This window comes from Notamacropus eugenii, chromosome 1, assembly GCF_028372415.1.
Source record: "Notamacropus eugenii isolate mMacEug1 chromosome 1, mMacEug1.pri_v2, whole genome shotgun sequence".
NCBI lineage: Eukaryota > Metazoa > Chordata > Mammalia > Diprotodontia > Macropodidae > Notamacropus > Notamacropus eugenii.
This window is the reverse complement of record NC_092872.1, coordinates 419,613,642-419,901,999: the sequence shown is the minus strand read 5'-3', so window position 1 is coordinate 419,901,999 and position 288,358 is coordinate 419,613,642. Positions and strand designations below refer to the sequence as shown.

Sequence of the window (288,358 nt, the reverse complement as noted above, 5' to 3'; positions counted from 1 at the left end):
TTCTGTCCCTTGCCCTGATCTAGTATTTAATCACTCTCAGTAATGTTCGAAGTCATTTCACCTTCTTCCCTGAAACTCATTGCTCCAACCAGCATGATCTCCTTACTATCCCCCAAAACGCAAGTGGGCATGATTGCACCTCCATTTTTCTTACCTGGATGATCCCTTTCTTCCATAGAGGCTTCCTTGGCCTCTCCATGTCTCTATATCCTAAAGTACTTCTTCTTTGCAACATTGAGGTCATACTTGAACCTGTGCTGTCTGGTAATATTTGACTGTCTTGCTGCTTACCAACCCTGCCTGAAGGGCAGGATCCATGTTGTAATATGATCAGAAATTTAGATCTAGAAGGGATTTCTTGAGAACCTATGAGTTTACACTCTAGGTTTGATGAATCTGTGTTTTTCAAAAAATCTTTTAATGGCTATATTGAAATGTAATTGCTTTCTGGAATCCCAAAATGTGATTCCTCTAGCCCCTTAGCTAAGTTCCCCTTCCCAGTTGCAAACTCAGCACTGCCCTTCTCCCTTCAGATGAGGAAACTGAAGGTGACTGCCCAAGGTCACATAGCATTCCTCTCCCTGCTCCCCTTTCTTCCTCCCAGAGGAATCCATGGGCTTCCACACAGTTGGTATTCCATCACTACTTAATGAGCCAATGCTTGATTTACCTGAAGAAGTTAAACCGAACTTGAAATTCCTTCTTTATCTCTTCATCCATCTTATGACCAAGAAAATCCTCCTTATCCACAACTAGTAACTCGGTGTCCTCCATACAGACCACAGTGGCAATCCTCTCAGCTCCAGTCAACAAAGACATCTCCTGTAGGTGGGGGATAAAAGAAGGAGATCTCTTTTCCTGCCTCCCACCTCTCCAAACTCCAATCCATTCTTTACACCAGTCAATCAACAGGTATTTATTTAGCACATTTTATGTGCCAGGCACTGTGCTAACTAAGCGCTGGGGATATAAAGCAAAGCAAAAACAAAAACGAAAGTAGTTCTTGCCCTTAAGGAGCTTCTGCTCTAATGGGTGAAATGACCAAGCTAAATGAGATAAATAGAGAGCAGATGGAAGATAACCTCAGACACCATGGCACTAGAAGGCAATGGGGGTGGAGGGAGGAACCACCAAACATCTCCTGGAAGATGGGGTACTTGAACTGAGTCTGAGGAAACCATGGATTCTAAAAGGCAAAGGTCAGGAAGAAGAGCACTCCAGGTGTGGAACACAGCCAGTGTGGAGACACGGAGCAGGAGACGTCATGTCATATAAGAGGAAGAGCGAGGGAGGCCCCACAGGCAGATCATAGTGTTGTACATGACAGTGAAATGTAAAGTGTCTGGAAGAGGAAGAAAAGAGCAGGTGGTGAAGTGCTATAAATTTTTTTTAAAAAAGGGATTTACATTTGACCCTGGAGATAAAACCCAGAGCAAGAGAGTAATGGTGACTGCTTACCCTGTAGGAAAATCACTTTGGTAGTGGATGGAGGATGGCTTGAGGTCAGGAGGACACTTGAGGCTATTGTAATGGTCCAGGCAAGAAATGATGAGGGTCTGGACTAGGGTGGAGTAGAGAACCCAATGTTTCCAAGAGATGTTCCAGAGGAGAAAATGACAAGATTTAAGAATAACATGTGGGGTAGAGGGGGGAGGAGGGGATAGAGAAAGACTGAAAGAGACAGAAAAGGAAAAAGAGAGAGAGACATGGGGTTTGGAATACAAAGAGTAGTCCAATTTGGGTGGTTGAGCAAACTCCTAGAAGAGTAGGGAGTAATATTAGACTGGAAAATCAGGGTTACACCAGGCTATAAAGGTCCTTGAATAAGAGGTGAGAGAGTATTAACTTTACACTGTGAGTAAAAGAAAAATTTTGAGCAGGGAAGGGACATGGTTAGGTCTATGATGGCTCACATTTCTCTAGGGCCTTAAGTGGAATGGAGTCCCTTCCTACCCTGTAGGAAAGGGAGTGTGACAATTAAGATCCTTTTTCCACAGATGTGAAAACTGTTGCTCAGAGAAATGAAGTGGCTTATCTGGGGTTACAGAACAAATCAATAGCAAGATTTGAATTCAGGTTATTTGGATCTAGGTCCATTTTCTATCATAGCACTCAGACTCCTATATGTAAAACAGATAAATATGGACAGGATGAATTGGTTGGAATTGATAATGCCCAGATCCCTTCTAGGGATTTTAGTGATTTGAATCACACAACAAGTGACTCTAATCCAGCCTCCATTGTGAAGAGAAACTGAGATTCTAAAAACCCAAATTCCTGTGGACATCCAGCAGCCAAATCTGGACCACAATGTTTATGTCTTGGCCCTAGAATTTTCTTTTCCATAGCTCTGATTTACTTCCCTCCAGAGCTGGGCCTATTCCCTGAGAATATCACTCTTTCAGGGAATTGGGAATGCCATTCTCACAAACCCCAACAAACTACCTGGCTTAAAGGGAGAGACTGAAGGACACCAACTCACTCCAAAAGAGGCGCCCTTGCAGAGTAAGTCTGGGTGTGCGTCTAGGAAGGCACTGCTTCCATCTTCATCTGTAGTCACAGCAACTGTACCCAAGTAGATGAAGTAGAAACTATTGCCCTTATGCCCCTTCTTAATGATCACACGCCTGCGGCCAAACCTAAGAAGAAGCATATGGAGGATCATTTGGAGAGCAGTGGAGAACAGAACCTGATGGGGAGACCTGAACTCAGAAGATTTTCTCTTGGAAAGAGTCCAGTACAATATTCACATTCTCCTTCCCTCTCTCTGGCATCATCCTACTCCTAATCTGAAGAGGGTACACTGCAGCTCTGGACAGCTACCAATGCTACTTCTGCTTAGTCTGGTAGGCCCTGGTGAGCCTGCTGTTTAGTGGATTTTTAGACTAGGTTTAAAGCCGCCGCTTCTAAGTTGGTTCATGAGGCTCAGTGTAAGGTATTTGCTTCTCAGTACAATGCCTTGAACAATAAGGGGCTCTGTGACACCATGAGAAAAAAGTCGGATTTAGAGACTAAAGACTTGGGTTTCAAGTCTTGCCTCTGCCACTAATGTGTATTACCTTGAACAAGTCACTTAACTGCGCCTCAGTTTCCTCACCTGCAAAATGAGTCAGTCTGACTAAATGACTTTTAAGGTTTTTTCCAGTTCTAAATCCATGTCCTTAACATAGAGATAGAAACAAGACCTGTGATTGCACTGGCATAGAGAACTCCCAGCAGAGGAAAATTCCTCTCCCAATGCAGATTAGCACCTTCTCTGCAGTTTATAGTCTTAGAGAGTTGTCTAAATTAGCTGTATTAAACTCAAAAAGAAATGAGGCCACTCACCATATATAAGCACATTTTGACTTAGAAAACCAGATATTAACATTATCTATGTCCTATTGTATTTTTGTTAAATGTTTCCCAACTATGTTTCAATCTGGCTTGGGTTATACTTGGGTACGTAGCCTCTGGCCAGAAGTTTGACACTCCTAGAGCATGGAGAAGTGAAGTGACTTTGCTCAAGGTCACACAGCCAGGATGTGTCAGAGACAGGACTGTTTAAGTCCGGATCTTTTTGGCTGTGACACCAGCTCTCTAGCCACTTGGCCACCATTCCTCTCAGAGATCTGCTTAACATAGTTGGCATTTAATGTCTTTCTAAATGAATCGAATGAAATTTTCCATGATTCAGAGGCCTAATTCAAATGTTATCTCCTCTCCATCATCTTCTCTAGGCTGGAAATGAGCCTTCTTTATTTTGTATTACTCAAGCACTGACTGCCTCTACCACTCAACAAGCTTGTTCACAGTCAATCTTGCAATGTAGTGATTAATGGATGTCTCTTCCCCCTTACCTGACTGTGAATTCTTACAACGTAAAAAAAAATATATCTTATGAGCATATGGCCAAAGCTTTATAGCTGGAAAGCCTATCAGAGGCCATCAGTTGAATGTCCTTGTTTTACAGATGAGGAAACAGAGACCCAGAGGAGGACCTAAGGTCATCAGGCAGAAACAGGATCAGAAACTGGATCCTCTGACTCTATTTATGTCTGCCTCCCCAAAAGTGTTCTGTACATGGCCTTGCATATAGCAGACATGGAATAAAATGTTTGTTGGGTGAATTTAAGAGATTAAGGTTAGTGCTATAAATAATAATAATATTAACAATAACACATTTTTCATAACACTTTAGTGCAGCTACATTACACAGTGGATAGGGCACCAAGTCTGGGGTCAGGAAGACTCGAGTTTAAATATGGTCTCAGACATTAGCAGCTGTGTGACCCTGGGCAAGTCACTTAACCCCATTTGCCTGAACTCCTTATCTAAAATGAGCTGGAGAAGGAAATGGCAAACCACTCCAGTATCTTTACCAAGAAAACCCCAAATGGGGTCATGAAGAGTTGGATATGACTAAAGTAACTGAACAATAGTAATACTTTAGAGTCTGAAAAGCATTTTCTTCAGAACAACCTTTAGAAATAGGTAGCACAAATATTACACCCATTTATAGGTCAGAAAATTAAGATTTAGGGAGGTGAGGTCATCTGACTAAAAAGTTCCAATCTGTGAGACCTGGAACCGATCATCAGTGAAGTCTGGCATCTCATTCTCTTAATCTCATGAAATAAATGGTCCCAGGGACCTCAGAGTAAAGCCATTATCTGGGTCCCCTAGTCCAAATCCCTGCCTGATGAATTCCCAATACAGCTACTGCAAAACTCTCAAGGACAACCTGAACCAGACCAAAATGTTAATGGGTTGTTGCTGTTGTGTTCATCCTTCATTTTCAAAGAAGACCATGACATCAGAGAAATGATGACATGACTTTGTTTTGAGTGGGGGAGGGCTGTGCGAGGTCACCAGCCTCACTTTCTCCTCCTGAGCCATCTAGATCCAGTGTTAACAAAATAAAAATACAGCATAACATAATGTTCTTTTGTGATTTTCTAAGTCATTCTGCGGCCCAGTGGAATCTATTTCTATTTGAGTTTGACACCAATGATCTACTATGCTGAGAAACAGGGGAAAGAAACCTGATTTTGGCAACACATTTGAACCTGGGTTCAAATTCAACCTCTGACCTTTTCTACCTGTATAACCTTGAGTGAGGCACTTAATCTCCTTGGGTCTCAGTTTTCTCATCTGTAAAGTGAGGGAGTTGGAATTCATGGATGACCTCAGTTCCTCCTAGATCTATGAACCAAAGATGAAATGATTTAGTCCTTTTTTGTGAATATTGCCCTTTCTGAAGGAGTCCTTGGCATTTGCTGCTCTGATTTTAAGGAAGCTTTTCCTTTCAGAGTCATGAAAAACCTAAGCAAATGGGACTTTGTCCCAGGGCCCTGACATAGGGGAGAAGGGCACCCTTCCTCCACAGAACCTGGATCACCATGCCTTTTAGTTCTCTGCTGACCCAGACTGTCATACATCATTACAGTCCCTGGACCACACACATAGGGTCCATCCCACCATTAGAGTACATGCCATTTCCTCAGCTCCTTTGAGGAAGGAAGTGATGGTTCGACAATTTTCCCTGCAGCTGAATTGTCCTCTGAATGCCATTGCCTGCTATTCTCCCTGCTCCCACCTGGTTTTGCCCCAAGTGTAAATATTCGTAATAATAGCTCTGTGTCCCTTTGGGAGGCCCTTCCCTCCCTAGAAGCTGGCACTGACCGTTCGTAACGGATGACTTTGGCCAGCAGCAGTTGGAGCTGCTGGCTGTAATTCCAGAAGCTTTCCAACACCTGCAAAAAATTGCAAAGGGTGTGGACCTCCTCTTCGTTTCTCCACTCTGGCTTCTTCTGAGTAATTTGAATAGCTCTATGAGGGAAGTGTCCCTGGAAAGAAAAGACCCAAGAGGTGGCATGACCCAAAGCCAAGCCTGAGAGAGCACCTTCCCTTTCCTGATCTGATTTCTCTTCCCATCCCTTTGTACTGCCTATTTCCTATATCCTGCCTGACAGATAATCTTCCAGCAGGTAGAGATGGGGTCTCTCCCCACCATCTTCCCATACATATTCCTAATGCTGTGCTTGTGCTTATACCACTCTCTCTTAATGCCTACACTACCTCCCCTCTGCCTGCCCCTAATTAAATTCTATCCACCTCATCAGGACCCATATCACTCATGTCATCTGCCACTAACTTCCTTTGTGAACTTGACCAAGTCTCTTCTCCTATCTAAGACTGTGTCTCCATCTTCATAGACAATTTCTAATAATTCATGTCTTGAAGACCCTTTCCCCTCATGGGATCTCAGTTACCTCCTTAATTCAATGAGCCCTATTGACTCTAAAGTTCTGTCTGATTCTTACATTATGTGTTCTGAGTTCTAGAGTCCACTTCAGTGCAGCAGTCTATGTTCTCTGTTCTAGGGTGCTTCCCAATTCTGACATCTTATATTCTAGGTCTATCTTGAGCACTTCAGTCCACTTTGAGCTCTCTCCTTTGGGTTCTTCTATAGCACTTATACTGTATGGACACTCATTCACTGTCTCACAGTGTGCGTGAGTCTTAGCTTCCTATTAGACTTCAACCTGAGGGTGTTGCACCTTAATAAAAGGATTTGTTCTATGAAATTTGGATTCAGTCAAAGGCTGCACTTGAGGACCTGCCTTGAGGCCACAGGTTCCCCACCTCTGGTATAGGGGCTTGTGAGGAGGAAGAGACTTTATTGTCATCATGCACAGCCTCCCCCACCCCTCCCCCAGCACAAAGTTAATAACCAACAACTGTCAGGGTTGTGGGAGGTGGGGAGAAAGAACAGAAGTGATTTTCCTATTCTTTCCCTCTGAGAACAGCTCAAGACTTAATGTTTTGGGAAGATAAGGAGAAGAATCGGGAAAGAGAACTGATGTAGCCAAATTAAAGAGCTCCTTTTCCCCTCCCCAACCTCAGTTAGGTGACAGTAGAAGCTAGGTCATGAAGATAAGGTGAAACCTAGAATTAGAGAACATCAGAGGTGAAAGGGCCTATCACACAGATGAGGAAATTGAGGCCCAGGGAGAGGAAGTCAGTGGCAGAGATAGAACTGGAATCTAGAGAGCTTCTAAGTTACATTTCAGGACTCTACCGAGTAGCCCACCATGAGGATAAGACATTGTTTTCTGGCTGTGAGAGGCCAGTGCCATCCACCCATACCTGCTCAAAGAAGAATTCGCTGTAGTCGAAGGTCAGTTTGTCCTGTTGCTTTTTCTGGAAGAGCAGAGGGGAGGGGAGACAAGTTCCTGTTCTCAGCACAGGCTCCAGTTCCTGGATCACTGTTGGTTAGCAGAAGAGCCCAGACTCTTCATTAGGCCCAACCCATTTTGGTCTAACCTCTACAGCTTACCATCATTAATTGGTACAGACATTGGTGAGGTGCTGCTGTGGTAACAGAGGAAGAAAAATAAGGGAGAAAAAGAAAAAAAGAAAGAAAACAGAAGAAGAGGAAAAAACAGAATAGAGAGGAAAGAAGAAAGTGAAGGGAATGAGAGAGAGGAGGAAACGCAATAGAACAGAAAGGAGAAATCAGAGAAAAGAGAGGAGAGGGGCAAATAAGGATGAACGGGAGGAGAGAGGAAAACAGTATAAAGAGGAGAGACAAGAACATACAACAGGGAGAAGAAAACTGTAGAGAAGAGGGATGAGAGAACAGAGAGGAGAAAATAAGCTTAAGAGATAAAAAGAAGAGAGGAAAGAGTGAAGGAAAACAGTCAATAAACATTTATTAAGTGTCAACTCCGGTCAAGTACCAGGCATGGTGCTAAACTCTAGGGATACAAAAAAAGACAAAAGATACTCCCTGCCCTCAGGGAGCTTACAATAGAAGAGGCAGACAACAAGCAAACAAATGTGTACAAAAACAAGATAGATATTGATATACACATACATATATACGTATACATATATGTATGTATACATATACACATATATATGCATATACATATATATGATAAATAGACAATAATCAACAGAGCAAAAGCGCTAGAATTAGGAGGGATTGAAAAAGACTTCCTTATAGATGGTAGGATTTTGGCTAGGACTTCAAGGAAGTCAGGAAAACCAAGAGGCAGAGATGAGGAGGAAGAGCATTCCAGACACAGAAAATGTCCAGAGCTGAGATGGAGCATAGTGTTGGAAGAAAAACAACAAGGCTGGCATCAGTGCAATGTGTAAAAAGACTAAAACAGTACAAGAGGGCTAAATTATATATTATAATATATATAATATATATAATATATTATAATAATATATATATAGACCTGCACTTTGGTGGCTGGCTGGAGGGTGGATTGGAATGGGGAGAGGTAAGGCAGGCAGACTCACTGTATCCTGTATCCAGGCATGAGGAGATGGGAGCTTGCACCAGAGTGGTGACAGTGTTGAAAACAAGGTATTGGTGAGATGTTTTAAAGGCAAAATCAACAGGCCTTAGCAACAGATTAGGGGGTGAGAGATAATGAGGGGTCAAGAAAGACATCTCAGGTTGTGAGCCTGAGACACTTGGAAGATGGTGGCAACAGTAATAAGGAAGTTTGGATGGGGGAAGGTTTGGAGGAAAGATAACAAGTTTAACTTTGGACGTATTCACTTAAAGATGTCTAATAGGCAGTTAGGAAACAGATCAAATGGAAAGAACAAAGTAGAGAACAGACAGTGAGGGGATGAGAGGAGAGAGATAAAAAAGGAGAGGGCATCAGTCAAAATCTGGTGAACTCTTAAAGAGATTTAGAGTCTAGCACCTTACAGATGAGACATGAAAGAAAGAAAGGGAGAGAAGAGAGGAAAATAAGGGAAAGGAGAGAAGGGGGTAGTTTCAGGTGAGGTTGGGATGATAAATGACAGGACAGACCTATTATTTGCGAGTTATTCAAGATTCTCAGTCTTTGTCTTTGTTTCTGACTCTTATGTGTCCCTGTCTGTCTCTCTCTCTCTGTCTCCATCTCTGTCTCTGGGTGTGTCTCTGTCTCTATCTTTCTGTCTCTGCCTCTGTCTCTCTCTGTCACCGTCTGTTTGAATGTCTGTCTTTGTGTGTGTGGCACTCTCTGTGTCTCTGTCTCTATCTCAGTTTTTCACTGTGTGTGTCTCTGTCTCTCTGTCTCTGTCTCTCTGTCTTTGTCTCTGTCTCTGTCTCTGTCTCTCTCTTTCTCTCTCTCTCTCTCTCGCTCTTTCTCTCTTGCGTGCGCTCTCTCTCTCCTTTTCTCTTTTTGTCTCTCTCTCCCCTCTTCCGCTCCACAGCTGGACTGGTGACTTCCTTGGGTTTACACTTAAGAGTCTTCAGTGTGAAAGAAAGATATCCAGCTTCAGATGAGAGAGACCTGAGTCTCAAACATGTACATAATGAAACTAGGGAGGAAGAGGAAGACCTCCAGGGACTCAAGCCCATAGCAGACCATGTCAACTACCATTAGAGGCAATCTCTCACAAAGGGTGAGTTTTCTCCAACAAACATATCATTTCTCTATTATGGAACGTCTCCACTCTATAGTTTGTAGTAGAGTGGAAAAAGCACTGGCTCAAGAGTCAATCCCATTTCTGATGCTTTCTTCTGTGTCACTGCTGGAAAAGTCACTTTACTTCCCTAGGACTCAGTTTCCCCATCTGTAAAATGAAGGGTTGGATGGGATGGACTCTCAGGTTCTTTCTAGCTCTAGATCTATGATGATCCTATGGTGCCTGTAGGTGCAGAACCCAGGAAGCTGATGGTTGTGAGAAGAGCACTGAGATGAATGAAATTTTAAGTTTGTGAACTTTAAGAGGCAAGGAGTAAATTTTTGTGAACTGGAAACATTTTTCTCTGCAAAAATTTATGTTTAGGACACATTGTTTTAATGAGTATGTACTGCAGAGGTGCGAAAGTGGCCACCTGCTATGATACGTAGTTTTGTATAGTGGTTGATTATTGTCCTTCGTTCTCGAAGAGGACCAAAATGACATCACTATGCTAGAGTCAAGTTACAATGTGTCTGACTGTGGCTGATCAGACCACTATGAGCTCAGAATGCTCTACCACAGGTTGGACATAAATGGTCCATGTGAACATTTGGGGTGTGTTCTCTAAATTTGCTCATCTTGCATTTCTTTTGAGCTGTTTCAATTCTGCTTTGCTCATAGTACACAGCACCTTTTCTGATATGGGCATGCCATGCTGAGCAGTCCTGTGCCAGTGTCTCTCATGTCACACAATCAATTCCAAAGTTCTTAAGAGAGAATACAAGAAAGAATAAAGTAAGTGAAAAAACAGTATGCTTCAGTCTGCATTCAGTCCATCAGTTCTTTTTCTGGATATGGATAGCATTTTCCTTTATGAGTCCTTTGTACTTGTCTTGAATCATTGTGTTGCTGAAAAGAGCTGAGTCATTCATAGGTGATCATCCTAAGATGTTGCTGGTACTGTGTACAATGTTTTCCTGGTTCTGCTCATTTCACTTCACATCAGTTTGTACAAGTCTTTTCAAATTTTTCTGAAATCTGCCTGTTTATCATGTCTTATTGCACAATAGCATTCCATTACATTTATATACCACAGCTTGCTTAGCCATTCCCCAAATGATGGACATGCCCTCAATTTCCAATATTTTGCCACAACAAATAGGACTGTTGTAAGTATTTTTGCACATCGAGGTTCTTTTCCCTTTTTTATGATCTCTTTGCAATAAAGATCTAGTAGTAGGGGTATTGCTGAGTCAAAGGGTATGCACAGTTTGGTTACCCTTTGGGCATAGTTCCAAATTGCTCTCCAGAATGGCTGTATCATGTATTTCTAATTTGAAGTCCAGTGCTCTATCCATTGTACCACGTAGCTGCCATTTATTCCTTAGGAAATCAGGAAAGGCTTTATGTGGAAGTGATGTTTAAAGTGAGTCTTGGAGAAAAACAATTAATTTTGAAAGATCAAAGACAGAAAGAAAGAAACCAATCTAGATCAATGATAAAAATAGATGTAGATACAGACATAGACATATAGATATAACTACTTTTTAGTAGCAAAGAGCTGGAATGCAAGGGTGCTTATCACTTGGGGAATAGCTGAATGAATTATGGTATATGAATGTATGAAATATTATTGTACTTTAAGAAGTGATTAATATGAGGAATTCAAAGAAACTCTAGAAAGATTTGTGTGAGCTGATGCAAAGTAGGCAAAACTAGGAGGACAATTTATACAACCACACTATACTATATAGTGTACAGATATACTATACAACAGTTACAATAATATGAAGAAAAAAGAACATTGAAAGACAGTCATGACATCAAAGAACTAACAAAGAAGGGTGGGGGAATATAGGGGCAGAAGAAAGCTTTCATTGTCAGGAATGGTCAGTAGGCTAATTTGTTTTATTTAGTTGTGCTTTGTGACAACATTATGTTCAAGGTATGTATATGTGTGTGTGTGTGTGTGTGAGAGAGAGAGAGAGAGAAAGAGAGAGAGAGAGAGAGAGAGAGAGAGAGAGAGAGAGAGAAGGAGGCTTGCTGGGAAGTAGCTGTGAGTTTTTTTAAAGCATCATTAAAGGATATACACACACACAAACACACACACACGCATGTATATGCGTGTGTGTGTGTTTATAAAGGGGATAAAGACTTTTATTTGGTTAAAGACGTTCCTATTTCAGGAATGGGAGACATTGGAACTCTGACACGGAGCGTCATATGGGAGCTTAACTGAGAAGGCAGCAGAGAATAATGGATAGTGCACCTATTAGAATCTTATTAGACCTATTAGAATCAAAAAGACCTGGATTCGAGCTACACTTCAGACATTTACTAACAGTATGACTCTGGACAAATTATTTAACCCCTTTGAGCCTCAGTTTCTTAATCTCTGAAATGAGGGGTTTTCACTCAATGTCCCCTCCAGAGGTGTGCTAGAACCAGCTTGGGAACCATTATATTAACACTTTGGAAATTTCCAAATGCTACAAATTATGGTTTGACTTATTGTTCTGTTGATTGCCTAGACCTAAGAGAAAGTGGAAAATGTTGAAAATGCAGATTAAATTTGAAAGCATACTCCTCCCCTCGCTAAAGTCGGTTGTTAAACATTTACCTACACACCACTGCTTCTGTGTCCCTTTCAACTGTAAATCTATGATTCCATCAAACTACAAGAGGTATGAGAAGCCAGTTTATCAATGTCCAAAGCTACTGATCCTTATCTCTGAAAACCATCCATAATGATTTGAGGCACCAGGGAAAATTAAATTCTAGATCTAATGTGGAACAGGTTCTAATGTTCCCAAATAGCAATGGATGATAATAATAACATTTATATAATGCTTATTTCTGTCCCCTTCAGAATTTCTTTTTTTCTTTTTTCTTTCATTTGTCAATATTATGAGTATGAAGTGAAACATCAAATTTGCTTTGTCCTTATTAGTGATTTGGAGCATTCTTTCATGTATTTGTTGCTAACTTGCATTTTCTTTTTTGAAAACTATTCATTTGCTTTGGCCACTTATCTAAATATCTAGTCATCTAACAAAGATTCTTGCTCTCCTGTTTTTGTACCAGTGATCCAGGCAACCTCGCTATCTGAACTTTATCAGAGACATTTTGGCAAAGTTTTATTTTTTCCCATTAACTGCTTTTCTTCTGATTCTAGATACATTGTTTCATTTATGCAATCAAAATTATCTATTTTATCTTCCCTGATAATCTTTTTTCCTTGTTTAATTAAAAATTGTTCCTAGATTGTTGTGAAAGGTTACTTGGAAATGGCTTATCTTTCCATTCTATTCGTTTTCTAAATACTATCTTTTACAGTTAAATCATGCATCTTTGGAGCTTATTATGATAAATAGTATCAGATATCCGTATAGTTTTCAAAAAATTATTTTGATTTTTTCTAATTCTATAAAAATAAGCTATTGATATTGCATTAAATTTATATTATTCCACTATATATACTAAACTATGAGTAAAGGACTATGTCTCCATTTATTTAGTTCTTCAATTTCTGTCTAAATTACTTGGAAGCTATGTTGTATAAGTATTTTGTATACCTTGACAAGTTAATGTCCAAATATTTGATATAGTTTGTTGTTACTGCGAAGTATATTTCTATATCAGTTCTTCTTGATTTTTAGTGGTGGTATATAGACATGCAGATTATTTCTTTTTTCAGTAGTATTTTATTTTTTCCAATTACATGTAAAGACAATTTTTAACATTCTTTTTTTAAAATTTTGAGTTTCAAATTCTTACCCTCCTTTCCACACCTCTTCCCCCTCTAGGATAGCAAGCAATTTAATATAGATCATATATGTGCAATCATGTAAAACATATTTCCATATTAGTCATGTTGTGAAAGAAGACAGATCAAAAGAAAAAAAAGCCATGAAAAAAATAAAGTGAAAACAGTATACTTCAATCTGCATTCAGACTCCATCAGTTCTTTCTCTGGATATGGATAGCATTTTTCATGAGTCTTTTGGAATTGCCTTGGATCATTGTATTGCTGAAAATAGCTAAGTTGATCATTGCACAGTGTTGCTCTTAACTGTGTGCAGTGTACTTCTGGTTCTGCTCACCACATTCAGCATCAGTTCATGTAAGTCTTTCTGGGTTTTTCTAAAGGCCACCTGCTCATCATTTCTTATAGCACAATAGACTATGTGATTATAAGGAGAAAAGACAGACAAGATGTGAGAGTGACAAAGGCAATGTGTGGTGCAGAGTGCTAGACTAATCATAGACTTATCCTTTCCAAACTAAATATTCACATTCATCCCCCACCAAGGCAAAAAAAAAAAATGACTACCAGAAGAATTAATGTCAACAAATTAGAGTTCTTCTTTGAGCGTGAACAGTTTGTTGCTCACTTGGAGGGAAAGTTGAGCTAACACAGTTGGCAACAGTGGAGCAGAAAAGGAGTGAGTGGGCAGCTTTCAAAGATTTGGTGTACAGCACTGTATTTACTCATCTGGGTCAGAACACTCACACACACCAAGACTGGTTTGATGAAAATGATGGGGAAGCTGCTAAATGAAAAACAAGAACTCCACAGGATATATCAGCAGGATAGTTCATCCACCTCTAAGAAGGCAGCATTTAATTGCATCAAAAGTAAAGTACAAGCAAAGCTTAGAGAGATGCAGGATTCCTGGCTCAATAAGAAGGCAGATGAAATTTAGTCTTATGCTGATAGTAACAATCCAAAGTGCTTTTATGATTCCCTGAAAGCTATTTATGGACCAAAAACCTGTGGTGCATCACAACTACTCAGTGCTGATGGAGCCACATTGATTAGTGATAAGAACACTTCCATAGGGTTCTCAACAGACTCAATAGTATTTTATCAATGCTGAGGCCATTGGCTGTTTATCTCAGGTTGAAGTCAATTCCTCCTTAGCTGAACTTCCAACTGAAGAAGAGGTTTTGAGGGTCATTAGGCTTCTTTCATGTGGCAAAACACCTGGTGCTGATTCTATTCTGGCTGAGATTTACAAGGTAGGGGGACCATTGCTCACAAAAAAAAGCTGACTGAAATTTTCCAGGTTACATGGCAAGAGGCGGTTATTCCCCAGGAGTTCAAGGATGTCTCCATTGTCCATCTCTATAAAGGTAAAGGGAACAGATTGTCCTGTGACAATCGCAGTGGGGTCTCTCTCCTAGTCATTGCTGGCAAGATTCTTGCCAGTGTCCTCCTTAACAGGCTGATCCTTCACCTGGAAGATAATCATCTACTTGAAAACCAGTGTGACTTCAGAAAGGGCTGAGGAATGGTTAATATGGTGTTTACTACTGGACAACTCCAGGAGAAATGACAGGAGCAGAACAGCGGTCTGTACACAACGTTTGTAGATCTGACCAAGGTCTTTGACACTATTAGTCATGAGAGTTCAGGGAAAATTATGTCACAATTTGGTCGCCCAAAGAAGTTCATCAGTATTGTATGTCAATTTCATGATGGCATGTGTGCCCAGGTTCTGGATAGTGGACAATGCTCTTGTGACTTCCCAGTCACCAATGGAGTAAAGCAGGGCTGTGTGCTTGCTCCCATGCTTTTTGGCATAATGTTTTCAGCCATATTGTCAAACTGTGATGAATACTGCATCAAGGTCAACTACTATACTGATGGTAAGTTCTTCAATTTGAAAAGGCTACAAGCCAAGACCAAAGTGGAGGGAGTGTTGGTGCAAATCATCTTTTTGCAGATGATTGTGCACTCAATGCAGCCTCTGAAGCTGAGATGCAATAAAGTATGGATCAATTCTCTACTGCCTGTGCTAATTTTGGCCTAATAAATAACACCAAGAAAATACAGGTGCTCCATCAGCCAGCACCACACCATCCATATGTGGAACTACTGGTTACAACAAATGGAGAAGTTTTGAATGCTGTGGATAAGTTCACTTACCTTGGTTGTGGACTTTCCAGGGATGTACACATTGACAATAAGGTTGATGCATGCATTGCCAGAACTAGCTCAGTGTTTGGAGGGCTCCAAAGAAAAGTTTGGGAGAGAAGAGGTATTAGACTGAATACCAGACTGAAGATCTACAGAGCTATTGTGCTGACCTTATTGTTGTATGTGAAACATGGACAATCTACCATCACCACGCCAGGAAACTGAATCGCTTCCATTTGAACTGTCTTAGAAAGATTCTGAGGATCACCTGGAAGGATAAGGTACCAGACCCTGAAGTCCTTGCTCAAGCTGAACTGCCAAACTTTCAAATTATGCTTCAGAGAGTGCAACTCTGATGAGGTGGCCACGCTGTTTGAATGCAAAATATATATTTGCCAAAAAGACTATTTTATGGAGAACTTGCATGGGGCAGGCGATCACATGGTGGTCAGAAGTGATATAAGGACACTCTCAAGATCTCTTTCAAGAACTTTGGATTTGACTGCGCAACATGGGAGACCCTGGCACAGGACTACTCAGCATGGCGTGCCCACATCAGAAATGGTGCTGTGCTCAATGAGCAAAGCAAAATTGAGACAGCACAAAGTAAACATAGGATGCACAAATTTGGAGTATCCATCCCAAATATTTATACAGACTATCTGTGCCCAACCTGTGATAGAGCACTCCAAGCTCGTATTGGTCTGATCAGCCACAGTCAGACTGAAATTTCACTTTATTGTGGTGATGTTATTTTGGTCCTCTTCAAGAACAAAGGACAATAATCAACCAACAAACCAACCAACCAACCAACATTCATGTACCACAACATGTTCAGCCATTCCCCAAATGATGAGCATCCCTGCAGTTTTCAATTTTTTTGCAACTACAAAAAGAGCTGCTATAAATATTTTTGTACAGATAGGCCCTTTCCCTTTTCTTTTTTAATTTCTTTGGGATATATACCTACTACTGGTATTCATCCAGATGTATTCTGAGGATTTGTTTTGTATTGCACTACTCTGCTAAAGCCATTTTTTATCTCCATTTTTTCTTTCTGTTGTTGATTCTCTTGGGTTTTCAAGGGTTGCAAGGTGGTACAGTGGATGGAGTGCCAGGACTACAGTTAGGAAGACTCATCTCCCTAAATTCAAATCTGACCTCAGACACTTACTAGCTGTCTAACCTGTAGGCAAGACACTTAACCCTGTTTACATCAGTTTCCTCATCCGTAAAGTGATCTACAGAAGGAAATGGCAAGCCACACCAGTATATTTGCCAAGAAAACCCCAAATGGGGTCACAAAGAATCAGACACAACTAAACAACAACCTGGGCTTTCTATATACGTAAATTGTCATGACTACAAAACAGTATATTTTGCCTCTTTCGTTACCAATGTTTATTAATTTACTTTCTTTTTCATTCCCTATTGCTATTGCTAAGATTTCTAAAACAATGTTAAATGAGAGTAGTAACAGTGGCCCTTCCTGCTCAATGCCTGTCTTTAATGAGAATGATTCTGATGTTTCTGCATTATATCATCATACATTTAAAGCTGATAAAATTAACTCATGATTTTAAACATAAACTTTTTATCATATTGTGGAAAGATCTTTTTTTGTATATTATAAAGTCTTCATTTCTTTTAAAATAGTCTACATAATGAGTTACTTCTTTTTAAAAGGGAGAATTCACTTGTGAATTCAGTTGAATCTGATGAATCCAGTGTCAATTTTCAAAGCAGCTGTTGTGATTTCATGGTGTGTTGGGGTGGCACTGTCTCAAAGAATTCAGTCAGACCACTCCTAATCCAAGTACTGGCATTTATTAAGGATTGATGCCCCTCAGAAGCAGGCTAGGTTCCAAGAGGAACCAGCAACTTAGTAAGACAAAATGGGCAATTTTATAGTGTAATAATGCTGATTACACGGCAGATATTACAAATATTAAAAAGGCAGGAGGGGTTAGTTAAGGAATTAGGTAAGAGGGGGGAGACTCCTCCCCTTTATATGGTTCGGTGGTCAAACATCCTGGTTGTGCTGCCCTCCGATTGGCTAGCTATTGTGGTTCTGTCCGATCAAGATGGATAATCGTGATCCTGTCTTGGGTTAAATGGATGTGATTGCGATTGAGTACAAAAAACACACCTATTCTAATACGTGACTTGGATCTGGGGGCAGTGGCTAGCTAAGGACGGTGGCTGAATTGAGTTTGGGGGCCTGTGGTGTGGTTAAAGTCAGATTGTGTGGTTGTTTCGTGTGGCCCATAAGGAAGTTGCAATATTGGAGCTGGTGGCAACTTTATTAGGACCATCACAGCTCTTTGGGGTTCCGTCTGATTTATTCTTCGACATTGGATTCTTTTGATATGAATAATGAGAGAGGAATCCAACAAGGTCACCTTTGTTGTTACAGCTTTCAAGGACTCTTGTGTAGTACTTTCTATTTGTGGTCCTTTCCATCTCTTAATCTATAGTCCTAGGAAACATTTGCTTCACATAAGCCAGTAGTTATGTGCAGGGTCTGGAGTAGCTGCTGCAGGGTACCATTTTTAGAGATAAGCCACTAGGAGACTATCCTCAAAGGTTAATTCTCCCCAGCTTCCTCCAAACTGAGAATGTGTCTCTCCTTTATTCACAGGCTTCTGTGAATCACTTAAAGTTTACAGTCATCCTATGCATAATAAATCACTTAGCACAGTACTGACACATAGTAAGAGTTTAATATATGTAGATTGATTGACTGATTGATTAAATTACTACTTATCATATTTGCTCAGCCCACTCACTTGAGATCCCAATTTTGATTCTCTTCTCAGTATAGCCCTAAAGAATTCATTCACTCAACCTATGGGCTAAGCGCATTTACCAAAATGAAATCAAAAGTAAAAAATAATTATGTTAACATTCAAATCAAATTGAAGAAGCCACAACCACCCTTCTGACTCAGTCTGATTTTCCAAGTCTCTCCACCAGTTCTAAATGCTATTTCTTTGATCTTATACCAACCACTAGGACAGAAACACCCATAAATTATTTTGTAAAAGGCTACCAAGAATTTTCAGTCTCAAAGTCAAGCAGATTAGAAAACTTGAAGCAGCACACTTGCCTCATTTCATCTCTTTATTCCTGTAGACAGAAGAGGTTCTTAACATGAGGTCCACAGACCTCCATGGATAGATTTCCAAGGGTCCACGAATATTAATGGGAAGAAATTACATCTTTATCTCAATATAATTGGTTTCCTTTGTAATGCCATGTATTTTATTTTATCTTAGGCATATAAAACCGTATTCTGAGAAGAGGTCCTTAGGTTTCACCAGACACCAAAGGGAGCCATGAAATAAAAAGTGAAGTACCGCTTGAGTTAGGACTACTCCTAGCTGTTCAACAGGCAAATCTAATGGCAAGATATTTCAGTGGGCTAAACCTAGGAAAATCCAGGCCTCCCCAACCAGCATTATCCACATTCTTTTTGTCTCTTTCTGAACAGAAGAAGCAGATCCATATTGTCAGCCAGAGAAAACAAATATTTTTTTTCTGGCTCTTTAAAATTCCACCAGCTCACAATCATGTGTGACCTTCTTTGGCCTCTACCCTTTATTGTAGAGCCCCTGAAGTTATTCCAGTTCAGTACTTTTGTTCCTCTTTGGTGCCTAACATGCAAAGAAAACATTGCAAAACAGAAAAGCAGCTTTTTTCCCCCACAGGATTATATTCATATCAATCAAGGCAGAAAATAGGAAGATGAGTATGTTCAACAAATCAGTCAATCAACAAGAAAATATCATATACCTACTATGTACTATAAATTAAAATTGAAAGTAAACCGTATTTGTTGAAATTCAGAATTTCTTTTAAAAAAATAATACTTTTGTAGCAGAGATAATAAATGGCTCTTCAAACAGTTGATACGATTCAGCCATAAATCCATTTGGTTCAGGACTATTTTTACTTTGGTAATTCCTTGACATCTTATTCAGTTTCACTGTCTAATATTGGATGACCTAAGATTTTGTTTTGTTAATTTGTATATTTTATATTTTGATAAGTAATCCATTTCCTTTAACTTCACAAGTTTGCTAACGGATAATTGGGTATATAGTAGCCTCTGATAATATTTTTTATTTCTTTTGCTCACTGTGAGTTTGTCTTACTGAGTTTTGATTTTGGTAATATGATATTCCTCTCTTTAAAAAATCAGACTAGTTAAAATTTTATTGGTTTTGTTAGGCTTGTTAAAAAATAGCTATGAGTTTTGTTATTTCCCTATTATCATTTTCAACTTTATTTCTCCTCCAGTTTTCATGATTTCATCTTTTATGCTTATATGGAGTTTGGCAATTTAATGATTTTCTATTTTTTAAATTACATGCTCAGTTTATCAGTTCTCTCATTTTCTGTCTTATGTACTTTTCCCCCTATGATATGTTCCCATTTTCCACAGGGTCTAGACTACTTTCAACTCAATGCCACCCAGTGGTTTCCACTCCCCTCAGAAGGGAACTGAACATGGGAGGGAACACTTGACATTTCTGGGAATCCTTCTCTCCCACAGACTTTTTAAAGTACGATGATGTGGTTTGGACTCCTCCCAGAAGACAAACACACTTTGGAGTAGCTAGACAGGTAAATCCCTTCCCTAGACCTACTCAATCTGAATAATTCAAGGTAACAGCAGGGATAAAAGTATAGGTCTTCTGTTGTTCAATGTCATGCACTAATGTTCTATCTACAAGAAATCATGTGGGTAATCTTCCTGTTTCTCTAAGAAGCAAGCACACTGCTCCCAAACTCCCCTTCTCTCTCCAGAATGTCAGATCTCTAAGCTCTCTTGCAATCCTGAAGCTTGGTACTGCCCAAGAAACCTCCTTTTTCTAGTTAGGAGACTAGATTTCTAGGATCATGCTCTGCCTGAGTAATCATAATCCTTTTCCTGTACACAGGAGTTTGGGGCTCAGGAACATTGTCCACAAAGTCCCTTCATCCAAATGGATGAGTATATGTAGTTGCCATATGTTTCTCCAGGATAGTCTTAGCTGCAGCCATCTCAGGCAAGTAAAGCTGGCACTCTCAGGTTGTCTCCATGACCCTATGCCATCCTCTATGTTAACAACTGTGGGTAAACATATATGTAGTTCACCTGCATTTCTGCCCCTGCATGGAGCCATGAACAGTTTTCCCCAGTCCCCAGCCCCAGACATAAGTCTCCCAGGATCTCACAGATCTCTCAAAATTTCTCCAGAAGAAGAGTGAGACTAGTCAAAAAGGGCTAATCAGAGTTGCCAGCTCATTTTTAAAGAAAAGTAACAGTCTTAAGGGATAGCTCCTATCAGAAAGTCCATCCTCTCAAGAATACAAACCAAGCCAAATGGTCTCAAGGTTACAACCCAGTCACTGAAACCTGTATCCCAGAAAGCAGAAGAAAGACAGGACAGACCTAAACCATCTTGTGGAAGCCCTGGGCAGAGATTTATTCAGTTTTTTGTCATCTTAAAGTGTCAGTAAGTATGTCTATACCCCATAGGCAGGGGTACTTTCAAAAGTCCCAGGTTCGCCACCATATAGTTGATCACATTGATTAAGGAATCTACCCAAGCCACAAACCACTGGAAATTGTCAGGAACTCTAGAAATCCTTTAGAGCACATAGTCTGAACTGGTCAAATTCAACCATCTTTTCCTTATCTTCCTCTGGCATGGAGATGTGATATTTCCTATTGCACAAGTTCAGCACTGAAAACTATTGGCTACTTAGAAGTCACCGTGAACTTGTAGTATGGTGTACTAATGGACCCTAATGCTCTTATTCAAAGCCATCAAATTGATGTCCATTTGGATTTCTCCAATCTCCTCTCAAACCACCATTGTAAGGCAGCCAGACTAAAAAACTCTATAATGATGCTAGTGATCAATAGATCTTTTGGTGATGGTTTCTTGGACCTTTCATCTCAGAGAGGGTAGTGGTATCTTTTCTGTGACTTCTTTCAAAATGGTCAGTGATCACTGTGGAATTTCTATGTTGCCTTCTGGATCTAACCCATATCTAATTCATTAAGTGAAGATCACAATAGTTCTGGTACTAAGTTCTTGCCCCCAGTGATCCTTCCTTTCCTTTGATACCCGAGTGTCTTAGACTAAAGGTAGACTTTGCTGGAGACAACCTTGAGTTAGGCTTTGATATTTCTTTGATACTTGCTTCCACCCATGGTCTCTCCTATAAGCTTCAGCATAAGAGACATGGATTATCAAGATGTTTGGAGGTTGAGTCCTATTCTGCTGCCTAAAATATCTAACAGTATTTTGAACATGCTAGAGTTGGTTTCAATCATAATGACATCTCAAAGGTTGTTGGTGGTTCTGGATATTGCAGAGATCGTTTCTGCCTCCTTCCTGGTGCCATGTGTTTTTTAATGAACTTCAAGTTCACACTCATTTAACCTAGATATGAATGTGGTCTATCTCCATTGACAAAGGCTTTAGTCTCTGAATAAACTATGATTGTACATATGGAATTATCTTTCAGAAAATAGAATAGTATTTTCACTTGGACCCATGGTCCAACACAGCAGAATACTTTGCATCTTCTATCTCTGGTATCATTTCTATATAGGGTACTATGACTCCAGGTGGAAAAAACTCAGGAATCAGTTTGGACAGAGATTAGGGCCTGCAGCAGTCCCATACCTCAATGCCCATCTCCATCTTCTGATGCTAGACTAGTAGAGTTCATAGGATCATATATTTAGATCTGAAAAGGATCTTAGAAACCATCATCCCTTTAATTTTATAAATTTACCTTCTGGTAAATTAATATTAGATTTTATTTTCTAGTATGCCTAAGAAAAATGTGGCCATTTAATCTACATCTGAACCAAAGAGCTTGGTCCTTTTTCATGGATGCAGAAGCAGTCTGCTCTTTACCACTTGTCCCAAATGTTTTAGACTCTCTGTGAAGACAGGTTCTGTATATGTTTGCTTTTTCTCTCCTTTAGGTTCTTCAGGATAGTTTGATTGAAATAAACTGGACTCTCTTTCTAGTCTCAATGGCATATAATGAGGGGGATAGTATTGGGAAATGGCTAGCACAGTGAGTTGGTGCCCAGATCAAAACACCACACACCTCCCCAGACCCAGGGGCTATGAGATTCCCTAACAATCAGTTCTAAAATTCCATAGAGGGTCCTGAAGATCCAATACTCTGAACCTTGAAGATTCAATACTCTAAACTTCAAAGATTAGGGGGTAGAGGGTAGGCAAACAACTCCAGAAGCTTGAGGTCAATGCAAGTCACCAAGTATCCCAGAATAAAACCAAAGAGGACTGATCACCCTCCCAAAAGCAGGGCTGTGATTAGAATTTGGCTATGACCAAAAGCACAAATTCAAGAAGTTAAGGCTAAAGAAATGAGTAAACCAAAGGAAACGAAACAAAAAAAATTGCAAATCTAGAAACTTCCCAAAAGAAGGTGAAAATATACTATACAACTACAAACAAAAAGAGACACACACAAAAAAATGGACTTTCCACAAGGACTACATAAAATACCTACCATAAAGAAAGCAAAAATTAAAAAAAAAAAAAGCTGTTGAGGAAAGAACTGGAAGGAAAATAAATAACTTAAGAAGAAAAAGTGATAAATCTTACCCAAGTAATAGACTCCTCAAAAACTAAAACAGACATCAATGACTTTAATGAGTCAAAAAATATTAGAACAAAATCAAAATATTGAAAAATTGAGGAAAATGTAAGATAACTGAAATAAAAAATTACTGACCAAGAAAACAGGTCAAGGAAAGATAATTTAAGAATCTCTGAACTCCTTGAAAATCATAATTTTTAAAAATCCTAGGACCCGTATTTCAAGAAATCATAAATGAAAACTGACCAGGTCTATTAGTGAACCAGAGGACAAAGTGAAGATAGAATCTACCAATCACTTTCTGAAAAAGACCTCAATAGTAAAAGTGACAGGAATACCATAGCTAAAATCCAGAGTTCTCACATAAAAGAAAATGTTATAAGTATCCAGAAAGAATCAGTTCAAGTATTTAAGGAATTATAGTGCCAATTGCACAAAACCTGGCAGCTTCTACTATAAATGAGAGAAGATCTTAAAATACAGTATTCCAAAGGATGAAAGAAACAGGCTTACAACCATGAATAACTTAGGTTACCAAACGAAAATAATCCTAAAGCAATTGAGAAGGGGAATATCCTTGAATGTAATAGAAGATTTTCAAGTATTTTTTTTTTAATTTTATGAGTGCTGAGTAAGAATTTTGAAATACACATTAAAGAATCCAGATCAGAGAAACCTATAAAGGTAAATCTATTGAAACTGGAAGAGGCCATATGATGATATAATACTAGAGCAGAAGAAACAAATGTCCCTTTGGAAACTTAATGTCTCCAAAGGATATAGAGGGAGTTCAGATTAGTAAAACAGAGGTCCTGGGTATAGATTGATTCTCTTTCTAAGAGTTTGAAATTGGAAAAAAGAAGGAAAGTTAAAAGAAATATGGTAATGTAGAAAGAAGAAAGAAGGTGGAACTTGCTCTTTCTCATAATTGGAGTACAGAAAAGTATACAAATATAGAAGAAAGGACAGGGTGAGTGGACACCAAATGAACTTCACACATATTTGAAACAAAGGCAGCTTGACCACACAAAAAAAGTTTGGTTTAGTCACATAATGGCAAAATAAGCAGGGATAGGGAGAGAGCAATATTAAGAGGGTGAATAATACCAGGGAAGGAATGGTCATAAGTATAACTTCTGGAAGGAGGAATTAAAAAAGGAAAAAAAAATTAAAATCTAATGCTTTTAATTGCTTTTTATGGGAAATGGTTGGCCAAATTGCGACTTATGAATATATGGAATATTACTGGGCCGTAAGACAAGACAAAATATTTGATTTCAGAAACAATTTATACAAGGAACAGCAAAATTGTAAAGAAAAATTTGGGAAGACCCAAGAGTTCTAAATCAATGCAACCATCTTTCCAGAGGATCAGGGTTCTTCACTGCTTGATAGGTGAGGGACACAGTGTAGAAAACAATATACACTTTTGGATGGCCATTGTGTATTTATTTTTCTTGTCCATTGACTTGCTCATTACCAGTATTTTAAAAATTCCTCTAACTGAGGGAAGAGGAGCTATCAATAGAGATGCTAAAAAAAAAAAAAAAGACTATGAACTGATGTTGAAGGAAATGAGCAGAAACAGGAGAACATTGTACATCATGACAGCTCACAGTGTGTGAAGACTGTTTCTGATAGACTTAGCCCTTCACAGCAATGCAAAGACCTAAAATATTTCCAAAGGACTCTTGAGGCAAAATGCCATCTACATCCAGAGAAAGAACCATGGAATCAGAACGTGGAATGAAGCAAACTGTTTTCTCTTGTGTTGTGTTGTGTTTTGTTTTTTTCCTCATGGTTTCTTCCATTCATTTTAATTCTTTTATGCAACATGACTAATGTGAAAATACGTTTAATAAGAATGTATGTATGGAAGCCATAGAAGACTGCAAGCCATCTTGGGGAGGGAAGGGAGAAGAAGGGGGAGAAAATTTAAGACTTATGGAAGTGATTGTTAAAAACTGAAAACAAATTAATTAATTAAATTTTTTAAAAAGAACTATTAAAATATTTTTAATATACAGAAGAAAACAGAAGGAAGTTTAGAAGGGGCCCTGATGAGCAAGCTAGTTTTGTCTTTTTAAAGCAAGCAATGCAGGAAAAAGGAAAAAAATTTACAAGGTGTCATCAGCACTCACAACATTACCAATTGGTAATCCACCAGCATCTATAGATCCATATCCTCAGAGCCATCAATTCAGGAAGCAGTCTTAGAAAGAGTGGCAAATGCTTCCATGGGGGCTGCAGCCTCCACTTTCTCAGCAACCACAGCCATGGAAAGAAATGTTCTCATAACCAAAGCCCTGCCATTACCAAGTGGTTCCATGTCAGAAATGGATATGATTGAGAGCAGAAATGATGTTAAAAATGACACTGTCATTTGGTTTGCCAATGTACCCAAAAGACCATGGGATCTTTCTATCTGACTTACAGCTTCCTCCTTTTATATGTTTTATCTCAAGCAGGAACTGTCTTGCTTTTTTATCTGTTTGCATTTGCACGTAGATAACACTTAATGGTTTTTTATTCATTCACATTCCAATGAGTCATATATACATTATAAAGGCCATACAGCATCAGGACAGTCAAAAGGTGCCACTCCTACCAAATAGCCCTAGATGCTGGTTAATTCTTGAGAAAGGGCACCAATTGTAATGTGCAGCAATAGACTAAAAATGTGTATTTTTTAAAAACCATTTCAATGAACTTTGTGTACATCTATTAGACCAGAACAATTGGTCTGATTTTACAAAAGTTACATTGGAAAATCAGGCTATCCAATAACAACCTAGAAAAGGGGTCTGGAAAAAAAATATCAAAAATATCTTTACTGGAAAATCATATGTACACTGGAGAAGATGTGGGGAAATAGGGACACCGTGATGGAGTTATGAACTGGTCTAATCATTCTGGAGAACAATTTGGAACTGTGCCCAAAGGGTGATAAAACTGTGCATATCCTTTGACCCAATAATACTGCTATTAGGTTCCTATCCCAAAGAGATAAAAAAAAAGGGGAAAGACCTATTTATACAAAAATATTTATAGCAGCTCTTTTTGTGATGGCAAACAATTGGAAACTAAAGGGATGTCCATCAATTGGGGAATGGCTGAACAAGTTGTGGTATATGATAGCGATGGAATACTATTGTACTATAAGAGATGACAAACAGTATGGTTTCAGAAAAACCTTAGAAGACATAGGAACTGATGCAAAATGAAGTGAGCAGAACCAGGAGAATATTGCACACAGTAGTGATAATAATGTGAGGATGATCAGTTGTGAAAGACTCAACTACTCTGATTAAGATAATAATGAAAAATGCTATCTGCCTCCAGAGAGAGAACTGACGAACTCTTGATTCAGATTGAAGCATACTTTTTTCACTTTATATTTCTTGTTTGTTTGATTTTTTTTTTTGCTTTTCCCCCCAACATGGCTAATATGGAAATATGTTTTGTATGACTTTACAAGTATGATTGTTATATAGCTTGTCTTCTCAAAGGGTGGGGAGGGGCAGAAGGGAAGGAGAGAAATTGGTACTCAAAATTTTCAAATGAATGTTAAAAATAAAAAAAGGAAAAGAAGTATCTTTACAACGCTAGACAGAGTACCCCTAAAAAAAGGAAAACCAAATAAACCACCAGTGTAGCCCAGGCTACCCTCAATCACGGATCCCTGAAAGTTTCTTCTAGTTTCCAGTAAAACTTTGATGCAGTATCCACTATTTAACCAAAGTTCACAAGCCACCACATATGTTTCTTTTGCCAGACCAATCAGAACATACTAGGTCAAAGAAACATTTAATTGTATGGCAAAATACCAAAAGAACGATAGTAACAGCAACATCGATGAACATTCCCTTTCCCACCCCCCTGGTGTACACACAGGTTATCACACTTGTGCAAGAGAGAGCACACATAAGAAACACATGTGGTCAGTGAACATGCATAGTCAAGGTAACTCCTGCTGGTAAGCCAGCATGCCCCCTCTGTAATAGCATTTTGTTTCTGATTCTATTGCTTTTCCCTTGGAGGTGCTGATGTCTCTGCTGGTCTGGAAATGTGAGAGGTTGGAACTCCACTTCTACAAACTGTTAGGATCTTCTGCTAAACAAATTCTCTTTGCAGCACTATCACCTTTCTGAACCAATTGCTCCACACTGGGTCTCCATGTGCTGCCATCTACAGCTCTTTGTGGTTTCTCCTTGGTAGAGGGGTCTCCTCCCAGGGGCTCTTGTAATGCTTTTGAGATTTAGACCCATGGTCTAACTGCTCAGTCAGCCAGCCAATCAGAAAAGTCCTGAGGCACTAAGTCTTTCTTTTGAATTACTAATTTCTGCTTTAGATTCTCACTTTTTGAATTTAGTCTACTTTGGCCTACAGTGAGAAAATTCTTCTGAACTCTTTTCACTTCTTACCATGCCAACTATGAACCATGAAAGGGAAGGACAAACCCACAGACTTTGCCCTTGCTAATATTAGAGGGAGAAGACAGAAGGGAACCATACTCAAACCAAGGAGGATGAGGCACAGAGCCAACAAAAGGGAGAGACAAACCTGCAGATTTTGTCTTTGTTGGTACTAGAAATATTAGCACAGCAGGCTTGTGCTGAGGAGCAACCTGTATATTATTCTTTTTCTGGTACATGGAGTCATGAATATTGCATAGGTCCCAAGACAAAGTAGATCCCTACTTTGCAGTGAAAGTAGTTTACTTCCTTCCAGAAATGGGAGGAGAGTTGACCTGATGGCTTCCATGGACAACTGTGGTTTTTTTGGTCTATTAAAAAAAAAAACTCTTTCATTCCTATATTTGATGTCTTGTTAACCTGAGTGCTTGCAAGGGAGCTAAAGGTCCTTTGGGATAAAACAAAAGGAAAGAAATGCTGACATTCCCAGTTTCCCTGTGGGGGAGCATAAAACATTTGTGAGTGACAAAATATATCTAAAATTGCACCCAATACTCTAAAAACATACCCAGATCCATTATTGGAGGGGCACAACTGAAATATTGGCTAACCTGATAGGTAACTTTAGTGTAACTTTAACTTACCTGATATGTAATTTCAACCAATCCTATTTCAGTTATTATGACCAAATCAGGGGGGAGCAAGCTATATGTGGCTGTAGACTGGTATAGTAGAGCATTGAACTGAGAGCCAGAAAACTTCATTTCAAATCTAGGCTCTGCTACTAACTACATGTGTGAACTAGAGTGAGGTACTTCTCTGAGTATTAAATTTCTTCATCTGTGAAATAAGGCTAGATTCATTCATTGTTTCTCCTTGTCTATCACTCTCTTCTATGCTCCATTTACAGAACTGTGGAATCTTAGAAAGGAACCTCAGAGATGATCAAGTTGAGCCCAGATCTCAACAGGAATATCCCCAATGTCCCCAGCAAGTGGTCATACGAGCCTTCCCCTGAAACCTCCAGTGACTGAGGGCTCATTATCCATGGTAATTTATTTCATTTTTCAACAGCTCTAATTGCTTTTTTAAAGACAATTTTTATTTTAACTTCCATTAACAGGTACAGGCATTTAAGAGAATTCTTAAAATGTACAAGATTTAACCCAACCTGACAGAATATAAATAAACATACATGTGTCTACAGACTTCCTTTATTTACCAATTGTTAACTTCATCCTAAAAGACACTGACTTCAGCCTGACCAAATCACAACATTCTTGTTTTTATTGGTTTTGTAGACCTTCTTTTCACATGCATAACTTATTTGCTGAAATAACTCGAATTATGAGTTTCTTTCCTCTGTGTAACCTCCACCTATTCTTCCAAAAAGATAACGATTTTTTTTTTTTTGGAAGATAGATTTTAGAGATGGAATGGATCAGAATTGCTCAGGAATGGATCAACTGCTTATAAATCTCCCAGGCTACTGGGATTTACAAGATTATCATAGAACCATGGATGTATAGCTGGAAGGAACATTAGATGCCATCTAGTCCAATACCCTCATTCTATAAATGAGGAAACTGAGAAGTTTCCAGAGAAGTTAAGTCACTTGCCCAAGGTGACATAGATAACAAATGTCAAGTCTAGGATTTGAAGTAACGTCCTCTAATTCCAAATTCAATCCCCCTTCAACTACATCATGCTGGTTAAAGGTAAGGTGTTCTTTGGGAAAGGAATTCACACTTAGCAGGACCTTTGGGAGGCAGCCTCTCCTGAGAGTCAGCAGTTATCCGCTATTTGAGATGGTGACATTGGAAGGAAACAGAAAGAACTACACAAATGCCCGGGGCCCTTCCCTTACATCCCATGCAGTGAAGACAGGTCTCCCTTCATGTGTGGTCTGCATGATCTCACACTCCCGGAATCCACCGAGGCCCTGACGAAATATCTTGCACACTCGAATCATGGTGATGATCTCCTTAATTAAGTGATGAAAGTGTTTCTGTACGGACCCATAGAGAATATGAGAAAAATAGTCATATCAGCATTCAATTTATTTCAAGTCAAAAGGCTTTTATTAAGCACATTTTATTTTTATTAAGCTCTTTTATTAAGAATTTATTACTTTTATGAAATGATTGTGAAAAACATTTTTATTAAGTCTTAGGCACTGAGGATACAAAGATGATGAACAAATCCATCATACTGACTACCAAATCTCGCTGAGATACTATACAAGGCATGATGAAGGTGTGGTTCCCTGCCTTTTGGGTACCAAATGGAACTTTCCCTCTGTTACAGTGCCAGAAATTCCACCATTTGGAGTAAATTCCAGTCTTTTGAATTAAACCTGGCTCTTTCTTTGCAAGCTCTTTCACAATACAAATACCCTTTGTCAGAGCTCACGTTAAGTCAGTAATACTGTAATAAGAATGAGTTTATCAAATTACTCTTTTCATTGACAGCAAAAGTCATAGAATCCCAGAGTCAAAAGAGGGCTCTCACCCCATGTCTCTGTTTAGATCATTTCTTTCCTATGCCTGAAAGGCACACCTCTCCCCTCTTCTGACTCATCCTTTCACACAAACTCAAATCCCATCTTCTCTATGAAACTTTAACCTTGAAACCCGCTTTGGTAAAGACACTGAGCCTCACAAAGCATTTTATCTGAACCTCTCTCATAAAGTGATCACATATTGATTATTATTTATGGCCATCTCTCTGTAAGGACAGGGAGCATTGGGGTAAGAAACAAGTCTTATTTAAATTACAGCACCCAACACAGGACTCTGCACACAGTAGGCACTTAAATAAATGACTCCAGAAATCATCTAGTCTGTATTCAAATTCAATGCACAAATGCCCCCTACAGCATACCTGGAGACCTTTGCTTGGATACCCCAAGTAATGGGGATCTCACTACTTATCAAGATAGTCCATCCCATAGTTGGACAGCTCAGATTATTAGAATCTTCTATTTATTGAATAACTTTTATACAAATGGGTCCTAGTTTTACCTTTGGAACCATAAGAAAATAAGTCTATTTCTGAATCCACATGATAGTCCTATAGATAGATAGATAGATAGATAGATAGATAGATAGATAGATAGATAGATAGACAGATAAATATTTAAGCAGCATTCATGTCCCTCTGGTTTTGCCAAAAGTAATAACAACAGGATCCATGGTCACATCAGGGTTCTTTCAGATTCTTGACATAGTCATTTGTCTGGGCCTGGAAACATGATTTCACTTCAAGCATCTGAGTATCCTCTTATATGATATTGAGAACTGAGAAGACCCATCAAGGTTTTATCTACTTCAACTCCCTGATTTCACAGATGAGGTAACTGAAGCCCAGAGAAATGATTTGCCCGAGGTCACAACACAGCTGGTATTTGAAACAAGGCCCTTTGACTTCAGTTAGGTCCAGTACCTGCTCTTTCCATTGGGTCATACCTCTACCAGACTTTAAGCATCTCAGGGCAAGGAATCTTTTGGATTCCTGTATTTTTCACCATAGAACCCACATGCATACATAGTACATCTCCCTCACTCCCCAAAGTACACATATACACCACACTTAATCCCTCGTAGCCACTCATCAAACAGTGACTGACTTCACAAGCTGCCTTGTGAAGTGGGAAAGAGTCCTAGATTGGGAGTCAGGACACCTGAGTTCAAATTTTGACTGGCACCAATTCATTGTATGACAATGATCAAGTCCTTCTTGTTCTCTAAGCCTCAGGTTCCTCAACTGTAAAACGAGAAAGTCAGGTCTCTAAGATTCCTCCCAAGATTCAGCGCTCTGTGATTCCAAATCACTTTGAGCCCCAGTTTCCTCATCTATACCTTAACTCTAGAAGATCTACTTCCCAATGTTGTTATGTAGATCAGATTCAAGATGTTGTAAGTTAAAGTATTCTGCAAATATAAAACTCAGCTGGATCTGGTGGACCACTCCTAGAATTCCTGCTATAGGGAAAGCTGAGGCTGGTGAATCACTTGAACTCCAGAGTTCTGAGTTGCAGTAGTCTAAAATCCATTAGGGTATCCATACTAAGTTTAGCAGCAAAATGATGAGCCCCTGGGATTTGGAAGCCACCAGGCTGCCTAGGGAGATGCAAATTGGCCCAGGTCAGAAATGGAGCACTGATCAAAGTTTTTAAGTCAATAAGTAGTGGAATCAGGCCAATGAATGGGGCAGTTTCACTTCTAGCCTGGGTGAAATAGCGACATCTAGTCTCAAAAAAAACACAACACAACTCTACATTTTTAAATTTGTTACTGTATTTTCTCCAGGAGAGGCAGAGTGGCACAATGATGACAAGGACAGCTTTGGAAGTAGCAAGACCTAGATTCCAGTATTACCACTTACATCCATATCAGTTATGTGACCAAGGTAAGTCCTTTAGACTCTCAGTGCCCCCAAGCAATGCTTTAAGACTATAAGTTGTAGGAGACTTGAACAGAGCTGCATTGGTTGGAGTTAGTTTCAACAGCGGGAGTAAAAATCATAGGTCCAGAACCACCCCCCAAATAGATATAGTTGTAAATATGTATGTGGGTGTCCACTTTGATCAACAGTCCCCCTTACATATGTAACGTGGAGTTCAAGCCTAGGCATTTTCATAAGACTCTCTTCATTTATGGAGAGAAAGATAACTTGCCAACTCTGCCCCTGCATACAAATACTGGGTTATACGTACATTTCTCCAGAAAATTCAGGGTCATTTACTTCTACAATCTAATCCAAAAGGTTCCTGTCTAGGTACAATAACATAAATGAAAACAACACTATAAGTCCATTGGATGCTAACCAATATAGATTTCAGACAATTGATAATGGCACGTCCCTCCTCTCAATAGAAATAAATGTAGGATACTTACAGGTACAGAAGGTGGTATCAGCAAAAATATATTATTAAGTACTTTATAGGTGCTAGGAGTTGGAGTAAGCATTGAGGATACAAGGGCAAAAATGAAACAGTGCCTGCCTTCAAGAAGCTTATGTTCCAATTGATAAGACAATATGTACATATAAAAGTATATGCAAGATACATACAAAATAGACACAAGGTGACCCCAGAGCAGAAGGTCCTAGCACTGAGGAGGACTGGGAAAAGCCTCATGTAGAAGGGAATACTTTTACTCAATCTTGAAGTAAGCCACAGATTCTAAGAAATGGAAGTGAAGAGGGAGAGTATTACAGGCATAGGACACAAACCAGTACACAAAGGCAAGGAAATGGGAGATAGAATTCATGTGTGAGGAAGAGTAAATAGGTCTGTATGACTGAACCCAGAATGCATGAAGTGGACTTCAAGTATCAAGGGATGAAGTTGTGAGGCTCAATGCCAAAGAAAGGAATTTAAATTTGATCTTAGCAGTAATGGGGAGCCCTTTGGAATTTATTGAGGAGGTGGCAACAGTGACCTACATTTTAGGAAAATCCCATTGATGGCTGGCTGAGTATGTAGAGGACAATTTAGAAAGAGGAGAAATTTGAGGCAGGGAGACTAATTAGAAGTCTTTTGAAATAGTATAAGTAAACTGTGATGCTTTGTTGTCTTATGGTGTCATTTGGTTTTACTTAAACCAAATTATGTTGTGTTATAGGACGATGGGAGATTTAAGGAAAAATAATTGTGGTATAAAAGTGAAGAGCAATAATAAAACTTTAATTTTTTAAAAAAGTATCCAGCTAGGAAATAATGAGAGGGGTTGTTGAAAGACAGACATATTAATAAATAACCATTGGGGGAGAGGTATATTGCTTCAACTATTCTGGGAAATAATTTGAAATGATACTAAGGAAGTGACTAAAATGTCTATACCTTTTGACTCAGAAATTCTACTGCTTAGACATATATCCTAAGAAGATGAATAATAAAAAAGAAAGGTCTCAAATAATAACGATACAGTATTTTTTGTGATGGCAAAGAAATGGAAACAAACTAGATGTCCATTGACTATGGAATAACTAAATAAATTTCCATGCATTAATGTAACACAATATTATTTTACAGAAGAAACAATGTAAAGAATACAGAAAAGCATAAGAAGACATAAGAACTGATGCAAAGTGATTACAATGTAAATAGAACAACAGAACAAAACTGAAATCTGTAAAATCTAAAGTGTGGCCCCAAGGCAGAGCCAAGATAGCAGAATAGAAGGATAGACCTCCTCTAGCTCTTCCCCCATAGCCCATAAAATACCTGTAAACAATGACTCTGAATGAATTCTAGATTCACCAGAAAACACAAAATGACAGAGTGAAATAGATTTCCAGCCCAAGACAGCCTGGAAGGGCAACAGAAAAGGTCTATTGCACCAGGTTCAGAGTAGAGTACAGCCCACCCTTGGCCACACAGCACAAACAAGACTGGAGTAGGCTTCAGAGTGCAGAATCATGAGCAGCAGCTGTGGTTTCAAGATTTCTCAACCTACAAATGCCAAAGACAGCTTCAAAGGTCAGTAAGAAAGCCCTTTCACCTGGGTGAGAGGGGAACACCAACTGGCCCCAGCCCTGGCCCCATGGTGGCAGCACCCACTGCAGTAGCTGTGGCAGCAGCATCCACTTTGGAAGCCCTCAGTCTAAAATTCCTGGGGGATTCCTGGGGGAATCCATGGCTGATCTGGATCTCAGCCCTGAGTGAAGGTCCTGGGGTGAGGAGGAACACTGGTGCTGGCATAGTAGACTGGTGGCGGCTATGGAGAGGGAATCCTACTTGCAGTTCCAGGGCAGAAAAGAGTGCTTGTGGTTGCTCCCAGACCAGAGTGCAGGCCAGGAAAAGATTTATCTTGATTGTGCCACCTTGGAGAAACTGAGAACTTACAGGTCCCTAGAGTATATCCTCTACTTGACAAAGGACTCAAAAGTCAAGTAACTGACTGAAAAAATGCCCAAAAAAGGGAAAAAAATAAGACTATAGAAGGCTACTTTCTTGGTGAATAGGTATTTTCTTCCATCCTTTCGGATGAGGAAGAACAAAGCATACCATCAGAGGAAGATATAAAAGCCAGGGCTTCTACATCCAAAACCTCCAAAAAAAATATGCAGTGGTCTCAGATCATGGGAGAGCTCAAAAAGGATTTTGAAAATCAAGTAAGAGAGGTGGAGGAAAAATTGGGAAGAGAAATGAGAGTGATACAAGAAAATCATGAAAAACAAGTCAACTGCTTGCTAAAGGAGACCCAAAGAAATGCTGAAGAAAATAACACCTTGAAAAGCAGTCTAACCCAAATACAAAAAGGGGTCCAAAAAGTCAATGAGGAGAGGAATGCTTTAAAAAGCAGAATTGCTCAAATGGAAAAAGAGGTTCAAAAGCTCACTGAAGAAAATAGTTCTTTAAAAATTAGAATGAAGCAGATGGAAGCTAATGACTTTTTGAGAAACCAAGAAATTATAAAACAAAGCCAAAAGAATGAAAAACTAGAAGATAATGTGAAATATCTCATTGGAAAAACAACTGACCTGGAAAATAGATCCAGGAGAGAAAATTTAAAAATTATTGGTCTACCTGAAAACCATGATCAAAAAAAGAGCCTAGACATCATCTTCCAAGAAATTATTGAGGAAAACTGCCCTGATATTCTAGAACCAGAGGGTAAAATAGAAATGGAAAGAATTCACTGATCACCTCCTGAAAGAGATCTGAAAAGAAAAACTTCTAGGAACATTGTAGTCAAATTCCAGAGTTCCCAGGTCAAGGAGAAAATATTGCAAGCAGCTAGAAAGAAACAATTCCAGTACTGTGGAAATATAATGAGGATAACATAAGATCTAGCAGCTTCTACATTAAGGGATCAAAGGGCAAGAAATATGATATTCCAGAAGTCAAAGGAACTAGGACTGAAACCAAGACTCACCTACCCAGCAAAACTGAGTATGATACTTAAGGGAAAAAATGGTCTTTCAGTGAAATAGAGGACTTCCAAACATTCTTGTCGAAAAGAGCTGAATAGAAAATTTGACTTTCAAATATAAGAATCAAGAGAAACATGAAAAGGTAAACAGGAAAGAGAAGCCTTAAGGAACTCATTAAAGTTGAACTGTTTACATTCCTACATGGAAAGATGTTATTTGTAACTCATGAGACCTTTTTCAGTATTAGAGTAGTTAGAGGGAATATATATGTAGGCATGTATGGGTATGTATGTACGTGTATATTATATGTGTGTAGGTATGTATATGTACATGGGTGTATGTGTGTATGTATGTATATATGTGTGTATACATATAGACAGAGGGCACAGAGTGAGCTGAATATGAAGGGAGAGTACCTAAAAAAAAATAAAAATTATTGTTGAATGGAATGTACTGGGAGTAGGAGAAAGGGAGAGGTGGAATGCAGTGAATCATCTCACATGGAAAAGGGAAGAAGAAGTTTTTACAGTGGAGGGGAAGAGGGGGGATGAAAGGAAATGAGTGATCCTTGCTCTCATGGGATTTGGTTTAAGTAGAAATAATACACACTCAATTGGATATGAAAATCTATTTTACCCTGCAGGAAGGCAGGGGGAAGGGAGTAGGAGAGGGAAGATAATACAAGGGACAGCAAGTTGGGGAAGGGGATAATCAGAAGCAAACACTATTATGGGAGGACAGGTCAAGGGAGAGAATGGAATAGATTGAGGGCAGGATAGGACAGAGGGAAATGTGGTTAGTCTTTTACAACATGACTTATGGAAGTGTTTTGCATTGTTACACATTTATAACCTATATTGAATTGCTTGTTTTCTCAATGAGGATGGGTGGGGAGGGAGGGAGAGAATGTGAAACTCAAAGCTTTGGTAGTTAATGCTAAAAATTGTTTTAGCATGCAACTGGAAATAAAGATATATGGGCAATGGAGTATAGAAAACTGTTTTGCTCTACAGGAAAATAGAGGGGAAAGGAGACGGAAGAAGGGTGGGTGGTGAAAGGCAGGACAGACTAGAGGGAGGGGTGGATGGGGTGCATGCTGTCCTGGGGTGGGGGACGGAAAGAGATGAGGAGAAAATTTTGAATTCAAATTGTTGTGGAAGTGAATATTGAGAACTGTAAAATAAATTATATATTAAAAAACAAAAAGTTTGGCCCCAAAGAAGAGATAGGAAACTGCACCTTCCACCATTCTTTGTGGAGTTTGGGAACTACAAGCATGGAATATTGCATATACTATCAGTCTTGTTGATGTTTTGGTTACTTATGTTGAATTTTTTCCCCTTTATCTGTGAAACAGTGTTGGTTAAGTGTTTGCCATGTACATTGTTCAGCTGTTTTTTTGGGAAGTATTTGTGGTGTTAAAAACTATAAATACTAATAAAAAGTAAATATGCAGATTGCTTTAAAGGAAAAAAAAAAGAATTTAACATGTACCAGGAACTGTGCTAAAGTCTAATGGTAACAATTTTTTTTTTTTAAAGAGACAGTCACTGTTTTCAAGGGGTTTACATTTAGTAGGGTAAGACAACTCAAAGTTGTGCTGGCCTAGGAGGATTACTTTGCTCTAGAGAGCTATAAGGGGAGATCACAGGCAGATGAAAAAATCAACCTGTTATCTTGATAATCCTAAGATTGTAAAGAGAGGGGAAGAGGAACACATTTGAGGGAGGAGGGCAAAAGAAGTTTAGGGGAAATGCTCTCAAATATCAGAGTGTATAAGTATCTATACAAAAAAGGAGGAAGGGATGGGGAGAGCAGCGGACACTTGAACCTCACTCTCAGCTAAATTGGTCAAAAGAGGGAAGAATAGACACACACATATGGAGCTGGTACAGAAATATATTTCATTCAACAGGGAAATAGAAGAGAAAGGGAAAAGGGGGAAATTAAAAAGAAGTTAGGGTAAAGGTTTGGTTCTAAGTATCTGAAGTAAGAATGTACAAAAATAATAACTTTTGAAGTAGCAAAGAATAGAAATCTGAAGGGGCACCCATCAGTTGAGGAATGACATATCTAAATGTTATATAAATGTGGCAGAATACTATTATGCTGTAAGAAATTGTGAAGAAGATATTTTCAGAGAACCTTAGAAAAACCTGTGTGAATTTATGTAGAGTGAAATAAACAGAAACAGGAGAACAATTAATATAAAGACAATAAAATGATAAAGGCATACAACTTTGAAAGAATTAGGAATTCTGATCAGAATAAAGACCAATTCCAATTCCAATGGTCTAATGATGAAACATGCTACCCATCTCCTGATAGAGAAGTAAAGGACTCAGAATGCAGAATGAGACATGTTTATTTTTGGATGTGGCCAACGCAGAAACTTGTTTTGCTTGACTGTACATGTTTGTAACAAGGAATTTTGTTTTTCTTTTGTTCTCAATTAAGGGTTCAAGGTTGGGAAAGGAGAAAAAAAACAAATTTTTGTTGACTGAAAAAATATGTATAATTTTTAAAAATCCTAACAATGGAGGGGGAAAATGACTTGGATAGCTGGCTAGATGGGATGTGAAGACTAGTACAGTTACCCAGACTAACCAGTAGATAATGGGTTGAGTAGGCTAGTTAGTTTGCACATACTTAGTCATCTCTCAACTTCTTTGGGCCCTACTTGGGAGCTTCAAAGACAAGTGGATTAACTTCCTAAAGGACTTGAGGACCTAGGTTCTGGAAACCCTGGGTTAGAAAGTTCTATGCCTCAGACCCAAGTGGGGAGGAGGCCAATGGCAAAAAGACATTATTAGAAAGGAGGGAACTACAGGCTGCAGGCAGCACATTCCATTAGTGTGCACCTAGGCAGTTTTATTTATTTTTTATTTTATTTATTTTTTTAAAGGTAAACTATTGATTACTCAACCATAAGGGATATTATTTTTATTAATAAAACGAAAGAAACCAAATTTTAATTACTTAGTCTTCATACTTATGCATAATACAAATTAGTCCATGCTTTAAAACTAAAAGAGCTTATCATACAATTAAATTAAAATGCAAAAAAATGCAAATTTTTTTTTGGAGACATTAGGATGTGCCTGGGTATACCAAGCAAATCCTATAGACACAGCTATGGTTGGGAAATTAAGGTGATATAAAAGCAAAAGATATCAAGAAACTTTTTTTAAAATGTAAAGCCCATCTAGCACCTCTTTTTCTTTGCCTTCCTAATATGTTACCACTTCTCTCTTCCCAAGTCCCCCTTGATATACCTGGGGTTTTTTCTCCATGCCTTCTGCATTCCAACACAAATACTGGAAAAATTCATTTTCACAAGAGGTAGAACCCGACTTTTGCTTCCCCATTCCTATTAAATCTGCAAAAAAAAAAAAAATATCCCCCAGAAAGCCTGAGGACTGAGTTTTTATCCCTGGCTGCACATCTCTTATCAGTCCTTCAATAGAGTCACCAGGGAAGCAGCCTGATGAGGTCACAAAGGCAGCTATTTAGTGACAGATCATCACAGCTGTAGAGTTTAGGGCCAATGTGAGTATCTTAGTTTGGTTCACACTTAGACAGCAATCAACTTGTTCATTTTGCAGATGGAGAACCTGGTGCCCAAAGGGGAGAGAAGAGATTTGCTTAGCTTTTACTCATTAAGTTAATGGCAAGGCTGAGATCACAACCCAAGTTTCCCAACTCTCCAGACCAGAGATTTATAGTTCTCTACGCAAAACTTTTCTTACACCAAGTCTGTGAGGTATTGTGAAATCTGAAAAAAAACTCTTTAAGAGGACAGGCATAGGATTTTTTGCTTGGAAGGCAACAGAAATGCACAATGACAGCCCTGAGGACAAACTCAAATTAGAATTTAAGGCATCTTTCATGTAGAAAGTAGCAAGAGCAAAGGAAAGCTTTCTCTGTTATAATTGTCTACACTCATAAGGTATAAGTAATAAAAACAATTAAGAAAACATCTGCTCTAACAAGATTGTTGTGTCTTGCTTATGAATTGGATTTAAGTGAGGCAGAGAGAGTTGCAGAGTTGTTAGCCTCACTCTCTTTTCCTGAGTTGCTGAAGTCAAAAGTCAAGATAACCTTCGATGGCCCCAGATTCAGTGGATAACCTTGGCGATCTTCAATGTCTGACCAAGCACCTGTTTCAGCCACCTTCATGGTTGCTGGAACAAATTGTTCTCATCCACCCCTTCCAGCAGAAGAAGTCTTTGCATGCTTGGGGCAGACCTGGTTTAGCCCCTCAGCAGAGGGTTACGAGGATAGCCTCCCTCTGATTGGCTGTTAACATCCAGGATGTTAAAACTGGCCTAAAGAACTGGTCTCTTTATTGCAGAGGTGTCAGAAGCACTCCATACTGGGTGATCTGCACATGCGTAAGCACACACCCTGATACATGAAGCCAAGATGGACGTTGCTCACACTCTGTTAGTGAAGTAAGCAGTGCAAATGTTGTTGAAGATGCAGTGTGGTGTAGGGGTAGAGTTGCTGACACTTGGAGTGGGAACATTTGGGTTTCATTTCCTGCCTCAGAGGCTTCTTAGCTTCTGTGGTCAGCCTCCATGTCCTCATCTGCAAAAGGGAAGGAGGGGACAGGAAAGATCTAAGAACTATGATCAGTATACGATGACTGTTCATGATTCCAGAGGAGCAATGATGAAACACTCTCATCCTGATGATGGCGGGATGCTATAGATGAGCGAGAAACCTATCAAAATGGCAAACTTTATATGAGGTAGAAACATATCACAACAATAACTTTTTTAAAAAAAAAAGAAAGGGAAAAATAATCTGTTTCCTACCTGATGGATGGGTTTTGAGGAACACACTTTTCCAATCTTAAAGCAGAATAGAAATTCTAGGATTATCTTCCCCATTTTAAAAATAATGACATTTCTATTATCCTTTAAATTTTCCACAACACTCTGCATATCACAGTTCATATAATGGATCATCCCCACAGGTCTGTGAGGTAAGCATTGCTTACAAGAATCCTTCTGGAGAGTGTAATCTAATGTAATTAGTGTAATGTTCATATGGATGCCCCCTCTAACAACACAGATATCAACTCTTGAAGAGTTTCAAGTGGCCAAAAATAATTCTCCCTCCTCTGGGCCAGCTTAGCAAAAGAGACTTAGTTGGCGGTGCATTCCTGAGACAAGAAGTCAAAGAGTATATCAACCACTGGACCCAGACTCAAAGCCTTTCCAGCTTAAAACTTGCCAGTTTAGTTTGACATTCATACTATATAGCCTTTAAGGACCCAGAGTCACCTGCACTAACTATCATCAGGTTTGAGAAGAGAAGGAAGGTGCTGCAGATATTATCATCCCCAGTTTATATATGAGTAAACTGAGGCACAAAGAGAGGAATGACTAAGCAAAAGGAGCTTGAATAAATCAACCTTTGGAGTCTGTTTCTCAAAATTGAGCACCTATTCTGTGCTACATACTGGAGATACAAAGACAAAAAAGTGAAACTTCCCTGCCCTCGAGAAATTTCTGTTCTACTGCGGTTATTGAGGAAGGACAACATATCAGAGATACAAGATAAATGTTGTTTGTCCTTAATCAATAAGCATTTATTAAGTACCCACCATATGCTAGCTGGCATACAAATTCAAAAGTGAAAGCATTCCCTAAAGAGACTTACATTCTATTAATGGAGACAACATGTACACAATATAAGTACATATAAATAAATATAAGGTAATTTCAGGAAATACTAGTGGCTGGAGGCAGGGAGGGCAGGTTAAGGAAAAGGCTTCACTGTGCAATGTGGTGTTTGAGCTGAGCTTTGAAGGAAACCAGGGATCTTAAAAAGTAAAAGTGAAGGAGTGCATCGGGGACCTACAGCCAGTGCAAAAGTCCAGAGATGAGAGATGGTATGTCAAGTATGGGGAACAGCCAGAAGGCCAATTTGTTTGGACCCTGGAATTCAAGAAGACAAGTAATAAAAGAAAATATAAGTTAAAAAAAGTAAGTAAAAAAAGACAAATAAAAGAAAAAGCCAGATTAGAGTCAAACAGGAATATTCGTGTGAACTAATGCAGAACAAAGTAGGCAAGAGATCAAAATATACAACAGTAATTTTTGATCTACATCTGTGATTTCCTTGGCACAGTGACCATCTTGTCTTTCTCCACTATTATAGTAACTCTTCTGTAACATACAGTCTTAGAGAACTATCTCGAGCATTGAAGTTAAGTGACAGGTTAAGTCACTACTTAATGACAGAGCAAGGAGGTGCTTGTAAATGTTTCTGAAAATTCATGAGACACTTTTGATTTTAATCTGCATTATTAACATTTTCTCCATCACTTCCATAAGTCTAGATATTCAACAAAATAAAGCAAGCCTTAATTTGTAGCATTATCTGAGTTCAAGCTGGTTACAGTACACCCCTGCTCCTTAGATCCACTAAGCTAGACAGAAACTCCAATATGCCTATAGATCTCCTATCAGCATTGTGAATATTCCCTTCAGCAATGGAGACTGTAACCAACCAAGTTTGTGTCCATATGCTCTTGTAAACACCCAATGTGCCAAGGGTCTTCCTCATGTACTCTTGACATTGAACAGAGATATATATTCATAAATCATATATACATATATGTATATAAATATAATCTGCAAGTGCTTTTTTCCCTTTTGGTGAAAATAAAGGGAACAGGGGTGGGAAGAGAGGAGTTGAGGAAGTGGGGAACCACAGATAGTACTACTAAGAATCTCCCCTAGGGCAGTGAGGGCTCACCAGAAGAGAAAGAAGGGATGACTGTTTATGCGAGAGTCTTTCATGTTTTGCAATTTCTGCTGAGTGAAAAGAAACCTATCTATTTCTTAATATGGGGTGTGTGAACTTTTATTTTTATTATTTTATTTCAATATAATTGATTTTCTTTATACTCCTAGGTGTTTTATTTTATACATTTGTATACATTTTTCTGAGAAAAGGTCCATAGGTTTCACCAGATTGATTTGGACATCAGAAGGCTCCTCCTTGATCCTCCATTTAAGGAGACGGCCCATGGCAGTCACTTGGGCTGCTCCCAAAGATTTTATCATGATCTCCATGCAAGATCACAGCAATTCTGAAACTCTCACCTTCTCGGTACCACCAGCCCCTAGCCCACCCTCTTTCAGATTGGAAGGGGCAGAGGGTGGACACCTTAGATATGGGAAACGAAGGAAAAAGTTCTGTTTCCACAGGATCAAAACTCTCAATGATGGTCGTTAATTGGAGTTGTGACCTAGCATGGTCAGAATGAAGGTCAGGGCCTTGTGGGTAGGCTTGGCAAACTATTTAGGGGAAAGTCTATCAGAGAGGAGAACATGAAGTCATTGTAAGCAGTCACCTAAAAATCCAACTGCACTTGTTAATGATGCACAGTGGGCGTGTCAAAAAATTGTGACCAGAAAGAATATGGACCAATCCATTCTCTGATGGGAGGATCTGTCCTATACTAACTTTATAAAAATGCCCTTACTTCCATATCTCTCCCTCTCTCCCTTTTTGAGGAAGGGTAGAGTTTACCTTGGCCAATGAGTTCAATTCTCTGAACTCTACTTAAAGAAATTTTCCTTGATACTCTGTGTGTCACATGTGTTTCTAACAATTAGAGCTCTTCCCTGATCCTCCATTTAAGGAGGGCACTGTGGGCAACCAGCTCATCATTTCCTACTCATTTCCTATACAAGACTTCATCATATTGACTTCAACATGGCACTAGAACCCTTCCTTTCCTTTTCCCTCAATCCCTGGTTCTTTTCAGCTTCTTTTTATAAATGTTCCCTCATTAGATTGTGAGCTCTTTGAGAGCAAGGAATGTCTTTTACCTTTCTTTGTATTTCCAGTACTTAGCACAGTGCCTCTAGATGCTTAATAAATGTTCATTGACTGAAGTATCAAGAAAGGTTAACAACCCCTGTTCAATTGGGTGTGGAAGATCTTATAACTTTTTTTTGTAAAGACCAAGACATGTGTTATATATACTGATAATACCTAGAGAAATCATGGGTGGAACATGAGCCAGTAATTAAAACCAGGCTGTGGAAACCCAGAACTGTGGTTGTGGACCACAGGTTATTTGGGGATATTTGGGAGTCACCTGCATAGAAGTGATCTTTGAAACTACAGAAACAGATGCAGATGAGATCACTCCAGGGATAATTAGGTAAGAGATGAAGATTGGACAAGGATTTAGGAGGTGTGAGGAACCAGAAGATCCCAGCTAGAAAAGTAGAGGAAACTAAAAAGGTACAGTTGGACAGATAGGAAGAAAACCAGGAGAGAGCAATGAAAAGCCAAAGAAGAAAGGAATATAAGAGCGGACAAATGTCAAAAGCTGCAAAAAAACAAAGTCAAGAAATTTGAAGACTGATTTGAAAAAATTTGCTCTTTGTGAACATCAATTTAGCAACTAAGAAGCCATTAGTGACCTTTGAAAAAACAGCTTCCACAGAGTTATGAGAAAAGAAAATAGAATGCAAGGGAGTAAAGAATGACTAAGTGGTGGTGACTAACAATTTCCCAAAGTTTAACCTTCTAACCCAGTTAATTCACTCAATTTTCAGACCGCTCAGGGCAATGAGAGCTGCCTGCATTGGTGGTGCATGAATCCATTTTTGTCTTAGCATTTTCTAGCAATACCAAGTTCCTAGACCCCTATTCACTAGGGCTCACCCAGAACAGGAATCTTACCATCTGTTCTTCCACATAATCGTATCATGCCTCCCCTCTCCCCACACACTTTTCACCTCTTGTCTACCAAACAATAATTAGCTCAGTACTACATTTTCTATTGGAAAGAACAGGAACAATAGACTGCCCTGTGTTTGCAATCAACAGTTCCTGTGACTGCCTTATCCAAAACTTCCTTCCCAGACCACCATTCCCTAATATTGTATCATACCCCCTTGAAGGCAGGGACTGTCTTTTAGATTTGTATTCTCAAGTGCCTAGATGCCTGTCACAAAGAACAAATAAATGCTTGTTGATTGTTATAGAATGAAGAGGATATTTTTGTCAAGGAAATATTTTTTTAAGGAGAAGCAGGGGTTGAAGATGTTTGCAAAGGAGCCAAAAAGAGAAAGACTGAAAATGAAAAATTGGGAGATGTAATGGTTGAATGGCAAGAGCAAAGTGAATAAATGGGAAGATCCCCATATTGGGAGACTGAGGACCTTTTTTGACTCTGTTACTATTTTGGTGGCCTTAGACAAGTCATTTTCCCTCTTTACGTGTATTTTATTTATAAAATAAATATGCTGGTCCCTCTCAGCTCTAGAGCCTATAGAATTCTAAATGTTTGTTCAGATCATTAAAACTCCTCATTTCAACACGGATACACACAATAGGCTCTTCAAAAAAAAACCTTTTGTGCTATTTTTTAAAATCACCATAATTTCCCCCTTCCCTCCCAGAGAGCCATCCCATATAGCAAATATTTTTAAAGACAAAAAAAAAATTCAATATAACTGATCAAAACATTGAAAAAAATTGAAACTATGTATACTTTGTAAGGGTGGACCTCCTACCTCTTCTCATAGCTCTTCTGTGGAGTTATGCTCGTTTTTGGCCATTTCGTCACATTCACTTGTGATCATATGTTTGTAATTCTGTTTCCTTAGCTTTGCTTACTTCACTTTGCATCCCTTTTGTGCATACCTTTCCCTATTTCTCTGTATTCATCCTATTTCTAATTTCTTAGAGGAGAGTAATGATATTCCATTATATTCATGCACCTCAATTCACTTTGCCATTCCCCAATCAATAACCATCTACTTTGTTTCCAGTTCCTTGCTGTCACAAATAGGCTATCACAAAGGCTGCTATTATTCTTAGTATTTGGGTCATTTCTTCTTATAAACAGCCTTCTTGAAAGTATATCGATAGATAGATAGATAGATAGATAGATAGATAGATAGATAGATAGATAGATAGATAGATAGATAGATAGATGTGTGTGTGCACATATATACATATACACATATACTATATATATCTACCTATGTATATGTATGTATGTATGTATGTATGTATGTATGTGTATATCTATCTATCTATCTATCTATATCTCTCTATCGAGCAGTGGAATCTCAGGGCCAGATATTACAATCACAATTCCAAACTGCCTTCCTAAAAGGTTGCACCGATTCCCAGCTCCAACAGTGCACGCACGTGTCTGCCTTCCCACAACCCCTCCAACATTCGCCGTTCCCAGAGGTGCGCTGTTTGCGGAATTGAACTTCCCACGCCCGGTTCCGCGCCTAGAGCGTCCCTCCGCCACTAGGGGGCGATGTGCTATTGGGGGGGGTTGATTGAGCGTTAGACCATAGAGAAGCTGCTTCCGCTTCCGGAGTTTTACGCTTCCTTCACGATTCCGTTTAACGCTTCGCAGACCCGTTGTTTAAATAGCCTGTCTCTGTGGCTGCCGGATCCCGACGTGAGGAGGTAAAGCGCCCTCGGGCCACCGTCCCAACCGTCATCTTGACCTCATTCTTGCGACGAAAGCCTAGCTCGTCACAGAACTGCCCAGGCCTCCTTTTTGACTAGCGCTGACTCAGACACAGGCGCAAAGCGATTCCTCTTTTCTCTTTAGGTTGGCCGGAGTCCACGCTTTGGCGCAGGCGCAGAGAGACCCCAAGTCGCGAGACAAAGGGTGACGCCGGGAGCCGTCGAGATGGCGGCGGAGCAGGGGAGTACGGGCCGGTCGATCCCAGCGACCCCGGAGAAAGAAGGAGCTTCGCCCCTGAAACTGGAGGAGTCTGACGCTGGCCCGGAGGCCTCGCTCCCTGGCCCTGCGCCCCCTTCCGCTTCGCCCCCGTCCCCGGTCCAGCTCCCCGCCGCCCTCGAGGCCTCTCCCCCAGCCCACGGACCCCCGGGGGCCCGGCCGGGCCCGGAGACGTTCCGCCAGCGCTTCCGGCAGTTCCGCTACCACGAGGCGGCGGGGCCGCGCGAGGCGTTCCGCCAGCTCCGCGAACTGTCCCGCCAGTGGCTGCGGCCCGAGGTCCGAACCAAGGAGCAGATCGTGGAGATGCTGGTGCAGGAGCAGCTCATGGCCATCCTGCCCGAGGAGATCCGGGCCCGCCGGCGAGGCCGCCGCGGAGACGTGCGCATCACCGGCTGACCGAGAGAGCCCGAGGCCCCGCCGGCTGGCGAGCGAGGAGCGGCCTCCGCCCTCCGGCCGCGCAGAGAGGCGGCGGCGGCGATGCTGACGCCGGGGCCGCAGCGGGCCGCACCGTAGCGAGCTTGAAGCTTCTCCCCTCGTCCGGGGGCCGCCGAGCTCCCGTTGTCTTGTCTGTCCGCACCCGCCTCCGCGTTAATGAAGCCTGATTTTTGGCAGTCGTGGCCTGTTGTGACTCTTTCCTTCGCCTCTTGGTTTTCTGCCTGGCAGCCTCCATCGCCACTCTCCATGTGGCTACCTGGGGGGAGGGCGCCTAAGGTGGAGACTGCCCAGTGCTCTGTCCTACAGTGGTCCCAGTGTCTTGTGAAAGTAGCCATCTATTCCTTCTGCTGGAGCACCTCATGTAAAGAGACCTGATCGATGTCCTATGTCTGGTAGTTATTTTTTTCGTGAAAGGTCGGAGGACCTGCAAGGGACCATACAGATTCTATCTAGCTCCCTTATTTCATAGTAGAGGCTTGTTGTTAAATTGTTGTGGAGGAATGAAAAGATCATTGGCAGTTCCTTTCATGTTATTTTGGGGTAGTGCCTTTTACATGCGTTCTATCTTTTTAAGTAACCAGGCTCAGGGAGATCAAGAGTTGGCCTAGGGTACACAATTGATACTAGAATCGGGGGCTTTTTGTGCACTGTTTGAGGATGCCTTTGTACCCTCTGTATGGTAATATCCAAATCCGTTAAGTGTTTAGCAAGAGATTATTGCAGAAATGAGGTTGACCTACAGTTGAGGTTTAATAGCACCGGGTTTGGTACCACCCACTGAGCCCAATGTAATGCATTTTTTCCTTTTCATTACAACTCCATATTAAGTGTCAAACCACCTGTTTTTAGTTTAGTCTTTCACTCTGCCATCTACAATATGGAGAAAGATGCATCTCTTTCTTGCCCTTGGCCAGTGTCCCCTGGAGTGGAATTCTTAGGAATCTGTGGTCCAGTGCTGATGGACCCCCACCCCGGGACTGGAAGATTTAGTGAACTGTTTGTGACATTCGGTGACTTAAGATCAGCAGTGGGCCCTCTTGGGACTGTTGTGCCTAGCTGGTGCCTTTCTTTCTAGTTATTCAGGAGTGTGTCTGAAACATTCACATGGAATTAATTTACAGCTAATAGCAACTTTTTGTGTTTTAGTTTTAGGAAACATGCTAAAACATTTGACTTATGTCAGAGCTGAAATTATCTGGAGCTGGAGAATGTAAGCATAGCCAGTTTGGTGCTTCGGCAAGACATTGTATTTCCTCACTTCACTGCAAGCATCAGGTGCTCCTGGCATTTTTACCCTCTTAAAAAAGCATTAAATTATTCATCAGAAAAGGATTCTTGTGTTCCTTTGTGAGTCAAACTGATTTCCTGCACTCATAAGTTGTAAGGTAAAACTTTGTCTTCACTGCGACCCATCTTCTACTCAAGGTATCACGTTTTTGGAGGATCCATGATTTCATTGGTATGATTTTTATGTGATCATTAGGATTCCATATGCAAAACCTTGTTTTATAGAAAATGTCAGTGGTTACACAGTGTTTTATTAAGGGACTTAAGTGGTAGGAGAGTAAACAAAATAAGCACTAATGCATAAAACAACAAAAACCTATTTATTTTTTCCAAACACAGATAAAGAGGTTTGCATGTTTTGTAAATATTGCTCCAAAGCAAAACTTCTATATACAGTGCCCTCCATTCTAATAGTGCGTAAACAAACAGTTACATCTCCACAGTGCAATGTTGGCTCATCTCATCAAGGTTCTACCTTGCATTCACCCACCAATTTAAAGAAACAAAATTTAGTCAAACCAGAACTGATTCTGCCAAGACAATTTTAGTAGGATAGCTTTCATCCAAATAGACAAAATTCAAATTTAGGTAACATACAATAACTAAACATTTCTTAAAGGTAACAGCAGTAATTGTTTCCAGTGCTCCAACTTTAGATTAACTAAGCTTGGTCCAGCATTCAGAGATGGAGGCTCTTATCCCTGTACCATCCTCTGTATCACATAATAAGACAGAACCTCTTCCAAAGGAAATTTGAAAAGGGGCGTACTGTAAGTCTTCAGTTGAATAAAATCCCTCTCTGAAGACCTTGCTTTTTTTATTGCCTCTTCTCAGGAACACAAGTCTTACTTGATGAATCAAATTAAATGAAATGGAATTTTATTTCTTTTTAAAATTATCCAGCAGAATGAACAAAAACTGGCCACTTGGCAGAATTCAAGAGGAAAATTTTCATTTCTTTCCCCAACTCTGTAAAAAATCTAACCCGTTTCAAACCAATTAACTACCTTCAATGTTAACTTACTAATGAGGCCTCTAGATAACCCACATTTGATATGCAGGTGGAACTTTGCAAAAGGAATCTCTGAAAACAGCTGTTCATTTCTGTTTCCTTTCAGTTGGCTTGGTTGTGAAGCAGCTGTCCAGTTAATTACTTCTAATTTAAATATTAATATACTAAGCATTTCTTCATACAGCAGCATTAGTGATGGGAAAGACTTTTTTTTTTTTTAAAGCAGAGTCATATGAACTTTATTGCAAGTGTCATAGCCACTGGGATTCTCTGCTGTAAGGCTACCATACTTATTTTACTGTGAATTAGGAAATATCCTTCCCCCAAGGCCCTCGTTTTCAATGTTAAACAATCTGGACCTTTCCCAAAGACTTAAATCCAAAGGATCATTGCAGATCTTAACCATTCCTATTAAGATGTTGACTATTTCAAGTTTACATAGTAAATATTTGCAGCATATAATATTACAGATTCATAAACCATTAATTAATTCTCAAATGCTAATGGACAAGTGTGCTTTGATGTTTAAGTGGTATAATCATGAGCAAAACTAACAGTGGAAAAGAAGATCTAAAAGCACAAGGAGGATTTCCCCTGCACTGCACCATAGGGAACATGATATAGGGACTGTTATTGATGGCTGCAAAAGTAACACAAATACATCATTCTCAAAGGTACTAAATGATACTGTACCTGAAATTTAGGCAGCATAATCACCTTGATCTCACAAAATAAGATATACCTGGAAATTAAAATGTTGTGGTATATTTTTTAAAAAAGGGGTTGTGGGGTATTTGGAAACACCATTAAAGGTGAATCTCTGGGGAGGCTTACAGCGGTACATAGGGTCCAAGTCCTTACAGTATATAAAAGAAGCTGACTCCCCAAAGGACATTCTGTTTTTGTAACGAATCTTTACAGTAAGTTTATAGCTTTGAAAAAAAATTTACATTTCAAAACTGAACAGGAGCTATCAAATATTAACAAGGTGGGTAGATAGAAAACACTGCCCTGGATTACAGACCTCGCTACAGTTTGGAATACCTAACATAGGTCACATGCAGTGAGACCTTAGCTCCCCCAGAGGAGCCTGTTAGCCCTAATGCAAGCAAAAGCCCAGGTCCATCCTGGGAATGGGAACAGAAAAAGCTCAGACTAAGTTGATTTTCCCGAGTACCATATAGTAAGTCATTCATGCTAGAGACATGATGAACTAAAATAATCATTTACTAGGGGGTGAATACAGCCCAAATGGTCATTTATTGTAGCAATCTAGAGTACTTGGTGCAGGCTTTTGGGCCTGTACTATTTAACCTCCATAGAATAGTTAAGTCATAAAAAGGACATTCTCACAAAGCTCAAAATTACAACTCCCACTGATTAAATATCATGTGAGACAAACCAGGAAGGCTATTGTGATCCAATCTGAAACACAAGTCAATTAAATAAACTGCAGAATGGGAATTACAACCATTTTCAAATAAACATTTTTGGCTCTTACTCCTTTCTCAGTGGCACAATTTAAAGTGAAGTTTGTGCAAAAAAAAAATTATTCTTTTCATTCAACAATTTATGTGAAAGAAGTAAATTCTAACATTTCTTCTTTGCCTTCCTGCTCTTGAAGCCTGTGTTGACTGGAACACCCTGCTCTCAGCAGCCTTGATGTGAGTAAGGTGCCTGTCCTGTGTCCACCACACTCTGCCTGGATCCCTGAAGTCAATCCATGTTCTGTGCATTAAGTATGCAAATTTTGTTTAAATATACAAAGAGCCTCCTAAAGACATCCTGATGATGGTGAATGGGTAGTGCTCAGGTCAGTATCATGTAGAACAACAAAGCGCAATCTGTTGCACCTTTCCCAAGTCCGTCAGGAGTTGCTTTATGCAATGCTTGAGCTGAGGGAGTCTGGCTAATGGCTCTGGTGGCTCCAGTTCTCCTGTGTAATCCAACCAACTTTCCAGAACTGGGCCCAAAAGACAAAGAGATATACCTGGTTAGTCTTCAGCATTTCTTTAAGAATATTAAAATATTTATTGGAACTTTTTGCACCTGGCACATGAACATTTTCTGTCAAGATTAAAGGGAGAAATTACTCAAATCAACAAGCAGTAAGGACTTGGCAGTATGGGGTCACCAAACGCCTTGGTCTGACTTTCAAGGTCCCTTGAGAGTTCCAAAGAAGAACTCAATTCAAACCTCATTGGCCCATTAGCAGTGCCACCTATGACTTGGTCTTCTGCTCCATTAATATACATTCTCAGCCATCTCTATCTCTTCCCATAGTATATTCACAGTACAAAGAAGACATTTAAACTTTTGTTGAACTGTGTTCATTCCCACCTCTGTCTCGGTTCTTGACATTCTTGTTTGGAATTCCTTTTGCCTTTCCATCTATTCAATTTCCACTCATCCTGCTCAAGTTCCACCATTTCAATGAAGACTTCTCCAGCTAGTCTATCTAACACAGCAGTCAACCCACTGAATTCCTGGAACGCTCTGACTTTAACTCACAGAGATCCTAAGATATAAAGACAGATTTCTAGGACGTGTGGTGGAGGATTTTTTAAACCCAAAGTCCATAATCACTACTAGGTCCCAAAGATTTCCTTTGTAATTCTAGGTATATTGGATTTTAAAACATTTTGAGAAGGGGTCCATAAGTCAGCGGACCTATGGACCCCCTTCTCAAACAAGGGTGTTGAACTAATTATACACACACACACACACACACACACTCTCTCTCTCTCTCTCTCTCTCTCTCTCTCTCTCTCTCTCGTAGGTGTGGGGAGAGAAACCCCTACAGGGGTCCATAACACAAACAAAAGGTTAAGAAGCCTTGGTTGACTACAGTACACTCCTCTTTTTAAAGACAGGAAGAAACAGATTCAAGAGGTTAGGTAACTTGCTCACTTAAGAAGAAGACCCAGATTCAAACCTAGGACCTTTAATGTCAAATCTTCTGCATGATGCTAGTTCTCAACTTTAGCAGCTTCACAGACATAGAAGGCTCTGCAAGAAGTAGAGTTAGGTACCTGAACTTCAGTCAGTTCTGCCTTTAAATCCAGTACCTTTTCAGTGTCATTCTTACAACAGCATCACACTGCTGTGATTTATAGCCTCTCACTTATGGGGCCTTCTGTTACCTTTCTTTCATGTGGATGTATACTACACTATAACGCTTCTTGAGAGTAGGGAATCACATTTTTAATTTTCCCCAGATGTTCCAGAGAGCTGACTCAGTGCAGTTATATAATCTGAAGTGATGAATAAGCCTCATTATACTTTAAAATGAACAAGCCTGCGTTATGTCCTACAGGCCAGGGAAGGGAGATTTATCTGTTATAAACCTTCCCCGCTGCTCTCCAGAAGTGGCTGCACTTAGAAGGTAAATCAAAGCAGGAAGGGAAAAGAGCATCATATTCAATCAAGTACGTATTACTGGATACACAAAAGCATGCTTGCTAGATGCTCAAAGAGAAAAAAATTCAATCAGTGGTGTTGGCCCTTGTGGGACTCTTAGTCTAGTAGGGGATTGTAATACATAAACACTGATACAAACAAAAACTATAAACTAAACTAAAAACACAAATAATAATAATATAAAATAGTATACAAAGTTGCAAAATAAAAGTGCAATATGAGACCTAAGGAGGAAAATCATTTCTATGATCTACCTCCTTCCAGGTGGCTCTAAAGAAAATTTATTTTGGTGTTGTCAATACAAAACTTCCTCAGCACAGAACAAATCAGCCTAATCTACAGGATCAAAGATATCAGCAAAAGATTTTCTTCTATTTGGGGGCTGAATCCTACACAAGGTTTGATGGTCTACCTTTTGCACTTCAAGGAAATGGGAATATGAGTGTCATCTGTGGACTCTAGGTTTATGCTTCCTAATATGCTAAATTTTCCATCCACCTCTTTTCCATTTCCTAGCTGGGTTCTGGAACCTAACATTTTTTTTTCTATGAGTAAATCAAGTGCACCAAGCTGACCAAAGAAAGTGATCTTCAGGGAGGAAATAATTGGTCTCTATTTATTCTTTTGACCTGAAATGCCAAATAATAGTGCTGACTTGGGAAATTCAGAGCACATCCCAGGACTAAGGCTATACAAAGACCCATCAATGTCAAATCCTTTTTAAAAATATGCATTGTCAAAGAACTTCAAATACCAAAGAATCCTGTACCTTAAAAAACAAGATGAGATGCCTTTAGAAGCATCTTCTTTGACTCTTTCCTTAAGCTCTCAAATGTAAATCCAACTCATTCATAACTTTCCATTTCTAATTCACAACCCCAGTCCTGACCCTCATTACCTTAACTCTTAAATCACAGAAAGAGCCTTCTTTCTGGTCATGCTACTTCCTATTTCAATCTGTCCTAAATGAGATCACACCGGTCTTCCTAACTACCACTTTCATCATTATTGCCCTACTTAAAATCCTACAGTGGCTTTAAATAGCTGGTACAATAAAACACAAACACCTTAGTTTAGCATTCAAGGTACTAAATAAAATTGGTCCACCATCTCTTGAGCTAAGCTTTCATGAAATAAATTTCTGTGTTTCCAAACAAAATACTGCACATAATAATCATAACCTTATTCTACTCCCTTCTTTGACCAATTTCTACACAATACAATGTTGCTTGGGCAATAGTCATGCCCGCCTTTCTCAATGATCCTCAATTTATGTCCCCATTCCAGTCAGGTGAATTTCTTTGTCAAGCTCATTTCTGCCCCATCTCCATTAACTGAAAGCCACCATTTCATTCAAAACCCAGCTTATGAAGAATCTCCAAGAAGACTTTCCTTAATAACCCCAAATTGGTTAACCACATAATACTTACACAGAGTCATCCTGTGCACTTATAGCAACCATGCACTTATGGGTTAAAAAGAGGTGGTGTTCCATGAATGTTGGTACTGTCTCACCATTTACAGCACTGATTTGTTAGAACATAACTCAAAACCTCAGCCATTTATACTCCTGACCTAAAGATTCCACGTTCCCAACTCAACATGATGCTTTATGGGCCTACTTACTATGTTCCTGTTCTTTCCCTTCAACAAATATACACACATAGGATCCACAGGCTCTTATCTGTTCCTTCCACATTGTGCAACGTAAGTTCTATTTCTAGTTCCTGAAGCTCATAGGAACCATGCCTCGTTCCTCAGGAAATCTTTAAATTCATTTGGTACTTTCAAGTAGTGCTGTTTATTTTATGTGGGACTGGGCACATAGTAAGCTGGGCACATGGGTAAGCTGTTTAGAGAGGGGAAGAAGCACCATGAACTGAAAATAGTGCCAGAGCTCTCCAACGTGAAAGGAACAGAGGAAAGCCTGTGGAGCTCACCTGTGTTTGTTTAGGGGAAGGAGCAGGTAGAGGAATCTGAAAACAAGATCAAAGCCCTGCCTGTGTTCCAGGGATCTTTGAAAAGAAGAGAGATTTACCATCCAGCTCCTTCTCGATGGAATCCATCCTGTGTGTGACTTCATCCTGCAGAGATTCCACGTGCGTGAGCAAATTAAACTGCCACTGGAGTTGAGCATTCACCACTCCCTCCCTGTCTTTTTCCAACAGCTTCACTGTGGGGGTTTCCTCTGAGGGGGCCTTTTTAGAAGCACACTCCCTCACCTAAAGATCAACAACACTGTGTTACTACTGCATAGCTCATTCACAAGCCCTGGTCCCTCCCTCCCCAAATATTTGTCCCAAAAGCTGGAAAAAGGACTCATGGTTGAGTTCTATGAATACAGTTTCTGATACTCTTTTAAGAGTTCCCCTTCCTAAGGCAGAAAGAACTTGGTTCCCTTGTGACAGTTCAGGTTATCTCAAAGGGCAAGAATGAACTCTGACCACTGCCAAGGACCATGGAGGTGGAGAGAGCTTACAAAAATGACCTGTCCTGACCCTGAGCCCTAGAAAGAGAATTTTTATTCCCTCTACCTCCCTCAGAGCTTTTGGGGGAAGGACAAGGAGTGTTTGCCTTTTTGTTGCATTAAATCAGCAAAGGATCTTTTTGCAATCCAGACTTATAGAGGTTGGTGGGCCTTCAGGGTTTGTCTATTCCAATGTCTACACAAAGCACAAACTCTCCTTTAACAGGATTCTTAATAAATCTTGGGGGGACCATTACTTGAAATCCTTGCAAAGACTATACCCTTGCAAAATGAATAATCTTAAATCACCATATCCCTGTGTTTGGTTGAATAAATAATGACATTTTTATTTAACCAATATTTATTGAGTATGTTAGGTATAAAGGGGAAAGAAAGACTGATAAAACATGATCTCTGCCATTAGAGAGTTTAGAGCATAAGAGTTCCGTAAAACATGTAGCCATATATCTAATATATATTTAATATATATGTATATATAATATATTTAACAAAAGTTGGATTTAACTAATAATGCTAATATGAAATCCTTGGTTCTTTAGTAGGAACTAGCTCTTTGGATACATAGAAATGTCATGTTGTGAACATTTTCACACTCTAAAAGCTGAAATTCAAAAGTAAAAAGCGTGGTCAGGATTAAGTGCCCATAGTTAAATGGGGTGAAGAGCTAAGTGGGGTGTTGCTGCTTTTCTGTTCCAAATAATTATCTATCCTAAGAAATGATTGGGTATTAGTTGATGGGATGTTGCCACAATGGTGTGAACTCATTATAAATTTATCCCAAGGTAGAATCACCAGCACCACTTTTCTCCTGTGCTCCTCACTTGGTGATGGTCATGGCTGTGTATGGCTTCTGTAATGAAAAATGAAATAGGGGAGTGTGGTACAGTAGAATGAATCCTGGCCTTAAATTCAGGAGAAGTAGAGTCTAATCTTTGTTCTGTCAAAAACCAGTTGTGTGGCCTTAGACAAGTCCCTCCCCATCCCTAGGACTCAGGACACACATCTGTATGAGGAAGGGAGCTGAACTAGACAGCCTCAGGAGTCTCTTCCAGATCTCATGTTCTATAAGACTCTATGTCACTCACATGCACTGGCCTTGCACTCAATTTAAACACCAGCAAATACAAAACGAAACAAATTCAACATTATATTAGGATCTGAGGAAACTATAGCCATGAGAAAAAAGTAGGTTATTGCATATGACACAAACATTATAAACACTGAGGAAATTCAAGAGATACAAACCTACCTTTGAGTAAGTATGTTTCAATTCATTCTGCAGCTTGATTTTTTCTTGGTCTAACTCCCACCCAAACCTTTCTGACAGCACATCATCCCCATTCTCCCGGATGGGGTTAACATCATCGTCCATAGCTGACCCTCTGGTCTCTACCACGAGCTTCTGTTCTACAGCAGGATAATAGGCTCGGGGTTTCTGATAGCAGTGTTCACTGGTGATATAAGACTCTTCCATGGAAGGAAAGGGCAGTGTTTTTTCTACTGTCCCACTGAAAGTTCTATAGCTTGGCACATCCTCCATTCTCTTGTCCTCAATGTGAAAGATGTGTTTGGGGTGAGACTTCTCATCCCCAGAGTGCTGCTTCCAGGGCTGACACCACAGCTGTAAATCAGGGTGCTCTTTGCTCCTGAGGGGAGAATAATCAGGAAAAATTCTCTAGAGTAACTCAAAGGAATCTCAAATCATGAAGACTACACATATACAAGCTTGGAAGAAAAGCCTACATGTGACCTGATCAGTGAAGTACAGAGGGAAGTGTTAGTCCAAAAAGGGAAACCTTCCAAACAAAAAATCACCAAACAAAATTTTCTGTTACTTGATTACATAGAGTCTGTGACACTTATGAGCTAAGGAAAAACAAGTTATCAGCAATATGCAAATATCAAGTTACATGTCACAATTATCTGATACTTCCTCATGTATGTGGCTCCAAAGGGGAAACATTAGTATGCTTTTAAACTCATCATTATCACCCAAATATTCAAATTACAAGTCTTTGAACATTTCAGAGAAAAGACAACATTTAATAATAACATTTATAAAGCACTCTAAGATCTGCAAAGTACTGTACAAAATGTTATCTCATTTTATCCTCTCAACAGCCTAGGAGGTGGATGCTATTATTATCTCCATTGTACAAAGGAGGAAACTGAGACAGACTGAGGTTAAGTGATTTTCCCTGAATCATATATCTAAGAAGTTTCTGAGGCCAGATTTGAACTCAAGTCTTCCTTCCCAGATAGTTGGAAAGAAGAATGCTAGCTTCTAGAGTCTAAATACTACATTAAGCACTCCTCATTGAAAAAACTTATATATATAATATATTACATATATTATATATTATATTATATATTACATATATTATATATAATATATATATTATATAGAATCGGGGGGTAGTCATTTTACTGAATATGAAATCTTCCCACCAAGAAAGGACCACTGTCATAGAAAACATAACTACTTCACAATTGTATCCACCCTGTTACTAGAGCAACCCAAACATAGCCAAGAGTCACAATTTACCTCTCTCTGACCATTTCATTTTGAAAATTAGAAATTGGGAGGAAAATGTTGTTCTTCTTAGAGACATTTCTTCTTTTTCTAAGAGTTTTGTAACACTTTCCACTTCCAGCACATGCCAACTCAAATGTTTTCAAAAAGCCACTTTACACTTACTGTAAAATTCTCATCTTTAGCTGCAGCCCATGTAGAACTTCTATCACCTTCTGCACATCACCAAGAAGCTGGTGAGTAGCAACTATTTTCTTGGCATTCTGATGGGAATAATTATCTTCTAAAAATGCCAAACCATGCATGTGGCCATGACTTAACCATTCCTTCTCATACCAGTACTTTACACCCGGTCTCTGACCTAAAGAAAAAATGAAGAGTGATTAAAATGCAACACTTCCAATACTGGAGGTATGTACAGAGACACAAACTGGGACACAACACTGTTTTATGTAATTCGCAAACAAATCTTCTAATACTAGGTCTGGAAAGAAACCCAGTTCCCAGTACCTCTAGGGCTAAGGTGGTAAGAAAAGCTGAGGAAGCTGAGCAGAGTAGACCAAGTGACACTGGTCAAAAGCTTTGCCCAAAAAGAAGTCATAAAATCAAAATTCCTTACTAGGATTCCCTTCTTCAGTTGAATAAGCAATCATGACTACTTTTTCGGACCCAATCACTTAGGAAACACTCTTTGCTACTTCAATAGATCTCTGACTGCAAAGATATGGGGACTCCCTCCAATGACACAGACCACAATGTATTAATAGCCCCTTATCCTATCTGATACTTCTCCAGGTTTTTAAAATAAATCTTCCAAAGAGGGTCCTTTTCACTCCTTCCACCTTTACCCACAGGCATAGAAATCTATGGAGTTTGCAGGTCATCCCTTGCTGTCACCATATGACTGGACCTCTTATAAACATACATGTCTCTTTTTTCCAACTACAGAGGCTGTTGATGAAGAAGCCCATTCCACTAAAAATAAATAATTAAGGCAACAGGGTCACAAAAAGGAGCAGAATATGCTAAGAATCATATAATTTTTGAATATCTAAATTAATTTAGTTATTGGTATTCTACATATGAAAATCTTTTAAACGACATACTATTGAATTGAAGGAATTCATTGAAGGAATGGAATTGAAGGAATCATACATCAATCTTTTATATTATTGCTATAAAAGAAATAAGACAATAAGAAGCTGAGGCTAAATGGAAAGAAGGATCACAGCTTTTGTTTAGAAAAGCAAATAAAATGTCCAAAACCAAAAAGAAACATTATCTCATGGGATACTTGATCATCTTACTACTGTATTCAGTGTAGACCAAAATTTGCATGCAATAGCCATGAAAATAATTGTAATTTATATGTCAATATCATCAGCTGGAAGATGAGAATGTAAAGAAATTCTATGAAGAATTTAATAAGATTCTCCAAATTTAATTAAAATATATGTAGATATTTAGTGACTTCATTGTACCACAAGGAAGGTGAAAAATACTGGAAAACATGGTACAAAAATAAGAAATGAAAGGGATGAAACTCTAGAGTACAAAAAAAAACACACCTACATGCTGTGATTATTTCAATTGGGCTGGCAGTGCTGAACATGGGGAATGTGAAAAAAGATTCAAACTAAATATTATTAAAGACCAAGAATATGACTGGTTACCAATATGGGGATCATTTCCAAATCAATGACATATCAATCAGGCTAAAAATCTGTTAGAGATAAAAATTAAAAAACTGAAAAATAAAGATAAAGCATGCAACTGAAGCAAATCTACATGACCTTGTTAGATAAACTATTAAAAGAGGAAACAGATTTTTTAAAAATAGAAACCAATACAGATGATCAACTTTCTTTAAGTTTATCCAAGGGTAAAATTAACTGACAAAACAAAGAAGACCAAAAGAATTTAAAAATCTCATCTCTGTACAACTAAAAGATATGGTAGCCCTGGGCATGAGCAATTTAAGAAATAAACTTGTTTATAAAATCTTTCAGAGAAAGATGACAGAAGCTTAACAGCATTTCTGCCTCATAAAGGAGCAATGGGGGAGGGGGAGGGGAAGGATGTAGAGAGAAGAACAAATTTAATGAAAACTTGAGAAGAGTCCCAAATAAGTCAGATCATTCTGAGGGCATTTTAAAGTCAAAACTTGAGGAAAAATCAGTTAAAAGTTGAAAAGATCTGTAATGATTTCTTTCCTTTTTTTTTTTAATTCTTTTATCAATGATGTATACATTTTTATACATCAATGATGGTGAAGCTACTGAACTATTTGAACTCTAGCATCAGTGTACTACATAAGGAAATAGAAATGACACTAACATAAGCAAAGCAGAAAGAGAAGGTATAATCTGTATACATACTAAGTATATACAGAGAATGTCCTTGCTGGAATTGACAAAATTCAGGGAAAATTAACGGAATGATTCTCAAGCTATCAGATGAGAGAACAATATTGTAAATGCTTAGGGAAAAGATCAGGGACTTTATTTGAAGTTTAAAAGACAACCAAAATATCAAGAATAACCAAATCCATTTTGTCTTCGTTTCTATCTTTATGAAATCTTTATGCAAATACTCAAAGAATCATAAAATCAAGATTCAGAGATGAAAAGAACCTTGGAAGTCAGAATCAAACTCCTTAATTTAATATTTTTTTTAATGAGGAAGAGAACAATCATTTATTAAACACTTATTTTTTTCTATGCATTGTGCAAAGTGCTTTACAACTATCTCATCTGGTTCTCACATCAATCCTGTAAGGGAGATACTAGTATTATCTCCATTTTACAGTTGAGGAAACTGAGGCAGACAGAGGTTAAGTGACTTGTCCAATAAGTGTCTGAGGTCAGATTTGAAATTTTATCTTCCTAACTCCAGTTCAGCACTCTATCCATTATATCACCTAGTTGCTTATTTCAGCTTAGTACACAAAGTAGATGATTCTTTAAATCTTCAGTATTAAATTAAATCATGTAAGGACCATGATCATTTCACCCTTTTGGAAAGGTCATCAAAAAGATAAAACAGATTTCAATTGCATGACAAATTTGTTAATTTTAGAGATGAAGAAACTGAGACTCAGAAAAGTCACTTCCTCAGTTACAGCCAATAAGTATCAGGGGCAGGATCTGAACCTAGGCTTTTCTGACTCCAAGTATAGGGCTACTCATTATACTTTTCTGCCTATATTCAACATGTACCCTTTTACATAAAAAAATTGAAGATATCCCAGATGAAAACTTGAGAAGAAAAAATATCTCACAAATGGTGTCGTCCAGTAGATCTACAACCTTCTCTACAATTCCCATAACCCATACCTCCATACCACCTCAGCTACACAGAGATGGTCATACCCTTTACTCTTCCTATCACCCACAAATGTAAAACTTGCATGTTTATGAACTCTGAAATTCCTTTATCTAAGTACAAGCTGTTGGCATTCCACCTCATTTGCTGCCTTGCAACCCCAAACCCTGTTTGTCATCCTCACTGTGATCTCCAAGACCTCAATCCCCTCAATTCCTTTCTAGGCCATCAACCCTATACTGGCACTCTCTTCCTCCCTACTGTGACCACTTGGTTCTCTCAAGTCCCTAACACCTTATCCTTTCACTGGTATCTTCCCCTGTTAAACTTCCACCAGGATCACTCCCATCATCAGCTGCCTTTCTCTCCTGCTCATGTGCTACTGGGAGAAGCTGAAGAAAATCATGTCACCTGAAGCCACTTACACACTTAGGTTACATAACCTCAAGTGAGCCCTCATTTCAATCCTGCAATTTTTTATACCCCCCTCCCTGACTCACTCACTATCTCAATCAACATACCAGCTTTTCCAAACCTTTTCATTCCTCCTCAATCCCCCCAAGGTTCTGTCCCCTTGCCTCTTATTTCCATGGAAGCATTAAGGCCATTCACTGAGGGCTCTCTCCTCCTCATGCACAGATGCCTTCTACAACTAGTCCTGCTTCATCCTGTATCAACAGGAAGAGAAGGCTCTTTTCTTTGCTAAGGATAACACTTCTGTGTGCACAGGTGATCCCACTCTGTCCCAGCTCCTCCAATGAAGTGCTCCCTCCATCATCTCCATTCTCTTATCTTTGATCTCTCCATCTACTGGCTCCTTTCCAATCCTCACAAAATCCGCACTTGATTCATCTCCACTACTGTCCCTTATTTCTTGTATTTTTATGGCTAAAACGCTTTGAAGAGGCCATCTATTCTCAGTATCTCCACTTTCTTGGCTCTCACTCTCCTTACCTCTACAGAGAAGCATGTCATTCAACTAAAATGTCTCTCTACAAAGTAACTAATGATCTCTTAACTGTCAAATCCAATGGTCTCTCCTCAATCCTTCTTGACTTCTCTGTAACACATGACCTGTCCATTTAGATACTCTCTTCTCTCCAGGTTTTCAGCACACAACTCTGTCCTGGTTCTCCTCCTACCTCTCTGACTTCTTTTCAGTCTTTTTTGCTGGATCTTTGATTTTTCTGAAATTCAAATTTTATTTTCAATGATGAATAATCTCCCTCTTTCTTCTCCCTCCTCTACCCAATTGAGAAGGCAAGACAAACAAAGCTCCTTGCAAAGAGAGAGGATCGGGAGGGGAGAGGACCAGGAAGAGAGCAGGAGGGGGAGGGGGTTTTCTTTTGTAATCAAAATCTAGAAATGGATAGCATGTTTCATCATGAGTACTTTGGAACTGTAGTTGATCACTGGGTTGACCAAAGTTCCTTGTTATTCTTGCACAAACTGTTCTATTGGTTCTGCTCAATTTACTTTGCATGAGTTCATACAAGTATTCCCAGGGTTCTCTGAAATGATCCCTTTCATCATTTCTTATAACACAACAGCATTCTATAACATTCAGCCATAACTTGTTCAGCCATTCCTCAAATGATATGCAACTTCTCAGTTTCCAATTCTTTGCCACCACAAAAAAACCAAAAACAAACAAAAAACCCACTATAGATACCTTTTTTTGTCCATAGAAATCTTCTTCCTTTTTTCTGACCTCTATGACAAACCTAGTAAGAGTCATCACTAGGTGTATCAGTAAGGACCCTGACATACACAGAAGGGTCTGCTGTACAGGTTCTTAGATCTGTTTTTCTAAAAGGAAAGCAACTTTTGAGGGGTGAACAATCTACTTTAATCAAGCACATATATCATTCACTTAGTTCAGGGGGAAAAGACAGCACCCTGAACTTCAGAGAAATTACAAGCAGAAATTATAAACATAAAGACCAAAAGAAAGAAAATACACACGTCATTACCAGAGAGAGAAGTGCCAACATCTAGGTTTTTAAAGCTGGAGGACTTCTTAAAATGGTTTCCCAGAGTCTCATCAGGCACATGAACCTTCTTCCAAAAAATAACTCCTAAAGTAAAACTTCACCTCAGAGTATACTCTTTTCAGGGCTAGAGGGCACAACCTAGTACCTCATTAGAAATTAACAAAAGGTGTCTGAGGCCTATTAACAAGTGGGGAAGATCTTTATCTCTTCCTCCCTCCCCCATTAACCTTACATTAACATTATACTAAATCAAAAAGTATGCATAATTTAGTAACTTGTAGGGCACAGTTCCAAGATGCTTCCAGAATGGTTAAACCAGTTCACAGTTCTACCAATAGTTTTGCTAGATCTTTGTCCAGTTCAATCCAGTTAACCCTGGGTGCCAATCACAGGCCTCTGTCCTAGGCCTTCTTTTTTTCCTTTTTACTACTGGTGATTTCATTAGCTCCTATAGATTCAACTATCATCTCTATGCTGATTATTCTCAGATCTAATCATACAGCCTTAACTTCAGTGTGACCTTCAATCTTGCTGGATATCTAGTAGACATCTTAAATTCCACATGAACATAAACTCATCAGAACTCATTATCATTTTCCCCAAACTCTCCCCTCTTCCTAACTTCCAATTACTAGTGAGGGTATCACTATTGTCCTGGTCACATCCTATGTATCATCCTTAACTCTCCACTCTCTCTCATACCCCATATTCAATCTGTTACCAGGGCCTGTTACTTTTGTCTAACATCTTTCTCACACATTTCCCTATTTCTTCCATCACTACTACCACTGTGTTAAAGGCCAACATCACCTCATGTCTTGACTACTACAACAGTGACAACTTTGCTGCTACTATCCTGTTTGGGGTCTCAGATCTATGGTAGGATAGAAGAAGCCGACAATCAGGGTGGTTTTCCAAAGTACAGAGTTCCTGTACAATATTCTGAGAAAAAGGAAGTTCAGAAACCACAGAAGGAGTAAATATGGGTCTCAGTCCTCAGTTTCCTGAGGGCCAGCCTACAAGGGAATAGCCATGGCAGGAATTCCAGGCTAGAGGGAGTCTACAATTCTGTGACTGAACCAAGAGTTTTTCCGATTTCTGATAGAAGCCAAGTCCAGTAGCAGTCTACAGTAGTTCAGATCAAAACCCAAGTGAGAAAATGGCAGAACTGAGACCAGAGAGAGACAGCTATCAGATTTACCCCAGGATCAGACCATTTGGGAAGCACTGGAAGCTTGTAGGGCCCCAAACTGAGCTATCCCTGAGATCTCAGAATATAACACAACACACCCAGAACCAGCCCAGACCTTCCCTCCAGAAGTACACAGAACCTGGCCCTAACAACAACAAGTCTGAAGTCAAGAAACAGGTCAGAAGAATGAACAAGCAAAAACATAATACCACTAACAGGGAAGCTCAAGATATAAATCAGGAAGAAGACAATAACTTCAAAACATGTACAAGCAAAGGCTCAAAGGAAAATATAGCTTAGGCACAAATTCAAAGAGAATTTCTGGAAAAAATGAAGGAAGAGTTAAAAAAAAGTCTAATTGTTTTTGTCAAGGAAATGAGAGCCCTTGAGGAAAAAAGTGGAAAAGAAATGAGAAAGAACAAAGAATTGGAAAGGGAATTAATGTCTTGGTACAAGACAATAACCGTGATCAGGTAATAAACTCCTTGAAACTTAAAATGGACCAAATAAAAACCAATGATTCCATGAGACAAGAAAGATCAAAACTGAAAATACATAGGGGAAAAAATGTGAAGTTTCTCAAAGGAAAAATAACTGACCTAGAAAACCAGATCAAGGAGAAAAAAATTTAAGAATCATTGGACTCTGTAAATGCCAGGACAATCCCCCCCCCCCCCAAAAAAAATTCTAGATAACTACCTAGATCCCTTAGAATCCAAAGGGCAAAGTAGAAACAGAAACAAGCAACTGGTCGTCTCCTGAAATACCAAAACGAAAACTCCCAAGAACATCGTAGCCAAAATACAAAGCCTCCAGGTGCAAGAAAAAATGCTGCAAACTGCCAGAAAGAATTCAAGTATTGAGGAGTCACAGTGAGGATCACTTCTGATTTAACAGCCACCATTACAAAGAAGTAGAGAATATGGAATATGATATTCGAAAAGGCAAAAGATGTGGGCTTACAGCCAAGAATAACTTATTCAATAAAACTGGGTATAATGTTGGAGGGAAAAAACAGAGCTTTCATTAAATAAAAGACTTCCAAGCATATCTGATGAAAAGGTCATAGCTGTGTAGAAACTGTGACATTCCAACATAGGAGCTGAAAGGATACACTGCTTACATTCAAACATGGGAAGGTAATACATATCCCCTAGGGACTGTCTCATTATCAGGGATCATAGAAAGGGTCAGTCAAAAATACTTTATTAAGCACCTACTGGCATATGCCAGGCATTATGCTAAACACTGGGGATACAAAAAGAGGTAAAAGATAGTCCCTACCCTCAAGGAGTTCACAATTTAATGGTAGAGACAACAGGCAAACATGTATGTACAAACAGGATATATAGAAGATGAAAAGGAAATAATTAACAGAGAGAAGGCACTAGAACTGAGAGGTTCGGGGAAAGGCTTCCTGTACAAGGTGGGACTTAAAAGAAGTTAGGGAAGGCAGCAAATAGGGATGAAGAAGGACAGCATGCTAGGCACTGGAGACAGTGAGAGAATATGCTGAGCCAAGAAATGAAATGTCTTGTTTGCAAGGAGACTAGCATCAATGGATCAAAGGGTGAGGAGTAAGATGTAAGTAAGATGTAAAAAGACTGGAAGGCATAGACAGAGCTAAATTATAAAGGGCTTTAAATGCCAAACAGGGGATTTTGTATTTGTTGAGTAGGAGAATGAAAGAGTCAGGCATACACTTTAGGAAACTCACTTTGATGGACAAACGGAGGATAGACTGGAGTGGAGAGAGACTTATGATAGGCAGACCCAGCAGTCTCTGTAGTAGTAGGCATGAGGTGATGAGGACTTGCACCAGATCAGTGATAGTGTCAGAGGAGAAAAGAATCTGTATTTGAAAGATGTTGCAATGGTGAAATTGACAGGCCTTAGCAACAGATTGGACACAGGGGTGGAGGTATGAGAGACAATGAGGAGCTAAGTATGATACCTAGGTTGTGAGATGGAGAGACTGGAAGGATGGTGTTGTCCTCCGTGGTAAGAGAGAAGATAGGAGGTAGTGAGGGGTTTAAGAAGGAAAATGAGTTTATTTTTGGACATGTTTAGTTTAAGATGTCTATTGGACATCCAGTTTGAAAGGTCTGAAAGAAAGCTGGAGTTCAGGACAGGATAGGTAGATTTGAGAATCATCAGCATGAAGATGGTCATTAGATCCAATGAAGTTGATGAGATCACCGAGTGATATATAGTGAGAGAAAAGAAGAGAATTCAAGACTATTACCTGGAGGGACAGGGTGTGATCAGGATAAGAATCCAGCAAAGGAGACAATGAAGGAGCAGTCAGATAGGTAGGAGGAGAACCGGGATACAGTGGTATCTCACAAAAAGAAGAGACTATCAAGGAGAAGGTAATCAACTGTGTCAAAGACTACAAAGAAGTTAAGAAGAAGAATTAGGGAGAGCCAGGTTTCAGTAACAACTAGAAGATAGAAAGAAAGAAAGAATTAGGATGAAGGGAAGTTTTTGCCTATGGAAGAGGCATGCCAGAGGACCCAGTGGAAGGAGAGGGTGGTTTGTGGGAGGAACAAAAAGTATGAGAGTGGTTCTATTATGTCCTAGTAATCTCAGGAGAAGAATGGAAAGAGAGGGGGAAAAGAAAACCCTTGGGGGAGGAGGTGGATGGAAGGGAAGATAAGGGAATATTATTTTACATAATTTGGGTACACAAGTAAACATATATACTAACAAAGAGGAAGGGATAGAGAAAAAAGCTGGTACTCCAACCTCACTCTCATCTGAACTAATCAAAAGAAGAAAGGATACACACATAAACAAACACAGACTGATGAGTACAAAACGATATTTCACTCAATAGAGAAATAGGAGGGAAACGGGATAAGGGGAAAGGGAAACTGGAAGGAAAGCTGGTTAAAGAAAGGAATAGTCTAAAGCAAAACAAATTCTCAAAGTATGAATAAAAATATTTGTAGCTAATTTCAGGTGGCAAAGAATGGGAATCTGAGAATATGCCCATAAATTGAGGAATGAATGGTAAGTTTACAGTATATAAATATGATGCAATACTTTTGTTATGTAAGAAATGATAAGATGGTTTCAAAGAAACGATAAGATGGTTTCAAAGAAACCTGAAGTAACTTGTATAAAGTAACTTGCAGAATGAAGTAAACAGAACCAAGAGAACAATTTATACAATGGTAAAGGCAACAACTTTGAAAGAACTCTTAAGAGCGTAAGACCAACCACAATTCCAGAGGTCTAATGATAAAATGTGCCTAATCATCACCTGACAGTGAGTTGAAAGATTCAAGTACAGAATTGAAATAAATACATTTTTTGGACATGGCCACTGTAAGAAATTTGTTTCATATATACATATACATGTTTTTACTGCGGTTTTCATTTTGTTTCATTGTACTTCTTAATAAAGTTGAGGGTATTTGTGTTGGGAAGGTGAGAATATAGATTTTTGCTGATTAAAAAAATTTTTTAAAGAAGCTTTGTTGCCTTTTCTACTCAATTAAAATAGGTTCAGGTTTACCTTCATACATTTCAGTACTTCCTAAAGAACTACATTTATTGATTTTTAAGAAGACTTTCTCTTAATTTTATGTGTTTGCACCCATAGTTATTACTTTATACAACTGCAGGACAATACATGGAAGAAAGGTTTAGTTCACATCCTATTTCATTAAGAAAACAGATTCAGGGGTTTAAGGAGCATGACAGAAGAGTCTAAGAATGTGAGGAGACAGGAATTTGCATCAAGAAGTGCTAAATAATTTGTCAAGAGGTAAGAATGCGAAGTAAAATTATGAATTATCAATAATTATACTTATTTACTGTTTAAGTAAACAATCTAAGCTTTTGGTTTTAAATGCTTACTAAACTAGCCTAAGTAGAGGGAATGACTAACTGGATTACTGAAAACTCTTGAGACATTTTCAAAGAAATACTCTATCACTTTCAAAAATAAGAAAAAATTCAATAATATTGCCTGGAAGAGCCTTGGAAGGCCTCAATCCAAAAAAGCATTAAATAGGTGCTTACTATAGTCTATTGGAGTTAAAATTAATCTAACAGATCATACTGTCCATCTAACCCCCTCATTTTGTAAAATGAAATTCAGAGCCAAAGATCCAAGAGGGATTTTCCTAAGTGGATGTGTTGTGTGTTTGTCCTTTGTTTTCCAAGAGGACCATGACATCAAGATGATGACGTGACTTGCAGATGATTTCGATTTGAGTGAGGGAGGGCTGTGCAAGGTCATCAACCTTATCTGGATCTAGTGGCCTGATACTCATCAGGACAACTGGCAATGGCCCAGGATGCAATGTGAGCAAGTGGATGCAATGATTCGCAATGGCCACCTTGATGACTAACAAAATGTATCACTTTCCAACTATTCTAAAACATGTAGTATGTGGTGTTTGTTTGTGGCATCCCACAGACTAAGTTTTGTAGACATTCTACTGGCCTTGAGTAAATCTGGATCACATGATTAATTTTCACTCAGTAAGGGTGATGAGTGAGCTAATATAAATTCCAACTTATCACAAATTACTAATTAGTAGGGTTCAAGCCAATAAAGTTTAGTTCACTTCAAGCACTCATAGAAATACCTTCCTCAAAAACTAAGACTGAGTGTACAGACAAATACTGAGAAAATCATCCTGAATATGTAACCCTAGGAATCTATACCTGGAGGATCTTGGCAAATATAGCAGGTGTATTTCTCAGGCACGTTGTCTTCTAGCAAACCCATGCACACTCCATGCTGCCAGCATTGACATTCTTCACACTGCAGAAATTAAGCAACAAAGTCAGATTGCAGAGATGTCAAATATATTCTAATGACAACTAACCTGGGAAGCCTTCCCTTCACACTATCTCTAGGTTTATTTATTTACAAGTAAGACTTTCACAGCTAGTCTGACAGCATTCACACAAGTTGTTCTCATTTCTGTTCATATTTTATGGGCAAATTATCAATCAAGGTGGGGGAGAAGGGGAAGAGATATCAACCAATAAAAGGTTTTTCAATGCACTCATCATTAATTATGGATATCAAAAGTACATACAAAGTAGTGCCTTCCTTAGGGAATTCATGACATCTTTAGAGAGAGAGAGAAGTATACATGAAACAAGTAAAGCACAACTGAGTGCCAAAGGAATTCAGAAATGAGAGTAATAAAAGTAAGTTGGAGGAGAGACATACTTTATGGAAGAGGTAAGACTTTTGGTGTGCCTCAAAAAATGAGGCAAAATGGAGAAGCAAATGTTTAGTGGCAATAATATTTGATATCTCAAACACACACACTTGAAATCACAAATTCAAATGACTTTCCAAAAAATTTCAGATATGGGACACACAGGGCAATGTATCTCCGTTTCCTTCTAATACTGCCAAAATGCAATATACCAGGGTCAGTTTTGTGCTGCTGAAGGACTGTTTATTTCATCAGTCTCCTTCTCTTATCCCCCCATTATAGTAAATCATTCAAAACATCTGTGCTATTCTGGAGAGCAATTTGGAACTATGCCCAAAATGCTACAAAAATGTGCATACCCTCTGACCCAGCTATATTGCTTCTGGGACTATATCCCAAAGAGATCATAAAAATGGGAAAGGGTCCCACATGTACAAAAATATTTATAGCAACTCTCTTTGTGGTGGCCAAAAACTAGAAATCAAGGGGATGCCCATCAACTGAGAATGGCTGAACAAATTGTGGTATATGAATGTAATGGAATACTATTGTGCTATAAGAAATGATGAACAGGAAGACTTCAGAGAGGCCTGGAAAGACTTATATGAACTGATGCTGAGTGAAAGGTGCAGAACCAGGAGAACATTGTATACAGTAACAACCACAGTGTGAGAGGAATTTTTCTGGTAGACTTAGTACTTCATTGCAATGCAAGGACTTAAAGAATTCCCAATGGACTCTTGAGGCAAAATGCCTTGCACATCCAGAGAAAGAACTATGGAATTTGATCACAGAATGAAGCAGACCATTTTCTTTTGTATTATGTTTTGTTTTATGATTTCTCCCATTCATTTTAATTCTTCTATGCAACATGACTAAGGTGAAAATGTCTTTAATAGGAATGCATGTGTAGAACCTATATAAAATTGTATGCCATCTCAAGGAGGGAGTGGGGAGGAAGGGGGAAGGAGGGGGAGGGAGGGGGAAAAAATCTAAGATATATGGAAGTGATTGTAAAACACTGAAAACAAATAAAATAATTTTAAAAACCACATCTGTGCTTAGAGCTAGAACTAAAGGGTGAAAAGTCAGAAGGGGGGTAATTTCAGCTTAATGAAAGGAGAATTTTCTAGCAAATAGACCTCTTAGAAACTGTAATGGATTGCCTTATGAAGTAAGGGGCTTTCTCTTACTAGTGGTGTTCAAGAAGTTATTTAAGATGTGCCCCAGAAGTGGTTCATGCACTGCATTAGAAGGAGACTGGTTGGTCTCTAAGTTCTCTTCCAACACTGAAATCTTGGAAGAGATACGTCAGGGGATGTGTTGAAGCTATTTAGGTGTTTGTGTTTGTCCTCTGTTGCTGAAGAAGACCATGCCATCAGAGAAATGATGACATGACTTGAACTTGACTTTGTTTTGAGTGAGGGTGTACAAATGCATCCAAGTAATGCATCTAAATTACAAAAGAGATAATTTTTTTAAAAAGCTTTCAAATATAAGTAGGTAAAAATAAATAAATAAAAGTACTTTCTGAAGGTACAATCAATCAACAAAACTTAAGGTGCTACAATGTCCCAGGAACCATTCAAGGTACTGAGAATAACAAGGAGAAAAGTAATATTCCCTGCCCTAAAGATGCTTACTTTCTACGAAGGGAGACAAAATGTACACAGTCAGGTATATACAAAAGACAGATAAGGCAATTTTTAAGGGGGAATGCAATAGTAGCTAAGGGGATCAGAAAAAGGCCTCGAGTAGAAGGTTATACTTGATCTGACTTTTGATGGAAAACATGTTTACTAAAAGGCAAAAGGGAGGAGGGAGAGCATTCCAGGCATGGAGGACAGTCAGCGCAAAATCCTGGAGACAGGAGATGGAGGAGATAGAAAATATACGAGGAACAGTCATAAAGTCAGTGTGGCTAGATCACATGGCATCAGAAGGGGAGTAATGTGTAATGAAGCTGGAAAAATAAATTGGTATGAAGTCATGAAGAGCTTTGAATTCCAAAGAGTGAAATTTAATATTGATCATGGAGGAAAGAGGAACTGACTAACTAGAAAAGTGATATGGCAAGACCTGACTTAAGAAAATCACTTTGGAGCTGTGTGGAGGTTAAACTGGAGTGGGATAGATATGTAAAGCAGAGAAACATTGTGTGAAACTATAATTTACCCCTCTCATACCTAGCTCAATCCAACAAAAACATTATAAAAAAAAATTAATCACCTGAGTGGAATTTTAGAAGTTAGATATGATAGACTTCTGAAGAATATTCAAAGAGAATGAAAAGAATGCATCATTTCTCAGCTGGGCATAGTTCTTCACAAAAATTAACATTTGAGGGCTCACAAATAAATGCAGAAAAGCAGAAATACTGAATGTGTCTTTTACAGATCATACTGCATAGTGAGCTAGGTGACAGGAGTGGATAGATGGAGTGCTAAGCCTGGAGTCAGGAAGACTCACCTTCCTGAGTTCAAATTTGCCGCAGACACTTACTAGTTATGAAACTCTGCGCAAGTCACTTAACACATATTTGCCTCAGTTTCTCATCTGTAAAAAATGAGCTGGAGAAGAAAATGGAAAACCACTCCAGTATCTCTGCTATGAAAACCCCAAATGGGGTCAAAAAGTCAGACACAACTGAAACAAGTAAACAACAATAACAATGCACTAAAGTTACATTCAATAAAGGACTTTTGAATCAAAGATTAAGAATTAGTTAGAAACTAAATAATCCTAAAGAATGGATATGTTAAAGAACAAATAACAGAATCAATTATTTTATTAAAGACAGTGACAACATTAAGATAACATACTACAATTTGTGGGAGACAGCCAAAGTAGAACATGAAATTCTTATATCTCTAAACATATTCATCAATTAAAAAAGGAAACAAAGCAGATCAATATACTGAGCATGAAACAAACAAAAAAAAACTCCCGAGAAAACCAACAACTTAGGGGAACCATTATTCTAATCTATTTTAATTAGAAATGTTTTAACAGAAAAATTAAATACCAAAATAGAAATTCTGAAAATCAAAGGAAAGATTAAGGAAAACTGAAAGCAAAAAAAAAAAGAACAAAATAAAAAGAAAAAGGAAAAAATAAAACCAGGAGGAGGTTTATTGAAAACAAACAAAATAATATATGCCACTATTAAAAAGGAAAGAAAATGAAATTATCATTATCAAAACTTTAAAAAGTGAATTAACCAATTAAGAAGTAAAAGCAATTATAAGATACATTTCATCCAGCTACATGCCAATAAAATTGATAATCTAAATAAAATGAATAAAAATAAAAATAAAAACTGCCCAGATTAACAGAACAGGAAATAAGGAACTTAACCCTACTTTAGAAAAAAAATTCATAAAAGCTATAAACTTTTTCTTATTTCCTAAAGAAAGACCATATAGATTCAGGACCATATAGATTTACAAATAAATTCTACCAAACATATAGGTAAAAAAGGGGTCTAATAAAATTCCTCCTATGATACAAAAATGATCTTGATTAACTAACACCCAAAGAGAATCAAAACATAGAAAGAAAACTATAGACCCCAATGAACATTGATGTAAAAATGTCAAATAGGATATTCGTAAGGGGACTATATCAATGTATTGCAAAGGTCAAACATTATGATCACTTTGGATTGATATCAAGACTACTAGGCTAGTTCAAAACAGGAAAACTCTAGGCATAATAGACCACATTTATTACAAAAATCATACGATTATTTCTATAGCTGTAGAAAAAGCTTGTGACAAAATACAACACCCATTCCTGCTTACACACTCACACACACACACACACACACACACACACACACACACACACACACACACACACACACACACCACGCACAGAAATAGAGATTTCCTTTAAATAAGGAGCATCTATCTAAAATCAAAAGCTAGTATTTTCTGCAACAAATATAAAGAAAAGCCTTTCCAGTAAGATCAGGGATAAAGCAAGGGTTTCCATTATCACCATTATTTATTATTCAATATTGGACTAGAAATGCTAGCAACAGCATAACAAGACAAGAAAAAGAAACTGAAACAATAAACAAAGGCAAAGAAGAAACCAAAACTCTCATTTTTAAACTTTTTTTTGCAAATGATATATGATGAGAACCCCCGGAAGGCAATTAAAAAATTAATTGAAACAATTAACAACTTCAGCAAAATTTCAGGATATAAAATAAACTCACACCAATCACAAGCATTTCTGCATATTATCAACAAAATTCAGCATGTAAAGATAAAAGGAGAAATTCCATTTAAAATGAAAATCCATTTAAAATAACTATAGACAGAATAAAGTACTTGGAACTCTACCTGCTTAAAAAGGACCTATATGAAACTCTAAAGAAAAATCTAAATAACAAGAAATATTCATGAACAGGATAAGCCAACATAATAAAAAAGACAATACCACCTAAAGTAATTTATTTATTTAGTGCCATACCAATCAATTCAAAGGTTTACTTTGTAGATAGAAAAAAATAATAAAATTCATCTAGAGTAACAAAAGATCAAGAATATCAAAGGAAATAGAAAAAAAAAAGTGGAGAGGAAAGAGGTCTAGCAGCACCAGATTTTACTACAAAGTTATAATCATTAAAACAATTTGATACTGGGTAAAAAATAGAGAAGTCAATCAGTGGGACAGAGATTAGGTAGAACATAGAAGCAAACAAGCTTAGTAACCTATTAATTGATAAACCCAAAGATCCCAGCTATTGAGGCAAGAACTCATCCAACAAAAACTGTTGAGAAAACTGAAAAAGTAGTCTGGCATAAATGAAATATAGATAAACACCTTACAATGTGTATGTATAAAATAAGCTCAAAATGAGTATATAATTTATATAAGATGACAGCATAAATTAAAGGTCCACAGAAGAAATTACCTGTTAGGTCCACAGATAAGAATTCATAATCAAATAAGAGATAGAGAGGATCACAGGAAGTAAAATGGACACTCTGGAATACATAAAACTAAAAAGGTTTTGGACAAACAATGCAGTTAAACTAGATGAGAAATAGGAAATTGGTGGGGGGGAATTTTGTATCAAGTTTCTATGATAAAGGATACATTTCCAAGCTATATGGGGAACTGAATCAAATTTTAAGAATAAGAACCATTGTTATCAAAGGATAAGTGAATAGACTATTTTCAAAGAAAGAGATCCTAGTTATTAATAACCACATGAAAATATGCTCTAAATCACTCATAACTAGAGAAATACGAAATAAATAACTCTGATTTTGCACTATATGCCCATCAGATTGACAAAGGAAAAAATGAAAATGAAATGGAAATAAAAAAAGAGAAATGACAAATAATGTCATGCTATGAAAAAAAGAGGTACTTTAGGGGCAGAGCCAAGGTGGCAGAGTAGAAAGGCACACAAACATTAACTCTTCCCCCACAACCCATAAAATACCTGTAAAGAAATACTCTGAACAAATTCTAGAGCAGCAGAAGCCACGAACAACAGAGTGGAGGAGATTTCTAGCCCAGGGTGACCTGAAAGGCTGACTAGAAAAGCCTGTTGCATGGGACCTGGAGCAGAGCCCAGCCCAGCCTTGGCTGCAAGGAACAGTGCCTGAGGAGGACCCGAGCAGGCCTCAGGGGCAGAATCCCTAGTGTGGTTTGCAGATCCCTCAACCCACTGGTGCCAAAGGTCAATGAGAGGGTTTTTTCAGCTGGCAGAGAAGGGAGCAGGGTCTACCCATAGCTCTGGCCTCAGGTGTTGGCAGCACAGGCATCTCCCACAGCAGCCCACATCCACAGTTTGATCATAAAAACCCTGGGGGAACTGAGCAGCTGATTCTTACCTCAGCCCTGTGTGACCCCTACCCCCCCCCTAAAGCCCCTGGGGGAATTGAGCAGCTTATCTCAATCTTAGCCCCCAGTGATGGCTTGGTGGAACTGGAGGCCAGATGGTTATGAAGAGAAACCTACTACTCACAAATTCTGGGCACAAAAGTTTCTGGTTGTTCCGAGACCAGCGTACATGCTTGATTGTGCCACCTTGGAGGAACTGAGATCTTACAGATCCCCAGAGTATACCCTACTCTTGATAAAGGGCCCAAAAGTCAAGTAACTGGTTGGGAAAATGCCCAAAAAAGGGAAAAAAATAAGACTATAGAAGGTTACTTTCTTGGTGAACAGATATCTTCTCCCATCTTTTCCCATAAGGGAAAGACATAAAAGTCAAGGCTTCTGTATCTCAAACATCCAAAATAAATATTCAATGGTCTCAGGCCATAGAAGAGCTCAAAAGGGATTTTGAAAATCAAATAAGAGAGGTGGAGGAAAAACTGGGAAGAGAAATGAGAGAGATGCAAGAAAAGCATGAAAAGTGGGTCAACACCTTAGTAAAGGAGACCCAAAAAAATGCTGAAGAAAATAACACCTTGAAAAATAGGCTAACTCAATTGGCAAAAGATGTTCAAAAAGCCAATGAGGAGAAGAATGCTTTAAAAAGCAGAATTAGCCAAATGGAAAAGGAGGTTCAAAAGCTCACTGAAAAAAATAGTTCTTTAAAAATTAGAATGGAACAGATGGAGGCTAAAGTCTACCATTATCTGACTCCAGCCTATCCTTCCAGACACTTCACATAGAGCACAGGGTGAGTTCAACAGGAAGGAATCATATCAAAAAAAAAAATTAAGGGGTGAGAGAGGAACATATTGGGAGGAGAAAGGGAGAAATGGAATGGGGCAAATTATCTCTCATAAAAGAGGCAAGAAAAAGCCTTTTCAATGGAGGGAAAAAGGGGGGAGGTGAGAGGGAAACATGAAGCTTACTCTGATCACATTTGACTCAAGGAAGAAATAAAATGCACACTCATTTTGGTATGAAAACCTATCTTACAATACAGGAAAGTGGGGGAGAAGGGGATAAGCAGGGTGGGGGGGATGATGGAAGGATGGGCAATGAATGGAAGGAGGAAGCAATTAGAAGTCAACACTCTTGGGGAGGGACAAAGTCAAAAAACAGAATAGAAGAAATGAGGGGCAGGATAGGATGGAGGGAAATATAGTTAGTTTTATACAACATGACTGTTATGGAAGTCATTTGCAAAACTACACATATATAGCCTATATTGAATTGCTTGCCTTCCCAATGCGGATGAGTGGGGAGGGAGAAAAGAAGAGAAGTTGGAACTCAAAGTTTTAGGAACAACTGTTGAGTATAGTTCTTGCATACAACTGGGAAATAAGAAATACAGGTAATGGGGTACAGAAATTTATCTTGCTCTACAGGACAAAAGAGAAGATGGGGATAAGGAAAGCAAGGGATATTAGAAGGGAGGGCAGACTGGTGGTGGGGGTAATTAGAATGCTTGGAGTTTTGCGGTGGGGGGAGGGGAGAGATGGGGATAAAATTTGGAATTCAAAATTTTGTGGAAATGGATGTTGAAAGCTTAAAATAAATAGATAAAATTTAAAAAATTCCAACACCTGTTGGGTCATCTACTTTGGATTCTGTACAAATTCTGACTGAAATAAAAGTTCACTACCTGTGTCAAAAAAAAAGAGGTACTTTAATGTACCACTGCTGGAGCTCTCAAGCGGATCCAACAATTCTGGAAAACAATATGGAACTATGCCCTCAAAGTTATTAAACTGTATATCCTTTGATTCAGTGATACTTCTAAGTGATCAATATACTAAAGAAATCAAAGAAAGACGAAAAGGACCCATATGGACAAAAATATTTTTACCAGTCTTTTCATGGTAGCAAAGAATTAGAAATTAAGGTGTTATCCATTAACTGAAGAATAAGTTATGGCATATGCATGTGATGGAATACTATGGTGCAACAAGAAATGATAAAGGGAATGATTTCAGGAAAATCTTTGAAAATTTGTATGAATTACTGCAGAGTGAAATGAGCAGAACCAGAAGAACAATTTATATAATAACAACATGTAAAAATTAACAACTTTAAAAGATTTAATTGACACAATAACCAACCACAACTCCAAAGGACTTACAAAAAAAACATGTTCTCTAACTCCAAACAGAGAGATGATGGACTGACAGTGCAAATCAAGGCATATTTTCTTTCCATACATTTCTTTCTTTGGTGTGTGTGTAAGAGGTAGGGGTGGGGGTGGATTGGTTATGAAGGTAGGAGATGTGGTTAATGCGGGAATGTATTTTCCTTGACTGAACATATTTGTAACAATTTTTTTGTCTTCTATGAGTGAGAAGAGAGAAGTGAGAGGAAAGAAATTTGGAAGTGAATATAAAATTGAATTTTTAAAAAGAACAGATGAATACCTAGAAAAAACAAAGAGACTTAGAAAAAAAAACTATGGCATAAAGAATTTAAAGAAAAATTAATAACTTAGAACAGAGTAATACATCATACTTAAGTAACAGACTCCCTAAAAATTAGAACAGACCAAACAAAACAATGACTATGAGACAGCAGAAAATATTAGAACAAAAATCAAAAGATTGAAAAACACAGAAAAAGTGCAAGGTACATCTATCAAAACCTGGAAAACACGTCAAGAATAGATAATTTCAGAAACATTGGACTTCTTGAAAACCATGATTTAAAAAAAAAAAAAAGGTCTGGTTCTTGTCTACAAGAAATCATATATGAAAACTCCCCACATCTATTAAAATAAGAAGACAAAGTGAAAATATAAAGAATTCACAAATCACCTGCTGAGAGAAAAACCAAGAGAATTCTAGCTGAAAGAACCAGAAGCCATAACACATAAAGCCTCAAATTTTAGGCACAAGAACTGTGGGACAGAGGCCCCTGTGCCCCAGACGCAGATATCTACTTTAAAAGCCAGGAAAAGGGTGATCATGAGTAAGAAACAAAGCAGAAAAGAAAAGACCACAGACTCTTTCTGTGGGGACAAGGACCAAAATGTGAATACCAAAGAGGTCAGCATTTAGACTGTACTCCCACCTGAAACTTCAGAAGAGAATATGAATTGGTCTGAAGCACAAAGAGCATTCTTGGAAGAGCTCTGGAAGGATTTAAAAAGCCAAATTAGAGAAATAGAAGAAAAACTGGCCAATGATTTTAAAAATGTGAAAAAAGAAATCACATAAGAATTTAAAAGGAAAATTGGACAAATGGAAAAGGAAGTACAAAACCTAACTGGAGAAAATAACTCCTTAAAAGGAACAATTGGATAGATGGAAAAGGAGATATAAAAGTTAACTGAAGAAAACAATTTGATAAAAATTAGAATTGGGCAACTAAAAGCTAATGACTCTATGAGATATCAAGAATCAGTCAAACAGAATCTAAAGAATGAAAAGACAGAAGAAAATGTAAAATATCTAATTGGAAAAACAAGTGACCTGGAAAATAGATCCAGGAGAGAAAAATCTAAGGATTATTAGTCTACCAGAAAGTCATGATGAAAAAAGGTCCTGGACAATATCATCCAAGAAATCATCAAAGAAAACTGCCCAGAAGTCCTAGACTCAGAGGGCAAAAGAGTCATCAAAAGAATCCACCGTTCACCTCTTGAAAGGGATCCCAAACTAAAAACATCAAGGAATATCGTTGCCAAATTCCAGAACTGTCAAGTGAAGGAGAAAATACTGCAGGCAACCAGAAAGAAACGATTCAAATATCAAGGAGCTACAGTCAGGAACACATAGGACCTTGCAACTTCTACATTCAAAGATCAAAGGAATTGGAATACAATATTCCATAAGGCAAAGGAGCTGGGATGACAACCAAGGATGAATTACCTAGTAAAGTTGAGCATAACATTTCAGACAAGGAGACGGACATTCAATGAAATAAGGGATTTCTAGACCTTCCTGATGAAAAGGCCAGAGAAACAGAAATAGAAAATTTGATATTCAAATGCAGGTCTCAAGATAGGCATAAAAAGGTAAAAAGGGGGAAAAAAAAAACTTGTTATTCAATATGGGCAAACATCCCTGTAAGGGAAGATGATATTTGTTAATCTTGAGAATTGTATATTTATTATGATATATAAAAGGGACATACATAGATAGAGGGAGTGGTATAAAGTAAATGACATCATGATAAAAATGTGATTTAAAAGTGCAAAGGGATTGTAATGGGAGATGTGAAAAGGAGGAGTCAGAAAAAGGTAAATTACATCACAGGAAGAGGCACAAAAATATATCACAGTAGAGGGAAAGGGGAGAGAGATGAGCATTGTTTGAGAATTACTCTCATCTGATTGAGTTCAAGGAGGGAACAACAAACTCAGATAAGTATAGAAATACAACTAGCTCTATAGGCAGTAGGAGGGGAAGGGGGAAAAAAGGGAGGGGAGGCTAAAAGGGAGGGAAAAAGTAGTAAGGGAAAAGAGGACTAAAAAGGAGGGAGGCTGAAAGAAGGGAGGGAAGACTGAGGGAGGTGGTGGTCGAAAATTAAAACTATTGTGGAGGTGAAGGGAGAAGGGAGAACTAAAAGCATAAACGGAGCAGGAGGGGGACAAAGGAGATGGAGGGAAAGACACAGATAGTAATCATAACTGTGAATGTGAATGAGATGAACTCTCCCATAAAACGGAGGTGGACAGCATAATGGATTAAAAAACATAATTCAACAATATATTGTTTACAAGAAACACATCTGAAATGGAGGCATGCACGCAGGGTAAAGGTAAAAGGCTGGAACAGAATACATTGTGCTTCAGCTGATGTTAAAAAAAAAAGCAGGGGTAGCAATCCTAATCTCAGACAAAGCAAAAGCAGAAATGGGTCTAATCAGGAGAGATAAGGAAGGAAACTATATCCTGTTCAAAAGCACCAGAGGCAACAAAGCAATTTCACTACTAAACTTATATGCTCTGAGTGGTATAACATCCAAATTCTTAGAGGAGAAGTTACAGGAGTTACAGGAAGGAATAGACAGCAAAAGTATACTAATGGGTGATCTCAACCTCCTCCACTCTGAACTTAATAAATCTAATCTCAAAATTGCCAGGCCTAGAGGCCTGTGTGGGCTACCCGAGTCTTTCTTACCTCACCTCCCGAGGTCTTCGGCTGGCCAAAACCGGATGCACATATGAGAGAAAGGATGTTCCAGAGTCGAACAAGGGTTGAGCTTTATTTCAGGGTCTAGTTACAAGTGCAGGGGGGTCTTCCTTAGGAGGAAGAGGGGGAGATTTCCTAAGGAGGCTAGGATCTTAAGGGCTTGGAAATAGAAGTACCCGAGCTGGCCAAGCTAGCTCAGTCTGACCTTCTCGAACCCCCGCTGTTCATGGAGGGCCTCGTAAGACTCTAAGATTTAGAAGTCCCACTTTTACCCGCCCGAGACCGTCCACACGGAATTGAGCTTCCAATCCCAACACAAAATAAACAAGAAAGAAGTTAAGGAGGTGAATAAAACTCCAGATAAGGTAAATATGATAGATCTCTGGAGAAAACTGAATGGGGATAGAAAGAAATATACCTTTTTCTCAGCAGTAAATGGCACATACACAAAAACTAACCATGTACTAGACCATAAAAACCTCACAATTCAGTGCAGAAAGGCAAAGATACTCAATGCATCCTTCTCAGATCATAATGCAATAAAAATTATATGTAATCAAAGGCCATGGAAATATAAACCAGAAGTTATTTGGAAACTAAACAATCTAATCCTAAAGAATGAGTGGGTCAAATAACAAATCATGGAAACAGTCAACAACTTCATTCAAGAGAATGACAATAATGAGACAATCTACCAAATCTTATGGGATACTGCAAAAGTAATTCTTAGGGAAGTTTTATATCTTTGAATGCCTACACAAATAAAATAGAGAAAGAGGAGATCAATGAATTGGGCATGCAGCTATAAAAGCTAGAAAAAGAACAAATTGAAAATCCTTAAGTAAATACCAAATTAGAAATACTGAAAACCAAAGAAGAGATTAATAAAATTTAAATTAAAATAAGTACTGAACTAATAAATAAAAGTAACAGTTGGTTTTATGAAAAAAACAATAAAATTGATAAACCTTTGGTCAATTTGATTAAAAAAAAGAAAGAAAACCAAATTACCAATATCAAAAATGAAAAGAGTGAACCAGTCTCCAATAAGAAGGAAATTAAAACAATCATTAGAAAATACTTTGCCCAACTGTATGCCCATAAATTCAAAAATCTAAATGAGATGGATGATTATTTTAAGTTGAATTCTTAAATAACTTAAATAATACTTAAATAATTAAATAACCCCATCTCAGAAAAAGAAATTGAACAAGCCATCAAAGAACTCTCTAGGAAAAAATCTCCAGGTGAGATGAATTTACAAGTGAATTCTATCAAGCATTTAAAGGACAGTTAATTCCAATACTATAGAGATTATCTGGGGAAACTGCCGAAGAAGGACTCCTACCAAATTCTCTTTATAAGACAAATATGCTTCAGATACCTAAACCAGGAAGAGTCAAAACAGAGAAAGAAAATTATAGACCAATTTTTCTAATGAATATAGATGCAAAAATTTTAAATAAGATACTAGCAAAAAGAATACAGTAACTTATCATGAGAATAATACATTATGATCAGGTAGGAATTATACCAGGAATGCAGGACTGGTTCAATATTAAGAAAACTATTAGCATTACTGATCATATCAACAACAAAACTAGCAGAAACCACATGATTATCTCAATAGATGCAGAAAAAGTTTCTGACAAAATACAACACCCATTTCTACTGAAAACAATGGAAAGCACAGGAATAAATGGGACTTTCCATAACATAATAAGCAATATCCACCTAAAACCATCAGTAAGCATTTTATACACTGAGGACAAGCTAGATGCATTTCCAATAAGATCAGGAGTGAAGCACGGATGTCCATTATCACCACTGTTATTCAATATGGTATTGGAAATTTTAGCTTTAGCAATAAGAGAGAAAAAGAAATTGAAGGAATTAAAACAAGCAAAGAAGAAACTAAGTTATCACTCTTTGCAGATGATATGATGATATACTTAGAGAATCCCAGAGAATCAAGTAAAAAACTACTTGAAATAATAAAAAACTTTTGCAAAGTTGCAGGTTACAAAATAAACCCACACAAATCATCTGCATTTCTATATATTACTAACAAAGCCCAACAACAAGAGACAGAAAGAGAAATCCCATTTAAAGTTATAGTAGATACTATAAAATATCTATAACAAACCCAGAGACTATATGAACACAATTACAAAACTTTTTTTGCACAAATAAAGTCAGATCTAAGTAAGTGGACAAACATCAGTTGTTCGTGGGTAGGCCGAGCTAACATAAAAAAAATGACAATTCTACCTAAATTAATTTACTTATTCAGTGCCACACCAATTAAACTACCAGATAATTATTTTCTAGAGCTAGAAAAAATAATATCAAAATTCATCTGGAAGAACAGAAGGTCCAGAATATCAAGGGAACTAATGAAAAGAAATGCTAGGAAATGTGGCCTAGCCCTATCAGATCTCAAACTGTATTATAAAGCGCCAATCATAAAAACCACTTGATACTGGCTAAGAAACAGCGTGGTAAACCAGTGGAACAGGTTAGGTACCCAAGACACAGTAGTCAATGAATATAGCAATCTACTGTTTGATAAACCCAAGGACTTCAGGTTCTGGAATAAGAACTCACAGTTTGACAAAAATTGCTGGGAAAACTGGATAACAATGTGGATAGCCTGACACTGTACACAAGAATAAAGTCCAAATGGATACATGATCAAGGTATAAAGATTGATACTATAAACAAATCAGGGGAACAAGGAATAGTGTATTTGTCAGATTTATAGAGAATGGAGAAATTTATGACCAAAGATATGGAACATTATGAAGTGCAAAATGGATAAATTTGATTACATTAAATTGAAAAGTTTTTGCACAAACAAACCCAATGAAACTAAGGAAGTAGAAAACTGGGAAAGAATTTTTGCAACTAGTGTCTATGATAAAGGCCTCATTTCTAAAATAGATAGAGAACTGAGTCAAATTTATAAAAATACAAGTCATTCTCCAACTGATAAACGGTCAAAGGATATGAACAAGGAGTTTTCAGAGGAAGAAATTAAAGCTATCTATAATCATATGAAAAAATGCTCTAAATCACTATTGATTAGAGAGATGCAAATCAAAACGAGGAACCACATTACACCTATCAGATTGGCTAATATGACAAAACAGGAAGATGATAAATGTTGGAGATGATGTGAAAGAGTTGGAACACTAATTCATTGTTGCTGGAGCTGTGAGCCGATCTAACCATTCTGGAGAGCAATTTGGAACTATGCCCAAAGGGATACAAAAATGTGTATACCCTTTGACCTAGCAATATCACTTCTGGGACTCTATACCAAAGAGATCACAGAAATGGGAAAGGGTCCCACATGCACAAAAATCTTTTTTTTTTTTAATTATTTTTTTTTTTATTTTGTAATGTTTAACAATCACTGCCATACAATTGTGATTTTATCCCCCCCACCTACCCCCCACTCCCCCCCTCCCTCCCCACGACTGCATACAATTCTGTATAGATTCTACATATACTTTCCTATTGAGTATATTTTCACTATAGTCATGCTATGTAGTCAGACTAAGATAAATGAAAGAAATCGTATAACAAATCAGAACATGATACACAAACACATACACATACACAAACATGATCTGCTACAATATGTGAGTGACTTCCATATTTCTCTCTCTGAGTGTGGCAGGCATTTTGCCTTGAGATCCTCCATTGGGATTTTTTTTTTTTTTTTGGTAAGAAGTTCTTGTGTTATTACACAAATCTAAGTCTACCAGAAAAAACTCTCACACACTGTGGTTGTTGCTGTGCATAAAGTTCTGCTCCTTTCACTCAGCATCAGGTCATATAAGTCCTTCCAGGCCTCTCTGAAGTCTTCTTGTTCATCATTTCTTATGGCACAATAGTACTCCATTACATTCATATACCATAATTTATTCAGCCATTCCCCAATTGATGGACATCCCCTTGACTTCCAGTTTTTGGCAACTACATAGAGTGCTGCTATAAATATTTTTGTACATGTGGGACCCTTTCCCATTTTTATGATCTCTTGGGGATATAGTCCTAGTAGTGATATTGCTGGGTCAAAGGGTATGCACATTTTTGTAGCCCTTTGGGCATAGTTCCAAATTGCTCTCCAGAATGGTTGGATGCGCTCGCAGCTCCACCAACAATGAATTAGTGTTCCAACTTTCCCACATCCTCTCCAGCATTTATCATTTTCTTGTTCTGTCATGTTTGCCAATCTTATAGGTGTGATGTGGTACCTCAGAGTTGTTTTGATTTGCATCTCTCTAACCAATAGTGATTTAGAGCATTTTTTCATATGATTATAGATAGCTTTAATTTCTTCCTCTGAAAATTGCCTGTTCATATCCTTTGACCATTTATCAATTGGGGAATGACTTGTATGATTATACATTTGGATCAGTTCTCTATATATTCTAGAAATGAGGCCTTTATCCCCGAGCTTAGCTGTAAAAATTCTTTCCCAATTTACTACATCCCTCCGGATTTTGGTTGCATTGGGTTTGGTTGTGCAAAAACTTCTCAGTTTAATGTAATCAAAGTTATCCATTTTGCATTTCATAATGCATTCTATCTCTCCTGTAGTAAAGAATTCTTCCCTTCTCCATAGATCTGATAAATACACTATTCCTTGCTTCTCCAGTTTATTCATGGTATCAATCTTTATACCTAAATCATGTACCCATTTGGACTTTATTCTTGTGTACGGTGTCAGGTATGGGTCTATGCCTAATTTCCGCCACACTGTTATCCAGTTTTCCCAGCAATTTTTGTCAAACAATGAGTTCTTATCCCAGAAGCTGGGGTCCTTGGGTTTATCAAACAGAAGGTTGCTATATTCCTTGCCTACTGCATCTTGAGTGCCAAGTCTATTCCACTTGTCTACCTCTCTGTTTCTTAGCCAATACCAAGTGGTTTTGATAATTGCTGCTTTATAGTACAGTTTGAGGTCTGGTAGCGCTAGGCCACCTTCCCAAGCATTTCTTTTCATTAGTCCCTTTGATATTCTGGACCTTTTGTTTTTCCAAATGAATTTTGATATTATTTTGTCCAGCTCTAGAAAGTAATTGTCTGATAGTTTAATTGGTATGGCACTAAATAGGTATATTAATTTGGGTAGAATTGTCATTTTTATTATATTAGCCCGGCCTACCCATGAGCAACTAATGTTTTTCCATTTACTTAAATCTGACTTTAATTATGCACAAAAATCTTTGTGGTGGACAAAAACTGGAAATCGAGGAGATGCCCATCAATTGTGGAATGGCTGAACAAGTTGTGGTATATGATTACAACGGAATACTATTATGCTATGAGAAATGATGAAACAGGAAGACTTCAGAGAAGCCTGGAAAGACTTATATGAACTGATGCTGAGTGAAAGGAGCAGAACCAGTAGAACTTTGTACACAGCAACAATCATAGTGTGAGAGTAATGTTTCTGGTAGACTTAGTACTTCATTGCAATGCAAGGACTTAAAAAATTTCCAATGGATTCTTGAGGCAAAATGCCTTCCACATCCAGAGAAAGAGCTATGGAACTGGATCGCAGACAGAAGCAGACCATTTTCTTTTGCATTATGTTTGGTTTGGTTTTGTTTTATGGTTTCTCCCATTCATTTTAATTCTTCTATGCAACATGTATTTAATAGGAATGTATATGTAAAACCTATATAAGATTACATGCCGTCTCAGGGAGGGAGTGGGGAGGGAGGGGAAAAAAACCTAACATACATGGAAGTGATTGTCAAACACTGAAAACAAGTAAAATAATTTAATTAAAAAAAAAACCAAGAGAAATCCCAGAAAAGTCATGGCAAAATCCAGAAATTCCACATCAAAGGAAAAAAATACTATAAGGAGACAGAAAGAAGGAGTTCAAGTACCATGTAACCACAGTCAGGATCCCACAAAATCTGGCAACTTCTACTCTCCTTAACAGAAAATTTTAGAATATTCCAAAGTCAAACGGTATGAATTTGCAACCAAGTATAACTCATCCTACAAAGCTAAGTGTAATCCTACAGTGGGAAAGATGAACTTCTAAAAGAATACAAAAACTGTTGAGTATTCCTGATGAAAAGAACAGATCTGAGTAAAAATTTTGAAATGCAAATACAAGAGCACAAAGAAACCTAGAAAGCTAAATTTATTCCAAAAATTGGAAGAGCCTGTATTTATAATGAAGGGCTAACATTCTAATATCAGAAGAAACAAAGCCCCCACAACCTTAAAGTCTTCAAAGGGTACTATTCTGAAGGTTTGAAGAAGGAAAAGAGAAAGGAGGGTAAGAGGAAGAAGATAATATCTAAATAAAGAATTGGATGAGAATGGGTATCAGATGAACCTCATTTTTACTTGAACTGAACAAAGTCAGACTGATTGACTACACAAACATACACACAGAGACAAATGTAAACATAAACATAAACAGATTTCTATAGAAATACCTCAAATTCAACATAGAAACAGACAAGGATAGGGAATGTAGGAGGAGGATGCTAGTAGGGAGGGAATAATCACAAAGCAAAGCCTCTCCTTGCTCCCTACTCCTAGGGTTCACCATGTTAATGTTGAACTTAGTCCAGAACCCTGACTGGCTTTGGCAGCTAAGAATTCCTGAGCTCAAGATCTACCAGTCACAACATCCCCAGTAGCAAGGATCACAGGTGTGCCCCACCACCCCCAACAGAAGAGAGCCATATAGGCCAGTCACTCTCAGTTTACACTGAAATATAAATTCCTTTAGGATAGAGTCAGCTTCATGACGGGTTTGATTCCCCAACACTCACTACAGGACTTGAACAAAGAGGTATGAGAAGACATCCTCACTCCACCCTCCATGAAGGTGGAAAGTCCACAGGTGTTACACATGGCATATGTTTTCAGACTTTTTCAATGTATGGATCAGTTGTGGTGATTTATTTTCCCTCTCTAAAATATTATTTGTTATATGGGTTGGCTCTCTGGGAGAGAAAAGGTCTGTGAGATAACTACAATGATATAAGAAAAAGAAGATATCAGTAAAACTTTGTTTTTAAAAAAAAATTTGTATCCACATACCTGAATCATAAAGTCATTTTCTTCCTGGACCTCACAAATACACCGAACAACTTCAAAGTCAAAGTTGTCTTCTCCATCAAGATCATCGTCTGGATTAGTGGTGACATCAACATCGTGGCTACAGTCTTCATCACTCCAAAGAAAACTCTCGGAAGATGAGTCACTCACATTATCTTCTTCTGTGGCATGTGTAGAAAGAAATAGCAACCACTGAGTAAAAAGTGTTCTTTGGAGGAAGGAGTGATACTTACTATACTGCAACTCTATTAATACAATTTTACAATTTTTTAATCACCTTGTAGTTAAGAAAGCACTTCATATACATTCTCACATATTATTCACAAACTAGTTCTATAAAAGCATCTACTATGTGCGAAGCATTGTGGAAAGCACTGATTCTGAGAACAACCTTATGAGGTAGGTGCTATTATGATCCTCATTTTACAGTTAAAGAAACTGAGGAAGACAGAGGTTAAGCAACTTGCCCTGGATTACACAGCTAGTATGTTTCTGAGGCCAGGTTTGAACTCAGTTCTTCCTAACTCCAGGATTCTACCCCATCAATTAACTAGCTGACTATAAAACTATCTACAACTGAGATATACTTCCATCTTACAGAAGAAGAAAATCAAGACTCAGAAAGGTGAAGCAAAATGTTTATGATCACTCAGCTGATAAGTTGAGAGAGCAAGGACTAAACAGCCAGGTCCACAGTACCATAAAATATTTTCTTTTTCTTGTGACTCCAAATCTCTCCCCTACTCACTCACTTTCAACCTGCCTGGGTTCTCTTCACAGTAAGGCTCTGACAATCTGATTTACCAAAAAATTATAAAATTGAAGTTTTTTAATATAGGTGTAAGATGTAACAGTCATTATAAAAGAGCTACAAATACAGAAATCCCTACTGATTTTTATTAACCATACTTCTTGCCAGGAACATGGACAGTCAAAGGGTGACCATAATTTTTTTATTTTATCTTCAATTGGTTTTTATTGTGTGTTGATATTCTTACACTTACAAGTTTGCAGGTAAATTTACCTAAATATCACAGATTTCCCACTTTCACAGTACAGAGATCTTTCCCTTCTTCCTTTTTAAAAAACTTTTATTGCTGTCATTTGTTTTTATACCAAAGTTATTACTAGAATGTACCATTCCCTCCAAACCCCATCTTCCTTTTTAACAAAACAACAAAAAATCTTTAATGCATATTAAGGAAAACCACATTTCTGCCACTTCTGGCCCACTGTAAAAAGGTATGCAATGTTCCATACCCACAGTTCCCCCTATCTTCAGCTAAGGTACCCATCTCTTAACACTTCTTTTTAAAAGGTGGCCTATACTTCAGTTTTGTACTTCCACTGTAAGGCAGGGGAAACTTAGATAATATTTATACATATGCATAAGGAAGAGACAGCAAGCTGGACTAGTCTCCCTCATTTTTACTCCTAAGAAGTTTTCATTTTCTCTCTGTTATCCCTAAAAGGACTTGTATGAATAATCCTCAACACTGCTATATTTTCAGCTGGTAAATGATTTTGAAGAAGTTAATAATCATAAAGAACTAATATCCTTTGTTGAAGTCATAGAACTTAGATGAATTTATCAGCCTCAAGTTGCAGCTTCTCAGGAGGTCTTCTTGGTATCTCCTGCATTTCATTTTATAAAAACTGCTTGGACAAAAGAGAAAAATTTAACCATTTGCTGTTCCACTGCCCAAATTTGGTATGCAAAGTAACCTTTCTATCACCTTTGGAGAAAAGTTTCAATGATAAGTAAGGAGAAATTCAATTAACGGGGCGGGGGGGGGGGGGGGGACACAATTAGCAGCAGCAGAGTGGAGAAAGAAAGAAAATGGTTTCATGAATTGGCTTATTTTAAAGGAACCCCTGCCAAAAGTTTCCTTCTATTTCCTAAAATCAAGCCATGACATTAATTTGTTGTTAGGCTATTATAAACAACAAAACAAGCTAAATTTAGTACACAGTCACCTATCTTAGAGGGGTGGGCATTACAGAATCACACCATCTCAGAATTAAAAGGACTCACTTTGCTAGAAAATGGATGAAACACTCTCTACTCCAGAAACATTTTTGTCAACAGGGGGTCAAGCAACCCCTGATAAAGATCTTTACTTCTAGAGAAATAAACCCTCTTTAAGTTGAGATTCTGAGCAGTCTTAAAGTGTTCTCTATGTTGCTGCCTATGGCTTGGATGGCTCATAGGGTCTGGGTTCTCTACAGGATAAGGGTACCTCACCTTTATTCATATTTCTAAGCCAAATGAATGGGACATATATGCTCATTCTTACCAGGTATTTTTCCTCTTTCTTGGTGATGTCCAGAATCAGAGCTATGGACCGACGTACTCAGGGGAGTACCAGATTTATTTGAGGAACTACACCTGGTAACAGCAAATGGCTTGGGAGGCGAACACTCTTGGGAAACATCACTAGCATCTTCACTGCAAGAGTATTCTGTAAGTAAAACAAGATCAGGAGTGAATGATGCTACATGGACATACAGTGCTGTACTGAATTTAAATAAGCAGCATGTAGAAAGTACCATCTGTGAACTACAGAATTTTGTGGTACAAACCTCAGTTACATAGAAAGTTTTTCATCCAAAATATTTCTATTAGCCTTTTTTCACATTATAAAGGATCAGTCCTCTTTAAGAGTGCCTGAACCTGCCTGAGAATGACTCCCTGTAATTCTGGAAGTGTGAGAAAAATCAGTCCCTCAAGAGCCAGCCCTTTCTTTATGCACAAACCTAGTTTAGCAAACAAACAGTGCAACATGTAGAAATTTTGGTTATCATCATTTTTAAAATGTCAACATAAATCTAGATCAACTCATGTGAATTCCATCAGGAATAAACTTAGCAGGTCTCAAAACTAACAGAGGCAAATCTCATCTACTCTGCATTCTACAACCAGAATTGAGGACCACCTCAACATTCAGCAATGTGTTTGGACAGGATTTGGGAAAAGAGTGAGATTCACTTCTCTTAAACTCATTTTATCAGATTACAGCATCCTGAAACTGGGGCAAAAACAGAGTGCCTCCTCACCTCCAGAGATTAGGCTGCAACATTGAATACTTTGCCTAAACTAAAGAGGATTAAGGAAAAACCCACTCCCATATTCCACCCCCATATTCAATTTACAAACAACTTTTCCACAAAGGAAAAAAAATTACCAGGTTTGGATTTCTTTTTCTTTTTCTTTTTTTTCTTTGACTTTAATCTGACAAATTCTCTGAACTTCTTTTCTTTGTTCTTTTCCTTGTCTTTTACAGCTAGGAAAGAAAAGAATTTGATGCATTATTTTAAATCTGCCAAGTCTTTCAGTTTTTTCTTCTCCGATTTCTGATTCTTATCCCTTTTTCCTACTATTGTTAAGGGCATCACCATCCTTTCTGATCACCTGGATCTGCAGCGTTGGTGTCACTCTCCATTTCTCATTCACCCCACATATCATTGCCAAATCTTGCAATTTCTTCCCCCAAAACATCACTTTCCCCCTTTCTCCATTCACACAAGCAAGTTCAGGCTCTCATCACCTCTCAAACTGACCAATGAAACAGCCTTCAAATTAGCCTCCTTGCCTCAACTATCTTGCCTCCCTCATCCATCCACAACTGCCAAGGTGATTTTCCTAATACACAGGTCTAAATAATGTCACCTCTTACTAACTGCATTTCAGTGGTTCCCTGCTGCCTCCAAAATTAAATATAAACTCTTTAGTTTAGTAGTTCTTTACAACTTGGCCTCTTCCTATCTTTTCAGGTTTCTTACTCATTATTCTACTATATACACTTTTGAGTCCAGTCAGACTGGTCTACCTGCTCTTTCTCATACCTGAAGCTCTTCTCTCTTCTCCATGCCTTTGTACCAGCTGCCCCCACCTCTAAAAAAGGACTTCCTGTTCACCTCTGCCTCTCAGAATCAGTGGCTTCCTTTAAGACTCAGCTCAAGTACCATCTCTTGTAGGAGGCCTTTCTCAGATATGTGCACCCTACACCCCAATATTCACTCCCACCTGACAGTGCCTTCCCCTAAAAGGCTATCTTCCATCTACTCTGTATATACTGATTCATGTAAATCTTGAATCTTTGATTGGAATTTAAGCTACCTGAGGACAGGAACCATTTTTACCTAGTGCTTAGCACTCCATCTGGCACACAGTAAGCATTTAATAAATGTTATTTTGTCATAATAAAAGGTTATACTGTTAACTAATGTGCAAACTCAAATAGCAGCAATGAATATCAGGTCTTCCTGAGAGGGCAATAGGATGTATACTAATTAGTAGTCCTAGCTTCTAGCTCTTCCACTAACTGACTGTGTAACCTTGACTAAGTCTCTTTCCTCCTCTGAGCCTAGGTTTCTTCCTCTGAAAAATGAGGAAGTCATCCCAATTCTTCTTAGAAGCTGTTCTTTTTTTAATGTCTTGGGAGGAGACAAGTATACCAAATGATATGCCACAGTCCGAGTTAAAGAGTTAAAAAAAAAAAAGGAAAGGATATGGTGACAACAATGGGTAGATAAGGTGCAGAATCCACATATTTGTGTGTGTGAATGAGTTGGGGTTCCCTAGACCAGATGGTCTATAACATCTCTTCCAACCAAAACAATACATGATTTCTATACATTTCAAAGTATTACAACTCCTAATTAATAATAAATTCATATTTCTTTATCACTTTCAAGTTTGCAACATATATTACTTATGCTTGCCGAGTTTCCTTTTAAAAATATTCTTTTTTCTTTATTTCTTATTTTGTTAATTTCAGTATTTTATGAATTTGCAAATGTTCATTCAATTTCTTTGAATAACTCAGGTCTTGCAGAGAATTCTATATCATAGTTTCTGATAATTCTATTTCCTTTCAGATGTAACAATACCTCATTAATTTTCATTTAGGCAATTTGATATTTTAAAAAAATTAGCTAATCAATTATCCATTTTTCTAAGTTTTTCTTTTAAAAAAAAAAGCTTAGTTTTGTAAATTTTTTTATATCTATTTCTCCTCTAAAAAAAATTAAAATTTACAATGAGATTTTCTCACAATAATCCCATGAGGAAAACAGTGCAACTATTACCCTCTCTATTCCTGACAATCAATCAGAGAGGACAAATTATTTGTTTGAGGTTTCAAAGCTAGTAAATAACTGTTCCAGATTCAGGTCACAGAACCAGAGATTTCAGATTAGAAGGGTACCTCAGGAGACCATTTAGTCCAGCTCCCATTACTAGTTCTAAGTTCTAAAGTCTTTATCTTCATGTTTCCTAAGAGATGCTCCTTCCCTTCCTTTCACATGCCCCCAACTGGCCACTGCCCCCCTCTGGTTTGGCAGACTAAAGTTTTCAAGACTCACTCATCTAATGCTGCAAGGTGAGTGTGGGGTACAGCCATGAACCCAACCAAGATCTTTGTACTGCAGCCCAAACATTGCATCTTAAATATCTAGAAAAACCAACAACAACTAAACAACTTCTTACTAAGATCCTCTGATTAACATTCAAAGCTGTTCAAAACCAACCCCCACCCCAACCACCTTTTCAAACTTCTCCTACCTTACACCTCACTACTCTTCAATCTCTGCTCTCTTCCATCCAGTGACATTGGTCTCCTGGTTGCTCCTTAAACAAGACTAGAGATCTCAAGATCGGAGATTCTCATCTCGAGGCATTTTTTCTCTGTCACGCCTGGAATGCTCTGTTTTCTTATTTCTACTTCCTGGCTTCCTTCAAAATCCCCCAGCTTACTTCCACACTCAAAGAAAGAAATATGGAAGTCATTCGCAAAATGTAGCAGATCATGTTTGTGTATGTGTATGTGTTTGTATATCATGTTTTGATTTGTTATATGATTTCTTTCATTTATTTTAGTCTGACTACATAGCATGACTACAGTGAAAATATACTCAGTAGGAAAGTATATGTAGAACCTATACAGAATTGTATGCAGTCGTGGGGAGGGAGGGGGGTAGTGGGGGGTAGGTGTAGGGGGGATAACATCTCAATTGTATGGCAGTGATTGTTAAACATTAAAAAATAATAAAAATAAATAAAAATAAAAAAAAATTAAAAAAAAATCCCCCAGCTTAATCTTATCTTCTATGGGAAGAATTTCCCAAACTCTCTTAAAGTGTTGTCTCCTATTTATCCTGAATAGAGGTATTTTGTACATATCTGTGTGCATATTTTCTCCTCTAATTAGACTGTGAGCTCCTCAGAAGTGGGAACTATCTTTTTGCCTTTTTTTTGTAACCCCAACACTTAGCACAACATCTGGCACACAGTAGATGCTTAATACATTTTATAGACTGAGGGGACTTAAAGTTGCCACAGACAATTGTCAGTTCTCTTGAGTTTTAGGTATATTTCAATTAATGTAAGCACAAAGTCATTTACATTGTTTTGTCATAGGACTATGCCTGAGGGAAGCTGGTTTAGGAAAGTCTAGTTTACCTTTCACAACCCTCAATACCCAAAGAAAACAAGAACAAGAACAGACCAAACCTTCCCTTCAGAAGTACTGCCCAGCCCAGTCCTAACATCAAGTCCTAAATCAGGAGGATAGGCTGGAAGAATGAGCAAACAACAACAAAAACATCCCACCACAAATAGCTGTTATAGTGGCCAAGAAGCTTCCAACACAAACCAAAATGAAGAGAACGACTCCAAAATATTTACAAGCAAAACTTCAGAGAAAAACCCAGCTTGGGCAAAAATTTAATTAGAATTCCTAGAAGAAATGAGGCAAAAATTTAAAAAAAAAAGTTTACACTGTCTTTATAAAATGAAATGAGAATACGTGAGGAAAATTTTGGAAAAAAAGTGAGAGATACAGAAGGAAAAACTGGAAAGAAAACTAACAACTTGGCACAAGAGGTATAAAACCTTGCCCAACCAACATATTCCATGGAAATCAGAATGGATCAAATAGAAGGAAAAGAGCTTATGAAACAATAAGAATGATTACAACAAAATCAAAAGCCTAAAATATATAAAAAAATAATAATTAAGGTATCTCACAGTAAAAACAACTGACCTGAAAAACAGATCAAGGAAAAAAAAAATTAATAATCACTGGATTTCACTTTCCTGCTGCATCCAAAAAGTGGAGATCCCAACTCAGCCACAGCATGGGCACCATGAAGTAAAGTAGGGGTTGAGGGGAGGAATACCTTTCTGCCCTCCCCTCTACTTTTAGACTCCCTTGATATGACTAGGAGTATTTGCATTGTTCTGTTTCATTTTCTCCTTCTCAGCTTTAGCTGCCAATGGTGATCCTCACTGGATCAGAGGTTGCACCATAACAATCTTGGAGCCAGGATTCTAGATGCAATGTTGCAGTCGGCCCAGAAGGGAAGTCCCAAGAAGCCAGGGTGATCTGAGACTCAAGCCTGAGAGGGGTTTTGGACTTGGCACCAAGGCTTATAGGAACTAAGCTAAGATGTTTACATATTTATTTTATATCTTGGAAATAAATATTTTTGTCAAGGCTAACGTGAGTATCAGTGGTTAAGCAGAACTAGGGTACAGGGAAGTACCCCACATACACACATATGCTTGAGGGAACACTACAAGTCAGCTGCATTGGCATAATTTTGCAAACTTTTCGTTTTTCAACTGCTTGACTACTTAAGGACTGGCACTTCTGTATGTAAGTACTGATACCGTTATACTGTCTACATTACTGAGTCCTGGTATTAGAATATTATTAGTCCTGTATTAAGCTTAATGTGAGAAATCCGGCAAGGGCAGCTAGGTGGTGAAGTAGATAGAGTTCTGGGCCTGGAGTCAGGAAGACTGACCATTCTGAGTTCAAATCTGACCTCAGACATTTACTAACTATGTGACTGTGGGCAAGTCACTTAACCCTGTTTACCTCAGTTTCTTTACCCGTAAAATGACCTGGAGAAGGAAATGGCAAATCACTCCAGTATCTTTGCCAAGAAAAGCCCAAATGGGGTCACAAAGAGTTGGACGCAACTGAAATGACTGAACAAGAGAAATCTAGTATCACAACATTGCTACTATCTTGTAGAAATGTTTATATTGGTCTTTACCATTTAAAACAACCTAGAGTATTTGTCTTTTGTGAAAGCAAAATACCCAAAATCTTCTTCGGATGTGCCTAAAATCCATAAATAGCTGCCTTTCTTTGCTACTTCTCCAACTGCTCCTACTTGATTTTTTTGTCCAGATGAGTGTGAAACTCCATTTGGTTTACTCTGGCAGAGGCATGGATCCACTTGGGGAGTTTCTGTAATTTGGAATAAGGACCCAGAGAAAATTGCCCAGACCTCTACGGAGGAATCACCTATGGTACAGACAGACCTATAGTGAATTTTGGGGTTTCCTATGTAGAAAGGGACACATATTGTCCAGACCCCCACTGGTTTGCCCTATACCCTGAGAGAATCATGGAAGAGTTTCTATCCAGGAAAATTTTCTCATCTGAGAAAGAGGCAAGCCTCTAGTCAACTATAATGCCCAAATCCACCTAAGTTGAGGAGCAGGTTTTCCTGTGAAATGGGAAAAGTTTTCTTTGCCTATTTTTTTCACTTTCACTGGCTGCTTTGAGACTTGAGTGTATAACACCAGAGAAGCAAGCGAATAAAAATTGCTTCTGCCTCCCCAGTTCTAGAGAACTGTTCTGAATTTGGGACATGGACTTATGCTAATCAAAATACACTCATTCATATTTTCTGAGGACATCAACTTTGAAACAAGGGTAAATGTGTAATGGGACTTTTCAAGCATACTAAAATGGACTAACACTCTGCTTCCCTGAATCCCTAACTATGCCCCCTTATCAGGCAGATGATTCAAGAGTTAGTGCAATGGTGACCTTTGCAGTCAGGATTCTAGGTGTGATATTGTATTAGCCTGACAGTAAAGCCCTGATAAGTCAGGGATACCTCAGACTAGAGCCCAAATAGGATTTTTAACTTGGAACTGGGACTGTACTCTATAGTAAAGAAGGTAAGTTATGTGTATATTTATTTTAGTTCCCTTGAAGTAAACATTTCTTTGTCAAAGCTTTAAAAAAAAAAATCAATTATTAAGACCAAAAAAAAAAAAAAAAGAAGAACCTAAACAGTCTATTTCAAGAAATCTTATTCTGGAGCAGATAGGTGGCTATCTAGTGGATAGAGCACTGGCCGTGGAGTCAGGAGGACCTCGCTCAAATCTGGCCTCAGATACTTGCTAGCTGGGTAACTCAGGCAAGTCACTTAATTCCAATTGCCTAGCCTCCCTGCCCTCCCCCCAAAATTTAGAAAATTAAAAAAGAAAAAAGCAAACTGCCTAGATCTTTTAGACCCAAAAGGGCAAAACTGAAATAATCCACTGGTTACCTCCTGAAAAAAAGCCCCAAATTAAACCTCCCTGGAACATCACAGGCAAAATTTCCAGGACAAAGAAAAAAAAATGTGATCTACCAAAAAGAATGAATTCAAGTACAAAGGAGTCACTATAAGGATCATACATGTTTTGGTATCCACCACTGTAAAGGAGCAGGGATTTTGAAATACAATATGCCAGAAGGCAAAGAATATGGATTTACGGTCAAGGATAACTTTCCCAAAAAAAAACTGAGTATAAGGCTACAGAGATAAGAAAATCAACCTTTAATGAAATAAAGTACTTTCAAGCATTCCTGATGAAAAGATCAGAGCTCTGTAGAAGCTTTAACATTCAAACACAGCAGTTAAAAAGAATATAAAATAATAAACACGAATGAACAAGGATAAAAGACTAAACAAAGATAAACTGCTTACATTCTAAAATGGGGAGATGATGCATGTGCTCCCTAAAAACCCTATCATCATCATAGGCTACAGAGGGAGTCTAATTGCACAGAAGGTCTGGGAAAAGTTTTGTTAAGTCTTGATGATCTTAAGAGATAGAATGGAGTGGGAGTGAAAGAGAAATACATGAGGTAGGGAGAATGGAGAAAGGAAAGGGAAAGGTAAGGGAAATTATCTCAAATAATAAGGATACATGAGTAGATATCTATACAAATAAGGAAAAGAGGGGGGCAGAGCCAAGATGGCGGAGTAGAAAGACGCACATACGTTAGCTCCGAACCCACAGCCCATAAAATATCTGTAAAAAAGAACTCCCAACAAAATCTAGAGCAGTAGAAGCCACAGAACAACGGAGCAGACGAGATTTCTGTTCCAGAGTGACCTGAAAACCTCTCACAAAAAGCCCATCACACTGCGGATCAGGAGCAGAGCCCAGCCCAGCCCTGTCTTGGCCACGGGGCACAAAGAGGAGCAGATCTGAGCAGGCTTCAGGGACAGAATCTCCAGCGGACGTGTGGGTCCCTCCATCCACGGGCCCCAAAGGTTGGTGAGAGGGTCTTCTTGGCTTGCCAAGAGGAGAGTGGGGTCCCCCCATAACTCAGGCCCCCTCAGGAGGCAGCAACAGAGACGGCAGCAGACAGGGGCTCCCCAAGCAGGCAGGAGCTCAGATCCATTGTTGAAGGTCTCTGCATAAACCCCCTGAGGGAACTGAGCCCTGTGAGGTGGCCCTGCCCCCACCTGAGCACCTGAACCTAATCTCACACTGAATAGCAGACCTGCCCCCACCCAAAGCCCTGAGGCTGGGAAGCAACATTTGAATCTCAGACCCCAAGTGCTGGCTGGGTGGATCTGGAGGTGAGGTGGGGGTGGAAAGAAAGCTCAGAAGTCAAGTCACTGGCTGGGAAAATGTCCAGAAAAGGGAAAAAAAATAAGACCATAGAAGGTTACTTTCTTGGTGAACAGATATCTCCTCCCTTCCTTTTGGATGAGGAAGAACAAGGCTTACCATCAGGGAAAGACACAGAAGTCAAGGCTTCTGTATCCCAAACATCCAGAATAAATATTCAATGAGCTCAGGCCATGGAAGAGCTCAAAAAGGATTTTGAAAATCAAGTTAGAGAGGTGGAGGAAAAACTGGAAAGAAAAATGAGAGACATGCAAGTAAAGCATGAAAAACAAGTAAACACCCTGCTAAAGGAGACCCAAAAAAGTGCTGAAGAAAATAACACCTTGAAAAATAGGCTAACTCAATTGGCAAAAGAGGTTCAAAAAGCCAATGAGGAGAAGGATGCTTTAAAAAGCAGAATTAGCCAAATGGAAAAGGAGGTTCAAAAGCTCACTGAAGAAAACAGTTCTTTCAAAATTAGAATGGAACAGATGGAGGCCAATGACTTTATGAGAAACCAAGAAATCACAAAACAAAACCAAAAGAATGAAAAAATGGAAGATAATGTGAAATATCTCATTGGAAAAACAACTGACCTGGAAAATAGATTCAGGAGAGACAATTTAAAAATTATGGGACTACTACCTCAAAGCCATGATCAAAAAAAAAGCCTAGACATCATCTTTCATGAAATTATCAAGGAAAACTGTCCTGAGATTCTAGAACCAGAGGGCAAAATAAGTATTCAAGGAATCTACCTATCCCCTCCTGAAAGAGATCCAAAAAGAGAAACTCCTAGGAACATTGTGGCCAAATTCCAGAGTTCCCAGGTCAAGGAGAAAATATTGCAAGCAGCTAGAAAGAAACAATTCAAGTATTGTGGAAATACAATCAGGATAACACAAGATCTAGCAGCTTCTAAATTAAGGGATCAAAGGGCGTGGAATAGGATATTCCAGAAGTCAAAGGAACTAGAACTAAAACCAAGAATTACCTACCCATCAAAACTGAGTATAATACTTCAGGGGAAAAATTGGTCTTTCAATGAAATAGAGGACTTTCAAGCATTCTTGATGAAAAGACCAGAGCTGAAAAGAAAATTTGACTTTCAAACACAAGAATGAAGAGAAGCATGAAAAGGTAAACAGCAAAGACAAGTCATAAGGGACTTACTAAAGTTGAACTGTTTACATTCCTACATGGAAAGACAATATTTGTAACTCCTGAAACTATTCAGTATCTGGGTACTGGGTGGGATTACACACACACACATGCACACGCACACACTCATAGAGACAGAGTGCACAGAGTGAATTGAATAGGATGGGATCATATCTTTAAAAAAAATGAAATCAAGCAGTGAGAGAGAAATATATGAGAGGAGAAAGGGAGAAATGGAATGGGGCAAATTATCTCTCATAAAAGAGGCAAGCAAAAGACTTTTTAGTGGAGGGAAAAAGAGGGGAGGTGAGAGAAAAACATGAAGTTTACTCTCATCACATTCCACTAAAGGAAGGAATAAAATGCACACTCATTTTGGTATGAAAACCTATCTTACAATACAGGAAAGTGGGGGATAAGGGGATAAGCAGGGTAGGGGGGATGATGGAAGAGAGGGCATGGGGAGGAGGGAGCAATTTGAGGTCGACACTCATGGGGAGGGACAGGATCAAAAGAGAGAATAGAAGTAATGGGAGACAGGATAGGATGGAGGGAAATATAGTTAGTCTTATACAACACGACTATTATGGAAGTCATTTGCAAAACTACACAGATATGGCCTATATTGAATTGCTTGCCTTCCAAAGGGAGGGGGTGGGGAGGGAGGGAGGAAGAGAAGTTGGAACTCAAAGTTTTAGGAACAACTGTCGAGTACTGTTCTTGCCACTAGGAAATAAGAAATACAGGTAAAGGGGTATAGAAAGTTATTTGGCCCTACAGGACAAAAGAGAAGATGGAGACAAAGGCAGAGAGGGATGACAGAAGAGAGAGCAGATTGGTGATAGGGGCAATTAGAATGCTTGGTGTTTTGGGGTGGGGAGAGGGGACAAAAGGGGAGAAAATTTGGAACCCAAAATTTTGTGAAAATTAATGTTAAAAGTTTAATGAATAAACAAATAAATAAATGAAACAAAGAAGGAAAAGAAGGAAAATGAAATGACTGACACTTGAATCGTATCCTCATTTGAACCGGTCAAAAGAGAAAAGAAAATACATCTTACTGAACAGGGAAATAAGAGTGAAAGTGGTAAAGGGAGAAGAGAGAATTTGTGGAAGGACAGATTAAGGGATGGATCAGTTCTAAGCAATATAAACTCTAAGGATATACAAAATATTTACAGCTCTTTCTGAGGTGCCAAAAAATGAGAATCTGAGCGGGTGCCCACAAATTAGGGAATGAATAAAGAAGCTATAGTATATAAATGTGATAGAATAATAATGTGCTGACTTTATCAGCATAATGACTAAACAGGATTCCCGGAGACTAATGATGAAACATGCTATCTACCTCTTGAAAGAGAGATGAAGGTCTCAGGATGCAGAATGAGGCAAATATTTTTGGAAATGGTCAATGTGGAAATTTGTTTTAACTATATGTATTTATAATGGGTTGGATTTGGGCTTACAAATCAAATATTTAAACATTAAAAAAAAGAATCATAGGATTTTGAGCTGGCAAAGAACCTAGAGGTCATTTTATGAATAAGGAATTGAGATCTAGAAAAATTAGTAATATATGTACTCAAAATCCCACAAGAGAGAACCTGGGGTTCAAAGATGGGCTCTGACTCCAGAACTCTTTCCATGAGAACACCCTGAGCACCCTACTTTCAATGGTCATTCACTATTTTATGGCAACTGGGGCTCATTTATAATCATCAAACACTGAAAACTTTACTACTCAGTAACTTGCAAATTTGTTCCACAATGGAGAAGTGGATTTATCGAAAAAATTTTTTCTACAAAGATCTCTCTACCTCCAGCTACAGAGCTTGGAAGGTGTGTGTCACTGAACTGAATTTTATTGGCAAGTACCTTTCCCCTGATGAAAGCTCCCACGTCCAGAAAAGACTGTGGCTTGTTTCATGACTACATTTGTCACCAAAAAAACCCCAAAACTTGAAGAAGCTATTTCAGTTTTCTACTTCGCAATCTACAAATGTTTTCTTGTTCTACACCAGGAAATACAAGAGATCAGAAGGGCATGCTAGAGCATGAAGCAAAAACCTTAAAAACTTAAAACAGAGTGTGAAGAGAGAAGCCAGAAAAATAAATACTGGTCTCGGGAGAACTATTATACTTCAAACACAATCTTCCCATGATTGTCTACAATATTTGTAAATCCAAACACCCCTTGCAAAGATATGCAATCTTTACTAAGTGGTGACCAAGGCTATCACATAAAGATAGTGTTTCAGAACCTGTTGTGGGAAAACGCCTATGCTCAGAAAGCTGAGAATCACAATGGTTCTTAATTAAGTTAGTTAAAATGAACCAGCAACTCCAAGAGTAAGTAATGCAGTTCACTTAGCAACCTGGAAAAAATATCAGCTGTTTTTCAAATTTACCCTGCTTAAAACCAGAAGAGATACAACCTAGGTCATTCACATGCTAAAATCATGATGAATATCCAAAGCCTCAAACAGGAAGAGAAATACGGCATCAAACTGGAAGCCCAACCTATATGTTGTTTTCATTCAAAAATTTATTTTTAAAAGCTGATCTATTTCCCCATTATAACCCGCTGATTCAAGTTAAGGAGAGCTAGAAGTCTCTAGTACTTATAAACAAAATTTTTGGAAGCCCAACTGAATAGCCATAAATGACAAGCTAAGGGACCAGGGTACCAACTCTATGAACTTACCAAGTGTCAAACAATATGTTCTTTCCCATTATAAAGTCCCCTGAGAAATTAAAACATCCAAATTCTAACAGGAAATGATGGTGTCCCCATATACAAACAGGATTGTTGAGTCTGGCTGAAAAGATATGGTGTTACAACACTAGCACTTTTAGGGCTTGAAAGAGAAAACCTACCTTCCAAAGTAGCTTAGTTAGAAATGGGACCTCTCCTTGGTAAGAAGAAGTCATCCATCTGCCAGAAGAACCAACTCCTCAAATAAGAGAGCTCACATAAAGTACTTTACAGCAGACAGATGAATTATTCATATTTATTTTAAAACAGAAAAGCTATAAAATATGTGCTGCTTTAGCTCTTCTACCTAACTCTTAGGAAGACTGGAATCATCTGTGAAGTCACAAATATTTGAATCTGATTCCTACCCACATCCACGGCCAAATTCAAATGGTACCTTCTCCATGAAGCTTTCTCTGACCTCAGCCCATTTGAAATGATCTTTACTCACATCATGCAAACAGCATGTGGCTTATACTTCTACACAATTAAACTCTACTTTGCTCTACAATTATGTGTTGTATAATCCTACTAGATTATAAACCTCTTGAAGGTAGGAAATATTTCATATTTATTTTTGCTTCTCTACCAGCACTGAATATCAGGCCTAGAACATAGCAGGCAATCAAGAAATATATGGTAAACTGCTGAACTGAACCTTAAAAGCCCTGAATTAATCACTCTTGTAAAAATTAACATGTTAACTTATGAAACCAAAAACAATACTAAAGAAAAAACAAAATCTATACAATTCTAAAGGACTTGTGATGAAAAATGCTATCTACCTCCAGAGAGAAAACTGATAAACTCTGAGTGCAAACTGAAGCATACTTCTTTCATTTTGTTTTTCTTAGGTTTTTTGTAACATGGCTAATACGGAAATATGTTTTGCATGACTTCACATGTATAATAGGTAACACATTGCTTGCCTTCTCAATGAATTGGGGAGGTGCTTGAAGAGAAGGAGAGAATTTGAAACTTTAAATTTTTTAAATGAATGAATTCAAACCTGTCATTTTATAGATGACAGAAATGAGAATTATATGATGGCAAATATTTGCCTAAGGTCATAGAACTTATTAGTAGAACCCAAAACCAACGTTATTTGAGTCCCCATTAAAGGTGCTTCTACTATGCCATCACCTAGGCATGAAAAGTAAGAAGATCCACATTCTCTAAGTATTCCAGCTCCCCTCTGGTTAATCGATTATGGACTGAAGAATCTCATCCCAAACTGCATTCTCTGTTTGTTATAGCTATTACTCTACAAAGAAAAAGTCATTTTACCATGAATCCAATTTCCAGCCTGCAAATAAGAAACCAACTTTGCATGAACCAGAAGGTGTGATAAAAGGCCCCACTTTGATTAGAACAGTTTAGGGCTGATCTTATTTGTAAGGTTTAATGAGTATTTACATACATGCCACCAAAAAAAGAAGAAAAAAGAGGGAGGAAAAAGAGAACAACTAAGGGCCCCTATCCCAATGGTTGAAATTCTACCATTAGAAATACATTCTTTGGAGTAGCCAAAACAAAATACACTTTAAGCAATTTTGGGTCATTCATACCTTGGAGTCTATTTGATTTATCAGATAAAGTCATTCCCCTGAGGAAGAGGAACAAAACTCTGAATTAGTTAGAGAAATAGTCTAATCTAAGGCATTAATTGGCAGCATGGGGCATGGGATACCTAGGAGTGTGGAGGGGAGACTGAGAAGGAAGTCAAAGAGTGAAGAGGGGGACAGGAAAAGGAGGTAAAAGTGTGTCATTTAAACATACAGAACCTCCAGGGGTTTTTTCCTCAGTCAAACCATCTGCCTGGATCAAACTGAAATTTTAATTCCTATAGATCTATCTCATGTCAGGAAGCCCTGAAACTTCAGTAGAGAGAAGAAAAAAACACTTATGAACTTGAAGGTGATACTACGTTGCAGCAAAAAGAATGAAAAGCCAGGAACTGGGAAATCTAGGTTCTAGTCTTATTTCTGACATTAGCTTCCCATGTGACCTTCACTGGGTAAGTGATTTCCCCTTGAGGGACCTCATCTGCAAAATAAGTATGCTAGACTATACAACTTCTGAGGTCCCTTCCCTCCCTTCCAACTCTGAGATTCTATGATTCTTCCAATTTGTAATTATCCTACCAATGAGGTGTGAACTTACATGAATGGAGGTGTTGCTTCCACTTGGCTGCTGATCTCTCCTTTCCTTCCAGGCTGCAAAGATCTCTGTTCTCCACCTGAGCGGGAATGGGAGAGATCAGGCTGTACCCCAACCAGGGGAAGTCCAGAGGCCTAGCGTGCCCTACTTGGCATGTTGCCCCAGAACTGACCCCCTGTGTCCAAGGAAACAAAATAAAGTACATCTTGGTTTTAAAACACTTTTTTTCTGGAAGTGTTTGGTAATAAAGTACAGATCAATGTGGTAAACACACATTCTGTGTTCCATCAGAAAAGAGTTCACAACAAAATTCTCCATGTAAAACAAAGGCATCTAAGTCCCAGCTCCTGGCCCACTTATTTCAAGTATTATTTAATAGTTTCATATTCCTTCATAATGAAAAAAACTATATGATCTTTAGATTTCCTTGGGATGGGATATGAACTGTATGCAATGTTTTAACAGTTTCAAATTATAATTCTCCTTTGTTTAAACAAAGTAACACAAGATAGTACAGAAACAACCCAGTAAAGGCAAGGCTTAACTAACTCCAGGGATAGCCACAGCTATTCAGAAACATACAAAACCAACTGGGTAATCATTTTATAAATATACATACACCTCACTGGTCTGAATATAGTCCACATCTCTAAAATGAAATCTCTTTGAAAAGGAAAAGAAATATATTTACGTATGTACACACTACAAAATAACACAGGTCATAGGCCACACTCTGGACTTTTCACATTGAATTAAGAAAAAAAGTACAGCCAATTCTGAAGTCAAGAGTGATACATGCTTTTTCTGTCTAAGACGAGAATCCTCTATAGTCACAGCTGATAAGACTTGTTTTTCTAAATCACTGCAATTTAGGTTACAAAACCAACATGTAAGATCAAAGTTAACAAACACGTACTTTTACTGTCAGAGAATCATAGAATCTGAAAGTTGACCAATGAATAAATGAACTCCTTTTACAACACCACCTATGAAAGCTCTGCCTCTGCCATCAGAGGCTGGCTACCTCAAGTGACAGAAGAAATACTGTACCACAAAGCAATGCCTTCCACTGTTAAAAAGTCTTCCTTATATTAAGCTAAACTCTATCTCCTTATAACTCCTACCCACCTATAACCTCTAGGATTACACAAAATACATCTGATTCATCATCCCATTCATCATTCATCATCCATTCAACTACTTGAGGACGCCTACCCTGCCCCTCTCCTCACCTGCCTTCTCTGGAGGAGTCAGGCAATTTATGATCACTACTCTCCAATATCTAACAAGGGGCTCATTTGTTTTCTCTCTTTCAGAGGTAGAGGAAGATTTGTAATATATAAGCTTTTCTTGAATATACAGTGCTTTCCAAAGGGGGGGAGCAAGCTATGCAAAGGTAGCAAGATATTTCACCTTCTCCTTTCCGTAAGAATAGTTTCCCTAAGCGTTCCCAGCCCAAAGGAACTACAAGTCGTCTGCTGGCCTAAGGAGGCAGGGTTTTTGTTGTTACTGCTTGTTATCCTACTCTACACTGTGAGACTTTTCCTCATGGACCCCTGAGCAGCGATGCTCAGGACAATCACTCCTTAAAAACCATGGCCCAGAGTTCAAGCACGGACTAACTCTCTTCTTCGAGGAGATCTCTGGGACCTCATTCTTCCAAAGTCAAGCTTTCTGAACCAAAGAAAAGAAAGAAGAATCTGGTTGTGATTTCTAAGGTTTAGAATATTCCCAGCACAGCCCTACTCCCTCTCCACATCCCACCCCACCCAAAAGAACAGTCTTTGTTGCTTCTCTGAAAGGAGGCCGAATATTCTGGTGGGATACAATATCATCCTTTACAGTTTATTCAGCAAACTTTGTATTACTGCCTCTTGGGCAGGCGAGAAAGTATTGGCTTTGGCATCAGAGGACTTTAGTTCACATCCTATCTCTGCCATTAATGACCTCTGTGACCCTGGGCAAGTACCAATTAATTTAGACCTTAGTTTCCTCATCTTTAAAAAGAGGAAGTTGGCCTCTATGGCTTTTAAGATCCCTTCCAAGGGCAGATCTATGGCACTCTGAGTTTAAAAGCTATTACATGTGGGCTTTTCTTTTTTTAATTTGTCCACCTAGTCTAAGGAAAATGTAATTGTAATTGCCTCCAGCAAATGAAGTCTAGAACCAGATTCCTCAGCATAGAAGCAAAGCCATCTTGGTCCTCTAACCTGACCCAGACTGATTTCCCTCCTTCTTCCCTGACCCCAAGAGAACAAAAGGCATGAAATTCAGAAGAAGGGGGAAAGAGCTGCCTTTGTTACTCATTTCTGATTTTTTTCTGGTGAAAGTAAAATGGTTTTCCAAAAAATGATCTATTCATGAGGCTAGAAGTTTTTCATGCCTTCCTTCTTTTACTTAAAACACGCTACCTCCTATCCCCTTTAAACTTTTGCGAAATTACTAGATTCACCTTGCTTCAATATCTAAGATGGGAAAGTCATTAGGAAAAGCCAGATGGCTAAGAGCACCTATCTTCTCACGTGCAAGCCCACACTGTCTTTCTTCAACAAGAAATGCATTCACTGATGATCTACATTCAGATCTGGCATAGGCTGAAGTAGGAGGAAGAGAAATGAGCTAAAAAGAAGTTTAAAAATAAAGAGCACACTTCATTTTGGGCAAGAGGAAATGAAGTCCAGGGAAGAAAAGAGACTGGGGGAAAGTAAGGAGTGTTTTGTCATTAATATGTATTTCTATGAAGTATATGTGTGCTTTGAAAAGGTGGGGGAGAAGGCTCCACACCTGTGAATTCATCAACGAAGAAAACTCCTTCCCAGTCCACCAGTGAAAACGAGCATATCATTAGTCACTTACAGTCTTAGAGAATTACCTAGGGGAGGGAGAGGCGAAGTGACTTGTACATAATTTTATAACCATTATGTTTCAAAAGGATTGCCTGAATCCAGTTCTTCCTGATCCCAAAGCCAGCCTTCTAACCACTCTGCGACTCTACCTCTGCTGAACACAACTAATAAAATGGGAATGAGCTGCTGCCACTCCCTTCAAAAGCGAGCAACACTGCTCAACAAATCATCTTTTTTTTTTAAACTAAGCAATATGTATTTATTTCTAAGCAAATTTATCAGCTTGCAATAATGATAAAAGACAGAAATAAATCTAAGGCTTCTTTAATCAAATTTCAATAACTTTAAACCCAAAAGTCAGAAAGTGCTACCAAGCTGAACACTTCCAAATGCTTATGTGTCCAAGATAAGGTGTTTAGAAATTCTATTAGGACCACAAGATCCAGCAACAGAGGTTGATTTGACCTGACCCAAAGGATGGAGATTAGAGGAGGGAAAGGAAGTAAGAGAAAAGTATTAGGAAGAGGAAGAGGGTACGGTCAAGGGAAAGTAGCTAAAGAAGGGCAGTCCCAGCAGGCTCAAAAGATCCACACCACACACACACACACCAGAGTACTGCCTAGACTTTGGTCGCAGAACCAAAAGGTTCTGTGAACTTACAAACAGGCTGGCAGGGAACCACAATTGAGTCCTCTATGCTAAAATGTAAATATACATATATGTCTATATGTATGTATATATGTATAGACCAGAGAATTCTCAGAATAGTTGGTAGCTCATTTCAAATAAAACAATATTGTCAGAGAATTTTGTCTACAGCAATTCCAGTGAAATAAAGGCCCAACTAGGATACCTTAGTAAAATTATATATGAACTCAGAACAGGGCTGAGATCACTGCTGCATTATTCCTCATCCTAACGGTCCTTGTAGCATCTGAAACATGACAGAAGCAGAGAACACACTCTTTTCAGCAGAGTTCATAGTGCCATGTAGATAATGCTTCAGGAGGGATTTACAACAAACAAAAATTGCACCAAAATGACTAAGCATATGTATGTTAGGCACTGTGCTAGCCTGGGAAGCAGTTACACAGCCTGCAGAACGGTTAAATATAAGGTAGACAGGGAATTTCTCAATGCAAATTTTAATATATTGGTGAAAGAAGCAAAGCACAGGTCACAGAAAGCTTCAGCACTTTTCAAATTATTTATTTAAATAATTTAGTTGACTAAATTATCTAAACCATAGCTCTCAGAACTTGAAATTATCCACGATTTCAGTCTCATCCAAGTAGGTCAGCTAGGATGTCCGTTTTACAGATGTGTTAACTGAGAGAGACCCAAACAGAAAGCAGAGAAGAACAGAATAGAACTCTGGCCTCTTGCTTCTGAAGGCAATGCTTTCAACTGAAGCCACAGTGGTAACACTGTGGTCATTGCCCTGGTTATCAATAAGAGAAACAGGCAGAAGATCTCAACGTATACTTTCCACTTCTACCACCAAAAATAAAAAGGGTAACAGGAACCCTCCATTAACCAACACGGCACACCCAGATACTTACGCAAGGAACTAGAGGTGATCCGCTTTCTGGTTAGCCCTTCTTGACTGGACTTTTCAGAAGCTAAAGAACTTCTTGTTTGGACGTGCCTCTTCACTGAATTCTCCTCAGATTCTGGCATCTTCTCCACTCCATGAAAATATTTCATGTGATAGTGCAGGAGTTTAGCTTTGCGGAAGAATTTTAAACAGTCCATGAAGGTGCATCTAAACTTGTGGTCTAGGTCGACAGTAGGAGCTTTTGAAGTAACAAATTCATCTCTCTTAAAAGTATTTGTTACTGTAAGAATAAAAACAAAGATCCCTGTTGCTTATCCTACACTTGTTAGCTGGCACATGATAGTCAAAACACAAAAGAACATGCATGCAAAAAACATCATTTGATGTGCAACACTAGCTGTGAAACAACAGATCAGCCTGCACTTCTGAGGGAGCCCTTCAGCCAGATGTAACCATGGGGGAAAGGGGGTGGGGGGCAGGTATCAACCAGGCAATGAAGGAATAGAGGCCAGAGAGGAAAAAAGGTGGGGGTGGGGGCAGGCTACAAGAAGGGAAGAATTAAAGAGAACTGAACCTACATTCATTTCTTAATGATGTTCTAGTCAGTTACCATCACTCACTCAAGGGTGGGATGGATAGACTTAGCAGCATTTTGTAGACTGATTAAAAGAAAATGTTTGAAAATTAAGAAATTTCAAAAAGATCTCTACTAAAGGGAAGTTAAGTAAAACTTAAATTTTGGTACAGAGTTTTTAAGACTATAGAACTATATGTGAAATAGGAAAAATAAACAATCTGTTTCAGCTGAATTAGGAAACATGGCAGAATGCAGACAATGAACACTTCTCTGGAAGAAAATTATTGAGAGTTACTGTTTCTGTATTAAAGTAAAATGAAATTGAAATGACCTGCTATTACTAAATTAACATTAAGAAACAGTAAAAATGTTTCACCAAATACATATGAATAAAATGACTCAAATTTCAAAAATGTAAATGTAAGACTATGAATTTATGACCAGAAATACAAAATACTGGAAATAATTCATAATATGTAAGAACTTTATTTTATACATAACCTTTTCAAGAAGAGGAAACATCCTATACATGTTAAATGTACTAGACAGATCATCTTGGCAAAGAATACACAAAGCTGGCTTTTTACTAACAATCTGAGAAGAGGGGAGGGATAAGCATTTATACAGTATCTACTATGTGCAAGTCACTATATTAGTCACTTTTTACAAATATCTCATTTGAGCTTCATTATTTCCATTTTACAGCTGAGAAAACTGAGGCAAACAGAGGTTAAGTGACTTGCCCAGGGTCACACAGTTAGTAAACATCTGAGGCTGGCTTTAAACTCAGGCCTTCCTGACTCTCAGCCCAGTGCTATATCCACTATGCCACCAAGCTGCCCCTCTTCCCTTCATACTCTCTTTCTCTCTATCTCATTCACTCACATACTCTCTCCCCTAAATGAAAAAATTTCCTTTTTTTTTTTTTAACAGTGGGTTCAATTAAGTTTCTGGCAATTCCAGTACTTCCCTTTCTAAAATCAAATTCACTAAAATTAAAAGTTCTTCATTTAAATCTTTCTTTTAAATAATTTTTACTTCTAAATGGTTCAAAGTTCATACTAGATCACATGTGAACAGTAAAATTATAATTTAAAGATAAAAGCTTTTCTTTAAATAGTTATCATAGCACGGCAAAAGACAAAATCTAAGAAAAGAATACCTAAAAATTCCTTTCCATCTTCCTCCCCAGGACAAAATTAGCAATTAAAGAGCATTTCACTCCAAATTAAATCCTAAGATGATTGGGAAAAGGTGGAACAAATAAGTGCTTTTCCAAAGAAAAAAATCAGTTTGGAATATTCAGGTAGCAAATTGATTAGTTTTAGGGATAAGAACAGTTACACACAGCAGAAGTTACAGCAGAGCCACAGGGCTCTCAGAACTCTGGGCTGTGACTCAGTATTACTTGTTAATGCCCTGAACAGGATGAGAATGACACTCAAGGTCACAGAGAAACTGCTGTCAATACCATATATTAAGCAGTCCCAACACACGCCACAACAATAAACACATTAAAAGCCAAAGAACAATCTTGTAATGTTCAAACTGGGAATGATACCCAAGATCACAGAGAACCTCAATATCATTTATAAAGCAGTCCCAATACACACCACAACAATAAATACATTAAAAGGCAGAGAAAAATCTCGTAATGTTTAAACTGTTTTAGTTCACCCTGACAAGGGAGAATGAGAGGCTCCAAACATATTCAGTGTTAAGCACAGAACAAGAGCCAGACCAATTCATAAAATACTAAAAGAACACACAAATTAGTATAAAGAAGGAATGCAAGAAGGAAAGGGAATAAAAGAATAATTTCATTTTGCTTAAGGCATGACAAACCTTTTATTAACACTATATCTTGCCAGCAGTAATTGACTGCTAAAATAAACAAACTCTGGGGATGGGCTATTCCTTTATTGTCTGGTCTAAGCAAATAGCAGTAACAAAAACAAGAAAAAATCTGGGATTAAGGCTCCCTGAAAAAACAAGTTTTAAGATTACAAGGAAAAGCAGAATCATTGGGAAAATTTGTCTTTTACACTATTGCTTTCCAGTAAAAATTAGTGTTTAAATACAACATTGCCTTGGAAAAAATTCTAACTAAAAGTAAATAGAAAAGAATGTATAGAGAAACAAAAATAAATATTATAGTAAAACCCTCTCCCTAGCATGCCTCAAGAGAGTGTTATATGGTAAGAAGAACATAAGACTTTCTTTTTGGTTCTAGAAACAGTATCCTCTACTATGTAAGGACAGCACATTATAGGGACAGTGGACACTGTGTTATGACTAATTACTCGAGTCATGGGAATGCTTAAATTGAGGGTATAGTGTTACTTGACTGCATTATTAAATAAATACCAGTATACTTTAGTTTCCAGCTCCTTGGACATACACAGGTAAATGTCATGTAGCTGTCTGATATTTGAAGAACAGGCTATATTGCCAGGCTGAGTCCTCACTACCTGCCTCAACACTCTTCACTGCAGGCACATGGGCCTACATCCTATTGTCCCTTCACCACATTCCATTTCCTGCCTCCAGGCCTTAGGCTGTGCCCCTTCTTGCCTCTGATTCTTGGAGCCCCTGGACTCCTTCAAGAAACATTCTCCTTCAGGAGGCATTTCATGATGATTTCAGTTGTTAGTACCCACCCCAAATATATTACATTTACATTTCTTTAGTATTCACTTGAATATACACATTTCTACACAGGAGAGTAACCTTTTTCATGGCTAGATAGCTATCTATATCTTTCTATCACTCCCCAAGAGCAGTGTTGGGCACTCGGCATGCACTCAATTAACGTTGCTCAATGATTCAATATTTCCCACAAAAAGCAAAAACTTGTGAACAAAACTGGCTCTTTTAAACTAACTACAAACTGAGTATGGCTCAGCCTCTGAAAATAAGCACCCATGACAGTTAACACTTTATAATATCTTAAATTGAGAGAGTTAGTTTCACAGCCCATCAGCAAAACAAAAAGGCACTGCTGATGCCCTGACCCACCTAAGGATACAGGGAAATGCTTTCTTGCGCTTTCCTGCCAGTACCCATCTGCCATCGACAAGAATGACTTTTTTTTATTTTTACTTTATTTATTTTTCAGTTCTCAACATCCACAAGATTTTGAATTCAAAATTTTCTCCCCATCTTTCCCCAGGACAGCATGCTACCCATCCATCCCTTCCTCCACTCTGTCCTCCCCTTTATTATCCACCCTTCTTCCATCCCCCTTCCCCTCTATTTTCCTGTAGGGTAAAACAGATTTCTATACTCCACTGTCTGTACAGCTTAATTTCCAGTTGCATGCTAAAACAATTTTTAACATTCATTATTAAAGCTTTGAGTTCCATATTCTCTCCCTCCCCACCTACCCTCATTGAGAAAACAAGCAATTCCATATAGGTCATACATATATAACAATGCAAAGCACTTCCATAATAGTTATGTTGTAAAAGACTAATCACATTCCCTCCTGTCCTATACTGCCCTCCATTTATTCCATTCTCTCCCTTGACCTGTCACAATAGTATTTCCCCAGTTTGCTGTCCCTTCTACTATCTTCCCTCTCCTATCCCCTTCCCCCTTACCTTCCTGCAGGGTAAAATAGATTTCCATATCCAATTGAGTATGTGTTATTCCCTCCTTAAGCCAAACCCCATGAGAGTAAGGCTTAATTATTTCCTTTCATCTCCCCCCTCTTCTCCTCCATTGTAACAGCTCTTTCATCCCTCTTTTATGTGAGATGATTTGCTACATTCTCTCTTTCCCTTTCTCTTACTCCTAGTACATTCAATTCAACAGAAAATTTTATTTTTTTAGGTATTCTCCCTTCATATTCAGCTCACCCTCTGCTTATGTGTGTGTGTGTATATATATATATATATATACACATACATATACATATACATATATACACACACATATATACACACATATATACACACACACATGCATATACACATGCACATCCATGTACATATACCTACACATACATAATATACACATACATACATACCCCTACACACCTATAGATATATTCCCCCCCATATTGGAATGTAAACAGTTCAACTTTAATGGGTTCCTTAAGGCTTCTCTTTCCTATTTACCTTTTCATGTTTCTTTTGATTCTTGTATTCAAAAGTCAAATTTTCTATTCAGCTCCGGTCTTCTCAATAAGAATGCTTGGAAGTCCTCTATTTCATTGAAATTCCATTTTTTCCCTTGAAGTATTATATTCAGTTTTGCTGGGTAGGTGATTCTTGGTTTTAATCCTATTTCCTTTGACTTCTGGAATATCGTATTCCAAGCCTGATCCCTTAAGTGTAGAAGCTGCTAAATCCTGTGTTATCCTGATTGTATTTCCACAATACTTGAATTGTTTCTTTCTGGCTGCTTGTAATATTTTCTCCTTGACCTGGGAACTCTGGAATTTGACTACAATATTCCTACAAGTTTTTGGGATCTATTTTAAGAGGTGACCACTGAATTCTTTCCATTTCTATTTTACCCTCTGGTTCTAGAATATCAGGGCAGTTTTCCTTAATAATTTCTTGGAAGATGATGTCTGGGCTCTTTTTTTGATCACGGTTTTCAAGCAGACCAAAAATTTTTAAATTATTTCTCCTGGATCTATTTTCCAGGTCAGTTGTTTTTCCAATGAGATATTTCACAGTCTTCTATTTTTTCATTCTTTTGGTTTTGGTTTTATAATTTCTTGGTTTCTCATACAATCATTAGCTTCCATCTGCTCCATTCTAATTTTTAAAGAACTACTTTCTTCAGTGAGCTTTTGAATCACCTTTTCCATTTGGTTAATTCTGCTTTTTAAAGCATTCTTCTCCTCATTGGCTTTTTAGGCCTCTTTTAAGAATGATTTTTAAAATGGTACCACTTAAAGACCAAAATGTACTAACTCTTCAAACCTGACATCTCACTGTTGGGCATATGTCCCAAGAAGAATAAAGAGAGACAAAACCATCCCATACACATCAAAATATTCACACCAACACTTTTACAGCAACAAAGAACTGAAAACAAGATAGATATCCATCACTTGGGGAGACAGCCAAAAATCAATGTGTTAATTGGCCCACCTGCTTTTTAACACTTCCGCCCAAATAAGTAGTCAACTGTTAATTATTTGGACATGATAAGCAGAAAGTTCTGATGCAAACAACAGAAAACCTCAAATCATTCATCTAGCTGAGAAAAATAAAATCCTAAAGTAAGTAAGAGTCCTATCCCTCACAGTAAGATCTATCTCTGCCCAAGACAGCTTTGAAAGATTCAAAGCCAAAAGGAAACTAGGAGATAGAGAACTAGCTCTTTCCTTTCTTCTAAAGTCTAGTCCCTCTCTCCAACCATCTACTACTGGACATTTCCACCTGGATATCCTAAAGGCAGTTAAAATGCACCATGTCCAAGCAGAATTCATTCTTTTTCTACCTAAATTCATCCTTTCTCCCTATTCCTACTTAGGCCCCACAACCTAGGGAGTCATTCTCAACTTTTCTTTCTCACCACCTATATCCAATCAGTTGCCAAGTTTTATGGAATTCGATCAACACAATATCTCTCAAGTCCATCTCCTCTCCACTTATGGTACAATCAACCTAGTTTAAGCTTTCCTCACCCAGACTACTGCAATAGCCTACTACTTTGGCCTCTTTGCATCCAACTTCTTTGCTTTCTACTTCATCCTCCACATACCTGTCAAATTGACATTGCAAAAGCAGAAGTCAAATCATGTCACCCCTCTGCTCAAAAAACTTCCTTGGGTTCCCCCATGGGCTCTAGGATGAAAGGTAAGCTCCTCTGCTGGGCATTTAAGGCCCCTTTACAATCTGGTTCCAGTCTATCATTCCAGGCTGACTACACATTACTCTCCTTTAAATACCCTATGCTCTACAAAAACTGGCTTAGTTACTGTCCCCCATACCAAATAGTATCTATCCAGCCCCCATGCTTTGCACAGGCTGCCCCCCACTTCTGGCATGTTCTACCTCCTACGCTCTGTCTTGGAGAAGCTCCCTTTCAAAGGTTAGCTCAATTGCTACCTCTTAAAGAGTCCTTTTCTGACTACCCCAGTTGTTAGACACATTGTTTAACCTCACTCAACCCTTTTATTGATTTTGCATGTATCCTGTATTTATATTGTGTGAACATGTTGTACCCATAAAAGATAAGCCTCATAGGACCAGGGACTGGCTTACCTTTGTGTTTGTATTCCCAGTCTCATTTAGTATCTAGAACATAGTATGTACTGAGGAAATGCTTACTGATTGATTTAACATCTAATCCAGCCCTCTCCAATTTATAGCTGAGGGAACTGAGTCCTACAAGTTAACTAAAAGTTTAAAAAAATGCCCAATGTTAGAATGGGAGTGAGCAGCAGAGGCAAGTTTCAAACCCCTCCTTTGATTCCAAATCTACTGTACCACTCTGAGTCAACATAATAAACAATGGGAATAAGTCAATCTTTTCGTTATGAAACCACATTTATGCAAGTTACACAGCAGCTAAAAAGGCCTAAAAATGTATTAAGTGTAAGAAGTCTAAGGTCCTTAAAACTTGTTACACCAAAACAGCTTTCAAAAATTGTATTTTTTAAAAAAATTTCGCGTTCATTATCCATATAAAATAAAATTCTACTGAGGAGTTAACATTATTCTTAATATTTGAAATTAAACTTTTGGAGGAAAAAACAGCTGATTCATATATACTTATTCAATACTATCAAAATGCTATTACATTTGGCACAAAACACTATTTTGTGTTTAAAAATGACAAGTATATTAAAGTTATATTAAATAACCTAATTTCATAATCCTTGGAATATGTATTACTTACATCTTACAGTATTATAAATGCAAAATGGGACTGACATTGCTTTTTTTAAATGCTTTAACTGGCTTGCTGAATATACAGTATAATAGCTATGTTGTTAGAAGCAGCTCTCAATATCTACTCACTTTTTTTTACCTGTTACTCCCCTGTTGTAGAATCATAACTGCATACAGCCTTCCTCTGTTTTCTAGTGTTCATCTCAAAAAGGTCACTTGAGTACTTCCTATACCAGCAAAGTAGACAATCTACCAAAAACTCTATCAAATTTATTTTTAAACTGTGCATCTAGGTCCATTTGTGAAATTCTCTACTATAATCAATCAGTCAAAAAAAACCTGATTAAGCAGCTACTAAGCAACTATAAAGGCCTAAAGAATGTATTTAAGTACAAGAAGTCTAAGGCCCTTAAAAGGTGCTACACTAAAATAGCTCAAAATTTGTTGTATGGCACAGTGGACAGAATATTGGCCTGGAGTCAGGAAGACTTGACTTCAAATCCAGACTCAGATACTTACTAGCTATATGATCCTGGGCAAGTAACTTAACTGTTTGCCTCAGTTTCTCATCTGTAAAAGAAGTTGCAGAAGGAAATGGCAAACTACTCCAGTATCTTTGTTAACAAAACCCTAAACAAGGTCACCAAGAGTCAGACACACTGAATAATCACAAAACTGTGCTGGGCACTGTGCCAAGTACTGAGGATACAAAGAAAATTAAAAGAGAGTTCCTGACTTTGAGGAGCTTGCAATCTAATAGTGAATACAATATGAAACAACCATGCAAAATCGAGCTGCACACTGGATAAACTGGAGATAATCAACTGCAGGATGGCACTAAAATTAAGAGATATCCCACAGAAGGTGGGATTTTAGCTGGGACCTGAAGGAAGCCAGGGAAAGCAGGAGATGGAGAAGGAGAAAGCGATAGATGGAGGAGAACATGGAGAGGGAGAGAGAAGAAAAGGAAGAGGGGAGAGAGAGGGAGAGGGAGAGAGAGAGAGAGAGAAAGAGAAAGAACACACATTTAATGCATGCAAATGCAAAATGACATTCCTAGATGTCATTTTCTTTCTATTTCAACTGTTTGACCTTCTTCACACAAAGACATAATTCAAAATGCTTTATCCAATATATTTTAACATTTGGAAAGAAGAAGGGTGTAAAGAGAAAGAAATATTTTGGTTTCATACCCAAACAAAATTTTAAAAATAGATTAAGCTGTTTAATTGCAATCACTATTTGAAAGCAAACCCCGCCACGTGCAAAGTGTTAGCAACTTTTAAATATGTTATGCAAAAAGAGAAAATTCATTATTAGAAGTTAAGCAGAATTTGTTTAATTAAGCAATCAAAGCAAAAGCAAAGAAATATATACTATTAGAAGGTAATCATGAGAAAGTTCTTATCAGTAACTCATCACAAATAATAGATATTCAAGTCTTATATTTGTTAGGGCTAAATTTGAACCTGTTACAGAAGAAATCTCTTTCAATTCAGCAAGTGGACAGGATAGTTCAACATCTACAGCTTTGTCTTCCATTGAATTGCAATTCAAATCAAATGCTGCAGTCTCCAATCCATCCACAAAGGATTGGTGTGTTAGTTCAGATGAGCTTTTATCAGACTGGACAGGAGACTCTAACTGACCTAAAAGAAAGAAAAAAATGGAAGCTTGGCAACCATACATTTCCCAGTCAAAAAACTACACAAAAATCATGGAATAGACAGTTGCACAATAACACAAGAGGACAGCCAGGTACTTTCTAACAAAGATTAACTTTCATAATGTATATTAAATTATTAAAAACCAAAGCTGAAATTAAGTAAATACACATTTAGGATTGACATCATTCCTAGATGAAAACAAAGGAGGAGCTAACTAAAGGAAAAAATGGAGTCACTGAGGGTGAAAATGTAGAAGAATAAAGAATAGGACATACAATCTAAGTTTGTTTTACAGAGTGGAAGAATCACATCAATAATGTGTATCTAAAACAACTTTGTGAAACTCTTAACATAGGGATATCGAAACCTGACTATAACATTTGAAAAATCTATCTTAGTAAAGAATAATGTACAGGAAATCACTTTAACACACTGAAGAATTTTATTTTAAGAGGATTTCTTATTTGTTTAAAGGTTTAATAAACTCCATTTCCCTAATTTATACATATTAGTTACCAGAAGAGCAATAAACTGGTACAGGACAGACAGGTACTTACCTTCTTCTGATTCCTTGGCAAGAAGCAGACTATCTTCTGAAGGAGCACTATCAACCACATTTGATAAGACCAAATCTGCATCTAAGATCTCATGGCTTCCACTGTTAGAAAGCCTTGATGATCGTCTTCTGGTCAAGTCTTTGTCATCATTTTCTGGGTAAGTTTTTGGCTTTTCCTGAGCTAAAATCCATTAATAGAGTTGTAGTCAGTTGTGGTTAATTTTAACATAGAAATACCAAAGCTAAGACTGACTTTCTGGGCTGGATTACCTGCTTATTCAGTATCTGCCAGAAACTTATGGAATCTTATTCCAGTACACAAAAGGAAACATTTTCCTTTTTTATACATTTTAAAAGGCTGTGATCTTGTTGCCAAAGGAAAATTTTACTTATATAAAGGTTTATGATCTAAAAATACATGAAATGGGGGGTCATTCACAAATTCTAGATATTAAAGTCTATTTGGAGACTCCCCACAAGTCCCAAATTACAATTTTGGAAGTCAATAATATGGTTTATACAGCATTTTGCTCTGAATGAGAAACTAAAATAATTGCCAAGTCATTAAAGTTATATCACAGTATGTTCAAAATCAAATGTACTATCCTTCATGTTATTAACTCACCCTCAGAACAGGATATAGTTAAATATTTGTTTTCCTAACATCAGTTAAGGTTTTGCACCAGCCTCACCCCATGCTCTACTGTGGAATAGCTTCAAATATGCAAGATAACTAAGTAATATAAGACAAAAGTTATCACTTTAGCTTCATCAAAACCATGATCTATCAATCAAGCTAAAGATTCTCTCTCTTGTGCACACACAAAATACTCACATGAATTTTTTTCAAGCCTGGAGCGCTTCAATGGAATTTCAGTTCCTTTTGATATTTTTCGGCGTCTTAATTCCAATGTTATAGGTTGCAAAGTTTGGGAATTTGGTTCTACAAAATCAATGCAAATTTTAAAAAATGAGAAGAAAACCAAGCTAACTTCATTGACACATTCAAGGACATATATCTCTTTATGAAAATTACCTCATAATCAGTTAATTTGTTTGCTTTATGTAAGAAAAGCAAGTCCAATTGTTCTCGTTCTTTCACCATTGCCTCATAAAGGTAGAAGGAGCTATTCATCAAGTTATTATCCATAAAAGAGGTGCTGACACATTGCAGACAACTAATATAAAGCAGCATATATGTTCCACTTCTCTTTTACATTTTACTCCTATCACAAACCTTTTAACTCAACCTTCATTACTCCAACTCATACTCACGTTCCCCTAAGCCTTGGTGCTCAAATGTCAAAATAATTAACTTTCTTGAAAAAGTGTCAAAGAGCTATGATAACCAACTAAATTAATATCTGACAATGTAAATATTTTTAAAAGCCATTTCTCCTATCCTTTAGTATCATAGATCTAGAGGTGGAATAGCCCTTGCTCAGAAGCTATCTAGTCCAAACTCTTCATTTTACAGATGAGAAAACCTAGACCCAAAGTAACACAGGCAAACTGTATGAGTTGTGATTTGAACTTCTGACTCCAAAGCCAAGGTTCCTTCCACTTTACCAGGCTATTTTCCAAAGTCTTCTAGGCTCTCATAGGAACTCTCAGTGAAATGACTGACTGGTAAGTATACAGTAAGAATGCTGTATAGATACCATCATAAAGTCTAATTCCTAAACTCTTTTACATGATTATGGTTTCAAACTCTATCTGGAAAATCAGGTAACTTAAAGTTACCTAGTATGAATATAAGAAATATGAGAATATCTTGATATGGGATCTCATAAACAATTTCATAAAGCTTAACTGAATTTGCTGTTATAGTATACTCTCTACTTTCTATACTATACTTTCACTATTCTTGGCAAAGAATTTTTCATTATTCTTTGCTCTTTTTATTCTTAATTCTTACTGGCATAATTTAGCGATGTCTGTTACTGATACTGCCAACTGTTTGTTTCTAAGCAAAAATAATTATTTCTACCTACTCAAGGAGGCTAAGCACCAAAAAGATAACTAGCTTGGGGGGAGGGGTAAAAGAATCTCATCAAAAGCTGATTTTCACCCATCAAAGCTTATCCCTTCAGTCTCCTCTTCCCCTTTCCCCCTCCCCACCCCTTCTCTCATATAAAGTAGGGTACAAGGAAACAAAGTGGAAGAGCTAGATAACTTCCTGGTCCTTCAGGAGGAATTTCATTTCACAGTTTGAATTTTTTTTTTTAGATTTGTGAATATCTTGAGCATATACAGGTCTACACAACATCCCATTATTCAGAAGGGAATACAAAAACACATTCCAAAGTCAAACACAGATTACATTCATTACAACCAAAAATATATGTAACCCAAGAAGCTCCCAAACTCCACTGAACAGAACTTTTTCAAGTAATTTTTACAACAAATTCCAAGGCAACAAAATAATCTGAATAATCTCTTAGAGTTTGTTGTAACAGAATTTTACTTAATATCATCTGTACACTGGATCAGAGAACATTGTCATACAGAACAGACTATTATAGAGCTGGAACGGACCTTTGAGTCCAAATTCACCCTATCATATTACAGAGGGGAGAAAATGAGATCCAGGAAGTTCACACACAGCAAGTTTGCGTTACAATTCAAACCCAGTTTTCCTGAGTTCTGTTTTGATGTCCTTTTGTGCTTTAGCATATTACCTTTTGTCTAGGAACAAAGAGACACAATTTAACAATTGAAAAAATACTGTACTATCCTATAGTCTTCCAAACTATCTTTGAAAACTGCCTCTGGATTACAAACTTCATGCCACTTCCCCTTCCCAGCTGTAGTACATCTTTAAACACTTGTCTTTCAATGTATCCTGATACATATGGCTAACTTTTCCTATCGTATTTACATTGTCTTGATTTAATTTTGAAACTCTTCTCTTTGATGAATAATTGACTTAGTTTGAGTTTCCTTTCAGCAGTTGCTAATATGGTGACATAAATGAAATTAATCAAATATGCACAAGCAAAAAGCATCTGAATTTGTTGAAATAGTTTATGTCTGCATGAAAGTTTCTTCTGTATAACTATCAATGCAGTTCCAAATGCAACTGTGCATGTCAACTTCAAAAAATAATCTGCTGACTTGCTGATGTCATTGCTTAAGGACAACAGCACAATTCAATTCTCTATGTATATTTATAATCTCAGAGACAGCACCTGGATATTAAAGAACTTTTCCAAGCCAGTGAAAATTGTGTCACTTTGTGTTACAACTCCTCTTCACCATAACAAACAGATCATTTCCTGCAGAAAAGTCATGCTGGAGTTTCTGCAACTACATGCATGCTCTTCAGAACTCACCAGATGGAGGTATGGAAGGGGGCCGGCCTCGCTTTCTTTTGGGTTCTCTTAGATTTTCCTGTGAATTCTTCACAATGTCATTCTCAGGCTTCTTGTCTGCCTGCGTCTCCCCAGAATATTCCCTATCATTTTCTGAAATATTCTCCTTGTCTTCTTTCTCATTCTTTGGCAGACCTTTTTCAGACCCCTTCCCTTTTTCAGGACTGACTAACTTTCCTTCTCTGTCAGGCTGTCTGGGTCTCTTTTCAGCCTTTAAAGTCTTGTCATCTTTGTCTTTCTTAGCATGAGTAGGCGCTTTTCTCTGCTCTTTAAACTTCTCTCGGTTATCAGGAGATGAAAGGCTTTCATTATCCTTTTCTTTAGGCCTGGCATTGCCCACAATATTCTAAAACAAGGAAAATAGCAGTGAGAAATATTTTTGTGATTACTTACAGTTTTAAAGTGGAAGGCTTCTACAAAGATTGAAAGACAAATAAATATGAGATGACATTTATTCTATGTCCACCTAGCACTGCTTTGTTCAAAAGAATCATTCAAATGTGATTGTTTAAAAATACCTTCAAAACTTAAAAAAACAAAAAGGTTTACCATACTCCTATGTTTTTGATAAGTAATGGGTTTGAAATCTGGTTCTCCAATTCTATAAAGAATTCACTACCCTGAGAGGAGGAGCCAAGATGGCGGAGTAGAAAGATACACATATGCTAGCTCCGAACCCACAGCCCATAAAATATCTGTAAAGAAGAACTCCCAACAAATTCTGGAGCAGCAGAAGCCACAGAACACGGAGTGGAGGAGATTTCTGTTCCAGAGAGCCCTGAAAAACAGGTACCAAAGGTCCCTCGTGCACAGGACCCAGAGCGGAGCCCAGCCCTGCCTTGGCTGCGGGGCACCGAGAGGAGCAGATCCAAGCAGGCTTCAGGGATGGAATCTCTAGCAGACATGCAGGTCCCTCCACCCACAGGCGCCAGGGGTGAGTGAGAGAATCCTTTTGGCTCGCAGGGAGGGGAACAGGGTATCTCTATGGCTCGGGGGGCCCCCTCAGGAGGCAGCAGCAGACAGGGGCTCCCCAAGCAGGCAGGAGCCCAGATCCATTGTTGAAGGTCTCTGCATAAACCCCCTGAGGGAACTGAGCCCTGTGAGGTGGCCCTGCCCCCACCTGAGCACCTGAACCTAATCTCACACTGAATAGCAGACCTGCCCCCACCCAAAGCCCTGAGGCTGGGAAGCAACATTTGAATCTCAGACCCCAAGTGCTGGCTGGGTAGATCTGGAGGTGAGGTGGGGGTGGAAAGAAAGCTCAGAAGTCAAGTCACTGGCTGGGAAAATGCCCAGAAAAGGGAAAAAAAATAAGACCATAGAAGGTTACTTTCTTGGTGAACAGATATCTCCTCCCTTCCTTTTGGATGAGGAAGAACAAGGCTTACCATCAGGGAAAGACACAGAAGTCAAGGCTTCTGTATCCCAAACATCCAGAATAAATATTCAATGAGCTCAGGCCATGGAAGAGCTCAAAAAGGATTTTGAAAATCAAGTTAGAGAGGTGGAGGAAAAACTGGAAAGAGAAATGAGAGAGATGCAAGAAAAGCATGAAAAGCAGGTCAACACATTGCTAAAGGAGACCCAAAAAAATGCTGAAGAAAATAACACCTTGAAAAATAGGCTAACTCAATTGGCAAAAGAGGTTCAAAAAGCCAATGAAGAGAAGAATGCTTTAAAAAGCAGAATTAGCCAAATGGAAAAGGAGGTTCAAAAGCTCACTGAAGAAAATAGTTCTTTCAAAATTAGAATGGAACAGATGGAGGCTAATGACTTTATGAGAAACTAAGAAATCACAAAACAAAACCAAAAGAATAAAAATATGGAAGATAATGTGAAATATCTCATTAGAAAAACAACTGACCTGGAAAATAGATCCAGGAGAAACAATTAAAAAATTATGGGACTACCTGAAAGCCATGATCAAAAAAAGAGCCTAGACATCATCTTTCATGAAATTATCAAGGATATTCTAGAACCAGAGGGCAAAATAAATATTCAAGAAATCCACTGATCCCTTCCTGAAAGAGATTCAAAAAAAGAAACTCCTAGGAACATTGTGGCCAAATTCCAGAGTTCCCTGGTCAAGGAGAAAATATTGCAAGCAGCTAGAAAGAAACAATTCAAGTATTGTGGAAATACAATCAGGATAACACAAGATCTAGCAGCTTCTACATTAAGGGATCAAAGGGCATGGAATATCATATTCCAGAAATCAAAGGAACTAGGACTAAAACCAAGAATCACCTACCCAGCAAAACTGAGTATAATACTTCAGGGGAAAAATTGGTCTTTCAATGAAACAGAGGACTTTCAAGCATTCTTGATGAAAAGACCAGAGCTGAAAAGAAAATTTGACTTTCAAACACAAGAATGAAGAGAAGCATGAAAAGATAAACAGCAAAGAGAAATCATAAGGGACTTACTAAAGATGAACTGTTTACATTCCTACATGGAAAGACAATATTTGTAACTCTTGAAACTTTTCAGTATCTGGGTAGTTGGTGGGATTACACACACACACACACACACAGACAAAGAGCACAGAGTGAATTGAATAGGATGGGATCATATCTTTAAAAAATGAAATTAAGGGGTGAGAGAGAAATATATTGGGAGAAGAAAGGGAGAAATGGAATGGGGCAAATTATCTCATAAAAGAGGCAAGTAAAAGACTTTTCAGTGGAGGAAAAAGGGAGGAGGTGAGAGAAAAAACATGAAGCTTACTCTCATCACATTCGACTAAAGGAAGGAATAAAATGCACACTCATTTTGGTATGAAAACCTATCTTGCAATACAGGAAAGTGGGGGAGAAGGGGATAAGTAGAGTGGGGGGATGATGGAAGGGAGGGCAATGGGAGGAGGGAACAATTTGAAGTCAACACTTGGGGAGGGACAGGATCAAAAGAGAGAATAGAAGCAATGGGGGGCAGGATAGGATGGAGGGAAATATAGTTAGTCTTACACAACATGACTATTATGGAAGTCATTTGCAAAACTACACAGATATGGCCTATATTGAATTGCTTGCCTTCCCAAAGGGAATGGGTGGGGAGGGAGGGATGAAGAGAAGATGGAACTCAAAATTTTAGGAACAACTGTTGAGTACTGTTCTTGCTACTAGGAAATAAGAAATACAGGTAATGGGGTACAGAAAGCTATCTGGCCCTACAGGACAAAAGAGAAGATAGGGACAAGGGAAGGGAGGGATGATAGAAGAGAGGGCAGATTGGTGATAGGGACAATTAGAATGCTCGGTGTTTTGGGGTGGGGGGAAGGGACAAATGGGGAGAAAATTTGGAACCCAAAATTTTGTGAAAATGAATGTTAAAAGTTAAATAAATTAATTTTAAAAATAAAAAAATAAAAAATAAAAAAATAAATAATTCACTACCCGTATGCAGAAACTGCCAAGTACAATAAATAATAGGTAAATCTATCCTCAGTCCATGGTTTTAGAAGTATCATCAGAGAGGCTTTTTTAACACATGCACTCAGTGGCCAAACTCTGCCTTGGTCCCTTTTACTGTGTGTCATATGAGGCACCTGAAAATGATCCTTACAAAGTGGAGGATGAGTGCTTTAACTGGCCACTACTATTCTCCAGGTAGAGTCCTTTACCAAGCCTATGGTGCATGGTGATGGTCATGATCAGATCAAGGACGTGTGCTGTATGTCCTAGATAATTTTCATTTCTGCCTCTAAGTGGCAAACCATTCTCTCTCAAGAATATCTAACAACAATAAAACCTGAACCCACAGTCTGTGAAATTTCAGGTAACAAGATAACTTTCTCTGAATGCCCCTACCTTAGCAAGAATAGCATAGAGAAAGGGAAAGGAAGCTCTATCAGTCCTCATTTCAAATAACAACTAATCTAGAGTCAAAATTCATTCAGAAGATCCAGGCTAAGAATTCTAAATAATATAAGACCACCAGTCTACAAATCCTCGCGCATCAGAGAACCTGAATCACAGAGCTCAAAGACTCTGATAAGGCAGATGCTATTGTCCTCTTAGCCAAAAAGGCTACAGCGCAGTTACCCCTTGGCAAGGAAAGATCAAAGTATTCTACCGTACATGACATGTGAAATGGAAAAAGACCTATTTCATGCGACAAAGGTATAAACAAAAAAATGACATTACAGTAAATAAAGCCTTTCCAAGGTAATAAAAAAAGATTTTCCTAATCTATTACTCATTTTACTATTTACTATGACTCATTCTTTTTGAAACCATTATAACCAACATAAAGATGTTAAGAGCAATGAAAACATAGAACAAAATATACCCTTTTGGACCAATTAACGTACTACATGAAAAGTTCAAGCTAATAATATAAGATAAATATCACTTAAATACCTATAACGGATCAAAACTGTACATAGACAAAACAGGCAAACATCCACATGAAGTGATCTAAAAAGAAACTTGCCACAGATGCCCCTTAGCACAGTGCTTGGCACAGTCAATACATAGTAAATTTTTTTTCTTTGTGTCTTTTTGTCTGTCTAACCTTCTTTTTATCCATCTATTTCCAACCCAGGTGGCTGGTCCTAGATCCAGAGCAGAAGTACCAGGGAATCCTACCCTTCAAGGGATGCTTGTGAGCCTTTATCATCTTCAAATGCAAAGTGGCTCCTACAAGACAAGCTGCAACTTTGAAATTAACTTTCAAATCCCAGACTGCTCATGAGCACATCCATGGAATTTAGCCCAGTATTCAAATGACGCACAAGCAGATGCACATCTGCCCAAAGACTAAGCTAAATGAGAGAAATAACACCAAAACACTGGATGAGATTTGGGGTGAGGATTCCTTATGCAGGATCAAAAAACATATTATTTCTTCAACAATAAGACTATTTTAATCAAACATTTAAAATTAATGTTTTGTTTCCCTTAATTATGTAAGCTAACCAGGTTAACTAGTAAAGCTGTCTTAGCTGATTAAAGTACTAAAGGAAGATTTCTGTTCTATTCTGCTTTTTAATTCAAGCCAGGAGAGCCAGAGGAATTCAGGTACTCTAGAGGCCAGGCAGCAAAGAAAAAAAAAGGCCATCATTCAAACAGATCTAGGGTATGAACCTATTAGGAAGTATAGAAAAACCTTCAAGTACATTCAGGTTTTACCTTAGAGTAATATTCATTACATTTACCACATGAAGGGATTCGTTAATAATTTAGCAACCCACTTTCTTCTTAAAAGAAACAGGACATTTTAAGCCCCACATCAAAATCATTTGTTTTATAAATCCCAAATAAGAAGCTGAATTAATGAAATTTAGTTGTCCTCTTTAGTGCCTCTGGATTATATCATTAAATAGAAAGGAAAAGATAACTAGTTGAAACACCAGAATTTTTTATCTGTTCAATAGATTAGCTGTTTCCTTTATAATGTAACATACTTAGAGAAACATTTACTAAACTTATAAGGCAAATAGAAGCATTTAATTATATCAAAGGGCAAGACTCCATGATGTGAATCACTCTCTACTGAAAACTACTACACTGACTCACCACTAAAGAAGTGAGTAGCTTCACTGGATGATTAACATAAACACTTTTACTAATTCATTAATAAAGTTCATTAAAAATCTGGGCTATCTCTAAGTGTCTCAACAATTAATACCAACAATAAAAATTATAATTTTATAAACAAACAAAAGTCAATATCCATATTTTAAATTCTCTCTTCTCCACAGAAGCCTCATTAAGTAGTGGGAGTAAAATTCACTTAAAGGGAAAAATATCCCAATGGGCCATTGCAAACCACAGTTTTGAGAAGGAATTAATCCTATTAGGTTCAAGAATGAGATAACCAAGAAAATAAAATAACAGCTATCATCCCAGGGCACTAGAGCAACCTAAAAAGGAATGCTCTTCAGGTCTCCTCAGGCCACTTGTACAAGCTGAGTGAATAATGGCTTTATATGAAGAGCAAGGAAAGAAGGACAAGGATCATAGAAATGCAGATGTTGACAGCTAAGTATGTGTCTGCATCTTAGGGAATCTGAGTTAAAGAGAATTATAAATCAACCCCATTACCAAGTATTTTACCCAGAAATATTTTCTTTCCTTCCTGTGAAATCTGTGTCAGAGTAAAAGGATAAACATTTTTGCCACCATCATAACAAACCAATGTCTTTATTCTTTAAGCAACCAAAACATTACAATTATTCAAATCACATGCAAAGCACAAAACTGTGTTTCTCACCTGATCTTTGGAAAAAGCTTTGACATGAATATGTTTGACAGTCTGAATTACTCCATCATAAAATTTCACAGTATAAGTACCTAAAATGCAAAAATATATCATAAGTCTAACACTTGAATTTCAATTACAGAAACAACTTTTCAACACAGTTCAACACAAAACTACTATCATACATCATTTATAGGAATTAAAAATTACTTAGAAAATATACTTAACCCTTATTTGTGTTCAAAAGAGCCATGCACTTGCATTCATTTTTCCATCAAGACAAATATTCTAAGTATTAACTGAATATAAAAAAAAAAATCTTACAAAAGTGTACCCATTTATCACACACATATTTGTTTCTCATTTTACTTAGTAAAATCAAAAAATTCACCTGAGTTTTTTACTGTAAAACACTTAAAGAGTTAGGGAGTGGTGTATCTTTGCTAATGTAGGGGGATCATGAGGTAAGAATAATGTCAGATTTTTTTATATATAGGTAGTTTTGCTGAACTTTTTTTCTTCTTTTTAATTTATTATTATATAGGTTAGTTCTCTGGAAAGTAGGAAACAAGGCAACATAGGTTAATATAAAAATATCCTTAAAAATTTACTTTAAAGAAAAAGAGGCAAATATCTATCCACTTATTTATTCTATAATGAACTCTAAATATATACAATTGGAGACAGACCCTTTTGAAAGGTCTATGAGTAGCCCTAAGTAACCATAATTCTTAAAAATCATGAAAGAATCTCATCTATTCACCCAGATATCCACAAAAAAGAAAGCCTTGTTCATAATAATACAGCTGCATTACTAGATGAATATATGAATTATGTTCCATGATACAATAATATTTATAACTAAAGAGTCAAAACTCCTAGTCAGCTGCTCTTCAATCACATCCATAGCTCTAGTCCATCAGAAAAAGTACTATTATATTTCAGATTCAGGTGGACAGTATATACTCACCTAAAAGCAAAATTATAAATTTCATATATTTCAATATTGCCAAATTCAACGAAGTTTATTGCATGATCCCAATAATTTTCTACATTTTCCATCCTATAAACCCACATCATGCCCTACATCCTGCCTCCACATAAAAATAAATGCCCACAATTAACTTTACAATTTGACCTTACCGCATGTTGGGCCCTGGAAGCCTCACTGAGCAATGAAGCAAATACTTAACCTAACTACTATGGGAAACAAGGAAGAGTTCTATTTCCACAGGGTAAAAACTTCCAGCTTTGAGTGGTGACAGTTAATTAGAGTTGTGACCTAGCTAGGTAGGAGTAAAGGTCAGAAACTTGTGCACAGGCTTGATGAGTGGTTTTAGTGAAAGCCCATCAGAGAGGAGATGGTGTGGTGGGAAGTCCAATTTGGGACAGTACAAAAGGGCTTGCACTGGTCTGAACGTACTGTAATCTTCCTATAGCCTTACTTGAGAGCCACTCATTCATTCAGGAGGAACAAACATAAAGATTAATAAAAGCTTTCCTGACTTCACAACAAGTATTGTTCTTTGTTTAAGGTGAGCATGTTGCAGCTGGGGGATTGTTGGCTGGGCTCATTTCTCACAGCTAAATATCTGCCCTTCCACTATGAGATTTCATAGCTGGCCTTCATACTTTCCTGCTTGCTCCCCCTGCCCCCCTTTTCAGTGTATGTGAAGACAGGAGCTACTTCAATCTTCATAGGCCTACTCAATGTCCTTTAGCTTTGTAACACCTACCCTAATATCTGAGCAGTCCTGATTGGTGAGTGAATGAGTGTTAATTCCAACGGCCCTCTTCTATTTCAAACTAGCCCAAGACCAGCCACACCCATGCCACCCAACTCCCCTCTCCACTTTTAGCTTTGGGAAACAAATCAGTATTGCCATTGCTTTGAAAAGGGTACATTAGTGAAGTCTTCTATTATGGCTTTTCCATACTAAAATCTCTTCCCTGGCTTTCACTGCTCTACTAATGTAGTCTCCCCCATTAGAAGATAAGCTTCTTTAGAGTCAGGATCATTTACTTCATTTCTGTATTTGTACCTCCAGCAATGAGCACAGTCCTTGGCTCATAGTGAGTGCTTTATAAATGCTTTTCATACATTCAGTGCCTCCCCTTTACTTACAGGCTAAGCCCAACTGCATCAACCCTGAATTCAAGGATCTCCATTATTCCCCTTTACTGCACATAAAAACATTCCATTCTAGCTAGATTCATCTCTGAAATAGATCTTGTGCATTGTTACCACTACATAAGAATCACAGGATGCCAGAATTAGAAGGAATCTGACATCTAGCTGAATCTCCTCATTTACCAAAAGGAAAACTATTAAATGACTCATTCAAGGTCACACAGGTGCTTTGTCCAGCCATACTACCTGCAAAGTGAACAAGCTACTCTATGCTGATCCAAATTTACCAATCAGATAGAATAGATTGATCCATTCTTACCATTGGTTAAGTTTTCCAATTAGAAAATTCCTGACACTAAGACAGAGTTAGGATTAGATAATTTTTACCTGAAAAATGTTTCCCTTGCAACATACAGAATAAATAGAATGTAAGAATGTATCAAAAAATGGTATCATGTTAGCACCTGACTAGGATGACACCTGAGAATGAAGATGGCAGCATGTAGATATTTGACAAGGTGTAAAAACTGTAACCCCTGGGAACATATCTCTAAAATTATAATGTCTATCAACAACATTTCATTCCCTTTGCCAAAATTAATTTTAGAAACTTTTTTAAAGGAACATTGTCCAAAGAGATATGAGAAGACACCTCCTCCCTAGATTTTGAAGAAATGGGGGGCATAGAGTGTGGAACACCTATATCCAACATAATAAGACTTTTTTTGATACATTGACTAGGCTGCCTGAATTTTTCCCTCCCTCTTTTCTGCTCTTTATTATAAGAAAGAGCTAGCTAAAAGAGGAAGGCATATAGTGTAGGTAATGTTTTTAAAAATAAATCAAATTTTAAAAATTAACCTTCTCTCATCTTAAGTAGGATACACTTAATGCTTCTGTGTCTTCATCAATTCACATCCATTTTTCAATATAAGTTCACAGAGTCTGGAAGCTGCCTAGATAAAGACCAGGCCAAAGCTGTTAGCTAGAAAACAGAGTTGTAAAAGACCTTATACACAAATGGCAAATGACCTTCAGGAAGAAGAAATTTCTAGAGAAATCTACACTAATGACAAGTTGTTGTCTGTTCTTTGTTCTCGAAGAGGACCATGACATCAGGGAGATGATGCCATGACTTGCAAGTGAATTGGATTTAAGTGAGGCAGGGCTGTGCAAAGTCATAAACCTTACTCTCTCCTCCAGAGCCATTTGGGTCCAGTGGCCAAATATGGATCAGGACAACTGGAGATGGTCCCAGATGCAGCGGGGGACAAGTAAGAGAGGAAGGAAAGCACAGAAATATTTTCCTACTTTAGCCTCTTAGACCTAGTCCTCCTAACAGAAGCTTGGGTCCTGGCCCTAAAAATAGAAATTTTCCCTATGGAATATTCTAAAGGCACTTAGTCTGAGGATGTTCTAGTTGCACTAATACATAAACCAGAATAAATCAATACTATATCTGAAAAAATTACTTAACTGTAACACAAATGCCAAAATGTCATTTGCATTCCTATGGTAAGAGCCCAGAACCTCAGATAGACAGGCACTATTCACCTGTAAGACAACTAGAAAAGGAAGTGCTCCTCCCACAACGATTTAGCTCCAGCTGTCCTTTCCTCATGGACTAGCAGGGAGGAAGCCAATGAATAGTCCAGTAGACATTCACAGATCTAACCAAAGAACATGGACTGAGAGCTGGGAGGGACATTAGAGGCATCTGATCCAGATCCATCATTTTACAAGTGAAAGAGCCAAAGCCCAAATAGGGGAGTAACTTGTCCAAGACCACAAAGGTAGAATTTTAATCCATATCCTCTGATTCTAATATCTGTTCTCTCATTAATAACAATGCCTCTATGAATAACAATAAAGATAACAATACTCAAATATAACTTACCTAAGATGGTTGTTACAAGGATCAAATGAGATAATCTATAAATATAAAGCACTTCTGGGAACTTTAATACACTTTAAATACCAATTATCATTCTTAGAAGCATTTCATGAGGTGGGTTATCCCCATTTTACCACACAAGGAAATTGAGGCTTAGAAAGGCTATCTAATAGGGGCGAGCAGATGGCACAGTGGATAGAGCATCGACCCTGGAGTCAGGAGGACCTGAGTTCAAATCCAGCCTCAGATACTTGATACATACCAGCCTGGGCAATTCCCATGCTTCCCTATGTCACTGTATGCCTAGGAGCTTCTGTCTGAGGAGCCAGAGTACCAACACAGAAGCCTGGAGGGCAGGGCAGTGTGAGACAGTGGGGGGAACTGAATCTAGGCTCTGACTTTTAGTTTGTGCCCTAAGTAAGTCACATAGCCTTTTGTGTGTGTGTGTGTGTGAGGCAATCAGAATTAAGTGACTTGCCCAGAATCACACAGCTAATAAGTGCCTAAAGCCAAATTTGAATTCAGACTTTCCTGGAAATCTTTTTATGCCTCCCTAATTAACTCACTGTTCTACTCATCACAACAGCTTTTCTAAAACTTTTCATTCCTCCTCAAACCTCCCATTGCTCCCCTGCTCCCTGGCTTCATATTTCATACACACACAAAAAGAGGCCATTCACTGGCCCTCTTCATCCTGATGGCTTCTACAACTAGCCCTCCTTCACTCCTGTATCACATGAAAAAGAGGCCCTTTTCCTTGTTAAGGCTAACTTTCCTACACACAAAGTAATCCTATTCCATCTGGTTTCCTCCAGCAGACTGCCCCCTCTATCATCCCCACTCTCACTTATCTTCAATCTCTCCCTTGTCTGCTGGCTGCTTCCCTACTGCCTATAAACATGACCATGTCTCCCCATCCTCAGTAAACTCTCTCTTGATAAGTCCATCCCTTCTAGTCACCATTTCATCTCTCTTTCCTTTTGTGGTCAAATGTCTTGAAAAAGCTGTTTATAGTCCATAATGTCCACTTCTTTTCCTCTCAGTCTCTTCTTCCACTACAGTCTGGTTTCTGATATTACCATTGAACCAAAACTGCTCTTTCCAAAGTTACTAATGATCTTTTAATGGCCACATCTAATGATCTTTCAAACCTCATGTTACTTGCCTTTCTACAGCTTTTGACACTGTTGATCACCTTCTTCTTGATAACCTACACTGCTTCTTCTCCTACCTATCTGGCTGCTCTTTCTCAGTCTCCTTTGCTGGACCTTTGTCCAGCTCATGCTTGTTAACCCTAGTAAAATCATAAGGTTGCGTGCAGGACTCTCCTCTCGTCTTCCTCTATACCATTTCACTTCATGATCCTCTTGCTTGAATACAGTCGCTTTTATGTCGTCTCCCTCATAGACTGTGAGATCCTTGAGATCAGGGACTATCATTTGCCATTTTTTGTATCGTCAGAACTTAGCACGCTGCCTGCACACAGTAGCAATTAATAAATGCCTACTAACCAACAACCCTGGAAAGAATAACCCTCTTATGATGAGCAATACTTCCTCAAAAAGTCCATGATTTCATCTATGTGTATATCCCTTTTACAGGTGGGACTACAAGTTCACCATGCCTTCTCATTCTGAAGGGGTCTGTTCCACGTTTTTAAAGCAATCTTCCACAGAAGATCCAGCCAACATAATGAAGACTTTCCTCTGGTTCTTTCAATATTTAACAGAATTATCAGTGAGCAAGGATGACACACTGAGAGTGCCAACAGTTACATTAATGTTTGTCAATGGGCTTAAAAACCATATGATCCTAGACCCCCATTCCTTTCCCCGCCACTCTCCTCACAGAGAGGGATCCATAGAATTGAAGGGCATCATCTAACTTTAACCTATATTTAACATATAGCCCATTCTCCCCAACCACCACACAAGACACAATCTCAGCACTCAAAAATGAGAGTTTCATGTAGAGGGTAAAAATTTACAGAGAAAAAATACTGAATTAATAGTCTCTGTTGATTTCTATTCCGCTACCTGCTTTAATGAACAGTCCCTGTGTAGGGGAATTTGAAGGAAGATTTCAAAATTAAAATGCAACTTGTTTCAAGTAGTCTAAGGTAAAGAGGAATTTATCTGAACATGTCCCTGTAGATAAATAATACATATGCAGCTAAATTTTTATAGTTCTTTTGGTTTCTAATGTTAGAACCTGACCACAGTCCCGCCCACTCTTTCTTAGGAAAGTCACCCACTGACAGATGCTTTATATATTTCTGTCATCTCTTCCATATTAAACAGACAGCTCCATATATTTTAGAACTAAGCTCATTCAAGAGCACAAAGGGTCAAAAGGAGAAACGGGGCAAAGGGGGGAGGGGTGATAAAAAGAAACAGAGAAATCAGACCTAATGTAAACATACATGAAAACTTTGTAACTTAATATTGCTAATATTCATTTCCCTTCAATTTTCATAGAAAGGGTTTTTTTCAAATCATTCTCATAATAATATTTACACAGAGTTATAAGATTTGCAAAGTACTTCACAAATATTATCTCATTTTATCCTTAAAACAACTCTGGGGGGTAGGTGCTATAACGATTTTAAAGATGAGTAAAACTGAGGCAGACAGAGGTTAAGTGACTTGTTCAAGGTCACAAAGCTTGTAATGTGTCTGAGACCAAATGTGAACTCGGGTCTTCCTGACTCCAAGTCAAGCATTCTATCACTACATCTAGTTGCCTCAATCAAAAAGGCTATAAACTCCTTAAATAATAAAAACTTTTATTTTTAATGCCCCTAAAAGAGGTAATTAAGTCACATGTTACTTAACTTATTCATAGAAGATCAATCCTCGCATTACATAGAAGGCAACAGGAACCCGGTAGAAAAATTGTCCAAGATCACAGAGTAAATTTACACTTGAATAATGCAGCTTCTACTTAAGGATAGTGTATTTAATAAGTTACTTTATTTACCCCCTGGGGGGTAACCTACTAAATCCTAAGCACCATCACTTAGCCATTAAAAATTTTATCATGGCTAAAGCCTTTTGGCTCTACAGAAATCTGTTTTGCAGTTTGGATTTATTTGGTTTTGTTTTTCAAAGAGATGATAGTTTCTGTGACTGAATGGAAAGTAAAGAAAATTCTTCTCATTATCTATGTAGTAGGTAATTAGGTGTTCCAGTGGATAGAGTGCCAGGCCTGGAGTCAAGAAGACTTACTTATCTTTCTGAGTTCAAATCTGGCCTTAGACCCTACTTACTGTGTGACCATGGGCAAGTCACTTAACCCTGTTGGCCTCAGTTTCCTTATCTGTAAAATGAGCTGAAGAAGGACACAATAAACTACTCCAGTATCTTTGCCAAGAAAACTCCAAATAGGGTCACAAAAAGTCTGACACAACTGAAATGACTGAACATCTATGCAGTAGCAGTGCATGGATAGTTTACCCCCTCTGATTTTAAGAATTAAGAAACAAGGAGGAATAAAATTTCAAACAATAATAAAAAATTAATTTATCCTTCATTATCCCTCCACACTTCCTTGGGTACATGAAATTAGAGTAATAGATCTTAGGATAAGGACAAAATTAAAAAGTAGATTACCACCAACCTATAAAAAATATTGGCATTCCACAAGGTTGAGGTTCTCAGAATTCTCTGTCGATTCAAACCTTTCTGCACACATACAGAGCCAGGGTTTGAAACACTTCCAGTGATCAATGAACCCAATGCACCCATAAATTCAAGAAGGTGGATAGGCAGAAGGGACAATTATAAACTAATCTCTGGACAAGTAAACAACATGGAAACAAATGTCCTGTCATTAGACTGGCTAGATCAGCAATTTTCATCAATACTCACGGAACTATAACAATACCTCACATTTATGTAACATTTTTAAATTTTGCAAAGTACTTTATATACATGCTACTTTTATCTCCATTTTACTGATAAAGAAACTGAGGCTCTGAGAGACTAAATAACCACACAGGTAACAAGTATTGGAGAAGAAGATTCTACATTAAGTCTTCCTGATTCTGTACATCAGTAGTCTCTACACTACAGCAAGCCGCCCATCTATCACAGAATGACAAAATTGAAATCGTTCAGTGAAGGGTTCTTACATTTTTTTGTGTTATGGACCCCCTTGGCAGTCTTGCAAAGTGTATGGACCTCTTTTCAGAACAATGTCTTAAATAAAATACAAAGGATTATAAAGGAAACCAATTATATTGAAATAAGGAATTAATTTCCCCCCTCCAAGTTCAGACCCCCTGAAATCTATCCAAGGACGACGACCCCTTGGAGGTACATGACTTGCAGGTTAAGAATCTCTAATTAAGTCCAACTCTTCATTTTACAGAGGAAGAAATTAGGGCAACTAGAAATCAGAGGAACTAGGCCCACGGTCACAGTCAGTTAGTTCAACAGCAAAGGAAGAGTCCATGTTTCAACAAGAAAATTAAATCTTATAATCATCAGGTCTCCTACTCACTGCAGCCCAAGTAACTACATATTTTCCAAATGCACACTTCATCCTACCTTTCAAACAGGATGCCTTCGCTTTTCCTTTTAAGTGAATTATCCTCGTCCCTGTATTGCCTCTTACCATCAGATAAGAGAGGAGCTAGTTCTAGTTCCACAATTATTCATCCATCTAAAAAGGAAGGGCCCACCTCAATACTGTATGAGTTAATCTTTTGTTCACTGGCAAGGCTGTATTAATAGTTCCAAGTACTCCATCTCCAAATACATAATCAATCTCAATAATTACAAAGTGGAAAAACTGCTTAGTAAGAAACCAGACCTATCAAGCTACTACAAGAGTCCCCAGTCTTTCTCTAGTGCCACAGATGATGATCTGTAGCAGCAGATAAGCAGCTATTTAAGATTTCCCCAGAGTCTTCTGACTGGCACAGGGCCCAGCATTGGGGCTGCACACAACAGGCACCTATTAATATTTACTGAATTGGGAATGGGAGAGCGCTGAACTACGCAGGTGGCACAACAACTGGCAACCATACTTCCTTCCTGTCACCTGTGGAGAGGGGGATGGCAGTGGAAGCAAAGGGCTCAGAGATCAACCATATAAGGTTTCCTGATGGAAGGGCCCTAGAGAGCAACTATCTAGTTATTCAAAATATACTACCCATCTATGTTAACAAGGCTACTAGGGATCTTTAAAAATATTCACAGGTCAAATTTCTACAACACCCTACATGCGAGGGAGACAATAACAGCAGCTCACATTTATATAATGGTTTTCTCGAAACAACCCTATAAGGAGTTGTACGAGTGTTATTATTCAGTTTTAGAGGAGAGAACCAAAGCATTGGATGTATTACTCAAACCCAGATTGCCTTAATTTTAAAGTCCGATGTCCTTATCCCTGTTTTACATATAGAGAAACAGAGATCCAGAGAAAGGAGGTACAGTCTTATGCCACAGCCTTATGACTAGTAGCTACAGGACCAGAATGAAACACCTGTCTTCTCATCCCTGGCCCAGGGATATTCCTACCTCTCCATGAAATTAACCCACTACTGCTAAGTCAGAAAGGGATTTAAACTCAATTGCTACAGAGTAAAACAGAGAAGTTTATTTCTCTATTTCAATAAAATTAATCGAGCCTATAAAGTTTTTGTGTATTTTTCAAGATAAGGTAGCTAAAGAAGTGTTAGATTTTTTCAAGTGTGACTTATCCTTTCAGGGGATGATCCTGTCAAACAAAGTCTAGCTTCCCAATGGCCCTCCACTCAGCCAATTAGGCTCCCCAACCTCATTCAGCCAACTAATGAGACCCCAAGGAGTATCAATTTCCTTTAATACTGGAATCAGAACTCAACACTTCTGATGATTATTTAAATAGTGATCTTCTCTTAAAGACCATTTTTCTCCCATTTTCATGGTTAGTGTCAAGCAATATCCATGTGACAAATAAAACTAAGTCACAATGGTACAATGTCTAAATCAGTAAGAGAGAGAAATACAACTCCCAGTTAGTCACTGACCTACTTCAAAGTTTAATATGTATTAATTGAAACACAGCTGTTAAATAGCAACTTTCCAAAGTAACAGAATTATTTTTAATAAGATGCCTAAGTAGTCAATATCTAAGTCAAAACCAAAAATTATCAATAACATCTCCAGATGTGTTCCCTTAAATTACATTTCTGCTTCTTAATTCCCAGCTACTGCTCTGAGGCAATCAGGGTTAAGTGACTTGTTCACAGTCACACAGCTAGTAAGTGATTTGAATTTAGGTCTTCCAGACTCCAGGGCCAGTGCTCTATCCAATGAGCTAGCTAAACTCCTGCTTTCCCCACCACCCCCATCCCCACCCCATACTGTTTTTCCAGTTACTATGTCTTCTCTTCCCAATAAAGATCCCCAATGAAAAGGCTATTCACCTTCTAGTTAGCCCAAATATTACTAATGAGGCCTCCCCACTCTCATCCACAAGGGAGAATACTAATGAATTTACAGGATTCCAGACAACAGTACTTCATAAAAGCCTATTCTGAAGCAAATATCTCCTCTATTTGTGGTAGGTCTTACTAGTTATCTAAAGGAAACCTATTTGGCAGAAATCAGAACTTAGAAAACAAAGCAAAATGATCCATTTTACAGTATCACATATTGCTATGGGTTCAAATGAATTATTATTAACAATGAGAATCATCACCATCATAAAATGTTTTCTAAACCTCCCCTCTACGTGGTTAGGGCAGTAGTCGCCAACTTTTTGGTCTCAGGATTCCTTTACTCTTAAAAATTACTGAGGACCTGCCAAAGAGCTTTTGTGGATTATATCTGTCAACATTTACTATATTAAAAGTTAAAACATGCTAGCAGTATTATACAAATAGTTTTGACCTCAGGGACTCCCTAGAGGTCCCCAGACTACACTTTGAGAATCACTGTGTTAAGATGTAGAGTTGACTCAGAAGTCAACTAATGCTAACTCCTGATTTTACAAATGGGAAAACTGAAGTTCTGAGTGACTTGCTCCAAAGTCAGTCAGTTAATACAACAGCAAACCAGAATTCAAATTTCATCTGTAAAAACTTCATTCTGTTAAGTGTGAAACTGTTCTGAGACACATAATTAAAAGAAAAGGGAAAAGATGCTTAATAATGGAGACCAGACTAAAGAAAGTATCTAACTTAGATAAACATGTCTTTTTAAAAGTGTAATGAAAGCAGGATTTAGATTAATGTGATCCATACAAAAAGTTATAAAACAAGTTTGGGTTTATTTTTAGGTGAAATTAGAAAGCAAGGATGGCTCCAAAGCATTTGCCCATGAAAAACTGAAGAGGCAGTATGACACAGTGCATGGGGTACTGGACTTGAAATCATCAGGAAGACATGATTAGCTGTGATCCTAGGTAAGTTGTTTAACTACTGTGTGCCTGTCTCTCTTTCCTCATCTGTAAAATGAGAAAATTAGACTAAATGCCCTATAAGGTTCCTTCCAGCTCTAAATCTATGATCCCAAGGCCTACTTCAAACAAGGGTAATAGTAGCTCTCCTTGGTTTACATGCTTCATAAACCCAAAAGTAGAGTTATGCAATTCAATAGCTATTACTAAAAGTTGTTTGGTGCAGTGCCATTCCTCTGAGGAAGGACCTGACCCATGCAGCAGATCATAGAACACTGATTATTCAAGCTGGCAGGTACCCCATATTACATGAAGACTTTCCTGATTCCCTCCAGATCTGCATGTTTTTCCTCACAAAATATTATTTATGGATATGTTATCAGTCCAGGGACCTTTTCATTTTGGGCCTAATACATAGTATGTGCTTAATAAACATCTGTTGATTGAGTGAAGGGATAGTGGAGATTATCCAGTTCAATCCCTTTATTTTGCAGGAAGAAAAAGCAAAACAGGGAAAACTTTAAAAAATCATTTGCCCAAGAGCACAAGTGAGTTTATGGGACATCAAGGTCTAGAATCCAGATTTCCTGACACCTAGCCACCTCTCATGCTTACATTTAATCTGGGATAATGGGCTTTAGATTCTTTACACTTTCCTCTTTTACCCATCTATATTTTGGACATGGGAAAAGGCAAAGGAAATAACTTAGAAGTGAATGTTTACTGAGAATCCACAATCCATTTCCATTCTTTCTAACTCCCTGCTACCTCAAACAAAAGGTGAAATTTAAAGTCAAGTAAGTATACCAGCAAAACAAATAATAATGCCTTACCATCCTTGTTAACAGCAGTGACTTTGGCTGGGTAAAACCGACAATCAGACCAGCAAGCAAGTACCTGCTCATTTATATGAAATTCCTACAAAAATAAGAGATTGTTACCAACATAGTTGATTAGTGTGTAGCATTTCAACAATATTGTTTAAGTGCTTTTAAATAATCACTTTATACTTCTAATTTTAACTTTGTAAAATACGTCTAAAAGTTTCAGGACAAGCCATCTATTTCAGCTTGAGAGATAGCATTTACAGAAGAATCCCTATTTTAAAATACCTTTTCTCCAAAGGAATCATTTTGCAATTAGATGTTCTGAGTTTAGATTCCAGCTCTGGATTCTGACCCTAGTTATGTGATTCTAACTCTAGTCATGTAATCTCTATGGTCCCCTATATTCTCATCTGTAAAATGATAACACCTAAGTCCCTTTCAATGTGAAAACTATGCGTAGTCTTATCAATTCTTAAAACCTCCTTATAAGTTAGAGAAGGGCCAGAAATTCCAATTGCATTGTTAAGTGACAATATGGAAAAACGGTGTGAATTCCTTGCCCACAGTAAGGAAGCAGAGCTAGAAACAGAACCCAAAGCTGACTCCCCAAAATATCACTACTACCATGGACAATTTACTGCTTCAAAGTTTATTATCACTATTATTATTACTGCTAATAACGGGAATAATTCCTAGGACTTTTACAATACAATAGTATTGTAATTACTAATTACTGCAATAATAGTTCCAAAGACAGTTCTCTCTTTTCTGTACATTTCCATATACTGGACTGGCATTTAGAAATATGAATACCATAAATGTAAATCTACTCAAGGTCTGGTAATATTCCTAAATAAGACTACAGAAAATGGAACTTTTACATAACAGGTACTCAATAAATGATTAATGAATGAATAAATGATTATATAAATAGATCTTCAGCAAAAGAACATGGGTTCAAGAATCTAAAAACTTGGGCTTTTGTCCTTACTCTCCTATTAACTATGTTATCCTCAGACAAGTTATAACCATTCTGTGCCTCAGTTTCTTCACCTATAATATGGAGACAACAACCTGCTTCCCAGAAATATAATCTCAATCAGATGAAATAATAAAGGCCTTTGAAAACTGAAAGCATTATAAAAATGTTAGAGATTTAATTATACATATCATGGACAAAATAAGAGCCTTTCACCTTATAGTTATTTCACTTCTCATGGACAATTAAAACAACAGTAACAAGGAGAAAATCAATCACCTATGACACCAATGACATTCATGACGAGTTCAGGAAGCTGGCTGAAGCTTTCGGCTAAAATGGGTTTTGAGAACTGTCTACAGAAGTAAAAGACTTATGGTGTACCCGCCTCCCTAATAATACAAACAACGAAGAGTTTGTTTAAAAACAAGCTTCGTTCCACATCACAAACCTCAAATGGCCATCTGACATACTTTATCAACTACAACACTGAATTTGGGAAAAATGTAGCCAACAGCCTCAGAATCAAAAAGAAGAATATAGGAGACAATGTCTTTAGCAAGTTATTTGGACTAGTTCAAGAGTCAACATATACTGCCAAGTTGCTCACAATCAGCATGTTCCAGGAATGAAAGCTCACAAAATGCATAATTTTCTACTCACAGAAGATCCTTCTTCCTCATGTAACCCTTCTTTCCTTAACTGTATTTTCTCTAATGGACGTAAATAAGGACTGTCCCAACAGAACCACTCATCATAACGATGGTTCCAACGTTTAAAATGAATGAGTACTTTCCCTTCTTCATAGTCAATTTCTTGTATATGAGCTGGATACCTATGCCAAAAGAAAAAAAAAACTTTATTTTTAAAAATTAAAATTACAGAACATTATTTAACATTAGAATATTCAAAATATATACTACTGAATTAATCTAGTTATTCTGGAGAACAATTTGGAACTATGACCAAAAGTTTATAAAACTGTGCATACCCTGACCCAGCAATACCACTACTAGGTCTATACCCTCAAAGAATTCAAAGAGAAAGGAAAAGGACCTATATATACAAAAATGTTTACAGTAGCTCTTTTTGTAGTGGCAAAGAATTGGAAATTGAGAGGATACTCACCAACTGGGGAATAACTGAACAATTTGTGGTAGAGGCTTGTGAAGAATACTAATGTGCTATAAGAAATGATGAGCAAGATGCTTTCAGAGAAAACTGGGAGGACTTACATAAACTGAATCAAAGTGAAAGGAAAAGAACCAGAAAAATCACTGACACAATAATAGTAACACTGTATGATATATGGGGATTTTCAAAATAGTCCAAGCTGCGAGAAAAACCACTGAGGCAGAATTCTGAGCCAATGGCACTTTATTAAAGGGTCCATGGCCCTCTCTAATTAAGTAGATCTCAGATCTTCCTTATGATCTTAGATGCCCCTTTCCTCCAGTGCCTTGGTTTTATAGTGCTTGATACCCAGACAATATGCGTAGAGCAGCCAAAAATACAGATTCTGATTGGAAGATAGACCTTGACCATGATTCTCCAGGAGGGTCTACACAAAATACAGAATCCTATTGGGTGACAAACAGCCTAGTGAGCAGGTCTTAAGAGAAATATCTTGAACTTCCAGGAGATACTCCCAAAGTCAGCGAGCAGGTTCATGGGGTTGAGGTGATGAGCAGATGTCAAAATATCTACACTGGCCAATGAGCTGGGAGAACGGCAGGCTGCAGGCCAGCAACCAGAGTCATTTCACTGGATACATGCTCATGGTCATCTCCCCACGTTGGGCAATAGAGGGACAGAGGGGCAACAAACATAGATGGGGGATTTCCATGTAATTGAGTCACCTCTGTCACACTGGTTTTGGTCACCATAACAAGGAACAACAAGGGGAGAGGTCCTCTAGTTAGGTTCCTATATGATTAAGCAGGTAAACTTACAATATGTAGTTCATAGTTCTGAGGCCTAATAGCAGAACTTATAATCATTACCCCTATGGAATCATGTCAAATTGATTCATACTGACTTGAATAAAATAAGGGTCCAATTAATCATTTTTCACAGATGATCAACTGTAAATGACTTAGCTATTCTTAGCAATAAAATGATCCAAGACAATTCCAAAGGACTTTTGATGAAAAATGCTATCCATCTCCAGAGAAAGAACATAGGGAGTCTGAACAGAGACTGAAGCAGACTTCTACTTTCTTTATTATTTAGTATTTTTTTGGTCTGGGTTTTCTTTTGTAACATGGCTAATATGGAAATGTTTTTAATGACTGAACTGTATGACTTACATCAAATTGCTTGCCTTCTCAAGGAGGGAAGGAAAAGAATTTGGAACTCAAAATTTTTAAAAATGAATGTTAAAAATGTTTATTTACATATAATTGAGAAAAAATGTATGTATATGTGTTAAGTATGTATGTGTATACATGTATGTATATTTATAAATAAAATAAAGATTCTCCATGAAGGCTAAAAATTCCCTTAAAATAAGATTTGTCAGTTCCTCATAAACTTAAAGTCACATTTTTATTTCAAGTGCTTAATGCAAATTTTTCCCAGTTAACTTTTATCCTTAATCTGGATATAACTGTTTTTGAGTTGTACAAAATCTTTCCCATATTTCTTTAGCTTTTTAAAAATTTGTATTTGGTGTTTTGTTTTTCCCAAGTTACATGTAAAAACAACTTTTAACATTCATTTTTAAAACTCAGAGTTCCAAACTGTCTTCCTCCCTTCTCACCCCTCCTCATTGAGAAGGCAAGCAATTTCATATAGGTTATACACGTGTAATCATGCAAAATATTTCCATAATAGTCATGTTGTGAAAGAAAACATAGAGAAAAAAATTTCAAGAAAAATAAAATAAGTCTGTTTCAATCCATACTTAGACACCATCAGTTCTTTCTCTAGGAATGGATAGCATTTTTCATCATAAGTCCTTCAGAGTTGTCTTAGATTACTATATTGCTGAGAATAGACAAGTCATTCACAGCTGATCATCACATAGTATTACTGATACTTTGTACACAGTACATTTCACTTTACATCAGCTCATGCAAGTTTCTCCAGGTTATTCCAAGAGCACGCTGCTCATCATTTCCAATATATAGCACAATAGTATTCCATCATAATCATACCACAACTTGTTCAGCCATTCCCCAATTGATGGGCATCCACTCAGTTCCCAGTTCTTTGCCATGAAAAAAAGAGCTGCTATATTTTTATACATATAGGTCCTTTTCCTTTTTGGTTTTTTATCTTTTTTGTGATACAGATCTAGTGGTAGTATTGCTAGGTCAAAGGGTATATACATGGTTTTATAGCCCTTTGAACATAGTTCCAAATTGCTCAGCAGTGTGGCTGAATCAGTTCACAACTCCACCAACAGTGCATTAATGTTCCACTTTTCCCATATCTTTTCCATGATTTCTCATTTTCCTTTTCTATCAGCCAATCTAATAGGTATAAGGTAGTGCCTCAAATTGTTTTAATTTGCATTTCTCCAATCAACAATGAGTTAGAGCATTTTTTCATATGACTATATGGTTACATCATCTGAAAACTGTTTATATTCTTTGATCATTTATCAATTTGGGAATGGCTCTTACTTTTATTAATTTCACTCAATTATCTATATGTTTGAGAAATGAGGTCTTTATCATAGAAACTTGTTTCAAAAAAATTTTTTTCACAAAAACTTTTATATCTTTGTATAATCAAATTCATTTTCTCTCTTATTTCCTGTAAGTCAAAACTTAAAATTTTCTCATCTCTGTATCTGTTAAAGTTATATAAAGATGTAGAATAATTTCTTATCCTCTGTTTTTAAGTTTTGACCATTGATCCATTTGGAATTTGATACATGGTAAAAGATTTCAGTATTTTCCCAATATTTCCCGGTCAATTCAATTTTCCCAATAATTTTTGCTGAATACACAAATATGTACTAGTAACAGCCATTCTCCAACTAATAAGTGGCCAAGAAACATAAAGACTATGCTTGAAAGAAATACAAATTATCAACAATCACAAGAAAATATATAAAGTGAGATTCCATTTAACTACCATTCAAACTGGCAAAGACAGTGATCAAAATGTAACAGAATTCAATGTAACTCTGATAAAGCAGGAATACTGTCAGACTACCAGAGAATTGGTAATTTGGGTCTAGGTTTTTGAAAAGCAATATGGAATTATACAAAGTATCACAAAAATATAGATACCACTTGACCCAGCTACTAGGACTATACCCCAAGGAGATTACTGATGGGGAAAAAAAAAAGATTTTATTCAAAATTTCTGGAAATAAATTAGGGTCCTATCTTTTGGGGAATGTCTGAACAAATGACAAATGAACTAATTCATGCAGGAACCTGGGGTCCATGAAATGTTTAAAAAAATTTTGATAACTATATTTCAATATAATTAGTTTCCTTTATAATCCTAAGCATATTTTACTTTTGCATTTAAAAACCTTCTGAGAAGGGCTCCATAGGTTTCACTATATTGCCACAGTGATCCATGACACAAAAAAGGTTAAGAACCTCTAATGTAATAGAATTATTACTTCATAAGAAACAATGAACATGAACAATTAAAAAAAGAAGTACAAAGTGATACAGACCAAAGAAAGTAGATGCACATAACATACACATTGACTATTTTACCGTGAAGACAACAGCAACATACATGTGAATATACACATATTCATACGCACATGTATTGTGTGTATATATGTATATACACACACACACACATACACACACAGTTCAGGAAAACAAAATCAATCTTGTATATATATGTTAGAGTCAATATGTATTTTTTTGTGTGTTGGTCTTAATGATCTACAAATGATCAGTTACAGAAATGCCAGATGATTTGCTACCTCTTATTGTTTTTAGTTGGTTAGATGATTTTTGCTTTCAAGATTGATTCTCTATTTTCTTGTTCATGTACAGAATAAGTCAATGGAGGTAAAAATAAAATTTATGTAAATTTTAATTACACAACTCTGTGAGGTCAGTAGTAAAAGTAGTTTATCTTACAGATGAAGAAAGTGAGGCTCAAAGAAGGAAAGGAACATCCAAGGTCACATAGCTTGTATAAGAAAGTCAAACCCAGGTCTTTCCCAAGTCTGCTTTTTCTGGGGCATTCTGTTGCCTCATAAATTCAGTAAAACAAAACAAAACAAAAAAACTCAATACTAGTCCAGGAGCTGGAGGGGTAGAAGAGAGCATTAAAAAAACAGGGCTCCTTCATCTGATCACCACAAGGCAGTGAGTTTTACAATCTAACTAGGGAGAAAATACCTATACATAATGAAATGACAGCATTTGGTCAAGTTGAAGAGAACGCAGTAGTAACTGGAACTCAGTGGAACCCTAATCCATCCCCACCTGTAACTGGCTGCCTGTGCTCACCTACCCCCATGTGCCACTGCAGTGTGCTAAATGACAAACTGAATAACAAAGTCAAAGCTTTAAAGAAACAAACTAGTTTTTCAATCCTTTGTGATTTAAATTTTTCTAAAATATCCTGGAAACATGTTGAAGATCAAATGGATACATGACCTAAATATAAAAAGTCATATTATAAACAAATTACAAGAGCAAGGCAGAAAATACAAGGAATAGAGGGAACCACAGAAGACAAAATGGATAATTTTGATAAAGCTGAAATGGTGTACAAAGAATTGATACAGTTAAAATTAGGAAAAAAACAATTAATTGAGGGGGGAAAATTGTGAAACAAATTTATGTGATAAGTTCTAATAAAGGACCTGATTTGATTATGTAAAAATGACCATCCTTCTCCAGTAAGTAAATTAATCAAAGAACATGAACAGACAGTTCTCAAAGGAAGAAATCCAAATTATCAAGTGCCATTTTAAAACATGCTCTGAATCATTAATCGAGACATGAAAATTAATACTGATGTGACATTCTCTCTTACATCTATCAGATTAGCAAAGGCAACAAAAAAAAGGAAAATGATTACTGCTGAAGGGGCTTCAGGAAAGCAGTGACTATATATGAATGGAATGGAATATTATTGTACTATAAGAAGTGATAGTTTCAGAAAAACCTGAGAAGGCCTGTATGAAATGATTCAGAGTGAAGTGAGAACTAGAAAATGTTATACAGTAACAATAATGTTGCAAAGAAAAACCAAAAAAAACTCTGAAAGATTTTATAACTTTGATATAACAATGACTAATCACTATTCCAAAAGAGAAATAAAGTTGGCTACTCATTCACCTCCTAACAGATGAGTGATGATGTCAAAGCGAAAAATTAGGCCTATTTTTCAGATACAACAAATATAGATTTGTTTTACTTGGCTATGCTTGTTACAAGGATTATGTTTTTCCTCTCTTTTTAAGGGGGGTAAGATTTGGAGGCTAGTGATAGAGTTGACACCAAAAAAGATTTCATAAAGACAGTCACTAGAGCATTTTTTTTTCAATAAAGAAACAGAATTTCAGTTCAAAAGGAAAAATGAGCAAGCAGGACAGCTTTGAAAGTAACATGTTGAATTAGCTATGGCTTTTTTTTTAAAGCAAGCGGTACATGATACAGATTGGAATTTTTTACATGTAATTCTCTTTTTTCTATTGTCCTTTGTACATGGAAATGTTCTTTTTTTGGTGTTTGTTAAATTCAGAATTAAAAAAATGTATTCTATTAGATGCTACTACAAAAAATAGTATTATGTATATTTAGTATTGAAAAAAAGGGGACCTTTATTTAACCGAGCTCCTGGGAATATATGTACAGTAATGAGATCACCTGGAGAGAGTGTGAAAAGTTTAGCAACTTTTCACGCATAAAGTGATTTTTCTCAAAAAAAAAGGTGGAGAGAGACAAAATGGATGCCTTTCGATTGAAGAATGGCTATTCAAACTGTGGAACATGAATAGAAGGGAATATTACACCATAAAAAATTATATGGATGTCATTGGAAAAAAAGGTACCAAGAGAACAAAAAATATAATGATCACAGTAATATAAATGAATATTGAAGCACATTAGAATTCAGATTAAAATGAATGACTAATCTTGGTTCCAGAGAACCAATAACGAAATATATTTTTTAAATTTAATTTAATCTTTTTCAAATATGCAAATCTACTTTCTCTCCTGCCCAATGGAAAACAGAAGAGAAAAATAAACCTTGCACAAATATACCTATCGATATAGACATATCAATATAGACAGATAAACAGATAGACAGATAGACAGACAGACAGACAGATATAGTAAAGCAAAAGAAATTCCAACACTGGCCACATCCCAAAAATTTTATGTCTCAATGTGCAGTCTATACACACTCTGTCAGGAGACAGGCAAGCATGCTTTATCATCAGGATTCAGAAATGACAACTAGTTGTTCCATCAATCAGTTGTGAAGTCTTTCAAAGTTATTACTTCTTAGAATATTGTTGTTAGTATATAAACTGTTCTGGTTCTCACTTCACATTGAATCAGTTTATATAAATCTTCTCAAGTTTCTCTAAAACCATCCCTTCCATACTGATGAACTATACTTCTTAGTAGAGCTGGTGAACTACAAATGTAAAATGTTGCTTATAATGTCAGATGTAGTTGCCGGGACAGGTGATTTTGTCTAAATGTTTTCTTAGTTATAAGAGTTCTTGAGACAGCCAGTGGGACACTGATAGAAAGATGAATCTGGAGTCATGAAGACTAGAGTTTAAACCCAGTTTCTGACATGTACTAGGTGTGTGACCAGGGGTAAGTCATTTAATCTGTTTGCCTCAGTTTCCTCAAGTGTAAAATGGGAGTAACAATAGCACCTACCTCCCAGAGTTGTAAGATTCAAATGAGATAATATTTATAAAAGCACTTAGCACAGTGTCTGGCACGTAGTAGGTGCTATAAAAATGTTTATTTCCTGTCCCCTCTATAGAAGGTATATTGTTAAGAAATTGTATAAAAAACAAGGGATCAATAAAACTTTTAAAAATAAAGTAAAATATATTCGTCGTTTCCCTGTCACAGGAAAAGAGTATACTGTTGATCAATTAACCTTTTGGTGATTCAGAGTCATCATTATGAACAATTATTATATTATGTAGTTAATGGTATCATAGTCTCAGAACTAGAAGGCATCTAAAGTCACCACTCTAACCCTTACCCAAATCACAAATTCTAACCACCACCACAAGAGTAAGTGATCACATCAACTCTCTGGTAAGACCTCTACTATAAGGGAACTATTCCATGAAAGCAGTCCATTCCATTTTTGGACATTTCTAGCTGCTCATAAGTTTTTTTCCTTTATTTTGAATTGTGTCCTAATACCAATGGATTGAATCTCCAGTATACTTATGTAAAAACTGTATTTATATAAAAATTCAACATGATCCTTTCAAAAGTGTCCTGCTTGCCTATTTTTTCTTTTGGACTGAAATTTTGTTCTCTTCATTTAAAAACATAGATTTGTATTTATAGGACTTACTCTAGAATCTGCTCAGCTGAATATATTCTTGGTGTTAACTTGATTTCCAATTACTTCCATCTTTTTTAGCAATAAAATATGCAGTATCATATAGCTACCTTATTGCACAATCAGTTACTGAGAGGGCAAATCAGTCTTCTAAGTTTTTTTTTTTAAACAGCAAAATAATCAGTGTTCTTTGACTTTCATCAACTCAAAATATGCTCTTATTTTGATATTCATAATCACTTCAAATTCCTAGTTCCAACTCAACCTTCTTTTCTCAATCATTAGTTTAATCTAATTTCTAATTTTCTAATGGAAACACTGCCATCTTGTGGGCCTCAGATTATTACCACTGAAGACCAAAACCACATCACTGATGGGCCCATAAAGGGCTAATTTACTTATTGGGATCATGGAGATTTGGATGGCAGAGGCCATCAAGTGTAACTTCCTGATTTTACAGAGGAAGTAACTGAGTCCCAGAGAGGGAAAACAAATGTTCAGCATTACACAGGTAGCCAATAGCAAAGCTGAACACAAACCTAGGTCCTTTGATTCCAAATCTTTACACTTATCTGCATTCACCTATGAATATCTTACTATGCTAAAATTCTGGTTGCTAGTTAATCAAGGTTTCCCCACAGGCACAAGAAAAGCAAAAGAAAATATGTATCAAGGAGGGTTGATGTTAGAACAGAGAAGACTTTCTAAAAGATGTCCTGGACTAGGTCTGGATCCTGGGATAAAGACGAACGAAGACAAGGAATAATAGGAACAACAGTGCAGAAGTGTTGATGGCTAAAGCTTGAAAAAATGATCTCAGGAAAATCTGACAGGACAGTAAAAAAAACAGGAAGTTATGGTGCTTTTGAGGCCACAGCACTGCACTTTGTTGGGACTCCCTTGGGTACTTGTTACACTACTCGTGAGTATTTTGTTTGTATACCCTCTTACACACATATTGTTCCAATCTGTGTTATAGCTATTTGTGTATGTGTTGTATTCCCTGATTGGTATACAAACTCCACAAGGGCGGGGGCTATGGGGTAGTGTATAATTAGTTAAACAACAAACAATTATGAACCTTTGACTTTGCACCAAACAGAATACTAGATGTGACATCAAGCTATCTGGGGTCACTTATGAGTTGAGCTATGTCACTAATTCTATCAAAACCTCAGTTTTTTTATTTGTGCCATAGGAATAATAATGCTTGTTCTATCTCATAAGGTTTGTTTTATGAGCCAAGCATTTTGCAAACCTTAAAGTAGCATACAAATGTGAGTTTGTTATTGTCATTACTATCACTATCATTATCATTACTCATCTCCACATCCTCCTTTCTGACAAACACCTATTACAGTGCTCTACTTTACTAAGATACTTTGAAAAATATATTACGTATCCAACTTCAGTCCTCTGTCCATTGAGGAAACAAGAAAAATGGAGAACACCAGAATGGGAAAGTGTGGGAAAAGAAGATAATGGGCTCAGTTTAAGACCAATGAGGTAAAGACAAGAATAGGACATTCAAATGAAACCAACAAGTTGTATTCTTGGCCCTGGCACACAGGAGTGGTTTGGGTGTAATATAAATGATTTAGTAGGTCCTTCCTTTCCCTACTGAAGTGGTGTGTGAATCAAAAGCTCTGGGGACCAAAGACTCTTGAAATAAAATTGTTTTTGTCTTTCTATACATCACTGAGTACCACAACTTAAACAAGAGATCTGGTTACAGTTCTGGAAAAATCTGGGCATACAAATCCCCTTTTATGTTAAAGAAAAAATACAATGAAAGGATAAAATACCAGTTTTTTAATCTGTCACGGGCCTCCAACTGGGCTCCCACCTCAAAGCTGATCCCTCTTCTGTTTGGTGGATGCTTTGTCATTTTGGGTCATCAACAAGGTTGCTTTTCTTCTCCTGAAAAGCCAATTAAATATTTATGAAAACATCTCACAATCTACTCAAAGTATATCAATAGTAACACAAATGGGCAACATTGAAAACACAGGCTTCGGGAAAACAAGAAATATATAAAGTATATGGAATTTCACTTGTTCCCTATTCCTTTTTCCATCATTTTCTTTTCTTCTACCTTTAAATATGCTGAGCTCAAAATGCACCTCCCTCCTTTCTTTACGAAATGGGTGTGGAAGAATGTACAGGCTCCTAGGTTTAGAGTGGGCAGGGACCTTAGAAAAAGATCATCTCGTTCAACCCCCTCATTTTACAGTTGAGTAAACTGAGGCCAAGAAAAATAAAGTGACTTGTCCAAAGTCAAAGAGGTGTTAAATGGCAGTCAACATTCAACTCGAGATCCTCTGACTCCAAATGCAGCACTCTTTCCACTATTCTGACATTTCTGCCAGATTGTCACTTTCTATTCATGTGTTGATTAGTTTTGCTCAAACTTCCTTTTTTCCCCTCCCTCTTTTTTGTTCTTTGTTGCAAGGGGGATAGCTGACTAGTTGGGAGAAGAAAGAGACATTCAGAAATAAAAGTAACAGAGAAACAAAAGATAAGCAATTCAATTTTTGAATGCTCAACTCTAACCCTAGATACTCTATCAAACCCCTAATAATTGATTCCCCTAACCTCCCATTTGTAGTATTTATCAGCTGCCTCTCCTCCCTTATCATTTCTTTCCTTCTTTATCAGTCCCAAACCAGCTTTCATCACTCTACTATCCTTACTAATGACCATCTCCTGATCAAACACCAGTCTCTTCTTTTCTCCTTCTTAACCTAGAAATTCCTGGACTAATGTTGGATATGAGAATCAGCTATGTTTCTTATTGTCAGGAATTACAAAACAAAGTGTTATCAAGGAACTCAGTGGGGAGGTCATTCATTACCAACCTGTGTGATCAGGGAGACTTTCTAGAGATGGTAGTATTCAAAGTAAGACTGCAAAGGTAAGCAAGGGGAGAGGGGGAAGGGTGGGGGAAGGAGAGAGAAAGAAAGAGGATAGATAGATAGATAGATAGATAGATAGATAGATAGATAGATAGGAGATTATATAGGGCAGCTAGGTGGTGCTGGTCCTGGAATCAGGAAGACTCATCTTCCTTGGACACTCAGTAGCTGCGTTCCTGGGCAAGTCACTTAACCTTGTTTGACTCAAGTTTCCTCATATATAACATGAGATACAGAAGGAAATGGTAAACCACTCTAGTATCTTTGCAAAGAAAACTCCAAATGGGGTCACAATAAGTACATGACTGGAAAAAAAAATGAATATCTAGATACATTTGAGTCTGTATGTTGTTCTCATACCTATATGAGAGAACAAAAGACAGAATAACTTCAGAAGGACTTTGGAAAGGGTCACAAAGAAATATATTTCTTCTTTGTCATCTGTTAACTTTTAGTTCTATTTTGTTAAATCCTAAGAATGCATGCCTTAAATCTATCCGTTTAAAAAATCTATTTCTTAAATATTTCATTGCTGTAAAATATGATTAACACGGATTAATTTGGCTGAACTTCATTTTTTCCCCCTCTAAAAAAAATCTGTATTATAAGAGTGAGATCAATGGGTAGGAAAAGAGGGAGGACTATATTAGAAAATGAAGATAATTTAGAAACAAAAAAGATATTAATACAATTAAGAATTAAAAGATGTTATTCATTGTATATATTTGATCGTCTTAAGTGATTATTAAGTTTATGATTAAAAATTTGTATAAAGTAAAGGAAAAGTAAACTCTCAATAATACAAGAAAAGGAAAGAGGGCTTTCCAGCCCTTGTTTAGCCATTGTGTACATTGTAAAGAGGAGGTTTGGCAAAGGCTGAGACATGAGAAAGCAGTGAGTTGGTTGATTTTCATTTGCTTTGCATTTTAGAGGAGAAAAAGGATTTGTCTGGAGAATGGAAGGAAGAAATATGAGATGAAGTTGGGAAAGTGAGATGCTGCCAATTGTGGGTGGTCTTTAATGTCAGACAATTTCAAATTTGTTTGACATTTACTACAGAATTTTGAGCAGCGATATGACCAGATTTATGCAAAAGAAAAAACATTCACCCACCTTTGTGAGAGATGGATTTCTACAGGTGTATAAAGAAGTTAGATATATTAGAAGGCTATGGCAACAATCTAGGTAGAGAGTAATGAGGGATGAACTCCCATGGTGGGTAGCAAAGTGAATTATGTATAACTTGGAAAACAATATACAGTAACTACAACAATGTAAATGGAAAGAATAACATCAAAAAAATTAAAATTAAATGCAATTAAATTATAATGACCAAGGTTGGGCCCAAAATGGAGATAAAGGAAGGTCACCTAGCTTCTTTACTGGTAGAGGATTACAGCAGTTGAACACGGTATGCAGTGTCAGTATGTAATGTCAGACTTTTTCAATATGTGAGCTAGATTTGCTGAAACTTTTTCTCTCTTCCTTTTTATTATTTACTATAAGGAATAAATCTCTGAGAGGGGTATTTTTGTGCAAGAAAGCAGAGCAGGAAATATGTGATATAAAAATAAAAGATCCCCAGAAAAAAATTTCTTAAAGCAACCAAAAGAATAATAACTATTGATCTATATACCTATTTGCCCATCTATACAAATTCGTCATGAGTCATTTTTTACTTGGTTATGAGAAAGCCTCTGATTTTTTTTAAAAGGTCTTACAGGTTTTTAAAATAAGGTGTCTATTATCCATACATCAAAATCATTCATTTAAGATTCCTTGAAAGATCTAACAGAAATAAGCCTAATCAATGACTCCCTGATAGTAAACATCAGGTGGCATATAAAATAGGAAGACATGCTCTCCAAATATATTTGCCAGTATAATATAGAAGACCCAGAAGAAACTTCTGGTCAAAAATGATTCTTGGTCAACCGTGAAGTCCTCCAGATGTTGTTTGCAGATAACATTGTGCTGAATTCATTAACCCCCAAAATATTGTAGAGCTTCCTAGAAATGAACCACATAACCAAAAGTGTTTGGCCTGTCCATCTGTATAGCAAAGATCAAGTGGATGAAGAATTATCTATTGCCTAGATTTCAACATGCATTTAGATGGACAACCATCTATACTAAAGTACAGATGTTTGTATAGATACACATATAAACCCAGTATAACAGAGGTATAATATAGAAGTACTACAGAACTTGTCCTACAGTGTGTACATATGGGGCAGATGGTATAGATCAGTTCTTAACCTAGATTTCATATGAGCCAAAAAAAGGTGAAGAATTCCTTCATTAGATGGACAAGATAAGCCCAAAATGAAGAAAGAAGAGAGGTTTGATTACCTTCAAGATACTACAATTTATTTACTAATCTCTAAACTTTTCATGAAAGCAAAGTCTGGATCAAACTATGTGGCAGCAAGATATGAAATAAAACATTTTCACAGAATTAAAAATGAGTATCACCCAGACGACAAGAAAAAGACAAATGATGTGTTTATGCAGTCTGGAACATAAAACAATTAAGGAATGTTGAAGAAAGAAATAAAAGACATCATCGAGGAACTGTATGATGAGAAAATAAATGGGCTGATCATGTGGTAAGAATGAAGAATGGTAGGTGGACAGCCAGCCTGCTCCACTGGCACCCTGTCCATATCAGGAGTATGAAGGAAGGCTTGGAGAAGGTTGGATGGATCTTTGTGTTGAACTAATGGGAGAACAGGAGTAGCAGAAGCACAGGAAGGATAAATATGCATAGGTTACTTAGGTAGAGCTAATTTCCAGAATCTATGAGAGCACAGATCCATTCGAGTGGAAGGTTTTTATAAAAAATATTATTCTGTACTTTGTACATCTTTGTCTTTGTTGACAGTTGTTTAAAATAAATATAAAATAAAATAAAGGACAAGAACTCAACAGATGAAGAGGAACAAACAGAAAGCAGTCAGCATTGATTAGGAGGCTTAGAGAACAGGTGTGTAGCTTTGTTTACCGGGTTTAGGATTGCTTTGTTTTTAGAAGGAGGCTAGAAGTTTGTTTGTATGAGAATACACTTAGGAAATTAATGTGAAATAAGGCTGGAAAAAGGTTGAGCATCAGGACCTTGGATGCCAGCAGAGGAGTTTGAAATTTGTTTGGCAAGCAATTAAGCATTTAAGATTTGGAGACATAGAAAGGATCAACCCTATGCAAAGAAAAAATTACTTTGGCAGCAAGATAAAGGCTACTTTAGTAGCATTCTGCACCTAATAGACTCTTAATGAGTACTCCTTGAGTATGGATTAAATCCATCCAGTTCTAATCACTCAGTTACATCCCTAGATGCTTAGAGCAAAGAGGGTGAATTCGTGGAGGTAGGAGTAGAAGGTTAATGGCTCCAAGGCTGACGGGTGTAACTAACCACAGGTCAGGTCCCAGTGTGCTTTGGGAACAGTCTCAAAGTAATGTAGTATGTAAGTCTGTAGAAAATTGGAAGCATAGGGTTTCCTCAGTTTAGGAAGCAGGATGAGAACAAGTTCTTAGAACTTGTGGAAACACTAGATAAAACTTCAAGGGAAATAGGGCCTAATATAAACTGATACAGTAAAGCAAAACCAGGAAAACAATTTAAATGGCTACAGCAATGTAAATGAAAGGAACAATAACAACACAATCAAAACCAAATACTGTAAAATTATAACGACCAAACTGGACCTCGGAGGAGAAAAATGAAAAGACACCCTGAGCAGGGAACATGGGTGTGGAACACTTCATATAATATGAGAGTTTGTCAGCATTTTAGTCTCAATTTACTGGTTATTTACTAGAAGGGAAAGGATTAATATTTTTAATTTTTTTAATATTTTTTTGGAGAAAATGGAATAGAGTGGGAAATGGTGATATAAAAACAAGATATCAATAACATTTTTTAATTGTCTATGACTGATAAAGGGAAATATTAATACCAACTTATTCTATCATCTGAAACCAGAGAGTCTACCTTTAATGAAGGGGCAAGCCTGGATGTTTAATAGCCATAGTAAAGTTATCCCCAGTAATTTTCCTACTCTTCTGTCTACTGTCACACAATGAATATTTAAAAGAGGGATTCAAACATTATTTTCTTTCCTGACAAGCTCTTTTTCTGTGGCTATACCATTTATTTCTCCAACATATATATACATCTGAGAGTTTTGGAAAGTATTGGGCTAAAGGTTAGGGGACATCAGTCAGAGACAAAATTGGGGTAAATAGGTATGTGATCTTATCCAGAAGACCCAAGCTAAGGCACAGGAAGCTAGTGTCAAACATGGGTTCCTTTGTCTGTTTATCATCTCCCACTGACAGATATCCAATATCTGCACTTGGGGTAGTTTACCAGCACCCTTCCCAATCTGCCCTCTCCTTCCAGAAAATAGATTGTGTCACTGGACCCAGATGGCTCAGGAGAAGAAAGTGAGGCTGGTGACCTTGTACAGCCCTCTCTCCCTCAAAACAAAGTCAAGTGCAAGTCATGTCATCATTTCTCTCATGTCATGGTCCTCTTCAAAAACAAAGGATGAACACAACCTGTGAACAGACCAAGCTACCTTAAATGGGAATCCAGCTAGCCAGGTAAACCATTCCCCTTCCCTTCCTTTCTCTTCCTTTCCCTTCCTTCTTTCTTGTCTTCCCTAAAGCCTTGGACCCTGTGCACTCTAAAGCCCATGGATTGAACAGCGGAACAGTGAAGGGTCTCTGCCCAACCTCCACTCAAAGGCTGGTTTTGGATCCTCCTGGCTTAGAGTGAATGTCAGGAGTAACAATTTCTCTCCGAAACAACAATCCTGAGGCTCCTGCCCCTCGCAGAGTGATTTATCTAATTATTTTCTCTTTTCAATTAAAGGGACCATCCCCTTGACTACCTTTTAAAGAGGCCAATGCAGCAAATGGGTATCACCTCACTTTAAGTGAGTACCTGAAAAGGTCTTAGCCTAAAAGGCCAAGGTCTCTCATTGCATCCTGGACCATTTCCAGTCATCTTGATGAATATCTGGTCACGGGATCCAGATGGCTCAGGAGAAGAAAGTCAGGCTGGTGACCTTGTACAGCCCTTCCTCACTCAGAACAAAGACAAGTGCAAGTCATGTCATCATTTCTCTCATGTCATGGTCCTCTTTGAAAACAAAGGACGAACACAACAAGGCTCTGTGGGAAACCACTAGAGGGCACAATGGATAGAGTACTGGGCCTGGAGTCAAGAGGACTCTAGCCTCCCACACTTACTAGTAGTGTAACCCTGGGCAAGTCGGGTAAGTTTTGCTTAAGTTTTATCATCTGTAAAATGGAGATAATAATAGCACCTATCTCCCAGGGTTGCTGTGAGAATCAAATGGGATAATGGTTGTAAAGTACTCAGTGCAGTGCCCGGACATAGTAAGTACTATATAAATGTTAGCTATTATTTTTTACTTATTTTTAGTTTTCCATATTTACTTTTATAAGATTTTGAATTCCAAATTTTCCCTCCTCCCTCTCTCTTCCCTTCCTAAGAGGGCAGGCAATCTGATATAGGCTACAGATGTACAATCATATTAAACATATCCCACCTTAGTCATGTTGTGAAGGAAGAATCAAAGCAAAAGGGAAAAATAACACCCGAAGTTGTTATAAGAATTAAATGGGTACTATGTGTAAAGCTTTGCAAAACTCAAAGTGCTAGATCAATGCTAGCTGTTATTGCCTAATTATGACTTTGCCATTTCCTTTGCCATTTCATCATCTTTGTCTCATCCCCTCAACAGGGATGGATCCCAGGGCGCTATCCTAGGCCCACTGTTCTAGATGCTATAAATTCAATTATTGTCTCTATAACAGTCTCCCAATAAAGTTCTCAGTCATCTAAGCAGCAATCCTACATCACCCTCGGCCTACCAGACCTCTCTACCTGGATGTTCCATAGATGAATCTCAAACTTGTCTTGACCAAAAACTAGTCATTGCCTTCTCCCTAAAAGCCACCCCCTTGTTATGATATCCTATTTCTTTTGAGGGCAGCACTATCATTCCAGAGAATCACTTAGTTGGCCCAACAGACAGAGTTCCAGACCTAGAGGCAGAAAGACCTGAGTTCAAATCAAGTCTCAAACACTTTCAAATTATGTGACCTTGAGCAAGACGGTTAAACAGTTTGCCTCAGTTTCTTCATCTGTAAAAATGGGGAAAATAACAGCACCAGAGTTGTTGTGAAGATCAAATGAGATGTAATTGTAAAGTTACATAGTAATCTGGCTTATAGTAATCCATATATAAAGGTTAGCTATTCTACCACCTGGCTCATATTAATCTCTATATAAAGGTTAGTTATTCTATCACCCAAACATCCAACAGTTCCACCAACAATTCTACCACCCAAACATCCCTCTTATCTAACTTCTCTCCATGACAGCTACCCACCTGTTCAGCCCTTTACCTTGCCTGGACTATCTAACAGAGCCAAAGATGGAATAAAGATTTATTAGACACCAACTACATACCAAGCACTAAAGATACAAATACAAAAGCACAGGTGGTCTCTGTCCTCAAAAAGCTTACGTTGTAATGAAGGAGATGATGTCACATACTATATAAGGTTGTCTGAGAGAAGTATCTTGGTTCAGAAAGCTACACTGATACTGAGTGGAGACAGGGGAGCAATTTAACATATCCTTTCAGAAGCAGTGACAGAGTTGATTTGATTATGGTTCCAGCACCCAAAGGGGAGGAGGGGGTGAGGAGCTTGAGTTCATGATAGTACAGAAATGATTCAGGGAAGATGGTAGACAGTGGAGTGAAGCCTGGCTGGAACCAGACCTAGATAAAGTGGGCAACTGAGGCAAGCACCAATCAGGACAAAAGAATTTTCAAGGAAAGATTTAAATCTTCTAGGGTGAAATTCTACTGGGCTAGTCCCCAGACCATCATGGTGTATGGTAAAATGTAACCTCCTAATTGGCCCCTCCTTCTCTTCAATCTATCCCTCTCCACACAATTACCAAGTTAACATAATAGTTCTAATTCACAGATCTAACTACATAACTCCCTTGCTCAAAAATTTCATTGGCTCCCTACTGCCTCTAGGGTAAAATACAAACTTCTTTGCTTGGAGTTTAAAGTCCTTCAGTCTATCGTTAAAGACTATATACTCTCATATTTACTCATTCATACATTCTACTTCCCAGCCAAACTGGCATTTTTGATGTTCCTCAGACGTAGCTCCCCTCATATACACCAGTGCTTCCTGCATTATCTGTCCCACGTGTCTGGAATTCCCAAGTTCCTTCAGAGCATGGCTCCAGTGCCAATTCCTCTAGCTCTGAAGACCTTTTCTGATTAATGCTTACTCTCTACTCCAAAATTACTTTGCACTGTATTTCATATATGAGATATTATGTATCTAAGTATATGTTGTATTCCCTTCTCCCCTCTCTACTCCCTCCCCACCCCCCCCAACCCCCGGTAGAATTCAAGCTCTCAAAGGGTAAAAAGTTCTGTTTTTTGTTTGTATTCCCAGTGGCTACATGATAAGAAATATTCAATAAATATATGATGAATTGAACTGAATCATCTAACCCTGCCTTGACATATTAAAGAGGAGGAAACAGAGGTCCAGAAAGGGAAACTGACTTATCTAAGGTCACAAAGTTAGTGTGAGATGGGAATAGAAGCATGGGCTCCTTATTTTCTAGTTCTATATTCTTTCCCTTTTGCTTATGGACACGAATATTTTTAACTGAATTATAATGCCTCCCCAAAGAGTAACTCAGCTAATTTTAAAGACATACAAAAACTACATTTAACAAACAATTAGTTCATTTTTCCTATTAAATTTATTCTTGAACCAACTCTTATAAATGCCTCTTAAAAACAAGACATTTAACTGTTTGGAGGTTGTCCATCCTTTTACCTATGTAATCCTGAAAAGCAAGGCTTAATCTTTCTTGGGTTTTGTATGATTCTTATGAAGATAATAAAATTGATAGCAGCATCAAAAGATGTCCATGAGAAAATATTTTGGAAATAGAAGAAAGTGTAATTTACAATTACCATGCACCAAAGTACAAACAAGAATCACTATGACTTGATGAAAAGTGATTTTAAAAAAAACTATCCCCCCGCAAAAAAATTCACTAGCCCCCTACAAGAGGAATGTGGAAATCTGGGTGCTCAGGCACCAGCAGCACCTAGAGAAGCATACTTAGTTACTCCATCCTACCCAAACAACAATAGTTCCTTGGTGAGGCAGGTTGGGAAATTTCTTCCTTTTCTAATACTAAAGAGAAGTACATAAATGCAGGGGAAAAAATAGGGGACAAGTGGAGCAAAAGCAGGCCTCCTCTATGTCAATGACTCATTTCTGGGTCCCTGAAGCCACTTACTTATCCTTCTGAGGCAAAGTAAGCTATTCCACAATCTGTGGAAAACATTCATTCATTAACCACAACCAGACCAAGCATCAGCTATCAGAGGGAGGAAAGAGGGTTACTCTCTGCATTCTGCAAGTAAAGGGGTAGGGGAGAAAGGAACACATTCACCTTTATTATTGGGAAGCGAGACTTCAAGATACAGAGTTGAGTTTCTGACAATATAAACTCAGCTTAAAAGTACAGCCACCCTTCTCTCTCGGTTCTGCTCTTCTTCTTTATTAATAATAAAATTAATATTCATATAGCAATCTAAGGTTTCCCAAATACTTTATATACATTATCTCAAATGAGACAGGTAATGCAAATATTATTAATTCCATTTACAGATGAAGAAACTAAGGATCAGGGAGATGAAAGATTTGCCTGTAGATAAAAAGATAAAGATAAAAAGATAAAAAGATGTTAGTGTCAGGATTCTAACCGATATTCCCAATCCAAATAGGACATTTTATTCATCATGCAAAGCTGCATCTTTCAGCAATTCCAGGCCTCTAGTCTCCACCTACTTTCACACAAGCACCCTGTTTACACTCAGTATGAGTCATAGCTGGCTCCTAAGATTTTATGAAGTTTCACAAGCTTCCATAATTCATGAAAAAAAGGGCATAATTGGGCCTGTCCAAGATGCAATTATTTGGGCCTACAAGAATTAAAATTGACAAGTCTAAATTTCTATGAGTTAGTAGCCAGGGAGTCAAAAAACTCTTAAGGATCCACCCCCAGTGTGCCTAGCACTGCCTGTTCCCTGAAGTTCCTCCTTTTGCCAGCATTTTTGCAGGCTCTGTGGCTAGATGGATCATTCTGGCCAAAAAGACAGGAAAGTTGTTTGCAAAGCAATTTAATTGTTTTTTCTAAAAATGGAGTTCACATTTAGGATTTTCTTTTTAATTTTCAAAAAACAGGCTACAACCCATTTGATTCCAAGTAAAGAAAAACCAATCAACTTTTTCTATGCTCCAACTTCCCACACAGGTTTGGAAAGGCATTGTGGCAAATCTGCACTCCCTCTCTCTTCCCCAAAGAAAAGCAACACTACAGATGCAACTTTTAAGTCATCTGTCTTGGCAAGGAGAAAACAGGTTTTCCTGAGGGAAGCATCTCCAACACAAGCAGAAAACTTAAGTGCAAGGGAAGGATGATTCAGAGAAAACATTTTTAAATATTCAAAGAGGCATGAAAAGATAACACATCAGAGTACCCAGAATTATGTAGAAAACCCTGATGCTCCATCAAAAAACGTCAATATTAACAGTATTTTCCCTCTTCTAAAATATTAAATTGTTCAGTGAATCAAAATTTTTAATGTTGCAAACATATCTGGCATTAAAATAAGCTTAATACTCTTTATTTTACTATAAAATTTCACCACCTTCCTTTTACCTCAGGAGGCCTTCAGATCAACATTTATGTTTTCCTGCAAAATAGTTCAAATTTCATTGATGTATTTATGTGTTCCATGTCCAAATAAAGAAGGTAGGTAATGCTGTTATATGGGGGGGGGTCCCAAAAATCTTAGTGCAGTTTAAGCTTTAACTGCATTGGTAGCTTGAAACTCCACTAAAATGTCTGGGACACCCAGTATACCATATGTGAATGTTAAAACAAAGTGAAGCAAATATAAGTATCAGGTAAAGTGTCTGAAAGTTTTCTTGGAAAATTTTAGGCAATTTTGAATTAATAGAGTACATAAATTGATTGAGGAGGTCGCGCACTACAAGGCTCTGGCACAGACAACAGACAGTGAACATGGAGAAAAGAAAAAGTATGCTGGATATGGACTGATCAAGAAAACACTGACCAGATAAGAGATGGAAGTCACTAAGAGTGGTAAGACTATTGAATAAGTGGGTAAAAAGCCAAAGGTCACATTAACTAGTTAGAGAAAAACAAGATCATATCCTCAAGGAAGGTAGTTTCCACCATTCTTACAGCTTTCATCTCAGCCTCATGTGAAACTAATGGTCCAGAGAAGAGAAGCTGCTCCAGAAGAGCAGTTTGGCAGAGATCTGACCATGGAATAAGATTGTTTTCAACAAAGGATCACTATACTGGGAAATAGTAGAAAGTAGGAAAAGGAAGAACTAAGAGATTTCTCCAATAGAATTACAGACAGCTTGCCACATTGCTATTTTCTTTCTCTGAGTCCATTTCCTCACCAGTAAAATTAATGGGTTAGACTAGACAATCTCTAAAGTGCCTTCTCAGGTTCTGACCCTGTTTTTTTTCTTTCTCATTCTGAACTCCATGTTCTCATGAACAGGGGAGGGTGCCACTGTCTCTCTTAAGAAATTTCACTTTCCTGTAAAGCATTAGAAAGCTAATATATCAAATACCCTTCAATATAGAGCTTTCTAGTTCCCTTTCTTCTCAACTGGCTTCATTTCTGTGCCAAACTCTCACAAATTCAGAAGACCCTCTTGGGAAGTGCTGCCTGTTCATCTGTCAAATATGGAAGGGTGATGGTCCTATGCCACACAGAAGAATGTTGAGAAATCAAAAACAGTCCCCAAACAGTTCATTATTCCCAAGATGTTGGCCTCCACAAAATTTACTATTAGAGAAATAAAAATACACAAAATTTTTGTAACTTATGACAAAGAATAATTTTATTAACTGACTTTAACATAATAAAATGTATTGAGATATAGTGTCACTGTATTATACAAAAGGAAATATTTAGACGTTTTACAATTTTGACAGCACTCATGGCAAACTATTAGAGAACTTTTGACTGATTTTTCTAAAACTAAGTAGAAGTGGATTAGTCAGAAAAGGAGAAAAAACAATTGCTAACTCCTATCTTACCTTATCTCTACCATCTAATATCTAACAAAAAAAACTGGCCTTTGTAAAGTGCTTTAAGGCTAGAGCATCCCATAATAGAGAAGAAATACAGAATGGCTTAATCCACAGATTTAAGTCAGAGACAGAATCCAGAGGCACTTTTCATACATAATACTTTATCAGTCATGGCTCAGAAATAACTAAAATATAACACCACTCTTCCCTAATGATGTAAGTGATCTGATTTAAAATTTCAATTTATTATAATTTACGGTTATATGGTCAACATGCACATATAACCCACATTTTATTAATATGCCATTTCAGAATATTAATTCTGAAAATACTGGTTAATTTAAAGTTTTTTATAGTTTCTTATAAGATTGGGGAGAAAGCAGGCAAAGAAGGGAAGAAACTAAGAATGCTGGAGGAATATTTTACTAAAATACAGGAAGCTTTCACCATCTCTGAAGAGGTAGGGTCTTAATGGGAAAAGGGAGGTGGAGGCAAACTGGCCAGCAAACGGCAAAGGAATCTCGTCACAGCCAATACTTCATATTCCTCCAATGTAGAAGATGAAATGTTATCCCGAAGTTGTCCAGGGGTGAAACTGGACAAGCTGCCGCCAAATGGCACTTCTGGGATTTCTTCCTGGTGAGAAGGGGCAGAGGACACGTGGAGAAGAGCCCAGTATGCAAGATGCTGGGCTAGAGAATCTGAGATTTCGTAAAAATCCAGGTGAAGGAAGCAGGGATGGCTTCCCACCACAGATGGGTGGGGAGAAGAGTGGCTCTTCCCAACTCCAATCGTTTCAATTCCGAATGAATCTGAGCTCGGAGAGCAGCTCGTCCTTGACTCCAGACCGCCTCGGGCAGCATAGAGGCAGTTACCTCAACCCAGCAGGGGGCCCGGGCTGGAGCTGCGGCCAACCTGGACTGCCTACACCTAGCAGGGCACCAGGGCGGAGAAGCCAGAAAGGGGCCCTGCTCCGCTCTGGAAATCACGGGGCTCGGAGGTTGTCTGCGTTTCCCCAGAATCACTGTGAGCGGGGGCCACGGAATGGGGGGGAATGTAGTCCCAAAAAGGAGGGGGGAAAGGGGAAGACCTGAGAAACAGACGGGGATGCATTTCCCCGCCAAGGGCAAGTGCTAAGCAAAGACGGGCCACTTCTAGGAGGAAAAGGGGATTAGCAAAAGGGGAGGCGCACTTCGCCGTGCGGAAAAGAGCTTAGGAAAGAGGGGGAAGCACTTCCTCTATGAGAAAGAGATGGGGGGGACCGCACTCCTCCAATAGAGGAAAGGGGGGAAGCACTTCCCCGCCCGAAAAAGGACTGAGCCAAGGGGGGGCACACTCCTCCCACGAGACAAGTAAAGGGAGCGCACTCCCCCATGGGGAAGAAGAGTGAAGGGGGGGCACATTCCCTCCTGGAGCAAAGAGGGGTGCACCGCCCGCGAAGGGGCAGAGGGGAGCCAAGGGAGGGGGGGAATCTTCCCGAGCCGAAGCTGCACACAACAGATGCGGGAGGGAAGTGGCCCCGCTCGGCCGTGGCCCCCTCCCCCCGCCAGCCAGCCCCGCGCTCCGCTCCCCGCGGCGCCGCGTACCAGCCCCCATCGGGGCGGCGCCGATTGGCCGAGCCCGCCGTCAGTCCCCCCGGCGCCCCGGAGATTGGGCGCCGCTCTCACGCCGCCACGCTCCCGGCAGAAGTGCCCTGGCCTCCGCGGTGCGGGTGGGCAGCGGGATTGGGCGGAGGGAAGCCAGGGGAGCCTCGGGCCCAGAGTTCCAGAGCTCATCCCCCACCCCCGCCCCCCGCCCCCACCCCGCAGGCGGCCAGGCCTCCCATCCTGGCCGCGAGCTCACCTCACGGCCCCGCTCCGGCTGCGCCGCTCCAGGACCAACGGACAGAAGACGACTGCGTGCTCGGCATCACGTGACCTGCGAGGGGCGCGCCCAGCCTTCCCCCCCTCGTTCTCTCCGCTCCTCCCCTCCCTACCCCCCACCCCAAGCACCGCCACCGCTATGTGACGCAGCTCCTTCGGCCCACGCGCCCGATCCTCCGAAGGAGCCCCGCCCCCCGCCCCCTTTTCTCCCCCCACTTCACTTTCCTCGCCTGGTCCCTCACCTTCCCCAAACCCGCGCCGCGACTCCCGGAGTTGCCATGGAGACCCTCCTTCCCAGCGCAGTTCGGAGTCCCACTCGACGCCACAGAATGTGCAAAGTGGACGTCCTAAAAAAACCCAAGTCCAGCCGTGAAACCACGAATAGTGGGCACGACACGGCGCTCTGAAGTGTGTGGCCAAAGCCCCGTGAATCGGACCGCGCGATTCGGATACCTGGGACTGGAGAGATGAGAACTCGCTCACATCCAAGTCACCCTAAATTCACAGCGCTTTGTGAAGTGGACCTTCCTCGAAACGCCGTCGTGGATAAACCAAATCATTGTCCCCGTGTCGGGCAACTAAGTCTCAGTTCTTCCAGCCCTAAATCTCGTTGCACCCCATAACAAATTCGCGAGGTAACTGGACCCATGATGTGTATGCCCTCAGCTTTACAAAATGCTGTTTGAGCCTTACGCAGCCTTGCTAAGGCGTTCCTGGCTCTACCGTCTGTTTCACTAATGAGAAAGCTCTCGGAGGTTAAGTTCATGACTGCTTAGGACTGCCCAGCTGGCCAGCTGGAGGCTTCCGGGCTAACCCGAGAGTCTAGGACCATCCTGATGTACAAGATCCAGTGTGCATCTGAAAGTGTAACTGAAGGGAGCTGGGGATACAATGTTAAGATGTTGCCAGTTTCTTGGTTTGTCCTGACTTTGACAGGTCACTGAGTCAGTGGTGGAGATGTCACGGAAAGGCAACAGAGCCAATTAGTCTTTCCGAAGGTTCTCACAGCCCGGGGATGTGGGTTAGTGCACAAAAAGATAATTAAAAGCTCCACACTCCTTTACATCTTACAAAGCAAAACTTTCCTCGCACCCTGTGAAGGAAGCTCCAATCATTCTCATCCCCACTCTATAGAGGAGGAAACTGAAGCCCAGGGAGGTTTTTTGATCTAGACATGTCCACCCAGCTAGTAAATGACAAAACTGGAACTAAAACCCAGATTTGTTTCTTGAAAAAACTAATTTTATTTTTTGTTTCTAATTCAGTTCAACAAACATTTACTAACACTACTTATATTTCAGGAACTGGATACCAAAGGCTAGGGATACAAAGACAAAATGGTCTCTTCCCTAAGGAGTCTACAGACTAGTGGGGGAAAGCAGCATGAATATAGAAAATTAAATTCAAATTGTATACAAATTTCAGAGGAAGATATCTAGGTCAATGAACTTAATTTTACAATGATCTTATAATGGCTGCACAGTAAAATGTTACATTTGAAGTTGGATGTTTTATTCAGATACTTAAGTAGAACCTGATCACTTAGTTTATAAGCCTTTGGACAAGTCATTTAACTCTCTGAGCTTTGGGTTCCTAATAAAACAAAAAGAATTGAAAAACATGTTCTCTAAGGTTCTTTCAAGTCCTTAAATATTATTGATTCTACAAGATCCATCTTCTTTTTAAAAACTGATCTCTTGTTTTTGCATCTCCTTCATTTTTGATATGTCCCTGCCATAATGAGTATCCAGAGAGTCATCTCTTGAAACAAAAATTAGAAAAGGAGGGCAGGGAGCATTTCAGTAAAACTAACCAATTTGTTCACCAAGTCTGACAGTATATACAATGATCCACACCCATAGTTCTCCACCTCTGTAAAGAAGGAAAGGAAGTACATTTTCCCATTTCCTCTTTAGTGAGAAGCTTGGTCACTATAATTAGTGTTTTGACCATATGTTGTGTGATAGTTATCGAGTTTCTTTTTATTATGACTTGTATGTAATATGAGCCATTTTGTATTTACATTTGTTCTTCCTGTTTATATTATTGTCGTCATTGTGTATATTGTTTTCCTAATTCTGCTTTCTTCACTCTGCATTACTGAGACTCTTTTTTTTTTAAAGATAGTTATCTTCTGACTCAAACTAAACAGTTATCTCCTCCATGTCATACCCAACAAGTGGTCATGCAGTCTTTGCTAAAAGAACTTGAATCAATGCATTACTCCTCCCAGTAACCCATCCTTAGACAGTTCTAGTTAATTACTAGGAATTTCTTTCCTACATCAGACCTAAATGTTCCTCTTAATGTGCTTGATTTAAGAAAAAAAAATCTTCCTAACCATCAGAGCTATCTAAAAGTGGAATGGCTTCCTTGAGAGGTGAGAAGGTATGTCAAGTTACTTTGCTTTTGCTTCCTCAGAATTATCAAATTTTGCCTCCAAGGACTCCAGTGTGAGCAGTATCCTGAAGATATTTTTTCTCCCTTACTAGCTTACAGTATCAACTGTAATATCAATTCTACTAGGTACTTAACTCTCCCACTGATATTGATCTTGTATACATCCTACTTAATGGAGCTGTGTTAAAGGATTCTCATTTTGTAAGGTCAGTAATCTTAAGCACAATCGGAGAATGTCATACTTGTTGCTCAGAATCCCTGAGAGAACTCTTCTTTGAAATGCTTTATAGGGTTTCATATATGGTGTTGTGGAAAAAGTGCTGGACTTAAGAGTTGGGAGAGCCTTGAATCCAAATCCCACTTTCTAAACTTAGTAATTAGGTAGACCTAAAGTAAGGAAAACCTGAATTCTAATTTTGCCCTAAGACACTCACTAGCCACATTAACAATGAATAATTCCTTCATAAGCCTAGGCCTCAGTTTCCTGTGCAAAATGAAAGTGATAATACTTTTCTCTCATAGCATGAGATGTTTACAAATATTATAGAAGTTATTATTTGTGCCATCTTAAGATTCATTATCAATAGATTCTTATTAAGGTTAATTAAAAACAAGTTTTTGACAATATATTGTGTGATAGTTATCAGGTTTCTTTTTATTATGACTTGCATGTAATATGAGCCATTGTTATCATAAAGTCAGGATAAAAATGTTCTTTTTTTCTATGACTTTCTCCTGTACTAGCTCTTATCATTCCTTCAAAGTTGCTAGCTAGCAACTTCAGCACCCAGAGCAAGCATTAAGAAATTCAGTCAATTTAGATTGGGGGGGGGGGGGGGCCCATACATCCACAGAGAGGCAAGGACACTGCTGGAGAAGGGAAAATAGGGTGATGGGAGATACTCAACTGGGTTATGCCATCTCCAGGGTGAGGAAATAGGAAAGATCCTATTCTAATTAATGTAACCAGTGGCCAAAGGCCCTACAAGCTCTGTAATCAAATGCTTAAGTCCACTCTTAACATCTTCCCCCTAAAGATCACATTTTCTTTGACTCTGTGTGCCTCATCCAGTTTACTCTGTAAAATCTCCCATGTCTAAGTTTCTAAAAATGTAATGTGTTCCCTTGCTTGTACTTTAAGGAGCCTAGAGTGCTGACCACAAAACATACCTTCACATTCTTCCTCTTACCCCAAAAGCCTCCCAACTGCATGATTGAATACCTCTTTAAGAAAGCACAGACTGGAGACACAGATACCAGATGATATAAAAAGAGTAATGATTTACAAAGTAAAAGTTTAGATTTATGTTATTTCCTTTGAAACTTAGAATCAAAGGATTAAGCAAGAAGCATCTTAGATTTGGGGCTTTTTTTTGGTCTTTGTTTAGGGCACATTCATCAATGTAGTATTTTTCCAAATTGCCAAAGTCTTCTAGGTACACTGAGAAGTGATTTAAGGGTGCTATAAACTAAGGCTTCGATAATCAGAAAACTTGTTTCTTCCTCTAGATAACATTAATCCAGTACCATAAAGCTCAATTCTGAGTCACCTTGGTTCTTCACAATTGCAGAAAAGGATCTATAGTTAAAAGAGGACAGGATTTGGAGTAAGAGAAAACATGTTCAAAACTCAGTTCTACTACTTACTACTAATTGTGTGACTGTGAGCAGGGAACTTTACCCTATATTATATGTAAAATAAATAATTAAGATGCCCTATTTAAATAAATGAGGTGAGCAGATGTCCTTGCTTAGATTGTAATTATATGCATCTATTTTGGGGAAAAAAAGAGAAAGTTGACAGTCAATCAAATAGCACTTATCAAATATGTTATGTGGCAGAAACTGTGATAGGCAACGTGAACTACAAAGAAACAATTCCAACTCTCATGGAACTATCAGAGGAGAAAATATTTGTGTGTGTGTGTATATATATGTATACACATACATGTACGTGTGTATATATGTATGTATACATGCATGTGTATGTGTGTATGCACACATACATACATATTACAGATGCAGATATACCTAGAATAAATGCAAAATAAATACAAAAGTAGTTTGGGAGGGAGGACCCTGGCACTAGTAGATGGCAGTATGAGAGTTAACTTATTATTCAAATAATTCATCTCTTGCCTTGGAACTAGCTGACTCTCCATTCCTGGAATGATCTCCTTCCTCACCTCTGCCTCTTGACATGCTGGCTTCTTTCAAAATTCAGCTTGAACATCACCTTCTGCAGGAGGCCTTCTTGATACATACTCTGTGTGCCCCCCCCCAACTCTAAATGCACCATCCCCTTCCCCTCAATTTCAGCCACACCTCTTATTCTGTATGAAGTAGGTGTTATGACTATAAGCATTTATATGACTCTCTCACCAGTTTGTGTAAACTCAGGGCCTCCTGGACTATTTCTGCCTTACTTAGCACCTCCAGTACTTAGTGGCATACCTAGGGTATAGTTAGCACTTAAAGTTTGTTGATTTAAAAGGTTTTGTAGAACTTGAGATGATTCTACAGGGAAGGGTCGAATTCTATGAAGGGGAAAAGGGAATGTATTACAAACTTGAAATAGCCAGGGCCAAGAACCAGGAGTGACATAAGCGTAAGGCACAGGAAGACCAATCTGGTTTTTTCATAGAAACGCAGTTTTTAAAAGCCATAGTTTATATGAATCACAGAGATAAAAAGGAACCACAGAAGCTTGAGTAGGTCAGTGACATGGTCAAATGACACACTGCAGATCTGTGCTCAAGGAAAATCATTCTGGCTAGCTGCGAGGGTTTGGGTTGAGAGACTGGGGGTAATATTTAGTGAAAGGCCATCGCCATAACCAAATCGAGGTGATCGATGAGAGCCTGAACCGGGGCGGTGGCTATTTTAGGAAGCAAACAGATTCGGAGATGTTGCAGAAGTAGAAGGTACAAGATCAGGCAATAATTAGATACTTGGAATGAAGAAGGAGGGAGGAAAATGCTGAGGTTATGGATAGTTTGGAAAAGATATCTGGGTTTCCGGGAAAGATAGTTTTGTTTGGGAATCACCGAGTCTGAGATATCTCTGACATCCAGTCTGAAACACCCAATGAGCCAAAGCTGTTTTCCTTCCTTTTACACTCTCCTGCTCCAGAACGCTGAGTAACATTTCCAATAAGGAGCCGGATGCCTTAGGAAGAGGAGGAAGGGAAGGGGGTTATTGCCAATAAAATCAGTACAACCGCATCACCTTTACACAAAGTCACCAGTCAGTTTCCTCCAACACTGAATTCACACAAAATATTAACTGCAGTTAAACCCTCCTCGTTGGGAGGAGGCGGTCTGTTTTGAAGAGGGAAGCCACATTTACTTGGCAACTAAAACTACGTAAAGAGGTGTTCTTTTCTTAAGTTTTTGCCTAGAGACTGGCCAGAGGAAAATCTGTGGACGGGGTCAGCGGGGAGGAAGCGGGAGGAGAGGCGGGGCACAGGTGGACACAAGCCGCCAAGGCCTTCCTTCTTCCGCAGAAAGGTTTAAAGAGCTCGGGGAGCTTCCTGCCGGAGCAGCAGAAAGAGCGCTGTTCTCCGGCGCCGCCGCCCAGCCCCAGGGGGCCCCTCGAAAGGGACCCGACTGGGACCGCCGCCAGGTGCCGCAAGCTAGTGACAAAGCTAAGCGGCGCAGAGCCTCCTCGCGCGTCCCTCGGCTCTCGGCTCTCGCGCGCCCCCTTCCCCCGCCCCGGTTCTCGCGTGCCCTTCCCTCCCCCCCACCCCCGTCAGCTCTTCTTTCCCATTAGTCTTCCTGCCTTGCTCCTCATCCCCACTGGGATTTCACTGGCTAACGGGGAAAAAATGGTCTTTTTAGCTTAAGACCACACGGAGCTCTGGCCGTACAGTTTATCTGGAGAGCAAGGAATCGGATGGGGAAAGAACTCCCGCCACCCTGGTCCCACCCCTCCCCCACTCCAAGCTGGGTGGAGCCCAGCGGCGGTAAAACACCGTTCGCCTTGGGGGGGTCTCGAAAAAAGATGGACTACAACCTAGCCAACAGACTTTCTACTAGTCGCGCCTTTCCTTTCTCGCGAGATTTTCACCCTCCCCAGGATGGGGTGGGTGGGAGGGAAGATTTAGAGTCTGTCTTTCTAGGGGGAGGAGACGGGGGAGGGAGGAGAGGGGCACGTCTCTGGCGCAACTCTTGCGCGAGATTGTGCAGCAGCTTCTTAGCCGCTGTAACTTCTCGCGATACTTCATTGGGTCAGCGCGGTGGCCGGAGAAGTTTCTCGCGAGAGCCCGTGCTGGGGGCGCTGTGTGGCCCCGTCTGTGTGTGTGTTTGCGTGTGTGTATATGTGTGTTCGTGAGTGTGTGTGACTGGGAAAGCAGCGGCCGCCATTTCAGGGAGTTGCAGTCACTGTCGCACGGTTGGATACCGATTTGCCGCAAGCCGCCGCCCTGCTTCACCCGCGCGGGCTCTTCTAATCCCATTATTCTCTTTTAGATCCGCTCCGGCCCTGCCGCCCTCAGCGCCCGAAACTCGGGCTGGGCGGGCGGGACGGACCGCGGCCTGGGCCCAGGCCGCAGCGGCTTAACAGTAGCCCCGGCGGCAGCCACAGCGGCGGCGCCTCCCCGAGACGCGAGCACCACACTTGCTTGAGAGCCCGCACAGGTAAGCGGGCTCGGCGATAGCTTTGTTAACTCTCCGTTTCGCTAGCCTTTTTTTCCTTCATGCACGGATCCGGCCCCGCCCGGGGGCCCAGGGAACTCGGATTCCCTCCGGCCGCGCCGAGCCGCCGGGGTGGCCTCGGAGGGGAAGAGGGAGGGGGAGGGGTGGCCTCGGAGGAGCCGGCGAGCTGAAGGGAAGGCCTGGGGGCCGAAGGGGAAGTTACCGCGCCTTGGGCCGCCTTCGGGCAGGTTGGCGAGGAGTTTTAGGGCCTGCACCATAGCCTTGAGGCCGGGAAGCCCCAGCGCGGACGTCGACAGGTCGCCTCCGGGAACCCTAGGCCTAGGCTCGGGCGCCTGGGTGGCCGTGACCTCTCAACATGGCGCGGGGCGAGCGCGGCCCTGGCAGAGCCCCCCGCCCTTCCTAGGGGAGTTTCCCTCAGCCCTAATATGGCAAGCGGCAAGGGCTGGCCCCGGGTGCCCCACTTAAAGCTGGTGAACCACTTGTGGGTGCCCAGGGTTCCGCCTTCGGCCCTCGGCCTGTGTGAGGTAGGCTGGCTAGTGTGAGGTAGGCCACCCACCCCACCCCCACCCCAAGCATCTATGACATGCGAGGCAGTCAGTCGTCTCTGTGTTCTGGTCCCAGGCAGTTTGCTTGACCGAGGCATCCCAGTTGCCCGACTTTTAAAGTGCGTTATTAAGTAACTAGGTTACTAAACAACTTGAGGATACTTGTGATGTTGGGAAAGAACTGTTTCCAGAGTTTGATAACGAAACGAACTCAAGTGAAATGCAGGCTTAATGAATCGCCCTTGCTTTTTTTGTAGGTGTTCTGAAAGAATGGCAGACGATATTGATATAGAAGCAATGCTTGAGGCTCCTTATAAGAAGGTGAGAAAAACATGTCGGTGAGGTTTTCCATAATTCCTTAATTTAGCATTATTCATGAAACTACTGCTGAAATGTAAACTAACATCCCCGGAGCCCTCATGATTTATCTTATCCGAGATGCATTACATGTAACTTACAAAGTAAATATATGCTATTGATGTAATAATATTGTGCAGTAGTTTCACTTCAGCGTGATGAATAAATGCCCATCTATCTCTCTTTGTAGACTTGCCTAACGATATCTCACCTCTACTCCCATGAATTCACCTTTGATTCCAGTGTGAACTGTCAATCATAAGGTAGTAATTGAGTGACTTATCGCTGTACCGTGGTCCCCTAGGTAAAATGACTCGACTAAGAATTACCAGCTCCAGTTTGGTATAGCAAGAAGGTGAATGCAGTGGTTTGGGAAAATAGCAGGGGTCCAAGAATAATCTTATTACCAGTCTGTGGCAAGTAAATTTTTTTAATGAGGAAAGTTTTCTCAACTCAACTAATGAGTGAGATTTGTATTTTTATCTTATTTTTTTGGTGTAGATGACTGGTGATAGTAAAAGCTTAAAAACAGGTCAGGTTACAATCAGCTACTAAGTTAAAAGCACATGATAAATTCTTGGATCCCTGAATAGAAATTTCTTAGCAAATTAAAGAGGCAGTATCACAGTATAGTGTTATTTTAAAACTTGTACTGTCCTGACTTTTGTAATAACTTTTAATTAGGACCTGCTATAATATTTCACACAGAATCTTTTTAAAAAAAAAACTGTTTTGGATGATGTAGAGTAGTTAGTTTTTGACCCATTTCTCTATGGCAGCAAAACTATACTGTCTTTTCATTCTTTCACCAGATGGTGGTGAAAGTGTTAACTATGCATGCATTATCACTGGTTTCACAAACTGTAGACTTTATAAGTTAGTAGTTATGCTCTTAGTACAACTGGTGTAAATAAAATTAAAATAAAACTGGTATGATTTAAAAAAATAAAACCTCTATTTGTTTTGGAGTGTGTAGCTCGACCATGTGGTACCAATTGTGGATGAGTATTTATTAGCTGTAAACACTGTATACTTAGTTTTAAGTAATAACATAGAATCTTAAAAGAGCTACTTTGTTAATGTGTAATGTTAAGATTTTTGTGCTACCAGTAGTTGGACATGGATATTTTTCCATGTAAAACAGGTATGGAAATAGGGAATGTTTAGGCTGGACTGGTGGATTATTAATGACTTTCTTGGGTTCTTGGGAGTCAACATTACTAAAGCAGTGTGAATCCCTGTTTGCTTCAGGGCGAGATGTGTGACAGAGGTGGCATCAAGCTCTTACAGTCCCAACCCTCCAACGAAAATGGGCGAAGATCTCAGGAATGGCATCGGTCACAGGAAATCGATAGTGGCTGGCTACTAGCATGGCCGCTTGGGGCTTAGGCAGAAATGTAGCCGTGGTACTGATGAAAGGGACATAGTACATGGAATAAAACTTTAAACATGAGTCTTTATGTTTTATAGAAATTACATTTAACCACTTCAGCGCTATAAATCTATAGGATAACTTAAAATCTAAATTATGTAAAAGATACCTAAAGCTTAAATTGTTTTATATGGACAGCATTATTCTTGCATTTTATTGTATGTCTAAAATGTAAACAGCAAAGTGGTTAAACATACCCATCTAAATTTTTTTTATAGCTTTCCAAATTAAACTATAAATAAGTAATTAGTTTTTAAATTGTTTTGTATTTTTTTATTCCTGTTCCCTTTACCCTTTGACAACTTGAAATGTTTCCACTTCGTCCTCATGATGTTCTTCTATCAACCCTGCTTAGGATGAGAACAAGTTGAGCAGTGCTAATGGCCATGAAGAGCGTAGCAAGAAGTAAGTTTCTGGAAGGGATTCAGGGGGGATAAGCTATGTTATTTAAAGCATGGAACCTAAAGATAATAGTCAAGAACTTATGATAGTGTGTCTTTTATCTACTTGGAGCCTTAGGAAATTTTTCCTTCTGGGTCTTTTTTTGCCTATTTTAGAACTTGACCTACTTTGTGTTTTGTTATTAACTGAAGTTAAATAGGCAGCTTTTTGGCGTTTCACTGCTTGGTGGTCTTTATAATTGTTTTCAAAAATTATTTTATTGCTCTTGTGTTATCTTCACAACATATTATCTTTTTGAGTCACATGGAAGAGCAAAATATGCTTTAAAAAATTAAAGGGAGAAAGTAGGGCACTGAAAGAATTTTCCCCAAATCATACATATAATATTACTGTCGAAGCCAAAAGTAGTTTAAAGTTGCTCAACTCTATTTTGCAATCACAACACAAGGTTTTAATGTATTTTCTCCTTTCTTCAAGTTATGTCTCTTCACCTGAGGTATCTTGTTTTCTGTGGGTGTATGAAGAGCCCAAACTAAATTTGCTTTGGACACACACCCTTCCATTTAGAAACTAGGTGGTCTAAGCTGTTTAAAGGAAGTTGTAGCAAATAATTTCTTGAAGTTTCCTCAAGTTCTTAATGCCTGTGATTTTATTTAGAAGTCTTATATCAACAATAAATGTATGTTTCAGGTAGTGTTTGAAATGTGTCATATTGGAACATTTTTGTTGTATTCATGACGCATATAGTACATATTGCAAAAAATGATTATAAATACTTATTTGGTTCTTTTTTTGGCTCTTTTCCTCCTAAGAGCTCAAAGTTCTTCACTATACACTACCTCATGCATCCTTACAACAACTCTGTTAGGTAGGTAGATATAATTTCCATAAAATAGATAAGATGTGTTAATTGATTAATAAAATAGATTATTATTATCTGGATATACTACACCAGAAAATTTTATTTTTGTATAATGCCCAAAACCTATTGCAGTCCTGTTGTATAAGGAAAATGAGAGTAATTTACAGAGAATATTCTGCCTTTACTTGATTTTGATTGGGGATTCTAGAAGGCAGTTGTCACAAAGAGACATTAGGAACAAATAATTTCTTATTTGTGGGGTTTTACTACGTTTCACATTATTGGATGTATTGAGGAGTAACCAGATGTTTCAAAGATAGTTCCATTGTGCCTTGAAGGGTCTTATTCTGAGCCTTCTAATAATGGCAATTTTTGTAACTTCAAAAACACCTAAGAGTGTAATTGGATGAGAATAATTTGTGCCTGAATATCATGTTTCAGTTAGAGAGGAAAAACAGTCTACATCCTAAATGGATATGAAGAAATAACTTTCTGTGGTTGTGGGCAGTAATTCTTTAAAGGAAAAATGTTTTTATATGTTCCCAGTGTCACCAAGTATTCCTTGTTACTGGCATCTCTTTGGATTTAGGTGTAAACCTTGTTCATCTTGATCTCAGACTTAGTCATGCATTATTTATCACTGTTTTATACCCTGACTCCAGTGAATAAATGGAAATGGTAGAACTATTATTATTAAAGTGGCTTCATGTATCTAAGATAACAGAAAAGGACGTTATAGACTTGTGTAGAAGACAAGTAGACAATTTCCTTTAATATAGGGTTGGTTTTAAATGAAAAAATGGGGTGGGATTATTTCTTTAAAGGTTTATAAAATGTTTCTATACTAAAATTATATGGTATCAAAGGTTTCTGATGCAGATAATCATTATGGATGACTAATCACAGGGATCCATTATTCTGACATTGCTACCCTTACTGTAAAAGCTTGTAAATAAGAAACCAAGGAAGCTTACTTAAATTCTATGCTTGGGGTATATTTGGTATAAAAGCAACTTGCCCATTTTTCCAGATATTCTATTCCAGTCTAGTTCAGATAATAACACACATAGATAATAACACCTTTTGACCAAATACATACTTGTTTCATTTCTCAGTCTTTTAGGAAAGCAATTTGAACTGCAAAATGAATATTTGGGATAATCAAGGCATTGAATTACTGATTATAAGGCAATTTAATCTGATCTTTTGACCAAGGTTGATGCCAGTAATATCACTGGGGAAAAATACATGCAAGTTTGGGGTTTTAAGTGAATATAATTTAATAATTCACTCTAAAAAATAACTTTAAATTTAGCCAAAGCAGTTTAACAAAAGTAAAGCACCTAAAATGTTCTGTGCAAATAAGAAGATAAAAACCAAGTCTCAACCCAAGGCGCTTACATTGAAATATATGCATTATGTCAAAAATATTGTTAAATAAGAAAAGGTTTTTTAACTCTTAAAATATTTAACGTCATGTAAAGTGTAGAGCTCAGAACATCATAGGACACCTTTACATCAGTATATTTAGTTGATTTGAAGGAACATATGGTTAATGCATTCATAGCCAGTGGAGCCAGTTTCATGCAAAATGCATATACAAATATTTGATAAGATACTAAAGGGTGGGTACGAAGATGAAGATAACAATGAATATTTTGACTACTTGGTGTAGATAATTCTACAAAATTTGAACAAAACCATGATTCTCCTTCCTTAGAATCCCTTCGGGTGCATTACATTTAAAATTGAGATTTCCATCTATATATGGAATAAGGCAAACTCAAGTACAAGTTTTAATACATTATAACAGATTGTTACTCAACAAAAACTTATTACAGTAAGTGGCCCACTTTAAAAGACTGTACAGAATTAAAATAAGAATTTGAGCGTTGTCTTGGAATTTTACTTAACAAGATCTGTTATGTAGATTTTAATTTCAATCTATTTTAGTTTTCTAAAGAAAATACTTAAGCTTTTATTCAGATAATTCAGTTGAGTATTGGTATAGCATGTTACTATTATAGTCATGCATCTTTTTACTGCCTGGAGCTGCTGTGAAGACAAGAACTTTTTGAAGCAGCTATTGCAGGTGTAGCAAAACTTTCTTTGAATTGGTCTTGGAGCCAATGACAAGTAAATAAAGAGGTTGTCCACTTAGTTTTGCTCTTTAATGGCCTGATACCAGTGATACCTTCATCTAAACCTAGATGGTATTTGTGGGGTATGCCTTTATTTATTTGTAGTTGACTGCCCTACCTGTTAAGTAAAAGTATTTTGACTCTGATTCTCACCACCCTTAAGTAACCTGTATGGTAACAGTGTCAGGTTTTCCCGGCAACAAAGTTGGAATGTTATCTGTTGCCATTTTGGGCATTACTATGATGACGTCTATATAAATAATGAGTGTAGCCTAATTTTCTGACATGTGCTACTAGCATATAAATTTCTGACAGTCAGGTGGATTATCTTGAAATTTTAGACAAAGTTTCTGCCTCCTTGGAAAGCTCTACATCTCCTTGTGATTGGAGTGTGGGTTTCAAGATTCCAGAAGGTGGGTGTCTTTGTTTTCTATTTTCAATACATTCCCAGATGACCTGCTTCCAGGATCTCTGAGGCAGATTGTAATTGCTCCTATGCTACTTTTTGCATTTAAAATTCTTCGTCTGTTTACATTTCAAAATAACACAAGGGCCTAGAATATATCATTAGTGGTGAATGCCTGTACTTTCAGCCACTACAAATTAACTTTTCTTTAGAGGGGAAAAAAATCTTTTTTTTTTCTTTTTTCTTAATAAAATGAGGTTGAAAGGATATCTTATATTTAGGCATTTGGCTTGGGTGGGTTAGGGAGGAATACAAATGCTTCATTCTGTAAATTAACTAGGTTGTGCATATCAGGAGTTTATAGGAGGAAAGGGCAGTGTATAATAGGTTTGCAGTTTTTTGTGATATTAAAAGTACTACTGTATTTCACTGAGAATCTACTTAAATTGGATCCTAAATTGCCTATCAGGCTAATTAGGCTGAATTTAACCATTTCCTGTCTTGGTCATCCGAGATGTGAACACAAGAGAAAATATAAATTCAGTGCACATTCTCCTACGTAACAATTAACTAAGTCCACAAAATTAGGGATGTCAGTTAAAATTATTTTATTATGCATCAGGATATTGGCAGAATACTACAAAGATTGTTAAAAGTTGCTTGTTATCCTCAAAGCAAACTGAAAATCAGTTTAATTATGGACCTTTTTTTCCCCCATATCTTAAAGAAGAGACAGTTAAATCCTAAGGTTGAGTGAGATTAAATGTAGGGCCATATTTAGTTGGAGTTTTTTGTGTTTATCTAATAATGATTAAATTTTATTCTCAACTCTTAATTTTAGTTACTAATTTTGATAATGTATTTCTTGTTATACAGTAGGTCAAGTTCACTAATTATATATGGGGTTGGTTTAAATTTCACTAGATAAATTTCATTTTTGAACCTATTCTAGAATATGAGTTGACCATACCAACTAGAGACTTGAAGCAAGAACTTGATTTTCTCTGCTACTTTAAAATATTAGCCAGTGGAGGACCTCCATTCTTCTGCCATTGGTCTAGGAGTATAAGGGTTCATTTAATGCCAACTATTAATGCCACTGTTTTGTAGTAGCAGGTAGAAGTGGGGTTTGGAAAGAATGTTGTTTCCATTTGGGAAAATTTGTTTTTGAGGTTTATTTTTCTTAAATGTCTTGGTATGTAATAGTGATTTATAGCAGAGAAAATTTTTAAAATAAAAGTGAAATAAATGATACCAAAGAAAGGGAAATAAAGACATTTTAAATTTGCAAAATAAATGTAATCTTTTATTTGCAGGAGAAAAAAAAGCAAGAGTAGAAGTCGAAGTCATGACCGAAAGAGGAGCAAAAGTAAGGAACGGAAACGAAGCAGAGACCGGGAAAGGAAAAAGAGCAAAAGCCGTGAACGGAAACGTAGCCGAAGCAAAGAACGAAGACGAAGTCGTTCTAGAAGTAGAGAACGCCGATTCAGAGGCCGCTATCGAAGTCCCTAGTATGTAATGCATATTAATTTTATAGTCTGGCATCATTTTCTTGAATCATTCTTTTACTTAGTATAATTCTTTGAAAATCAGGTTATTAAAAATAATTTGATAAATGAAAGATACATCTTTGAATTTGAGGGATCCTAACAAATTCTTAAAGGCAGATGGGATTAATGACATTCAAAAGCTAAAAGTAGTGAAATGAAAACCCACAAACTTAGCCAGGTGTGATGATTCATTTCATGGAGGCCGGGTAAGGTTGGTGGATCACATGAATTTGGGAGTTCTGATTCACAGCAGAATTAAACTAACTAGGAGTCTTCACTAAATCCAAGACCGATATTATGCATATCCAGGGGTAAGAGAGCCTACTTATTAGGCTACCTAAAGAGGGTCAAATCAATCCAAGTCAGAAGTGAAGCAAATGGGTCAAAGCTTCTGTACTGTTCATTTGTAATTAAGGGCCTATGACTGGTTGCCATACTTCTAGGCTGAGCAAGATCAAATAGATCCAGTCTTTCCAATCCCCCTAAAAAAAAAACCTCAAGTAACAATAGTAGTAACAATAGCATTATAAACTATGTTTTAGTTTACATGATATACCTACTAAGCTATTGACAGTGGAATCCAAGTACTATTTATGATGTACCAAGTTAATGAATAGACATCATTGCAGTTTCAAACCAAGAAAGAAAAAAATTGCAGGAGTAGATGTAGCACATGACAGGACTTTTTCTAAGCAGTATTTTTTAATCTGAAAGGATTTTAGGGTACACTTTTTCTACACACAGCTTAAATAAGCTGTTTCCTATTGTATGTTGCCTGATAATGATATAGCAATTTGAATATAACACCACATTTGATGTTATAATGAGGATATGAATCAAAAGTTTAAAACCAAATCATTTTTCTGGGAACAGAATGGTCAAAATAAAAACTGGTTTGTTGATTAATCTTCAGTGTTTACTGTAATAGAAACGTTCTGGTCACATTGGGAAAATAAAAGACGTTAAGGCAATTAAAGTAGGTAAAACCCAAATGGATAACTCTTAAGAAATTCCCACCATAATAACAATATATTGTAACTCCTAACACAAAACTGAAAATCAGGAGCCCATAACATCTAGATCTGGCTCTATATTATCTCTATGAATCTCCCTTGCAAAACATATCACCTTTCTGGACTTATGTTTCAGTCTTTGTAGAATTTAAGGATTGGTGTCTGCGGACCCAATAAATTCTATAAAAATAATAGATTTAGGCCGAAAAGTAATGATTTACAATATAAGCCACTTGTGAAAGGGCAGTATCATTGCTATGAAAAAACGAGGTTCTGCCAATATATACTTTCTTTAACTTCATTTTATTTAGTGACTTTCCTAAGAGCATAAAAGGATAATAGTGATTGAATAAACTTTTGTGCAGTGTGTATTACTGCTTATATCTAATGGCATATTTTAACAGATATTTTTATTTTGAATACAGATTATCAAAAATTATTTCTACTGTTTTCCTAATATTATAAGAAATCCATATAACTTAGCAAAAGTTGACATTAAACTAATCAGGCAGAGCTATTACAATTAAAAATACCACTAATTTGCTTCATTTTGCTTTACATTGTAGTGATTGAACATTGTAGAGGAATTGAAAATCTACAAAACAAATCTATCATCTGAGATTTAGCCATCTTGATTGTATAACTTACTTTTCATAGATGGTATGTTATTAAAGTAGAAAGGACAAATCATAAAACTTTATGGGTTTGATTCCACTGTCACCACCCAGCCCTGAAAAACCCTTGACTGAAGGATATTTGTAATTTTTTAAACATGCAACATTTTATAGGTGAGACATGATGAATTAGGTGCTGAGATTTAAAGGATCTTTTAACTAACCCATAGTTAATTTTGACACATACCAGATTTATTTTTTGTAAAAGGAAAAAGTAAGTTACTCTAAGCTAGCGGCAGCTTAAACATACCACTTCATTATTCTTTCAAGATAAAGGCCTTTTTTTTAAGTGAATCCAAACTGCTATCCTGAAAATAAAAGTGCAGTGTAATCTCCATGAAAGTACCTCTTCCAGGAATTGAAAATTTTCTCAAATAAAAACTAGAGTTAGGAGAGTAATACAAAACATTTTCTTAAAAATTAGTGATTATTGTACAATTTTGTATCACAGAATACTAGAAATTATCTCCTGATAGCAAAGCTTCTTAACTTGAATCTGTGAACTTGTTTTTAATAACTTTCAAGATAATTGGGTTCCTTTGTACTCTATTTTAGGCACTTAAAAACATTCTGAGGAGGGGTCCACAGGTTTCATGACTGCCAAAAGGATCCTTTACATAAAAAAGATTAAGAACACTGCCCTAGAGGTTGCAAAGATTTCTGGGCTGCTTATAACTATGGGTATAACTATAACTATTTTTTCCAAATAGAGAATTTTCTATTTTTTCCTAAACTATTTTCATATTCCTTTTTCCATTTTCCTTCCCCCCCCCCTTTAGAATGGAGAGGGTGGATATGCATAAATTTGTGATTAAACATTGTGGTGTATTATTAAATGTGTTTAATAGTACTTGAAAACAAAGCAAGGCCATCAACCTGCAACTAGTATAACTTTGTGTTTTTCTTTATAGCTCCGGACCAAAATTTAACAGTGCCATCCGTGGAAAGATTGGGTTGCCTCATAGCATCAAATTAAGGTTTTTAAATATACTTATGAATTGTTAAAAAATTGTTTTCAAGTAACTAGTGTGGTGTTCTCGTTTGGGTAACTTCTGAAACTTTTAACTTTACAGCAGACGCCGCTCAAGAAGCAAAAGTCCATTCAGAAAAGACAAGAGCCCTGTGAGGTAGCTGTTGTCCCTATTTCTTATCTTCTCACAAGCTTTCAGCTTTACTAAAACTTAGACAATTTATGCTACTGAAAAACTTAACTATGTTTAGTAATTTGGTATACACATAATACCTTGCTGATTTTGCAAGTTTACTCCTATAGCCCATATTTACTGATAACCCAAAATCTCAGCAAATTCTTGATAGCTTTCATTTTTCCCTTTATAAAAATAATTATGCACTAAAAAGGGCCAAAATTATACTGTGCTAATGGTGTATATAAAACAGAACTTTTCCTTTTAATGTTTTAATGAACTACAAGTCCCCATAACAATAGCACTGCTATTGGTGTGTGTTAATTCAATACTGTGAAAATTATTTAAGTTCAAATTATTATTGCATCTAGCTTAATATGTGACACAGGAGATAGAGTCAGACCACTCATTTGTTTTCCTAGACTTGATATTTTCCTAATTGATTCTTTGCTGCTGTAAAATAAGAAGTATCAGACTTCATCAGACCAACTGTCCATTCAACCTAGTGTTCTGTCCGTCCATGACATCCTCAGAAGGTTAAACTTATTATATTCTCTTTCCCCATACCCTTCCACCCTGAAAAATATTCCACATAATTTTCTTTGCTTCACTGAGAAATCTGTTAGGCATTTATCATCCATGAATTTATCCATGCCCTTATTGGGATTTATATTCACATTATGACTTGTATAGTAACAAGTTATAAAAGTTTCTTTCATTATGTAAAGTAGTACTTTATTTTAAACTACTTTGTATAATTTGATTCAAATTTAAATGTATACTATATAATTCTGGATTTGCCAGAAAAGCTTTTATCCTATTTTGCCCCTCATGGTCAGTTCAATTTTAGTTACATTTACCTGAAGAAATTGCTCTCATCCCTGTATCCTATACTGTTAGTTATTCTCTGGATCTTCTCCAGCTCTGCCAGTACTTTGTTTGGTTTGAGATACAGTTAGCAGAATTACATTTTATGCACTTAAAAATAGCATTTCAGGGGTAGATAGTGGACATGGACTGATTTTATAAAAGGTCAGGCATTCATGTTTTTTGCTTTGTTTCCAGTATGATTCTTGATGCCTGGTATTTTGTTGGCCCTTTTAGTCACCAGAGTACATATGGTTGCTAATTTCAAGGAAACATGCTTACAGTGACTCTTGAGACTTTTCATTCGTTGACATCTGAGTCTTATTTTAATTATTCCTCTCCCGTACTTTCTCCATTTGAACAGCTCATAATGCTTTTTTCAGCTTAAGCCAACCATCTAAAAAAGTTTAGTGTAATTCTCAAACTTGGTATATCTCTTAATGCTAGTTCCTTGAAAAGAGGACTCCCTATCAGTGTAGAGAAATGCCCATTTATTCCTAAATATCACTTCCTTGTGTAAATGGCAGTTATTTAATCCATGACAGAATGTTCGTCTTAATTCTAGAAAGATATGCATTATGTTACTTTGCTTTGGTTCTTTGGGGGTTTCTTTAAAGAAACAATGCTCTTCTGCCTCATCCTATATTTATTCTTCTTCAAAGAACTTTAGTTATGAAAATTAAAGAGTTTTCCCATTTTCAGACTATCATTGTAATGTCAATTTAGTGAAGTGTGTAGTAGAAGAAACTTTTAGCTTCTAATTAGATATTGTGAAACCTAAGGGTTTTCACTGCCTGCCTCAACACTAATATATTTTAACTATTGACAAGCTTGCAGCCTGTATTGATAGTATTTGGGAAGGTGCACTGGGATGACTCTCCCTTAGGAGGTGGTATAGGAATGAAAGCTGCTGTACTCCCCAGATGATACTGAAAAATTAGGAAGGTCTTCTTGTCATGGAATTTGATTTATGCAACTGATATCTTTGTAGAGATACTTGCCAGGCATGAAGAAATTCTAATTCCCAGTTTATTCTGAAATAGGCAGTGTGGTTTAGTGGAAAGAGCACTGGAGTTTGAATTATAGTCCTGGTTTTGCTTCTAATTTGGACAAATTATTTCACCACTTAGGCCTCTTATAAATTGAGTGAATTAGACTGTTAAGAATTATCTTCAAGGTCCTTTTCTTCACATTCTAAAATTCTGTTAACTTTGTGATTAGAGAATTTAAGCAAGTATTAACTTAGTTTTTCTCTTCAGGGAACCTATTGACAACCTTACTCCAGAGGAGAGAGATGCTAGGACTGTGTTCTGCATGCAACTGGCAGCAAGAATTAGACCAAGAGATTTGGAGGAGTTTTTTTCTACTGTAGGAAAGGTAATTATCTTGTTTATTACAAATTGGTAGTAGCAAGCATAAGTCTAGGAGGGGAAAATGGTGGAGGGGAGGAGAATGGGAAGGAAGAGATAAATACTTTAATGAATTTCGGGTCAGCTAGTGATGTAATGTTCAGAATGTCGAAGTTATTTCATTGTGATTGAAAATGATATTTTTTTCTATCATAATCCATAGAAAAAGGAACACATGATTTGGAGTCAGAGCTTAGATTCAGATCCTAACTGCCATTTATTATTTTCTGATTTTTGGCAAGTAGCCTTACTTTGCTGAGCTTGATTTTTCTCATGTAAGATGAGGGGTTTAGATCTATAATGTAACCTCAGGATTAATGGTGCCAAACTGACACACTAAAAATGTTCAGTAACTGGAAAATGGAAAAGGTTAGACATTGAAACTTTTGTTGGAAATTTTTGAGTTTATAAATGAATTTTGTGTTTGTGACTAAGAAGTTGGAGATTTTAAACAAGAATTGGGCAGATACTTGATTCTTAGGAAACAAAATATTAATGTTTTGTCTTTCCATGTAAATAATGCTTTAAAACTGGGAGTTCTTAACATTTTCTTTAAAAATATATGAGAATGGTTTGATAGGCTTTCCTTGTTCATATGACTTCACTCTTAGGACATGAAAATAGCTCTTTGTGATAAATCAACAAACATTTGGCTAGTACTGTGCACTGTATAATAGTATTAATAAGTGAGTAACAACTAATTGATAATTTGAGTCTGCCCTAGGCCCCATTGTTACTGTCACCCTTATTCTCCCTCACCGGTTACCTACACTTTTTTCATTCCAGCTAAAATAAACTGGGGATATTTACGTGTTAAATATAGTATTTCTTCTAAGATAGAAAATGAGATATAGTTCTCTTTCCAAATGTAAAAGTATAGAATTAATACTAACTCCAGCGTTCTAGTTTCATAAAATTTATTTTTCTACCTGTTTTTGTTATAGGTCCGTGATGTAAGAATGATTTCTGATAGAAATTCCAGAAGATCCAAAGGAATTGCTTATGTAGAGTTTGTTGATGTTAGCTCAGTGCCTCTAGCAATAGGATTAACTGGCCAGCGTGTTTTAGGAGTGCCTATCATTGTACAGGCCTCACAGGTAATTTCATTTTCTCCTAGTTAGGAAATTTTTATTAGGAGATTTAATTCCCTTTTTATCTTGAACATGGTTCCCTGCTACTACCTTTGTTTACCATGATGATAAATTTAATGTCAATGTTAGCTTAACTAATTCATCCAAAAAAAAATGGCATCCATCATGGGAACACAGTATATAGTTGTTTTTTTTTAAATCGTCACATGCTTGTGGAGTGGGCAGTTTGTAGAGAATTTAATGCTATTATTTTTTACCTTTTGTGTGCAACTTATTTAATAGATTAAAACACTGATTTTTTTTTTGTTCATCTTTTATTTAAAAAGAATAATGTCAGTGAAATCAAGTCAAGTTGCTGATTTCTATTTTGCCTAAAAATCTGTTTTAATACAATGAACTTAACCTATTTCAAAATAATATGAATGTACTTTATAAATGACTGTCTGGTATTTAAGATTATCCGTGACAAAATAGCTAAAATTGAAGGTTGTCTTACAAGTTCCTTTTTGGATGATAATTTAGGGAAGAGACAATGAAAGGAATAAACTTTTATGTAGTACTTCCTGTGGATGAAGTACTGTGCTAAGAGATTTCCAAGTATCTCATTTGGTTTAGATATATTTGACTGTGTGTGTGGTGTGTTCAAAATTTTTTGACAAAATATTATAGTTAGTTAACTTTGACTCCCTTGTGTATAGTGGGTTCTTAGCCAAATAACATTTAAATAAATGGGCATGAATATGATTGAGAAAGTAACACTTTAAAATTTTTGGAATCATCTTAACCTTGAAATACATCAGAAAATGTTCGATTTTGCTATGTTTTGCCTATAATATTTGTTAATGGTCAGTTTTCCTTTGTATGTAGGCAGAAAAGAATAGAGCAGCAGCAATGGCAAATAACCTACAGAAAGGAAGTGCTGGACCCATGAGGCTTTATGTAGGATCATTACACTTTAACATAACTGAAGATATGCTTCGTGGAATCTTTGAGCCCTTTGGCAGGGTGAGTTCTTTTGCAAATTCTTAGTCCTTCTAATGTAAAGTGAATGACTTTATCTGAGCCCTTTATCCCAAGAACCTGTTGTAAATCTTCTGACTTTAAGATTTAATAATTTAAGTTGAAATGTTAATGGTCTCACGGAAGAGAAAATAATTATGGCACTGTCTATGGAAAGTCCTTTTAACTTTTATTTTTTTTATTTTGAGTTCCAAATTCTTTCCCTTTAACTGCTTTGCACCCATTGAGAAAGCAAGCAGTATGATACCCATTATTCATTCAGTAATACAAAAAATATTTCCATGTTAGTAGCTACATTGCAAAACGGGTAGGGGGAGTAAGAAAAATAAAATTTAAAAAATATAAATGCTTCAGTCAGTATTCAGCATTCATCAGTTTTGTTCATCAGTTTTCCTTGTATGTAGATAGTGTTTTTCATCAGTACTTTAGAATTGTCTTAGAGTAGTTAAGTCTTTCACAATTGATCATCCTTAAAGCGTTGCTGTTATGTACAGTGTTCTGCTGGTTCTGCTCACTTCCCTTTGCATCAGGTCACACGGGTTTTTTCTGAAACCACCCCTTTGTCATTTCCTACAACACATTTTTAATTCCAATTTCTCTATTATTTAGAGCATTTTTATGTGACTTATTAATAGCTTTTTTTTTCCTTCTGAAAACTGCCTTTGACTGAAAACTCTCAGAAATCCTTTGATCACTTATCAATTGGGGGGTGGTTCTTATTTTATGAATTTGGGTTAGCCCCTTATATATTTTGATAGAAAAGACTTGGCTCTGTGTTAGAAATTTCTGAAATTTGGTGTAAACATGGATGCCTCTTTTTTAAAAAAACTTTAAAGTTTTTATTAGCAGCCTCATTCTCTGTATTACACAAATTTTTATTGAGTTCTTAACTAATTTTTGTCATGTTAATTGTCTGATCCAATTTCAGATTGAAAGCATTCAGCTGATGATGGATAGTGAAACTGGTCGATCTAAGGGATATGGATTTATTACGGTAAGTTATGATTGTTCTATTATTAGCCAATATCAGGGTCTAAAATTGATGTCTTATTTTAGAGTGAAGCCTGATTACTGACCAGTTTGTAGTGGGGGAAATCCCATCTGAATATTTACTACTTTAATAATTTTTAGTGTTTAAGTTGAAATTTTAGAAAATAATTTTGTTTCTTCCCAAGAATATTTAAAGGAGTATAAACTGTTTTTGTCTTTGTGTTGTTACTGGTGCTTAGCCCACTGTCTATACGTAAACTTTTAGTAAATTCTTGTAAGTTTATTGATAGTAAGACTTAATTTAATTGCTATTTGGGAATATATTGGTGCATTATAATAAATAGAAATGATTGGAAAGAATACAAAAACTTAATGTGTACAGAGTTCATTTTAGGCTTTTATAGACAAAGTTTAGTTCAGTTCTTGGCCTCTTAGAGTTTAGTATATTAGTTGTCTTCAGAAGCACTTAAATATGAAGGTCTTTTATTCTGGTACAGTGGAAAAAATGGTGGATTTGGAAACAGGATCTGAACTTGAGTCCTGGCTTTTCCATTTACTAAGTGGGTAACCTTGGAGAAGTAATGTGACCTCCTTGGTCTTCATTTTCTTTATCTGTAAAAGGAGTGTGTTGAACAAATTGTCTGTCTGGTCCCTTTCCTACTCTAAATCCATGATTCCTGGTTTTAAACATTCTTCTACAGTTTTGATTTGTTTTTTTCATTTACTTAGGAAACCCTATATTCATCAACCCTATCTTGAAATTCAGTCCAGTTTCCCTGAATTGAAATATGATTTTGAGTAAACATTTTATTTGCTTTTGTCAATCTCACTTATTTTTATTTCTGGAGATAATTGCTCCATGGCCAGGGAAAAGATTTACTACATTGACTGCCTGCAGAGCCCTAACTGAAAATAAAGTGTCATACATAACGAAACATGACTTGCATACGTACATAATTTCATTAATAATAAGTGTGATGAGAATTTTTCAAAATGCCTTAATCTATTCCTCCTGCCCCCCAAATAAAATGTATGAACTTAGATTTGATTGTCCTTATGTGATCTTAGGGATTACACAATTTTCATTGATAATTAGCTTACAGACCTGTTCTGTAACAGTATTTCATTTACAAATGAAAAAATTTAGGCCCAGAAAGGTAAATTGGCTTGCCTAAAATTGAACAGCCTTTTAATGTGTTAGAGGATTTTTATAGAAGTGTACTTTACCCTTCTGTATATAAGCTAAAGAAGAACATTTTATTTAAGTAGATTTGAATGTTTAATATTCCCTGAATATGTAAATACATTTCACGTACATGCTATCATTCTACAAATTTAGTCTATACATTACATTTTTGGTACTGGTTGTTTTAGAGACAAGTATATAGTCTTAAAGCTAATTGTCATTAATAAAATATATATGTTCAGTAGGAATTCTGCTTGTGACAACTTAATCATTTCAAATTCCTAAAACATAGGAAACAATCTACCTAACTTATCCACTGATGAAAAAGATCTTAAGCAGAAAAAGTGGTTTTGTATGCGTGACAACACTCCTCTTTCCCAGTTAGATTCCATTCTTACAATTGCAGTTTGCTTTTTTTTTTTTTTTTTTTTTTTTACCATTGAGATATATTGAGGCTGGGTGTCAACTCATTTTTTTTTTCTCTAGGTCCTGCAGGCTAGAAATGTGATTCAGTTCTAACAAAATTCCAATACGACAAAAGAATTTGGATGTTTTGTGGAGTTGAATATAAGGAGATTTTACTTGTATACTCTCATGGTGATCTCTACACGGTTTCCCTTGGTGGTCTCATCTGTCCCATGGGTTCAGTTATTTTGCTGTAGATGACTCCCAAATCTATATATCCAGTTCTACTGTCTCATCAAAATCCTAGTTTCATGTTGCCAGCTGCCTGGTAGACATTTTTACTGGGATGTATCGCTGGTATCTTAAATTCAACATGTTCCAAATAGCACTAAGCATCATGTACACTTCCCCACTCCCAAGCACCTCTTCCAGACTTTTGTTTTTATTGGTGGTTTCACTGTACTCCCAATCACCTGAATTCCTAACCTCAGTGTCATCCTTAATGCTTTCTTCTCCCCCAGTCCCTTAACACAATTATCTAATAAGTTGCCAAGTTCAATTGATTCTATTTCTGTAGCATTTCACAGCTTTCCATTTCTTTCCACTCCCATAGCCGCCGCCACTCTAGTCAGGTCCTCATCACCTCTCTTGGAACTATCATAATAGCCTCCTAATTTTTCCAACCAGCCTTTTAAGCCTGATTTCATATTACTCTGCTTCATGATCTGTATGTTCCAGCCTCAGTACAGTACCTCGCAAATAGTAAGCATTTAATATATATTTGTTAGATTGAATTTGAGTGCGTGGAAAGCCACTAAGAAATAAAACCCAGAATAAGGGGGAAATTTACCAAAAGATTTGTTGCTAGGATTTCCTTTGATGAGTTGGCTTATTACATTGAAAAAGAATTATGAAATATTTGGTTGGCATACTTTTTCCCCCAAGCATGCCTGTGAGATAAAGTGGGGCTCAATAGGTTTATTATATGAGGCCTGATCCTGTGCCTCCACAAGAGAAGAGGCTGTCATCTGTGGTGGAGAATTCTGGATTGGGTTATGTCCCTTTGCAGAGTTTTCTTTCTCTTTTCCAAAAGGATGTGATGCTCATAGTCTTCTTGGAGTTGAAAGAGTTGTTAAAATTTGGAATCAGAGATCCCATTTAATATACATTCCCTCAAGGCAAATACATCATAAATTTAAATGCTTTTCCAAAAAAATTAGTAATTTATACTATTATTTTATGTACATGCTTTGAACATCCTATCTACTTAAATACACAGATTAATTTACAAAACAATTTTAATTCTGTAGTTTTCAGATTCAGAATGTGCCAAAAAGGCATTGGAACAACTGAATGGATTTGAATTAGCAGGCAGGCCTATGAAAGTTGGTCATGTCACTGAACGTACTGATGCTTCCAGTGCCAGTTCATTTTTGGATAGTGATGAGCTGGAACGGACTGGGATTGACTTGGGAACAACTGGTCGTCTCCAGTTAATGGCAAGACTCGCAGAAGGTAAGTTTCTCTTGCAAGGATCTAAAAGAGTATAGAATTTTTTCTTACTGCGGATTCATCATCAAATATTAGGAACATCACGTATTAGTAAGCAAGCATTTACTGGCATTTGCTGTGTTCTGGGAACTATTGTAAGAAACTAAAGCATATAAAACATGGCTCTTAAAGACTAACTGACTGTTTATTAACTCTATACTCTGGTATAGGAAAATGGCATAGATTGTTTCAAAAAATTATTACATATTTCATTATAAACTAGACCATGAATGAATAATTAAATACCTTTAAGGCTATAACTTAATGGAATATTATAGTAATATATTGTTACCTGCCCTTGTAGCTACATACTTTGGACTTTTCGTTGAGAAGTGATTGCTATAATGGAAAGAACATTCTAATTGTAATTAACCTTGGTTAAGTCACTAAAATCCTGGTTTTCTCATGAGGTAATAGCAGCTCCACTGCAAAGTTTTTAAGATACCATTAGTGTAAATATTACCTACTACTTGTTTTACAGGTACAGGCTTACAGATTCCTCCAGCAGCACAACAAGCTCTGCAAATGAGTGGATCTTTAGCATTTGGAGCTGTAGCAGGTGGGAATTAAATCTCTAGTTTTTCAATTCTTGAGTTTTCTTTAATTGAACTGGAGCACTATTTGCCTAGGTGTTTTTTTTTTGTTGTTTTTTTTGTTTTTGGTTGAATGCTAGCTTTCCTTTAATTTCCTGCTGATTTGTCTTTTTTTTATGCTTTAACTGCTTCTCAGAGTGATAAAGAAATGCTGCTGCTATTAACATAAGGATGTAGAATGGACTTTTTTATATTTTTGGAAAGTGACTTTATTGGGGTCACACAAGCTCTTAAGTTGTCTGAGACTAGATTTGAACTCAAGGCCTTTTGATTTGAGGGCTGTTCAGTACTCTATCTACTGTGCCACCTTGCTCCCCCAAATTTTAAACTTCTATTTGGCAGTAATTAATACAGGATCTTTTTAATAGTGAACTTAACTAAAACCATCCTTCATGAGTAGAATCCATCTTTGCTTTTCTCTCTCATTGATTAAAGTTTGAGTATAGGAGTTAATTATGGATAAAACCTAGTGCAAAAGAGGCAGTTCCCATAGGTGATATCCATTAATCAGTTTAGTTCTGCTAGCTGCAGATGCACTCTGAAAGAGCTCTATCAGCCTGTTTTTCACCAAGCTGTCATATAATGAGAGATGGAATGGGAAATTGGAAGACATTAGTTGGCCTCTCCTCCCCTCCCCACTCCCCCCTTTATTTAAATAATTGAGAAAACTTAAAGCTTAGCCCTAAAGTGATTTTTGTTTTTCCCTCAATTTGAACCCAAGTCCTTAAACTCCAGATGGCCATTAATGTTCTTTTCTACTATACCATACAAGTTCCTTTCCCTGGAAACACTTGTGTAGCTTATACCACCTCATTTTAAAAATAATTTTCTTCATTTGAGTTCATTTAAAGTGGTTCCTCATCTTTTAGCTAGAATAAGTTTTTTAATTCAGGAATATTAAATGCATTTACTATGGATAGTAAGAAATAACAGCTTAAATGTTGAACTATTATCTACATATATTAAGGCTAGAGTTCAGCTAATCTTGAGGATATGTGTAAAGGCACAGATAAGAATCAGTCACATAATATGGATGGGCTGTAATCTGGACTTGGTGTAGGGAAGGGGAGGTTGATGGTGGTACCAGATCCCTTGAGGGCATGGACTCTGTAAAGCCAGATGCTACACTCTTATGTTTTTCCATCCTACTTGAAAACATTTTCAGTATATAGTAGTTGCCAAGGGAGTTTCAAGTATCTTCAATTCCTTTTCTGAAGAATATTTTCCTTAGTAGAGACAAGGGCAGCAAAGTATTATTTATTTAGTAGCCAATTCAAGTTAGGCAGGTGACTTTAAAAATAATTTTTTTTACTTTTTGTGCCTGATTTTTAGTGTCGGGTGTTTCAATCTTTTACCAAACTCATACCTTTTTCATGAAGCAACACATGTATTCCTGGGGTTATCTAGGCCTGCCTCTATGAATTCCCTCTGCCCTCCCTTGAATGAAGAGTTTGGGAACAACTATTTACTATCCAGTAGAAAACTACAAAGTAGATTGAAAATATTCTTACTCTCATTCGACAACATTCAGATGTCTACTTTTTGTGGCACTTTCTAGATGCTGAGCAAAGTACCTAGTCATAATCTCTGCTTTCTACTAATTTATGATTACTCAGGATACAGCAACCATCTCTTTAGTGACTGTCACCACGTGGGCTAAGAATACCTGTAAGTGCCATGGCAAGCATAATTAGGGATAGGCTGGGTAAAGGTAAAGAAAAAGAAAGGTCCCTCTGAGAGTCACCAATGCTACTACTTGAAGACATTGTGTTTAAAAGGCACCAGTATTATTTAACAAATAATAGAATCTGTTTTAAAGTTTTTTGGGGGAGGGTATTGTTAGATTGAAGTAGTAGTCAGTTATTACGTTAAATTATTTAGTTTTCTCTGCTCATCTAACTTTGATTTTTAATTCTTTTGGTACCCTTCCCAATTACTCCCCAAAAAACTGGCATTTCCTTGTTGAGGTAGATATATCTATGTGTGGAGTTGAGTGTGGGTGTTTAAGAGAACACTGAGAATAAGGAGAAAGATTGCATAAGAGCCTCAAAATAGTGTAGTTGACCCTAAACCATTCATTGCAGATGGTATTATCCACTTGAATATATAAATAAGACCTCAATGTTCAATTTGGATTAGACAAAAAGGTTTTACTACTAGCTCCTCTTAAAGGATTTTTATGTACCTTGCTTTTGAATATCTGTTCATATTTTCTTCAATTCGTCCTATTTATGAGATTCTCATTCTTGCATTGAGCCAATATCATCTTTTTTTTCTATTTTAGATTTACAAACCAGACTTTCCCAACAGAATGAGGGTAAGTTTTCAACTTTTTTTTGTCTCTGTTTGCCATGTAAAGTAGTATGACACAAAATTTTTCTGTTATTAAATAATTTGGAACTTTAACTATCATCTTGACTGGCAACCTGGGTACCATGGCTTTGGGTGAATAAATGGTCCTTTTTTGATGGTGGTCCTTCTACCCTCTCTCCTACAGGAACCTTTTTCCAAGTGTCTAAAGGCCTGGTGGGTGAAAGGCCCTTTGACTTCAGGATAGGCTCTGCTCTGACTCCAGTGAGCCTCCCAAGTAGTGTACAACTGAGATGAGGTATACCTCATCTTTGAGGCTAAACATAGTGAATTGCATAGGAATTGCTGGGTCTAACAGAAGATGCAGCCCAGTCAGCTTTTTCTTCAGTCTGCTTTTTGCCATTACTGTGAAGTTCAGTTACTCTCCTGAATTTTATTGTAATATCAAGTAAAATAGATTGGTTTTTACTTGTTTCTTTGACAGAAGCTATAATTTTCATGATTCTGTGTTTTCAGAACGTACAGAAAAATTGTTCACTACCATTCCATCCTCTAAGTTAGAAATAATTCTTTGTTCTGGTTTCTTAGTGCCTAATACATGATTGGCACTATTATGGTATAGAGTGGGCCAGTTAGATCCAGTCCATGATCTTAATGAATTAACAGTTTATACTAACTGAGTTGAGAAACACGAAGTTCTCTAATATATAATGACATAAAAAAAACCCAGTATATTAATTGGGAATGGGAATCCACACTGATTGGGTAAAATAAGAAGGTCTTATGCTGAGCTGTTAAAAAAGGTAGAATTTTAGTAGCCAGAGGCAGTTTGTTCCAGACTGAAGGGAAAATGAGCTATGGAATGGAACCTGGAAAGCCAAATAGTTTGATATAAATATCTCTTCTGCTGGAGTTCAAAATAGTTGAAATAAAGGGTTGTTTGTGATAATATCTAGGGAAGGGATTCTTAACATGGTATCTGTGAACTTGTTTAATATTTTGTCAACTTTAATTATTATTAGTTTCCTTTGTATTCCTATGTATTTTTAATTGTATGTATTTGAAAACAATGTAATACTTAATTTTCAAAAGACTGACCCAGGAGTCCATGACAAATAAGTTAACTCTTCCAGAGATTCCATGGTGCTAGATCAAAGTCTGGTGTGCAGGACCAAAATAGAGTTGGACTTTTATTCAGTCAGCAGCAGTACAAGAAATATTGAAAGGGTTTTGAACCCAGAAAAGTGACCAAGAGCATTATCTTTATCTCTGGCAATATGAAATCATGCATAGAGGTGGGGAAGCAGGTGTAAATTCAGGAATAGCAGAAACAATTAGAGTGCTATTGTTGGTTTCAGGCAGGTGGTTATGAGGGGCCTGTACAGAATTAATGGCAGTACAAACAGATTTTTGCACAGAAGTAAAGAATGTCTACATATTATCTTTCTTAGTAACCTTTTTTTTAACTGAGCATTTACTTGATAAGGCCTAGGTTAAGAGCATTCAGCATAGTCCCTTTACCCTTTACATTTTCCACCTTTCCCTTACCTAATTCTCCATATTTTCCTTTAACTTTTCTGGGTTGTTGATCTAGGATTTTTGTTTCAAACATTTCTGAAAATGAGTTTCATTGAAAGTAATATATTCTGGGCAAGATGTCTTTCAGAAATTGGAATGCTTCCTTCCCCCCCAAATAAATGTAACTTTGGTTAAAATGAGACACAAAGTAGGTTGTAAAATTGGTGGATAACTGGGATTAGCTTACTGTATTTTAAAGCAAAGTCTTTTGTCTTCTTTTTTCTCCTTAGTTACAGCTCTAGCTGCAGCCGCTTCTGTGCAACCTCTTGCAACACAGTGTTTCCAGCTTTCCAATATGTTTAATCCTCAAACGTAAGCAATGAATTTTTGCAAAACATATATATCTAAAATCCTTGCTTTTATATTTTGTTAGTCCTCTTGCTTTCAATGTTTAAATCACATCTTTTGTGAATTTCAAACCATGAAATTGGAGTATATTCTACGAAAACAATTTGTCATAGACCTATATATCACTTAATCAGTGGTTTGAATTTTTAAATAACTTTTTCTCTAACTCTGTGGTCAATTGTTATATTATGAAATTACTGTTAGAACTTTTGACTGTTTACAGTTGGTAGAAAAAATTGGGGAAGAATGTCGATTTTGGACATTTATACTGGTTACTGTTATATACATTTGAATATATTTCTTGTGGATGAAAAAGAGGGGGGTTGTTGGGAGGAAATTGATTTGTCCTAGATATATGTATATCTTCAGAAACTTTTCATACAAATCATCTTTCTATTTTACAGGGAAGATGAACTTGGCTGGGATACAGAGATTAAAGATGATGTAATTGAAGAATGTAACAAACATGGAGGAGTCATTCATATTTATGTTGACAAAAACTCAGCTCAGGTATGTTCTGCTTTGAATGGGGTAAACAGTAGCAATATCTTTCCAGTAGACATTTTCAATGGCTGGTCCATACTCCCCTGTTGTCTCTCTCTCTCTCTCATATCTGCCTCGTGCTTTCGGGTCCTAGCTTAAATCCCACTTATAGGAAGGCCTTTCCCAGACCCTTAGTTCTAGTGCTCTTCTCTCTGCTGATTATCCTGCTTATGACATATACTAACTATGTATAAAACTATTTGCACATTGGGTCTTGATCCCCATTAGATTGTTGGCTCAAGAACAAAGACTCATTTGCTTTTTTATCTCCCAAAACTCAGTGCTGAGTTCTTAACACAAAGTAGATGCCTAATAACTTACTGATAACATACTTGTTGGTGATGGTTAGGATTTCTAGTTTCTCCTGAAAGTTTTAACTCTGGAATTTACAAAGTGCTTTCTTTCTTTTCTACTATTTGAAACTTAAATAGATTTGCAACTTTTAAAAGCATTGACAATGAACCAACAGAAAATAAATTGATGTTGCAAAAGCAACTTTTGAAAATTACAAACAAATTGAGAAAGTTGGACAACTATCATAAAAGCAGTGGTGGAAAAGCAAAGTTATCTGTTGTGGTGGGACAGGACCCCATCTGGCACATAATAAAATGCTTAATAGCTTTAAAAATGAGTAGAAGCTTTACTTCCTTATCTCTAGGACTGAGTTTTTCCTTCCCTTAAATAGTGACAGTAGCACTCCCTTATCCCAAAGTAAAAGAATTTAGATGAAAAGTTATTTCTCATGTTCATTACATATCCCTAATGAAATGAGTAAAAAGCAAAAATGCAGTTTTAGAGTGTGAAACCAATTGTATTCTATAAGAAGCCCATAGAGGGCTACACTCAATCAAAAATAATAATTGGGTCTCTTGGACTTCAGGGCAACGTCTATGTGAAGTGCCCCTCAATTGCTGCAGCCATTGCTGCAGTAAATGCATTGCATGGAAGATGGTTTGCTGGTAAGTCCTATCCAAAATTCATATTCGTTACAACTAAAATGTTGGAGAGAAATGGAAACATTAAAGATTCTTTTCTTTGACAGGTAAAATGATTACAGCTGCATATGTACCTCTTCCAACTTATCACAACCTCTTCCCTGATTCCATGACAGCAACACAACTACTGGTTCCAGTTCGACGATGAAGGAGGATTTAGTCCCTTATGTACATAGCTTTTTTTTTTTTTTAAAGAGGATTCAAACCTGAGTTATCTTTTATTTAGGTAAAACAAAAGGAAAGGGTCTACTGTCATTTGTATGCGATTCCTGTTACCTTGCCAGAAGGAGAGAAAGCTGTTATGGCAGGAATGCAGTGTGCTCATTCTCCCTAACTAGCAATTTCCACCGTATACAAAGCTGTTTTCTTGTTCTGCCTTGTACGTACATTTAGAACATTGACTAAGGTGATCTGTAGGAATTGAGAAATAGCTTAGACAAATGTACTTTCTGTAAAAGGCAGACAAGGATGTAATGATGTTTTTAATGTTTCAGAAGCCTAACTTTTTATGCAGCAGTTACATTTTACATTTCACTAAATGAATTTTGACACTTGGCTAATGGTTTAACAGAAATATGGTTTCTGGAATACATATTTAGTGTTCTGTATATGGGAAATTCAAAGACAACTAAATGAGTCCTGTCCTGACTTTAGTCAGTAATTCACCTTGTATTATGATAAACAATTGGCAAGAAAGGGAGATTCAAAAATTTAATTTCTTGATGGTAACTTTTCAATTAATGTATCTGTAAAAGTTTCTTTGTAAATACTGTGTGTTCTGGTGTGTCTAAGGTTCCAAACAAAATGATCCCTGCATTTCCTCAAATGTACAGATATAGTGTGGTAAAGCAACACAGTCTGAGCAGGAAACAGGAAATGCAGAAATAGGTTTTGTCTGGTTGCATATAATCTTTGCTCTTTTTAAGCTCTGTGAGCTCTGAAATATATTTTTGGGTTACTTCAGTGTGTTTGACAAGACAGCTTGATATTTCTATCAAACAAATGACTTTCATATTGCAACAATCTTTGTAAGAACCACTCAAAATAAAATTCTCTTTAAAAGGCCATGAGCAATTTTAATTTATATTTTCTAATGGTCAATAACACAAGTATGGTGGATGTCAAGTTTCTTTTACCAAATCAGTGTGCTGTAATGGGGAAAATACTAGATTTGGGGCCAGAGGACCTGGGCTCAAAAACCAGTTAAGCCAGTTTTCATTTTGGAGCTTCAGTTTCCTCATTTGTAAAATAAGAGAACTGAATTAGAGGACCTTCTAAATTTGATTTTCAATTCTGAAATCTGTATTCAACAGTGAAGTCTAAATTCTTTGCAAGAGGGCCTTCATTTGTTAGGTATTATTTGCTATGTGTGGCCCACATTAAAGATAGTTTTTCCTACCCCAACTGGATCTTTCTCTTAACACTGGAACCTAAACCCATGTTTCCTCTTCACTGTATATAGTCTAGGACTCTTATACCCTACCATATAGCCCTTATTTCAGAGAGAGGTCCCTGTTACAGGGAAAAACTCTACAACCTGTTCTTTTAAAACAAAATATTCATGGATACCAAGGGTACTTTTGTGGGAGTGTAGTTAGGTGTAAGCTGTTGGTGAAGTTGTAAATAGGCATTCACCCAGCCTTGGGAACTTGAGATGTCATCTTCAACGTTGTGTTCCATTTGTTGATTCCCCAAGTACAAAACTAATTCTTAAGAATGTTAAATTACCAAGGGGAAAATAGTTTTGACCCTCTGAAGTTTGATTGATGCTGAGTGCCTACTACTACCCAATACTGCCAAAGTTCCAAAGGAGTAACTTTGAAAAGGAAATTATGTATTATGGCACATTTGATAAAAAACAAAAGGGGCAGTTTGGCACTTTTTGCTCTCAAAGGAAGCTACCCTTTTCTCCCAATGCTTTATAAAATGCTCTATCAAAAAAGTTTGGTCTGAATAGAATTAGGAGAACTAGTGGACTAGTTTCAGAGTTCAAAAGGTTCCCAGGTGGGCATATATTTAAATGGAAATCTCATGGCATCAATCCTGATCACTTCTTTTTGGAGAACTTAAAAATCTGCTTTCAAAGTAAGACTTCTCCCTCCCGAACCCCAGTCATACATCTCTACAAAATGCCTAAGCTATTTTCTCCACCTAGATGTCCTACCATCATATCACTTTTAGCATTTCTCAATGCAAACTGAAATTTCTCTTAAAATTGGTTTTCTCTTTGGAATTTTTTATACCTAGATTTCAGATCCTTAAATCATCCTTGACTTGCACCTCCTCTTTTGTCCCCATCACATCCAGTCACCAAAATGTTTGTAACTTGTAATGATTTCATCATATATTAGAACTATGGTTATAACATTAGAAATAGCTAAGCAATCAGATTCAGAAATATAGATGAAAAATGCTATCAGTTTAATTACATGTACACTTTCTAGTTCAGAAGCTAGATCTAGGGTTTGATACATTTTAGCAAGCATTTGTTCAAATTGTACCACTCCAATATCACACTGCTTTAATTTGTTCCTTTGTCCTACACTATTCATTCTGTAGATCACAATTACTCATTTTCCGTCCAGTTTGTCATGTATCAGATCCTGGCAAATTTTCCCTTTTTGTGCAGTGATTAAAACAAAAAACTCGCAACAGGTATGGACTTGCTAATAGGCACTCTCCATAAGCTAGTGAACCATTCAGAAAATGAATTATTAGTGCCGTAGAATGCATAAGCCAATGACTGCAAATTAATTTAACCAAATTTTAGGGTCAAGATCGTCTCCAATCACTATTTGGGTATACCCAGACCTTTGGAATTATGGGATTCACTTTTGACAAGTAATCAGCTGAGGCCCGGGCATATGAAATGATTTGCTTAAGAACACCTAAGCCAGCCGGAGGTCCTCTAATCACAAAGCTACTTCTTTACTGTACCACAAATCTTTCCCCATCTTGTCTTGGATCCACGAAATGGAGGGGGTGGGGAGAGAGAAGGCAGATCTGTCCTACAAGCAGGTAGCGGCCATAGGTCATGGACGTAATTCCAGGCACAAGGTCAACAAAAAAAATCCATTTCTGAAACAGTCCGGCCCCAAAGCCCGAAAGTAAAGACTCGCACGTACTCAAAGCCTTTTATTATATTACACAAGGAGGTGTGAGGGGCTGTTGGGAGAGGCGGAGCCGCCGCGGTCAGCAGCGGATGCCCATTCCGATGGCCATAAACGTTCCGAAGGTACCCCCGCTCTGCATCATGGTTTTGCCAATTCCGCCCATCAGCTCCCGGCCCCGCATCCCGATCCTGGAGGAGAAATCCTGAATGGAGCTCAATGGCGAGAGGTCCAAGGACCCCAGACCTATCGCCGTCCCCTCTATTCCTGGCCCCAGGTACCTCCTCCCTAGGCAGTTCAAAGCTACGGCCACGCCAGGCCCCGACACCCGACACCCGCCTCCCGGCGCCGGGCGGCCGCTCGCCTCCTCCCCTAGCTCTTGTCTCCGCCCACGGCCCCCGAAGGCGACCCGCCGGCCCAGTGCATGCCGAGGGTCAGAGACGAAGCCCAAAGGCCGCCCCCACCTGAGGCACGAGAAGGTGCCGAACAGCGCCCCGGCCGCCATGCCCACAGCACAGCCCATCACGAATCCCATCTTCACTCGGTCGAAGCAGGTGGGTTGGGACTGTCCGTAGGGACCAACGGCTACTGGCATCTGTGCAGGGAGAGACGGGCAAGGCCGGACCTGAGCAGGGGTCGGGGCCTTCGGCAAGGCCAGAATCACAGCCGCCGTCCACACATCCCCGAAGAAGGGAAAGCTCGGCCGGAGAGCGGCGGCGAAAGCGGACGCCGGGTCCCGCACTGTGGTCCCCCTCCCCAACCCTTAGCAGCGTCCCCACCCAGCCCAAACAACAGCTCACCTCGCTTTCGGCCTCGGTAGCTTCGCTTTACGTCTCGGAAGGCGGGAGGTTAGGGTCGTTTCCGGGGCGGTGAGGAATAACTTCCGGGTAATACGAAACGGAAGTGAGACGCTACTTACGACCACGGGAGGCAGCGGAGAAGATGCTGTGGCGGGCTGTGTGGAGAGCGGCGACTAGGGTCCCGGGCCCCTCCCCTCCGCGTCGGGGACTGCGCCTGCGCGGTATTGGATAGTGGCTTTCTCCCCCCACCTTCCCACCTTCCCCAATCCCTCTCATACCTTCCCATTCATCTAACCTACTCCTCGAGCATGGCGATGCTTCTTGCTCCTCGCCGGATTTTAAATAACCGACCTCAGCCCAGACCCCGCTGCCTCCGCTTTCGGCCAGAGGCCGGACCCCACTCGCCCTGGCAGACCCAGACATGCTTCCCCGCCAACACCGCCACGTCCATCCTCACCACGCACACTCTGCTCACTGGTCGTCCCCCACCCGGACCCTCCCCCCTTCCCCCGCCATCCCCTCGGACCCCTAATCTGCTGCCCCATCTGCTCAGACCATCCGACTGCTAAAAACTGGCACTCAGCCTCCAGCCCACCCCTAACCAGAAAGCGGACTTTGCCCACCCACGTCCTGGGCCGGGGTCCCGCGACCTCCGCTCCTCCTCCACTTTCCCCTTTCCCCCTGGATTCGGCTTCTCCTCCCCGCGGTCTTCAGACGAGGCGCTCTTCTCCCTCTGTTGTTTCAGGTCCGGACCGCTCAGCTCAGCAGCCTGGCTTCTCCGCTGCGGAGGGGACAGCGCTTCGGCCTCTCTACCTGGACGTGCAAGCCACGACCCCCATGGTGGGCGGCAGCTAGGGCCGGGGGTGGGGTGGATAGGGTAACAGTTGGTACTGGAGTGTGAGCTTTTAGGAACGAGGCAGGGAATGTGGTTTTCAGGTGCCCAACACCTCAAGTGGTGCCGTGTACTTAGTAAGGTCTTAATAACCGCGGAGTTTGATGGAACTGAACGGGAATACGAGTAGTGTGGAAACTGTAAGGGACAAATGAAAGGTCATTGAGATAGTAGAAACATCTGCCAGTACCCAAGTCAGGCAGTGTATTTCTCTACATCTGTCTTCTCTTTTCTCGTTTGTGAAACGGGGGTAACAATACTTTCCTGTATACTGCTTAGGATTGTTTTATGAACCAAATGACTGGATGTGCTACGTAAATAAATCTACTTGTTGATATGATTTAAAGCAAGACCTGATTAAGGGATGTTCTGTCAGGGGAAGGAATGTTTCCCTGCTCCTACCCTACATGCTTTACCCAAGAGTCAGATCTCTGCTAAACCATCTTGGTACATATGAAAACAAGTAGCTAGTGGAAAGTGGCTCCATTGGGGTGACTCTAATTTGGACTGTGTTTTGTCTAGGATCCTCGAGTGTTGGATGCCATGCTCCCCTACCTGATCAACTACTTTGGGAACCCACACTCCAGGACTCATTCATATGGCTGGGAAAGTGAGGCTGCTGTGGAGCATGCACGCCAGGCAAGAATAAAGAGAATCAAGGAGGATGGGACTGAGAACTTGGGTGGGTTAACTTATAGCAATTTGGATCCAGGGATTGGAAGTGAATTTGGGCATTTTTAATGATTAGAAGGAGAATATTTCTGTCTTCTGGAAGTGAAAATGGTTTGAAGAGCCCCAAAACATTCCTAATACATACCCTGTACTTCCTGACCCTGTTAAGGACAAATTTTATAACCATGCTGCCAGGAATCATAGAAGTTCACAATATGATGGGGGATCTTTTCTGCTGTACTATCCTTTTCCTTTCCAAGAGCTAGATTTTGCCAGCTCTGTCTGGTGTGGTCACTTTTAGTCATTGATGTCAAGTGTTGGGGGATCTTTTCTGCTGTACTATCCTTTTCCTTTCCAAGAGCTAGATTTTGCCAGCTCTGTCTTGTGTGGTTACTTTTTGTCACTGATGTCAAGTGTTAAGTGATTTCTCCTTTCATTACAGCAAGTAGCATCATTGATTGGGTCTGACCCCCGTGAGATTATCTTCACTAGTGGAGCCACTGAATCCAACAATTTAGCAATTAAGGTAAGCAGTCCAGAAGTGACTCTCAGACTAACAGCTGAGGTCAGGGGAACTGAGATGACCTCTCTGTAACACCTCAGCCTTAAGAAGTTCTCATCCCAACCACCTCCACTCCTGGCACCCAAGTAGGGTCTTTACTTCCATTTTGTAACTCTCCATAACACTTCACATCTTGGAACTTCACCTTGAGAGAACATAATGTTCATTGAGTTGTTTTGGGAAGTTGCTAGTGTAGGTAGAAGACTTTTCTCTCTGAAGAAAGAAGATATTGTGTCTATAGCCTTTGAATTTTAATCCAGAAAGTATACAGTGGACATTTGATTGGGTTACCACCTTTTTTTTGCTAGAGGCTGCCGTGAGCCTCTCTAAGGTAGGGCCATGTGACCCTACATTGTAATAACTTGTTTGCTTTGCATGCTTTCTTCTTCCAGTTTTTTGGCTCAGTGTTCATTCATTTCTCTTCAACTTGTTCCTCCAGCTCCACTGTGGTGTATATGAATGCGAAGCTTATTTCTTCGTGCCTCTCCCCATTGCCATCATTGCTTCTGGCCAGGGTAGAATCCTGCAAGTGTTTTTATACCTCTCTTAAGTGTTTGCCGCCATATGAGGTGCAGGTCGTGGTCCAGTGGTCTTATCCTCTGGGGCTGGTTGCACAAGCCTAAGACTTTCTCTTCAACCCCTTTTACCTCTTTCCCTTTCAATCATAATCAGGCTCTGTTATTTTTAGTGTAATCTTTTCTATGGTTCCTTTGACCTAGGGGCAGGTTTCTGTGAATATAGTCCCAATCCAAGCAAAATTCCACTTTCTCTAATTAGCTGCATAAACTCCCTTTGGCTCCTCAGAATAACAGACTGAGTGACTTCTGTCATTTCAAGGGAACACAAATAAATTACAGATTCCTATCAGATCCTCCCACTTCATACACACACTTGCCTTGCTGCCAATGCTGATCTCTTTTGACCTTGGCCTGAACAGGAAGTTTGGAATAGGTTTTAAGGCAGCTAGAGTCCTGTCTTTTTCTTCCCCTTAGTACCTTAAACTGATAGCACCAAAGTGAAGATTTGGCAGCAACCTACCTTCTTCTCTAAATGAAAATTATTTCCTCGCACTTGGCCAAGGAATACAAAAATTCCATTGACACTTAGGAAAGGTTTACCCTGGGAAGTCTGAAAATCAAAATGCCACTGTCTTAATTGAGGTAGGTAAAGAAGCTGTCCTGTGTATTCTTAGAAACTGCCACAGAGTGGATGAGATGCCTCTGTGAAAACTCCTCTTCTGTTGCCCTCTTGTCTCCTCCCCTAGTCCTGAAAGGAGTAAGAGACATTGTTGTCTGCCTAAGTATCTTCTCCCTTTCTCACCAACTTCTAGGGAGTGGCCAGGTTCTACAAGTTACGGAAAAAGCATGTGATCACCACACAAACAGAGCACAAATGTGTACTGGACTCATGTCGTTCTCTGGAAGCCGAGGGCTTTCAGGTCACTTATCTCCCAGTGCAGAAGACTGGAATCATTGATCTGAAGGTGAGAAGGCCCCTCGATAAAGAACATAGTCTGAAGAGGGAGTAGGATGAGGCTGCAACTGACTCCCAACATTATCTCCCACTCGTCCTCTACAACAGGACTTGTTCACTGAGGCTGGGCTGCCACTTATATTTCCAGCATTCCATGCACACCTTCCTCCATGCTCTGAAGCTGAATATTCTCCTCTCCCTCCTTTACTTGAATCCAATATAGGTCCTACCCCTTCCCTGAAGCTCTTTCTCTCCCTCTGCCAAATATGACATCTTCCTCTAATGTATTTCCAGCTGCTCACATGGCAATTATTTGCTAATTTTCGTTATTTTCCCTTTACATATAAAGAACATGTTAGATACTGAAATATAACACCCCCTAAGGCATTTGGTTCCTTTTTAATATCGTTCTTAAAGGGAAGACCTGATGACTATGTGTGGGAATGTTAAGGAGAATTCTGTGTAGATATCTGACTTGTGCAAGAGAGGCAGAATTGAGTAAATAATAGATAAACAGCAGACAGGGTCAGAAGGACCTGGTTTTAAATCCTACCTCAGACATATACTGACTGTGTGACCCTGAGCAAATCACTTTCAGTGGCCCAAGCATCTCTCTAAGAAAATAATGGAAAACAGTTGCTGATCTGAATTTGTAGAAGGAACTCTTTCACCAGGAATTATCTGTGTCTTTGAAATTACAGTTACAAATCCCAGCTTCCAACCTCCTAAAAATGTGTTGGACTATATGATCTCTGCTGTCCTTTCTATTGGTGAGATTCTCCATAGTTCTTTTATACACACTGATCTGTCAGATTCTTGAAGGCAAGGAATATGTCTTAGACTTCTTGGTATACCTCTCCTAGCACCTAGTCTTGGGCCTTACACATAACAGACACTTAACTATTTGCTGATGGATTGATAGATGCTGTCATTCATATCATTTGGTTTAGATATAGTGCCCAAATCTATGGGGTTTATAGTCCTACTGTCCATCAGTGCCAGCTTGCATCCTATGAAAATGAGAGGACAGTACATTTTCTAGGGCTGGGAGAGTTGGTGTGCTGAGAAGGGAAAGATACAATCAAGTTTCCCTTCCTCCCCCTCACTGTACCCTATTTGTTATCTCCTTAGGAGCTGGAGGCAGCCATCCGACCAGACACAAGCCTTGTCTCTGTCATGACTGTGAACAATGAGATTGGAGTGAAGCAACCTATTGCAGACATTGGTGAGTATTTCAAGTTCTGCTTCCTGCCAAGGTTACCAGCACTGGAGTGGTAGTCAGCCCCCTAGCCCTGAAGGGAAAAAGTCTGAATTAAGCCATTTAGTATCCTGTCATGGAGTGCAGACAATTCCTGCTGTGGTCTGGTATGGATTTCTAAAGGTGAGGTGGAATTCTTCAATTTCAAGGCATTGGGGAAGCCCAGCCACTCTATTGAACTGAACAGTGGATTAACATTGATTAGACACTAGTTATGAGCACATACCATGCATCTTTTGTGTTCAGCACAAAAAGTACTCGTTGTTCCCCTGCATTTCCAAATCTTTTTATCTTTAAGTAAGTTTTTTTTTTAATTTTTTATTCTGACCTTAAGTACCACCCATAAATGAACATTTCCCACATAAACACTCTGAACACAAAAACAGGATTGTGTATAAAATCAAAAGTTTCCATTTCATACTGTTTTCTTTGTTAAAGAAGATACAATAAATTGAACATGCTACTTTCAGAATTGTCTTGCTTCTCTGTGTTTGCTTCTAAACTCTCCTCTGTTCATTTCTATGCAATATCTAAATGTTTCAGTGGTCCTCCTTTTTTGGCATCACTGTTACTGGCCCTCACCACTACCCAGCCCCTACTCCCAATTAAAAAACAGATTGGGGAGAGGAAATCCTTGTAACAAAGAGCATAGTAAAGCAAGACATCTACACAGTGGCTGTGTCTAGAGATGTGTATATGTCTCTCATTGTACCTTGGATTAATCATGTCTTTGTCGAGAACTGGCTAACATGCTTCATCATATATTCTCTGGAGATATGGTCATTGCTTTGATCACAGTTCTTAAGTCTTTCATGGTTGTTTTTTGTTATGTTGTCCTTGTATAAATTGTTTTCTGGGTTTTGCTCACTTCATTCCGAATCAGTTCACTTCCTAGGATTCTCTAAAACCATTTCTTTCTTCATTTCTTACATTGTAATTATATTCCATTGCATTCAAATGCGATAATTTGATTATATTCCTCAATTGATAAACACCTCTTTTCCAGTGTTTTACTTTGCTTTTCTTTTTATTCTTTTTAATTTCCCCTTCGAGATCAAGTAGTTTGTTTTAAGATTTCTTGAAGTACAATGTATAGGCTTTTTTTGTGGTCCTGGCTTTCAGATATCTGAGTACAGTGATACTCCTAGATCTCCTAAATCTATTTTCAGAGTAAATTGTTTTTTGCCAAGGTATATTACATATTACATTTTCTTCAGTTTTTTTTTCACTTGTTCGATTTAATTGTCATTAGCTTCTATTCTATTCTAATTTTCAGGGAGTTTTTTTTCTTGGTTACAGTTTTGTATCTCTTGTTCCAGGCTATTAATCTTCTTTCCAAATCTTTCTTCCATAGCTTTTATTTCATTTTCCACTGGCTTCCTGTCACCTCTAAGATTAAATACATAATTCTTTATTTGAGTTCAAAGCCCATCATGCCCTAGCCCTCTCCTATCTTTCCAGTCTTATCCCTTACTCTCTGTCAAATACTCTTTAGCCCATTAACCCTGACCCTTCTGGCTGTTCCAGGAGTCTTTTGGCTCCAGATATTTCTCTGGCTGTCCTCCATGCCTGGAATGTTCTCCACCCTTATCCCTACCTACTGCCTTCCCTGGCTTTTTTTATGTCCTATCTAGAATCCCATCCTCTACAGGAAGCCTTTCCCAGCCCCTCTTAATTTTGATGCCTGTGCTCTGTTAATTATTTCTTATTCCATATGTAACTTGTTTGTACATATTTGCTTGCCTGTTGTCTCTTCTATTAGATTGTGAGCTCCTTAGAGGCAGGGTCTATCTTTTGCCTCCTTTTGAATTACCAGCTCTTAGCATGGTGTACATTGCAGGCACTTAAAATATGTGTATTAATTAATAGGTTGATTTTTTTAATTTCTTGCTTCATTTCTTCTAGACATTCATGTGGTCCTTGTGGAAAATCTATTTTTTCCTTTGAATTCTGCTTGCAGTTGTTTTAGAGTTACTGTGTTCTTATACGTTGAATTTTTGGTTGTCTTGGATCTACAATAATTCTTTATCATTGTTAGAATCTTCTTGGGTTTGCTTATTTCTTCAATCTAAGTTCCTGAATCAGTGCTTTGTACCAGGGCCAGGTTCTGCCCCCTGTTGCACTTTTGGATAGTGTAGTCAGTGCTCCTTGTTCTTCCTGCACTGATTTCTATCTCCTAGGGTAAGACCTCTAGATTTTTGAGGTTCAAAGCATTGAATCTTTAGATCTCTTTATGGTGTCTCAGGACAGTGTTAGGAACTGTAGAACCCCTGAGTGTCCAAATCTGAGCACTTCTAGGACCATAGTAGTAATTACTTACTTCCAGTCACTTCAAGGGTCTAGACCACCCTGGGCTTTTCCAAGGGAGACTCCATTCTTTTTTCTCTTTTTTTTTTTTTAAATATTTATTTATTTAGTTTGCAACATTCACTTCCGTAAGTTTTTGAGTTTTAAATTTTCTCCCTCTTCCTCTTCCCCCCCTCCCCAAGAGAGCATGCAGTCTGATATAGGTGCTATTTATACATTCATATTCAAAATATTTTCACATTAGTCATGATGTAAAGAATAATTAGAACTAATGGAAGGAACCACTAGAAAGAAGAAACAAAACAAAACAAAAGGAGAGCAAATAGTATGCTTCCATCTGCATTCAAACTCCAAAGTTCTTTCTCTGGATGTGGATAGTATTTTCTATTGTCAGTCTTTTGAAGTTCTTAGATCCATGCTTTGCAGAGAAGAGTTCAGTCTGTCGAAGTCAGTCATATGATGTGGCTGTAACTGTGTACAGTGTTCTTCTGGTTCTGCTCCTGTGTCTTTCCAGGTTTTTCTAAAGTCTGCCTGTTCATTATTTCTTTTAGCACAGTAGTATTCCATTCCATTCATATACCACTTGTTCAGCCATTCCCCAAATGATGGACATCCCCTCAATTTCCAATTCTGTGCCACCACAAAAAGAGCTGCTATAAATATTTTTATACTTGCGGGTCCTTTTCCTGTTTTTATGATCTCTTTGGGATACAGACTTAGAAGTGGTATTGCTGGGTCAAAGGGTATGCACAATTTTATGGCCTTTTGGGCGGGAGCTTCTGTTCTTGTCTTCAGATACAGAGCCTTGCAAGCTACACATGTCTCTTTTCAGGCTAAATGGCTACCACCTTGTTTGCCTAGGCTAGGCTGGTGCTGACTTTGCTGGGGACCCCCTTTCCTATTTTCTGTGACCTTATGGCTGACTTTTTTTTATAGTTCTGAAGTAGAAGAGGTCATATACTCTTTCTCATTGGATTTATTGATCATTATTCAACCTGGTGTGGTTTATAGATTTTTACTGGGGTAGGTATGTGGGAGCTAGGCAGCCGACCTCCCTTCGGGCAGGCATGTTGAGTGGCAGACCAGTTCTTCATGAAGCACTTTTATAGACACCATCTGACTTTAAGCACTGCTATAATATAGGGTCCTTGATCATTATTTCCCTGTGTCTTCTAGAAATCTAAAAATGCAAAGAAAATGGTATATGTTCAAGGGGTGTTTTCCATAAGAAAATGAGGAAATCATTGGCTAAGTGGTTCTTTGGGATTTTTTCATTATTCTTTCTCATTTCTGTTCAAGAGAATTAAAAACCAAGGAAGCAAAGTCTTTGAGTGGCAGAATGTTGGTAGCCAATCATTCAGCAGGAGAGCTACTGATTTAGAGATTGGTGTTGTGCTTCCTGCTTTTCTGTGGGATCCAAAGTGCTAGGTTAATACTGCCATAGGGCATGTGAACAACCCACTGTGTATCTTATTACTGTCTCCTTAGGACGGATTTGCAATTCCCGAAAAGTATATTTCCATACGGATGCAGCCCAGGCAGTTGGAAAAATCCCACTCAATGTGAATGACATGAAAATTGATCTCATGAGCATCAGTGGTCATAAGGTTTATGGCCCAAAAGGTACAGAAAATTCTGAAGTCTTCCATTATATAAACCTCACAGTGGGGGTCTGTTTGAAGCATGGAATTTTATTGAGATATGTCCCTAGAAGAAATGACTGTAGGGTGATATTATGTCAACTGTCTGATGGGACTTGAGACATTTTACAGTCTGCATTTTGCTTCTTGCTCCCAGATGGGGTTCAGCTTACCTGGGTTACCCCTAGTTTCTATTTTTAAAGTTCCCAAATGCCAGTGTCTCTGGAATTGATTCCTACAATAGGGCTTTCTGTGCTCTTGTGCTGGATGGACATCCTGTAGACCTACCTGCATGAGACACCAGGTTGACCTGACATTCTGGAATGGTTTACCTCTTGGTTTGGTCTTATATCCTAGACAACATCATTGATAGAATATTCAACATGTACAAAAAGCACTTTCCACTGTGTGCTAGGTTTAGAAAAAGAGAAAATCAGAAATGGTCACTATTTTAGGGAGCCTACAGTCTAATTGGCAACAAATTATACATTTAAATACTGAGCAAAAAACATGGAATGTTATGCGTGGAATAGACTCTGGATAAAGAAATTAGTAGAATGCTTTTCACCATTTTTGAGGTCAGCATTTGTTCTCACCCAATTTCTCTCTTTTCTTTTGTTCTTCAGGTGTTGGTGCAATCTACATCCGCCGTCGGCCCCGAGTGCGTGTGGAGGCTGTGCAGAGTGGCGGAGGACAGGAACGGGGCATCCGCTCTGGAACAGTGCCCACACCCTTAGTGGTTGGTCTAGGGGCTGCCTGTGAGCTATCACAAGAAGAGATGGAGGTATAGGGAAAGAAGTTCTCTTATCACTTTCACCCTCGTCTTTCATTGTTTTTGAGTCCTGTCCGACTCTTCATGACCCCATTTGGGGTTTTCTTGGCACAGATACCAGAGTGTTCTGCCATTTCCTTCTCCAGCTCATTTTACAGATGAGGAAACTGAGACAAACAGAGTTAAGTGACTTTCCCAGGGTCACACAGCTAAGTGTCTGAGAGTGCCTTTGAACTCAGGAAGATGAGTCTTCCTGATTGCAGGCCTGGCACTCTCTCCACTAAGCCAATTTAGCTGTTTTTCACCCTCATTCTTGGCTCCCTATCTGAAAACTCCTCTTTGTGAGTCAACCACCAGTTAGTAAGAGCACAAATAAAGATGACTGAAACATAGTGGGGTTTCAGTTAGCCCCACCATTGTACCCTTCTCCTCCCTCTGGAACCTTCAAACATTTGTGCTGGGCTTTTGTTGAGTAAGGAATTTCTTTGGGCTCCTGGAGTCCATTCTTTAGGAAGGAGAAATGGATTGTTGTCCCAACTTTCTTGCTGAATAGCTAGGTAACCTCGGACAATTCACTGAACCTTTCTGGGCTTCAAAGCGAGGTGACTGGGATTATCTGATCTGATCTCTGATGTCTCTCCCAGCTTTGATATTTTGTAATTCTGAACCATTTTCTTCATTTTGGGCCTTTTTGAACTATTTTCAAACATCTTGGACCAAGCAGGAGCCTGATATTTCTGAATACCATATTTAAAGCAGAATAGTAAGGTTCTCCACTAACTTCCTTTGCATATCTCATATGAATTCCTGAATTGTGAGACCTGACAATTTGTGTCCCTGTCATATTCTCCTGTATTTTTCAGAATGACCATAAGAGAATCTCTCTGCTATCAGAAAGATTGATAGACAAGATAATGAGTAACCTTCCTGATGTGGTGATAAATGGGGACACAGAGCAACACTATCCAGGTCTGGCTCCCCTGCTTTGTAGCCTATATCCTCTTCCTTCTCTAATCTAAGGAAGAGTTAGAGAATACTAATGGGAGATTCTTTTCCTCAGGCTGCATCAACTTGTCCTTTGCCTATGTAGAAGGGGAGAGTCTGCTGATGGCACTCAAGGATGTGGCTTTGTCTTCAGGCAGGTGAGTGAGGCCATAGTGGGGTTAAGGGGTGTAGCAAAGCCCTAATCAGATGGGTACCTAAGTACCTTTAGTACTCATTGAACCTTCTAGCCTGTGGAGAGCACATGGGAAAGTGCTGTGAAAGAAGCACAAGCTCATATACCAGAGCTGCTTAACTGCACCACACTGGGGAGACCTGAAACATCTGCCAGGTATCATGTTATGCCAGAAGTGGACCTCAAGCACTGATGCTGACCACAGGCAATGCCAGGGGTTCTCAGACAACCAGAAGCTTTCAGATTTAAAGGAATGGTTCCAGCCTTCCCTGAGATATTAGTTCCAGGAGAGGCACATCTGGGCTTAAAGAAAGGTGCTTCCCTGAAGCAGCTTTCCTAGTAATCTGCCTTTCTTGTTAGACACATCCCATAAGGTATCATCCTACTTTAAGCCCATCATACTTTAGCAGTTTCATTTGAGGTCTTGTTTGGACTAGGAGCTTGAAGATCTCATCAGAGAACTAGAAGTTAGCTCTGAGCTTTTGACATCTGCAGATCAGAAATGACAATTCCTTGGCTCCTGGAGGACTGAAGAAGCAGAGCACTAGTCAGAAAGGTGGTGGTGGTGGTGTGGTGATGCAGGCTGGTCAGGAGGCAATCAATGCTTATTAAGTCCCTACTATGTGCTAGGTACTGTGATAAGTACTAGGATGTGGTATGATGGAAAAGGCAAAGAAATCAAGGTGTCTAGCCAGTGGGAAAGAGGAAATGCCTGAGGAGATGTTTCTCTGGTCTCTACTTCTTGAATGGAGATGGAGGCATTCATAGTTCTACCCTCCTCAGACAGCAGAGAGAGCACCAAGGCTGACTGAATCTTGTGGGACAAGGAGATTTCACAGTGATGAATTTACTCAGGACATGGTGGAGAAGTCCGAAATAAGTGCAGCTCATTTGGAAACAAGGTGTTTCCTGAGGAGTTTGGCTTATACTTGTGTTGTCTTCCTAGCGCCTGTACCTCTGCATCCCTTGAACCATCCTATGTGCTTAGAGCCATTGGCGCAGATGAAGATTTGGCCCACTCTTCTATCAGGTCAGTGGGATGGGGCTGTGGCTCTCCTCCCATCCCTCCCTCTCCTTCCTTGACCACATCCTCTGCCTTCCCTCCCTTCTTTTCTCTTCCCTTCCCTCTCTCTTCCCCATCCCTTTCTCCTTCTCTCTCCCTCTTCCCTTAGTCTCCTGCTTCCCTCTGTCTTATTTCTCTTCCTTCTTCTCTTCCTCCCTTTCTCCCTCCCTTCCTCTCTCTCTCCCCCCTTTCCCTCTCTCTCCCTGTTCCCTTTCTCCCTCCTTTTCTCCTTCCCTCTCTCTTTCTTTCCCCTCTTTTTTGTCATTCAGTTCAACTATTTCCTGAATGAATGAGTCCTTCAGTGTCTTCCCTGACCTTCTGATGTTATGCAATGCATTTTAGATTTGGCATTGGTCGTTTCACCACAGAGGAAGAGGTGGACTACACAGCTGAAAAGTGCATCTATCATGTTAAAAGACTTCGGGAAATGAGGTATGAAGCCTTCCCTGAAATAGTATGGCATAGTTGAAAAGAGTGTTGAATTTGGACTCAAATAACCTGTGTTTGAATCTCATCTCTGCTACCTGCTGTCTTTGTGACTTTGGGCAAGTATCTTAGTTCCTCTGTGTGCCTCAAGAGAGGTTCTCCCGTCTGTAAAATTAGGACACTAGACTAAATAATCTCTAAAATCCTTTCCAATCCTAAATCTTATGATCTTGTCCTAGGGTTCAAACTAAAATGAGAGCTTATCTCTGGATAACTAAAGTCTCCAGCTCTGGGTGTGTGGTCATACTGACATTCAGAGCTCCTTTATTTTAGGTATCTTTGTGATTTGAGATGGGAGCAAGAGCACCATACAGAGCAGTGTAGACATTCTCCTGGGTACAGAGAGGTTGGATTAGCAGAGCCTCCTCCTGGTCTCTGTTACTATAGGCTCAAAGTCCTTGGCCACTGTCTGTTAACCATAGAGCTTCCCTTGGTAACATCAGAGCTCAGAGTCCTCCATTCAAGCTTCAGAAAAAGTAGACACTGCCATGCAGACAGTGCAGAGCTTGAATCCGCTCATTGATGTATAGTTTCTACTCATCTTGAAGCTGTGTAGGCAGTTCCCTTCTTCCTTTGTTTTTGGGATGTCCAAAGTCTCAGCTGTAGCTCTGATGAGTAAGGGCATTACTGAGACCCTTCCTGTAGTCTAGATTTTCATTTGTAGTAGCTTGGGCCAGTAAAATCTAAGCTCCTTATGGGCAGAGACTGTTACATTTTTGTCTTTGTATCCCCAGTACCTTACATAGGTCTGGGCTTCAAGACTGCACAGCTTCCCCATTAGAGCTAGTGAGTGAGAATGGCCATGATGCTTGTATCCTGGGGCTGCCTTTCTGGTCCTCTCCAGCATGACGGTGACGTGTCAACACTGTCCTCTTGATGTATTGCCCTCTTTCAAGCCATGGCATCATGTCTCTTCTGCTCATGCCTTCTAGGAGACAAATCTGTCTGGCTCTCTTAGTATGCCATGCTTGATGTCTAAGCTGTAGCTATCAGCCAGAGCCTTAGACGGTGACATCAATGAGCCTTCCAAGCCAAAAGGAAATGATTAACTACTTGTTTTCAGGAAGGGAGGAAGGAAGAAAAGAAGGGAAAGGAGGGAAGGCAGTGCCAGGCACTGTACAGATAGAAGCAGAGGGAATATGTCTGTCCTTGAGGAGCGTGCATTCTTAAGGGGAAAGCTTGCCCACAAAAGGAATTGGAAAGGGGGGAAAGGTGTATGGGGTGGGGGAGAGTGCTTTTCAAGGTCTTTCCAAAGGGAGAAAGGGGCCAGGGCTTGAGGAGAAGACAAGCAGGCTGCCAGGGTGGTAGGTTGTGCCAGGGTGAGGAGATTGCAGGCATTGAGGGAAGTTCCAGGATGAAAAGTACAGCAGTAAAGGCCTGGTTTTGAAGTACAGAACATTGGGAACAAGGCCAAGAAGGGAATGAGGTTAGTCTAGGGTACCTTTGCACACAGAAGTGGCAGTTATATATAGTGGATATTTGATAAGGGCCCTAATTTAGTGAATGCTCAATTATTGCCCTCACTCATCAGATGTCTCTCTCTCATTGGCAGCCCACTGTGGGAAATGGTACAAGATGGAATTGACCTGAAAACCATCAAGTGGACACAACACTAGACTGGACATCTGACTCTATTTTCCGTTCTTCCCACCTCACTGGCCTAAGAACCAGCAAACAGCTGGGTCTCTTCTGTTACAAAACCAGCACAACCCAGGTGAAGATTCCACCTTTCCTGCTACATTCACTACAATCTAGGGTACTTCAATATTACACTGTTTCTAGGACATAGACAAAACAGAGCTCTCTGCTTCTGGATTCTGCTCCTTCATTCTGTCCAGAAAGCCTCTTTTTCCTCAGGACTTCAGTAGGTGGTCCTCCATGTCCTAAATGAGGTAGAGGAACCTGTGGCCTCAAGACCACATGTGGCCCTCTAGGTCCTCAGTGCAGCCCTTTGACTGAGTCCAAACTTTACAGAACAAATCCCCTTCAAAAAAGGATTTGTTCTATAAAACTTGGACTCAGTCAAAAGGCTGCACCCAACGACCTAAAAGGCCAGCAGGTTCCCCACCACTGTCGTAAACCAACAAATACACTTGGAGAGGAGTAATAATGCTGCTCTGCTCTGGGTTGGGGTAGACCTGGAGAAAGGAAGGAAGATCTCTCATCCCCATGACCCTTGTGATCTGCACTGACTACATCCTGTGTACATCAGTCCTGCTGCTTAGTTGTTCTGACTTCTTCACAAGCTAATGTGGTCAGCTTAGATTTCTTTGTGTGGCAACCAAAGGCCACCCCCTGAATTGGCTATGGACCTAGTTTCTTAGAGGACGCTCACTATGCTTCTTCTACCTTTGTTCCTTTGTTCATTACACATAGCTGTAAATATATCTGTTAGCCAGTACCATTTTAATTTGTCTTTCCCTCTATGAAACTTGTTAACTTGAAAATTAAAGAAATAAACTCTCATATTGTGCTTTCTCAGTGTTGGGTTTAGGGAAAGGTGAGAGTGTAAAGCAGTGATTTCAAGTATGACCTATGGGACAATTCCTAGCAACTATCCATCCTTGCCAAGACAAGACGGTGTCTGTATGTGCATGTGTGTCAGGCCTATTTCTCTAAAGGTCCTTTTATGGGATAGTGTTTCTGTTCTTTGTGCTTTGTCTAAACCAGTCCTTAAATTCTTTTTCATTCCTTCATTCGAAGTTATCTTCGAGCTAGCCAAGCTCTGCGTCAGAAAAACTACTCAGAAAGTTCATATGAGCTTTCAGAATACAAGCTCGGTCCTTGCTTACCAGCCTAGTCGCTGTAAATATTGAGTCCGTGAAAACCTTTTTGAGAGTTCTACCTTGACATTTTGGAATGTCACTTACAGAGATTATAGTTTTAAATCTGGAAGGAGCATCAAAAGCCATCTAGTCCAACCCTCTCATTTTATAGACAAGGAAACTAAGGCCTTGAGCAGTGAAATGACTTGTCATACCTGGATTCAAAGGACTTTACCCAAGCCTTTTGCCTCCACATATTTTCATATTGATTATTTCACACATTTTTTCTACGTAAGGGCCCTTCCTTTAGCACTGATGATACCAATTCACTACTGTTACTGCTGAGTATAAATCACCAGTGCCATTTTGATAGACTGCTTACAGTTTTTGTTGCAACAACTAGACTACAAGTCAATGAGGTGACTTGCCAAAAAAGTTAATATGTTTTTTGGAAGCATTAAGAGGAAAACTGTCTAGACCCAGAAAGAGGATAATCCCACTGTCTTGTACCTTGGTCAAATTACATCTATGGTATATTATGTATTTCTGGGAATCTCTCCTTGGGAAGAACGGTGAGTATACCCAGAAGAGGATGATGACAGGGCTGACTGCCATGCTACGTATAAATTGTTTGAAGCCAATGAGGCTCTTTATCCAGGAGAAAAGAAGGTGTGAAGAGATGATTGCTGACTTCAGTCATATGAAGGTCTCTCATATGCAAATGAGATCATACTTGTTCTGCTTGACCCCAGAGAATAGAACATTAGCGATGGTTTTCAGCTTGGTAGAAAACTTCCTAATTAGGACTGTCTCAAAGTAGAGTGGACTGATTAGTAAGAGAGTGGGATTCCTGGAGGTCTCATTTAGATAGGGGTTGGACTAAATGATTTCTAGGGTTCTGTCCTTCTCAGAGAATCTGTGATTTGGGGAAGTAAATAGTCTCTGAAGTGTTTCAGTGGACATATGACCTCCATCTGAATACTCTTCCATTGGAACAGATTACAATGCATTTACATCTCCCCTCATCCTGTACAACTCATCCATTTTTTTCCCCATAGGGCTTCCATAAAAGGTCTATACCAATGGTGTCAAATTTAGAAATGGGGACCACTAAGCTCTACATAAGGATCCCTGGAGGCTGCATGATTACCTAGGGAACCTTATATTAGCATCTACGTTCTATTGTATTTTTATTTATTTTGTTAAATATTTCCCAGTTACATCCTAATGTGGTTCAGGTACACTGGGGAATATTGCAGACTGACTGTGAGTTTGACACCTCAGGTTTTTATAACACATAGGCCATCTACTATCCCCTATTCTCACTGCAAAAATATCCAGTTGCAGGAGGATGGAACCTGTAGCCTCAAAGCCCCCCTGTGGCCTTCTAGGTCCTTGGGTGTGGCCTTTTGATTGAGTCCAAATTTTACAGAACAAGTTCTTTTATGAAGGGGATTTTCTGTGAAGTTTGGATTCAGTCAAAGGGCCATACTTAGGGACCCAGAGGGACACATGTGGCCTTAAGGCCACAGGTTCCCTATCCCTGTTCCACACTCTTTAGGGTAGTTTTCTTCAATAATATCTCATACCATATCTCTTATACCACTTCTTAAGTATGCTGTCATCATTGCAAATATATTGCAACCTCTGCCCACTAAACTTCTTTCCACTGTCCGTTGGATCATTTACAACTTTTATTTATTGAAGACTAGTGTTTCAAGAATCACAAACATTCAGTACCACCAGAAGAATACTTGCACTAAAAAGATGAGTTTTTGACCAAGGAGCAACTTGGGGTCATTGAAAGTGTTGCTCTTTTTCCTTTTGTTGTTTGCTGTATACTTTATGTGGCATATTTCTTAGTATTCTGAGTTGATGGATATCAACTGGGCTTAGATGCAGTTTCTTAGTCATCTGGTCAGAAATCTATAATTTTTCATATATAATCCATCTTTAGTGTTTTCATACATGTACTGATATACTGATATAACATGAAATTCATGTTATAGTCCTAACAATAGGCATTTTTCATACATTTTGTTTTTCCTATGTGAATTATTAAAAGGTCATTCTTTTTAAATGACCATGAATATAATTGAAAAGATTCCATGAATATTCTAGGGATTAATGCAATCAGAAAACTATCATCCACAAGCAGGAACACACGTAATACCACTTACAGAATCTCTCTTCCATGTGGACATAGTGTAAGACACACTCATAGATGGTGGCCCATCTTTGGCAAATATCTTTGTCCGTGTTTTATTTCCCACTTAATAATCAGAGGATTGTTGTACAAGGTTATCACCGTGGCTATATTTATTAAGGAGTCTTTTATGGTTATATTATTTGTACTAGATGCCATTTTAGAAGAGAAATTCAGTCTGTATTTTTCTCTACCAAATTAAATGCTTGTTTTTAATCAACCAACAAATGAAACATCTTGTATTCTCTGTACATTTTAGTGATGTGTAACTATAAAGTGTGGTCTGCTATAGAGAATCCTTTGCAAAACCTCTCTTTTGTTTTTATGTTTTCATCAAAATACAAGTATTGATCATTCTCATGAAGATTTTGGAAAGACAAAAAAGTAGGCACATCATTTTGGTGATTTGAAATGTTCCCTTGATATTTTTAGTTATCATATCACCTTCATTTCCAGACACACCCTGATAGCCATCCCTTGTAACCAAAAAAAAAAAAAATTTAAAGAGAGGGAAAAAAGCAATTCGGTAAAACTAACCAAAATTCATCAACCAAGTCTGACAATATATACAGTGTTCATACATCACCCCACCTCTGCAAAGAACAGAGGGAGATATATTTTCTTATTTCTTCAGCTAAGCTTCATCATTATTAATATACAACATTTAGTATCCTTTTTTTGGTTCCTGTTTTTGTCCATCTGCATGGTTGTTTCACATACTGTTTTCCTGGTTCTATTATTTTATTTCATATCAGTTCACATAAATCTTCCCATTAAGTCTCTAAATTCTTCATTTCTTATGGCCCAGTAATACTCCATTACAGTCATGTACAATTTGTTTAGCCCAAGGGTGAGGAAGCTGCGGTCTCGAGGCCAAATGTGGCCTTCTAGGTCCTTGGGTGCAGCCTTTTGACTGAGTCCAAATTTTACAGAACAAATCCTTTTATTAAGGGGATCTGTTTTGTGAAGTTTGGATTCAGTCTAAGGACCAAACTTGAGGGCCTCATGTGGCCTCAATGTTCCCCACCCCTGCCATTCCCCATCTACTTTGTTTCCAGTGCTTTACTACCACAAAAAGTGCTGCAGTTAATGTTTTGATGTACATAGGACCATTCTGTCTTTAAACTCTTTATGGTATTTGCCTAAAAGTGGGACCTCTGACTAAAGCAATTACTATTTTAGCATACGGTTATTCCAAATTACTTTCCAGAGTGACTGAACCAATTTGCAGTTCCACCAAATGTATTTACAAAATTTTTTGAACATAAACGACTCTCATCTTTTTGTCATCTTTGCCGATTGTAGGGTGTGAGGTGAAACTTCAATTATTTTGATTTGCGTTTCTCTTATAAATGATTTGGAGCAATCTTTCCTTTGGTTATTGTTTGCAATTATTTTCAGAACTTTGAACACTTATCCAATGGGAAATAGATCTTATAGATTTGGGTTAGTAGCCTATATATGTATTGTATATTTGACTCTTATAAGTCTTCACTGCCTTTGGGGAAGTGTCATTTTGGGGTCCATATTTTTTATGTTATTTTGGATCTTTCTCTGAGGTATTTTGTAAAATATTCCCTCATTCATGGAGGGAAAGAAGGAAAGAGTTTGGGCAGGAGATCTGATCATCCCAAATAAATCAGAGCAAAAAATTCATGTTTCCTTACAATTTCCTTTTCATTTCTGAGAGAATCATGCAAGAGTTCTCATTATTTGAATAGCTGGTTTCCTTTCTTTGGTGCACCTCTTCTTGTTAGTGGCTTTGGAGTCCTTCACAAAATGTCTCCAGCCACCTAATTTCTACTTTGTACCTAGTTATACCCTCTTTATGGGTTCTTACTTGAATAAGTCTATTTTTTTAGAGTGCTTTTCCATACCAAAACAACTCCTTCTTTGACTTTGCCAGTTAACCACTCACTAAATTTCAGAGTTGTATGGGACCTTAGTAATAATTCAGACCAACTCACAAGTGAACAAAAATTGCCCATACAAAACCCCAAGAGGCTGTTAGATGTCCAACTGTGAGGTACTCTCTTCCTCCTACTTTAGCTTATTCCTCTTTGGGATAGTTCTTGACACTAAGATACGAAGCTCAAATCTGCCTCTTTACAACTTCCTTTTGCCTTGTGTCCTCTAGTCCAAGACTGTCAGGGGCTTGAGGTTCTTCACATCAAATAAAGGTCCACACCATACTGTCTGACAGACACATTAACTATATCAATGGTCAGGCATTGGAAAAGAAGCAGAAACAGGAACCATGAGACTCAATTGAATCCTTCTTAGGTGCATCTATTCCTCATGGTTCCAATCCTGTCAACGGCATCTCAGGTAGAATTCAAGTACACCTTCAAAAGAGAGACTTCTCATTTATACTCTGGATTAAATACCCTCCATGTAAGGTTCAGAAAAGAACTTTTGTTTTTATATTTTTGATACTTTTTCATTTATCTAATAAGCACAATAGTTACCATTTTCTAACAAGCAAGGTTGTATAGTCATGAGATAGACAGGGAACCCTTGACCTCTCCTACCTTTCATTAGGTCTTTCCTATCATTCATTCTCTCCTTGCACCCACCCCTACCTCCCAGGTCTTCTCAAAGCTAAATTTCTCCAGTTCCTCCAACTAATCCTCACTTGATAGTAGGTAAAGTTTTCTAGATTGGATGATACCAGTCTCTGGGAAGCTCTGGAGTGATCCAGTGGGGGCAGTAGTAGCCTCAGCTGCAATTGGGAGACATTGAATAAAAATAAGGGAATGGTGGAAGCAAAAGGAAAGACAAGAAGACAAGAAAATTTTGAAAAACCATGTATACACATCTCATATATAACAGAGTTAAAGTCTCAGTGATTACATTATTTTCCAAATAAACACAAAATGCAAGTTATAATTGATCATTGGTCAAATCCGCCAACTGATCTTAACAAGCAAGTGTTGGCAGGCAAGAATGTTGTACATTGTCAGGAAGTCCAGCATGCATCATCAGGAATATGTGCCAGTAATGACTTGTTTACAATACAACACTCTATGGTTACATGATGCAATATTGTATCATCAAAATTTCAATGCAGGAAAACCCCACAAATTTACAATAAATTATTAAATTTAAGATGCATAATTTTAAAATATATATATCTTTTTTGAAATGATGCAGATTTCAAAAAAGCTGCTAAAGGGTTAAAGAAAGTATATTTCCAGGGAGGTACCAGCTAATTTTTTTTTAAAGGGGGCAGTAGGCCAAATAAGTTTGGGAACCTCTGTGGTAGAGTCACCAGTACCCTCACCATCTAGGCTCTGTTCTGCTTCATCAGTGTCTACCTAAAATTTGGGGCTCAGAACTGAACACTGCTCCACATATGGTTGGACCACAGCAAGTATGCAGCAGAACTATTATTTCCTTTGTACTAGGCATTATTGCTTTATTAATGCAGACTACATTTGCTTTTTTTGTGGAGGGGAGAGGGTCTGTGTCCCACTGTTGACTCACAGGAAGCTAGTGTTTGCAACCTCTGAGACCCTTACATCTTTTTCACAGATACTTATCTAGTCGCTTCTATGTGAATTCACAGATAACAAAGAGGAAATAAAGAGAATTATCAGAATCACTGTACATAAAGCTGCAAAAGTTGCTATACCTAAGAAAAACTGAGAATTTAAAAGAAATGGAGGATTGCCTATAAAAATTATGAAATACAACCAATAGGTGTAGGCTGGTAGGTGGCGCCATAGTGTACAGAGCACTGGTTCTGGAGTTAGGAAGATCCAAATTCAAATCCAGCCTCAGATGCTTATTAGCTATGTGACAGAACATTCAGCTTCTATTTGTCTCAATTTCCTCATCTGTAAAGTAGGGTTAATAATAGCACCTACCTCCCAGGATTGTTGGGAGGATTTGTGAAACATTTTGCAAACCTTAAAATTATATAAATTCTATCTATTATTATTAAATTAATAAAATAAAAATATATGTTTTTACCTAAGGTTAGAAAATGAAATTGAATAAGACCATAATTGAATTTATTATCAAAGGCAGAAAAAACCCTAGTCCTGACAGATTTACAATTGAATGCTATCAAATGTTTAAAGTGCAGTTAATCTCTAAAGCTACAAAAGTTATTCCTGATAATTGAAAAAGAAAATGCTCTCTTGAAATCATTTTATGAGAAATAAATATTGATACCTAAATGATACCTAAACCAAGCAAAGAGATCTTTTAGACTAATATCACCAATAAATGTTGATACAAACATGTTAAATCTCAGTAAGAAAAGGTACAGCAGTATATCCAAAGTTATTCACTGTGGCAAAGTTGAATTTATACCTAGAATATAAAGATGGTTCAATGTTACAAAAATATTTAGGATAATTAATCATATGAAAAAATAAAAACAATTGTAGCAGATGTTTCTTCAATAGAGGGTCTCTCTGGGGATCCTACAAATTCCCTCACTGGGAAACAGATTGTGAAACACTTAGGTGGTGATTAAAACCACCAAGTAGATGAGCATTAGTTGATGCTGAAAATCTGCTTCCTTCATTGCCTTGTAAGAAAATGAACAGGAAGCTGATGAGATGTAGGGGTGTGCTGGAGCCACCTCTAACTAATTATTAAACATTTACACCTCAGAAACTGGCAAATCTACAAATCAAATTGATCTTTTCTTTTGTTGAGTGTCCAAACTTAAGGAAATGATGGAGAAAATGCAGATTACCATGTGTATTTTTTTTTATTTCAATCACTTCCCCCACTGATATCTGATTGTTAAACATTATCAGCACACTGCCTCCACTTTGGATTTGAGGACTGTAAAGCATTTGGGACAACCACAGCTCCAGCCTGAGAGCTGGACCAAGTTGGAAAAGCTAAAACCAATACCATGGAGGTGACCTAGACCCAGAAGGAGAAGCACAGACCAGAGTAAAGATGTCTTGAGTACTAGAGTCTCATCACAAATAATGGGGAAGTGGTGAACTACAAGAGGGAGACAGATTTCCCTCCCAAACCTTTCAGATATTTTATTTGTTTTTTCTCTGTGGCCAAGAATGGGGTCTCAGACTACTACTCTTTCACTCTTATTCCCTGTCCATGATTGTGGATGTCTGCCATTCAGGAATCCCCTGACTGCCCTGAAAGAGTGGGAAGGGTAATTGGGAAGAGCTTCAGGAAACATGTAGAACATAGGCATTTAGTATTTTTGTGTGTGTTTGCTACACTCAGTAAACTTATGTGGTTACCTTATTGCCTATGAACTGTGAATGTGGGGTCATTCAACAGAATATTCCAGGTTGAGGGTACAAGTGGAACTGTAGGTATCCAGTTATTAATATTTTTGAGCAACATTTCTTATCGCCTAGATAAATTCAGAACCCAGCCAACATGGGTTTTAAGTTGCATTGGGAGCAATGTGGAAGGCTCCCTTGCAAACATGCCAGAGAGATTTGGATAAGATTACTAGGTTGATGGCTTAAGTAGACCATCACCTAAAGAATCACTGGGCGCAGGCCCTCCCCACACTTGCAAGATGGCAGCTTCCTTGGGAAGATTACTTTGGGCTTCAGTTGCTCAGCATATGAACTCCTTTCCCTTTCTGCAGTCTTTAGGACTGTTGCTGCTAGAAACACATTCCCAGCCAACATAATGCCCACAAGTGCAACCCATTAAAAATGTCCTTCAGCACCAGTTCTTCAGTTTATGTGCCTGCTGTAACCTAACATGCTCTATACGTTAAGGGTACAGCTGTTGTCAATGGAGATTTCAAAGAAATAAGCTTTGATATCTTTAAGGGTAAATATTTGGTAGTTTTCTTCTATCCTCTTGATTTCACTTTTGTGTGTCCAATAGAAGTTGTTGCTTTCAGTGACAAAGGTAATGAATTTCATGATATGAACTGTGAAGTAGTTGTGGTTACAGTGGATTTCCAATTTAACCATCTTGTCTGGATAAACCAGACACCAATCACCAAAAAAGTGGTGGTTTAGTCCATATGAATATTCCGCTCCTATCAGATTTAACCAAACAAATTTCTTGGGACTGTGGTCTTCTGCTTGAAGGACCTAGCCTTGCATTAAGAGATCTCTTAATTGATGCTAATGGAATTATCAAACTCATGAGTGTCAATGATCTCCCTGTAGGACAAAGTGTGGAAGAAGCTCTTCATTTGGTGAAAGCATTCTAGTTTGTGGAAGGGCATGGAGAGGTCTGTCCAGCAAATTTGATACCAGATTTGCCTATGATCAAGCCATCTCCGAAAGCTTCCAAAGAGTACTTTGAGAAAGTGAATAAATGATGTCACATATTGAAGACTTGTGTGACTTTTTAAATTATGAAGAAACCACAAATTGGAATCTACAGTAACATGCAAAAAATTACTGCATACAGAAATGTAAAATATATACAAGTTGTGCTTGTATCTGTAAATATCACCCCAAAATGCTCAGTTTTCATAAAATCGCCCCCCTAAACTATTTAATCTTGATAGTTGTTGTTAGTTCAAAGGATCCTTTTGTACCAAATTTGCTTTTTCCATAGTTCTCCTTTACAAATTGCACTTAACATATATTTGATGTCTTCACTGGAACCTAGAGGTTCCCTCCTTGAATTTATAGGCTAAGGAAATTGTTCGTTGCCTTTATATGCACAAAAAACAGGTGTCGCAAACATTTAATCAGGATGCTTTGAGGGGGTTGAGTTAGAGGTAAACAGGTATAGCCACTTTCCCTTAATTGAATATCTCTTTGTAGATTTTTTTGTTATTAAACTATAGTCTTTTTTTCTCCATAAAGTGAATGTCCTGTAATTAAAGATAATAATTTCAGAGATCTAATTTGACTCATGGCACATTTGAGTATAAGAAAAGTATGAAGTATATTTGCTTTTTAAAAAATTCACCACTTAACAGTGGTAAGTTAAAGTAGTCAATCATGGTGAGCAGACCAGAGATTTTTAATTCAGGGGTTCATTTTACCATTATTTGAAGTCTGAGTGAACTTTATGTCTTGATATATTTCGAATACTATTTAATTTGATTGTAAAATATACCTGTTGAATCCCAGAATTATATATAACGCTGCTTTGGAAATTATCATTGAACATTTATTTTTCTAGCTGGTGAATAATTCAGTGTACGTTCTTTAATCAAGAATAAAGAAATTTTAAAGTTAAAAAAATCACTAGGATATTATACTCCCTTGCTGGGCAATTGATATAATGACACATTGCCTTTCTCTAGGCTTAAGGAAGGTGACCTATGAGTTGTTAGAACACTTATATTTGCTCCAAGTGTCACATACTGCACATACAAAATGATTGGTTTTTTTCATTGATTCCTACTGGCATGGTTATGGAATTGCTAGTAATAACAATAAGACAAGAGAATTAAATTAAAGGCATAAACTTGGTAAAGAAGAGACAAATTCTCCTTATTTGCATAGGATATATGTCTTTTTCCACCTATGCAAAATCTTTTTGAGACTCATCTATAGACAAAATAAGGAATTCCTTGATGAGGATATTAGTAGGGAACAAGCAGTCTTGCATTTGATTAGTATATTTAAAAATTTTTCTAACATACATTTATTTTCTTTCCCTCCACCCACTCCCCCACTGGAAAAGAAAAAGAAGTGACTTTGGAGGCAAAATTCCAAATTGCTTTCCAGAACAACTGTGCTAATTTTTAGCACCACCACAATAGTGCATTAATGTACCTATTTTCCCATAGCTCCATCAACAAAAAAGTCAGAAGAATACAATAATGATCTTCAACATTAAATAACATCGTCTCCTCTTAACCTGGTAACCCACTCCCAAAGTTCATTTGATCACTACATTTCCAGTAAATAGCCTGCATTTCTTTCTTTTTTAAAAATTATTTTATTTGTTTTCAGTGTTCTACAATTACTTCCATATATCTTAGATTTTTTTCCCCTCCCTTCCCTGCCTTCCCCCCTACCTCCCCACTCCCTCCTTGAGATGGCATACAATTTTATATAGGTTCTATACATACATTCCTATTAAATATATTTTCACCTTAGTCAAGTTGCCTAGAAGAATTAAAATGAATGAGAGAAATCATAAAACAAAACATAGTGCAAAAGAAAATGGTCTGCTTCATTCTGTGATCGAATTCCATAGTTCTTTCTCTGGATGTGGAAGACATTTTGCCTCAAGAGACCATTGAGAATTTTTTAAGTCCTTGCATTATGATAAAGTACTAAGTCTACCAGAAAGATTCCTCGCACTGTGGTTGTTGTTGTGTACAAAGGTCTCCTGGTTCTGCTCCACTCAGCATCAGTTCATATAAGTCTTTCCAGGCCTCTCTGAAGTCTTCCTGTTCATCATTTCTTATAGCACAATAATATTCCATTACATGCATATACCACAACTTGTTCAGCCATTCCCCAATTGATGGGCATCCCCTTGATTTCCAGTTTTTGACCACCACAAAGAGAGCTGCTCTAAATATTTTTGTACATATGGGACCCTTTCCCATTTTTATGATCTCTTTGGGATACAGTCCTAGAAGCAGTATTGCTGGGTCAAAGGGTACTACATTTATTTCTTTAAGTATTGATTGTTTTGATCTCCTTGCTATCCAAGGGACTCTCAAAATCTTCTCCAGCATCATAGTTCAAATGAATAAATTCTGCACTCAGCTTTTCTTATACTACAACTCTCACAGCCATATGTTGTTACTGGAAAAACCATTGCTTTGACCATATGGACCATGTTGACAAGGTGAAATCTCTGTTCTTAGTATGCTGTCTAGATTTGCCATAGCTTTCTTTCCAAGGAAAAAATATCATTTAATTTCATGGGTGCAGGCATCATCCATAGTGATCTTTGAGCCCAAGAGTATAAAATCTGTCACTGCTTCCATTTCTTCTCCCTCTATTTACCAAGAAGTGATGGGACCAGTTGCTAAGATCTTGATTTTTTTATATGTTAAGCTTCAAGCTAGCTTTTTCATTCTCCTCTTTCACTCTCTTCAAGAGGTTTCTTAATTCCTCTTCATTTTCTTCCATCAGGGTGGTATCTTCTGCATATCTGAAATTGTTTGTGTTTCTCTCAGCAATCTTAATTCTGGCTTTTGATTAATCCAGTCTGGCATTTCACATGATGTGTATACCCTACATATATGTTAAATGAATCAGATGACAATATACAACCTTGTTATACTCCTTTCCAAGCTTAAACTAATCAGTTGTTCCATGTTTGTTTCTAAGTGTTGTTTCTTGGCCCACATTCAGGTTCCTCAGGAGACAAGTAAGATGATCTGATATGCCCGTCTTTTCAAGGAATTGCCACACTTTGTTGTTGTCATCTATATAGTCAAAGACTTTAGCATAGTGAGTGAAGCAGAAGTAGATTTCTTTCTGGAACTCTCTTGCTTTTCTCATAATTCAGTGAATGTGGTAATTTGGGCTCTAGTTTCTTTGCATCTTTAAAAACCAGCCTGCTCTTCTAGTAATTATTGTTTCACATATTGCCAAAGTCTAGCTTGCACAATCTTAAGCATAACCTTGCTGGCATGTGAAATAAGCACACTTGTTAAGGAATTTGAACATTCTTTTGCATTGCCCTTCTTTAGGATTGGGACATATATTCTAATATAGTGGCCACTGCTGAGTTTTCCAAATTTGTTGGCATATTGTGTGCAGCACTTTAACAGCATCAACTTTTAGGATTTTAAATAACCCAGCTAGAAATCCATCACCTCCATTAATCTTATTGTTGGTTATGATTCCCAAGGTCCACTTGACTTTCTTCTCCAGGATGTCTGGCTCTAGATCAGTAACCACACCACTGCAGTTATCAGTGACGTTAAGATCTTTCTTGTACTCTGTATATTCATGCCATCTCTTCATAATGTCTTCTACTTCTGTTAGATCTGCACCATGTTTGTCTTTTATCATGCCCATTTTTGCACGAAGCATTCCCTTGATATCTATGACTTTCTCAGAGATCTCTTGTCTTTCCCATTCTACTATTTTCTTCTATTTCTTTGCATTGCTCATTTAAGAAAACTTTCTTATCTATCCTTGTTACTTTTTGGAATTCTACAATCAGTTGGGTATATCTTTCCCTTTCTTTTTTCCCTTTCCCTTTCTTTTCCCCCCAGCTTTTTGTAAAACCTCATCAGAGAGGTACTTTGCTTTCTTGCTCTTTTTTTCCTTTGGAATGTTTTTTGTTGTTGCCTCCTGTACCATACTTACTGTAACCTCTGTCCGTAGTTCTTCAGGCACTCTATCTACCAGATCTAGTCTTTTAAATCTATTCATTACTTCCATTTTATACTCATAAGGTCATATATATACAATCTGATGATTTTCCCTACTTTCTGCATAAGCCCCTCTGCCATGATAAGGACATGACCCAGGAGAGGGATTCCTAGGTAATTCCACTAAAATCTGCCAGTAACTAAACTCAATACAATTTAATACAGCCTCCCAAATTTGCTTTTCCAGTAATCAGCTCATGTGGTAAAAACTAACTCAAACAAGGTGGATGCCTACTGTTCGGAGAGTAGCTGAACATATTGTGATATAGAACATTATTGTGTTATAACAATAAACCGAAATAAGAAATTCAGAGAAAACTGAAACCTTCCATGAACTGATATAGAACAAAGTTAGCAGAATTAAGATAATTTACAAAATAACTACAGTAATATTGAGAAGAGTTTGAGGGGATACTGATAGTGATAGTAAAGCAAAAAAAAAAATAAGGAAAGAAAAAAGTATCAATGAAAGATTTTTAAAATGTACAGAAATCTGACAGAATTTAGGCTTAGATCTCTAACTACAACGTGGTTACATATCACAATTCTCAAAATGGACATATGACCAGAAGCCTTTCCCAATGCCCCTTAATTCTAGTGCCTTCCCTCTCTTATTTCCTATTTATTCTGTTCTGTAGGTTGTTTGTATTTGTTTGCTTGTTGTCTCCCCCACTAGACTGTGAGATCCTTGGGGGCTGGTATCATCTTTTGCCTCTTTTTGTACTCTCAGTACTTAGCACAGTGCTTGGCATACACCACTTTTATTATTATTATTAATTGATTATGTACATATGTATCAAAACTGATTGAGCAGACTATTAAAAATAATGGTGGTGGTGGTTGCCTTTCATTCTGGAAGAGGACCAAAATGACATCACTATGCTAGAGTGAAATTAGTGTGGCTGTGGTTAATCAGATCAATATGAGCTTAGAATATTCTACCACAGGTTGGACACAAATAGTCCATGTGAACAATTAGGTTGAATTCTCTAAATCTGTACATTTCACATTTTGTTTGAACTGGTTCAATTCTGCTTTGCTCATAGAGAACAGCATCTTCTCTGATGTGGGCAAATTATGTTGAGCCATCCTGTACCAGTGTCTCCCATGTCACACAATCAGTTCTAAAGTTCTTAAGAGAGACCTTGAGTGTGTCCTTGTATTGCTTCTTCTGACTACACTGTGAATGCTTGCTCTGTGCGAGTTCTCCATAAAATAGTCTTTTTGGCAATCATATGTTTTGCATTCAAACCATGTGTCCAGCCCCTCAGAGTTTTACTCTCTGAAGTAGAGTGTGAATGCTTGACAGTTTAGCTCAAGAAAGGACCTCCGTGTCTGGTATCTTATCCTGCTAGGTGATCTTCAGAATCTTTCTAAGACAATTCAAATGGAAGTGATTCAGTTTTCTAACATGGCACTAGTAGATTGTCCAGGTTTCACAGGCGTACAACAATGAGGTCAGCACAATGGCTCTGTAGACCTTCAATTTGGCAACTGGTCTAATACCTCTTCTCTCCCATACTTTCCTTTGGAACCTCCCAAACACTGAGCTAGCTCTGGCAATGCGTGCATCAACCTCATTATCAATGTGTACACCCCTGGAAAGTACACTATGAAGGCAAGTGAACTTATCCACAGCATTCAAATTTATTGTAACCTGTGGTTCCATGTATGGATGGTATGGTGGTGACTAATGGAGCACATGTGTTTTCTTGGTGTTGATTATTAGGGCAAAATTAGCACAGGCAGCAGAGAGTTGATCCATGCTTTGTTGTATCTCAGCTTCAGAGGCTGCATTGAGTGCACAATCATCTGCAAAAAGATGATTTGCACCAACACTCCTTCCACTTTGGTCTTGGCTTGTAGCCTTTTCAAATTGAAGAACTTACCTTTAGTATAGTAGTTGACCTTGATGCTGTGTTCATCTTCATTAAAAGCATTTGACAACATGGCTGAAAACATCATGCCAATAAGCACAAGAGCAAGCATATAGCCCTGTTTCATTCCACTGGTGACTAGGAAGTCACAAGAGCATTGTCCACTATCCAGAACCTGGGCAAACATGCCATCATGAAATTGACATATAATGCTGATGAACTTCTTTGGGCAACCAAATTGTGACATAATTTTCCATAATTATAGTGTCCAAGACCTTGGTCAGATCTACAAATGTTGTGTACAGACCTCCTGGCATTTCTCCTGGAGTTGTCCAGTAGCAAACACCATATTAACCATTCCTCGGCCCTTTCTGAAGTCACGCTGGCTTTCAAGTAGGTGATTATCTTCCAGGTGAAGGATCAGCCTGTTAAGGAGGACACTGGCAAGAATCTTACCAGCAGTGACCAAGAGAGATGACCCCCCCTCCCCTCCGTGATTGTCACAGGACAATCTATTTCCCTTATAGAGATGGACAATGGAAGCATTCTTGAACTCTTGGGGGATAATCTCCTCTTGCCATATAACCTGGAAAATTTCAGTCAACTTTTATATGAGCAATGAACCCCTACCTTGTAAATCTCAGCTAGAACAGAATCAGCACCAGGTACTTTGCCATATGAAAGGAGCCTAATGGCCCTCAAAAATCTCTTCTTCAGTTGTAAGTTCAGGTAAGGAGGGATTGACTTCAACCTGAGGTAAACAGTAAATAGTTTCAGCACTGATTCATGATGGTCTGTTGAGAACACTATGGAAGTGTTCAACCCTTCTCTCTAGGATCATGTCCTTATCACTAATCAATGTGACTCCATCTGCACTGAGTAGTTGAGATGCACTATAAGTCTTTGGCCCATAAATAGCCTTCAGAGCATCATAAAAGGGCTTTGGATTGTACTATCAGCATAAAACTGAATTTCATCTGCCTTCTTACTGAGTCAAGAATCCTGCATCTCTCTAAGCTTTGCTTGTACTTTTTTTGATGGAATTAAATGCTGCCTTCTTATAGGTGGATGAATATCCTGCTGGTAAACCCTGTGAAGTTCTCATTTTTCATTTAGCAGCTTCTGAATTTCCTCATTATTTTCTTCAAACCATTCTTGGTGTTTGTGAGTATTCTGACTCAGATGAACAAATGCAGTACTATACCCCAAATCTCTGAAAGCTGCCCACTCCTTTTCTGCTCCACTGTTGCCAACTGTGTGTTGGCTCAACTTTCCCTCCAAGTCAGCAATAAACTATTCCCTCTCAGAGAAGAGCTCTAATTTGTTGACCTTAATTTTTCTGGTAGTCATTTTGCCTTCTGGACATTGCTTTTATTGAATGCAAATAGATCAGTCCAACATTCTCTCTTCTCTTTGCAATCATACAGTCTGTTAAATGCCAATATTTTCTGCGAGGGTGCATCCACAAAGTTTTATTGCGTTTAGGTAAATGGAAGACAGTGTTGGTGATGAGAAGGTCATGTGATGCACAAGTCTTCAGTAGTAAGTGACCATTGCTGTTGCTGTTTCTAACTCCATTCCTCCCTAGGACTCCCTGTCTGGTAGTCTGAGCCTACTCTAGCAATAAAGTCACCTAGAATTAAAAGCTTGTCCTCTTTTGGCACATTAACGATAAGAGTCTCTAGGTCTTCATAAAATTTTTCTTTGACCTTCTCAGGGTTCGTCATGGTGGGAACATAGGCACTGATGATGGTGGCATAATGTTTTCCTGCAAATCTCAATTGCGTTGTCATGACCCTTTCACTCCTTTTGGCAGGCATACCAACTTGCTGACTAGATTAGTTTTGATTGCAAAACCTATGCCAGCTTCACGGTGCTCCCCTTCACTTTAGCCACTCCAGAAAAACAAGTATCCAGCTCCAGCTTTAGTAATCTGGCCTTCCTTTGCCAGTCTTGTTGTACTCAGGGCTGCTATTTGGATGTGATACCTACTAAGTTCTCTTGCAATTAGAGCTATTTCAGGTCTACTGCATTTTGTGTTGTTCCATATGCTGATGGTGAATGGAATCATCTTTGAAGATGTTTTTGTACATTTTTTTGTATTTTGACCACAGGATAGGATCCCCACCTACCTCAGGAATCAGGCCTGGGTTGGTTAAACAGACAATTTTTAGGGCACATTTTTTAGCCCTTTCCTCACACCAGGAGGTGAACAGTGTGATCCTTAAAAGGCTGCTCAGACATCCAGGGGGTTGCCACATCCCACTGCTGTGAAAAGACTACCTTATGGCCTGGGCTTCATGTATGCAGGATTGTGACTACAGCTCCCAGTGTATCCCCATCTGCTGTTTTGTTGCTTACCTGTTGCCACAGGACTTTGAGATAGGTAAAAAATGGTAAAATGGCAACGGGTGATATCTTTTGATTCGTGTGTAAATTGGACTTACGTGAAGCAGAGTTGCATGAAGTCTCTGACTTCATTCTCTCAGAACCATCACTGACTATCCAGTGGTAAGACAGAATCAAGATGACTGGTGATGACTCAAGATGCAGTAGATGTGACATTGGTTTTTTCGATGTCTAATCAAGCTCTATGTGCTCCACAGAGCCTATTTTTAGCTGCCTTCTGTTGGAACAGATTGTTCTCAGATGTCCCTTCCACCAGGGGAAGTCTTTACATGCTTGAGGTAGACACCCCCCTAACTCATCAACGAGTTTGAGACCCTTCCATTACCCTCACCCTGGTTTATCCTGTCCGATGAAATCATTTACTGGGTGTCGTCACTGTGCATCCTACAACTTCTTGGAGCCATACGTGAGAGTTAGGTGGAACAGGTGGACACCAAAAGTGGAAAGCAGTCCTGAAAAGGGCTCCCCAGCTTTGATACCAGAGGTACTGGTCTTTCCTGAACACATCCTACTCCCCATTAGACTGTGAGATCTTTGAGGACAGGTATTGTCTTTTGCCCCTTTTTGCATCCTCAGCACTTAACACAGTGTCTGGCATATATTGTTATTAATTTATTATGTACATATGTATTATAACTGATTAATCAGACTATTAAAGATAATAGTATAAAAATAATACTATGCAAAACACAGTTATGGCTAGGTGGTGTATTCTTATTCAAATATTACAAAGGATAAAATAATTTCAATTACATGAAACTGAAAAATTTTGCATCAATAAAACTAATGCAATTAGTGTAAGAAAGGAAGCTATTGACTTGGAAAAAAGTCTTTGTATCAAATATCTCTGACAAGTGTCTAATATCCAAGCTATATAGGCAAATAACAGAAGTATATAAGATCAAGAAAATGGTATGATGAATACAAAAAAGATGCAAAGATTTACATGAACTGATGCAAATGAAGTAGGCAGAACAAGGAAAGCAATATATACAATAACTACTACTATAACAAAAGACATTCAAAATTGAATCCTCTTAAATTATAATGACCACACTTGGCCCCAAAGAAGAAATAAGAGAGAGCACTTCATAAAGCTTCTTTTAAGATGTGGGATATTATGGATGTATATAATGTAAGACTTATTTGATATACTGGTTAGTTTTATGGAACTGTTTTTTTAATTCTTTTTTTTCTTTATGTTCAAGGGGAAAATCCTATTAACACTAATAATATATACTGCGATTTAGTCTTATCTGCCAGAAACAATTAAATTTAACATTATCCCACATCCAAGTCATTTTTTGTTTGTACACAGATGTCCAAACTGGCATAGTCTGTCATGTCTTCTGACATGACTTTGTCCCAATACAGTTTGAGGTAATATTTATAGAAATCTGGAATAAGGAAAAGATCAAATATGTTAAAATACAGTTTAGGTTAACATTCTAGAAGAGTCACCCCTCAGTTCCTTCCTGAACCAGTTAACCTGTCAGAGTTCCTTCCTGTGAACAGCGTCTTAATATTGAATTTCAAAATTGAAGACACTGTCCTTAGGTGGATCCATTGCACTAATCACTCCAAAATGGGAGAGAGGGTACCCAGAGAAGAGTTAGATCTAACTATCATTCTAATTCCATTTCAGAGGGAGGACCTAGCCTTTGTTCTTCCCACTTTCCTACAGGGAAAAGCTTAGAAAGAATTTTAGGCAGAAAAAAAGTTCCTAATATTTCTAGAGAAACTGAAATGGATGATTTTTTAAAAATTGTTTCCACAATTATATGAGATGCTCTCTGGGAGGGAAAAGAAGAGGTTGTAGGTTCCCCACAATGTTAAATGTAAATAATATTCTTAAAAAGATTATCAACAATACGTTTTTTTAAAAAATTAAGTAAAAATATACAGAAGTGAGCAGAAGGAATTTCAGAAAAGAAAACAGACAAGCAGTCTTAAATTTAACCTATATATTTTTAAAAATAAGTGGCACATAATAGAGATTCATGGTTACATTTCTAATCTTGTTTTTCTATGGAAATTTTCATAATAAAACAAAGAAGATTTTAACTAAATAAAAAGATAATTCCTGATTTCCATCAGCTCAAGCACCACCTTAACAGTAATAATAATTAGTATTTATGTAGCCCTGTAGTTTGCAGAGTACTTTACAAATGTTGCTTTGTTTCATCCTCCCAACAACTCTGGGAAGTAGGTGCTATTATTAACATCCCTGTTTTATATATATGAAGAAATTGAGGTAGACAGAGGCTAAGTGACTTCTCCAGGATCACACAGTTAGTGTCTCAGGCAGGATTTGAACTCAGGTCTTCCTGACTCCAAGTCCAGCTTTTTCCACTGTGCTGCCTAGATGCTTTCTACCTATGTAAAGCCTTTCCTACTCCACTAACCCCCACCCAGCTACTAGGGCCTGCTTGCCAAAGTGCCTTGTATTTATTTTGCATATAAATATGCATATGGATATGGATATATATATATATACATATATACACACATACATATATGTTTTTTCATTTACTTTTTCTTTATCTATGCATTTATTGAAGGACACAGTATATCTTCCAATGGAATATAAGTTCTTTAAGGAAATTAAAAGTCCATTTTTATCTTTGCATTTCCATGTCTAACACAACATGTAATAGGTCTTAATAAATACTTATCATTGATTGATTGGCTTGATTTACATTTTTGTAGTCATTGTGCACGTTATTTCAAGATCTTTTTAGATCCTGACTGTCATCCAAGCTGGTAACTTTATCTATCAACATTAAGTCATTTGAAAATTTGAAAAACATGACAATCATAATCATAATAATTGACATTTATGTGACAGTCCAAAGTTTTTAAATAATATTTTATTTTTTCCCAATTACATGCAAAAACAATTAACATTCTTTTTTAAATTTTGAGTTCCAAATTTTCTCCACCCCTCCTTCCTTTCCCTCCCTCTCCTTGAGGTAATAAGCAATTTGATATGGGTTATACATGTGCGATCATGCAGAACATTTTCATATTAGTCATGTGAAAAAAAACTACAGACCAAAAAAAAAAAATCCATGAAAAAATAAAGTGAAAGATAGTCTGCTTCAATCTGCATTCAGATTCTATCAGTTCTTTCTATGGATGTGGATAGTAGCTTTCATTATGAATCCTTTGGAATTGTCTTGGATCACTGCATTGTTGAAAATAGCTGTCATTCATAGTTGGTTATTATACAACATTGGTGTTACTGTGTACAATATTCTCCTAGTTCTGTTCATTTCACTTTGCATTAGTTCATGCAAGTCTTTCCAGGTTTTTCTGAAATCAACTTGCTTGTCATTTCTTATAGCACAATAGTATTCCATTACAATCTTATCTTGTTTGGTCATACATTCTTTCCTTCTCCATAGATAAGTAAACTATTCCTTGTTCTCCTAATTTATGATATCACCTTTTTTGTTTCAATCATATACTCATTTTGACCTTTTCTTGGTATACAGTTTAAGGTTTTTAAAACACTATGTATTATTCTCAATTGATTCTTACAATAACCTGTGAGGTAAGCGCCGTTGTTATTATCATCCCCATTATACAGATGACAAATCTGAGGCTTAGAGAGATTCATTTACTTGCTTGGGATCACACAGCTAGGAATATCAGAAATAGAATTTGAATTCAGTTCTTTCCAACTTCAAGTCCAGCACTCCTTCTAATATATTATACTATACTACTTCATTTCTTTTTTTAGTTTTCAATATTCACTTCCGTAAGATTTTGAGTTCTAAATTTTCTCCTCCTTCCTCCTCTCCCTTGCTCCAAGAAGACACACAATCTGATATAAGTTCTACATATACACTCATGTTACACATATTTTCACATTAGTCATGTTGTAAAGGAGCATTAGGACCCATGGGAGAAACCACGAGAAACAAACAAAAAAAGAGAGCAAATAGTATGCTTCAATGTGTGTGCAGACTCCACATCCACGTATCTGAATGTGGATAGAATTTTCCTGCTTCTTCATTTCTTTAGCCAAGTTATGGACAAAAATATTGAATAACAGGGCTAAAGTCAGATCTCTGGAACATTCAGTTCAAGACTTCCTCCAAGCTAACACTGATTACCTTTTGGAATTAAAAACAAATTTAATTGAACACTGTGTAATTATAATGGCCAAGACTGACCCTCAAAAAAGAGATGAGAAAATGTACTTCTGTGGTCTAGCCCTTCTGGAAAGCAATTTTAAACTATGTCCCCTGAAAGCTACTAAGCAGTGCATATCCTCTGATCCAGTGATATTATCTACATTGCAAAGAAATTTAAGAAAAAGGAAATGGACATATACATACAAAAATATGTTTAGCAGTTCTTTTTGTGGTAGCAAACAAATGGAAACTAGGGTGATACCTATTAATTGGGAAATGACTGAACAAGTGATGGTATGCTACTGTGCTGTAAGAAATGATGAGGGCGTAGCTCCAGAGAAACCTTGTTGGAACTTGTATGAACTGACGAAAAGTGAAATGAGAACCAGGAGAACGCTATACAAATAACAACAATATTTTAAGGATAATCAGCTCTGAAAAAATTAGGAACTCTGGTCAAAACTGTGACTAACCGTGACTCCAAAGGACTCACAATGAAAAATGCCACCTCTCTCCTGAGAGAGCTCAATCTAAGACACTGTTTTTGGACAAAGGCAATGAATGAGTTTGTTTGTGCTTCACTATATATGTTTCTAACATGGGTTTTGTTTTTCTTGCTTTTTCAAAGTGGGGAGAGAGAGGTGGGAGAGAAAGGGTAAAGATTTTCATTCATCAAAAAAAAAAGAATTTAATTAAAAAAAGAAAAAAAGGGACGTCCCTTCTTTGATTAGGAGGGGTCTATGGGTAGAATGCGGTATATACTCTCTGATATGTGGATTAATTTTGCTGAACTGCTTTTCTCTCTTTTTTATTCCTTGTTAGAAAGGATGACTCTGTAGGTAGGTAAGAACAGAGATATATTTGGACAGGGAGGTAATATGAAAATAAAACATTTCAATGGAGTTTAATTTCTAAAAATGAGTGCTCTTTTGGGTCTGGTCATTTGAGCAACTGCAAATCCACTTAAAACTCTGCTATCTACCCCAAATCTATCTTGTTAAGGGTAGCATGATAGTCTTTGTCAAATTCTTAGTCCCAAATTCCACAATTATCTGTTATTCACCTCCTCAACCTACCATGAGGTCAGTCTTTTGCTATTTTTCCCCATGAAGTCTTGATGACCCCTGATTTATCTGTCTTTCCAAATATTTACAAACCATCCTTCAAATGACATGCTATTTTTTTTCGAAAAATCAAATTTTTTCTTGGGCTTATAGTTAGAAGACTCCCTTCTTCTTTTTTCTTTTTTTGAAAACAGGACACTTCTGCTGTCTACATCCACTCCCCCAGCACCACTTTCATCATTCATAATGGTTTGTAAGGCATCGCTGATAGCAGTTCAATGAGCACTGTTCATCCACATGCTCTTTCTAGACCTGGGTCTAGAGTTCATCCAGACTTGGCCACTTGAATCTACTAGGGACAGTTAGGCACTGTTATCTTACCATTTTCTGATGTATCTTTAGTTTAAACCTTCTGTTGACAGTTTTTTTGTCCTAACCTCAGTCTGAAGCCAGTCGTCTTGGTGGAAATAACAAAAAACAAACTAAGCGTTGAGCAGTTCTGCCTTCCCTCTCACTTAATACTATTACATTCATCCTGATCAGTAATCTTCTCCTTTTTTTTTTTTAAGTTGAGAGAGGCTGAGAGTTAGGGAAAACCTGAATTCAAATCTAGCCTCAAAAATTTATCCCTCAGCAAATCAGTTAACCGCTGCCTGCCTCAGTTTCCTCATTTATAAAATGTGGATAATAGCACCAACCTCCTAGGGTTGTTGTGAGGATAAAATGGAATAACATTTATAAAGCACCATGTAAATGTTATAGTTGTTTTTAAAATTTTCCTCTTGCCCCCAACATTGCTAAAAAAAATCATTTTGTGCTTACCCTTTATCACCAATATCAGCGCATTGTGTGTATGTGTTGGGGTGGGGGAGAGTTTAGGTCCACACATAACAGAAAAATAGGGACACAGAGAAATTTAAAAGATTTAAACTTAAAATAGAAAAGTAGTTTTGGATCTGAGTCTAAAGATGTAGTTGCAAAGATACAGTCTGATATACCAATCATGTAAGGCCCAAGTTAATGAAATGTATCCAAGGAGATTTAGAACTGCACTGAGAGAAGACATCAAGATGGCCCGTGTCCTTCTTAGCCCTCCAGAATCTCCACTGAATCGACCACCTGCTATAAGCATCTTAGTCCAGTTCAGATCATGTCTAGAACTATAGAGAGCCCTATCTGTTCTTTCTGCCTCTTGGCTATACCTTTTCCAATCCAGCTTTCACAGTGATGCTCAAGTAATCCTCCAAATAACCTATTTTGAGCCTTTAATTCCTTTGTCCAAAGGTCTCATTTGGCTTCCTTTGTCTGACATATAAAGCCCTCAGCCTGGCATTCCAGGTCATCTACTTTCTGGTTCCAACCCACTTTTTTTTCAGCCTAGTTTTACACGCAGCCATCATCAACCCCACAAATACCAGACTGCCACGTGCCATTCTGGGCCCTGGCGATGACACAAACAAAAATCAAACTACCTTCAAGGAGCAGAGTGGGGCAGGGGGAAGGGGAGAGCAGCAAGTACATGCAAAATTGAATACATACTTTATGTATACAAAATAAATTTTTGGGTCGGAGGGCACTAGAAGCAAGGGATCAGGAAGGCTTCATGCAGGCGTTGCTTGAGCACCATTTTGCAGGAAGCATCCTAGAAAGCCGAGATGAGGAGTGCATTCCAGGCACTGAGGAACTGCTAGTGCAAAGGCACTGAGGTGGGAAATGGACAGACACAGGTGAGGAAGGTCCATGAGCCTCTGATTTTCCCTCAAGTGCTTTAATATTGTTTGTTTTCGTGTTCCAGCTCTTGTCACAGCGCTTGGCCCATAGTAGATACTTAACCAATGTTCAGTGTATGAATGGATCCTTATATCGGTTCCGAATGGTGCTTTGGCCACTCCAAAATCCACAGTATCCACTTCGCCGCTGTACTCCAGAGGACTGAGAGCATCCCAGCCTGACCTCCAGTGCGCCTGCTCCACTGGCCTGAGGCCCCGCCCCCAAGGACGTCGCCCCGCCCCCAACTGGAGCGCGGAGCGGCGCAGCGCGGCGGCGGCCATTTTGTGCAGCAGCGACAGAGGCGGCGACAGAAGCGGCGGTGGAGGTGGCGGCGGAGGCGGAGGCGGCGGCGGCGGCTGCGGGATCCGGGGACCCCGCTCGGGCTGGGGCTGTCGGCCGCGGGGCGGAGACACTGGCGCGGGGGGTAGCTCGGGTCTGGGCTCGGGCACCGCGCAGCTCTCCCCGGTAAGACTCCCGCAGCCCCGGCGCGGGCGGGCGGGGCTGTGCGGGGCTCGGGCCGCCCCGCCGCGACCGGGGCTCGGCGGGGCTCGGGGCGGGGCCTTCGGAGGCCGCGGAGTCCGCCTCAGCCCCCCACACAAAGGGCCGGCAGTCGGTCCGCGCCCGCCCCCGCCCCCGCGTTGGAGCCGGGGCCCGGGCCGGGATACTGCCGCGGAGCTGAGGAGAGGGGCCGCAGGGACGACGCCCGCCGCGGCCGGAGCCTCGGGGGAGGGAGCCGGGAGGAAGGCCGCCCCCTTGGGCCGGATCCGGGGAGGGAAGGAGGCAGGCTTGGTGAGGCCGCGCCCGGCCGCGGATCTGCGGCGGGGCGGCCACGAGGACCCCCCCTCCTGGGGGGCGGGGGTTGTAGGAGGACGCCCCCTGTGGCCGGAGCCGCTGCGGGAGTTTGGAGGGAGGACTTGTTCGGGCGCCTCCGTGCACTGGGGCGGGTGTGGGGGCGGGGCACGCGAGGGGCCCCGAGCTCCCTCTCGGAGGGGCTGCGCAGCTGGCCCGGACGGACGGGGAAAGGGGCGATGCCTGGAGCCGGGGAGGGCCCTGTCTGTACTCGGACCTGAAGGAGCCTCGTGTTTTTTGTGTTGGGGAGCTTGCGTTGAGTTTGGGTGCCGGGGGAGGCTGAGAGTGAGGAGAATGCTGCTGTGGAGTACTGTTTGTGGGCGGGGGGACGGACACCTGTGCACCGAGTGCTAGAGGCTAGGTTGTCTGCGGTGTGGCGGTACCGAATTCTCTGGGGTGGGGGGTTTGCCACGAGGGGAGGGGGATAGCATAGTGAGTCCTCTCCGCGTGATTGCAGGCACTCGATTAAAGATTTGGGCCGTGCTTGCGGGGCTAGTTCAGGGTCTTGTCTGGTCCATTGATACCTGATCGGAAGGCATCTGATGGAGCGTTTTCTTTGAAATGTTCTGCTTTTGCTACGGTTTCAGAGTTCTGGCTTGCTATTAGTAAATGGTTTGAAAAGTTAACTTTGTAAAAAAATTCGTTACGAATCAATAGTGTTTGAACTTACTGAGTAGCTTAGGGACTTAATAGATTTCAAACGGCTTTCAGTCTACAGTTTTTTATTACGAGACTAGAGTTAAAGAAATCTCTAGATCTTTGGAAACATGATGGCCTGGTTTGTGCTTGCCCCTCGTTACGGTAGTTCTGGAAGAATGGGGAATTGCGAACTCAGAAAGCAATCATGACTAGGTGTTTTTTTTCTGTTTTCATATTTTCCTGGCAAAAATAATTTCTGGGAACGTTGAATAGTGATTACATAGAAGTGTTATAGGTGGTTTACATATTTGGGTTGTAATTATTTGTAATCTAAAATTTTCAGAAAATGAAATGCTTTTCTGTTTGTATGGTGACAATGTACTTAGTTTTTTTTAACTGGTGCAGTTTAATTTCAAAGAATGCTTTAATGTTAGTGTTTTTTATATGTAACATTAAATTTGGATTTCTTTGTTGTAATGTCTTTTTTGCTTTCTAACACCAACTTTTTTTATCGGGGTGAACATGAAGCTGCAGAAAATTTTCCAAAGCTTTAATTAACTTGAATATTCTGAGAGCAGGGAACCATGGGCTGTTTTATCTCGTTTTTAGGCTTGACGTTTTTATTACACTGTGTAGAGAATTTGGGGGACCTTGGGACAGGCAAGAGTTGTGAAGTCTTTCAGTTTTAAACATTGAGTAGGGGGAGGGGGTTGAGTGACTGGCATCTGAATAAATGCTAGCGTTTAAGATTGCTAGTCTGTTCGATGTCTTTTCGACAGGATGTAACTGCACGATCCAATTTAGTTGAATTCTTTAAAGGATATTTATGTAGGGAGAAGGTAAGTATCAGTGGTATCTGTTTTACAGAGGAAAAGTAAATTATTTTAGTTTTTCTGTGGTTTTATCAAATCTTTATATACTTTCATAGATAAATATTTTGGTATGCTTTGAATTTAGTACAAATACTCAATGTGTAACAGATGAGTTAATCAAGTTTAAAACCAGCAGTCACAGTAAATGGGTCTACCATAGAATTAGAATATTTCTTAGAAGTATATATGAGTTGGAACTTTTTTTACTAATTATTTTTACTCTAAAAAACTTATTTTTTATCCTTAAAAACGAAAAATGTTTTGTAGTGCTTTTTGTAGATGGTGTAAACATTTAGAAATACTGCTTTTGACAACTGACCTGTTGCTAATGGAAAAAGTGTTGGAAGCTGCTAAAATCCCAGCATAAAATGTGACCCATTAAGGGGGACAAAATAAGAGCAGTTATCTAAATTATAATTGTTTTGCATTCTTCTTGTAATTGTCAGAAGTTTTCGTATTTACTGATTATAGCACTTGGCTCATTCTCCTTGTCTCTCTCTATGGCTCACTTACCTTTTTTGGTGTGATTTTGAATTTTCCTTTTTGTTTCTTTGAGATCTAATGTGAGATTGTTTTGTTTAGTTGTGATGCCTACTGGTTTTGGTGGATGGAAACTGTAGTGCTGAAAGTAATTCAAGTTCGCTTTTGTGGTGCCTCTTTGTATTTGAGAAAAAGTGGAATTGTCAGGTTGAGTAATGGACCTGCAAACTACATACCTCAATATTCTATCTTCTGCTTGTGATTGTGAAGATAAGTCTTTTTTGTGCTTTTAAAATTCTAAACGAATCTACAGTTTATTTTCTAAAAAGTTTTATTGAAACAATGGTGTCAAAACTGAAATAGATGTTGATTGTCTTAGCTTGTAGTTGAAGCAAAAGTGAAATTGGGCAGAACAAGTTATCTACATAATTGAAGTTTTATTTGATGAATTAGCAAGTCATAAATATATTTAATTTTGTATTAAAGTTAATTGAAACTCAATTTGAGACTTTTGTTTTCCTTTTCCTTTTAATTTTTAAAATAATTTGTGTTTAGAAGTTAATTGCTTTTTTAGTTTTATACACTTGCTCTTAAAAATGAAATAATATTTTAGAGCTTCGCTAGCATGAGTTTCTCATTTTTAGAGGCCTGAATGTATTTGGGAATTGGGATTTAGGACACCAAGGAAATGATTTTGCTTTCCTTGTCCTTTGAGAATATGATGATAGCTCCATGGACAAATCAGCTCCTTTTTAACTTTGTGTTTCAAAACAAAAACAATTTAGAAAATCTGTGTTGGCAAAGATACTTCATTCTTTAAAAAAGATCTGTGATTTCATTGGTGTCCGAATTCTTTACAGCAACACAGGTCCTAGCCCATATATAACTTAAATAGTTGCTTATAGCCAGCACCTATTAGTTAACTGGTGATGAGCCTTTCTGAACTTAGCCTGGTCCACAATTAAGAGCAGAAGCAGAAATGCCAGAATATGTGCAAATTCAACAGCTTTTTGCCTGGCACCTCTAGTATATCACCAGGACCAATCTAGGCAAAGTTGTGGTCTCTGTAGTTTGTAATCAATCTAGTTTGTATCTGCCAGTGTCCTTTCTTAACAGATAGCACTTATCAGAACAAGAAAGGCATTGTTACTTTTGCTTGGTGATGGTTTGACTGATTAATCTGAGTGTGTTTCAAGGTATAAAGTTTCATATGAATTGTATTTTAAGCTTTTTATCTTTTCAGTGAAAAGTTTTATCCCTTTAGAGTTTTAGAGTGTCAGCTCTGAGATCTCTAGAGTCTAACCCCATAACCATACTAAGGCCCAGATATGTCCAAAGTCCCACCTTGAATTGTTTGCAATTGATGGGACCCAAATTCAGATCTCATGATTTATAGTCAGCAATTTCAGGTGTCATTGGCCTGGTGGGAAAGAGGTATGGAGTGAGGGTACATTTTTTTTTTTTTATTTGCTACTAAGGAAAAACTTGATTTAGTCCTTTGGGGGAGAATGATGTAGTCTGTAAGGACAATCCATGCTTGCCTGGATGAAGCTGCTTAGTTTCTGGGGATAGAGGACCATGTATCAGAGATCTCTTTAAGACCTGGAGACACAGGTCTGTTCTCTCAAAAGTTAATTCCAGTCTTTGGCCTGAACTGCTACTCTGACTACCAGCCATGGCACATTTGGTTTGTTTTTTGCTAGTATTTAGTATTTTTATAATAAACCCTCTCTCCTACTCTCTTTGGGTCAAGAACTATCCTTTTGATTCTGTTATTTTTTTCTAGTTAACAGAATTTTTGACAAGAATGCCCAATAATCCCTTAATGGATTTAGCAACATGGGAAATTACCATATAATAAATATGAATAAAATAGTGTTGAAGCTACAGTGGTCTGCTTGTCATTTCAACCAGTTTTATTATATTAGGGAAAACATAATTTTTGCAGTAAGAAACATGAATGCATTATAGACTCAGCATTTCATATTTTTAAGAAATAATTTTCAGTGATCTGATTTAATCACAGTTGCTTACAACTTTTGTCTTTGTGGACCGTGGAGCCAAATTAGAAACTATCAGAAGAAAATACTGATGCAGTATAGACCCATCCTCATTAGGCATTGCTTTTATTTAAGAAGTGCTAGTCTATTCAGTTCCTTCTTCCTTTACTCTCTTTGTATTTGCTGGCAGAGCTTACTAAATGTGGCTTTTAAGATTTATTAAACTTTTAAGAACTTAATTTGCTGTGTAATGACTATCAGAAAAATCAATTAGCATACTATAGAATTAATATATGTCCATGTAATTGCATTTTAAATAACATTTCTGCATATTCCTCAATCACTTTGTATTTACTGAGTTATGTAAATTTTTGTAGTATTTCATAATACATCCATTAATTGATGGTTTATTTGTATAAGTGATGAGCTATTATTTAGTTTGTGTCTTGGGTTGTTTAGAATGATGTTGGTAGAATATTCTTGGATTAGAATGTGATTGATTAGCTTTTGAAATATTTAAAATATCTTCTATTGTACATCAGTAGTAACAAAAGTTAGTTATTGGGTTTGGTTTTGAATGGATTTAGGTTAAAAATGAGCATGATTCTAGTAAGTCGCGTTTTCTCATGGCTTATCATTCTTCCCAAAGGACTGTCTTAATCACTTTCTGTAGTTTGCTTGAGTATCGCCATAATACTGATTAAGGAAATGTGAATGAAAGATGCTTCACTTCTGATTGTTTTGGAGAGTATTCTGAAGTTTCTTGTAGATACTTTGGAAACAGATCTAGATATTTTGGGAAAATCAGTTTCCACAGAATTTTGAATCTCAGTGCAATTTTTGTGTTATAAATTCTCAGAACTGAAATCCTTATTGACTTTATGCTTATGGTGTTGGCTGAAGTCGTGGTTTGTGTGAAAGCAACTGTTGAAGAGTGGTTAATACGAATTTCCTAAAATTCCATGGAGTTGACATAATTTGCCTACTGAAGTGATGTTATTCTGAGTTTTAGTAAAACATTTTTATCTAGAATTTAGTGATAAACTGTAGAGGCTGGCCTGGTCTAAGCAATTATAATTAAAATTTACTGGACTGTTTCTTTGTGGACAAAAGGAATCATATTCCTCCTTACACTGCTTTAAGCTCCAATCCTTCAATCAGAAAAGCAAATGTCGTGTGAAACTAAGCAAAATAAATGTTTTAGTTCTCAATCACTTTTTTTTTTTTTTAGGGCAAATCTATAAAAAATATCATTCATTCTTACTGAATACAGACACTAAAACTTGAAAGCACTATTAAGTAGTAAGTGTGTGTGGGTTTTGGCACGGTTCATCTTTTGGATGCTTTCTAGTTGAAGTGCCCAGTGGTGGTTTCAAACTTGAGCCTTCTTAATAGACAGTTCATTGTGAACTGCAAATACTATTTTGTGTGTTTCCTACATTGATTTTTGCCTCCATTTATTCTTTATTGCAGTCTAAAAGTTGGTTTTAATTGGTTGCCCACAGGATTGACTTGGCCTCTGCTACTTGTTAAGAAAATACATCTGTTGTTTTTTCAGGTAAGAGATTTTTGAATTGAAGGTTTGTTTATCTTTAAGTTAAAACAAGGTAGTTTAAATAACCTTAAGATTTGTGTAATATGCAAATTGGTGTGTCTTAAGCTTTTTCTCTTTGGGGAGGGAGGAGGGATGTCTAGGTGCTTTGTACTGCTGGTGTAGATTCCTTTGGGATCAGTTTTGCACTGCTTCGGTCCTATGTGCCTAAATGCTACATTCCTAAACGTTGTAGAATAAATAGGTTCCTCTCTCCTTCCCCAGTAAGTAGTATTCTAGATCCATTGAGATGTAGTTGCTTTTGATACTGGTATAAATCTGCAGATTCTTTAGATGAAGAGTCCTTAATCCGGGGTTCAATGTTTTGATGATTGTTTTGCAATATAATTGATTTTCTTTGTAATCTTATGTATTTTATTTTATGTATCTAAAAACAGTATTCTGAGAAGGAATTCTGCTGAAGGGTCCTGACAACAACAAAATAAGAATCCCTTGCTCTAGAGCTATTGTCATGTATTTTTAAGCCCAAATCCTTTTTATACACGAGGAAACTACAGTTTGGACGAGATTAAAGGGCTTGTTCAAGTTCACACTAAGTTGCAGAGCTCTTGCTCTTTCCTCCCTCCTCTCAAACCTGAAAGATGATTGTTTTTTCTTGTGTTGAAGGCTTAGCAGGGAAATTTTGTGTTCTCTAGACTTCCAGAATTATTCTGGTTGTAGTCCTTCAGCAACAATCTATTTCAGCACAAAGGTTTTTGCAGAGAAATCTCCTGTGGCATGTGTTTATTAGCATATTTTTGCCTTGTACAGACTTTCACTAGTTTCCCACCTGTAGCAGGAAAAGACTGGTACTGTACTTTGTACGGCACTAAGCCCTGTTTGGTTTGTGTGTCGTGTTTGGGGACCACATTGGGCTACTATTATGTACCTGTACCCGGTGTAAGCTAACTTACACTCAGTTGGTATTTTTGATACTTGGGTTATTCATACTATGTCTTATACTGGCTATTTAATTGTCTTTAAATAAAGTGCAGTAATATAGAGGGACTCAGCATGCTTCTTTAGTTAAAGACATTTAATTCACTTTTTTAAAAGTTCCAGCTGATAGTTAAATAACTTATTCAAGCCAAAATATATATCTAAAATTAGAATTTAATAAGAACTATCTTTCAAAGTTTAAAAATAAAACATTTTGGAGCAGATACAAAAAGCTCTTCCTTCCCATCATTATTCAGATTTTTTAGGTTGTTTTATATTTTATTGCAGGGTCTATAAAATATAAAACCAAAACAGTAATATTTTCCTTTTATATGTAGTCATCATAATAATGAAGAAGCTCAGCATGGTATCTTGTTGCACTTGGTCAATATTCAGGAAATTTCATTATAAAGAATATTGTTAATAGAATTATGGAATTGTAAAGCTCAAGGGATCTTAGAAGAAAGCATCTAGCCCAGTAAGGAAAAGAACTCAGAGCAGTTAAGTGAGTTGGCTGTGTCACAACTAATTTAAGGGGTGTATTATATTTAAGTTGTTCTTTTACAGCTAGAGTGATCTACATAAAATTACTAAGTTTCAAAACTTTGATATTTCTAGTCTTTAGAATAATGGTGATATTGACACTATTGAAGTTAACTGCAAAATAATATTATGCTGTCACAGCCATAAAAACATTTATCACTTTGCAATTTGCTCCCCTGTATTTAGCGTTATAAAACCAGTGTTTCCAATGTTTGGAATCTGAAGTGCCAAAACTTGGAATATCAGATACTTGTATTGGAGGGTTACTTTACCCTTTCTGGCCTTGAACTTTTAATTTAATTTTTAATTTAAAAAAAAAAGTACAGTAGAGCCCTGCTACCATGTAAAGCAACCTCTGAGTTCTGTAGACTCTCTATAATTGTTATCCCAATAATAGCTTATCTAGACCCTTCTTCCCTCTTTCCATCAGGAGTCATTCTGAGAGGACATAGTAGAAACAGTAAAAGTAAAATCCACCCCCTCCCCCAAAGAACCCACAATATTCAGAATTCTTTTTTGTGGAGGGGATTGGGATGGGTGATTGGACCCGTGGTTTAACCAAAATCGTTTTACAGTGACTAGCATTGTAGCAGGGTTCTCCTGGAAATTGTTTTAGATGTTGAATCTCTGCAGAAATCAGGAGTGCTGGGATTCAATACATTTATTGTCATCTCTTTGGGGTTCTTTAATTTAACATTGAGTAAATTGCTTAGTTTTACTGACTATAGTTCTGAACAGATTGCGCAGAGAACTAACTTATAACTAGTTCTCACTTAAAATTTGTCTGAAAAGTTCACACTGTTAAGAACCATTTGTAATCAGTACTGCATAGTTCCTCAGTTCTGTTACATTTAGATTTTAGGAATTGCAGTTATGCAAGATGTCTTAATAGTCCCAAGAAGTTGCCAGATTTATAGGGAGGGCAGTAAGCTGTATTTTCTGTGGTGCCTTATTTAAAGGTTATTCCCATGATGGTTAAAGGGTCATTCTCATGGTGAGAATTATATGTTTCCTTAAATGTCACTAAATAACTGGTAGTCTGTATGATAAAATTGCTGCCTCTTACTGTTTTTGTTCTGATACTTTTGGGTCTTTGGACTGAACTTTTAATCTGTGTTTCTATAATGTATTTTGGAAGTTGAAATTGTGGTGGTTTTAACTGTTAAATACATAGCTTTCCCTTTTTAGAAAGTAAAAAAAATAGAATCTATATTAACACTTGTGTTAGCTTGAGGAGATGTTTTGAGTGCCTAATATGGGTAGATGGTGATTCTACTAGCTAAATAAATGGTATGACAAACAGTAGTCTGACATAGCCGTTGCCTTTTTTCATCTGCAGGTGTGTGTTATTTCAGCGCAGCATGGCTGTGGTCATCCGTTTGCAAGGTCTCCCAATTGTGGCGGGGACCATGGACATTCGCCACTTCTTCTCTGGATTGACCATCCCTGATGGGGGCGTGCATATTGTAGGGGGTGAACTGGGTGAGGCTTTCATCGTTTTTGCCACTGATGAAGATGCAAGGCTTGGTATGATGCGCACAGGTGGTACTATTAAAGGGTCAAAAGTAACACTATTGTTGAGTAGTAAAACTGAAATGCAAAATATGATTGAACTCAGTCGTAGGCGTTTTGAAACTGCCAACTTAGATATGCCACCAGCAAATGCTAGCCGATCAGGACCACCTCCTAGTTCAGGCATGAGTGGCAGGGTAAATTTACCTACCACAGTTCCCAATTTTAATAATCCTTCTCCCAGTGTGGTTACTGCAGCTACGTCTGTGCATGAAAGCAACAAAAATATCCCTACATTTTCCACAGCCAATGTAGGAACAGCCCCTCCAAATATCGGGGCTTCCTTTGGGAGTCCAACATTTAGTTCAACTCTGCCTAGCACAGCATCCTCCATGAGCACAGTCCCACCTCCCCCCATTCCTCCAATACCAGCAATGCCCTCCTTGCCACCAATGCCATCTATTCCTCCGATACCTGTTCCTCCTCCTGTACCTACACTGCCTCCTGTGCCTCCCGTACCCCCAATACCTCCAGTGCCACCCATGAGCCCTATGCCACCTCTGTCAGGAATGCCTCCTTTGAATCCACCACCGGTGGCACCCTTACCTACTGGGATGAATGGATCTGGAACAGCACTGAATCTGAACAGTAACCTGAACCCAATGTTTCTGGGTCCTTTGAATCCTGTTAATCCTATTCAAATGAACTCTCAAAGTAGTCTGAAGCCACTTCCCATCAACCCTGATGATCTGTATGTCAGTGTCCATGGGATGCCCTTTTCTGCAATGGAAACTGATGTCAAAGACTTTTTCCATGGGCTTCGTGTAGATGCAGTGCATTTGTTGAAAGATCATGTAGGTCGAAATAATGGGAATGGATTAGTTAAGTTTTTCTCCCCTCAAGATACATTTGAAGCACTGAAAAGAAACAGAATGCTGATGATTCAACGCTATGTTGAAGTCAGCCCGGCCACAGAAAGACAGTGGGTAGCTGCTGGAGGCCATATCACTTTCAAGCAGAGCATGGGACCTTCTGGACAGACACACCCCCCTCCTCAGACACTCGTCAGGTCAAAATCGCCTAGTGGGCAGAAAAGGTCAAGATCGAGATCTCCACATGAGCCTGGTTTTTGTGTGTATTTGAAAGGTCTACCCTTTGAAGCAGAAAACAAACATGTTATTGATTTCTTTAAAAAGCTAGATATTGTGGAAGATAGTATTTATATTGCTTATGGACCCAATGGAAAAGCAACTGGTGAAGGTTTTGTAGAATTCAGAAGCGAGTCTGATTATAAGGCAGCTTTGTGTCGTCATAAGCAATACATGGGGAATCGCTTTATTCAGGTTCACCCGATTACTAAAAAGGGAATGTTAGAAAAGATAGACATGATTCGGAAGAGGCTACAGAACTTCAGTTATGATCAGAGGGAGATTATTTTAAATACTGAGGGAGATAACTCACCAAAATTATGTGCACATATATCAAATATTCCATTCAACATTACCAAGATGGATATTCTACAGTTCCTAGAGGAAATTCCAGTGGATGAAAATGCTGTACATATTCTTGTTGATAATACTGGGCAAGGGTTAGGACAGGCATTGGTTCAGTTTAAAACTGAAGATGATGCACATAAGGCTGAACGATTACACCGTAAAAAACTTAATGGAAGAGAAGCTTTATTGCATGTAATTACCCTAGAAGACATGAGGGAGATTGAAAAAAATCCTCCATCTCAAGTGAAAAAGGGGTTAAAAATTTCATTGCCAGGTAATGCCACAGTGCCAGGAATGCCAAATGCTGGAGGTGATGAGCATGCTTTCCTGACTGTAGGCTCAAAAGAAGCAAACAATGGCCCTCCATTTAATTTTCCCAGTAACTTTAGTGGGTCAAATGCCTTTGGCCCACCACTTCCACCACCAGGATTAGGAGGAGCCTTTGGAGATGCCAGACCTGGAATACCTTCTGTTGGAAATAGTGGCCTGCCTGGTTTAGGTATTGATGTTCAGGGTTTTGGAAGTGGTCCCAATAATTTAAGTGGACCATCAGCTTTTGGAGGAGCCCCTCAGAATTTTGGAAATGGACCAGGTACTTTGAGTGGCCCCCCAAGTTTTGGAGGTGGCCCTCCAGGTCTTGGTAGCACTACTGGACATTTGAGTGGGCCGCCAAGCTTTGGTCCTGGGCCTGGAGCACTTCATATTGGGGGACCTCCTGGATTTGGAACTACTTCTGGAAAACCAGGTCCAACAGTTATTAAAGTTCAAAATATGCCCTTTACTGTCTCTGTTGATGAAATTTTAGATTTCTTTTATGGCTATCAAGTGATCCCAGGGTCAGTGTGTTTAAAATACAATGAAAAAGGCATGCCCACGGGTGAAGCAATGGTTGCATTTGAGTCTCGGGATGAAGCCATGGCAGCTGTTGTTGATCTAAATGACAGACCTATAGGCTCAAGAAAAGTCAAACTTGTATTAGGGTAGCTGTTCATGTATACTGTTTGTAGGCTAGATCTTCATAGTGCTGTGATTAATGCATCAAGATTGTTTTCTTAGTATTTCCAGGTTAGAACCTGTGGATTGTTTAAATTGCAAATAGATTGGTTTCAATAAGACAGAGAGCACTGGTTGACTGTTTACAGAATTGCTGCAAGGATAAATGTTGCTGTATGTTCCAGTAGAGCTGTATGGGGAGAACAGAAAAATAATTTTGGCTCACCTTTAGAGAAACCATTTGTTAAAACTCAAATGACCACGTAATGCTTATCAAGGAGTCTAGATTGGTTTTATACCATTTGGGATGAAGAAAATAGAAATGTATTAAGATTAAGTCAGCAAAGCTCTTGATGGGTGCTATTGCAAGCCATTGTAAAATAGAAGTTGGCTATTAGATTTTTTTTGGTTCAAAGCTGGACAGATTTGCTTTGTTATAGGGTCAAAGCTTTGTCTAAAGTCCTAATTTTCTTTTGCAACCGAATAAAATCTCTGTGTATACAGATTCATTGTATGTACCTTTATTGCTTCTCAAAGGTTCTTGATGTATAGACAGTTGTGTGTTTAGAAAGTTGCTGCTTTATTTGCCTAATTGACTCCTTCCTATGTAATGAGCAGAACTGTTTTATAAAAATCCAAACGGAGTTTATGTTTATAACTTTGAACACAGATTCCCATTGTCACAATTATAATTGTGTGGAATAAGACTTTTGCCACAGAAGTAAGTGTCCCAACCCCCTAGAGCAATTTTGGCTTGACCATCAAGTCTTAAGTTTAGTCAGTTTTAAATTGTCCATTTACTTAGATACACCATCAACAACCACAAAAAACTTTGTAATCAGTGTTTAAGATGCTTGATTTGGTTTGAACTTCTAGCTAGCTGAGATGGACTAATGGTGCTGATATGTTCCTTCTTATTCATTTATGTGAAATTTTGGCCCGTAAGAGAACTTAAGGGACTAGATGAGGGATCCTTTCAAAAAGAATAAGCGTTATATAGAGAAAATTAAGTCAATCAATGTCAGCAGTAACTCATTAGAATTGCTTGATGAGCTGGTCCATAGATTGACAAGTAGTAGTTTTTGCTTGAATTCTATTTTAGAAGCTTTTACTTTTGCAGTTGTTTGATCAGGAATCTAACAATTAGTGTGTCTTCATACAGACAAACTACAGCTGCCAGAAGGGAACTGGATCCCCTAGGGTTCCTTGCCTTCTGTTCCTTTGGGAGCTAGGGCACTCTGAGGCAAAAACAAACAAAAAAAAACGAAAAAAATGGAGCTCAGTTTAACAAGAGTCCTAGCCACTGAAATGCCTGGGAGCATATTGGTCACCATTGCCCCAAAAGGCACCTTTATGGCCTCTGCTTTCCTTCCTTCACAACTTAACTAAGAACCCTGGCAGAGGTGTTATATTACTGTATAGTATCATAGCCTTAATGGAGAACGGGAGGTTGGAGAGATCATGAGAAACAAAATTTTTTTGTCTCTTACAGGGCACTTGTGTCTTGATTTGAAAAGTCCCCAACATTCCTTGCAAATCAGTGTGCTTAAACAGCAGCCTTGAAAAGAATTGTTTTCCACACAAAATAGTGCCTTTTTGGTGTTGCATGTCAGTGGTAGCACTGAAATAAAGTGTGGTGTGATTTAGAGATACAAGTGGCAACAGTTTTATTCATGTGACCATTAAGAGTTTTGAAAGCCTGTTCAACACTACATTCTTAGCAGATTTGACAGCACAGGATTTTTGTTCAGGGAAGGGGTTGTACAGACTTGTATTCCAATCAAGAGGTGACTGCTTTGTGGATCTTCTGGTAATTCACAAGTACAAATTTGCTTTGACTGATCATTAGGTGTTGCCTCCTCAACTTAAAAAAGCAATACGATGGTTGTATATACTGTTCAATTTAAGCCTCTGTTAAGTGATTGTATTTCATTCTGAAGACGAAGTATAAAACGTCAACAAACCATTTTGGAGTCTAATTTCAACAGCAAATCCCCTTCTCCTCCTATTGGAACGTTGACTATTTTCAATACCAGAAATATAGGTTATTTGAATAGGAGATGAAAAATGAGTCTTTATGCTTATTTTTTCAAATTTATTTTGGTTCTGTGTTCTTAACATTTATTTGATTAAATGTTTTACACCTTATTGTAGCTACTTGGTTATTTTGACTTGTTTTTACACTTCAGATTAAAAATACTAAAAAGGAAAACCTGGTTTCATTATTCATGAAATTAAATAGTGGAAACTAGAGAAAACTCTAAAGTTTGGTTGAATCACAACATACTTTTCTTGTTGTGAAATGTAATTAAATGCCTGCACTCTGGAATTTGATTTTTGTGTATCTGAGATTTTTTTAAAATTAATAATAGTGCTAACTGATAAGCATTTTGTTTATCTTGTTTTGGGCATTGGAGTTTTAGTAAAACGTCTCTAAAATGTGTTCTGTGAAACTGTTCATACACCTTTTCCTTCGGATTTTCTAATGAAGTAGGTTTGTGTTGGAAATGGATTTATATTATTTCCTTTGATTTTTGTCATAAGTTTTATATGGTATGAAGGCTTTGTAAAGCTTTTCTCAAAGCTGTGTGCATTTGTAAACACTATCATGATATTTTCAAATTCCTGTGTAACTTTTATTTTAGCGTTGTATTTAGTGAATTGAAGAGAATCTTTCTCATTAGGTTTGACTTTTTTTGCATCTGGTTAACTAGTTGGTGCGTTTATTTCCTTTTGCTTTTTAAAGGGGTTAGTGACATTTGTGTAAAATGTATTTCTGAATACGCCAGTCTGTAAATTTTACAGAACTCTTAGGGAAACATTTTGCTCACATGCAGAATTTGGATTTTTGTTTTGTATACACACTGTAGTTGTACATAACAATCATTAGTGACCTTTTCTTTCTTTTTCAATATAACACAGTATTAAAACATAGTCGATAGCTTTTTACTGCCAGTTGTCAGGACATCTATAATAAAAATTCCACTTGCAGTTTTTTTCTTCAAGATTCAGAGAAAAATTCAAGGTAGTGTGCCATTCTTTACTTAGCCCATTGCATGGACCTCTAGGTCTGTATTAAAAAAAGAAAGACTTCACATTTATATATTGAGAAATACCAGCCCATTCTGTGGAGTCTTATACTTCAGATTAAACTAGGGATGCATCTAATCCCTAGCCGGCTTCTTTCATTCTTTAATTGAACCCCAGCACTACTCATACTATTTGATATTAGAGAAGTGCTTGTTAAGGAGTGAAGAAAACACCCTAAAATTGACTCCAGTGGAGTAGGATGTTATCCTTAAAGGGGGTAGCTTTCCTGAATGAAGTTGGTTATGAGATTCTTTTGAACAACATTCCAAAGTAGCCACTTTATGCTCTAAGCTATTTCCAATCCTTGAAAAATTCTCCGTTTAAGCTGTCATGTTGGTCGTTCTACAAGAATTTAAACTGGTAAGAAACCAAATGCTTGATAAAATGGCTTCTTCTTGACATGGCCACAGCATTATTTGCAGGTGCTGCCTCAATACTGCTCAACAGAGCTTTGTTTATAAAGATGAAGTCTTAAATATTGTTCAATAAACTTGTCACAAAATAAAACAGGCTGATGCTTTTAATGCTTCAACTGGACAAGAGTTCTTTATTGAGCTTCAAGAAGTAACATTGTTATGGGGAAATATGATGCATTTGTTCTTGAAAATTACTACCAGGTACTTTTTTTTAAGTGTCCTGACAATGCCACGGATGGAGTTTGGAGAGTTGAAGGCAGAATGATCTCTGGGGCAGACATTTGTTGTTTATCTGTTTCTGCTTATGAAGTAAGGAAAGAAGAGGATGTCTGGACTGCAGGGAAGAAACAGGATTACATGTTAAATACCATTACAAGGAACATCATGGCTTTTGCACTTTTTATTGTAGAATCTGGTAGTAATATTTATACTGCTAAATGTCAAGATTGGGAGGGTTAGGGAAGAAAGAATGATAGAGGCTAAGCTAGCTTCTCTTTCCATGGAAGGAGTCCTGAAAGGTGTAGGAACTAGCTGGTATATACAAAAGTGTTTTGATCATTGTAGAGGAAAGAAAAGAAACCTCAAAGGCAAATTCATATGAACACACCTTCACTCACAGACCTCTGAAGCTGAATCTTTCAGTATGTGTGTTGCTTTGGTGGGTGGTTTGGGGAGTGTTTTCTGGCAGCAGGCTGTTTTTTTGAAGGGAGTTTAAAAAAAAGTAATATGTGTTCTCAAACTTGGAAGCAAGGCAAAAGTTCTGGGAAGAATTGGGCTTTCTTCTCTTTAACCTTCCCCAGCTTCCTATAACTTTCATAATGAATTAGCAAGTGAAAAGCTGCTTTAAGCTGTACACAGTTGGGTTTTTTTAAAAACAAAGAAAATATTTGCATTGGGTTATTCCTTGTAACCAGATCAAAACACGATTATGTAGAAGTAAAATTGTCCTAGTGGATTTTTCTTTAATAATTGCAGAGTAGTTTGACCCTTTTTTTCCTCCGACTATCTGGTTCTTTTTGAACTAGTGTGAATGGTATATTTTCCAAGAAATGGATCTATATAGTCCAGCTGAGTGGTTGATTTTAAATTCTGGAGCTATGATTGAAAGTGTGAAATTACTAGTAAATACAGCTTCCATAGAGATCTTCATTAAAAGAGCCACCATCCTGAAAGGACATTTCTTTTTAGAAAGCAAACTATATAACCTAGAGCCATTTAGGAGGGAACTGGAATTCACTTGTGCATAATATTAGTCATTTAGCAAGCTCTTTGACACATTTATTTATCTAGCTGCTTGTGCAGTATTCTTCCCTATGTCTCCTGTTCTCAACGAATGGTCAGCTAATTTTAGGATTCTCCCTTCCTTCTCCTTAAAAAAAAAAAATCTGTATTATGTAGTAGAACCTGCACTTGTGGCTATCTTATTTTCTTCAATAAAAGATTACATGAAAAAATGAAGTGTGGGAGAGAACAGGTTTAGTGTACAGATCTAATTGAAGTACACTGGTTAGTAAATTTACGATTCTTACTCTGATGCTGTATGGACCAGTCTGCGGCACTACAATATGAATAAGTTGATCTTCTGGTGGTTGGTGAATGCTCAGGTAAATTTTAATCATTTAATATGTGTTTAATGTGTTTATACCAGGCCTTTGGATGTTGCTTTACAAGACAGCCTCATTAAAAGGCTTGGAATATAGCTTTTCTCCAGCGGCACAGAAACAACATTTAACACAAGATGTCTTCCTGGGTTTGGTTGTACTCTGTGGTGTCTTGAAAGGACCAAAAGGGCTCAGGCATTCTAGTCTCAGGGAACAGAAAACAAATGTTAAGGAAAGTGGAACCTTTACATCAGAAACTTTGAAGGTCTTGCGAAGACAAAACCACACCTCTCTTTTGAAGGGGATAGAGCAATAGCTACTTCGTGAAAACAGACAGCATCTCTGAAGGACTCAAAGAAATGAAAGGAAAGTAATCAGGGAGGGGCAGTTTGAATAATGGGAAGAATCCAGGACTGGAAGTGAGTTCTAGTCGAAGTTCTGCCTTTAACTTAGTGTGTATTATTTACCCTGAGTTTCCTTGTCCATAAAGTGATGGAGTTGGACTGATGTCTAAATTCCTTTTCAGCACTAAATCTGATGATCGCAAGTGGGACAACTAGCACCATTCCATGTTAGACAAGAGTAGCATACCTTTTTGTTGTTAGAAATATGCAAAATAATTATCTCACCTTAACTACCTGTTGAAATTTTAGGGTAGGTTGAGAAGAAAATAAGAGGACAGTATAGGATAGCAAATCAACCTGTGGGAGGAGAAACTAAGGTGATGGTAGTAACAAGTGAGCACAATTCATATAATCTTGCTGCTCTGGTGCCGTTTATTGGTCCCTTCTATCCGATGCCTGACTCCTCTTGTTTTTCCCCTATTGTCCATTGCCCTTCCAAATTCTGTCATGTAATTTAGGTCTATAAGTTCACAAAATAGAGTCCCAGTAGTCCAACCTGTACCTAACAACATTAGTCCCATGAGCCACACATGCTTTACAATTAAAAATCTAGCTCATTCTTTATTCTTCTGTGACTCCTGGGAAAAGGTTGAGATTTTCCAACTCAGAACCTTCACTTTGCCCAATTTTGTGTTTGGTCACCTCATAGGTAAAAATTCTTTTTCTTTTCTACTGCCCCTGGTTGGTTGTTGATTGCAATATGAGAGCATCACATTTTGGTGCTTTTGTGTCTTAGTTTCTTGACAAATTTTAGGGTTGGGGAGGGCTTTAAAAATTACTAATTAGCATAGTATACACTTTGACCAATGGGTGAGAGAGTGAGCTTGAAGTATTCCCAATAAAAGGTGTTATGTATCTTCTCGGGGATTCCTGAAACTAATACAAATGAGGTTTGGGGTGGGGAGGTGTGGAGGTGGATGTGGAACCTAAGTTGGAGAAATTGACAGAATTCTAGAATGCTAAAACAGACATTAGAGGTTATGGGAGGCCAGTACTCTTGAAAGAAAAGAATAGTGTTTTCCTTGTCCTCTTAATCACTACCACCACTCTTGGAACTAAATTAATGTCCCTACTAACCTCTTCTCCATCACACATACTGATTTAATGTGTTACAGTGACAGTGAAGAACTAACCCATTTTGTCTGACAGCATAGCCAAGCAAAGGCTCAAAGTGTGTTTATTGGTCTTCATGTATATCCCACAAAATGATTTGGAGATTAGCATCAGTGAGGTTTTGCCCAATGCACATCTAGTCAAATGAGAAGGGAGAGGGTTCCATGACACCTAAGAAGACTATAAACGAGTTTTAGCCTTCTGAATTTCCATCTTTGTCCCTTCCAAGTGGTTTTAAAGCTCTTCAAGGCTCCAACTTCATTATACCAGTCTCCAGCAAGCATTGACTTGAACACTTGTACATCTGGCACTGCCAGGCATTCTGGAAGATACAGTACAAGAAAGGTATATTGGAAGATCAACTTTACAATTGTCTTCTAGATTTAAGGAAAGTTTAAAAGGATACTGACAAAAAGGAGAAGCTCTTTTTTATTGTGTGACACAAACAGGTTGAAAAACTACTGCTCAAAGTTACAGGGACAAGATTTGAAAAGGAGATCAAAGTGCCTAAGTGAACCTGAGGGATTGCCATGTCCCATTGGAAAAACAGACTGTTAGGGCACTTAAAGGTTAGGAAAATGTGTAATATACATATTATAAGCTTGAAGTATAGTTGGAGAGATCGGGAACATACTACATTACAAAGTTTTGAAGGCTAATTTCCTGAACATCATACCCAGAGAGGAATGAAGTCTGCCTTTTCAGATCAACAAGTTTATGGTTGAATGTTAGTAGTAAAGTTATGTGGGCCCTAACATTTTAGGGAGTTTTGAAGGCAGAGACAAGAGATTGGGATCTTTCAGTTCTTTGAGATAATCTGATAACTATAAAGTGATGTCATAGTTAAGTCCTACCCCAGTTACTTTCTGGAGTAGTTTTCAGCCTTTAACAAAGGTTTATATGTGTGCAGGCTATTAATATTACTTATATACTTCAAGAGGTAGACCACTTAGCTTATGAATCTGACAGAGCAACTATACTGTATCACAACCCCACATGAATTTGTGACCCCCAGTTTAAGAAGAGCTCAAGGGGTCACATATGCCAAAAGTTTAAGAAGCCCAGCTGTAGACAATGTTCTGGTGCTCTGCTCCAAATGTACTCTTTATAGGACTTTTTTGTCTTTTGATGTTGGTTTCCTCACTACTCTTTTGACCTTTTGCTCTTCCTTTGACTTGTTCTCTTTTGCCTGGTCCTCCTCAGCAGTATCTGCCGTTCCTGGAGGAGTGTTCCACCTGGGAATACCCATTTGCTGATCCTCTCAAAGAGGTTCCCCTTTTTAAAAAAATTCAGCACCTGGGGGTGGGTGAGGGAGGGCAGTGTTAGGTTGCCTTAATTCTTATTTTTACTCAACACCCCCAGTTGCACCTGAGGCTACTACCACCCCTTTGGATTTTTCCAGCACCCCCAGGGTGCTGCATCTCCCACTTTGGGGACACGTCTCTACCCGGATGATCAGGGTGCCCATTGTTCTGTTGCTGATGACAATTCACACTTTCCTGAAGCAGCCCTCCCACCTCATTCCCGGTTTCTCCCCACAGAAATTACAAACAGGTGTTTATAAATGAATTCTGAGAACTCTTCTAGGATTCTTCATTTGGTGCATGAGGATGCTTAAAGTAACTAGAAGCAGCATGATATAGTGGAAATGCCCAGGATTTCTAGCCAGAAGGATGCAGGTTTGTGTCCCAGCTCTGTTGTTACCTGTATGACCTTGAAGCCTAAAAAGGGAAATATTGACCCAATCTCCTTATCTCTAAAAGGAGGCCCAACTTAGAAGGTCCCTAGCATTCTTTTGTATGCATTCATTGGATTAAAAAATTAATATCCACATTAGAAGCTAGTAGGTAGGTTGCATTTTATTTGCCCAGAATTTTGTGTTTACCTTTGCTGCATACTAGCACAGTTAGGTAAACTGAGACATTGGTAGAGAGAGAAAAGGCAGCACATTGCATGAAGCAAAACTTATGAGGAAAGTGATGGATGATCCAGCAGATGTGGGTAGAGCTCACAAGAGGTTTGCTGAAAGAGGGAGTCATTTGTATAAATTGGATCAACTTTTAAAAGAAACTTTTCTTTTAGAGGAATCCCACAAGGAGTCCTTTAATGAAATGAAAAATCACTTCTTAATTTCTTTTGTTTGACTCCACCTTAGTTAAGTAATTGCATCTTATTAGCTCATTTAAAAAAATTTTTAAATTTTAATTAGCCCATGCAAATTATTTATAGGGTGATTTGCAGTCTATAAAACTCAAGTTGATAAGTGATTTATGCAAATCTTCAGTCAGGAAAAACAAAGGGGCAGTGCTATTTACTTTTTTTTTTTGTGAAAGAATGCCAAATTCCTAAACTACTCTGAGTGCCATGGTTTTTTTCATCTGTAAAAGGAAAGTGTTCTGGGAGATTATCTCCCAAGTTCCCATCTGGTTCTCGGAAGTCTTGGGTTAAGCTAGGCTGGCCCAGGGCTTTAACGCTGAAGCATGTTTAGCCCATCCCTGAAACTTACTGGTGTAGAGAGATGAGAAGTCTGGGCTATGACGTTTTGCCTTGGTCATTCGTATCTCTACAATATGTGTTGAGGGATATTTTCCCGTAATTCAGCTTGAAGACTTGTCCAGGAAAGAGAAGGTATACTTGTCAGTATTCTCTTTACGTTATTGTTAAATTATAGGAGGGTCAGATGATTCCCAAATATTTAAAATGTTTGCATCCCCAAATTGTCTATTGGAAATCTCCTAGTTCCAAGTATGTTTCAGGTCATTTTGTGTCTTTTATTGGGGGAACAATCTCTGATATGTTTTTTGGAGGGAAGGGACAGTCAGTCCTCAACCAATCTTGGAGAACCTGGCCCTATACCAGCATCATTCTGACTTTCAGACCCCTCCCTGAAAGCATTTAAGGCAGGGAAGGAGAGGAAAGGTCTAATATATGAATCTGTATGTTAAGAGAGAAGAGCCTGTGACAATTTCTGGTTCACCCCTGATTCTGACCCACTGAGATAGTCTTCTCCTGTGACAGCTCATCCTGGGAAAGGTGGTATGGATAAAAGTGTGGGCTCTGACTTTTATTTTCTCTTAGTTTGATCGTTTTTGTCCATAGAAGCCTTTGTGCTTATTTTAGGAGGGAGTCAGGAAAAGAGTCTGAACTTTCAGTTTCAAACACCAGCTAGGTCCTGAGCACTGCGATAGCCATCAGGTTACATGCACAAAGGAAAACACCCCAGCTACCATGGAGCTCTCACTATCTGCTATGCTATGTAGCGGGGCATTTTTTGGAACTCTCTGGGACTGGGGAGCTGGGGCGGGGAGTCATACAAAGAGGGACAAGTGGATTGTATTTTCTTGTTGGAGAGAGTTGGTGTGTGGCCTCAGTAGTTTCAGAAATATCCTTGGCTTATTGGAAAAATGGTGCTGCCATTCCATACTCTAGCTCCTTGCACTTCTTGGTGTTTATATCCCAGGCACTTCTTGTAGCCTTTTCTCCGTTTCTCAAGGTCTCCTTCCCCTGCTGCTACATTATCCTTTGCTGTTGTGTAGGTTGTAAACTATTGAGGTGGTGAGGGTACAAGGATGGGGTATGGTTAGACACCTGGTGAGAGAGGGAAGCCCCAACTTACTCTGTCATTTGGGGGCTGTATTAGGGAAATAGGGCACTGGGGTGCAAAGGGCAGGTACAGTGATAACCTGCCCTTAAGAAGTTTTTCATTGAATTGAGTCTGTATTGAATCAAATCTGATTGGGACCCTGGGAGAAAAAGAGTGGGGTCATCCTCTTGGTTGAAGATTGATTAACTGGATCTCAGTGCTGGATATCAAGGAATGTCCCTAGAAAGAGGAAGCATATAGCCCACTCCTCCTATAGCAACTCCCTGTCCATTGGGATATCTATCGATCTATCTATGCCCAAACCTTAGGAAACTCTGAGTCACTGAGTATTTTAGTATGGGTTTTAGGACTATACTGGCTAACGTCATGAACTCCTTCCTTTGACAATCTGGTAAAGAACCTGGACCCACTCTCAGAATAAAGCTTTTAAATGCATTAAAAAAAAAATAGGATTGCAGAGGGAACCAATTATATTGAAATATAGTTTTATGTTCATGAACTTTAGGTGAAGAATCACTATGTACACTGTAGGAGTTCTGAGGAAAGGAAAATTGATAAGAGTTGTACCAACCCCTGGGGGATATGCAAAGATTTAAATAAGATATGGTTCCTTCCCTCGTAGCTCCTGATGCCTACAACTAGTTTTGTGAGAATCAGTCCTACCTTTCAGAATCCCCCATTATTTTACTTTGATCAGAAATCATGATTGAACTTCAATCTGTATGCTGGGGTAAGAGTTGGGGAGAATTTGGAAGAAAGAAAAGATAGTTAATTTCCTGCCACAGGGAGGAGCAGTATGATGGAGTAGAGTATCTTTGGTAGTTCTTTCTCTGAGGAACACAGCACAGAAACTGAAGAGCCAAACATGTCATATGCCATGGCAAAAAAAACCCAAAAAACCCTGAAATATTTACCACAAAACTATTTGACGATAACATTTCCAAGGCTGGCCACTAAATGACTCACTCTTTTCCCCCAAGCTACGTGGAACACTTCACACAGCACTATTCCAATTTGGTGGAATCAGTAAAAATGCACTTGATTTCTTGTAGTGGAGTTTGATAAGCAAATAAACATAGTGAAGACTAGCATATGGTAAAGGGCCGAGAATGATGTAGGATTACTTGGACAGGGTGAGATAATAAACCTTAGTAGAGGAGGGGTCCATAGGAGAGAGAAGGAAAATGGCTCAAGAAAGGGTGGTAATCGCTTTAACACAAAAAATTCTCACCTAGTGACAATCCTAATGAGGATGAAAAGAGGACCCCAATGCATTTTAATATCAGATGTAAAGAGGTGAAAGGGCATGTAATCAAGAAGAACAAAATGTTACTGGTTCAAACCCATAGGAACTGTCAAGAAACCTAATGGACAGAATGAACTGAAACTTAAGGGAAAATAATTTTAAAAACCAAATGCTTAGGTATTTAAAGGATCTATGATTTCCTTGTAGATATGTTTACTGATTCATATTTACGTAAGAATAGACAATCTTCAAAAGTAGCATGGTGAAAAAAATTCATCCTGAAGCCAACCTATTGATAAAGCTCCTTAAGACTTAGCTGATTGGTTTAATAGCCTTAAGAGTTTCTGAGAGAAAGGAAGACAACTGGACTCTCTCTTGGTCAGGTTACATGTGTAGTATTAAGTTCAGTTCCAGGTATCATTTTAAGAGCTCCACTGAGAAACCAGACAGCATCTAAAGTCTTCATGCCGAATTGACTTAAGCACATATTTTACAAAGAATAGTTGAAAGAATTTTATAAAAGTCAGAGATATCCAATAATTATACTTGTTACCTTGTGGATATCAAGGATGTAAAGGAGGTTCATTCAGTGTCCAAAAGGATCCATCAGGAGGGAAGTTCAACTAGAGGACTTAGAAGGTCACTTGACTTAAGACTGAGAGTTTTCAAGGGACAGAGCAAGAGGAAGAATCCTGGGAGAGGAAGACACTACTGGGTCACATAAGCAGTGGGGGAGGTACTGTGGGTTTTCTGAGCCAAGCAGTGATGTCATTAAATGTATCTAGAAAAGATCATTCTGGCAACATGCAGGATGGTTTGTGAGTAGGAAGAAATTTTTCAGTTCTCATCTTCCTTTACACATCCTGTTGCTTTCAATACTGTTAACACACCCCCACTTTCAAAATCCACTCTGCTCTGCTGGTTCGCATCCTGACTTTTAATTGCTTGTTAGTCTCCTTTCCTGACTTCTCTTCCTCTTCCTACATCATTTAATATTCTCCAAGCTCCCATCTTTTGGCCTTTAATCTTCTGTGCCTACATTTCTTTTTTCTTTTTTTAATTATATTTTCTTTTTTATGTAATTATTTATTTTTGGTTTTCAACGTGCACTTCCATAAGATTTTGAGTTTTAATTTTTCCCCTTTCCCTCTCCTCCCTTCTCCCCAAGATGGCATGCAACCTGATATAAGCTCTACTTAAACATTCATATTAAACATTTTCACATTAGTGATGATGTAAAGAAGAATTAGAACTAATAAATCCCTACATTTTCTCCCTTGCCAATCTCATATTCTCCCATAACTGTTCCCTCTATGAGTTTAATTCTAATTCTAATTCTACCTGCAAACACTCTTTAGTACATCTCTGTGTTGAAGTCCCTCCAGAACCTCAAATTCAACAAGACTATAGGAGAATTAATGAACTTCTTATCTATTCGGGCTTTTACACCACCTGTCTTCCTTGAGTTATCTTTTGATTCTTCCCATTATTTCAGTTTGGTTTGGATTTTTGGGGGAGTGAGGTGGGGAAGAGGTTAAAATCTTCCTTGTCTATTTCCTTGCCACCACTTTAGAATAGGCCATTATTACTATCTGCTCTAGACTGTTGCAAGAAGTTCTTGATAGAATTTTCCCACTTCTGCCTTCATTCTAATTCATATTTCATACCACTGCCAAAATAATCTCTTATGCATATGACTAGTCATATTATTCTTCTACTCAAAAGTCTTTTTTGTTTTTTAAAAATTTGCTTTTTAAAAAGTTTTTTATTCTGAACTTGACACTCCCTCCCCCCAGCATTTCCATACACACAGCAGAACAAAATAGGATTCTATATGAAACTAGGAATCTCTTTCATAGCTCTTGCTTTAAAAAAAAAACAAAATTCTACAATTCTACACTCTACTTGCACAACTCTCTTGTCTGTGCTTCCTTCTGAACTCTTCTGTGAATTTTAAAAATGTTTCAATGGCCCTTTTTTCTTTGGCATCACTATTGCAATGCCTCCTCTCCTCCATTAACCAAGAGAAAAGAGGGGAAAAGCCTGATAACAGGTAAGCATAGTCATGTGTGTATAAAAATGTGTGTTTCTGTACCTTGTGTTAATTGCCTGTCTGTTAAGATGTGGGTGACCTTTTTTCATCACAGGTCTCCTAAAGGCCTAGCTGGACATTGCGTTGATTGGAATTCATGAGCCTCTGTCTTTCTCTTTGCAGTATTGTCCTGGTATAAAAATTATTTTCCCAAGTTCTTTTCATTTCCCTCTATCAATTCATACCGCCTGAAATAATTTTGCTTATTTCTTGTGGCCCAAGAATATTACATTACATTCACATACTGTTTTGTTAAGCCATGCCCCAATTGCTTGGATTCTATTGTCGCTGCACCTTTCCCCCTTCCCTTCTTCCTCTTTATAATCTTCCCTTCAGGATGAGGAAGTTTTTGTTGTTATTTGTGACTGTTCCCTGCCTTTTAATTCCTCCTCCTCACCTTTTTTTCTCTATTAAGTTTGATATAAAAATGTGCATCATTCACTCCCCCATATCATTTCTTTATTTCAGTATCTTTTATGCACCCCATTTATGAGAATAATTTCCACTCCTTCTCCTCTACACTTAATTTATGCCTCTTTTTGCTTTCCTTCTCTTTCCCCTTTCAATACCCCCAAAATGGAATCAATCTACTCTCAGGACCTTTGGTTTTTTATTTGTCAATACTCTTTGAAGATATTAAGGTCTTAATGAAATACTTGTTTCTTCCCCTAATATATGGTAGCACTGTGTTAGCACAGCTTCTTCCAACTGCTCAAATCCACCTTCCTAGGTTTCCCTGGATTCATATTTGTATTTCAAAGTTCCTGTTAAGCTCTGTTCTTTTCATCAAAAATGTTTGAAAGTTCTACATTCCATTAGAGTCCTTTTTTTTTCCTCTGGGGGATTATTCTGTTCTGCAGGGTGTTATTCTTGGTTGTAAGCCATGTATTTTTTATTTTGTAATATTGTATTCCACAATTTCTCACACATAACAGAAGCTACCAGTTCTTTGTGTGATCCTGAGCATGGTTTCTTAGTACTCCAACGCTTTCTGCCTGTCTGCAGTATTATTTCTTTGACCCAGAAGCTCTGGATTTGAGCTATGACATTCCTGGGGACTTTTCCTTTTGGAGTTTCAGGAAATCTGGTGAATTCTTTCTATTTTTACTTTAACCTCTGTTTCTAACTTTTTTTTCTCGTTTTTCGTTTGGTTTCTTGAAATTGAGTGTCCAGGCTTAAAAAAAAAAAAATCGTAGTTTTTGGGTATTATTAAATTCTCTGTCCTTGACCTGTTTTCCAAGTGACTTTTTATGTCATATACCTTTTTTTTTTTTCCAGACTTTTGATTTTAGTCTAATATTTCTTGCCTATCTCATGGAGTCCTGATTTCTGTTTGGTTTCTTCTAGTTTTCGAGAATTCCATTTCTTGGATAAAGAGTTACCACTTCCCCTTCTAAAGCTGCTTATTTTCCTTCCAACTCTTCCAATGAGCTTTTATCTCATTTTTAATGTCTTCATTTTGTCTAGATATTAATGTGGTACTCGTGGGAAACCTGTTTTTTCCTTTGGGTCTCTGCAGTTGTTAGGGAATTTAATTTGCAATTATTTTTGTTTCTGGTTGATGTTTTCTTTGATTTACTTATCTTTCCAGCTGTAGTTACTGAATTAATGCTTTGTGTCAAGGCTTGGCATTGTCCCTTCAGGGCTTGTGGGTGAGGTGTTTGTCCCTACTTAAGTTTCCATTGGACAACCTTACCTCCATCTCCCAGGGTTAGGTGTACCTGGATCTTTGAGGTTAAGAGTTGTAGGATCTTCAGTCTTGCCTTTTTGGAGTCCCAGGGCAGTGCTAAGGACCTCAAGGCTCTGTGGCACTATACTGGCCGCTGCTTCCTGGCACTTCCAAAGTCCCTAATACTTTTTTAAATTTTTTTAGTCTTATTTTCAGTTACATATTTTTCCCCCAACCCTTCCCCCTCATCATACATATGAAGTTATGCAAAATGTTGCTGGATGAGCCATGTTCTGGGAGGAAAAGTAAGAAAAATAAAATGTTCTTCATCCTGCATTCAGAGTCTATTCGTTATCTGGAGGTATGGATAGCATTTTACATCTTGAGTCCTTTGGAGTTGTGGTGGATTAATATATTGATCAGTTTCTAAGTGTTTCACAGTTAATTATCTGTACAATATTGCTGTTATTTTGTAGATTGTTTCTCCTAGTCCTGCTCACTTCACTTTACCAATTTACTTAAGTCTTCTCAGGTTTTTCTGAAGCCATTGTCTTCTTTACAGCACAGTAACATTCCATCTTACTCATACAATAACTTGTAAAGCCGTTACCCAGATGATTAGCATCCCCTCAGTTTCCAATTCCTTGCCACCGCAAAAAGAGCTGCTATAAATATTTTTGTGTATAATGGTTTTTTTTTTTTATTCTCAGGGTATATACCTAGTAATGGTATTGCTGGGTTAAAAGGGATGCACAGTTTTATAGAACTTTGGGCATAGTTCCAAAATGTTTTCCTTCCTGGTACATTCTAATCACCGGTGATGCTTTCTCAAGGAAGTCTTCCATTCTTGGTGACCCTGGAAACAGAACCTCATATGCTTCGTCTCATCAGCATTTGCTTTGCTTGAGGGACCCCTTTCTTATTGCGTAAGGGCTTCTGGCTGACTTAAGTCTGGTTCAAAATTGAGGGTTTTGCTAGCATTGGTGTCTAAGAGCTCTGGGTATCTTGTTTCCTCTTCAGGCAGCATGTTCGCAGGAAGATGACCTCTATTGCTTTCTCAGTAAAAATGAAGCTGTTCTGCTCCCTACACACTGTAGACTTTGAGGCAAATTGGATTATACTTTATCTATCAAACACACCACTTAGCCCATATCTGTGCCTTTCTGCCTTCACCTGGGACATCTTCCATCTTTCTGTGGAATTCTTACCCATCCCCTAAACTCCAGCTTAAATGCTAGTGTCTTTCAGGAAACCTTCCTTGATTCTCCTCTCCACTGATAGTGACCTTCATCTTTGCACTTAACATTTCATACCTCTGTATTGCACTTACATGATAATTATCTGTATTTGTGTCTTTTGAGCACCATGCAAGTAAAGATTTTATCTAACTTTTGTATTTCCCTTAGCACTCAGCAAATTGCTCTGTACACAGTGCCACTTACTAAATAGGGTTGGTTTTGTCTTTTTTTTTTTTTTTAATGAAAGGTTTTGAGCAATTTCCAGGAACTCTGGGACTGAGTAATAAATTAGAGATGAGTAGCTTGTTGGGATAGAGTTGTTAAATACTTTGGAGGTCAAACAAGTACTTTGGAGGTCAGGAAGACGTATTTGAGAAGTTTGGCCGTGGGACATTGGATGAAAAACTCTTGGTTTAGCCATTTTAGTTTAAGCATTCAAATGCAAATGTACTAGGTGTTGTTGGGGAAAGGCATAGCCTATGATAGGGACTTGGTAAAGTCTTCCAAGTAATGAAGACAGTTGAAGGAGGATTGCCTGGTGAAACTTTAATTTGGTGAAATATTTCTTTTTAAAAACTTGTAGCTGGATAAACTGTCTCAATGATTCCCTAACTGCTTTCCTTTTTTAGGGATAGGCCTTCAATTTATTGGGTAGTAGACTTATTACAGGTCCAGCAGCAGATTCACAGTGTGACTTTTGCAGTTATGGCCTATTGGTCAGAAACCAATTTGAGTAATGGTTCAATGGTTTGGGGCACTGGTTCAGTGGTCAGGACCCAGACTGGGGCACTGGTTCAGTCAGTGGCTCAGTGGTTGGGGCCCAGATTGGGGAAGTGGTTTGATGATTGGGATCCATGTTGGGGCAGCAGTTCAGAATTTTGGGCTTCAGTTGAGACTGTGACTCAGTATATCAGATTCATTGTGGGGAGTTGGGGGTTCAGTTCTCCTATTCTTTCCTATCAGAGGGTTTTTGGGTCATAGAGAATAAGCCCTTACATGTTCCTCTTATCTCATGCCCCAGCCCTGGGAGAGGTTTGTTTACTTGTCCCCAGCTGTCTTACCTCAGGGTAGAAGGTGGGAAAGGATATCTTGAATCATCCAACTTGGGGGAAGGGAGGGATAGAAATCACTATAGGTAGTATTGGTTCAGGTTATCTGATCCTTCATTCCTGGCCCCTTATCCCCAGATGGCCCACTGTGTGACCTCGGTACAGCTGTCCATCTCCTGTGACCGCCTCATCGATAAGGATGTCGGCTCCAAGTCTGATCCACTCTGTGTCCTGCTACAGGATGTGGGTGGGGGCAACTGGGCTGAGGTGAGGAAGCTGAGGTATATGGAAGGAGGGAAAAGGGAACTGGAGCTTGGAATAAATGGGAGTGGAAAGGGCTGAGGGGTTAAATATCTGTACCCATTGGTTTGGGGCCTGTTCCCCCAGGGATGGGGGCAGGAGAGTTATCCCCTATACATGATTCTCTGATGAGAACTTGAGAGGCCAATCAATTCTGCTCTCAAAGTAGCCTCATTGATTTACATAGATGGGCTCCCAGGTGCCTGCAAAGGTAACAGAGGAAAAGAAACAGCTGTCATTATACAGCATGGAGTTTCTGGAAAAGTGAGGGAAGAAGGAAAGAATGGGTTTATCCACACCAGTAAAGAGCTTGTGGGCCCTTGGAAGATGGTATCATTGGAACGGTGGGATCCCTTAAGGAACAAAGGCAGGGGAGAAGCGAGGGGGTTTCTTGTCCTTACATCCCCAGCAAGCTTCTCCTTAAAAGATCCTGGTAGGCTTAGTGACCTCTCCCTTCCTTTGACTGTGCCTTCTAGCTCTGCCGGACAGAGCGTGTCCGGAATTGCTCCAGCCCCGAGTTTTCTAGACCACTGCCAATCGACTATCACTTTGAAACAGTCCAGAAGTTACGTTTTGGTGTCTATGACATAGACAACAAGACTCCTGAGCTGGGAGATGATGACTTCTTGGGGGGAGCCGAGTGCACCTTGGGACAGGTACAGTAAAATAGCTGAGGGCAGTGGTGTAGGTATTGGGAAGGGGGAGGTGCTCCTCTAAGGCAAATGCAGGGAGAATGAGGTTGTTAAAGGTGAAAGGCAATACAGCTACTCATGGGGGGTGTGGGGGAAATAGCTGACCAGGTATGAAATGGTCCTAGAAGAGTTGTATCATGGCAAAGTCTAGAATGGGGAATAAAAATTCTTAGCGTCCAATCTTTACATGTTATCCAGAGAGATAGGGTTCTGGGGGCCCTTGGATTTATCTCAAATTCCTAAGAGCATTAGGCCCCTGTTTCAGTTGGATTATCTAGGCCCTAGGAATAACTTTGACTATCACCACCCTCAGATTGTATCCAGCCAGACAGTGACCTTGCCTCTGATGTTGAAGCCTGGGAAGCCAGCTGGGCAAGGAACCATCACGGTGAGGAAGGACAGTGCTAGGGAGTAGGGGAGCTTCTGGGTCTGGCCTGTGGCATAGACTGCTGAACTGAGGTTGCAAGAGAAACTGCTCCAGGCTGATTCTTAACCTTCCCTCACACCCAGATCTCAGCCCAGGAGGTGAAGGACACTCGTGTGGTGACCATGGAAGTGGAGGCCAGGAACCTGGACAAGAAGGTTTGGAGAAACAGAGAGTGTGGTTAGCCCAACTTGCCTCAGGAAAGGGAATTGACCAGTTCTGGGCAAGGAAATGGGAGAATTTAATCCTAGATATGTTGTCTATTGTTTTTCCCATTTGTGCCATCAGAGACCTGATTAGTGTTTTCTTGGTCCCATCAGGACTTCCTGGGCAAATCTGATCCATTCCTAGAGTTTTACCGACAGGGTGATGGAAAGTGGCATTTGGTCTACAGATCTGAGGTGTGTGGGGGACCTGTTAAGGGAATAGTGAGTGAGTGCTTTAGCTCACATCCTGGCCTGCCATTGTAGTAGGTGGAGAGCTGGCATTTTGGGGGAAGGGATGTCCTGCTGTGGGTTGGGGCTGGCATGCACAGGACTGAGATTCAAAGAGTCATAGCTCTGCATACCCTCTTCCCCAGGTGATTAAGAACAATCTGAATCCTACATGGAGCCGCTTCAGTGTTCCTTTGCAGCGTTTCTGTGAGGGAAACCCCAGCCTGCCCATCCAGGTGAGGAGGGGAGGAGATCTTGGGGGCCTATGCCCGGACTGAACCCATAGGCCCAAAAGCCTTTTAATAGGGAATTCTGCTCAAGCTGACTAATCAGTCTCCATTATAATCCTTTGTGTTGTACTTAAGGTTTATAAAACATTATTCCTCTTTTATGAATGAGTAATGGAGGCTCAGTGACATTGTGAGTTATCCAAGGTCACAGTTATTAAATGTTAGACCTGAGATACAAATTCACTTCTCTTATGGTTCCCAATCCTATGTTCTCTCCACCTCCTATCTAGGTGCGCTGCTCAGACTATGACAGTGATGGCTCTCATGACCTCATTGGCTCCTTCCAGACCAATCTGACCCAGCTGCAGGGCACCCCAGTAAGTAGCCTAGCTGTGCCCACTCTGTGCATTCCTTGAATGGAGATACTGGGGTAGGTGGGAGGGTGGGGGGTAGAGGTCCTATTCTGGAGGTCCATAATTGAAATTCTCGTAGTGGGTTTCTAGTATATTACAGTCCTCAAATCTAATCTTCCATATTTGTTTACCTTCCCTCCCCATCCAACAACAAATTTCTCTTCTCTCCTTTCTCCCTCTCAGGTGGAGTTTGACTGTATTCATCCTGAGAAGCAACAGAAGAAGAAGAATTATAAGAACTCAGGGATCATCCGGGTTAAGGTCTGCAAGGTAGGGCTCTTTTCTTCCACTCTCCCAGACCTCCTAAGCAAGTGCCCTGAGTCTTGACCCCACTTTCCTCCTTGGCCACCAGATTGAAGCAGAGTTCTCTTTCTTGGACTATGTGATGGGTGGCTGCCAGATCAATTTCACAGTGAGTATTTGGTGGGACAGTGGGAAACTGATTGTAGAGGGAGGGGAGAGGGCTTCAGTGTTCAAGGCTCCCCTCAGATGCAGTCATGTCTTCCTTTGCCTTCCAGGTGGGTATGGACTTCACTGGATCCAATGGGGACCCTTCCTCTCCAGATTCCCTGCACTTCCTGAGCCCTTCTGGTGTCAATGAGTACCTGACAGCTTTGTGGAGCGTGGGTTGTGTGGTACAGGACTATGACACGTGAGTCTAGCCTTAGTGATCGCATACCCCAGAGGCCTTATGGATTCCTTACTGGATGTTCCCCTTTGCTATCTCAACCCTTGGAGGAGAGGGGAGTAAAGGGGAGAGTGTGGGTAAGGCCTCCATTACTTCCCCTCGACTCCTCTCTCTTCCTCCCACAGGGACAAACTATTCCCGGCTTTTGGATTTGGGGCCCAGGTGCCCCCTGATTGGCAGGTGCGCCTTCCCTAATCTCACCTTTGACCTCAGGGTTGGGGAGTGGTCACTGTCCTGGTGAGGGAGAGGTCAGGGAAAGACAGGATTGTTATCTCAGAGAGTCATTAGAGATGATGTAGTCCAGCCTCATTTTACAGAGCAGGAAGAAGAGTGACCTTGCCCTTGGTCATCGTTAGGGAATGTCAGGACTGGACCACAAAGCTTTTCTCATTTCTACACTCAGGTCTCTCATGAATTTGCTTTGAACTTCAATCCCAGCAATCCTTACTGCTCAGGTAAGTGTTTATCATTCCTTTGACTTCTCTATTGTTCCCAGATTCATGGTCCACCTTCACTTCTTACCATTCTCTAGGCATCCAAGGTATTGTCGACGCCTATCGCCAGGCTCTTCCCCAGGTCCGCCTCTATGGTCCCACGAATTTTGCCCCCATTATTAACCATGTAGCCGGATTTGCCACCCAGGCTGCACAGCAGGGAACTGCCTCGGTGAGAAGGGATGTCCTGTAGTACATGAGCAGGGAGGATATGGGAGGGCTTTGGGGATAAGACCTCTCTTCATGACACTTGTAATTCTGGACCCTTCAGCAATACTTTGTGCTGCTCCTGCTGACGGATGGGGCCGTGTCAGACGTTGAGGCTACAAAGGAGGCTGTGGTCCGGGCTTCACACCTGCCTGTGTCTATCATAATCGTGGGTGTTGGAGGTGCCGACTTCACAGCCATGGAGGAGCTGGATGGGGATGGTGGTCCTTTGCGTGCCCGCAGTGGAGAGACTGTTGCCCGAGACATTGTCCAGTTTGTGCCTTTCCACCAGTTTCAGAATGTGAGCCAAGGGGATGGGTTTTGAGGAATGTAGATCAACCCTGGGCTGGGAGAAGGATCAGCTATCTGATGTCTCTTATTTCCACAGGCCCCTCGGGAGGCGCTGGCCCAAGCAGTCCTTGCAGAAGTGCCCCGGCAGCTCGTGTCTTATTATAAGGCGAAGGGCTTGGCCCCCCACAAGGCCCCAGTGATACCTGCCAAGGACCCAGCACCAGCCCCCAAAAACTAATTGACCACAGCAGCAACTCTTTCTGCACATGACTATGTCTGTAACGCTTGCTTCTCCTCCCACTGACAGGAGAAGCAGAGCACCTGTCTCAGGTGTATGTATCTGTGCTTGCTATTTTGGGTTATATGTATGCCTTAGGCCAAGACACTCTCAAGCTAACCTGGCATCAGAACATTTTATATCTTTTTATATTTGTATACATTATGCTTCTTTTGCATTCCTCTCTTCGTCATGTACACACATCCCCTGTACTTAATAAAGATCAATCAAAACTGGATTTCTGTCTACCTGTTCTGGTGTAGACCCACAGGAAAGAATCATTCTTAGTCAATACCAAGAAATTTGGGCCCATTTACTGAGCTATAACTGTAGAGCCTTTTGTGTGTGCAAAGGCCCTATGCTCCTCTTTTCAAAGGAGAAATGGGGTGAATAATGATGATTTACCAGGTTTATTACAGGATTCTTATTCAGCTCTGGTTGAATTAGATGACTGCAAGGACCCTTGGAGATTCAGTGATATTATCTGGCCTCACGAAGATGAGGCTAGCAGAGCCATAAGACATAGCTACAAAAAACAGCGTTTGATGCTTTGAAGTTTATAGAGTACCTTTCCTGTAAAAATCCTGTGAGATAATGCAAGTGTCAATTCCATTTTACAGAAGGAGAAACATGCCTAGGAAAGGGAAATGACTTGCTTGAGATCACAAGCTAGGGCAAGTGCAATCTAGTCCTCTCATTCCAGGTGTCTAGAAATTTTTCTTATGTTTTCCTGGGACTTTTAGGCGAGAGTGGATAATTACAAAAGAAACAAGATACTTTAAAGGAGTGAACTAGCTAGCCACCCTTCCAGTCCCAAGAGAACTTATTAGTGGCCCGAAATGCCACGGTGCAGCAATACCAGCACTCTATTAATACATCAAGTGTAGAAGCATAATTTTGATCAGTGTTCAGGGCCAAGTATGACTCAAACTTCACTGCAGAGCCAAGGTGTAAGACCTTCTTGGAAGCTATGGGAACTTTATTGGTCTTTTCCAAAGCTGAATTTTACTTAAAATTTGTTGACAAATTTCATACGGTGCTTATGGAAGATCCTATTGTATTAGCATCAGTTGAGTGAACTGGTGTTAAGCCCCAGCCAATGAAGGGAAGGGGAATGTGGAATTCCTAACTTAAGATTCCCCAATAGGCCAAAATGAGTATTTGAAATGTGTGATGAGTGCTGTCACAAGCAAATTTACCAGCACAGTACCCTAACTCAGGCTCACACAGGTAGAGAATAGCCAACTCATGATTTGCACCCAGGTTCTTTGATTTTTAAATCTAATGCTTATTTCCCTTGCTGCCTTAGCAGAGAGAAGAAAAATAGAAAACCTAGCTCTGAATCTATGATCCTACAATGAACCTTGCTCTTCTCCCACAAATGGCTATCTCCTTATTGCCTCCATGGCTTTGTTCATTTGTACCCACTGCCCAGAAGTATAATTATGTGCCATATTCAGCTGCACTGCTGTTACCTATCTGATCTATAAAGTCCTTTCCAGCCCTGTATCCTATGATCTCAGATAAGCTTTAAATTCCTTTAGAGCAGAGATAGGATATTGGGCATTGAGGCCACATGTAGCCACTCTAGGGCCCCTGGGATAGCTCTTTCATCCCCAGCAATAACCAGCACAGCTCTGGATCTAGTCTTTCCAGTTTAGTGGAGGCTGTGACTGCATCAATAGATGCCTTTGGTTTGGTCCACCATGAAGGAATTGAGAGATGACTTATCCCCACAAAGATTAGAGTTATGGAGGACTGCTAAGGATGAGAATAATAGGAAATCATTTGTATTGTGGGAAATGGGCTTTGGGAAAGCTACTGGGCTGAATCTGAGAAGGAAAAGGATCCCAGGGCTGCACCTGAGATCCTGTCATTTATGCATCTGCAGGGCAAAGGAAACTATAAGGAAGTCTCTTAGAAGCCAAAGCTTAGGAAACAGCAGTGAGGCTGTTCACGAATCCAAATAGAATAGATGTGCTTTCAAGTAGTTTTGGGGAGGCTACCATTATTTCACACAGCAGATTTTTGGATGCATGGCAGATTTTTCTGCCCTCTGAGGATGAATGAAATTTAAAAAAAAAAAAAAGATGGCCCAGGTGATTGAGGAATTACAATGACTAATCCTGGTTGAATGTGAAATTTACACAGGACTCTGAACTTCCTCTGGTCATTGGCCACAATTCATTTTGGGATATCCCATCTACCATCACACACCGGGTTCTGTGATATTAGGTGTTCAATAAATGTTGAGTCAACGATGAATAAAAACCAAAGCATTGACAATAAAACAGATCATTATCTCCTTTTTTGTTCCTGAATGGGGGTGTGCGGTGTGGAGCTGCAGCAGGAGCTAAATGGATGAAGGGGGATATCAGTAGTGGAGACTGCAATCGCGTGCGTGCGTGCGTGTGTGTGTGTGGTCTTTTTACAGTCACAGTATACTGTATGCTGGGGGTTGAAACCTGTGAAGCCAAAATAATTTACTGGAGGGAGTGTAAAAGCAAAATATGAGGGGAATGAGCTCTGGCCCAAGGAGGCTGCTTTGGAAAAGGAGAGGAGACATCATTGTCTCCATGACACCCAGTGCTGTTGGAAGAGTGGTACTTAGAGATGCTGACCAGTTCAGGGGTCAAAAAAAGAAAACAGTTGATAGAATGTTTAAAAAACAAACCTAAACAGTAGGGGGTGGTGGGGGCTGATCCACTTGATTTTTACAACTGTAGTTTGATAGTCAGAAGAGGCCTAGAAAGTTCACTTATGGTAGACCTAGGACTAGAACCCACATTTCTTGATACATAATACAGACCTTTTTCTGCTCATGGAAAATTATTCAGATTCCTGCCCCAAGGAAGGGGATCTGTGATAAATGATGGCAAGTTCATAGGATTAGTTTCCTAGAAGGAAAATAGGTACTTTTCTTTAAAGTGAAATCTAGGTCGGCTCTTACTTGGAAAGTATTTGTCATTCTCCTAAGGAGAGAATTAGACACTCACAGACCTACTCCCCCCAGTCCCTAGCTTCCCATGAAGACATCCCTGAAATCTGCTCATATGGAATTAGCAGGAGGTTTAATGAGGAGTAGTAGCAGGCTCCCCCTTTCTCTCTCCTTTTGTTCTATCTTCCTGCATTATCATGACTCCGAAGCCCATGGGCCCGCACTCGGTATAAGCAGGTGAAACGTGGGTGTCCCCAGTTGCTGAGTATCTGTATCTTCACCTTTGGGAAGGCCATGGGGGGCTCATTCTGAGGAGAAAGACAGAGGCCAGAGTTCCAGGCCCTTCTTACTCTAGACTAGTCCATCCTGAAGTGACAGGGAGACAGCCCTTCCTGATGGTGACTCCACCCACTTCCCAGTCTCCCCAGCCCTTTCCCCCTAACCTTCAGATGAAATGTCTGAATCTCTGACTTCTCCACTTCGAAGGTGAATTTTCCCAGGAGAATTTCAGTCTTGTCATCACCCTGGAGGCCCTGAGATAGGGGGAGGTAGAGACAATGGAAGTCTGGTGAAATCAGAAAGGGATCCAAGATGTGTCAGTCTCACAGCTCCATCCTGTCCTTCCCCAGCAGAGATTTCATCAGTTCCCCTTAGGGACCTGACAGTGGGGTCCCTCCCAGACCAATGCTCAGTCCTACTCACAAAGACAGCAAAATCCTTGGGGGCACTGTTAGCACCTCCAGTGTGGGCCACGCTCCGTGGTGGGTGCTGCAGGGTGATGTCGCTTAGCTGAACTTGGCCAGGCAGCCGGATGACCACCTGGCCCTTAGAACCCTGGAAGGCCCAGCAGTTCCCAGGGAAGACATCGGGCTAGAGAAGTGTATACGATCATTACACAGGATCATAGGGTTTAGAGCTATAAGAAACCCTGAGTAACTTCTATTTCAATTAACTCATTTTAAGGATGAGGAAACAGGCTCAGAGATACTAATGACTTGCTGAAGGTAATCATCATCATTTACAGAGCACTTTAAAGTTTGTAAAGCTCTAAACAAATCTTTCTTCATTTCGATAACCCCAGGAGGCAGCTGCTATTATTATCCCCATCTTATAGATGGGAAAACTGAGTCAGCACTCAAGTGACTTGCTCAGGGTTACATAGTCAGAAAGTGTCTGAGGTACAAAACCCAGTAATGACAGGACTGGAATTTGAATCCAGGACCCTTTATGTTACAACATTCAGAGAACCTACCCCTGCCTCATCCACACGGACAAGCACCTTCCTCATTTTTTTCTAGATTTATCTGCTTTTTGGCTTATAGACCCTCCCCGTCTGAGAGTTACTCTGAGTTGGAAATTGGACTGGTGAGCTTGGAGACACACAACATCCAGGGAGTATATGCCCCTTGACTGTCCCAGTTCCTCACAGGGTGCCCACCCTACTCTTTCACTCGGTTTCAGGTTCCCCCCCTCATACCTCCAGGATGACAGTGGGGGGCTTGGCATAATTCCAGAAGCTGAACCGATTCCAGAAATAAGCTGTATCCCTGTCCTCATAGTCATGTGATGTTTTGTCTAGGTCGATGGATGCCCCTGGGACAGGCAAAGGGTCTGAATTCAGAAATGGAGCCTAAGGGGATGGGAGTCTTCTGTTTCTACTTATCTCTGTCTCTCTGTTTCTGGGTCTTTCTATCTGGGTGTCTCCATATCTCTCTTTCCCTAATTATCTCTGTCTTAGAGAGTCTCACCCACAGAACTCAGCGCATAGTCAGGTTTTTGCACAAAATCTTCATTCAGTCTCTGGAACACAAGCTGGGCCACCCTCTGGGGAGAAATGAGGAGAGAAAGACCAGCTGGGTCTGGCTTCTGGGGTGTGGGGGGACCGAAGGGGTGAGGGATAGTTACATCAGGACTAGTGCTCACTTCACTGTTGGCTGCTCGGATGCCAGACACATCCGTGTGGAGTTTGGTGAGCTCAGTCTGAAGTTGCTGCAGCTCCAGGCCCTGGGAGTGGACCTTCTCATGGTATTCACTGCAAAGGGAGGGTAGGAGAGCAAAGGGCAGGGAAAAGGAAGCCGGAGCATAGGGTGGGAACATGGGACAATGGACAAACCCCTTCCCCTCCCCCCAGGGACGGATAGAAGGATGAGCCCTCAGGGCCTTCTCACAGCACCCACCAAGTATTCCCTGGGCCCCTCTAGGCTCCAGCCTTCACCTCAGAGTCAGGAACTCCTTGGTTTCCTAGGAGAGGAGGTGGAAAACAGATCTCAGTTCAGCTTCCATCACCCCTTTCCCTAAGCTGTCTCCCCAGCCTTTCCCATCTCCCACATCCCCACTGTCACGAGGAATCACTCACCTCATCCCAGGCAGGGGCAAAATACATAAGTGCACCCCACACCACTGCAGAGAGAGAGTCAGGGGCTCAGTGACCAAGGGACCTGGAGGGCTAAGGGACACAGGGCTCCAGCGCTCAAGCCTTGGATGCCTGGACTCCGGTGTAGGAGGACACAGGGCTGGGAGCTGGATGGGGGAGGCTTCCTGCCTGGGGAGCAGGGATGGGAGATGGGGCTGTCTTATTCCTCCAGCTGTGGCTCTGCCTCTCTGCTGCTTGCCCCCGGTGCACCGCGGGCTCTGGGGCATGTGTCCACCCGCCACCCCGTGTCCCGAGGGCCCTGCGGGCTGAGGTCCCTCACCAGCCGTGAAGACACTGAAGAACAGCAATGCTGCGAGCAGGAAGCGGAGAGAACGGACCTCCCTGGTGCCAGGACCACAGGGAGGAAGGGAACGAGGGGAGGGTTGGAGGGAAGAAGGCCCGCCCTACCTGCCTCGGGCTCCTCCCCCACGTGGGCCCGCTTCTGGTTGGTCCTTTCCAGATGGCCCCGCCCCTCCTCCCCATGGTCCCTCCTCCTCCCCATGGCCCCGCCCCTGTTTGCCTCCAGCTCCTCCCTGACCCCGCCCCTGCCGGCCTTTCCTGCATTTCTCCCCTAGACCCCCTCCCCCCTCCCGCCCGGCTCCTCCCCCAATCCTCCCTCCTCCCTTCACCACGTGCACCTCTTACTCACCCGCACCTGCAGAACGCACTCAGGACTTCGCCAAACACCGCGGGAAAAAACCCCAGCGCCTGGAGGACAAGGGCTGGGAGGCGGGGAGGACAGATTGAGCGGGGGCCGGCATCGGGCCGGGCGTCTGAGGGGCGGGGGCGGGCCGGGGTAAGGGGCGGGGGTGTCATACTCATCAGGCTCTTGGTTTGCTGCTGGACGGGGCGGTCCCGGGAAAGCTCCGCGGGAAGCTGGTGGAGGCCGCGGGGCTCTGCGGCTGTTCCTGCCGCTGCGGCTGTCGCTGCTGCGGGAGGCAGGGCACGGTCCGGTCCGGGGCCTGCCCCGGGGCCCTCCTCCCTCCAGCGCCCGCTCCCGCCCCCCATTTCCCGAGAGCGCCCCTCTGCCTTACCGGCGCCCAGCCACAGACCGTCGGCTCCGCCCGCCTGCGTATCGCCCGGCTCGGAAGACAGCTTCCAGCCCACCTGGGACCTCCGGCCGCCTCTGCACGCGGGATGCTCTCTGAGCACGGAGGAGCCCGCCTCCCGCCCCGCCCCGCCCCCCTTGAGCCCCCTGGGGGGGGCCCCCTTCCGCTCCCCTCACCTGCGGGAGCCGCTGTCCCGGGAGGTGGCGCTCACCGAGCTGTTGCTGCGGTCGCTGTAGAAATCCGGGTTGTGTTTGTGAGGGGGCGCCGCCGAACCGGGCCGGGGGCTTCGCCGCATGATGCTTCTTCCCCCAGACCCGCCCTACACCCTGCCCGGGTCCGGGCCCGGGGCGCTCCCCACCACCCACCCCGAGGAGACCAGCACAGCCCCCTGCTCCCACCCTGAGGCCCCACACGTGGGCCTGAATGTCGGGATCCCCTCCGGATTCCCCGGACCCCGAACCTCCGAGCCCAACGTCACAGTCCGCGGACGTCACAGAGCCAGGGGGGAGGGAAGGGGGGCTCTTCTCCCAGGGCTGGTGCCCACCGGTGGTCGGGGCGGTGTCCAGGAGGGCTGGTCAGCTCAGGATTAGGACGTGGGGTTCTCCCCTCACCTCGGACGTAGGTCTCGGGCCTCGGGTCTGCCGAGCATCTGTGGCTTTCCGTCCAGTCTATAACTGGTCTGTGCCCATCGTTTATGTGCTGTCTCCGAGCTCCTCCGGGGCAGGCGCTGTGTTGGACCTCCTTCTGTATCCCCGTCCACACCCACGCGGGTCCGGGGCCCTCGCTGCAGAATCTAGGACAGCTGGCCGGGGTCCCACAGGAGAGCCGTGGCCAAGCCCGGCGCGGGTCGGGGAGCCTTGACTCCCAGAGAGAGCCTCTCTATCCACGTACACGAGAAACTGGGCTGGATTCGAAGTCAGAGGTGGACCTTCCAGCCCTGTACCGCTTCCTACTGCCTCTGGACTGGACAAGCCAGCCCTCCGAGCCTCCACTCCTGATCTCTAACTTGGGTCAGAACAGACGTGAAAGCCCTTCACACTCTGCCTCCGACTGTGACCCAAGCCTTTCATCTAAAGGAATTACTCTTTAATGGTGGGACTATGGGCAGTTTTGGGGGTATTTGTAATGGGCATGTATGAATTTTTAGAGACAACACAGCCCCATATGGGTAGTCCTAATGAGCATCATACAATAGTACGACTGGATTTGGGAATCTACCACTTCTATTCTATATGGCTTTGATTGAGGTATTTGGGTTACTTGACATCTTGACTCTTTTCTAGTTCTACATCTGTGATCCAGTTGGAGTCTATAACGAGAGGACTTTGATGTTTTTAAAAATAAGGTTTTACTGATAACTTTTGTATTTACATTAGGGATTCCAAACATTGGAGCAGCTAGATAGAGGCAGCCCCAGATACTTAGTAGCTGTGTGACTCTGGACAAGTCACTTGATCTTGTTTGCCTCAGTTTCCTCATCTATAGAATGAGCTAGAGAAGGAAATGGCAAACTACTCCAATATCTTTGCCCATAAAACCCACAAAGAATTGGACCCAACTGAACAACAATTCCAAATATAGCCATATTACCTTACTTTTTTTCCCCTAGAAACTTTTTTTTATTAACTTGACAAATACATTTCCATGTAACAAGAAAAGAAAAAAAGGTTTTCAGATGAAACTATGAATCTTCATTACATAACACTTGTGTTTTTTTGTTTGTAAGTATCCAATTACATTGTGCCATGTTAATAACCTGCCAACAGTGCCCTGTTTGTGTCCTCTGATGAACTAACTTCTGTTCTCTAGGGTGAAGATTTTAATGTTTCCTTGATGTTCTTTTTTAAAATTATTATCACTGTCTCCCATACCACATTCCTCCCTCCCCAAATAAATTAACAGATAGTCAAGTAAAGCAAATTCATATGTTGATTGTGTCTTGTTCTGATTATATACCTCATTCTGCAACTGTAATCCACTGCCTCAGTGCCAAGAGGTGAGAAACGTTGTATTATCAAGAGTTCTTAAGTCTTTCAAAGTTGTTTTCCTGTACTGTGTTACAATCAGAATAATCAGAGCCTCCATAATTTTATGTCATTATTCCCTGGCTCCTCTGAATCCTCCTCTTTGGCCACTTTTTATGGTAAATCATGTTACATTACATTCATATGCCTTAATTTTCTTCAGCCATTCCTTAGTTGATGGGCAGCCATTTTGTTTCCAGTTCTTTTTTTACAACAAAAAGTGCTGTTATCAATATTTTTGTAATTATGGGTTCTCCTCTTTCTGTGATCTCTTTGAGGTATATAAATAGTAGTTGTATTTAGCTGGTTCAGAGGGTATGCATATTTTAATTACTTTGGGGGTATGGTTTTATATTGCTTTTCAGAATGGTTGGACCAATTCACAACTTTACCAATGGTGATCATGCTTGTCCTTTCCAAACTTTTTATTGTATTCAGAAAGGTTCCACTATGCCTATGCTTCATAGAATTTTTAGCATAAATGAGTACTATACTTTGTCCATGGCGTTTTTCCACATCTATTAAGATAATTGTGTTGTTTGGGAATTTTTTTTGTTTATGTTAATTACTTTAATTATGTTAATTGCTTTACTAATGTTGAACCATCCTTGCATTACTGGTATACATCCAATTTGGTCACACTGGACGATTTTTTGGATGAATCCCTTATAATCTATTTGACAGAATTTTGCTTAAAATTTTTAAAATTAATATTCATCAATGATACTGGTCTATCATTCTATCTTTCTCTGGTTTATGTATTAGGACTAGATTTTTCTCATGCAAGGAATCTGGTAGAGTGCTTTCTTTCTCAGTTTTTGAGGATAGTTTGAGTAGTATTCTTTAAATTCTTTGTTCTTTAAAAACTTCATAGGATTATCCTGTTAATTCTTCAATATCAGGAGGTTTACCGAGAGTTGCTTTTTTTATACTTCTATTTTTCTGTTATGTTGAATATTTTATATTTTTGAAGGCATTCCTCTACTGATTTTGTGTTTCTAAGTTTTGTTGGCATAAAATTGTGTACAAATGGTTGCAAGAAGGTTTTATTCTTTTAAAAAATTTTAACATTTAAAAATTTTTTTGAGTTCCAGATTTTCTCCCTCCCTCCAATCAGTGATATGATACATGTGAAGTCATGCAAAACACATTTTCATATTGGCTATGTTGCAAAAAATAATAAAATAAAGCAAGAAAAATAAAGTGAAAAGGAATATATTTGTCTCCACTCAGAGTTCATCATTTCTTTCTCTGGGTGTAAATTGCATTTTTCATCGTGAGTCCTTTGGAACTGTTGTGGATTATTGTATTGATCAGAGAAGCTAAGTCTTTCATAGTTGATTATCATTACAATTTTGCTGTTAAATTCTTTTGGTCCTGCTCTCTTCACTTTGCATCAGTTCATATAAATCTTTGCTATTTCTTACAGTACAATAAAATTCCATCACAATCATATACCATACCAATATTTGTTCATCCATTCTCTAACTGATGCACATCTCAATTTCTGAATCTTTGCCACTGCAAAAAGAGCTGCTACAAATATTTTTGTACATGTAGGTCTTTTTCCTTTTTCTTTGAGCTTTTTAGGATATAAACTTAGTAGTGGTATTGCTAGTTCAAAGGGTATACACAGATTAAGTTCTGGTTATTTTAACTTTTTTTTTTTTTTTTAGTTTTGTTATGATTTCACTTTGTTCATTTGTTTGTTTGTTGATTTGATTTTCTAGCATCTTTTTAATCACATTACCTAAAGGTTTATCAGTTTTATTAGTCTTTTCAAAGAACCAGCTTTTAGTATTATTTATCATTTATAGAGTTGAGTTTTGTTTTTAGCTTTCGGTTTATCTATTTCTTTTCTCATTTTCAATATCTCTTCTTTCATGATCATTTTAGGTTCACTTTTTAGCTTTTTAATTTTAAAAAATGCATATTCAATTCCTTTTTCTTTTTTTCTCTTTTGTTGATGTATGTTTATAGGGATATGATTTTTTCTTGAGGACTGCTTTAGCTACATCCCCAAAATTTTGGTATGTTATTTCATCATTATCATTTACTTTTACATAATTACTAATTGTGTCTATGTTTCTTTTTTCTTTAACCCATTCATTATTTAGAATTTCATTTTTGAGTATCCATTTGTGTGTGTGTGTGTGTGTGTGTGTGTGTGAGAGAGAGAGAGAGAGAGAGAGAGATTCCTGAACTTAATTACTCTTTTTATTGCATTGTGATATATAAAAGATGTAATCACTATTTCTGCCTTTTTGCAACTTGTTTGCAATATCTCTAATACATGATAAATTTTTGTCAAAGTTCCATGTGGTGCTCAGACACACACACACACACACACACACACACACACACACACACACACACATACACACATTTAGTAGTCCCATTTAGAATTTTTTAGCTAAATTTTAGCTCTAGTTTCTCCAGCAATTTGGCGAGTTCTTTATTTTGGCTTTTAACTTTCTATTAGAATTATTCAAAATTGAAAGAGGGATATTGAAATTGAAATATTGAAATCTCCTACCATTATCGTGTTACTTTCTATATCTTCTCGTAGTTCGGTTAATTTTCCTTTATGAATTTGATCGCTAAGATCAAATAGAGCATATATGGATCAAATGGAGCATATAAGTTTAACATTGATATTGGTTTGTTGTCTTTGGTTATTTTCAGCAAAATGTAATTTCCTTGATTATCCCTTTTTCTATTTTGAGTGCTTGTCTTTACTTTGTTTTACAGCATGACTGCTACTCCTGCTTTTTTTTTATTCCCTTGATGTATAGTAATATGACAATATAGTAATAATTTTTATTATGTGTATGTCTTTGTTTTTAAAATATTTCTTGTAAGCAACAAATGGTGGGATTTTTTTTCTTATCCAACCTGTTGCTCTTTTTCATTTTATTAGATTATTTAATCTATTCACATTTAGGGCTATGAAAGTTAAGTTTATATTTTTATTCACTTATATCTAATATTGAGTTTATTTGTTTCTGGTTTTTTACAAATTTGGATTTTTTTCCCCCATCTTCCTCTGTAAACAGTACTGTGTCTCCAGTTATCTTCATCTATTTTAAGGTGATCCTATTCCCGTAAATTCCCTTTTTCTGACTTTCAAACCCTTCCCCTTCCCATTTGTTACAACTTTATCTAGTTTTGGAGTTTTGTTTAGCATAGTTCCTTGTTCTTATTTAGTGGCTTACTTCTTCTCTTCTTTTTCCCCCTCAAAGTTGTCACATAAAATCCCTTTTCCTCTTCTCCCTTCAACTTAGCTTGTTTGTTAGTTTTCAAAATTTCATTTTTTGCATCTTTTTCTAAAAAGGATTTCTTTTCTTCACTCTCTTTATTATTTACCTTCCCTTTATGCCTAGATTTTTATTCTTTGATTCATGGTCCTTACTATTTTTTGTCCTATAATTTCTGTATCCTCACAGAATTAAAGCTTCTAAGGCACCTATTTTGAGTTTCTTTTTCTAAATATTTTCTTTATTATTGCCTTGTAGGTCTGGCCTCCTCAGACCCGTTTTTTTTCTGCTGCACCTTGCTGTTAGAAATGCCAGTTCCCAAGGTGATAGAGAGGATATTGCACATTTGCCCCGTAAGAATTTTTCACCGGGCCTAATTATGCAGTTCATTATTGACCTTTGTCTTACCTATGGTCATTTTTTCCATTTGCCTTGAATCTCCTTCCTGGGTCTGTGCTCTCCCACTCTTCTAAGAAGTCATTTGCCCCCTGAAGTTCTGATTCCTCTTGCTGAGCCATCTCTTTAGCCTTCCAATCCTCGCAGATTATACCCATTGTAAAGTTCTGATCTCCCTTTACAGAATATTTTTCTTCTCCTATAGGAACATTTATCAGTGGTACCCTTTCCCACAACTGAAATAAGATTCCTCTCTTCCTTCCTTGTTCAAGCCCTCACTATACCTCCTTACCTATTCTCCTATATATTCCCTTCATCCTGAGAAACTACAGGAGTTATTTTCCTTCCATTAGAGCACACTGCCTCTATCTTCTTTCTCCACTCCCCTGTTATGTACCCTGTCATTCTGTAATTTAGACTTCACCCCCAAACAAACAAGCATTGACTCCCCTGTGGACAAATCGTTGCGTGTCCACGATGTTCATGATATTATTTCACTACCATCATTACTATTTGACTTTTGCTTTTTCTCCTTGTGTACATTTAGAAAGGAATTTCTTATTTTGTTTGGTTGTTAGAAATCTTTCAAATGCTTCTTATTGAAAGTCTGTCTTTTTTCATCAATGGTTAGTTTTGGATTTTTAAAGCAGGTCACCGTGTTTTGCATCCTGACCTTCTTCGCTTTCAGAACACATTATTCCATTCCTTCCTTTAGTTTCTGGTGGGTACAAAATACTCTTGTATTATTAAAATGTCAATTCCTTTATATTTGAAGGTCTTTCTCCTTATCACTTGCAAAAGTTGTTGTTCAGTGGAATTATTAAATTTAACGACTCTGTCAGAGTTTGCAGCATGGTGTATTTTTCTAGAGGCAGTCTGTGGATTCTTTTTTTAAAAATAATTTATTTGTTTTTAGTTTTCAACATTCACTTTCATAAGATTTTTAGTTCCAAATTTTTCCTCCTCCTTCCTCTTCCTCCTCCCTCAAATGACATGCGATCTCATATAGGCTATACATGTAAAATCATATTAAACATATTTCCACATTAGTCATGTTGTTAAAGAAGAATCAGAAAAAAAGAAGGAAACTACGAAAGAAAAAAAGATAAAAAGAAAGCAAATAGCATGCTTCAATCTGCATTCAGATTCCACAGTTCTTTCTCTGGACATGGAAAGCATTTTCCATCCTGAGTTTTTTGGAATTGTCTTAGATCATTGTATTGCTGAGAATGGCTAAGTCTGTCAAAGTTGGTCATCGGACCATGCTACTCTTACTGTGTACAATGTTCTCCAGGCTCTGCTCACATCACTCAGCGTCAGTTCATGTAAGTCTTTCTAGGTTTTTCTGAAATCCACCACCTCCTCATTTCTTAGGAGACAGTAGTATTACATTACATTCATATATCACAACTTGTTCAGCCATTCCTCAAATGATTTCTAATTTCTAATTTTTTGCTACCACAAAAAGCATTGCCACACATATTTTTGTACATGTGGGTCCTTTTCCCTTTTTTATGATCTCTTTTGGGATACAGATCTACTAGGACTATGGATGTATCAAAAGGTATGCACAGCCCTTTGGGTATTCCAAATTCCTTTTCCAAATTGCTCTCCAGAATGGTTGGATCAGTACACAACTCCACCAACAATGCATTAATGTTCCTTTGGATTCCTTTGACTAGCACTTTGTTTTCTATGGTAAGAAGCGCTAGATAGTTTTCTTGTATTATTTCTTGGTATTAGGGTTTTTGAACTTTTCATATTCTTTTGGAAGATACATAATTCATAGTATCTTATGTATTTTCTCTTTACGCTCAATATGATTTGCTTGTATGAAGATCATATTTTATTTTAACATCATTGTTTTTTACTTCGCTTTGTCCATATATTGCCCTTCACTTCTATTCAGTTTTATTCCCACTCAGTTATTTTCTTTTTTGTTTGGTGAGACTTGCTATTATGGATTTTTCTGTTCTGCTAATTATTTCTACTGCGCAGATGATTCTCAGACCTATTTATCTAGCCCTCACCTCTCTCCTG

General features: G+C 38.7%; 9 protein-coding genes, 1 long non-coding RNA gene and 1 pseudogene across 25 annotated transcripts in view; 6 read left to right on the top strand and 5 right to left on the bottom strand.

Annotated features, from left to right (window-relative positions):
* Window positions 1-38,774, bottom strand: part of CNBD2 (cyclic nucleotide binding domain containing 2) — a gene marked incomplete at its 5' end in the record, with an annotated part of 86,418 nt that extends 47,644 nt beyond the window's left edge. The window contains 7 exon segments of the mRNA XM_072629863.1: window positions 671-822; window positions 2,483-2,639; window positions 5,665-5,828; window positions 7,132-7,185; window positions 29,252-29,400; window positions 38,502-38,525; window positions 38,528-38,774. Of these exon segments, the coding sequence (XP_072485964.1) occupies window positions 671-822; window positions 2,483-2,639; window positions 5,665-5,828; window positions 7,132-7,185; window positions 29,252-29,400; window positions 38,502-38,525; window positions 38,528-38,774 (947 nt within the window).
* Window positions 38,775-45,616: 6,842 nt separating this feature from the next.
* Window positions 45,617-47,779, top strand: SCAND1 (SCAN domain containing 1). The gene is made up of 2 exons (XM_072631388.1): window positions 45,617-45,735; window positions 45,884-47,779. The coding sequence occupies exon 2, from the start codon at window positions 45,965-45,967 to the stop codon at window positions 46,409-46,411; it is 447 nt and encodes a 148-aa protein (XP_072487489.1). The 5' UTR covers window positions 45,617-45,735; window positions 45,884-45,964; the 3' UTR covers window positions 46,412-47,779.
* Window positions 47,780-48,038: 259 nt separating this feature from the next.
* PHF20 (PHD finger protein 20) lies at window positions 48,039-166,780 on the bottom strand. 6 transcript variants are annotated; one of them, XM_072631374.1, is made up of 18 exons: window positions 165,620-166,780; window positions 150,962-151,076; window positions 141,330-141,501; window positions 139,694-139,778; window positions 127,456-127,535; window positions 121,201-121,585; window positions 118,701-118,808; window positions 117,867-118,046; window positions 117,112-117,291; window positions 108,213-108,488; window positions 90,215-90,313; window positions 89,327-89,491; window positions 87,012-87,190; window positions 68,384-68,483; window positions 57,356-57,551; window positions 55,907-56,303; window positions 54,208-54,391; window positions 48,039-50,712 (listed from the first exon to the last, which is right to left on the bottom strand). In XM_072631374.1, the coding sequence occupies exons 2-18, from the start codon at window positions 151,042-151,044 to the stop codon at window positions 50,570-50,572; spliced, it is 3,012 nt and encodes a 1,003-aa protein (XP_072487475.1). In that variant the 5' UTR covers window positions 151,045-151,076; window positions 165,620-166,780; the 3' UTR covers window positions 48,039-50,569. The 6 variants fall into 6 exon arrangements, with proteins under 6 accessions (XP_072487475.1, XP_072487474.1, XP_072487477.1 ...); XM_072631373.1 differs by lacking the exon at window positions 165,620-166,780 and adding an exon at window positions 165,147-165,233; XM_072631376.1 differs by lacking the exons at window positions 89,327-89,491; window positions 165,620-166,780 and adding an exon at window positions 165,147-165,233.
* Window positions 166,781-170,352: 3,572 nt separating this feature from the next.
* On the bottom strand, window positions 170,353-172,758 carry LOC140518888 (uncharacterized). Its single transcript, XR_011972038.1, has 2 exons — window positions 172,424-172,758; window positions 170,353-170,734 (listed from the first exon to the last, which is right to left on the bottom strand). It is a non-coding gene; the product is annotated as an uncharacterized lncRNA (long non-coding RNA).
* Window positions 171,753-198,699, top strand: RBM39 (RNA binding motif protein 39). 7 transcript variants are annotated; one of them, XM_072631383.1, is made up of 17 exons: window positions 171,753-172,203; window positions 173,024-173,087; window positions 174,911-174,960; window positions 179,683-179,877; window positions 182,515-182,580; window positions 182,680-182,730; window positions 184,875-184,992; window positions 185,969-186,121; window positions 186,983-187,120; window positions 188,064-188,129; window positions 191,027-191,231; window positions 191,749-191,826; window positions 194,145-194,177; window positions 195,979-196,060; window positions 196,501-196,606; window positions 197,520-197,598; window positions 197,682-198,699. In XM_072631383.1, the coding sequence occupies exons 2-17, from the start codon at window positions 173,037-173,039 to the stop codon at window positions 197,780-197,782; spliced, it is 1,572 nt and encodes a 523-aa protein (XP_072487484.1). In that variant the 5' UTR covers window positions 171,753-172,203; window positions 173,024-173,036; the 3' UTR covers window positions 197,783-198,699. The 7 variants fall into 7 exon arrangements, with proteins under 7 accessions (XP_072487484.1, XP_072487483.1, XP_072487485.1 ...); XM_072631382.1 differs by having other exon boundaries at window positions 182,677-182,730; XM_072631384.1 differs by having other exon boundaries at window positions 174,911-174,964; window positions 179,686-179,877; window positions 182,677-182,730.
* Window positions 198,700-200,756: 2,057 nt separating this feature from the next.
* ROMO1 (reactive oxygen species modulator 1) lies at window positions 200,757-201,642 on the bottom strand. Its single transcript, XM_072631389.1, has 3 exons — window positions 201,545-201,642; window positions 201,209-201,339; window positions 200,757-200,935 (listed from the first exon to the last, which is right to left on the bottom strand). Exons 2-3 carry the CDS (start codon window positions 201,337-201,339, stop codon window positions 200,827-200,829), a joined length of 240 nt encoding a protein of 79 aa, XP_072487490.1. The 5' UTR covers window positions 201,545-201,642; the 3' UTR covers window positions 200,757-200,826.
* Window positions 201,643-201,670: 28 nt separating this feature from the next.
* NFS1 (NFS1 cysteine desulfurase) lies at window positions 201,671-216,312 on the top strand. Its single transcript, XM_072631387.1, has 13 exons — window positions 201,671-201,765; window positions 202,290-202,384; window positions 202,959-203,075; window positions 203,551-203,634; window positions 205,001-205,153; window positions 206,275-206,368; window positions 210,197-210,331; window positions 210,975-211,132; window positions 211,984-212,089; window positions 212,181-212,262; window positions 213,244-213,327; window positions 213,703-213,792; window positions 215,399-216,312. The coding sequence occupies exons 1-13, from the start codon at window positions 201,687-201,689 to the stop codon at window positions 215,460-215,462; spliced, it is 1,341 nt and encodes a 446-aa protein (XP_072487488.1). The 5' UTR covers window positions 201,671-201,686; the 3' UTR covers window positions 215,463-216,312.
* Window positions 216,313-224,338: 8,026 nt separating this feature from the next.
* Window positions 224,339-225,103, top strand: LOC140518881 (thioredoxin-dependent peroxide reductase, mitochondrial pseudogene; annotated as a pseudogene).
* A 15,621-nt stretch (window positions 225,104-240,724) lies between these two features.
* CPNE1 (copine 1) lies at window positions 240,725-274,479 on the top strand. 3 transcript variants are annotated; one of them, XM_072631369.1, is made up of 17 exons: window positions 240,788-240,820; window positions 246,701-246,753; window positions 269,930-270,058; window positions 270,568-270,747; window positions 271,097-271,171; window positions 271,294-271,365; window positions 271,528-271,608; window positions 271,788-271,877; window positions 272,162-272,248; window positions 272,468-272,554; window positions 272,637-272,696; window positions 272,803-272,936; window positions 273,098-273,152; window positions 273,376-273,427; window positions 273,505-273,638; window positions 273,738-273,974; window positions 274,062-274,479. In XM_072631369.1, the coding sequence occupies exons 3-17, from the start codon at window positions 269,930-269,932 to the stop codon at window positions 274,200-274,202; spliced, it is 1,614 nt and encodes a 537-aa protein (XP_072487470.1). In that variant the 5' UTR covers window positions 240,788-240,820; window positions 246,701-246,753; the 3' UTR covers window positions 274,203-274,479. The 3 variants fall into 3 exon arrangements, with proteins under 3 accessions (XP_072487468.1, XP_072487470.1, XP_072487469.1); XM_072631367.1 differs by lacking the exon at window positions 246,701-246,753 and having other exon boundaries at window positions 240,725-240,820; XM_072631368.1 differs by lacking the exons at window positions 240,788-240,820; window positions 246,701-246,753 and adding an exon at window positions 249,619-249,750.
* On the top strand, window positions 249,630-252,774 carry RBM12 (RNA binding motif protein 12). The gene has a single exon (XM_072631366.1). The coding sequence runs from the start codon at window positions 249,630-249,632 to the stop codon at window positions 252,258-252,260; it is 2,631 nt and encodes an 876-aa protein (XP_072487467.1). The 3' UTR covers window positions 252,261-252,774.
* A 2,811-nt stretch (window positions 274,480-277,290) lies between the features above and the next one.
* SPAG4 (sperm associated antigen 4) lies at window positions 277,291-281,021 on the bottom strand. Of its 3 annotated transcripts, none has more exons than XM_072631370.1 (13): window positions 280,818-281,017; window positions 280,627-280,736; window positions 280,411-280,521; window positions 280,242-280,314; window positions 279,873-279,934; window positions 279,536-279,579; window positions 279,395-279,420; window positions 279,103-279,211; window positions 278,928-279,003; window positions 278,657-278,772; window positions 277,882-278,049; window positions 277,623-277,712; window positions 277,291-277,487 (listed from the first exon to the last, which is right to left on the bottom strand). In XM_072631370.1, the coding sequence occupies exons 1-13, from the start codon at window positions 280,934-280,936 to the stop codon at window positions 277,359-277,361; spliced, it is 1,233 nt and encodes a 410-aa protein (XP_072487471.1). In that variant the 5' UTR covers window positions 280,937-281,017; the 3' UTR covers window positions 277,291-277,358. The 3 variants fall into 3 exon arrangements, with proteins under 3 accessions (XP_072487471.1, XP_072487472.1, XP_072487473.1); XM_072631371.1 differs by having other exon boundaries at window positions 280,627-280,718; XM_072631372.1 differs by lacking the exon at window positions 277,882-278,049 and having other exon boundaries at window positions 280,818-281,021.
* Window positions 281,022-288,358: the final 7,337 nt, after the last annotated feature.

Coding starts and splice junctions, on each gene's coding strand:
- SCAND1 (XM_072631388.1), top strand. CDS start 45,965: ATGGCGGCGGAGCAGGGGAGTACGGGCCGGTCGATCCCAGCGACCCCG.
- PHF20 (XM_072631374.1), bottom strand. CDS start 151,044: ATGACAAAGCATCCACCAAACAGAAGAGGGATCAGCTTTGAGGTGGGA. Junction 117,292..117,866: donor TGCCAAGGAATCAGAAGAAG/GTAAGTACCTGT, acceptor TCTTTCTTTTAG/GTCAGTTAGAGTCTCCTGTC. Junction 54,392..55,906: donor TGAAACATACTTACTCAAAG/GTAGGTTTGTAT, acceptor GTTGATCTTTAG/GTGAGGGAGTGTGCTTCTAA.
- RBM39 (XM_072631382.1), top strand. CDS start 173,037: ATGGCAGACGATATTGATATAGAAGCAATGCTTGAGGCTCCTTATAAG. Junction 174,961..179,682: donor CATGAAGAGCGTAGCAAGAA/GTAAGTTTCTGG, acceptor TTTTATTTGCAG/GAGAAAAAAAAGCAAGAGTA. Junction 179,878..182,514: donor GGCCGCTATCGAAGTCCCTA/GTATGTAATGCA, acceptor TTTTCTTTATAG/CTCCGGACCAAAATTTAACA.
- ROMO1 (XM_072631389.1), bottom strand. CDS start 201,339: ATGCCAGTAGCCGTTGGTCCCTACGGACAGTCCCAACCCACCTGCTTC. Junction 200,936..201,208: donor GGCACCTTCTCGTGCCTCAG/GTGGGGGCGGCC, acceptor TTTCTCCTCCAG/GATCGGGATGCGGGGCCGGG.
- NFS1 (XM_072631387.1), top strand. CDS start 201,687: ATGCTGTGGCGGGCTGTGTGGAGAGCGGCGACTAGGGTCCCGGGCCCC. Junction 206,369..210,196: donor GCAACCTATTGCAGACATTG/GTGAGTATTTCA, acceptor CTGTCTCCTTAG/GACGGATTTGCAATTCCCGA. Junction 211,133..211,983: donor TATCACAAGAAGAGATGGAG/GTATAGGGAAAG, acceptor TGTATTTTTCAG/AATGACCATAAGAGAATCTC.
- RBM12 (XM_072631366.1), top strand. CDS start 249,630: ATGGCTGTGGTCATCCGTTTGCAAGGTCTCCCAATTGTGGCGGGGACC.
- CPNE1 (XM_072631367.1), top strand. CDS start 269,930: ATGGCCCACTGTGTGACCTCGGTACAGCTGTCCATCTCCTGTGACCGC. Junction 270,748..271,096: donor CCGAGTGCACCTTGGGACAG/GTACAGTAAAAT, acceptor CACCACCCTCAG/ATTGTATCCAGCCAGACAGT. Junction 273,975..274,061: donor CTTTCCACCAGTTTCAGAAT/GTGAGCCAAGGG, acceptor TTATTTCCACAG/GCCCCTCGGGAGGCGCTGGC.
- SPAG4 (XM_072631370.1), bottom strand. CDS start 280,936: ATGCGGCGAAGCCCCCGGCCCGGTTCGGCGGCGCCCCCTCACAAACAC. Junction 280,737..280,817: donor CGGGACAGCGGCTCCCGCAG/GTGAGGGGAGCG, acceptor CTCCGTGCTCAG/AGAGCATCCCGCGTGCAGAG. Junction 279,004..279,102: donor TCCGAGCAGCCAACAGTGAA/GTGAGCACTAGT, acceptor ATTTCTCCCCAG/AGGGTGGCCCAGCTTGTGTT.